Source organism: Chiloscyllium plagiosum, unplaced genomic scaffold (genome assembly GCF_037043375.1).
Source record: "Chiloscyllium plagiosum isolate Xiang-an unplaced genomic scaffold, Cpla_swu_hap1 HiC_scaffold_30, whole genome shotgun sequence".
Classification (NCBI taxonomy): domain Eukaryota; kingdom Metazoa; phylum Chordata; class Chondrichthyes; order Orectolobiformes; family Hemiscylliidae; genus Chiloscyllium; species Chiloscyllium plagiosum.
The window spans coordinates 28,733,816-29,022,173 of record NW_028270168.1 but is presented as its reverse complement, the minus strand read 5'-3'; the positions used below and the strand labels follow the sequence as shown (position 1 = coordinate 29,022,173).

The window sequence follows — 288,358 nt, the reverse complement described above, 5'->3', positions numbered from 1 at the left end:
ATTTTCCAAGACAAATTGAATTTGCTATTTCTTACTATTTCTCATTATCTCCTTTACATAAATCACCTAATCCACTGTTAATATTTATAAGTGGCATTAACATGGAGGGGGGAAAAGAGTGCACATCCTTTTGAAACATCATCTTCATGTACATTATATGACCTGATTATACCAGGCAAAATTTAAATATTCAGATGATACAAAATTTAGTAAACAGTGAGAAATGTAGTCAACCTCAGGAAATGGCTGATGTACATTACAACACTTGTGATTTTAAGATGCTTTAGATTGCAAACATGAAAAAATCTGCATAATTGGAACTGCTTCAAAATTAAAAACTGTGACACAGTGTTATGACAGGATGCAAGCAATCATCTGTGTGTATGGTTAGTCCACGAAGTGTAATAGAACAGGTGGACAAGCTACAATTTAGAATCTGTCTAGCTTTCCTTCCCTTTGTGTGTTGTCTTTAGCTTTCAGAATGTTAATCTTTTAATAGTTCAATCCTTCTGTTAAATCTAAATATTGCTAGAATAAATTGCTCCAATTTGTGCTGGATGCATTTTGAAAATGAAAAACATTAATCTGTATGTGCATGTTTCTATGTATTATTCAGATACATCATATAAATAATCAAAAGTGTGTGTAAGATTACAATGGTCAAATTAATAATTGAAAGGTCAAGTATCTTAAAAATACATATTGTAAAACGGATATACAATAATGCTGCATTGACAATCCTAGATATGCTGTTTACAAGTGTGACTTAAGCAAGATAATGTTAAGTGAATCAGATTTCCCAAGTGAATCAGATTTCCCAAGTGAATCATAAACTGGACTTAGGATCCATTGTGATTCCATCCCTGATTTCCAGCAAATCTTTCCCTTGATTTTCTCACCTTGTCGTGTCCCTAATTGGCAGTGATTCTCTGCCCAATGTCAATGACTCTCTGCCCCTCTGATCTCTAGCAATCTCTCTTGGTCACCAGCAGGTCTTTTCTGAATCTGTTACTGCAACGTTGAAACATTGAATTCACAATAGCTTTGGCTTTTTGGAACAATGCAAGGGCATTTTAGAGGTTTGGAATACTGTGGCAAGTAACTCATCTCCTGACTTCCCAAAGACTGTCCACCATCTACAAGGCACAAGTCAGAAGTGTGATAGAGTACATCCCACTTGCAGAGCTCAGTGCAGTTGCAACAGTCCAGAAGCTTGACACCATCCAGAACAAAGCAGCCCACTTGATTGGCACCACATTCCACAAGCATTCATTCCCTCCACCACCAATGCTCAGTGGCAGCAGTGTGCACTAACAACAAGATGCACTGCAGAAATTCATCAAAGACCATTAGTCAGCACCTTTCAAACACATGATCACTTCCCTCGAGAAGGACGAGGGCAGCAAATTCATGGGAACACCACAAGCTCCAAGTTCCCCTCCAATACACTCAACATCCTGATTTGGAAATGTGTCATCATTCCTTCACTGTCGCTGGCTCACAATCCTGAATTGCCTCCCTAAGACATTGTGGATCTACCTACAGCACACGGACAATTCAAGGAGGCGGCTCACCCTCACCTTCTCAAGGGCAACTAAGGAGATGCAATAAAAAATATTGGCCAGCCAGCAATACCATGTCCAGGAGCGAAGGAAAGAAAAAGTGGGATAGAAGTGAAGAACAAATGGAATGGAAGCAAGGGCTGATCTGGGAATCTCCCAAATTAACTTGAGGTTACAGACAATCCTCCCACCAATACTATTTTGAAAACAAGAGTCATTTGGCAGATTTTAATTGAAATGCAAGGATAATATTTGCACATTAGTTATCAAATGCTAAATCAGGGGCAGTGTATCAAATGCTAAATCATGTAGATTGTTAAAAGCAAGTGTTTGTAAATTTAATAGTATAAGTTGCAGTCTAGATTACACCTAATTTGAGTCTTGAAGATATTTTGTTTCATTTTCCTTTATATCTCTTAGGTGAGTTAGCTATGTTAAATAGCACATGTGAAGCTAACTTGTTTTTCACATGATTTGTGGAAAGAATAAATTTTGTGCAAATTATAATCCTTTACTTAAAAGTTTTATTTATCCAAGAGCAGCAATACTGCAGGATTACAATCATCTTCAAAATTATATTATATGCTGTTTCCTCTTTGTCCATGCAAAGGCAGTGGCAAAGGAGTTAAATAACTGGACTAGTAATCCAGTAGTCGCCATTAATGTTCAAATCCTAGCACGTCAGATGGTGAAATTTGAATTCAATAATCATGAATAAAAAACTAGTCTAAATGGTACCCACGTAATCTTTCGACAGTTGTCAAAAAAACCCATCAACTTCACTAATGTTCTTTACCAAAGAAAATCTGTCATCCTTATCTGAAATGACCAACATGCAAATTCAAACCCTTATTAATGTAGCTGATACTTGATTGTCCCCACACAGTTAGGAATGGGCAGTAAATGCTGGAATAACCAGCAACATCCATATCCCATGATTGAATAATAAAAGTCAGTATTCAGGATTCCTCTACATAAAAACCAGAGTAAGGGCTAAAGAGTTAAAATAGAAGGTCCACACAACTTTCTCACAGCAAGTAGACCCTGATCAATCAATCAGCTTTGTCACTGTCACCAATTTCTCAAATAAAGTCCTGTGAGATTGCTGCAAAATTGTAGTCAAGTAACTATTAGCTAGAATATTGTACTGTTAAATTTAAATATAAGCATTTGAAGTGCAAAGTTCATAAAACAGAAGTTTAAACACAAGTTTGGAGTATTGCAGTTTTGTTAATTAAGCATTTATGTTGAATGATTTGGCTGTTAGCGGAATTAAAAAAAATTGGCATTTGAGTGTATGAAGAGACAAGCACAGTATAATTGCAAACATTTCGCAAATAATTATTAGTTTTAGTTTGTACAGACCACAAACTATGGGAAACATAGAAAGTAAGATGATTTGGCCCTTCAAGTCTGCTCTGCCTTTTCAATATGAACATGGCTGATCGTCTAACTCTAGGAGAAAGTGAGGACTGCAGATGCTGGAGATCAGAGCTGAAATTCCTGAAGAAGGGCATGTCCGAAACGTCGATTCTCCTGCTCCTTGGATGCTGCCTGACCTGCTGCGCTTTTCCAGCAACACATTTTCAGCTCTGATCATCTAACCCTGTATCCTGTTGCTGCTTTCGGTCCCTACTCTTTGATACTAGATCTTAGCCCAAACTGTAATCAAACTCCTTCTTGAGAAAAAGTCAATCATTTGGCCTTGACCTGTCACAGAGAATTTCACCACTCTCTGGGTGAAGAAATTTCTCAACTCAGTCCAAAATGGCCTATCCCACATCCTTAAACTGTAACCTGTGGTTCTGAACTCCCGAGTCATTGAGAAAACCCTTCTTGAATTTATCTTGCCGACCTAGCCCGGTTAGCATTTTCCACCCCTTCCCATTAGTCTAAACTCGTGAATATACTTCATACTGTAGGAAGTGGATAAAGTCAGGAATGCACTGACCAAGTGTGTATAACATGGAAAGAATAACATGCAGTGTAAAGGCAAAAAGGTGGGGAAGTGGACCTAAATGAATTGCTCAGAGAGCTGGTGTAGAATAATGGGCTGAATGATTTTCTTCCATGCTGTAGCAATCACACTGTAACATGAAATTTTAGAGTGATGACACTGAACACCAAAGTGATGTTGATTCAGTTCATTGCATATCGGACCACGTGGGTGGCAGCACCAGTTGGTCCCTTGCACGAATGATTTTGTACCTTTTTGGCACTTAGCAGCAAGAGCAAATGTTCTCTTTATAATGGTCAGTTTTGAACATCACATCAAGTTAAATATTTACATTTCTTAAGTTTGTGTTTTTCTTCCTGGCTGAATATTTAAATTTATTGAACTCATTGCAGAGCTTTAGTAATTAACCTCTGCTCTGAGGCTTTTCTGCTAAAATTTAGGTGTTGTTAATCCTCCTAATGTTTTCAGGAATTAATTGCCTGGTACTACCCAAACTACTTGGTAAAAAATCCTAGGGGCAATAAAAGTCAAGTTTCCACTTATTTGAACATCATTTCACTTATTACAGTCATTGAGCATCCCAGGTGTTTTTCACCCTCTGGAAACAGACTGAGGAGATTTGTACCAGTGGCATACAAGTGTCAGAATTGTCCAGTTGGTGCAAATGGCCCATTTTATGCTCTAGATTCAATGCAGCTACTTGTCAATAATGGCACAATAATAAAACTCCCTCACATTTTAAAAAATTCTGTGTGAGAAACTAAAATTTGCATATTCACTTGACATCTTCCATCACTAATCTACTTGGTTAAAAAGAACTGCAATAGATTGGGTCACACCTATTTGATCAGAATTTATCCTTTTCTTCATTTGGTATTTCTCAGGATTAAGATAAATCCTTAAAGCAGTATTAACTGCTTGCTCTCCACAGACAGTAGCTTCTTGTTTCCAGGTTTCTTTCAAATTTAAATCTCAAATTTTCACTTGAGTGATAATTTGATGCTATCTGAATTTAGACAAGTAATTTTTGAATATTTTAATGCTACTAATAGCAAATGTCTGAATGAAAGCTTTAAAAATGATATTAAATTCAGAAAATTATAAAAATGGGTAATTTATTTATTGGATAAAACAATCTAACAAGAGCATTTATATAATATACATGTACAACACAGCTAATTTACAAACACAAGCTGACCACAATTGGAAGCTACATTATAATTACAATAATCATTTTTCTAGATATCGGAATATACTTCTGGTATGGGAGTTTTTTGTTGGTGTCTTCTCTGTCCGTGGGCGTTTTGTCAAAGAGATGACTGGAGTAGCTGCTGCCTTTCTTTTCGTCTGCAAAATGAAGTGGATTTATTAGTTCTGTTGACAATATGGTTCCAAACATCACCAACAAATTCAGCAAAAGTCACTCAACTGTAGGACATCAGAATATAACTAGGAGAGTCTTTCCACGCTGATCTGTCCTTCAGCCCCACTTATTTTGAACATATCGATAATACCTTTCGCTACAAAGTCTTTCTCAAGTCTTGAAAATATCAATTGATAGAGCAGCTACCTTTTTTTTTGGGAGAGTGTATCAGACTTTCATTACCTTTTTTACACAGAAAAAGATGACCAACCTCATTGCAAAACAGCCTAGCTCCAATTTTATTATGCTCCCGCGTCTGGATGTCCTTAGAGGAAGTACTAGCATTGACAGATCTTTCAAGTCCATTCTTAGGAACATAACCTTTGATTACCTCACCCACTGACCTTTCAATACAAGGAACTACAACCAAGAACTCAGCCATCCTCAAATGAACCTTTTAAACAATATAATTCTAGTGAATCAGAACTTTATTCTCTTTAAAAGTTAAACGAATTTCCTGAGATGCAGTGCCCAAAAACAAAAGCAGCACTTCAGGTATGGTCCACCTAAGGCTTTATACAATTGAATAACCTTTGGTTTTTGAATTCCAAGTTCTTAAGAGCATCATTACATTAGTCTTTAAGATTATGTTATTCTGGTACACTAATGGAGGACCTAAATAATTAAAATCTTCATGCCTGTTCTCACATATGTTCTACTTATTATCCGGGTGATGTAGGTGACCATGAGTTCTCCAGACTTCCAAATCATAGCAACAGTGGATGACCTTGCTGGGGTTCTGGACAAGCCAGTCTTTAATCTTGTCTAGCTGATTCCTTCACTGTCAGCCTCCTCTTCTTCTTCCATTAATCCTTCCAGTAATGATTGGGCACTCCAACACTTCTACACAGATAACATACTAGACGACCTCCATTTGTCTGGTTTTGATATGGTTGAAGCAGTCTCTTCTTCTTTGAGTAACTCAAATATCTTTACTCTTTTCTCCACCCAGTTTACCTTTAGGATCCTTAAGTAGATTGAAAAGTTGATTTTCTTTTTTATTTTCCCGAGTATACATGCATAACTAGTTATTGATCCAACATTTCTTTAAAATGTTGCCCGATTTTGATAAAAAGAATCTGCCCTGCCCTTAGATTTCAGTATCGTTTTTGATGTTGTATAGCATTTCTTAGATAGCTGAACTGATTAACTTTCATCCATTTCCTATGGTGCTGCATAATCCCTTTTATCATCAATACCATAGTATAGACTTCATTGCAGTTGAGTGTATGCCCTACCACCATTTCCCTTTGCAACTGTATTGAATAATTTTTGCAAATCTCCATTTGTTCTTAGAAGTAATGCAGTATTTTTTGCAAGGTTTGTGAAGGTTTGTAGCTCAGGTTGAGGTTTAGGGTGTAGGTTTGCTCGCTGAGCTGTAGGTTTGATATCCAGACGTTTCATTACCTGGCTAGGTAACATAATACAATAAGCTTCAATCTGCAATTTGAGAGGGAGAGGGTACAGTCAGAAGTGACAGTACTTCTGTTGAATAAAGGGAACTATGGAGCTATGAGGGAGGAGCTGGCCAAAGTTCAATGGTGCAATACCTTAGCAGGGATGACCGTGGAGGAACAATGGCGGATATTTCTGTGTATAATGCAGAAGTTGCAGGATCAGTTCATTCCTAAAAGGAAGAAAGATCCCAGGAGGAGGCATGGGCGGCCGTGGCTGACGAGGGAAGTAAAGAAACATATAAAGTTAAAAGAGAAAAAGTATAACATAGCTAAGATAAGTGGGAAAACTGAGGACTGGGAAGCTTTTAAAGAGCAACAGAGGATTACTAAGAAGGAAATACGCAGAGGAAAAATGAGGTACGATGGTAAACTGGCCAAGAATATTGAGGATAGTAAAAGCTTTTTTAGGTATGTGCAAGGCAAAAAAATGGTTAGGAAAAAAATTGGGCCCTTGAAGACAGAAACAGGGGAATATATTACTAGGAACAAAGAAATGGCAGAGGAATTAAATGGGTACTTCAGATCTGTGTTCACTGGGGAAGACACAAGCAATCTCCCTGAGGTAACAGTGGTTGAAGGACCTGAACTTAAGGGAATTTATATTTGCCAGGATTTGGTGTTGGAGAGACTGTTAGGTCTGAAGGTTAATAAGTCTCCGGGGCCGGATGGTCTGCATCCAAGGGTACTGAAGGAGGTGGCTCGGGAAATCGTGGATGCATTGGTGATTATTTTCCAGAGTTCAATAGATTCGGGGTCGGTTCCTGAGGATTGAAGGGTGGCTAATGTTATACCACTTTTTAAGAAAGGTGGGCGAGAGAAAGCAGGAAATTATAGACCAGTTAGTCTGACCTCAGTGGTGGGAAAGATGCTAGAGTCTATTATAAAGGATGAAATTACTGCACATCTGGATAGTAGTAACAGGATAGGACAGAGTCAGCATGGATTTATGAAGGGGAAATCATGCTTGACTAATCTTCTTGAATTTTTTGAGAATGTAACTCTGAAGATGGACGAGGGAGATCCAGTAGATGTAGTGTACCTGGACTTTCAGAAAGCTTTTGATAAAGTCCCACACAGGAGGTTAGTGAGTAAAATTAGGGCGCATGGTATTGGCGGCAAAGTACTAGATTGGATTGAAAATTGGTTGGCTAATAGGAAACAAAGGGTAGTGATAAACGGCTCCATTTCGAAATGGCAGGCAGTGACCAGTGGGGGACCGCAGGGATCCGTGCTGGGACCACAGCTTTTTACAATATATGTTAATGATATAGAAGATGGTATCAGCAATAACATTAGCAAATTTGCTGATGACACAAAGCTGGGTGGCAGGGTGAAATGTGATGAGGATGTTAGGAGATTACAGGATGACCTGGACAAGTTAGGTGAGTGGGCAGATGCATGGCAGGTGCAGTTTAATGTGGATAAATGTATGGTTATCCACTTTGGTGGCAAGAACAGGAAGGCAGACTACTACCTCAATGGAATCAATTTATGTAAAGGGGCAGTACAGAGAGATCTGGGTGTTCTTGTACACCAGTCAATGAAGGCAAGCATGCAGATACAGCAGGTAGTGAAGAAGGCTAATAGCATGCTGGCCTTCATAACAAGAGGAATTGAGTATAGAAGCAAAGAGGTGCTTCTGCAGCTGTACAGGGCCCTGGTGAGACCACACCTGGAGTACTGTGTGCAGTTCTGGTCTCCAAATTTGAGAAAAGACATTCTGGCTATTGAGGGAGTGCAGCGTAGGTTCACGAGGTCAATTCCTGGAATGGCAGGATTACCTTACACTGAAAGACTGAAGCGACTGGGCTTGGATACCCTTGAGTTTTGAAGATTGAGAGGGGATCTGATTGAGACGTATAAGATTATGAAAGGATTGGACACTCTGGCAGTCGGAGAGTGGTGGCTGTATGGAATGCTCTGCCCCAGAGGGCAGTGGAGGTCCACTCTCTGGATTCATTTAAGAAAGAGTTGGATAGAGCTCTCAAAGACAGTGGAATCAAGGGTTATGGAGATAAGGCAGGAACAGGATACTGCTTAGGAATGATCAGCCATGATTATATTGAATGGCGGTGCAGGCTCGAAGGGCTGAATGGCCTACTCCTGCACCTATTGTCTATTGTCATAACATCATCAGTGGCGACCTCCAAGTGAAGCAAAGCTGTTGTCTCCTGCTTTCTATTTATATCTTTTTCCTGGATGGGGTTCCTGGGGTTTGTGGTGATGTCATTTCCTATTCTCCTCTGTTTTCCGAAGTTCATTTGTGCTGCAGTGTGTGGTGGCTCGTTGGAATAGTGTTCTGATGCAGCTTCGTTTTGTGTGTTGGGATGGTTGCTGGTGTAGTTAAGTATTTGGTCAGTGTATATACAGAAAACCGACAAACAGAGGAGAACCACCTATACAACGTATCCAAGAAGAACGGATACTCAAAAAATACAGTGCGCAGATTCCTCAAGAACAAACCACGACAAGCAGACCATACACAGCCAGAAATCCTAACCACCTTACCACACATCAAAGAAGTTTCAGAAATGACAGCCAGACGACTAAGACCCCTCGGAATCCTAGTAGCACACAAACCCACCAACACTCTCAATCAAAAACTAACAAACTTAAAAGACCCAGTACAACCCATGGACAAAACCAACATCATCTACAAAATTCCATGCAAGGACTGCCACAAACACTGCGTAGGACAAACAGGAAGAAAGTTAGCCACCAGGATACATGAACACCAGCTAGCCACAAAAAGACACGACCCTCTCGCTCTCGTAGCCCTACACACGGATGAAAAAAAAACACCATTTCGACTGGGACAACACATCTATCCTGGGACAGGCTAAGCAAAGACATGCCAGAGAATTCCTAGAGGCTTGGCACTCCAACCACAAACCACAAACAAACATAGCTCTAGATACCATCTATCAACCCCTCAGAAAATGAACAGGAAATGACATCACCACAAACCCCAGGAACCCCATCCAGGAGAAAGATATAAATAGAAAGCAGGAGTCAACAGCTTCGCTTCACTTGGAGGTCGCCACTGATGATGTTACCTAGCCAGGTAATGAAACATCTGGGTATCAAACCTACAGCTCAGCGAGCAAACCTACACCCGAAGTAATGCAGTACAGTGTAGCAAATGCGCTTACTTTTATACTATCCCTTCAGTTCCTCAGAAAGCCATCATGATATCGGCAGAAGAAACAGAGAACACAGCCTTGTCATTGCTTTCCAATTACCAAGCTTGTTCTCAAATCGTACCATCACTACCTCATTCCAAAAAAAAACCCTGATTAAACCAATGGTCTTTGCTGCTGTTGATTCTTGCAGCATGAAAGATGATTACATCAGACTTCATCAAAAGCTTTAAGATAACAAATTTTTAAAAAAAAGGGTCGGTGGTTTTCAATTTCGCAATGCTGACGTCTTGAAAAGGTTGACTGCATCTACCCTCCACAAAAACACACAGGACCTGAGTTTCATTCCAGGTTCGATCCATAGAGGTGGACAATTCCTAATTCTGTGAAAATTCTCTCTAAAGGAAATGGGCACCCGCAACTCAGTTTTGGCACAGGGCGGATGGACTGGATTCAAGGCAGGCCAAGTGATTCCAGGAACGGTGAGAGGTCAGAGATTTAGGAATTTGGGCACATATAGACAGTGCTCTATCTAAAATGTATGTTAGAAGTCCTCAACACTCGCTACTGAGCTTTGGAGAATCTATTTCTGGGTTGTAAGATAAGTGTCACAGCTAGAAGTGTCCAACTGTTAGATTATCTTGGAATTCAAGGCCCATAATGGACTTTATGGGAACAATGCCTTCTCTGCTGCTAGAGTGGATTCTCAGAATACAACCATGGGAGTGGTTTTATTCTGCCACCATTTCTTAGTGCAGATAAAATGCAATCATTTGGCAAGCCGGCTAAACGCTGTGAATGGATGAAGACCAGCATCAAGCTTTTCATCTCATCCACTTGACCTTCAGCCATTCTATCATTGATTGCAGCTACATTGTTGATGTGAGGGACTTGGTCACAGGACCAGAAAGTTTAACAGCATAACAGTGAAGAGGAGGGAGTAAAGCAGTAGAGCTGTCATACTGTTATCATGTGGAGGTGCCAGTGTTGGACTGGGATGGAAAAAGTCAGAAGTCACTTGACACCAGGTTATAGCCCAACACCTGAAGAGGCTATGCTCTGAAAGCTTGTGATTTCAAATAAACCTGTTGGACTATCACCTGGTGGTTTGTAACTTCTGCTTTTTTTTTAAACCAAGAAAACGCCAGCATTCAGTTGCAGCTACAACATGCATCACAATAAGTGCATGTATGGAGACATTCTTTCACACAATTAGCAGTATTCCTTTATGATGCTACTCAAATAGCTAGTACATATAAGGACACAAATCTGAAGGACAGCGATGAATTCTGAAGTGCTCTGACCCTTTTTGCCTTACTAGAAGGTCACAAACAGCTGCTGGGTGCAGTAAATAATTAGATTAATTTATTTTAAAAGTGATTAGCCTAAGTATTTCTGTAGTCAAGGTGATTTCATTTAAAAGGTTATAGAGGCCTAACTTTAGAATTAATGGCTTTTGTGTACAACATTTCTTGTGCAGACATACTCCAGTCAAGGTGGTCAGAAGTTTTTTAACCTAAGAAAAATACCCATAGCTTAAAATGAGAGAGATTTTTCTTTTAGTTTTACTTGGAGTTTGAGCAAACTTGTGATGTCCCTTGATTAAAATGCATGCATAGTTCAGGACTCCGAAGGGAAGGATATAGTAAAACTAGATTACTACAGAGGAATGAGGCAGCATTAATTCCAGACTGGAGGTGTTGGAATAAAAAGGCACAAGTCAGGAGTGTGATGGAACAGTTCCCACTGACCTGGACAAGTGCAGTTCCAACAAAACTCAAAGTTTGACACCATCCAAAACAAAGCAGATCGCTTGAATGACACCACAACCACAAAAATTCACTTCCTCCACCAATTATGCGCAATAGCAGTAGTTTATGCCAACTACAAAATACACTGTGGAAATTCAACAAGGCTCCAAAGTCAGAAACTTCCAAAAACACAACGATTACCATTGAGAAGGACAAGGGAACACATTCACCAGAGTTCCCCTCTAAGCCTCTCACCATCCTGACTTGGAAATGTACTACGACTCCCGCACGATCGTTATGTCAAAATCCTCAAACTCCCTCCCCAGACAGCTTTGTGAATTTACTGACATCAAATGACTGCAGCAATTCCAGAAGGCAGTTCATACGGATGATAATAAATACTGGCTTGGGCAGCAAAGCCCACAGCACTTGAAAAAGAACGAAAGAAGTTGGTAGTGTCGTGGGAATATCACTAGATTAGTAATCTAGAGACCCAGAATAATGCCCTGGAGACACGAGTTCAAATCCCACCATGGTAGCTGGCTGAACACAGGAACAGAATAGGGCAATCAGCCCTTAAGCATTCCTTGCTATGATATACCATGTCAAATCATCTATCTCAATGCCATATTCCCAAGCTATCCCTATATCACTAACATAACTGGTAACTAGAAATCTATCAATATCCATCTTGAGCTTCACGACTGACTTCCAATGCCTCTGGGGCAAAGAATTCTAAAGACTCACCACCCTGAGGGCAAAAAGGCTCCTCCTTCTCAACTTTAAATGGATTGTCTTTTATTCTGAAATTGTGCCCCCAGTTCTAGACCTCACATCTGGAGAAATGCCCTTTTGGCATCTACTTTGTCTATTCCTGCATGAGTTTTGTAAGTACATTTAGTGTAGCCAATAAATCCACAAATATAAAATTAGTATCAGTAATGGTGACCATAAAATCCTATTACTGACTGTCATGAAAATCCATTTAGTGCATTAACATTAGAGTCATATAGCACGGAAACAGGCCCTTCAGTCCAACTCATTAGTGTCAACCACTTATCATAGAATCTCTACAGTAACCCATCCAGACCCATTCCCCTACCCTATTACTCTATACTTACCATGACTAATGCACCTAAGCTACACATTCCTGAACACTTTGAGCAATTTAGCATGGCCAAATCACCTACCTGCACACCTCTAGACTGAGGGAGGAAACTGGAGCTCTTGGAGGAAACCCGCGCAGACACAGAACATGCAAAACTCCACACAGTTACCAGTGGCTCGAATCAAACCCGGGTCTCTGGCACTGCGAGGCAGCAGTGCTAAACACTGAGCCCAAACTGACCTAGTCCTATCCTCCAGCATTTGGCCCATATCCCTCTAAACCCTTCCTATCCAAGTACCCATCTAAATCTCTTTTAAATGTTATAATTGCACCCACCTCCAGCACTTCCTCTGGCAGCTCATTCCATACACACACCACCCTCTGCATAAAAAGGCTACTCCTCAGGTCCTTTTTAAATCTTTCCCCTCTCACCTTAAACCTATGCCCTCTAGTTTTGGACTCCCTTACCATGAGAAAAAGACATTGGTCATTCATCCTAGCTATGCCCCTTATGATTTTATGAACTTCTTAAGGTCACCCCTCAACCTCTGATGCTCCAAAGAAGAAAGTCCCAGCCTATTCAGTCTCTAATTCCAACCCTCCAGTCCTGACAAAATCCTTATAAATCTTTTCTGCACCCTCTAACAACGTCCTTGCAATCGAAGAGTGACCATGTCCTTTACACACAGTGGTTCACTCTTCATTGCTTAAAAGGTCTAAAAAATAATCATACAGTTAAGGGCCAATAAGGAATGACAACAAATTCTGGCTTTGCCAGCAACCTCCTATCCTATGGAGGATAAAGAAGACTGAGACAGTCTGCAAGGACAGGGTTCACTCAGAAGAGTTGTGTACACATGGATAAAGACAGTAACGGCACTGGAATAGTTTCACTGCACAAGAAATGACAGACAAATTTCTCCTTCCCATTGTTCCAGCTTGGCTGCCTCACCCCAATCCCTTAGACCAGATTATCCCTTGGGCTTCAGGAAGAGAAATCAAGTCCCAACGATGCAATTTTACTGTCTACAGTTAACCAACTCAGATACAAGTACCTTGTAGTGATGTGTTGAGTTGCTGGCACAGGATCAGAGGTGTCAGAGTCAGATTCATCTGCCCCTTTCAGAGGAGGGAGTAAGTCACAATGCTAAACAGGCAGGGATGTGGAGCCTGGAGAGTCACCATTTGTATTTGTCCAATTAGAGGGGTAGGTGTGTGGACGTTCTGCTGTTTCCTGCGGTAGTCTGAACTCACTCACTGCAAGCAAAGGAGTCCATTGGCCTTATGGCTCTACATTGTCGCAGGGGATTGACTGCATAACATCTGACCTTGAGGTTGGCCAATTTCATTGGAGACATGCATCCACTCTGAGTGCTGCTGCATGTAAGTGCAAGGCCTTGGCAAGGGAAGTGTGCTGGCCTGGATCAGTCTACTTAAATGTACATGAGCACTGACATCCCTGGATGACAAAGAATGCGTGTGCCGAACTACGGTCACACATTTGGCAGTGGTTGCTGGAATGGATGACTGCTGCACTCCAGCTGCCAGCCCCATCAACCGAACCTGACGGGCAACTGAGAGCTGCTCAGACGTCCGTGGAAGGTGTCAAAAGATATTCAGCGTCCTTACACTTCCAAGGTCTCAGCTCATGTCAGTAAATCTCTGGTTTAATTTTTTGTTTAAAATACTCTGGCCATTAGGATTCTGAGGATGATAACTGTAGAGGTTGCACACGAGAAAAGAAAATGGCTACATGACAAATCCACCTCGATTCAGACAATTGAAATGTTGCACTTCTAAAATTTCATTAACAAGTTTAAAAATTTCCTTACAACTCCTGTGGATGTTGGAAAGCAAAAGATGATTCAATTCTGCTTGAAAAGGACAATGTGAGAGCAATGTAGTGAATATACAGACACTGAAATTTAAGGGGAACAAGTAGAGTTTGGGCTGAATGGGAAGTTACCAGGAGCTGATGAAATAATATTAAAAAAATTGAAGCAACAGGACATTTATGAACTGAACAACTGGCCATCACCAACATCTATTACTCAGGTATGATCCCTGAAGATCTAAGTCAGTCTGTTTTTATCACTTTGGCAAAAAAAGCTGGAATGCAAGTTACATCGAACAATCAATCTAATCAAAATTTTAACGGCCAGAGTCAGAAAGGAAAATAACTCCGATTTCAGACACTCTGATCTTCTATTTTCTACAAAAACATGCCAAATTGATTCAGTAGCACTTGGTAACCAACAGATTAACACTTGTCCCATACTTAGTGCTCATTGTGCTCTTCCAGCACCATCATTTAAATATATAGTGTTCGGTTCCATATATATACTGATGCTACTTAGCCCTACACCTCAGCATCACCTCTCTCAGTCTACTACTTCTGATGTGTCATAACGATTGTTCAACAACTTTGGCAAACCAAAATTTCCAAATTAACAGTGGGTTCAGATCTCCAGGCATGATTCAAGGACATTCTCAAACTCAACCAAACTATTTGCAATTTTGTTGTAGTATTTGACACTGATCTAGGCTTCTGATCATACATCATATCTACGACAAAGACAATCAACATCCACCTCTATTATTAAAACTCTCATACCCCATGTCTTTTCAATATTTTTCTGTAATCTACCAACTTTGTCTTTCCATAAAAGTATGCTAATCTACAACAATAAAGTTTATTTTGTAACCACACAAATATCCGTTAATCTAAGTTCATGCATTAATTAATGTAATGTAGACTACATTGTTGACAAATGCTAAAAAAACTAAGCGCACTCTAAAACCTTCTTTTAGTTATCTGATAAACTCTTCAGAGCAGCCTTCCAGTGCTAGACAATAACGGTAAGCAATGTTCTCTTTAATCCACTCTGTTACACATCTGCTCAGAGGGGCTATGCACTGTGATCGTTATGCCAACACTATATGCAGCTTTGACTTCTGGCTTTGGATGTTGCTGCCACACAGTGCCCTCTGAGATCCATGCAGAAGAAAAAGGGATTAGCAGGAATGCTGACTGCAAGTTAACCTAGGGCTAAGTGGCATTTCCAATTATTCCTTCTACACTGGTTGCATAGTCTTCAGCAATACTGGTGCAGAAACTGTTGACAATGTAAATAATTGTAATGATGTGTAGGAGTCGGTGTTGGACTGGGGTGGTAAAAGTTAAAAACCACACAACACCAGGTTATCATCCAGCAGGTTTATTTGGTAGCACTAGCCTTCAGAGTGCTGCTCCTTTCAGGCGATTGTGAAGCAGGACCATAAGACACAAAATTTATAGCAAAAGATTAGTGTCATGCAAGTAAAATGATATATTTAACAAACCTAGATTGCTGCTAAGTCTTTCATCTTTAGGGCAGGCAACAATGCAAAGTGGCTTAGCAGAGGGTAATAGTCAAGTTTGGTACCCATGAGGATGGCCTCAACTAGGATCTTGGTTTCATGTCACATTATAGGTGACCCCACCACACTATGCAAACACACATATGCGTGTACACACACACTTACGTACACTCATACAGACCCTCTCTCATACACACACCCCTCACACGCACAAAATGCATGCATCCTCTCAGGTTTAAATCCCATCCCACACACACATACAAGTCTATGGGTTGAATTTGCATTTGCAGAATTATATTTTTAGATATATTTGATTTTGCTCAAAAAAAATGCACAATCTGTAGGCAAGTCAATCCATTCAATATTTTGAAAGGAAACATGGAAGTGGGAAATCCATATTTTGAATGGAAGTGGGAAATCCCACTTTGGAAATAGAACTAGTCGGAGTTAAGACTGGGATACAGACAGACTCTGACCTCACATTTAATGCATTGTCTAAGCTGAGATGTCACCTTTCTTTAGAAAACCTTTAGTTATCTTGAGAATGTTACTTAACAGTTGTTCTGGGATTTACATATTAATGAACCAAAATCTAACGCATTCTAAACGATGAAAGATTTACCAGCAATCTAGGTTTGTTAAATATATAATCTTACTTGCATGACACTAATCTTTGGCTATAAATGCTGTGTCTTATGGTCCTGCTTCACAACCACCTGAAGAAGGAGCAGCACTCCAAAAGCTAATGCTTCCAAATAAACCTGTTGGACTACAACCTGGTGTTGCGTGATTTTTAAGTAAAACATTGTAAGCAGACAGAAGGAACTATCAAGTGAAGCAATTGATTACAGCAAATAAAAAGTTTCAATTCTTTACTCTTCCTTGAAAGCATCTTTACAAGCAAACAACAGTTGAGCAGGTCAGAGCATACCTTCCCACAATGTAATTGTGATGTCAATGTAATTTACAACATATTACTGACTAATCAGGAAGTGAACCAAACATCAGAAATAGAAAGGAAGTAATGACATTTATATTGTACACACTGGTCTTAGTGTATTCTTACCTGTGGTTTTGATTCTGTCATCATCTTCTTTTCATCCTTTGCTGGAGATAGTGTTTGGAAGACAAATTTACGGGAGTTGGCACGAGGAGCATTTAGATTCACTTCTGACATTGTTGCTAGTTTCTGCAGCATTTCCCGAGGTTGATTTAGCAAAGATCCATTTCTCATCTATATATTTTTTAAAAATGAACTGTCAGTAACATCTCTACTCCAAGTAGACATTTTTGGAATAATTATTTCATACCAGCAGAGAATTGAAGAGCGATACAAGATTGAATGCTTCCATATCTAATCATAAGCAGTCCCATAACATTACATCATATAATTTTGAAATAGATAATAAACCAACTTGAAAAAAAAAAGTACGTTTTCTAATAGTTGATCTAATTTTGCTTAAAAGTTAATTAATAAGGAAATCTATTGATAGGAGTAGTTAGTGATCTGTGTGTACAGTTCAAGTTTCATTATACATACCAAATTTGGTCCATGACAATACATTCTTCTGAAGATGATTTAAAAATAAACATTTAGACAAACTTCCACTCAGTACATAAAAGTCTTGAGTTGTCATGTTAAGAGGGTTAGAGTTCAACAAACATGGCTGCTAAATCATTCTGCCTTGCAACTGTGCAAGCAATCAACAATTTTTGCATTGCAACCAATACTAACATAGTCAGATTTTCTATTCTTCCTACACCTTGAATCTATCCTGTCCAAATGTATATCCCACACCCCCAACCAAAATGCCAGTACAAATCTGATGTGAACTTGTCCATCAAAATAGCATTTATAAAAAGTCAAAGTCTCACTACTTTAGCAGGTGTAACTTTGTATACTTCGTGGGACAACTTTCAGATATTGTGCAGAAACAAAGTTGGGCTGAATACTGGCTTTACTTGTTCTGTCCATCTAAAATGATTTCTGAATATTTGTGTCAGTTAAAACATCATGTTTGCACAAATTTGTGGACACTTGAGCATAGATTTATTGTTGGGGGACAACTTTCAGATTTTCTGGACCACTCCAGATTACATAAGGCTAGTCAAACACACCAACTTGATATTAAATTCAACTCAACACAACTTAATTTACAGAACAAATTTAAGGTGGCAGTGTAGTACTAATGTCACTGGATAGAAGTTTGCTCACTGTGAAGGAAGGTTCATTTTCAGATGTTTCGTCACCATACTAGGTAACATCAATGAGCCCCTGGTGAAGCACTGGTGTGTATTCGCCCGCTTTCTATTTGTACTTAGGTTTCCTTAGCTTAGTGACGTCATTTCCTGTGATGACATCATTTTCTTTTCTTTTTTCAGAGGGTGATAAATGGGGTCCAAATCGATACGTTTGTTGATAGAGTTCCGGTTGGAATGCCATGATTCTAGGAATTCTCATGCGCGTCTGTTTGGCTTGTCCTAGGATGGATGTGTTGTCCCAGTCAAAGCGGTGTCCTTCTTCAGCTGGATGCAAGGTTACTCGTGAGAGTGGGTCATATCTTTTTGTAGCCAATTGATGTTCATGTAACCTGGTGGCTAGTTTTCTGCCTGTTTGTCCAATATAGTGTTTGTTACAGTTCTTGAAAATGACATTAGTTTTGCTTGTTGTCTGTATATAGGGTCTTTCAAGTTCATTAGTTGCTGTATTAGTATGTTGGAGGAATTGTGGGCCACCATGATAACAAGAGGTCTGAGTAGTTTAGCAGTCATTTCCAAGGTGTCTTTAATGTAGGGGAGAGAGGTTCAGATTTCAGGACACGTTTTGCCTGTTTGTTTGGGTTTGTGCTGAGAAATCGGAGGACTGCGTTGATTGGGTATCCATTCTTTTTGAATACGCTATTATGGCGATTTTCCTCTGCGCTGCAGTGTGTGGTGGCTCATTGAAGTAACATTCTAATGCAGCTTTGTTGTGGGTGTTGGGATGATTGCTTCTGTACTTCAGTATTTGGTCTGTATGAGTGGTTTTCTTCTCGACGCTGGTTTGAAGTTCCCCATTGGCTGTTTGCTCTACTGTGACATCTATGAATGGCAGTTTGTTGTTGTTTTCCTCTTCTTTAGTAAATTTTGAGCCAGTAAGGGTATTATTGATGGTCTTGAAGATTCCCTCTAATTTATTTTGCTTGATGATGACAAAGGTATCATCCACGTAGCAGACCCAAAGTTTGCTTGGCAAAGCTGTTTGCTCAAGTCTCTGCATTACTGCCTCTGCTAAGAACCCTGATATTGGCGATCCCATGGGTGTTCCGTTGGTTTGTCTGTAGGTTTTGTTATTGGAAGTGTAGTGGGTGTTAAGGCAAAGGTCCAAAAGCTTGACGATGTTGCCCTTGTTGAAGTTGGTGGTGTTTAGTATGCGTGCCTTTGATTCTTCTAATAATGTAGTCAGTGTTTCCTTGGCCAGATTGATGTTAATGGATGTGAAGAGGGCTGCTACGGTAAAAGGAGACCATTATTTCATCCTCTTCTATCGCGGTGTCTTTGACGGTGTTCCAGAATTCTTGGGTGGAATGGATGGTGTTGTGTGAGTCTTCTACCAAGTGTTTTAGTCTTTGGTGTTCCAGATAGCGAGACAATGGATCTGAGAGGAACTCCTAGTTTGTGAATTTTGGGTAATCTGTAGAGGTGGATTGTGTTGGATCCGTCTGGTTTCAGTTTTTGGAAGTCTGTTTTATTTAATTTTCCAGCTTTGAAGTTTTTTTTGAGCTGGGCTATGATTCAATTCTCTAGTTGTGGAGTCAAGTCTATCGCCACCTGTTGGTAAATGTCAGTATCTGCAAGCAGTGCATTCGCTTTCTCAACGTAGTCTCTTTGGTTTACAATGACTGTCATAAGTCTTTTGTCTTCAGGTGGCGAACACCCGACCCCAAAACTGGAGAACAGAATCACAGCCCTCCTCAAAAACTTCAGAAATCTGCAGAATTAAATAAGACAAACTTCCAAAAAAATGAAACCAGGCAGATCCAATACACCATGCTTCTACGGATTACCCAAAGTACACAAACCAGGAGCCCCCCTCAGAAGCATAGTCTCGCTACCTGGAACACCAACATACAGGTTAGCCAGGAGCTACATCAAAGACTAAATCACTTCGTAGAAACTCACAACATTCCATCCATTCCACCCAAGAATTCTTGAACACCAAAGACACCAAGATAGAAGAGAAGGAAATAATGATGCAACAGCCCTGTTCATATCCATCAACACCATGGAAACACTGACTACCCTATTAAAAGAACCAAAGACACATACACCAAACACCACCAACTTCAACAAGGGCAACAACGTCAAGCTCGTAGACTTATTCCTTACCACCCACTTCACTTCCAATAACAAAACCTATAGACAAATCAACGGAACACCCATGGGATCTCCGATATCAGGGTTCTGAGCAGAGGCAGTAATGCAGAGACCTGAGTAAACAGCTCTGCCAACCATCCAACCCAAACATTGGGTCCACTACGTGGATGACACCTTTGTCATCACTAAACGAAACAAATTAGAGGAAACGTTCAAGATCATCAATAATACCCTTACTGGCATAAAATTCACGAAAGAGGAGGAAAATAACAACAAACTGCCATTCCTAGATGTCACAGTAGAGCAAACAGCCAATAGGGAACTTCAAACCAGCGTCTACAGGAAAACAACTCATACAGACCAAAATTCTGAACTACAGAAGCAATCATCCCAACACCTATAAATGAAGCTGCATCAGAACATTATTTCAACGAGCTACCACACACTGCAACACAGAGGAACAATGAAGAGCAGAGGAAAATCATAACAGCGTATTCAAAAAGAATGGGTACCCAATCAACACAGTCTTCAGATTTCTCAGCAACAAACCCCAACAGGAGACAAAACGAGCCCAGAAACCACAGCCACTCTCCCCTACATTAAAGGCATCTTGAAAACGACTGCCAGACTACTCAGATCTCTTGGCATCGTAGTAGTCCACAAACCCACCAACACACTAAAACAGCAGCTAATTAACTTGAAAGACCCTCATATAGACAACAAGCAAAACTAGTCATTTACAAAATACATTGCAAGAACTGTAATAAACATGACATTGGACAAACAGGCAAAAATCTAGCCACCAGGATACATTAACTTCAACGAGCCATGACCCACTCACACTAGTATCCTTACATCCAGATGAAGGAGGACACCACTTCGACTGGGACAACACATCCATCCTAGGACAAGCCAAACAGAAACAGCTCGTGGATTCCTAGAAGTATGACATTCCAACCAGAACTCTATCAACAAACATGTCGACTTGGACCCCATTTACTATCCTGAGAAAAAAAAGGAAATAACATCACCACAGGAAATGACATCACCAAGCTAAGGAAAACCAAACACAAATTAAAGCGGGTCACTAACATCAATGCTTCACCGGAGATTCACTGATGATGTTACCTAGTACAGAGACAAAATGTCTGAAAACGAACCTACTCACTGAATGAGTAGTCCAGAGATGCAGGCTAATGTTGTAGACACGAGTTGGATGGCAGACAGTGAAATATAAAGTTTTTAAAAATCTGAAATGAAAAGCTAGCACAATGCAGACAATGCAACCACTGGTTGATGATGATAAAAACCCATCTGATTCACTTATAACTTTTAGGGAAGATAATCTATTGTCCTTATCTGGTCTGGCCTGTATATGAATTTATGAGAACAAAGAAAATTACACCACAGGAACAGGCCCTTCAGCTCCAAAGCCTGCGCTGATCAAGATCTTTTATCGGAATCTGTCGCCTATTTTTGAAGGTACTGTATCCCTCTGCTCCCTGCCCATTCATGTATCTATGTTTAGATAAATTTTAAATGACACTATCGTGCCTGCTTCTACCACCTCCGCTGACATTCCAGGCACCCACCACCCTCAATGTAAAGAACTTTCCATGCATATCTCCCTTAAACGTTTCCCCTCTTACCTTGAGGTTGTGACCCCTATTCTGGGAAAAAGCTTCTCGCTAACTACCTTGTCTATACCTCTCATGATTCTGTTGATCTCAATCAGGACCCTCCTCAACCTCCGTCTTTCTAATGAAAATAATCTAATCTACTGGGGGAGATACTAAATGAATATCTTGCATCAGTATTTACTGTAGAAAAGGATATGGAAGATATAGACTGTAGGGAAATAGATGGTGACATCTTGCAAAATGTCCAGATTACAGAGGAGAAAGTGCTGGATGTCTTGAAATGGTTAAAAGTGGATAAATCCCCAGGACCTGATCAGGTGCACGCGAGAACTGTGGGAAGCTACAGAAGTGATTGCTGGGCCTCTTGCTGAGATATTTGTATGATCGATAGTCATAGGTGAGGTGCTGGAAGACTGGAGGTTGGCAAACGTGGTGCCACTGTTTAAGAAGGGTGGTAAAGACAAGCCAAGGAACTATAGACCAGTGAGCCTGATCTCGGTGGTGGGCAAGTTGTTGGAGGGAACCCTGAGGGACAGGATGTACATGTATTTGGAAAGGCAAGGACTGATTAGGGATAGTCACCATGGCGTTTTGCGTGGGAAATCATGTCTCACAAACTTGATAGAGTTTTTTGAAGAAGTAACAAAAAGGATTGGTGAGGGCAGAGCAGTAGATGTGATCTATATGGACGTTCGACAAGGTTCCCCATGGGAGACTGATTAGCAAGGTTAGATCTCAAGGAATACAGGGAGAACTAGCCATTTGGATACAGAAATGGCTCAAAGGTAGAAGACAGAAGATGGTGGTGGTGGAGGGTTGTTTTTCAGACTGGAGGCCTGTGACCGGGTGGAGTGCCACAACGATCGGTGCTGGGCCCTATACCTTTTGTCATTTACATGAATGATTTGGATGCGAGCATAAGAGGTACAGTTGGTAAGTTTGCAGATGACACCAAAATTGGAGGTGCAGTGGACAGCGAAGAGGATTACCTCAGATTACACCAGGATCTTGACCAGATGGGCCAATGGGCTGAGAAGTGACAGATGGAGTTTAATTCAGATAAATGCAAGGTGCTGCATTTTGGGAAAGCAAATCTTAGCAGGACTTATACACTTAATGGTAAGGTCCTAGGGTGTGTAACTGAACAAAGAGACCTTGGAGTGCAGGTTCATTGCTCCTTGAAAGTGGAGTCACTGGTAGAAAGGATAGTGAAGGCGGCATTTGGTATGCTTTCCTTTATTGGTCAGAGGATTGAGTACAGGAGTTGGGAGGTCATGTTGCGGCTGTACAGGACTTTAGTTAGGCCCTATTGGAATATTGCGTGCAATTCTGGTCTCCTTCCTATCGGAAAGCTGTTGTGAAACTTGAAAGGGTTCAGAAAAGATTTACCAACTCTGATCCCTTTTCTTGCCTCTCATTTTTGAAATACTTGAAACGGGGAGCACTCTTCTTTTCAAGTAACCAATTCAATAATGATCACATACCCGAAGGACAGATGATTTCTGGGGCTTCTGCCCTGCTGATTCCTGTTGCTTTTTCTCTGAAACTACTTCCATGGAGATACCTGCAAACCCAGATAGAGCAATCATTAGATTGAGTCTTCTCCAATACTTTTTGCTTTACACCAAGTAAACCCAAATAGTTGAACATCTGTCCTACATTTAGTGGCACCATCTAAACCTTGTTCATCTGGACAAGTGTCCAGTAGGTTTTCACATACATTTCTGATAAAATAAAATCTGGTGCAATTGTGACATAGGTTTATCTAAATCACATTTAAGCACATATTGATGTTGGTTTGATTTGTAAAATGGCACTTAGTCTTCATCTCTTCTCTAAGATCAGAAAACATTTCTTGCTAAGTTCAAAAATTGCTCTGAAGAACATTGATTGCACAGACCTTTCTGTAAAGTTTTCACGGTAATTTTCTTTGCCAGTTTCATGAATTGACTATCTTCACCAACTTCCTCTTCACTACCTGCATCCTGTGACTAGACCAAAAGCGAGATAGATTATACTTCAATCTAAAGAAATCCAATAGAAAATTAAACCATAAATCAAAACTGGAAAGATTCAAAAATATATTTTAGTATCAGCATGTAAAAATAAAGTATGTCTGGATCAAGACTTTTTGTGCAACTTCAGTGAAGAGGAAACTTCTTATTGGTCTCAAAAGACAGATGTTTTCAATGATATTTTTAAAAAAATTACACTTCCTTGGTTGTTATAATTTTTCATATCACCTTGCCTCTACCTCAGCCCAGAAAGAAAGGCTGATATGTTACAAACTGAGTGACTAAATTTAATCAAGAGTATTATGAAAAAGTAAGGAAGTGTAAACAAGTTCCCTATTTTTCAAGCTAGATCACTCTCCAATTAAAATGTAGTTTACCAGGATCTACTGCAGTGAGGAATCAAATCATGAGGTTACTTTAAGGAAAAATGGGCTAATTTATTACCTACCAACTGAAAAAATAAAAGTAGTAGCATCAAGCATACCACCTTTGGACAGTTGTACATACACAAGTTGTCATGACATCCATTTCCAGCATTCAATGAGAATGCAACATCAATCTCCAATAGTTACAGTGCTATATTCAGTTCAGCGATATGGGAAGAGCTTATTAGAAGGTTTTCTAGAGGCTACTAAAAGCATTTCTGTGCATACTGTTTAGTGGGAAAGAAAGACTGGAGGTTCCATTTTGGAATGACTTTTAGCAATATTCCAAGTAGCCCACACCGTTGACTGTGTACATTCAGGACTCAGAAGATGCCCTGCAGAGCCTCAGGAAGTGGGAATGTTGTAAGCATTTTCTCATTGTGTTAGGCAAAGCTTCAAGGGGTCAAATGATGATTGCGAGCATTAATACTTCAGTATAGTGGACAGAGTGAGAGCCCACAAGCCATATTTGCTGTACATATCGGAGCAAAATTAGAACTCAGGGAAAATACAGAAATGCATCTGGGCTGGTGAAGCATTAAGTTATGCTTGCAAATGAGGCCTGGAGTGCAATTTTGAAGTACGGGGAAGACCTAGGGGAGGATTGTGATTAACCAGAACAGCAGCAGTCATGGGGCAGGCCATGATGAAATTTCTTCTCAAGCAACTCCAAGGCTAGATCAGCAAAGTGAAGGAATCTAATGTCTTGTGAAGTTTAATTAGACTTAATAACCCACCATGGTATTGATATCTGGGTGAGTGGCTGAGAAATCCATGAGGTTTATTGTGATTGCATTTGCTATTTGAGTGTCGCAGTCAAAAAAAATTGCCAGTCTTCTGTATTTCAAGCAACTGCTTGTGACAAGTTTATGTATTGAATTCATTGTTTCCTAGTGTGATAATTACAGGTGATAGTTCCATCTTAAACATATGAACAATCCCAGAAGCATAAACAGAAGTAGGCAATGAGGATCTACTTGTGCCTGGGGGAGGCTCTTGCTGGATGGTTTCCTTGCCTTTGGATAAAATATGAGTTTAGCTACACACTCTTTTGTCTAACACACACTGTGGTCAGGTGATGCATGTGGTCATGTTAAGACTGTTTTCAGTTCCTTTCTTATAAAAAACACATTGTTCACCAAAATCCCAAGTATTAATTCAGATAATGAAATTTAAAAATCAATTGGCCATATTTCACATACTGTGCTGAAAGTCAGAAGGACATTTGCTTTCCCAGCAATTGCTGAATTTAATTTCCTAGAGGAGCATCGTAAGCAGCACTTAACTCACTAAATAGTATGCATAAGGCAGGTCTGTGTAGAAGATTCTAGATTATAAAGCAGCTACATTGGATAGAAATTCTGACTGTAGAACACAGCAAAATGCCCAGGTGTATCTCATATCGCAAATGGCAGTAATACGATCAAAAAAGCAAGAATTTCTTCTTGCTTTGACATGTTGACTAAGTAAAGTGATAGTCTCCTCAGCAGCAAAAACTGAAATTGCCAGAGAAACTTAGCATCTATGGAGAGAAAGCAGAGTTTGACATTTTGAATTCAATGACTCTTCTTTTGAACCAGTAGAGTTAGGAAAAAGTGGTATATATGCGAGAGAGAGAGAGAGAGCGCAAGTGAAGGAAAACAGCAGTTAAGCAGACAAAGGATAGATAATAGTAGGCCATATGGTATTTATAGTAAGCTATAAATCACTCCAACCCACTTTTGGGGTCCAGAGCATACCTGATACATGAACATGTTTGCAAATGATCAGTATTTTGGAGTCCAACTCATATCCATCAATGGATCTTTTAAAAAAACTATGCTTAGTTAGCCTGCTAGAAAGTCTGATCTCAATTTTAAAATGTGGCAATATTGAAGTAAATCATAGAATATGTTTGCTGTAAGAGGCAAAAGCATTAATAGTTTAGCACCTTATATTAACATTAAGTGTACCCAATTGATGTACCAAAACCAGCTAATGTGCAAGAATCACCTGCTCACGAAACCACTGCTCACGTTCAAACCGATCTTTTCGCCATTTTACTTCTGCGTCATCCACTTCCTCTTCTTCTGGTCCATCCTCAGAATCTCCATGAAACAAGTCAATCTGTGAGGAATCATCTGAAATAAAACACATTTATCATCCTCAAAATAAAGCTGATTTTCAATTCAAATCAGGAGGAATATTTAATTCACCTCCTGCTTCTTTCTTCAGCTGTCTTTCAGTAAAGTCTTCATTGTCTGCACAAAATAGTACAAATAATAATCCACTGGAGAATGGAGCAAGAACATCTCACCAATGGTTAGAGTCATACAGCAGTTCATTCCACATACAAACCACTGTGTTAAAAAAGTTGTCCCTCGTGTCCTTTTTAAATCTTTCTTTTCTCACCTTAAAAGTATGCCCCCTAGTTTTGAAAGCTCCCACCTTGGGGAAAAGACATTTGCTATTCACCGTATCCATGCCTCTCATGATTTTATAAACCTCGATAAGGATACCCCTCAACCTCCTACACTTGAGTGACAGAAGTCCCAGCCTATCCAGTCTATTTCCATAATTCAAACCCCTTATTCCCAACAACATCCTGGTAAATCTTCTCTGGATGTTCTCCGGTTTAATAATATCCTTTCTTTCTATAAGGTGACCAGGACTGCACATGGTTCTCCAGAAGACATCTCACCAAAGTCCTGTATAATCTCAACATGACATCCCTGCTCTTACATTTCAAGGTCTGAGCAATAAAGGCAAGCGTGCTAAACACCTTCTTAACCATGTCTACCTCTGACACAAATTTCAAATAATTATGTACCTGAATTCCGAGACTTGTCTGTTCTATAATACTACCCAATTCAGATAATAAGAGGCTATGGTCAATGTAAATGAATTTGACATTTGGAAAAACGTACCAATATTTTTCCAACGGAACTTCCGTGCACGACCTGGGCCATCACTGTGCAGGTCCCCATCAGCTAGGTAATGTTCTTGATAAAGACGCAACTTCCGTTTATCCTCATCCATCAAAGCTTTCCTGCAGGTTGTCGGGTCATGGAATGAAAAAAAAAGCAATAAGTGGTGCTTGCTGACAGTTGCAAACATTTAAAGGGATATTTTCAAATGTATAGAAAAGATACGCTCCAACAAATAAGAAAAATTCTGAAGGATAGACCCGCTATGTGATTTGCTAAAAAAGTAAAAGGTAACAGCAAGCTCAAAGATAAGATATAATTGTGCAAAAAAAAAAGTTAGTCAAAAAGATAAAAACATGAAAACGGTTAAACAGGATTACTACCAGTGCCACAAGCTAGTCAGAGTAGAAACAGTAGGATATATAGGACGAATATGTTGCAGAAGATAGTGTGAGGGGGAAGAATTCAGATTTATGGGGCATCGAGACTGGTTCTGGGGGAGGTAGGACCTGTATAAACTGGACGGATTACACCTGCGCAGGACTGGGACTAATGTCTTTTCAGGGGTACTTGGTAGAATAGTTGGGGAGGGTTTAAACTAGTGTGGCAGAGGATGGGAACCAGAGGAGTAGGACAGTAGATGCAGGAATTAATGGAGACGCAGAAACCAGAGCAAACATGACGAAGAACAAGCAGAGAAATGCTGCTGAAAAAGAGCAGGGGAGGTGGTCTGAAATGTTTATATTTCAACTCAAGAGGTACAATTGGCAAGCTGGATGAACCCAGAGCATTGATTAGTACTTGGAACTATGACATTATTGCAATTACGGAGACTTGGCTGAAAAAGAGGACTGGCAGCTGAAAGCCCCAGTATTTAGATATAACAGGTATGTCAGAAAGGGCTGTAAGAGGGATGGGGGAAGTATCTTTCAGCTATACTGAGGGAGAATACATCAGAGGACTCATGCAGCAAGGCAGTATGGGTAGAACTCAGGAACAGGAAAAGGTGAAATCACAAAGCTGGGGGTATACTATAGGCCTCCCAACAGCCAGTGGGAGATAGAGGAGGGATTGTAAGCAGATTTCAGAACTTTGTAATAACAGTAGGGTTGTTCTGGTGGGTGATTTTAATTTCCCCTGCATCAACTAGGACATCATGCCAGAGGCTTGGATGGATTGGAATTTGTAAGGACCATTCGGGAGGATTTCTTGACAGTATGTAATCAGTCCAACCACAAAAGAGGTTACATTGGACCTGGTTTTGGTAAATGAGCCTGGCCAGGTGAGTGAAGTTTTAGTGGGAGAGCATTTCAGGCGCGGTGACCGTAATAATGAGTTTTAAGATACTCATCGAAAGGGATAACAGCAGTCTTTGGGTTAAATTGAGAGAAGGCAAGCTACAATGATATTAGGCAGGAACTGGAGAATGTTGATTGGAGGTGGATGTTTGAGGGCAAATCCACATTTGACATGTGGGAGTATTTAAATCGGCAGTAAAGAGGAGTTCAGGAGCAGCACATTCCTGCGAGAATGAAGGACAGATATGGCAAATTATATCAACCTTGGATGACCAGGGATGTTATGGCCTTGGTCAAAAAGAGAAAGGAAGTATACATAAAGTCGCAGTTCACCTGATGAAGGAGCGGCACTCCGAAAGCTAGTGTGCTTCCAATTAAACCTGTTGGACTATAACCTGGTGTTGTGTGATTTTTAACTTTGTACATAAGCTCGAGGGGGGATGGGAACTGACAAATCCCTTGAAATATAAGGAAAGTAGGAAATAACTTAAACAAGAAATTATAAGGGTGAAAAGGGGTCATGGAAAGTCATTGGCAAACAGGATTAAGGAGAATCCCAAGGCTTTTTAAACATATATAAAAAGCAAGAAGGTAGCAAGGGGAAGGGTTGGCCCACTCAAGGACAAAGGAGGAAATCTGCGTATGGAGCCAGAAGTGGTAGGTAAGGTCTTAAAAGAAAACTGTCTGTCGGTATTCAGCAAAGCAAAGGAACTTGTGGAGGATGTTCTCTGGGAAAAGAGTGTCAAATTTCTAAGCCAAGTTGCTATTCAAAGGGAAGAGGTGTGTGTCTAAAAAGAATTAAGGTAGATAAGTCCTCAGGGTCCTGATGAGATCTATCCCAGAATACTGAGGGAAGGAAGAGAACAAATAGCTGGAGCATTGACAGACATTGTTGTATCCTCTTTGGCCATAGGTGAGGTCCCAGACGATTGATTATTCTCCAATGTTGTTCCATTATTCAAGGACGGTCACAGGAATAATTCAGCAAATTACAGGCCTGTCAGCCTTATGTCAGTGGTAGGGAAATTAACAGAAAAAATTCTCAGGGACAAGATCTATAAGCCTTTAGAAGCAAATAGACTTATTAATGACAAACAGCTCGGTTTTATGCAGGGGAGGTCATGCCTCGTTAACTTGATAGTGTTTTTTGAGGAGGCGATGAAGATGATTGAGGAAAAAGTGGCTATTTTGTCTACATGGACTTCAGTAGTCTTTGACAAGGTTCCTCAAAAGGTGAAGTCACATGGTATTGGGGTGAGCTGGCAAGATGGACACAGAATGGCTTTGCCAGAGGAGACAGGGTAGTGGCAGAAGGATGCTTTTCAGAATGGAGGGCTGTGACTAGTGGTGTTCCACAGGGATCAGTGCTGGGACCTCTGCTGTTCATGATCTATATAGAGTCATAGAAATGTACAGCATAGAAACATACCCTTTGGTCCAACCCGTCCATGGCGACCAGATATCCCAACCCAATCTAGTCCCACCTGCCAGTACCCGGCTCATATCCCTCCAAACCCTTCTTATTCATATACCCATCCAAATGCTACTTAAATGTTGCAATTGTACCAGCCTCCACCACATCCTCTGGCAGCTCATTCCATACACGCACCACCCTCTGCGCGAAAAAGTTGCCCCTTACGTCTCTTTTATATATTTCCCCTCTCACCCTAAACCTATGCCCTCTAGTTCTGGACGCCCTGACCCCAGGGAAAAGACTTTGTCTATTTATCCTATCCATGCCCCTCAATTTTGTAAACCTCTATAAGGTCACCCCTCAGCCTCCTACGCTCCAGGGAAAACAGCCCCAGTCTGTTCAGCCTCTCCCTGTAGCTCAGATCCTCCAACACTGGCAACATCCTTGAAAGGGTTCAGAAAAGATTTACAAGTTTCACAACAGCTTTCCGACAGGAAGGAGACCAGAATTGCACGGACTATTCCAACAGTGGCTTAAACAATGTCCTGTACAGTCGCAACATGACCTCCCAACTCCTGTACTCAATTCTCTGACCAATAAAGGAAAGCATACCAAACGCTATCCTCACTATCCTATCTACCTGCGATTCCACTTTCAAGGAGCTATGAACCTGCATTCCAAGGTTTCTTTGTTCAGCAACACTCCCTAGGACCTTACCATTAAGTGTATAAGTCCTGCTAAGATTTCTTTCCCAAAATGCAGCACCTTGCATTTATCTGAATTAAACTCCATCTGCCACTTCTCAGCCCATTGGCCCATCTGATCCAGATCCTGTTGTAATCTGAGGTAACCCTCTTCACTGTCCACTACACCTCCAATTTTGGTGCCATCTGCAAACTTACTAACTGTACCTCTTATGCTCGCATCCAAATCATTTATGTAAATGACAAAGAGTATAGGGCCCAGCACCAATCCTTGTGGCACTCCACTGGTCACAGCCTCCACTCTGAAAAACAACCCTCCACCACCACCCTGTGTCTTCCACCTTTGAGCCAGTTCTGTATCCAAATGGCTAGTTCTCCCTGTATTCCATGAGATCTAACCTTGCTGATCAGTCTCCCATGGGGAACCTTGTCGAACGCCTTACTGAAGTCCATAAAGATCAAATCTACTGCTCTGCCTTCATTCATCTTCTTTGTTACTTCTTCAAAAAACTCAATCAAGTTTATGAGACATGATTTTCCACGCACAAAGCCATGTTGACTATCCCTAATCAGTCCTTGCCTTTCCAAATACATGTACATCCTGTCCATCAGGATTCCCTCCAACAACTTGCCACCACTGAGGTCTGGCTTGTCTTTACCACCCCTCTTAAACAGTGGCACCACGTTTGCCAACCTCCAGTCTTCCGGCACCTCACCTGTGACTATCGATGATACAAATATCTCAGCAAGAGGCCCAGCAATCACTTCTCTAGCTTCCCGCAGACTTCTCATGTACACCTGATCAGGTCCTGGGGATTTATCCACCTTTAACCGTTTCAAGAAATCCAGCACTTCCTTCTCTGTAATCTGGACATTTTGCAAGATGTCACTATCTATTTCCCGACAGTCGATATCTTCCATATCCTTTACCACAGTAAACACTGATGCAAAATATTCATTTAGTATCTCCCCCATTTTCTGTGGCTCCACACAAAGGCTGCCTTGCTGATCTTTGAGGGGCCCTATTCTCTCTCTAGTTACCCTTTTGTCCTTAATAGATTTGTAAAAACCCTTTGGATTCACCTTAATTCTATTTGCCAAAGCTATCATGTGTCCCCTTTTTGCCCTCCTGATTTCCCTCTTAAGTATACTCCTACTTCCTTTATGCTCTAAGGATTCACTCAATCTATCCTGTCTGTACCTGACATATGCTTCCTTCTTTTTCTTAACCAAACCCTCAATTTCTTTAGTCATCCAGCATTCCCTATACCTACCAGCCTTTCCTTTCACCCTGACAGGAATATACTTTCTCTGGATTCTTGTTATCTCATTTCTGAAGACTTCCCATTTTCCAGCCGTCCCTTTACCTGCGAACATCTGACTCCAGTCAGCTTTCGAAAGTTCTTGCCTAATACCATCAAAATTGGCCTTTCTCCAATTTAGAACTTCAATTTTTAGATCTGGTCTACCCTTTTCCATCACTATTTTAGAACGAACAGAATTATGGTCGCTGACCCCAAAGTGCGCCCCCATTGACACCTCAGTCACGTGCCCTGCCTTATTTCCCAAGAGTAGGTCAGGTTTTGCACCTTCTCTAGTAGGTACATCCACATACTGAATCAGAAAATTGTCTTGTACACACTTAAAAAAATCCTCTCTATCTAAACCTTTAACTTGGAGGAAAGCATAGCTGGTATAATTAGTAAATTTGCAGACTATACAAAGATTGGTGGAGTTGCAGATAATGAGGAGGATTATCAGATGATACATTAGGATAGAAGTCAGTTGGAGGCAGGGGCAGAAAATGGTAGATGGAGTTTAATCCCGTCAAATATAAGGTGACGCATTTTGGAAATCAAGTAGAGGCGGAAGCATTAGGAGTATTGATATGCAGACAGCACTGGGTGTGCAGGTTCACAGATCGCTGAAGGTGGCAGCACAGGTGGCAGCACAGGTGGATAAAGGTAGTAAAAAAGGCCTAAAGCATGCTTGCCTTCATTGGATGGGGCACTGAGTCTAAGTTAAGCTGTAGCTTTATAGAACTTAAGCAGCAAACTACAGGCTGAACATTCGTTGTAGGGAAAACGTTAGAAGTTATTATTAACGATGTGCTGGGGTGGGGGGTGGATACTTAAGCCATGCGGGGCATTTGTGAAACCATTGTCTGAACTGTGCAGTACTAGTTACCGTACTTAGTTAAGATGTTAATGTATTGGAAGCAGTACAGAAAACCTTTACTGGACTAATGCCTGGAATACATGGATTGTCTTGAGGAAAGGTTAGACAAGCTAGGTCTGCACCCTGTGAAGCTTAGAAGTCAGAGGTGACTTAACAAAAATGAAAGTGAATTTGACCAGATCAATGTGGAAAAGATGTTTCCTTTTGAGAGAGAAGGTAGAACGACATGACATAGTTTTAAACGAGAGGGTCATTCATTTAAGTCAGACAAGAGGATATTGTGTGTCTTTGGTATTGCCTTGCTCAAAAAGCAATGAAGACAAAACCTTTAAGACGGATGCATTCTTGATATCTAAGTGGGTGAAAGATTAAATTGGGAACGTGTAGGAACGTAGAGTGGAATATAAAATCAGATCAGCACATTCTGATTGAATGGTGGAGCAATTTCAACAGGCTGAAGGGTCTACGCATTATGTGATAACATAATTCTTTTGGGACAACAAAGCAGGAATCAACAGCAAATTCAATGTTGGTTCTTACATTCAAAGTGTCAAGCACTGTAATCAATTGTAACTTGCTTATTTATTAAAGGGTTAACTTATGACATTCACCATTTACTCAAAATGTATGGATTAATTGCATGACAAGACATCACTTGGCCTACAGTCTTAGAGGACAAACCAAAAGGATGGCAAATGTCCCAAATTATTCAAATTCAAGCAGCGCATCTTTTGTTTGCAAAAAACAATGATGATTTACTGCTCGCCTATTTCAGAAGATCATTTGGGCATTCTGAAATTGAAGTGAAACTCCCAATTATGATGCTTAACTTTAGGTGGTCTTGCAAGTATTAATCCAGTTCATTAACTAAACAATAAGCTCTCTAACTTGATTTGCTATGCAATTTAATCACAGAGCTCCCAGAAATAGCTATGCGATTAAAGTACTCCAGTTGTAAATAAAACAAGTATTTTGACATTACATATAGCAACAGTCGAATGAAGATATTCATGTATCAAAAGATCGATCCAGAATCTGGACCATACAGCAGTTATATTTTGAGAGACAAAGAGTAATAAAATTCTGGGCGAATCTTCAATGTGATGCAAAAGACGTATTGAAGTCAAAGAGCGATCCAGACTTTGGACAACAGTAAAGGCACTAGTCGTTTACTCTACCATCAGCTGTACAAATTTTGAGGATTTACTCCAATATATTGAGACACCATGTGCTCCGAAGACATTTTGAATAAAACTGCAAATATTAAAATCTAATTTGTACCAAAAACAAATTAAGGATTTAAGAGATGCACGAGGAGAAGGCAAGAACAACAGAAAAATGGGCTTAAAAAGTTGAAACTTCAATACAGTATTGACGTTCTTCTGAAGGACTGAGACTCCGTATTTACAAAATTAAGTTCTTCAGAGTCAGAGAGGTTACAAGAAATAATTATCTTGCCATTTAAAAATATCAATACATCATCCTAGCTTTTCTTGATTTTTTTTGGGCCAGTACCCCAACTTTTCATATTGCACCAATTTCAATGCTGAGTCTGCATTATATCACTCAAATTCAATTTTAGCACAACTTGCAAAGAAGCAGAATAACAGAAATTGCATCTTCTAAACTTCCATGCTTGACTCTACAAAAGCATATCCCAGACATCTTAATTTTACTTCTATATTCTTTACAGGCTGTTTATTCATCAATGCCATCACTAGGTGGCACCATGAACGTTCACGTGCAAACACAAATTTGCTATTCCACATCACCGCAATGATGTAGAAGTGCCAGTGCTGGACTGGGGTGGACAGAAGTCACACGATTCCAAGTTTAGTCCAATAGTTTATTTGAAATCATACAAACTTTTGGAGCACAGACCCTTCTGAAATTCAAAGACAAAGGGTGGGTGGCTGGTGTAGTATAGCGGCATGTCATGTGACTTATGATATCACAGCAAAGCAATGGAATGCTTTTAACAAATTTTGGGCATGAATGTCAGTGGGCCCAGCATCATAAACTTCCAACCCTGCATCAGTCTGAGTAACTCCCCTGAACATCATGAGGGCAACAGAAAGTAAGAGCTGAAATTTGTTTGTTTTGCCTCTAGTTTGGACCTGACAAACATGCAACTGTTCATTGCTCCTCACACTGTTCTCCAGCGTGGCTGATGCTAGTTAATTCATGCATGTGTAATATGGTGAAAAGGCTATTGTGGCAACGTGACATCGCTGGCACCATCTGCGCATGAGTAAGCAGACACCTTTCACGTGGCATACACTTCAGACAGAGTTACTTATATTCAACTCAATTTCACATTGAACGATGGGATCAGGTCTAATATTCTATCCTTCTCAAAAGGATCTTTTGGTTGATCCGATCTGATCCAAGAAATGATCAAATTCTTTACTTGAGCCTTAATCATTACCCAAAACAATAGAGAGAAAACAGCCCTGTGCATTTGGCAAGTACTCACATGTGAATTTTGTTTACTTGTTCTTGCAGTTCCTCATCTGATGGAAGCTCCTCTTCAATTATATCCTCTTCATAGTCATCAGATTCTGCATCTGATTCGTCATCACTTGCCACCTCACTGCCAGAGAGTTCAGCCTCATCCTCAACAAAATCTTTTAATTTTCTACAAAATAATTTCAAAATTAGAGTCACAATTGGACTGAAACAACCAATAATCTACCATAATACTGAAATGAGAAGCATGACATTTCTTCTGATGTCAGGAAACATGGCCCATACAATGCTCAGGCAAATGGTGATGTTTCAGAAGGGAGCCTGGAATAAGATATCTGTGGGCTATTTGACTATGGGCATCACGGCCATTCCAAGACGCAAAATCAAAACATGCCAAATATTGCCTACTTCCAAAGTCAAATTTAATTTTCAGAAAATGGATTTTTTTCCCCCCCATTCAGGGGGGTGAGGGTACCACCGGCTTGGCTAGCATTTATTGCCAATCCCTAATTGCCCAGAGGACAGTTCAGAGTCAACCACATGGAGCCCAGATGAGGCAAGGATGGGAGTTTCTCTCCCTAAGGGACATTAGTGAACCAGGTGGCTTTTTCCAACAATCATCAATGGATTCTTGATAGTCATTGGACTCCTAATGCCAGATTTATTTAAAATTGAATTCAAATTCCACCATCTACTGTGGCAGAATTCAAACCCAGGTGCCAGAACATTATCTGGCTCTCTGGATTAACAGTTCAGCAATAATACCATGAGGCCATCGCCTCCCCTGAATTCAACAGGTCACAGCTGAAAAGATTCAATGTTCAAAACTTGGAAATGTTGCAATTAAATCAAACAAACAATGATGAAAGCAGGAAATGTTGGAAATATACATCACAAATATATTCCAAGATGTAGCTGTGGTTTAGAGGGAAGAGGAGGAAATACAATTTCTTTCATACTCACAGTTTGCGCTTCCTAAGAACTTCCCGGGCCATCTGTTGCTCTTCATCTTCCACTTTTTCGTCATCTTCCTCTTTAACACTTCTCTCATCCTAGTCAGAGAAATTAAATAAATTCATCAAGACAAACAGCAAGCAATTATAAGTCTCAAATTACACATTAAAGCAGATACAATAGATCTTGCATATTTACTCAGCCTTCCAAGCAGGAGTAGCATTAATTTTGCCTCAAATCTTTCAAAGCAGGGTCATTCCTCAAGCAGATTTCCAACTCTTGAAGGGTTTGAACTGGTTCCCCAGTCAACAAGCAGCAAACAATCAACCCAAGTATTTTAACCAAAGTGGCTTGCAGCCGTAGAGTACTCACTAAGGTCTCTTCACATAACAAAAGCAGTTGCAGAAAGGATGTTTAGATTAGATTAGATTACAGTGTGGAAACAGGCCCTTGGGCCCAACACCGACCTGCCGAAGCGAAATCCACTCATACCCCTACATTTACCCCTTACCTAACACTACGGGCACTTTAGTATGGCCAATTCACCTGACCCTGCACATCTTTTTGGATGGTGGGAGGAAACCGGAGCACCGGAGGAAACCCACGCAGACACGGGGAGAACGTGCAAACTCCACACAGTCAGTCGCCTGAGGCGGGAATTGAACCCGGGTCTCTGGCGCTGTGAGGCAGCAGTGCTAATCACTGTGCCACCGTGCCGCCCACAAAGATTTAGATTACTTACAGTGTGGAAACAGGCCCTTCGGCCCAACAAGTCAACACCGACCCGCCGAAGCGTAACCCACCCAGACCCATACTCCTACATTTACCCCTTCACCTAACACTACGGGCAATTCAGCATGACCAATTCACCTAACCTGCACATTTTTTTTTGGACTGAGAGAGGAACCCGGAACACCCGGAGGAAACCCACGCAGACACGGGGAGATGTATTTGCCTATTTGCAATTCCTGAAATCAACATGCTCGTACATCTGAATTAAGTTTTGGTTTCCAATCTGAATTTCTCCAAGACACTACAGGTTATTTTCTTCTCAATCAAGGTTGCTCACAATGTAAGGCTTTTAAAAGAGATTCCATCACAAATAGATGTAAGAAATCCACCAAATCTTTCTTCATCCACAGTACTGTTATGCGAAATGTATTCCCTATCTTACAATGTCTCAGTGTAAGCTCAAGCAAAACGTCACATGGTGCATCAATTTCTACTCATTTAGCACCCAGCTCCTTGCTGTTTTCTCAGTTTTCAGTTAGTCAATATCTCAACAATTTAAAAGCGTTCATATTTAAGTAATCTACAATCTCACCTTCGGCTATTACTCAGCATCATCTTTGCTACAAATACATTCCCTAAAACCTCTAACTTAGTTTCAACTGTCAGTGTATCCGCACTCTGCTTGCCCTGGTGCTTTCAACTGCCTTAAGCCTCACACTGAAGTATCTACTTAAAAAGTCTCCAGTTCAAATCTCTTCATTTATTTATAGTCCTCCTATAACTTATTTGGCACAGTATCCACCTCACTCCTTAGAACAGAGATGTTGAGATATTCATTGAAAATTATATAAAGGCAATTGGTCATCTCAATCAGGGAAATTTTTAAATAAGAATTCTGAAATCTATCCATACAAGTTTGAAAATTATGGCACAAAATAAAGTTATATTGTCGATATGTTGTGTTGTCAAACCAGTTCTAAAGCAGCATATAATGCTGTCTGCACAACTTCATTTTGAATCAGAAGGTACAGAATACATATGATTGGAAGTTAAAAAATAACAAGGGCAAGATGACAATGATGGGACTTTTCTATAGCCTACTAGCTGTAGCAATATGATAGGAGAGCATAAAATCAAGACGATCATTAAGGCAATACCTTAATCATTGCTGCCTTTAAACTTCAGGTAGATTGAGAAAAATCAAATTGGAAGTAAGTCATGAAGAATTCATAGAACATACTCAGGAACATACACAATACATTATCTATCCAACCAGGTTCAGTCTATTAAAGGTCTAGTAATGTGGACTAATGCTTAACGTATGATCTGAGAAGTAAAGATTTCCTAGAAAAGGTGACCCTAAAATGGTAGACTGTTGCTTTCAGTTCGACAGCGAGAAGCTTGGGTTGAAAAAACTGTCCTAAACTCAAAAGGGTAACTACAAAGTAATAAAGGCAGAGTTAACTAGTAAAGTACTTGAAGGAACAAAGAATAACGTTTAGTATATGGTGTGCAACAAACATGTAGTCCTATGATTCTAGGAAGGGGATAAAGCAATCATAGTTAACCAAGATAGTAGTCTATTGCACCAAATTAAAAGGAAAACATATAATAAAGCAAAGACATGTGTTAAGCCAGGTGATTGGGAAAGTTTTAGAACCATCAAAAGATGATTAAAAAAAAGATAAAAGATGGAAAAGACAAAAATTAGTTTACTCTCCAAGTTATGTCAAAACAGACATAGAGAACTTCTATAAATAGATTAAAACGGAAGTCAGGTCAAAATGAATGGACACCCTCTGGAGAAATAACAGCGGGGAACAAGGAAATCACAGAGGAGATAAGTAAACACTTGGCAGTCATTACAGTAGAAGACAATATTCAAAAATATTTTCAAAAATACTGAATAATCAAGGTGGTAACAGGGGATAAAAGAGAAAAAAACCCAACTATTACGAGAGAGAAAGTCTGCTGGGGAAACTAATCAGTTGATAACATCTTTGGACCTGATGGGTTCAAGGATATCAAAGGAAGCAGCAACAGGAATAGTGGATGCATTAGTAGCAATCTTCAATCTTTAAAGACTCCTTCAACTCTGGAAAAATCTCAGGCTTGGAAAAAAAGGAGACAAGAAAACGAGTAACTGTAGGCTAGTTAACATGTATCGATTAAAAAATATTAGAGCTTATTGTAGAGCATGTAATACCAGAGCATTTAGCAATGCAGAATAAAATAAAATGGAGTCAGCATGACTTTTAGATTACATTAGATTACATTACAGTGTGGAAACAGGCCCTTCGGCCCAACAAGTCCACACCAACCCGCCGAAGCGCAACCCACCCATACCCCTACATTTACCCCTTACCTAACACTACGGGCAATTTAGCATGCCCGTAGTGTTAGGAGATATCATGCCTGACAAATTATACAGTATGTTCAGATATAAAGCGATCAATTTCTGTGCGATCCCTCGTTATAAGAAAATTGCATGATAGTGGCACCATTTAAACCAATGGGACCAGAATTGCGTTATAACCAATACATGGAAGGAAAGTTTGTGTTTGACAAATAATGGCCTAAATTCTTCAATAATGTTATAGCCAATTCGTGTTGAGGAAATGGGTGTTATAGCAGAACCAACTATAATTCTTTTAAGGTGTTAGCAAGCAGAAGAGATAAAAGGGAACCAGTGGATGTGATCTATTTGGGTTTGCAAAAGGCATTTGATAAGATGCCATACATTAGGCGGTCAAGAGAACTTTTCAACAGGATCATTAACATTTCAAGGCTTTGAGACAGATTTTTAATCAGTAAGGTGATAGAGGGTTATGGCGGAAAAGGTAGGAAAATTGGCTTAATGATTATCAGATCATCCATAACCTCATCAAATGGCGGAGCAGACTTGATAGGCTGAATTGCCTCCTTCTGAACTTTATGGCACAACTTGACAAATCATTTATTTGTATAAATAAGCAAAGCTGAAGCAATGGGCTTGCTTACATAAAACATTACACAAGGCATACTACAAAAGAGACACTGGATAGTCTGGAATGTTGTTCTACAAAATGATTTTAGATCCCCTCTGAGGTTAGAGAATGATACTGAACCAGTCAATTATCTCATCGTTTACATTTCAACATGGCATCAAACGGATGCTCATCTCAAATTTTGCTATTTCCTTTTAAATAACTTCTAATCTAAGAGTTATCATCAATTGCACTCTAAATATAAACGCCCAGTTTCCAAAATATAAGCCTCCTTTTTGGAAGAGATCAGATTTGTCACATAGGTTTATTACAGAACTGACATGTCTAGTCAGACATAGCAAATGACTAACATTTATACAATTACCCCAAAATGATCTTACTGCACACTAATGAAACCAATTATTTTGTAAACAGAAGTACTTTTGTTCTTGGTGTTTCTCACGAGAACAAGACAACCAAAATTGTTCAAGTCATTCTTATCGCTCAATCTTAAATATCTCTCCAAGAAAGGGCCATTAGACAAATAGAAAGTGCACATGCTTCAGATTGCATTTAATCCCACCTGCCCACAAATATTGAATAAAGTATATCTTTAGGAGACCATTTGTATCATTACCTTAACCGGAAAGCTGCCAGAGACCAATGCTTAAAATTGGGATAACTAGCGAGAAACTTTAATATTCAAAATCACTTCCTTAAATTTCAAATCTACATTCACTCACCTCACTCTTAAAAACTTCATCATCTGTTAGCAGCTGAAACTGGTCATCTTCATTTTCCTTATCTTCTTCCCTAAATAGAAATTTAGAAGGCCAAAGAAAATGAAGTATTCATTATTTCAGAATAATATTGAAGCCCATGTTGAAAAGGGCTCCTGATCTAGAAAACCTGGGGCTCAAATAAAGACTCTGCTTTGCAGAATTGAAGTTTTCCCTTACTTGTCTGTTGGAAAAGAGCCTGAGCAAAGTGCAAGCACCTCAGTCATAAGATCATCTGATGCTGTGGTCACTGTTTTTTGATCCTTTACAGCAGAAGAGATGGAAGATGAAGATTCTGCTACAGAGAAGCAAGAAATGTTTCATTAATGCCACCTCAATGTGACTAGAAAATGGTGTTTCAAATTTGTATCTGCCTAGTTCATATTGCGAAATAAGGATAAACACTGGAACTTTATATACTTCAAGTTAGAACATCAGTCTCTTGTCACTTCCAAAACACACTAATAAACAGAAGACACTTAAAACAAAAAAGAGTACCTGGTGATAGAAACTTGCCGGAGCAAAGTTCAAGCAACTCGTCAAAATTTTGCTCTTTCTCTTTGCTCTTTTCCTTTGTTGCATCAAGATTTTGAGATTTAAATTCTCCTGAACAATAACCCAGCAACTCGCCCATGTTTGCGTCCATTGCATTTTCATCCATACTATCCAGAAGCAGTTGACGTTTCGACAGCTGCCACTTGTTACTGCGATGGCCCACATTCAAAAACCTATAATTTATAAAGAGTTAAGCTTATTAGAAGTTGCTTCTCTATTCTATTATTGTTTTGAAGGCGTAAAGTACATAATGCTCTGTGCATGTACAGCAAAGTAAAATGGAAAATACACTCAAGTATGGTTTAATACACAAGCAACACTTCAAAGTGGCCCAACATTTATTTTGGGAATGCAATTTTAAATGGTATGGAATAGAAAACGGTTTAAATATTCTGTATTTCAGCACAGTGACAAAGTTACAACTTTGGCAAATGTGGAAATGTTGAATATAATTTAAGATTCAGAGCACAAATTAACTCCCATTACCATGGTCGTCAGATGAATACAGAAACTCACCCATCTGAATCAAGTAACTGGCTTTGAGTTTCATCTTCAAGAGAGAATCTGAATTGAGATTCACCAGTTGAGTTCTTTGGTTCTGGAGATGTATTGTACAAATCTTGTGAATCTTCTACTGGCATCGAGGGCTCAGATAGCTTTCCTGAACTCTATTGGTAAAAAGACACATACAAATAATATTTTCAGCAAATTATACAGTTCTTTTCCTGCACAAACAAAGTATCTACATCCCTATCTGAAAGAATGGAAAATACTGATGAGGAATTCATAACCACCTTTTCAGCTTAGCAAGCAAAGATTTGTGTTGAAGTGCAATATCAAAATGCACATTTTTGAAAAAAAAAGGACATATTTTTAGCGTTGGAATGGTCTCGCCAATTAACAATGAACTCATCTTCTATCGAATGAAGAAAAATAGCAAAGGCACAAGTTTTAAAAGCAAAAAATATAGCATTATATACCTGGTGTTGGAGCCGATGCCAGTTCTCTGACGAAAAACAACAAGTCTGCTCTCAAACTGAAATCTTTAACTTTTGCAATTCAAACTTACCTTGGATGCTGAACTGATGAAGCTTGTTCTGAACTGACTGTTTGGATTAAAGAGGTTAGGTGATGGTGATCTGAATCCTCCAAGCATAGCAACTCCAAATCTGCCTGGCTGTTTGTTACATGGTTGGTAGGAGGGAATCATTGACCCTATGAGCTCAAAGCTACTGTTATGACTGTTTTCCTTGGTTGTTGAGGCTTGCGAAGTGGAATCATCTTCATCTGAAACATAATACCGAAAGCAATTTATGTCAAAACATCCTCTCACTTACAAAAACACCTTGTTCAATTGTCAGTCCCTCACTGTTCTGTGTAGCCATGTTTCCCCTCCTAAATTTAAAGAGAACTACATGGAAATAGCAACTATAAGTGGTTTTCATCTTTGGTAATAGAAGAAACAATCACTTTCTAATGAAGTAAAATCACCAGGACCAGATCCAGCTGTATTTCAGCACAAAAAGAGTAAAATAATTCAGTTTGGTTAATGAAGTGTTAAAATTGAAAGCAACATCTGTGCCAAGAAGCAAAATCCACGAGAGAAAAAAAAAAATCCTGTCTACAATTCAGCTTCTCCACTTGAAAATCAGGTTGCAAAGAGAGGACCAGGTGCCACTGGGTTAACTGTTCCCATTGCTGGCCAATTACCAACTCTGACCATTCACATTCTCACAAGTCATCAGCTGAAGGAGGTACCAGAGAAAGCTGCGATCTTCAGAACTACAATCTCCCATAAAATTGTTTGCATACGAATCAGTTTTTGATTGAACTTAAAGAAACTTTATGAAGTTGAATTCCACCGGGTCAGAGAAAATGGCAAAAAGATTTCTTTCTCAGCTGTAAACATTACTTTTGGTCGATTAGATGGAAAGTAGGGACAGGAACAAAAATAGAAGAGAGCTTTAGGTTACATGTGTTTACAATAAATTGATAGTACGTTTTTAAGTTCTAAGGTTTTTAGTAATAGTAAGTCATTAAACAGAAATTAAAACTAATTACCAATTTTGCTATCTCCTTTAGGTGGGCTCTGTTGAAGCTGTAGCCTCAATTTATTGCAAGTAGTCTGTTCGCTGAAAAATATTATATACTAGATCAGGAAAACCAAGTACATTTATAACTGTTAGGCATATAATTCACTGACTGTCACCAAAAGACGAGCTTTTCCTGACTAGAATTCAATTAGGCATTCCAATCCAGAAAAACAAAAACACAAGGAAGAGCGTCAAATTCTCCCGACTTTGATAATCATTACAAGTGATTCTGAAGATCTTGATGCCATTGAAGAGTCTGGCAGAATATTTGTTCTTCCATTTTTCAATCAATGAATCCCAATAAAACACTTATTGTATGTAATATGAACATTCCAAACAGCTATATTTATTTATACTAGTACAAAAATGATATATTTTTGGAGAATCAAATTAGCTAAAAACATAGTCACAATTCAAATAAATTGATTTAAACTAAGACAGAATTACAAATGTATCTTAAATCAAACAAACCCATTTTTATAAGTAATCAAAAATCTAAGATGACTACAAAGCATTTAAGAATGTGTTTCTGACAAGATAAAAAGTACGAATTTCTAGGTAGCGTACTGGATAAATTGTGCAGACATGACACATAATGAACAAAACTAGATTGCAACAGAATCACCACTTTCTTTATTCATTTGCAGTTAATTGTCATAATACTGACCATATTAAAATAGCACGTTGCATTTTCTAGCAATACAAAAAGTAACTCCAAAGAATAAATCAGGCTGAAAACATCAATAAATTACCTCAATTTAAAGGAAGGAGCAGTACCAGCTTTTATGGCCTGTGAAAATTCTAAGGCTATAGGTTTTGGCGTTGGTGTCGATTCCTTCTCGGTTACTATACTTTGATCTGAAATAAAGCATCAGAAGGGTGTGATGTGAGATAACTTTTGTTGCACATAATAAAATGAAACAGTTACTCTTAGATGCAGCTGAGACCTGATCTGGTGCCTTCAGACACATTAAGTTAAGCTTCGTAAAGTTAACATTCTACAAATAAGCACATTGATCGGAGTGATCAGTTTATTGGAATGTAAAACTACAATTATTTAACAATTTAAAGTTTAGAGTAACTGATAAATTCAGATGAGTAGAACCTTTCCTGGGCTGTGACATTTATGTGACTAAGACTCAGGGTTTTGGTGATGGTATAAAATGAGTTCTCAGCTTTACTTTGTGACAAGTTTGACAGGTGATAAAGGTTCCACAATACCCCCCTCAATTTCCTTGACTTTTCCTTCAATTAGTCACGAAGACTTCTGAGAAATACTTTTCAATGTAGAATAATGAATGTGTTATATATCTATTAGATAAATACTTCTCTATGGAATAGAGAGTACCAAAAATCGGCATGAACTGTTAAAAACATGCAAGACAAGATTCTGCAAGGCAAGCTAGAGATTCAATGTTTCACACAAGTAAAACAACACAAAAGAACAAAAACAGATCACTTGTATCTCGGTTTTTCTGAAGCTGGAAAAGTTAACAGAACAGGATTGGAGTGTATTTAAAAGCTAGCCAGACCAGAAATATTAATATTGCTGAAAAGACAGTCATATTACTGAAACTTTTCATCTTGCACTCATCAGGAGTAAATCCAAAAATGCCTAATTTCTGTTATAATTTATACTACAGAAAAAAAAAGGCACCAATTAGTTTGCAAGTTAACTTTGATGAGTTGAGATATTTCACAGAGAAAACAACAGGGAAACATTCAGCTCCACTTGTTTTTACAGGCAACACAGTAAACAGATGAAACTGCCCTTTGATAGGGTTCACTTACTTTGTGCTGTGTCAGTGGACTGAGTATCATTGTCTGCTTCCACTCCTGCATCATCATCACCAAGCAGAAATTCTACAGTCTAAGACAAATGCAAAGGCATTAGTATCATTGCAAATAAAATATGAAGACATGATAAATGGAGGCCACAACACAAACAAAGCATCCGGAATATGTTTAATTCTCCCATTAATATATAATTTGCTTTCAAGTCTACTCCTTCTGCGGAACTGTAATTTGATGGTTCCTGTATTAATCTGTTCCAAACAATTCAGAACATTCCCAGTCCATGGATTGGAGGACAAGAGTCCCTCTGGAATGCAGAAAGTCTTCTCCTCCAAAATCTGCTCTTAAAGCACATGAAACCCTCCAATTGCGTTTCTCGCCATAGGGTTAAAAAAAATACAAGAGCTATCTTATTTAAATGTTAATATAAATGGGATAGTACTTTGTACAAATACCATTAAATCTCCATTCACAGCTTTCCTCATCAATATTTCAGATCATGTCAAATTAAAATATTTTGAAGTTATACCTCATGGTCATCTTCTTCAGACTCTGTCAGTTCTTCTTCCTCATCTTCTTCATTCTCAAAGCCCTGCTCATTGTCAAGCTGGTACAATGCTTGCCGTTTCTGACGTTCTTCTACACGACGCAATTTCATGGCTTCCTGCAGTTTAGCTTTCAAAACTTGCAATTTTTCACCTGAACAATGCAATAAAGATACAATCGTAAGAGGCAAAGTAGCTTTTAAACATGCAGCACTTTATGTAAATTGTCCATTATTCCATTCAGAAAATTTGGTTTACCAAAAAAAGCACCTTCTTGTGCTCTTAATTCCAAGGTACTTGCACAATAGAAACTTACTTTGAGTTACTTGACACATGATTATGTTGCCTGCATTCTGACAGCCTGCTCGGTTTAGTGAAAACTAACGAGGACAAGATAATGTTGGTGCACAGTTGAAGATACAATTTCACACAATGCAAATGGAATTTGACAAAAATTTTCAGTTTTTTTTAGAAAAAGTCAACAAGTCTCAGTATTGGCTTCACTTTAAAATCAAAATCTTTACTTCATTCTGTTCCATGACCTAATCTGTTGTTCAACTTTCTAAATTAAAAGATCTGATCTGCAACCACATTTGAAACAAATGCATTCAAAATTAAACTCTTAACAGGAGGTCAATTTAAATATTTTATAATGAATTTCAATCCATTAAGTAGTTTTACAGATTGCACCAGTCAAAAAACAGTGAAAGGGAATTAAATCTAAGTGAATTCTGAGACTTTAAAAATGGACTCCATACAGTCCCCAAGTAGCCACCAAAAACCATTCATGTTTACAATAAATGGATGCATAAGTAATAGTTAAGATTTATTCAAAAACTCCAAGAAAATCTCTGCTACAGATTCATCAGCAGCTCTCTCTATCTACTGGAATACTTGCCTGGCTTTGTTGGTCCAAATACCTCCACTTCTTTTGTGCCCAAGGTTACCACTACCGAATCTGCCTTCAGATCTTCTTTGCCATCAGCATCAGTCGTTTTCCGAATTGTGTTAAGCTCTACACGGCGCTCTTGGTTTTGTTTAACAGGTTTGATGCTATGTTTCAGAAAACGCTCCTTTAATGCTTGCAACTCTAAAAATAAAAACAAAAGTCATCTTTATATGGATATTGAAATATTGTAATCAACAGTAGGAAACAAGCTGTTTTGAATTAGCTTTTATTCAGTAAAGATTCACTTGATTAATTTAGCAAAAGTAAAAATACTCATTCAACTTACATATAAAATTTATAAACAAAAATTACATCTGAAATCTCAATAGGTATTATCAAATACAGATTTAAGGCAGATGGCAACAAACGTGTTAAAATTTTGCAAGTTATGATAATCTGGAAGGCAAAGTCCAAAAGATTGGTAAAAATTATTAATGAACCTCCTGCCACATCCATACAGAAACTAACAAACTGAATAGATCTTTCAAAGCACAGACACAAGCACAATGAGTCAAATATCATCTTCTATTCTATATCAACCAATAACTTTGAGCAACCTGTCATTTTAGGTATCATTCCTTACAAATCATTTGCATCACATTACCAACAGGTTTCTTTGAATGGATTGAATTAATTCAGGGCCAACTATTTCCAAACAAATATTGACAAATAAGTTGTCATTCATTATTTTTCTGAAATCATCTAAACTTTTGCAACACACTTTCCAAGATGTAATTGCAATCTTTTAAGACGACTTAGGCCAAAAGGTGCTCAAAAATGATCCTGAACAACTGATTCCCTGACTGTGCCTGCCTTCTTGAGGTGGTAAGCAGCTCCACTTACCAATATGTGGGAATGAGGAATTTACTCGATGGGGTATTGAGCTGCCACCACCCCCTTCACCAATGTTTTCAATCACACAGTAGCACTGCTATCCAATGATTATCAGATAGAAAAGAAATGCGAAATGATAGGCCTGGAATTTGTAGCAGTGATGAAGCAGAACAGTCAGGGTTTGCTCTGCAAAAAGCAACACCAGCTTAAATCACCATGTAAACACGGAATTTGGTTGCTGGAGACATTTTTTAGAATATATTTACAATGTTAAGAGCTTTTAGACTTTACTTCAATTCCATTTATTGTGTCCTCATCATTTATTTCAAAGCCTATAAAACTTCCACATGAGGAAGTTAGTTTATTTTACCTCCAGAAATTTGCAATTTGAAGCGATACCTCATACTGAAATGGGTTGTTTTACCATGGTGAACAACTGACTTGGCACCAGAATCAAGCCAACCTCAGAAAAAGGCAAATACATGCCGCAGAGGCTGGCAGATCACTGGAGGCAGGCCTATCATTTTTGTTGCAACAGCTCCCAAGCACAAACTTCATCTTGGCTTAAAACCTCAATACTTTTTAGTAATTACGACATGAAAAAAAAAGACAACCTTTGTTTTCTTTGGGCTCTTCCAAGTTCACAAATGCACCCTCATCTGCACAAAGGCGAGGTTTCAATGTTAGGTCTACACCTAGCACCCGTAACTTATCCAATTTGGATTTTCGTTGTTTGGCCATTGAAGTAGTTTCTAACTGTTTATGCACTTCTTCAGTATCTCTCGGTACTTCACTGGAAAGCTTCAGTATAGAATCAGGTACTATTTTATCAACCTCTTCATGAGGATTCTCAGGCAAAATTGGTTGTCTATCGCTGGACCCAGTTTCATCAGTTAGTTCCAAACAGAAAGAGTAATTGTCAGGTTCTGTGCTATATTCGGCACTGACAGAGTCTTTTCCATTGCTTTCCAAGTCAGTGGAAACATCGGGTTGTTCTAACATCTCAACAGGTTCTTTGTGCTTTTCTACCTGAATTTCACATTCAGGTGGATTAGGACAAATATTTTCTTTATTTGAATTGGATTCTTCTACAGCTGAAGTATCTACATTTTCATTGTTACACAACTGATCAAGGAGTCCATGATCTTGAGGAACAGTATTTATATTTTCAATCTCTGTTGGGATCTCTGAGGTGCCCTGCAGCAAGCAGGATTGATACTTAGCTGATCTGTAAGAAAATTGTGCATCGTCAGCCACAATCCAAATTAACATTTTTAAATCAAAGCAATATTAACCAGGGATAATTTTGAAATAAAGCATAAATCTATAAAGAATTTTTTTTGCGAAAGACTAACACAAATTACAATACAATTTGGTCAAGTCCTAATTTTAGTGATACCCTGCATAACTTTAGAACAGAAAAAAAAAGTTATATCAGAACTGAAACAGAGTTTGCAGCACATGTTGTGCACCAACTAGAAATTCTACAACTGTTCTTCCATAACAGGATTTGGGGGACACCAAAAACCTTAGTTATGATATTTCTCTTAGTTGCTTGATTCTGGACAAACTAAACACAGCAAGCAGCTTTTCAACCCAGTACTTGGGATAAAAAGGGTCATTTGCATTTCATTGCCACACTGGAAAAACCAAAGGCAGCTGTTATTTTGAAATACACAGTGAATTTATTTTTGGGACTTGACAAAAATGGAGAGATCAATCTGAAAGTACAGTTTACACAAGATCATGTTGAACATTTCATATTATTTAGAAGCATTAATTCAGAAATGAAAAGGTGCATGATTTTTCTTGGCAGCATTAGAAAGTGGAGGAGGAAAGATTGCACAACTCAAAAATATACATTGCATTCTGCTTTCAAATTGCTTTGGCAGTATAATTAATTTTTTCCCATCCAAATTTCCTGGAGAATGGGATGAATTCACATCCAACTATGATTAAATTTTACTCCCGTACCCATTTAAGAATGAACCTTATTTATGCAGCATCTCACACATCCTTCACAACCATTAAAGTACAACTGAAGTGTTGTCACAGTTGCAGCGGAGAGAAATCTGACGGCCAAATCTCAACTAGCCAGTGGACTTTGATTAGTGTCATTAGGTCTATTAAATTCATCCAAACAAGCAGACAGGACATTTGTTTTCCATCTCATTTGAAAAGCAATGTCGTTGACAGGTAGCACGCTTTCAGTTTTACGAGTGCCAGGTCAGATAATGTGTTCAAGTATATAGACAGTGACTTGAACACCACAATCTTTTCCAAACTGGAGGCAAGCATGTTATTATTGCGCTAAAGTTGACACATTATGACAGACTTCTGAAACTACAGCACTGAAATCACAAAATATTATACTAATCACAATTGCAAAGTAATCAATAGTCAAGAAATTTGGAGATGCTCAAAGGAACTAACCTATAAAACAAAGTTCTCTTCTCCAATAATTGAATGTATTGAAATTCTTGAAAACACACATTAAATAGCTTTTCAAGAGAATAAAAGACCCAGTACAAATGTTTTGCTATTCAGCAAACAAATACATTGCATGGTTGCAAATCACATGAACACATCTCGTAACTGAAAAGAGTTACTGCATACATTGCTTCTATTTCTTGGATAATCTGAACTGGTTTCAGAATATTGAATTTTTCCACTGCAATATTATTGCACAGAATAGTAATTATTTCAGTACAATGTCATCCGTTTAAATCAAAGCTTCAGAACATTGAAAGTCTTAGAGTCATGGAATAAAGAGGACCAAAATGAACGTTTTAAGCAACTTTAAATATCTAAAGTAACTTTGCTCAATAATTTAGTGAATGGCACAAGTCTGGATTACAAAGCTACGAAATTACTAAAAATAAGGTGGCAAATATGGGGAATTGGGGTTTTGTGTAAGTGCAGGAGATATATCTGATATAGTAGCTTTCCTCTTTATCCTACAGGGAGATCTCTCCATAAAGTGCCCTTACTTGAGCAATGACATGGCACTTCCTTGGCAAGCTGGTCGTGGTCGTTTCTTGAAAAAGTCGTGAATGGTTTTTGGCTGTGGTAGGTGATATGGTAGAGATAAACTGGACTCTGCAAAAGGAAATGGACAATATTGTTAACAAGGCACAAATTGGCATTACATACCAAAATCTTAAGTTCTTCGGTATGGCCACCAATGATTTGCTCGTTCTTCACTTCTTCAAGAACCTCTGCCCCCTGACATTTTCTAAATTAAAGGTTTCATGATACACAAAAGAAAAACTAGTCCCAGAGTTTCATCAAATATCATACCTCAACTACAGTTGTACATCAGGAGAAAGAAAACAAAAGGAAAAATTATGGTTGGTCTCAGATTGATGAAGAACACAAACATTCTTTCCAATTGCTTAAAAAGGTTAGATCTTGTAAATGATTACACAGCAAGTATATTGGGGACAATGAAAATATCAGAAAGAGTATCGTTGCTACCTTGACAAGATCACTGTGACAACTCTCAGAGCAGTGAGTGAAATAGATTGTATTGGGATCTATTTAAAAAATGTCAATATAGAAAGGTAATTCCACGAATTTGTAAATCATTGTTGTGGTTGCCTGAGAATACTGAGTTCTGGTGACCTCTGCAGAGGGTACAGCAGAACAATGGTGAAGGGACCAGATGGTACAAAGCGGAGGCATTTATTTATATGGTGCGATTAAGTGGCTATTGCTTCATTGGCAAAGAGAAAATTGAGAAATAAGATTGCTGTTTTCAGGATTCTAGAAAAAAAATGCAATTGAGACCATGATAAACTACTTCAACTTGCTCAGAAATGCAACCTTGGCCAGAGCTTGTGATTAAAGAGGCTAAGTTAATGAAAATTATGCCATGCGATCTTTTATAAGCACCCAAACCAGCGAACAAGGCTTTTGTTTAACATCACAAGCAAAAGATTTGCAACATTTTAGCACTCCCACAACACAAGTGCCAGCGTAGATTTTTGCGCTCAAGTCCTCGAATTCAAAAAGACATGCTGCAAGATACCTATTATTATTATTATCCAGAAGCAATTAAGTTATAGTACTCAAGTCAAATGGGTTCATTATGCTGGTGCTAATTCTCTGAAAGTGCTGTTCAGTGTCACTCACATCTTTTAAAATGTTCGAGAATTTATTTACTTTTTAAAAGGACAGACGTGAGGATTCTGCCACTATTTCTTCGAGTATTTCAGATGTGAACATCGCTACATTCAAAAACCTAAATCACAGTATCTTTCCTTTTGTCATTGTAATGCTTCAAATTTTTGCCCTCCAATTTTTCAATCCCTTGACAGCGGAAATAGCTTCACTCTCATATACACTATCAAAGCCTCAATTTTGAGCTCCTCCCAACATTCTTTTTAAAAAGAAAAAAAAAAAAGAGCCCATTTCTCTCAATCTCTCTCAAAACTGAAGGCTCTGATCTTGGGTACCAGCCAAATAAATGTTTCCATCACTTGGCTATCCGTATGAAATCAAGATACTCAAAACTGAACAAAATTGCAATAGTGATTTACAAAGGGATTTCTTTTCTCTTAACTGTAGACAAATAAAAATAGTCTGGAAAAAAATCTATTTTTTTTTTCAAAAATATAAATAATCAATTTGTTCTTCTAAGTTTGAAGACTTTAACAATTGCCAATCTCTGGCCAGTACAAAAGCAAATACTGCAGATGTCAGAAATCCAAATAAAAACAGGAAATGCTGGGAAACACTTAGGTCAGGCACATCTATAGAGAAATAATACTAAATCTTAAGGGTGGTGATCTTTTCTTGGAAGTAGAAAATAGTTAGAGGTGCAACTAGTTATAAACAATTAAAGATGCAGAAAAAGAACAGGGAAGAATGAAAGCAAAAGGTCTGCAACAGTCTGAAAGACAGGATACATTCAAATGACGAAAGAGCAGATTGTGAAAGGCAAAATATGATGGCAATGTGACAAGTAAAAGTAACAAAGATGGGCTTAAAGAAGTTGTAAGTGGGAATAGCAGAATCATGTTTATGTTTTTAAGTTCTGTTCAAAAGAAATTAGTGCAAAGGTTATTATTACATAAAATTATCAAAACTCGATGTTGAATTTGGAAAGCAATGATGTACCTAATCAAAAATAATGTTGATGTTCAAGTTTATACTTAACTTTACAGCATAGGGTAGAACTGACAAAAAGGTCTGGGGCACAGAATTAAAATGACAGATGCCCAAAGCTCTTGGGCATATTTATAGAATGAAAGGGAGTCCTCCACAAAACAGCCTGTGTTTGTTTCTCCCAGCACAAAGGAGACTACATTAATTAGGACTGCATATGCTACATTTAGATCAGAAAAAGTTCAACTAAATTCAGAATTGTCAGGTTATTGAGATGAGACAATGTGGAGGCAAAACAGTAAATATTTCATATAAATTCCAGACCCAGATATGTAAGAAGTTGTGAAAAAGGTACAAACTAATTGACGAGTGGGCTATGGTGAGTGAGAAATGAATGATGTCAGTGGAGTGTGTGTGGTGCTGGAAAAGCTCATCTCCAGCAGCTGTTTTGTCCTCACTTTCTCTACGGGAATGAATGATCCCAATGCACCAGGTTTCTGCTCCTCTTTTAATGCTTTGCTCTGTAGTTAATGGGTCATCTATGAATTCTTATTTCCATAATCCATCACTCCATTTCTATGCTTTTCAAACACATTTGATGCCCAAATCGTACAAATCTGCCTATGCCCCGAAATTCCCAAAACTTTTCAATCAACCAGAACCCTTATCTGTTGCCTCCGAAGTTTCATATGGATCCCAATACTGGAGCACAGTTCAAGGGGAAACAACGAACAAGAAATTCAACTTCTGATGACAGTGATATCACTTCTCTTCTTAAAAAAATCCTTCATTTTTAAGAACATCCATTAATCATTAGTGTTTTCTACCTTGTAACCGTTTCGAATTCAAGCTACATCCAGTTTAATACTGTTCCCTTAAACTCGCAGTGCTCTTCAATCAATGTTTTCTGTAACATTTAAACACAAAATCAACTCTATTCTTATCAGAATATAGTGAACTCTGCAATTAATTAGTAAAGGTAGAACTATGCTACTTCATGGGTTTGCACATTTCTGTGTATATTATGTCTCCATTCAATCACAAAAACAGAGCATCAGATGGCAGGAAGAAGAATCACACATACAAGCGAAGTCATTTGCACTTTAAACCTCACCTCGCATCAATCGTTGAGTTTCACTGTGGATCTGCCTCATTGCTTCCTTACTCTGTTTGGCTGCCTTCCTCTCTATACGTACCTGTAAGGACAGAAAGTGATAAAATTTCTCAGATAGAGTGGCACATAACCTCAGACTTTAAACAAATGAAATATATTAAAAATTAACCTTTTAAAAAATTTGCATCCTGATTTGCCAGAAAGAACTTACACTGGATAATTCCAATGATGCTTAATCTCATTTTCAAATTTAATTTAAAAAAAATCAATATTCAGCTGGGGTTCAACTTAATTTGAATCAGTGAGCATAATAGCATTTCAGGCAGTATGGCTGCTCAGTGGTTAGCACTGCTGCCTCTCAGCACCAGGGCCTTTGGGTTTAATTCCAACCTTGGACAGTCTGCGTGTAGTTTGCACATTGTACACATTTACGTGGCTTTCATTCGGGTGCTATGGTATCCTCCCACAGTCCAAGGATGTGCAGGCTAGGTAGATTAGCCATGGGAAATGCAAGGATACAGGGATGGGGCAGTAAGTCTGAGTAGGATGCTGTACAGAAGGTTAGTGTGGACTCGATGGGTCATATGACCTGCTTCCACACTGTACAATAAAAATCATCTTGAAAACCTAAGACATGTTTTAACTCTTTCACAACTGCGTACAATATTAACCTTTGAGCACCAACCACAATGTTAGGCATGACATTTTCATCAAATTTCAAAAATTCAACATGGGACCCAAGGATTGGTTTAGTAGTAAGACCATCTTAATTCTAGTTAAACATCACCAGACCACTGATAAATGAGGAGAAAGTGAGGTCTGCAGATGCTGGAGATCAGAGATGGAAATGTGTTGCTGGAAAAGCGCAGCAGGTCAGGCAGCACCTAGGGAACAGGAGAATCGACGTTTCGGGCATTAGCCCTTCTTCAGGAATCACTGATAAATGAAGTAATATCAAATATCACAATGTGAGTAATATCCTTTTTCAAACGAGCACTTATTTTCTCTGCACATCTATTCATGATGGATGGTGACATCATGACCATTGTTCCTTCAGCAGGTATGCACCTAACAGCTTAATTTTGTATTTGCAGCATAACTTCATAAGCCACATTCATTGGAACTGGTATGACAGATATTACATCTCAAATCTTAAGTATACTTCAAATCTATATTCAGATATAGCTTGTGACCTCAGCTCCACATTACTGTCGGCTTAGAATTTGGGTTGAGCATGCAACCATTTAAAAATAAGCAGCACTTACTGCAAAGAAACAGGTAATTCAGCCAACTAGTATAGTGAACATTTATTCCCCATACACGCCTCTGAAGAGCACCAGGAGTAGGAGTAAACTGTATAGAGCATCAAGCCTGTAACCTTAAGTCCACGTCCACCCAATTAAATTGCTTCAAAATCTTGAATTTTTCAATGTAATTACCTCTTATTTTAAATGAGGACTGAGATTCAAAACTATTCACCACATTAATCGCAAATGTAACGTTTACGTAAAAACAGGAACTTTCTTCTAGTAGAAGAAACTAATAAATCAATTTCAAATGTCTGAATCGAGCATTTAGCACTCAATGCCACACTACAATTTAACTACTTTTTGTACTCATTAATAGTTTACCAAATATCTCTCCTTGTATAGTTATTTTAAATTGTCAAATATCGACTGATTCAAGATGGAGTAATCAGCTATAGTCCAGGAGGGGCCATGGGCTCTTATTTTCTGTTAGACATAAACGGCTATTTAGTTTATGGGACACCACATTGCATAGAACATGGTAGCTATCCATGAACCACTAAAAGGTGATTATGTACTGCAAACAACCTTCAACCAGAACAATTTTCCAAGGACTGAATGGTTAAAGAAACCTGTCAGATGATAATGTACATCAGCTGTAAGTTTTGTTTTAAAAAATTTGTTTTGTTTTGAACAGAATATAAGAAGATAGGCTTGTAAAATTTTGATTTTTAAGATATGATGTCAAGGACAGAAGAATGGGAGAAGGAATCGAGAATAATATTTAGTCATCCCTGGTATCATTATGAAGGCTTTATTTTCATAAAAAAATGACACATTGGATATATTACTTCATTTTAAATTGTGATGGGTTGAAGCATCAACATTAAGCTTGTCTTAGTCACATATCACCTTTTTTTCCTCTACTTGCAAAGCTTCCTCGCAATCATAATCCTGGAGATTCTCACCAGATGGCACTAGATTCATTCTCTAAAAAACAGACGTAAGAGTAACTAAGAAATTATTGCAGAAACTGTACAAATAAGCAAAATAAAGTAACATGATTTATAAAATGCACAATAATGCAATAAAGTGAACTACTTGCTCAGTCAATTTTTTTTTTAAAAAGTCACTCATGATACATGGCCATTTCATGGCTGACCAGCATTTTATTCCTTGCCCCTCATAGTCCTTGAAAAAAAAAGTACTGGCGAGCTGCATTCTTGAACTGCTAAAGTCCATGTGTGGCAGCTTGACACAAATGCCCTGAGGGAAGAAATTCCAGGATTGTAACCCAACAACAGCCAAGGAAAAGCTATATACCTCTACGTTCGGCTAGTGAGTGTCTTGGAGGGGAACTTTCAGTGGTGGCGGCCCCTTGTCCACCTGGATGCAAGTGGTCATTGGTTCGGACCCAAGGATCTTTGGTAAATTTCTGCAGTGCATTGTGTAAATGGTACACTGCTGCTACTGAGCCTTGATAGTGGAGGGCATGGATGCGGTACCAATTAAATGAGTTGCCTTGACCTGGATGGTGTCAAGGTTCTTTCGAGTTGTGGGAACTGCACTGACCTAGCCAAATGGGAAATACTCCATCACACGCCTTGTAGATTGTGGACAGGCTTTGGGAAGTCAGGTGGTGAGTTACTCACCACAGTATTCTTAGCCTCTGATCTACTCTTGTAGCTACAGTTTATGCAGCACCCAGTTAGATTTTCTGGTCAATGATAACCCCCAGAATACAGATAGTGAGCGATTCAGGGATGGTAACACCATTGAATGTCAAGAGGCAGAAATTATACTGTCGTTTATTGGAGACATCCATTGCCTGGTATTTGTGTGGTCAAAGTGAGGACTGCAGATGCCGGAGATGCTGGAAAAGCTCAGCAGGTCAGGCAGCATCTGAGGAGGAGGAGACTAGAATGAGGTTTATGCCCGAAACGTTGATTCTCCCACTGCTCAGATGTTGCTTGACCTGCTGTGCTTTTCCAGCACCACATTCTGATATTTGTGTGGTGTAAATATTACATGCCACCTGTCAGCCCAAGCCTAGATATCACCCAGATCTTGCTGCATTTGAACATAGACTGCTTTGGAAGATAAGGAATTGTGAGTCAACAGCGAACATCCCCACTTCGGAGCTTATTTTAGAGGGAAAGTCACCAATAAAGCAGCTGAAGAGACTTGGGCCTAGAAAAACTACCCTGAGGAGCACTGATCTCCAACAACCACAACCACCTTCCTCTGTGCCAGGTATGACTCCAACCAGCAGGAAATTTTCCTGATACCCATGATTCCAGTTTTCCTTGGGCGCCTTTTGCTAAACAGTCTTGATTTCAAGGGCTGTTACTCACAACTCATTTCTGGAATTCAGCTCTTCTGAGCCAAGGCTGTAATTCACATTTCTACATGTATTCTCCATTCCTTGGAACATTTTGCATGGGTGATGATGAAATCAACAAAAGTAAAGATTCAATCTAGGTTCCCACATTTGATCTCTAATCAAAATGTGTCAAGCAGAAAAGTAAGTATGGATATATACTGATAGCAGAGCAAGCGATGCATCTTAAAGGAGTGATTTTTAACATGAAATTTTACAGTTCAGATGGTGAGTGTTGTTTAAATGACAAAATAGATGACTAAATAAACACCAGATGGCAGAAATAACATATTTGGAAGTAGCCATTGTTGAAATAAAACATCCCAAGACATGTTAGAGAATTATTGCAAAGTAAAGTATGAATGACAATGGGCCACTCATACAAGATACAGGGCATGACTGAAGGCTTGGACAAAGTGGTAAATGCCATGTTGTGTCATCAGGAGAAAAATGAGGTAGGAAGGCTGAGGGGAATTCCAGGAGCTTGGGCCAAGTCAACTGACTACATGGCTCACCATTGATGAAGCAATGAAAATTGATGTTCCACAAGAGGCCAGGTTAGAAAAGGGCATCAATTTCCATACTGTAGGGTTGGAGGTGATTACAAAAGATAGGTGTAAAATTATGAAAAGAATTTAAAACTTAAGGATCAAAATTTTAATAATTTTTATTGTTCAAGTGACAGCTAATAAAGGTCAGTGAACACTGGGGTTTTCAGGTGTCCTACAATGCAAATTGTATTGAGAGGAATGATGGAATTTTTTAATCTTAACCAGTTGTAGCTACCGTGGATAAGTGACATTTTATCACTGTAGTAACTGCAACTTAAAATTGACACTCAACACACAAATGTACATTCACAAAACCACATTCCTGCCCAATGGTTAAATCCCTACAAGTGAAGATTTACTATCTTTGTCCAGATTTTCATAGAGTTCACTAGTCTGGGCCCCTTTCTTCCATTTTCACACAAACCACTAGCTCTATGTTGTTTGTCAAGGGCAGGGAATCTGATTGCACCTGTTGTATTGTACTCAAAAAACAGTTGATCATTTTGGGAAACAAAACTCGCACATGTCGTTCATTTTGTGGAGCAAAACCCAATTTTAGAAGTTTCAAATTGCACTCACTTTGAATTGTTTTGCTTTCTTCTTCACAACTGCTCGTATGGCATCCAATGACAACTCTTCCTCTGCATCGAATTCATTCACATCATCCATTTCCGTTTCAAACAGGTCACTGTTGTTTAGCAGGCAGCCACTGTCATCTGCTGGCTTGTATTCTGTGGACTCTTCCTGAACAGAAGTTAAAGAAAATCAGAAAAAAAATTAAAAGTGATTAAGGTATTCACTATTTAATACTATCTTCAAAGAGCTGTCACAAATTTGACTTGAAAAAGATCTTAAAAAGTCATATGGTTCAACAGTTCAAGTTTAACCTCTGAAGGCACCCTGTTAAGTATCTACTTTCCACACCATTTTTTCTTGTTTTTTCTTCTTTCTCTTCAGTTTCTCAACTGCTTTGAACGTTTTCTGTGCTTTCTCTCGTTGTCTCTGGGATTTGTCCTTGCGATTTCTTTGTTCCTTGCGATGTTTTGAATGTTCGGATGTTTCTAAGCTAATTGAAGAGCTATGTGAATCGGAGTTTTCATGTCTGGTTTCTGTTATGGGCAGTGCCTCATTTTCACTACCAACACAACGAGGTTTTATTATTCTCGCTTGGCCTTCACCATTAATAATATCAGAGTCACTTTCATCACTGTCCAACATTACTTTCCGAACACGTCGCAGCCTCTTGCGCTTATCTCCAGAATTAACACTTAAGTTTTGTTCTTCATATTCACTCTCGCCATCTGATTTCGAATTGTTGTTTCTGTGTGGCTTGCATGCCTCCCCATCACTATCACTCTCTTGCAAAGGTTTCATTGTCATTTTCTTCCTGGTAAAAATTTCCTCTTCAGAATCTGGATGAAGACAAAAAACAAAGAACAAATCCACATTTTTCCACATTATACTCTATTTGCCAACTTATCTTCCCACTTTACCCATTACCTCTGTAAACTGTTTGCAACCATCCGACAGGTGGTCTTTCATGCTATTTTTCTGTCATCTGCAAATTTGCTTTCTTCCTTAAAGTCATTATTGTATATTGTAAATCAGCTGTGGTCCTCGCACCAACTTCTGCAGAACTCCATTGGTTACAGGTTGCAAATTTGAAAAAGAAGCCCTTATGCCCATTCACTGTTTCCTGCTCATGAGCCAGTTCATTACCTCCAACACGATGGGCTCTGATCTTACGACTTAACGTTTGAGAGATATTTTATCGAACACCTTCTGGAAATACCAATACATCACACCCCTCTATCCATGCTGGTGGAGACTTCCTTGAAAAACTTGATTAAATTAGTCAGACATGATTTCCCTTCCATGAAGTCATGACTCTGCTTGATTAAATTATGATTTTCCAAATTTTCTGCAATTACTTCCTTAATAATTGATTTCAACATTTTTCCAACAATAGATGTTACACTAACTGGCTGATAATTATATGCTGTTTGCCTCCCCATTTTTTGATTAGGAGTGCCATACTGGCAGTTTTCCAACCCTCCAGTACTTCCCCAGAATCCAAGGTATTTTGAAAAATTACAACCAACACATCCACTATCTCTGCAGCAATCTCTTTTAGGATCTTAGTATGCAAGCCATCAAGGGTCAGTGGACTTAAGTGCCTTTAGCCCTATTAGCTTGTCTAATACTACTTTACTAGTGACGGTCCTTAATTCTTCCCCCATATTCTTTAGTCATGATGATATCCTCCAAGTATCTTCCATGCAGACTGATGCAAACTATTTGGTTAGCTCCCCAGCTATTTGCTTGTTCCTCGTAACTATTCCCCCAGTTCCATTTTCTAAGGGGCCCATGTTCACTTTGACTTCTCTCTTTCTTTTTGTACATTTAGAAAAGCTCACAGTTATGTTCACTAGTTTACCTTTGAAGTACGGCACGGTGGCACAGTGGTTAGCGCTGCTGCCTCACAGCGCCTGAGACCCTGAGACCCGGGTTCAATTCCCCCCTCAGGCGACTGACTGTCTGGAGTTTGCACGTTCTCCCCATGTCTGCGTGGGTTTCCTCCGGGTGCTCCGGTTTCCTCCCACAGTCACAAAGGTGAATTGGCCATGCTAAATTGCCCGTAGTGTTAGGTAAGGGGCAAATGTAGGGGCATGGGTGGGTTGCGCTTCGGCGGGTCGGTGTGAACTTGTTGGGCTGAAGGGCCTGTTTCCACACTGTAATGTAATCTAATCTAATCTTAATTTTCTCTCAACTTACTTTTTGTTCTCCCTTGATGATTTCTCTACTTATCCTAGTCTAATTCTAATGTAAAAGCAGATAACTTCGATCAATAAAGAATTAACATCCAAAATATTCACACTTACAGAAAATTTGTAATGAAGTACTCCATAAAATAATGGATTTGATGATATTGAGAATTAATGACTATTAACTTTGCAAGCTGACAAATTACACACAAAAAAGCACAAACCTCCACTATTGTGACACGTTTCTTTGTTCGAACATGGAGAGACCATTCCATAACTGCCCTTGCCACTGTCATTATCGCTGTCATTTGTTTTTTCTTCACCAAATGTTAACTGAAAAGAAATTACAAAATCAGGGCGTACTTTGATCATAGCTCATTAGTTATAAAATCAGAATACTGAGCGAAATGGATTACAATCAAAATGAGTACACAAAGACAGAAAATAAAAGACATGTTACAACCACTGAGTTCCACTTCAAGGTCAATTTCAAACCAGAGCATCAAGCAAGATTTTCTCTGCCTGATGGAGATCACAAACATTTATATTTCTCAAACAAGCCTTCAAACATTTTCAGCAAATAAATCACATACAGCTCAAAAAGAAGTTACTTGACATAACCAGTTCATATTAAAGTTTATGCTCGACATGAAAGTCCTCCACCCAACTTCATCTGATCTAGCTAGCATAGTCTTTGATTTCTTTCTCCCTCAGATGGTTGTCATAGCATTCCCTTAAAATGCATATTTATTTGTTTCAACTGCTCATCGATTTAGCAAGTTTCACACAGCAAACACAATTAGGTTAATAAATTTGCCCTGAATTTAACAGTGATGATCAAGTTCTTTGACCCTTCTTTTGACTACCTAACAACCGGAAACGTGTGCTGCATCCATCTTATCAAACCTCTATAATTTTACAGCACATCATCACTCAGTCATCTCTCTTCTCAAAAAGTTCCAGACAAGCGAGTCACTTGTGATAGTTTAACATCAGTGCTAGCATTATTGATGTACATCTTCGCTGCACCATCACCAATGCTCTGTTACCCTTTTAAACTCATTCAGATACCTTGCTGAATTAATGGACAGGTACAAAAGTATTTGAAGTGGAAAATAGTGGTAATGTCACTGGACCTGTAATCCAGAAGCCTGGTGACCGAGTTCAAATTCCACCATGATAGGTAATGGAATTTAAATTCAATAAATGAAATCTCAAACTAAAAGCTCGTCTCATGAACCTGTAACTGTTTGCTGTAAAACTCCTGATTCACTAATGTTCTTTCAGGATTTTCCAAGGAAGGAAACCTTCCATCCTGATCTGGTATTGCCCGTGATAAAAGTCCAGAGTACATTGGCTGATTCTAAATTGCCTTCTGAAATGTCCGAGCAAGACACTCAGTCACAAAACAATTGGACACGCAACAAATATTGGCCTTGACAGTGACACTAATGAAAGAATTAAAATTCAAGGTAAAAGCAGGGTAAATCTTACACTCTACATTGATACAACATGAAAACAAAAGAATTAAAACTAATAAGCATCTCTATGCAGGCATGAAAGTTCAATTTACAAGAAGTATCTTTGAAACTGACCATAAACATTTTCACTGCTTTCAACAGCATTCACAGAAATTTCCATGTACTCAATACTAATTGGACACATTTAACTTCACCATGTTTGAAAACCTAATCTACTGACCTCTATGATAGAATATTTCAGTGAAGGATTTTGTAATAATTTGAAATCCATTACTTACTTTTATGAACCATTGTTCTGGGTTAAGTAGCTCATACAAGCCAAATATTACTGAAATGTGAAGTTGGAAACAATTTAATTAATATTTTGTTTATAGCCAATTACATCCTCATACAATTCTATACCAAAAGGAATTCCATTGCTGAACTAAGATTTGAGACGTTTTGTACTTATTTATATGTGGCAGCCATGACATGAATCAATTTGCTGACACCAGTTACAATCTGGTCAGTACTGCAACATAAGCAGTTTGAAATGAACAGTTGAAGTTGATTTTGTACCAACCTGCTCCGATATAAATTTACACTTTCTACATTTCAGTGAAAAAAAATACTGAATATGTACAGAACCGATCACACTTTGTGTTCATGAAATGTCTTCCCTTCCCTCGTAGCGCCTATCACAGCCTAGCAAATAGATAAAATGAGGAAGCAGTTGTAACACAGGACAGGTTTCCAGAACATGAAACAAGTACCTCAAAAACCGCACAGCTGGTGAAATGTCAATACCTAATGTCATACTGGATGTTGAGACACTGCTTCACCATTCGGTCCAATATTTCTCAGCCGATGAACAGCATTCCATTTTAATACTGGAATTACTGAATTGAATTCAATGATTAATTGTTGCTAGTACATGCGAGTGTGATAAAACTGATATTAAATGCTACATTTGATACTTGTATGGGAACTTCCTATAGAAACACACACGCTACTGTATTTGCGAAGTTAAACAAAACTTTTAATCGTGTTCACAAAGAACTGCATTGGGATTGTAAACAGAATTGCAGATGTTACTTATACATTGGTTGCACTAAATAATTAATCCAAAATCCCTAAACCCCACCAAAAATTCCAACTCAAAATATTAAGTTTTACCGACCGCAAATAAGTTCGACCTTGCCCTCACTCAGTATTCACAATCCAATTCACCATTGCACAATTTTAAGTACTAAAGCTAACATATCAAAATCCATTCTAGTAGACTGAACCTGGGACCCTGAAGATCTTATCCAGTGCGTTATATCAAGACGAAACTATATCAAGTGCTTTGGCTTACGCTTGCTAGCCCAATGATAAGTTACTATCTGGTTTGATAACAAGCTGCATACACGGAATTATGAAATAGTTTGAATTAGATCACTTCTCACTGTTCTGAACGCAATAGACGATGTGCTCATTCCACTCAATGAGAAGCAATACATGGAAGCAGTATGACTGTTCAAAAAGTTAAAAGTACCCAAGGCGTAACTAATCTCTTCACAGCTACAACTGTATTTTCACCTTGCTAAGCTTTTCTTCATGCTGCCTCACGACTGCAAAGCAGTTATAAACATATCGTAGTGCTATGTTCTACAAGTTGTGAAAAGATTTAAAAGCAATGGAACTTAAGATCGCAAACCAATGAAAATAAAAAGTTGTGCAACAAAAGAATAGAATGAAAACAAAAGACAACGAGCGCCAACAATTTTGGGCGGTGATTAAACAGGAGGGGGAAAACGTAAGATATAATAATATGCTGCATCTAAACTACCATAGGAAACCGCCAACTAACAACTCCCATCATCAGGATCACCTTGATTAACCTAAACCAACACCCGCCAAAAAATAAATAAATTCACAATCGAGCACAGACAGACAGCGGGAAAAAGATAATCTGCAGTGAGCGAGTACAAAACACAGGCAGCCAGTCATTAAAATACGGAAGGCTTTTAATTGTAGAAACTGACATATTTAAACCCACCAGAGAGATTAAAAAGACCAGCTGACAAGTCTGAAAGTGCCAACAGTTACAAGGCTTTTATTTTATCTCAGGATGAAGCGGGACGATTCGCCAAAGTCCTGAGGGAGAACTGCGGGTACAATCCCCAGTGGATCCCAGAAGCAGAGACTGAGAGCGGAGGCCCCGGCCCCGTCCCTCCGTCCCCAGCCAGCGCGCCAAGCCGGAGCCGGCCCAGCAGACCCTCCCTCCATTTTGCTCCTACCTCCGTGCACGGCTGCGGCTCGGACACCGACATCGCGGCACAATTAACGGAAAAATACTCGAAGAACAAAAGGCGGCAGGTCCAAAGGGTTCAGCAAATCGGCGCGTTCCGATTAAAATGACTTCATGCCGACCTTTAAAACTGAGCAGCTCCAGGCGCCAGCCGCGAGAAAGCTCAATCTCAAACTAACCAACTCTCCAGTTCGGCCTTCGCGCCCAGCCGCACGGCGCATGCTCCATCACCGGAGCCCCGCCCCCTCCGCTCCAGATTCGGGGCGGCCACGGACAGTTGCTCCGCCCCGTCGCTGTTGATTGGCCCCAACGTCGAGACAAGACCGCCTCTTCGGTGTCGAAGTGTCTCCGCCCGGAATTGTGATGTCACCAGAACACAAAGATTGACATTTCCACGATGAGAGCTGGCGCCTGTCATTGGTTCTTCTTTCCCCACTGCTCTGCAGCGGTAAATTTGAAATAGAGCTCCTGATTAAAATTAGATCAGATTACCCTACCGTCACATAATCGAAATGGTTTTGCTTTTGCGGTGCAGGGGTAGTGTCCCTAACTCTAAGCCAAGAAGCATAGTTTTAAGTTCCACCTGATCCAGAGGTAGTCCAAAGCTTCAGGGTATTAACAGAAAAAGGCAGGATAAATAAACTACTTTCCCTGGTTGAAAACTCAAATGACAAAGCGTAATGTCAAAATTTGGACAAGACCGTTCAGTTTGGAGGTTTCTTTCACAAAGACTCTTAGAGATATACAGAGCTGAAAAGTGTGTTGCTGGAAAAGTCCACCAGTCCAACTGATCTATGCCAAACAGATATCCTAATCTAATCCCTCTAAACCCCACCTATTCATATACCCATCCAGATGCCTTTTAAATGTTGTAATTGTGCCAGTGTCTACCACTACTTTTGGCAGCTCATTCCATCCTCTGTGTGAAACCATTGCTATGAAGGTCCCTTTTAAATTTTTCCATCTCACCTTAAATCTCTGCCATTAGTTTTAGTCACCTCCCATCCCCGGAAAAAGACCTTGTCTAGTCAACGTAACCCTAACCCTTGTGATTTCATAAACTCCTACAAAGTCATCCCTCCACCTCTGCTGCTCCAAGGACAATAGCTCGAGCCAGTTCAGTCTCTTCTTAAAGCGCAAACCCTCCAACCCTGGCAATATCCTACACTACTGCAGACTGGTTAGCAAGGTTAGATCTCATGGAATACTGGAAGAACTAGCCATTTGGATACAGAATTGGCTCGAAGGTAGAAGACAGAGGGTAGTGTGGCACAAGGATCAGTGCTAGGTCCACTATTTTTCATCATTTATATACATGATTTAGATATGAACATAGGTGGTATAGTTAATAAGTTTGCAGATAACACCAAAATTGGAGGTGTAGTGGACAGCAAAGAAGTTTACCTCAAATTACAACAGATCTTGACCAGATGGGCCAATGGGTGGAAGATGGAGTTTAATTTAGATGGATGCGAGGTGCTACATTTTAGGAAATCAAATCTTAGCAGAACTTATACACTTAACAGTAAGGTCTGGGGAATGTTACTGAATCAAGAGACTTTGAAATGCAGGTTCATAGTTCCTTGAAAGTAGAGTCATAGGTGGATAGGATAGTGAAGGTGATGTTTGGTATGCTTTCCGTTATTTGTCAGAATATTGAGTACAGGAGTTGAAGGTAATTGTACAGGACATTGGTTAGGCCACTTTTGGGATATTGCAGGCAATTCTGGTTTCCTTCCTCCCGGAAGGATGTTGTGAAACTTGAAAGGGTTCAGAAATGATTTACAAAGGACGTTGCCTGTGTTGGAGGATTTGAGCTATAGGGAGAGGTTGAATAGGCTGGGGCTATTTGCTATGGTGCGTCAGAGGTTGACAGGTGACCTTATAGAGGTTTATTAAATCATGAGTGGCGTGGATAGGATAAATAGACAAAGTCGTTTCCCTGGGATAGGGGAGTCCAGAACTAGAGGGTATAGGTTTAGGGTAAGAGGGGAAAGATATGAAAGGAACCTCAGGGACAGCTTTTCCACACAGAGGGTGGTGCATGTATGAACTGCCAGAGGAAGTGGTGGAGGCTAGTACAATTGCAACATTTAAAAGGCATCTGGATGGGCATATGAATAGGAAGGGTTTGGAGGGATATGGGGCACATGCAGACAGGTGGGACTGGATTGTGTTGGGATATCTGGTCAGCGTGGACTGGTTGAACCAAAAGGGTCCGTTTCCGTGCTATAGATCTACAGCTGTGACTAAATCTTTTCTGAACCCTTTCCAGTTTCACAACATCCTTCCTACAGCAGGGAGACCAGGATTGCACACTGTATTCCCATAGTGTCCTAACCAATGTCCTGTACAGCCACAACATGACCTTCCAACTCCTATGCTCAATACGCTGGCCAATAAAGTCTTTTTGACTATCTTATCTACCCGTGTCTTCACTTTGAAGCAGCTATGAACCTACACTCTAAGGTCTCTTTGCACAGCAAACACTCAAGATCTTAAACTATTAAGTGTATAAATCCTGCCCTGCTTCACCTTTCCAAAAAAAAGAGGCAACTCATATTTACCTAAATTACAACAAATGTAGATAATCTTTTATCAAGCAAAGGAATTAAGGGATATAGGCCAAAGGCACGTATTTTGATTTCGGACACAGATCAGCTGACTAGCCTATTCCTGTTCTTTTGAGGAATCACATTCAGAAAACATGTAAAATCGATGTTTTTCCCCTTACAACACATCATTAATACAAAAAGCAATAATTCAATTATTTAGACAAATACAAACACATTGGAATAGTTAAGTTTAGCAAATTTTTTAAAAAAATACAAGCACCAAGCTTTATTTGAAATCTAGAACTGGAAAGTATGAAAGTTACATTAGCTAAAACTGTATTGGATCTTCAGATATTTCTGATTAACATAGAAAAAGGAGAAATGGGGGCTCTTGTGATGCTGTCAGAGAATTTTTACCTTTGAGCCAGGAGGCTTGTGTTCAAGTCCTACCTGCGCCAGAACTATGTCATAATAGATCAGATACAGAGTGATTAAAATTATCTATTAAAATGCAAATGCTCAACTGGGACAAAACATTCACAAGGATAATACACAAACAACGTAGGTATACAATAAAGCAAACGTCTTGTACAATGATATTGTCAGTTCCATTTCCCTCTTTCAGCACGCTGTAGGGCACAGCATAACTGCAAAGGGCACAAATAGAACACAGTCACCATGAAATCCAAAGGTGAATTCAGAAAAAAAAACTTTTGCACCTGAAGAACTGAAAGAAGGAACCACTCCCAGTCATTAGTTGAAGTCAATAGCATGGGTGCAGATAAAGGACAAGACAAGCATGTGAGAAAAAAAAAAATGGGAGATCGTTCAAATAGTTAGGCTGAGTGATCTTATGTGCTGGTTTTACTTCACTTAACTGGTGCTCCCTGACCGCTCCAGAGTCTTTCCACCTTTCAGTGAACTCTTTTGACCCTGTGGGAATGGATCCCATTTAAACAAGATGGAAACAAAACTATGTTTAAAAAAAAATTCATGTCTGAGCGAAGAATCAAAGATGGTGCAATACATGGCAGGAGTTCAATTCCAGACAGCCTCTTTCCCAACCTGGAGTTAACAATGCACTGAGCATTAATGTTGCTAAGGCACGCTAATAAAACAATATTTATAATTGGTATTGTTACAAGATCATTTATTTCCATTAAACTGTAGTGATTGTAACAAGGTCAGCCAGGTGGACCAGATTAATAGAGTTGAAAAATGTGGTGCTGGAAAAATACAGCAGGCCAGGCAGCATCCGAGGAGCAGGAGAATTGACATTTCGGGCATAAGCCCTTCTTCAGGAATGATTCCTGAAGAAGGGCTTATGCCCGAAATGTCAATTCTCCTGCTCCTCGGATGCTGCCTGGCCTGCTGTGTTTTTCTAGCACCACATTTTTCAACTCTGGACCAGGTTAATAGCCACAAATCAGAGGTCCTGATTGGCAGATAGAAACAAGAATGTCAGGAGGTTCTGTTCACTGAGAGCTGGCTCTTGGGAAACTGGATCAGTGTTAAGCACTTTCCATGTGTAAATAAAGGGTGATGGGATACCAGCCTCTTATAGAATCACAGAATCCCTAATGTGGAAGCAGAGCATTTAGCCTGAGTCCACACCAACCTTCTGAAGAGCATCCCACCCAGACACACCATCTACCCTATCCATGTAACCCTGCATTTCCCATGGCTAATCCAGCTAACCTACACATGCCTGGATGTTATGGGCAATTCAGCATGGCCAATCCACCTAACTTGTGCATCTCTGGATTATGGGAGGAAACCAGAGCACTCGGAGGAAACCCATGCAGACATGGGGAGAACGTAAGAAGTGCACACAGACAGTTACCAGAGGCCGGGTTCCTGACACTGAGACAACAGTGCTAACCACTAAGCTACTGTGCCACCTCGGTGGAATTATTTCAGACCATAAGATGAGAAGTAGCAGTGTCATCTGATTCATCAAGAGATTGTGGATGAACTGATAAACCTCAACTCCACTTGCATGGAACCCTTGATTCCCTTTCCTTTTAAAAAATCTGTCTGCTTTAGGGGGAGAGGGGAAAAGATAGAAAAGAGACCTACGGGGCAACTTTTTCACACAGAGGGTGGTACGCGTATGGAATGAGCTGCCAGAGGAAGTGGTGGAGGCTGGTACAATTGCAACATTTAAGAGGCATTTGGATGGGTATATTAATAGGAAGGGTTTGGAGGGATATGGGCCGGGTGCTGGCAGGTGAGACTAGATTGGGTTGGGATATCTGATCGGCATGGACGGGTTGGACCGAAGGGTTTGTTTCCATGTTGTACATCTCTATGACTCTGCCAATTAACAGACTGTACATTTTATGCCAGCAATTTAATTTGCGAAAGCACAAAAATATAGAAAACATGCAGAAATTACTTTCAGCTTTGTTTTTCTCAACAAATGTTCTTTAATAGGAAAAAGTGAGGACTGCAGATGTTAGAGAGTCAGAGTCGAAAAGGATAGCGCTAGAAAAGCGCAGGTCAGGCAACATCTGAGGAGCAGGAGTCCTTCATCAGGAACGTCTTATGCCCGAAACATAGACTCTTCTGCTCCTCTGATGCTGTCTGACCTGCTGTGCTTTTCCAGTACCACCTTTTTCGACTCTAATGTTCTTTAATAGAAGCAGTGTACAAGTTATTTTCTTTAACTTCATATACAGCACTAAAGTAATAGCTTAAGACATATTTAGATGAATTAGGAATTACATTAGACAATTGGGAATTGTTCCAAACTTTGAAATTGGGAATTAAAAAATATTTTGAGTCTTATAACAAGAAAGAAAAGACAGTGGACCTATGGGATATGCTCCCTCATCACAGAAAAGATTCTGAACTGTTAAAGACAATTCATGAATAGAACACCAGAAATTGATCTAAAAGAATAACACCACCACCTTCCTCCTGCCAACACATACACACACATGCACACGCAGTGTTGAGTCATAACATCACTGGCATACCAAAGACCCTTTTCAGGTAAAACAGACAAAAATCTATGTTTCACCACAGCTGTCTTCCAAACATTCGCTGGCTCAATTTGAAAAATAATGTTTCAATGCACATACCTAGCTTTTTTTTGTCCCTTCTGGAACATTGTCTCCAATGATATTCCTCCAATATCAAGTTGCCAAAAGATAATGACTGCTATAAACAGGAGTTCACATCATCTCTGTAGGACAGACAATAGAATGATATCCTATCTAAGCAGTGAAATTTTACAGGAGATAAACTAAAAATTCACAGCAGTAATTTTTTGCACAGAAAATGACATAACAAAATGATACTTTAATGGGATCCAATTCTCCAAGACCTAAAGTGTCTTACTGACAGTTCCATTTTAAGCTACTTCGAATTTTTCTATGCTTGTCCGAACAGGTCCGATTTTCATTCTGGTAAGGTGGTTCGATGATGAGATTTTGCCTCAATTATATGGCTTAAAATAGCAACTTAGAAGCCCAACTCCTCCCCGCAGCATCCATATATAATTTCTTTAAAAGTATCGTATTCAAACTGACAATTTGGTCTGGACAAGTTCTACCACATCTGAGGATTTCTGTGATGCAATCTCTTTCCCATTAAAAACTGGATTAAAATGATCCAAACTGATTTATTTAGCACCAGCTGAGCCATAACAGGATGTGGGCATTTTCTATTCAAACTAGCTTGGACTTTTAGTCAATGATACAGCTGTGCAGTAAACTCAAACTAATTCCATGCTGTAAAAAAGTCATTATTTCTTGCATTTCTGATTCACAACTGTCAAAAATTTATTTTTTTATTGTACAATACTGATTATGAAGTATTTATATAAGAGGGCTGTATTTTAGAACTTCTCGCAACCAAAGATGAAAGGAGTGAGCGTAGCAGAGAATGTGTGGAGTAAAGAGAGCTGCAGTTGTTGCATCTCCTAAGTTAAACCAATTCCCAAAATAGCTGAATGATCAAATGTAACCAGCAAATGTCAAATTCTTCAAAACCTAAAATTAAATAAAATGTTAATTTAAAAAAAAAAATCTTAACCAGCATTTTACAAGGAAGTACAGCCAAGCTCCAAGCCTCTTCAGATCATTCCTTGGCCAGTTTGCGTTGAGGTTGGCTTGTCAGTAATTTTGAGAAACACACTGCTCCAAAGCTGCCATTCCATACAGGTTGGCTTTCTCCTCACCATTATTTAACAATATAATGTCTCTACATGGTTTGCTGTTCTTGGCCAGTTCAGCTAAAACACACTGAAAGGCAGCAATGAGGTCAAACTCCATAGTCACGGGAGAACACTTATTTAGCAAATCAAAAATGTGACTCAACCATTCTGATTCAATTACGCTTTGTGGTAGCCATGGTAGCAAAGGTACACAACTACTAAATGCCTGCATTCCCAGAAACCAAAGTTCTGAGATTTGATCCCAAGCTTTTTGGTATCTCTCAGCCACCACAATCTGGGTTTGGTCATCAATCGTGTTCAGCTGCGTTGTATGTGCTTTTGACAAAAAGTGAATTGCCCCTCGGAAAAAGCCCTTCGACACTGTAGTTCCCTGTAACACTGAAAAAAAGATGCACACGGTTACTTCTCGAAGACAAATCCACACTGGTTACAAACTCAAGTTTAATGCCAAAGTCGAGTTTGACAACTTTTGATCTCCAAAGTACAGAATACACTTTAAGCTCCCTCAGTTTTCCCCTCTCCCCTCCTTTGATTCATAGTGTTTTCTGTCATTTTCAAGCCTCTTAACTTCAGCCTCGTCTCCAAACCCTCATTTAATGCATCTCCTCCATGAAACCCATTTCCTTCAAACCGATCCATGATGCCATCTTTCTTATCATTCATCTCCCACCGTTGCACTCTAGCTCAGGCAAAGACTTTCCCTCCTGATCTTGCACAAGGTCCACTGCTATCTCTTACACAATACATACATTTACATCAACCTGGTTATTTTCTGCTCTAGCACTGCACTAGTAAAAGATGCACAATCCTTTCATGTTCTATAGGTTTCCCTTCTCAAAGTACTATAAATTATACCAGTTTTACATTATAGATATCTTTGAATCAAACTGTTCAGATATACTATAACATGGAGAGGAGAGGTGGGACTTCAATCCACACCTTCTGGCGCAGAGGTAGCAATACTTCAACTGCACCACAAAAGCCCTTGGTTTTACAGTAAATGGTGTGTTTAAGACTGCTCGATGATGATGGAGTGGGGGACAGGGTGTTGAGTTAACGATTCAGTGTTCTCATTCTGTACCTGGTGTGTCAGCAAGTATGCGACTCATCATCAAGCCCAAAGTTGTGAAATTAGCAGCAAGAATCAGGTGATGTTGGCTATAAAGCAAAGACTGCAAGGATTCCATTAACAAGCTAAGTAAAGATGAGAAACATTCTTCCTGCCTGCAATGACAGATTATTAAAAAAAAAAGTGTAAGAAACAAATTTTAAAATGTTACCAAAAAGCCTTTAGAAAGAACACAAATGTAACAGGTTCAACCAAACTTCTTTGAAATCCATTTAACAATACAATTGTTTGAATTATTATATCCAAGATGGAGAATGGGAAAACATTCTAAGAGCTGCTCCTTTCAAGGTATTTTAGGTGTTGGAGATGATTTATTTGAATTCCAGGAGCAGCAATTACTGTTTTATTTGCTGTTACATTGTTGTGGAATTTTGGGGGAGAAAACATCAAAACAATGACACTATAAAAAGGAGGAAGATGCACAAAGGCAGTGACCACATGGTCAAAGAAAGACACTTATGCTGCTGTCTGACACAGGAGTAAATCTGCACAGTTACTGCCTTTGCTGTTTGAATTCAAGTATCTCTGGACATTGGAGTGCAGAGGAAAAGAAAATGAACAAAAAGCAAAATTCACAGCTGACCTTGGAGGAACCTGTTTGGAAGAGTTCACAGTATAGGAACAGATAAGTGTATAGTTTTTAAGTGTAACTTTGCTGTAAATCTCGAAAAGTGACTAGAGTGGGTTCTTTCTGGATTATGTTTTATTGAGATCTGGCTCTTGATTTAATTTTTGAAATATAAGCCTCAAAAATTAGGTTAACCTGGAGCAATTTTTTTTTTTTTTTTTAAGGGCAATAAGACAGTGCTATTTCCTGGGTCAGTAGTTTATGAAGGAACAAAGATGGCCTTTAGTAGAGTGACATGCTCTTCCTGTCAGATGTGGGAAATTCAGGAAGAGTTTCCATGTTACTGACGACTATGTCTGCATGAAATATCTTTGGTTGTGAATCGATGAATTGGAGCGGCAGTTAGAGGCAATAAGGAATTTAAATGGAGCTAATGGGCGTGATGGATGGCAGCTATACAAAGGGAGAAAAGCCGCAGAGACAGTCAGGCAGATGGGTTTACTCCAGGAAAGGTAGGAGGGGGAGGCAGGTAGTGCAGGAGTCTCCTGTGACTATCCCCATCTCAAACAAGTATGCGGTTTTAGAAAATGAAGAAAGTGATGGAACGAAGCAGGAATAGCCAAGTTTCTGGCACTGAGAATGGCTGTAACGTACGAGGGGGTACATCAGGTTCCAAGGGATCGATAGCGATAGGGCACTTTCTTGTCAGAGGCACAGACAGATGTTTCTGTGGCGGGCAGTGAAAAATCAAAATGGCGCGTTGCCTCCTTGGTGCAGGATTGATATCTCAGAGGGTGCAGAATGTCCTCAAAGGGGAGAGGCACCAGCAGGAGGTCATTGAACACACTGAAATAAAGACATAGGAAGGGAAAAAGATGAGATTTTAGAGAAAATAGAAAGTTAGGCAGGACGAGCTGGTGCTGGATGAGGTGGACAAAGTTAAAAATCACACAATACCAGGTTATAGCCCAACAGGTTTATTTGGAAGCACCAGCTTTTGGAACGCTGCTCCTTCATCAGGTCGCTGATGGTCCTCGAGGGTAGTAATATCTGGATTACTCCCGGTGCTACGAGCTAGTGAGGGTAGGAATGGGAGGATAGAGCAAGTGAATGAGAGGCTGAGGAGCTAGTACGGGGCAAAGGGATCACATTTTTGGAACACTGGAATCGCTTACTGGATAGAGGTGACTTGTACACGAAGGACGTATTGCATATGAATTAGAAGGGGTCTAATATACTGGCTGGGAAATTTGCTAGAGCTGCTCGGGAGATTTTAAACTAGTCAGGTGGGGGGGGGGGGGTGGGCAGGGAGATAGTGAGGAAAAAGATCAAAGACCAATCTGAGATTGATACAGTTGGGAAAAGGAGTCAAACAGTCAAGGCAGGCAGAAACTAAGCAGAAAACAAGGTAGGATTGATAAATTAAACTATATTTATTTCAATTCAAAAGGGAAAGTAGATGAACTCAGAGCATGGTTGGGAACATAGGACTGGGATATCATAGCAAATATAAAGACATGGCTCAAGGATGGACAGGACTGGCAGCTTAATGTTCCAGGATACAAATGTTATAGGAAGGATAGAGAGAGAGGAAGGGGAGTGGTATTTTTGATAAGGGACAGCATTACAGCTGTACTGAGGGAGGACATTACTGGAAATACATCCAGGGAAGTTATTTGGGTGGAACAGAGAAATAAGAGATGGATGATCACTTTATTAGGATTGTATTATAGTCTTTGGGAAAATGAGAAACAAAACTTGTAAGGAGATCTCAGTCATCTGTAGGAATAATAGGGCGATTTTAACTTTCCAGACATAGACTGGGACTGCCACAAGGATTTAGACGGAGAGGAATTTGTTAAGTGTGTACAAGAAAATATTTCTATTCAGTATGTAGATGTACAAAGTGCATGTGAAGGTGCAAAACTTGACCCACTCTTGGGAAATAAGGCAGGGCAGGTGACTAAGGTGTCAGTGGGGGGAGTGTTTTAGGGCCAGCGACCATTTAAATAATAGTCATAGAGGTGTACAGCACGAAAACAGACAATATAATTTTATTAATTTTAAAACAGAGATAGAAAAGGATAGACCAGATCTAAAAGTTGAAGTTCTAAATTGTAGAAAGGCCAATTTTGACAGTATTAGACAAGTACGTCTTAGGGACAGATGTTTGCAGATTATGGGACGCCTTCAAAAATGAGATAAAGACAATATATTCCTGTTAGAATAGAAGGGAAGGTTGGACGACTAGAGAAATTGAGGTTTTGGTCAAGAAAAAGAAGGGAGCATATGTCATGTATGGACAGCAGAGAGAGAGAGAGTGAGTGAGTGAGTGAGTGAGTGAGAGAGAGACAGAGAGACAGAGAGAGAGAGAGAGATCGAAAGAAACCTTAAAAGAGTATAAAGGCAGTAGATGTATACCTAAGATGGAAATCAGGAGGGCAAAAAAGGAACGTAAGATAGCTTTGGCAAATAGGGTTAAGGAGAATCCAAATTGTATTCTATCAACACATTAAGGACACATTAAGTAAGTAGAGAGAGAATAGGGTCCCTCAAAGATCAGCAAGGTGGCTTATGTATGGAACCACAGGAGATTTTGGGGGGGGTGGAGGGGATACTAAACGAGTATTTTGCATCAGTGTGCACTGTAGAGAAGGAGATGGAAGATATAGAATGTGGGGAAATAGATGGTGACATCTTGAAAAATGTCCATATTACAGAAGTGGTCATTCTGGAAGTCTTAAAAAGGCATAAAAGTGGACAAATTCCCAGAACCTGATCAAGTGTACCCTTGAACTCTGTGGGAAGCCAGGGAAGTGATTGCTGGGCCTCTTGCTGAGATATTTGTATTATCAATAATCACAGGTGAGGTGCCAGAAGACTGGAGGTTGGCTAACATGGTGCCACTATTTAAGGAAAAGCCAGGGAACTATAGACGGGTGAGCCTGACATCGGTGGTGGTCAAGTTGTTGGGCGGAATCCTGGGGGACAGGATTTACATGCATTTGGAAAGGCAAGGACTGATTGGGATTGTCAACATGGTTGTGTGCATGGGAAATTATGTTGCACAAACTTGATTGAGTTTTTTTGAATAAGTAATGAAGAGGGCAGAAGACAGAGGGTGGTGGAGTGTTGTTTATCAGACTAGAGGCCTGTGACCAGTGGTGTGCCACAAGGATCGGCGCTGGGTCCAATGCTTTTCCTCAATTATACAAATTATTTGGATGTGAACATAGGAGGTATAGTTAGTAAGTTTGCAAATGACACCAAAATTGGAGGTGTAGTAGATAGCGAAGGAGGTTACCTTACAGTACAATAGGATCTGGATCAGATAGGTTGAAACTTTATTGCTGGAACAGCACAGCAGGTCAGGCAGCATCCAGGGAACAGGAGATTCGACGAAGGGCCTGTGCCCGAAACGTCGAATCTCCTGTTCCCTGGATGCTGCCTGACCTGCTGTGCTGTTCCAGCAATAAAGTTTCAACCTTGATCTCCAGCATCTGCAGACCTCACTTTCTCCTCTGGATCAGATAGGCCAATGGGCTAAGACGTGGCAGACAGAGTTTAATTTAGATAAATGTGAACTGCTATATTTTGGAAAGGCAATTCAAGGCACCACTTATACACTTAATTGGAAGGTCCTTATGGGGAGTGATGCTGAACAAAAAGACCTTGGAGTGCAGTTCATAGTTCTTTGGAAGTGGAGTTGCAGGTAGATAGGATAGTGAAAGCAGCATTTGGTCTGCTTCCCCCCTTTGGCCAGAGCTCCGAGTATAGGTGTTGTGAGGTCATGTTGTGGCTGTACAGGACACTGGTTAGGCCACTTTTAGAATACTTCTGCAATTCTGATCTCCCTTCTATCGGAAAGATGTTGTGAAACTCGAAATGATTCAGAAACGATTGACAAGGATTTGCCAGGGTTGGAGGATTTGAGCTATAGGGAGAGGCTGAATTGGCTGGGGCTGTTTTCCCTGGAGCGTTGGGGTCTAAGGGGTTACCTTATAGAGGTTTATAAAATCATGAGGAGCCAAATATATATATATAACACCTAAGGGGTAACTTTTCCATACAGAAGGTGGTGCGTGTATGGAATGAGCTGCCAGAGGAAGTGGTGCAGGCTGGTACACTTACAAGATTTTCGAGCAGAAAGGGAGGACTGCAGATGCTGGAGATCAGAGCTGAAAATGTGTTGCCGGAAAAGCGCAACAGGTCAGGCAGCATCCAAGGAACAGGAGAATCGACATTTCGGGCATAAGCCCTTCTTTGGGCTTATGCCCGAAACGTCGATTCTCCTGTTCCTTGGATGCTGCCTGATCTGCTGCGCTTTTCCAGCAACACATTTTCAACACTTACAAGATTTGTAAGGCATCTGGATGGATATATGAATAGAAAGGGTTTAGAGCGATGGGAGCCAAGTGCTGGCAAATAGGACAAGATTAGGTTAGGATATCTGGTCGGCATGGACGAGTTGGACCGAAGGCTCTGTTTCTTGCTGTACACCTCTATGGCTATCATTCTAGACTCTACAGTGGAGAGACAAATGAATAAATTACGAGCCTGTGAACAGCAGGACAACTGTAAATGTGGATACTAAATATTAGATACAGAAGAAGTATCTGACCCTTTAGTGAACTTCAAAATCATTTACTCTGACCCTCTGACACCTCAGCAGGTTGATGAGTGAGTAGTCAAATCATACACCAAGTACGTACTTGGGATTGATCTTCGATCTCAAGCTCGGATAGCAGTAGGGAACATTACAACTTACCAAATTAGAAACTATAAGGAAAAAGCGCAGTCCCAGTGATGGTACGTCTGCTGGAAAATGCACATGGGGTAAGCTCAGGTTAAGTAAATTAGCTAAGTAGTTATGGTACAAGACCAACAACCAATACATCATTTGACCGTAGCAAGGTGTGGAAGTTAATTCAACAAAATCTCATCCGTGAGTAAGCTCCAGAAAAAACACTGTTAACCATAAATGCTGTCAGCTTGAGGCAGGAATCAGCTAGCCTTACCTTGTTGGTCCTACACATGGATGCAGTCCAATACTAATAATTGCAAGGGCAAATAGGATAAGCGATACAACTTAGAAGGGAAGAAAGAGTCATCGGCCCAGCTGTAAAGCTCCAATGTTAAATCACCTATTCAATATTTAAACTAGTTCTCTTAAAATTTATATGTAAGCAATGATTCTTATTCAGTGAGGTATTATATCCCAGCAAAAGGTCACACCTTCAGGAGTAATGGGAAGGATGAATTGGTGGGAAATATTTACAAATGGTACCATGATCACTCCAGCCCTGTGATTCCCATTACTTAACTATGTTTGTGCAGAGAATATTCAGCATCAAAAGGCAGGGCATTAATGGTGGGGTAACTAAAAGACAACCATGCCACCGTATTAACAAATCTGTCTCTTGCACTGTCCCAGCATTAAAATTAGAGGTTGATTTTCTGCACCAACACCAGACAGCAACAGAACACCAAAAGGACATTGTGCCTGCCAAACCCCAGGACCACTGTTGCTGGTCATCCTGCAATGTGGTCCAAAGTCCAGACCTTCGGTCTTAAAAAAAACCAAAAACACAAACATAGCAGCAGCATTAGGCTTCTGAGGTGAGGTTTATCTGCTGCTGATAAAATTTCAACAACTATAGTTTGATCAGCTCTAAAATGAAAAACAATGGATTAGTTGAAGACTATGATTCATACATAAACTATAATTGTTATAAAAACACTATCAACTTCTTATAGAGAAATGTTGCTCTCTCCTCCCTTCCCACACTAGCAACTAATGAGCTAATTTGAACTGGTTACCAATATTACGGTTTGTATCAAATATTACAAAAGCCTAAATTTGATGGTCCAACAGGCACTTGAGCCAGTCAGACTAAACTTTATTTGCATGGGCTAACTGAGAGGAATCCATCCATCTCCACTAAATCTACACCTAATACTGTGACCCTCATTACTGAGATAAGGTACGTATACCTGATCAGTGCAGGCTCCGTTACCACAAGGTTCAGAAAAATTCCACAAGCTGTTCGAAGACTCATCTCTGCATCATTTGGCAAAATTGGTGCATTTTTGGAAGAACTGAAGACTTCCCACTGTTGTGTGAAATAACGAAGAAGCAAAACATGAAACTCGCATGAAATTAAGATCCTCCGAGGGACATCTTCAGCTGAAAGGTGACAAAATCCAGGCAACAGAAATCTGCAAGTAAATAAATACAATTTCAAAAAACACTAAGTAAGGAGACAATTTTTTTTCCTATAACTTTTAACAGTTTTAGCCACAACCATCTAACAAGTTAAGAAAGGTGTTCATGCTCACTAGTGATTAAAGTGCACCTCTCAGTTAGTTTCCATCCTGGTTAATCTGCTGGCCAGAATATCAAACACAAACATAAGGAATAAATATTCACAATGATTAGAAACCAAAAAGGAGACTATTTCTCAGTTTGGAAACCACATTTAGCAACATGCTTTTTGACAATTCTTTTTGTTCTCCATATCAGGTCACATGACCAAAAAAACAACAACTCCTGAGTAAAGAAATGTGGAATGGAAAATATTGATGAGGCACAGTAAGCCATCATGTTTTAAAAAAATATTCACAGGATGTGGGCATCACTGGCCAGACCAGCATTTATTACTTATCCTTTATTGCCCAGAGGACAGTTAAGATTCAACCACATTACTGTGGGTCTGGAGACACATGTAGGCCAGACCAGGTAAGGATGGCAGTCTACTTCCCTAAAGGACAGTTGTGATAATTTAATAGTTTTGTCTGTGAGAATTAAGAGCAAGTTAATAAACTGCAACTGCAATCTACCTCCATGGTAAAGAAATTCATATTCTTCTGAACAGTTTGGTGTTTGACCACTGAAACAGTAGTACAACACTGACCAAAGACAAGCTCTGTCCCAACTGGTTGAAATATTACTAAAATAATGCACAAGGTTAATGATCATTAAATGGACTGCACTCAATGCAGCATCATATTTTCCTCTTACCTCAAGGCATCTTCAGACCACTTTGTTACCTCGGGTCTATCAGCCAATGATAGTCCTTTCACTTGATTGTTTAGGTCATTGGATTTTATTGGACATTCAAACAGCTTCTGAGCATAACAAATCAGAAAAGGCAGCACATCACAGATTTCCTGTCTGAGTGCATAGGTCTCTTCAGCCATCCAAGCACCCAGGATTCGGACTGAGGCAAACAGAAATGGATCCCACTGCTGTTCCTCTGTAACCTATAGCATAGGAAGTAAACAACGGTAAAGTGAAGCTAATAAATTTAATTTATGGCCTAAATTTCTTTTAAGAATTCCATGGTGAAAGGACTAGCGGGCACACTAAAATGTGTTCTGCAAGAGACTGAGATACAAAGTTTCTAAGTATAGAGATTGCAACAAGAGTCTGGTTGACACCAACAATGCTGAATTTTTGAAAAAATAAAGTGTCTGAATCCTTGTGTTTTTCAGAGTAAGAATAAACAGGCTCACATGATGAAGCACCAGTGATTTTTGGATCCTAAAAAAAGTATTTTTCCTTGTTCTAAGGCAATGAATTTGGGAATATATTCAAGTAAGAAATTACAAGGTCTGTATTCAGATTAAAAAATTAGCAGAAACCCACTGTCTGTCTACACCACCATACTCATCTGCTGGAAATTCTATTTCCTTATTGGCACTATATATTGTTCTTGGTTGTAGTCTTAGATCAATTCAAATGTTTGCCTGTAATTACGGTCAATTGGACTGTCCCAAATGTACTGTACACTGTTCCAAATGAATTTGTGGCTGATCATTTCTGCACTCTAACAAGAAGTTACTAAATACAATGGTGTGGTTGCTAAGCAACTTCCCCACCCACTCCAGTCTGGCTGAGAGCAAGAACTTGAAATGTGTGCATTCACAGTTGTAGTGTGCGACAGCCTGATAGCACATTCATTCTGACAACTTCAAAGAACAGCAGAAAAAAAATTATATCCCACAAAATACATCTTTAGATTGAGAAAAAAAAACCTGAAGGACTCGTGAAGTGACAGTGTCTCTATTTCTGAACCAGAAGGTCAGTGTTCAAGTCCTACCGGCTCCAGAGGTATGTAATAAACAACAGTTAAACAGATTGCTTACAAAATATTCACAATGGTCTTCTGAACCATTTGTTATTTTCACATATGTATATGATTACTTTCATCCCTTCCATCAGTTCTAAGCTTTTCATTGTGAATAACATTTAATGAGCTGGTTTGAAGGTAAAAAATAAAGAAAAAGTATTTGCAAAACATTGAGACTGCAGCATTACCTAAAATGCCATGCAGGACTACAAACCAAATTCTAAAAATAAAGATTAGTTGGTCTTTCAGTTGGTCTGGACATGATAAGCCAGGGGCCGCCTCCTGTGCTGGAAAACTCCCATAATTCAATGACTACAGAGAAAGTTTGACTGAAGATTCAGAACTACAGCAAAATATGTCCAGACAGAAATGGAGTTACAAGAAACCACAAATACATAAATGAGGCAAATTATTCTAATAATAAACATATTTCCATATTTCACCTGCTTAAAATAGCAAATGACTGCTCCAAAAGCTTCCACCATTATCCGTACTAATTGGCGACTTTCAGTTTCTGTAAAACAGACTTTCTCTCCCAGCACACAAACCATCATTCCAAACTCAATGATACTATAACAGGCCGTGATGACATCTGGTTTAAAGCGAGTTGCATCCAGGTTTGAGTCTTCCAAACACATTCGAACTTCCACACAGGCAAGATTCACCATCAATGCTAAAAATTTACGGCTAGCTTCAGGATTTTCTGCCAAGATCCAGTCTGAACCATAAATAGTTACTAAGAGGCCACCAAGTTTCAGGGCAGGGTCTCGTTGTGAACTATTCAGTTTACTGCTGAGTATGCTGAACAGACCAGTATAAAGATTTTTCAAGCACCCAGTGAGAGATGAGTCCTCAGTTAGGATAGGTGCAGCAGGTAGAAAATGCTGCAATATGTTGCACAACTCAAATTTCTGATTATCTTCTTCTGTAGCAAACTGTTCACTGAGTTTGTTCAGAACCTTCAAGAGGTCGGATTTATTAGATTTCCAACATTTGGTTTCCATCGTGTTCAGCAGACTGACAAGAAGACACAAAGCGTGCATGTGGCCATGACTTTGATTTAGATAAACCTGACATAATGCAGACACTGTTCCTGCATCTAAGAGATGTCTCTGACCCTGAGGGTGGGCAGAAATTGCTTGGAGACACTGGAAGGAGTCATCAATCATTGATGTAAATGTGGCAATATCCGCTCCAGCATCCATTTCTGAACAAATAATTTCATTGAAAATGGAGATTTTGTTGAGGATTTGCGGGTGAATAGCCAATTCCGGATTTGTCGAAAAACATGCAAGGAGAGTCATGCCAAGAGATTGGAAAATTTGACTGGGGCAGCCATGCGGAGACTCCTTGGTAATAAGTAGCCGATTTGGGAAAGAGAATCCGATTGCATCAAAGATCTGTCGACGGGTTGCAGCATCTATTTCACCAGCCTTCACCACCTTGGTCACCTAAAATAAACACATTTTATTCAATGCATTGTCAAATATTTTGTTATGTTCTGTACAAAACTGTCAGGAAGGGTTTTTAATCTATCTGCTTAGTTTAGTGGAAGTGATTTCTTTTTCCATTTTTTTCTTAAAAGAAATAAAAATCATGAAAACTTAAGATAGACTGAATGGTCAGCTCCACAATTCAATAAAATTATAAACAATCTGATTGTTGCTTTATTTTCATTTTCCTACCATTTCTCCACGATCCTTAACTCCCTTGTGATCAAGGCTCTCTGTCTAACTCGGCCTCAACCATATTCAGTGATGCAGTTTATGCTACTCTGTACCTTTAACACAATAAAACTTGAGTGTCTATTTTGCATTCAAGTCACTGATTTTTATGGTAAAATGTGGAGCCTCCAAAGTTGATTCTCATTACCCATACTTTTGGTTTCCTATTTCCAAACAACTGCTAATCCATCAAGAAAGCTTGTTAATTCCATTTGCTTTTATTTTTGTCAATACTCTGTGGATAAATACACGTCCCTTGATAGTTACGCAAACACATCAACGTCAAATTAAATTTATTTCTGTATGTTCAAAGTTGAGAACAAAGAATTCAATACTTTTTAATTTTACATGCCCATTTATATGGACTTCAGTAAGGAGTTCAACAAGGTTCTCCATGGGACTGATTTGCAAGGTTAGATCACATGGAATACAGGGAGAACTAGCTATTTGGATACAGAACTGGCTCAAAGGTAGGAGACAGAGGGTGGTGGTGGTGGAGGGTTGCTTTTCAGACTGGAGGCCTGTGACCAACAGTGTGCCATAAGGATCGGTGCTGGGTCCATTACTTTTCGTACATTTTCATAAATGATTTGGATATGTACATAGGATGTATAGTTAGGAAATGTGCAGATGACACCAAAATTGGAGGTATAGTGGACAGCGAAGTAGGTTACCTCAGATTATAACGAAATCTTGATCAGATGGGCCAATGGGTTGAAGAGTGGCAGATGGAGTTTAATTTAGATAAATGTGAGGTGCTGCATTTTGGGAAAGCAAACCTGAGCAGGACTTATACACTTAATGGTAAGGTCCTGGGGAGTGTTGCTGAATAAAGACTGGAGTGCAGGTTCATAGCTCCTTCAAAGTAGAGTCATAGGTGGATAGGATAGTGAAAAAGACGTTTGGCATGCTTTCCATTCTTGGTCAGAGCATTGAGTATTGACACTGGGACGTCATGTTGAGGCTGTACAGGATGTTGGTTAGGCCACTTTTAGAATACTATGTGCAATTCTGGTCTGCTTCCTATCAGAAGCATGTTGTTAAACTTGAAAGGGTTCAGAAAAGATTTACAAGCATGTTGCCAAGGTTGGAGGATTTGACCTATAGGGAGAGGCTGAATAGACTGGGGCTGTTTTCCCTGGAATGTCGAAGGCTGAGGAGTGGACCTCAGAGGTTTATAAAATCATGAGGGGCATGGATAGGATAAATAGACCAAGTCTTTTCCCTGGGGTGGGGGGAATCTAGAACTAGAGGGCATAAGTTTAGGGTGACAGCAGAAAGATATAAAAAGGGACCTAAGGGGCAACATTTTCATGCAGAGGGTGGTATATGTGTGGAATGAGCTGCCAGAGGAAGTGGTGGAGGCTGGTACAATTGCAACATTTAAAAGGCATTTGGATAGGTTTAGGAACAGGAAGGGTTTAGAAGGATATGGGCCAAGTGCTGACAGGTGGGACGAGATTAGTTTGGGATATGTGGTCAGCATGGACGAGTTGGACCGAAGGGTCTGTTTCCACACTGTACACCTCTATTATTATGACTATGTGATTTACACATGAAAGAAGTGAAACTATCATGGTATTCGAACAGATGAAAGACTCAACAGACAATCAATGTATAATTTCAATTACATCACACTGTAAACTTTTGCTATAAATTCTGTGTCTTACAATTGTATCCTCCACAACCACCTGATGAAGGAGCGTCGCTCCGAAAGCTAGTGTGCTTCCAATTAAACCTGTTGGACTATAATCTGGTATTGTGTAATTTTTAAACTTTGTACACCCCAGTCCAACACCAGCATCTCCAAATCATATTCATGAGTGCTTTATTCACAAACACAGATTGACAATTGTGGACATCAAGAACTTCCTGCAGAAAGCTTAAAGCAGTTCAATCAAAAATTTCAAAACTGAAATAATATTCTTGTCTATCAAAAATGTCAAGAGTTACAGAACCAAGCGAAATTGAAAGAGTTAAGGTATAGATCAATCAGTAAATTTGATGGTGGAATGCGCTGCTTCTTTTTCTAATGTTTCTATTTTCTAATAGGTGATGAACACCAAAAAAAAACACTATACAACATGCACATTTATAAATAAAGTCTAAAAATGAAGTTTTTCTGCCTGTACTTTGGTTACGATTACTCAAAATTCACAACGGTATATCATCCATTACAGCAATCAGTAATATTCACTTAAAAAGGATTTTTGTTATGTTTTTCAAAAACCACAAGCCAATTTTAGATATTGTTTCTTCAGCCATGAGCACTTGATTAAAAAGTTATCATAGAAATTGCAAATATGGAAAATTAACTGCTTAATGAGTTGCAATTCACAGCAGAAAGACATACTGTAATTTAGTTTAATGATAATTAAAACTCATGTATTGGGAAGTGTAGGGATAAAATTCTCATCTAGAAACACTTAGTTTGGTCAGAAAATATACAGTATATTTGTACTTAGCAGCATTGCCAAAAGCTTTTACCAGGAGAAGTGCTGCAAACTGCTCACTATCATTTTTTGCTTCTTTTAGAACCTGAAGACATCGGTCCAGTGTCTTGTTTCTAGCCATATCTTCAGTTGCACATGGATTTTCTGAATTTGATGCCATTAGTGTAATCGCAACTGTAACAAAATATTTAACAAAATCTGAGCAAAATATTTCAAAATGATGAGTTTCTATTAAAAAAATCCTGACATTTTTCACAGCTTGACAAAAGCACTTAAGTTTTTGGGTAAGTGAGAAACCAAAACCAGACCTTAATTAAAAGCAAAATACTGTGGTGCTTTAGCATTACTCTTATCCAGATCCATTTTAATTCAAAACACTGCTGCCTCCTGGACAGAAGTAAATGACATGATAGAAACCTTTAATGTTTAAATAATCTACTGAGATGTTTATAAATGTTGCTTCATCGCATAGTCTATTATTCTGTTAATAGGTACAAAATTAATTAGATTGGAGAAGCAATATTCAACAGTGGGTTGACTTAAACTCTAAAAATCATTCTATTACAGAACACAAACCTTTTTGTATGGTAACTAAAACAAAAACCAAACTGAACCAAGCAAAGTCAGCATTTATTGCCCATCAACAGGGGCCCTTAAGAAGGCCCTTCATTAACTGCTATAGTTCACAGATGTAGGGACACCCAGCTGTTAAGAAAGGGAATTCAGGATTTTGACCTATTGACAATAAAGTGATATAATGAAAAGTCAGGATGGTGTACAGCTTAGAAAGAATTTTCAGGACTAGTACTCCCTTGCGTTTGCTGCTCTTGTCGTTCTGGATGGTTGCCTTCATGAGTTTAGAAGGCGTTGGTGCAAGAACATTGCAAATTAGCGGATAGACTGTCAACCAAGCTGACTGTTTTGCCTGATTGAGTTTCTCAAGTATTTTTGGAACTGCTCTCTCTCAGGCAGGTGTACGGTATTCCATTACTGTCCTAACTGTAATTTGTAGATGGAGGTCAAACTTTCGAGAGTCAGGTGGTGTGTTACTTACCAGAGTTCTGAACCTCCAACCTGCTCTTACAGCAGAAATATTTATTTAGGGCTGGCAATTCAGTTCCTGGTCAATGCTATACCCAAAACTACTTAACAATGGAGGATTCTGGGATAACATTGCCATTGAAAATCAATAGGAAACAGTTAGGTATCCTCCTTGGATTCAATTACTGAAGACTTGTGATCAGAGTTTTCAAGATATTGACAGAAAAAGGCAAGGTAGATAAATAAACTATTTCCACTGAGTGGGAATATTGATATGAGGGGCCACAGTCTGAGAATTAAGTCCAGACTATTCAGGACAGTTGTTAGGAAACAGTCTTATACAAAGATTGGTAAATTTTGAAACTCTCTTCCACAAATAGATCAGTTGTTTATTTTAAAATCTGAGATTTTTTTTGTTCAGCTGAAATAATAAGGGATATGGGCTAAAGGCAGGTATATGGAGTTCAGCCACAGATGAGCCAACACATCACTGAATGGCTGAACAGGCTCGAGAAACTGAATGACCTACTCCTATGAATCATGAATGGTAATGAACAGTGTGCAGTCATCAGCGAATATCTCTGAACTTATGATGGAAGAAAGTTATCGAAGAAACAATTGAAGATTGTTGGGACAAGGGCACTATCCAGAGGAAGCCCTGCAGAGATGAATATGTAGCAGTATGCTAATGCACAGCAAGATCCCACAATTAGGAAGGAGCAGCTAATTAACTTTTCGATGGTGTCTGGGTAGGGAAAATTCGATGCGGTTGGAACAGTCAGCCAATCTTTAATGTCCTCCCCCGCCCCGAAATAGCCAAACGAGGCCTAAATTTAACACCGCTTCTTGAAGACCTTCAGTAAAGCACCGGAGTACAAGTGAAACCAGGCTCAAGACCCACAGCGGAGCACGTGAAGCCAAAAACAAAAATAAAACGAGCCATGGCCAGACACTTAACGCGAACTCTCTGAACGTCAGAACAACTCTCGTTCGAAAAAGAGATATCGATCAATAAAGCGCTGCGACATCATCTAACAAGAACAACCCGAAACCTTCACCGTTTTCTCACTCACCTGCGACACTCCTTCTGTCAAACAACAGCCGGGCTACAATGACCTCTCAACCCGCCCCTCGCCCCGCCCCGTGCGCGCATGCCGCATTACGGACCAATAGAAACACAACGCATCCCCCAAGCAACTGTCGGAGGACCAATCAGGAGCGAGTCCCCGCCTCCGTTCCCGGGAGAGTCACGTGGGTTTCCCTCTCCGGCCTGACATTGCCACCGGAGTTTCCTGCTCGAACCGACTGCGGCGCTGGCGATCCTGACTATTCACGGCGTCTGCAACTGAAATATTGTCTCTTCACTCCTGGCGATGCAAACTCTTAGCTAAATGGTTCGTTTTGTGTCCACTGTCATAATTCCTGATACCGTCTTGGTTCGGAACCAGAGTACTCGGTTTTTGTTTCCGTGGGACGGCTTTCCCCGGACACCACCTGTTTATGTGCAGACGCATCTCGTCCCCTCACGGCGCTTCTGTGAGTGATCCCACGTCTGCAAGTGTTTTCCGAGCTGGCCGCTAACTGCGGGATTGCTAATGTCGGCCTTTGATGGGCGGAAAGGATTTACTGATTAAAAATTGTGATGGGGAGAGTCGATCATCGGAAGTGACGAAAGGTATGTTTGAGAAGCTCGAGTGTAGGAGACACTCACCGGGAATCCGGGGGGAAGGAGGGGGAGAGAGAGAGGGAAAAGGAGAGAGAGGGGGAGAGAGAGAGAGAGGGAAAAGGAGGGAGGGAGGGAGAGAGAGAGGGGGAGAGGGAGAGGAGAACCAGGCGGAGAGAGAGACGGGGGAGGGAGAAAGCTGTTGTGGGACCGGTGGAGGGTGACGGAAAGAGCGAGCCCCGGTGGGAGAGGGAGGGAGAGATCAGCCAGGGGAAAGATTGGTGGCAATGGGGTTGGAGGGAGAGGGTAGGTAGACCCGGTGGAGGGTCAGAGGAAGGAGACCTTGAGAGGTGAGGAAGATCCTGACGGGAATATAGTGAGAGAAAAGACAGGGGATAGAAGTGTTCAAGGGACCCTGAACTGTGAGAGCAGGGTCGGGATCCGAGCTCGTACCACTTCCCAGGTAGTAAACCGCATAAATGTGCCGGCATGACAGGGATGGATATCGTTCCGGCAAAGCTGAAACTGAAAAGGCGTTTGTGGAGCCCGAACAGCAGGTGCCCCGTCATACCGATGCGTTTTATTTGTTTTAAAGTCATTATCCAGATGTGCTTTACATACACATCAGCAGCACCAGGTTGAAGGTCTCACACTTTCGTGTCGCGTTTCTGAACTCGCCTCCATCATTTGGAATTGGACATATGGTAAATTTGAGTTTTCCTCCGATTCCAACTGGAAATTGATAGCGACCGAATAAGATTTGCAGTTAGAGAGTCTCCAGATCATTTACCTGGTTTGTTTGTGTGGTGACTAGATTCAGACTGTTGTAATTTCAAGTCTTAAACAGTTGAGAAACGTTAGGCACTTTTGGGTCTGCTAGGTATTATAGGGTATACACAATTGCTGGGATGATGACTACCTTTTATAAACTACTTGCAATGTCACCTGGTGTTCATCTTTTGACCATGCGTTTCGTTTCTACATGAATCCCACTGATATTTATCATCGGAAATGTTGGCCTACCCAATCTGAAAGTAGTTCTCGTGGTGCTGGATGTTAAACAGACGCATCTTTTGTAAAAAATAGATGGCAATTATGACAAAGTAATACTCTTTCCACTCTCTTAGAAGATCAGGATGAATGAATTACTGATGTCCTGGAGTGGGATATAAATTTGCAATTTCATCGACTGACTGAGGCAAGGTGACACAAATGAATTGATTTCTTCAAGGTTTCAGTAATATGTGCATGATAACATAGGTTTTTAAATTAAATCCGATTATATTGTAGTTATTGTATAAAAGTATGTCAAATTATTTTCTAACAGTTGATGGCTAAGATTGATTTGTAAAAAGCTGAGGTGATCTTAGTTTGTCTATAGTTTTGATGGATGGGTGAAAAATGTAAAGTAACAGTTTTTGATGTACATCTTGTATGAGCTCTCATGTTTAACCAATCAATCAACATAAAATGAGCTATCAACTTGAAGTTTATTGAATATCAATTCCTTCAGCTAGTTCTGCAAATGATTACAGATGGAAAGCAAATAGCACTTTGTGAAATAGTTAACTAAAATTGTTTTGACTGCACAGTATTCTATAGTGTCTCAAAGTAGATAATACAAACCATTTAAAATTATTCATATTATTATGCTTCATTGGCTTTTTGTGAAGCAAACCAGTAACATAGGTAGTGATCAATGATAAGGTGCAATCATGATCATAAAGTCTTGAGTAGTTATGTTTATTCATTAATTGTAGGTACAATGTCTTTGCTTGGCAAGTTTTAAATATTATAAATATATTTAACTTGAGTGCTGATTTGTTCATAGAAGTACTTAGCACTTATTTTTCTATTAACCTCTAATTCCATGTAAACATCATTTGGAAGTTCATTCCTTAATGATGTAAGTGCAGGTTACTGCATTATTAAAATGTTTTCATCTTTAAATTGTAGAGATTGAAACTGATCCTTTTGCATTATACTTGATTTCCTTTTTATGTTCATTGCTACTGTAGGTTTGCATATCATCCACGTGAAAAAAACATGAATAAATCGGGGTATTAAAGTTTGAAACTTAAAATGTATTATTGATCATCTGCAGCCCTAGGCTTTTTCTGATTTGCTAATGGGCTAAGTTTCAGTTCTTTCCAACAACATTTCAGTATAAGTGTAAAAATGGCTGAAGTCTAACTTGGTTTAGTTGGTCTTAAGTAGTCCGATTTAATGAGGATTTGGTACAGTACTTTAGTGGCATTTGCATGTGAATTATTGTGAGGATTATAAGATTTCTGTGTTTTAAAGCTGTAATACACCCAAAGGTGCAATACTTAGATTGAAAAACCCATTAATGCTTAATCCCTACAAAAGTATAATGTATTTCAGCCTGTCAAGTTCTTAGTGAGGTGTACCAAATGAATGTCTGATGCTTCCACTGAACTGCTACTTTGTCAGGGAAATAAAAGGCATTTTTTAAAATTATTCATTCGTAAGATGAAGGTGTCGCTGGCTAAGCCGCCATTTATTGCCTACCCCTAATTACCCAGAGGGCATTTGAGAGTCATTATATTCTTCAATTTTAAAACAAAACTGAAATTAATTCAAATTTTATCATCTGCTATGATGGGATTCGAACTCAGGTTCCCAGAACACAGCCAGGGTTTCTGCGTTAATAGTCCAGTGATAATACCGGAAGTCAATCATCTCCCCTATCTGTCATGTACATTACATGTCAACTTCTAGTAACGAGTTCCAACAAAATTTAAGATTAAATGGAGAACAACATGTTTAAGATAGGAACTGGGAATCTCTTGTTTAGAAGGAAGGAGAAGAAATGAGCCCACATAATGGATTCAATAAACATCTTTTGAAATAATGAACCAAATTTGAGTACAGTTAAATGTTAATTACTTGCCATGTATTTTATAAGTTTTTCTGTTTTTCAATTCCAGTATCCAATTTCCATAAGGGTAATTCCAAAACAATAGGTGGTTCAATTAGTATCACAAGATAGAAACATAAATGGTGCATTTAGAATTGTTGGGAGTGAATGTATTGTCCTGTGGTTTATGTAATTCATCTTCGAAGCACAAAGCTTGTGAGTCAGACCTGTAAGGTTAAACTTGCATCATTTGACCTTTATAAAGATATCAAAATTTTCAATACTTAATTAAAAAAAACTTCAGCATTATTAGATGAATGACTTTATCATTGGTTCACATTGTCATTTGTTAATTAGTTAACGAATAATGCTGAGATTATATCATTGAAGACAGAGGATGCTTGGAGTATGCAGAAGCACTGTTACCTGTAGTAAAATAAGACAGAGCGGAACTTCAGTACTAATTTTGTAATCCCAGTTGACGGCTCTGGTCACGCATTGCTCTCCATGCTGATCTGAGCTGCAGGCAAAATACATTTACCAGAAAGATGAATAAGGTCAACCCATGAATTTCATTTCATGGTTTGAATAATATTGTTTTGGGCTCTGTTTCGAGATTGAAGGCATCTTGGAGTTAATACATGTAAGGTAATAAACTGAATTTGAACCGCTAGTAGCTATTATATGAATAGAAGGAAAAAAAGGAAAGATTTGCACCTTTTTCAGGACAACAGGATTTCCCAGAGAGCTTTGCCATTTGGCAAATTCTATTAAAGTGCAATTACCATTGTAATGTATAAAATTTGCAGCCAATTTGCACATAGTCAGCTCCCCCAACCAGCAATATGATAACTGCATAACTTGTTTTAATGTGAATGATTCCAAAATAGCCTGAATATTTTGGATACTTAAGAGAGATTTTTTTCAACATTCAGTTTATAGGATAAATGGATTCTTGGTTTAACATTTTGCCTAAAAGATGGCATCTTCACAAGTGCAGCACTCCTCCCTCAGCCTTGATGACATGATTAAGCCACAACTGATGCAAGTGCATAATATATGTTTACATTAACTGCGAGGCTTTCAAGTTGGGTGTCTTTTTTTAGTGTTCAAGGTATCATGACTCCCACTACATCTACAAGATGCAACAGCTACTTTATAATGAATAGAATAATCTTCTGCTGAATGCAACTACTTTATTTCTGAAAATCTTGTACATTGATTTTTGTTATTCAGTAATTGAAATTTCTAATATTTTAAACCAAGGATGCAGAATTTAAACAAAAGACTTTTTTGCCTGCAGCTGTATTTCAGTCAATTGAATTGAAATTGTGTAGTCTAGGTTTGTGCAATGGGTCTGGTTACTGCTGATGATGCTGCATCTTGGTTATTTTCCAACATTATCAAACTGAACCCCAGGAAAGAAACTTCAATGTTTCTTACCCAACAATAGGTATGGGAATGATTCTAACTAGTGGAAAGTTAGAAATGTCATTTTAATTAGTGGACTTCTGATTGTGGAGACAGTTAGGGATAATGCAGCCATACGATTATCCCAAAGTAATTGAATAGCCAGTAGAGCTGGAGAGTGATTGACTTTTATTCCATTAAAAAGTGAAAAAGTGTTGTTTCACTGAATTTACAGAAATTTCTTTGAAAATATAAAAATGTTTCTTAAAAAGAACTTTCAATACCTTGGTGAAAATTTTGCAACATCAATGAAGGAATTTTTTAAAATATGGATTAGAAGTTTTTAATTATTTACTATCAGTTTTACTCATCCAGTGCAATTGTGTCACTTCTTTTTGAAGGATTTGTTTGGAAAAATAAAAAGTAAGATTGAGACAGTGCCTTCTCAATTTTGGGATGCCCAAAGTGCTTTATAGTCAGTGATATGCTTGGAGTTGTGGCAAAATTGTAGGAAGCACAACACCCAAGTTGAGTAGAGCAAAGTTCAAAAATGGCACACAGATAAACCTTTTGAATTAAGTTTTTACTTGTAGTATTGGTTGAAGAATCAGTGTCATTTTGAACTGGGAAAAATCCCTCTCCTTGATTGAAATCTTTGCCTGTCTGAGAGGGCAGATGGAGTTTCAGAAGTAAAGTTCTGTAGTTGGTGCCTTGTTGGCCACCACAATGCATGTGTGGTTGTCCATGTGCAACCAGTCTTAGTGATCTGAATGTAATTTCAAGGTTATTCAGTCCAACCAATTTATTTTGGTGACATAGCCCATGTTTTGTAAATTTGGTGTTTTTTGCCATTCCACACAATGGAGATTTTTCAAAAATTTCAGTGTAACAAATGCAATATGACAGACTTATTTGTGATCTGAAGAGAAAGGAGTGCTCTGTTGTTGAATAGGCTTTTTATGACCTTTCATGGATTACACTATGTAGTATCCCATTGTTTCCTTGTTTGTTTATCGAATCCAGTGTAATGCAAGACTGGTGTGATTGCTGATGTACCAGTTAGTACTCCAATTCCTAGTACTGACATTAGACAAACATATTTTTAAATTAAGTTGTTTCTCCCTCAGTCAAGATTACAATGCTACAAGTTGTAAAATGTTTTACTCATAGAAGCAAGGTTTCCAATTGCCAGTCTATTGAAATTTAACCTTATTGACATTGTAAATATGTTAAGATTCTTTATGATCAGAGCCAATTTTAACTTGGAAATCACTTGTGCAAATGAGCTAAGTTTTGCCAATTGTCAGACGTTGCAGAGCCTGTGCATATGAAATATACTGTCATAGTTACACAGTTTCAAAGAGGCCCTTCAGCCTATTAAGGCTGCACTGATTTTAAAAAAAATTACCTGTCTTCACTATTTCCACTTTCCAGATTTGACCCATAGTCTTCAATGTTATGAAATTTTAAGTGCTCACCCACGTACATTTTTAAAGCCTGTTGTTTTGTGACTCAACTACCCTCCCATGCAGTGTATTCCACATTGCAACCATCCTCTGGGTGCAAATGTTTTCCTCTAATCCTAATTGGGTCTCACCAATGTCCTGTACACTTACAACATGGCATCCCAATTCGTATACTCAGTATACTGACCACTGAAGGCAAGTATGCCAAATGCTTTCTTCACCTCCCTGTTTACCTGCGACTCCTGCACTCCGAGGTCTTTTGTTTGGCAGGACTCCCTAGGGCCCTGCCATTTACAGTATAAGTCCTGCCCTGGTTTGCCTTGCCAAAATGCATTCATCCAAATTAACCTCCATCTGCTACCCCTTGGCTCATTTGTCCATCTGATCAAGGTCCTGTTATACTCTGAGATAACCTTCACGACATCATTGATTTTGGTGTCACCTGCAAAGTTAGGAAGCAGAACTCCTCTATTCATGTCAAAATCGCCATGGAACTCTCTCTCAAAAGCCGATGGAAGAGGTCCTGGTACATTTTTAAGACAGAGGGAGATAAATCCATGATATGGAGTGAAAGGTTATTGAGATTAGTTAGTAATGTCGTATAATTAGACCAACATAATCTTATTGAATTGCAGAGCAGACTTGAAAGGCTGAGTTGCAGGTTCACCTCTCCTAATCTGTATGTTCATGGTAATCGGCTACATTTTCTTTCAAAAAGCGAAGATTGATCAGAAAGTTCATAACTTTGGATAAAATTATGAGAAGCCTAATCATAGATGAGAAGAGCTGAAAATGTGTTGCTGGAAAAGCGCAGCAGGTCAGGCAGCATCCAGGGAACAAGAGAATCGACGTTTCGGGCATAAGCCCTTCTTCAGGAAGATGAGAAGAGTCTGCTCCCATTGCAGAAGCTCGAGAACTGGAGGGCATCACTTTAAGGTGATGTCAGAATAATTAATGAAAATGTTCATAAAGTTTTGGTTTAAGTATGGAATTCTTTTGCCTGGGAATTTGGTCATGGCTGTTTCAAACGTCCCAGCGAAAGGGAGAGAATTTGCAGGCTTTAAGGAAGGTGCAGAAGAGTGGAATTCACTGAGATGTTTTTGTTTTGGATGCAGGGGAAAATAATTAAATGCCATGAGCACTACCTTAGTAAAACTTTTTGACAGTGGCCTTCCCTTCCAACATTTAACTGCTAAAAGCAGAAGGGAAGAAAAAACATCTTCCTTTTTAAAGCTACTTGGTATTGATGCGCCTTACAAAATTCAGATACACTGTGTGCACAAGCATGAACAATAAAATTCAGCCGACAACATCATTCCAACAAATATCATTGTTATACCCATAGGCAAAACCTTTGGGAGAAGCTGAGGTCTTCAAATAAAGCTACAAGACAAAAAAGACAACTCAAATGATTCATGCATTTAACTATGCATTTTTCCCAATTGTTTTAAACATTAGAAATTCAAAAAATATTTCATGATATTTGTTGGCATCTGGTGATTAGGCTGTGCAAGCTGGTGGCTGGATCGGACAGTTGGTGAGCTGTTTCTGTATGTTTTCCACTTATAAATAAAGCTATGATAAATGGGAATTAGCAGTGTTCTGTTTTGAAGCAGTTTTCAAGAAACCCTTTATTGGTTTATCCACACTGCTTGAGTTGATTTGTTCTGATGTGAATTATACATTGAATTTATACAAGGAAATAAGTGCAAAAGAATCTCACATAATCTTGCATTTCTTGGTGGTTAGTAGTTTTCCTTTAGGTTATCCAACAGAAAAATATGATTTTCCTTCAGTGTTTCAATGATCCTTTGGGTATAGCTATAAACACAACTTCTGAAGATCTAACTGATGTTTTTCTTCAGATGTAGTTGTAACATAAATGATTTACTTATTTCCAACATTCTATGGTGGCTTTATAATCCTACTGTACCACTGAGCGAAATGTTCTTGTTTAATATTTGTGCAATCTTTCTCATTATGGGAATTATTTTATCTTGTGTACAATTGATGAGGAACTACAATCAGTCATACTTAATGTGATTACTGTTACAAAATTAAATACTATATTTTGAGGATGTGACAAACATAGCAAGTACCAGACTATTGCTACATTGAAATTTGACTTGTTTTTTTTCTACAGGCAGTTGTCTTCAATAATATTGTTGCCATGGATAGGAGGTTGGAAAGTTTCCTTGTCCCTGTGACCTCTTCTGTAAAAATTGGAATTTTACTTCGTTGGACATGTGTTTCGAATCTTAAGTTCCTGTTGTATGGCTGCTTTTGTCTGACCACATTGAATTCATTTACTAGTAAGTTATATCATTCAATCAAATTGTCAGCTTTAATTGCAAAGCAAGCACTTTTCTGCCAGAATCTTAATTCAACCCAGTTTACATTGTATGACCTATTAAACTTTGTAGTATTCAGTAATTTCTTGGTGGTACTTAGATTTTTCAACCTGTGATTCCTACTTAATAATAATTTTGGAATTGTTTATACAGCCAGCTGCAGGATATTTGAAGAAAAAAATGCTTTTGCTCTTTTAAGGAAAGGCTATGGAAAATAAATGGCAGTAACGCATACTGGTCTTTATGATTAGTGCATATGCTAGTCTCTTGCATATGTTCATATCCCCCAGTTTTTATTGTTCAAATATTTGCATTTATTCCTCTTGTGTCTTAGCATTTCTTAGTTGAATTGAGCCAGTGTATAGTTGAACTGCTTCCAGCATTCTGCCGTTGCTGTTATATTGTTCGATAGCTGTGTGAACCCATTAAGAGACTTGGTCAATATGGCATATGTGTAGTGTCTAAAATGATATTTAAGTAACAAGTGGACACTTCTGCATAAAATGAATGATAAAGCTGCATTTGTATAATGTGCAGTTGGATCCTGGAGTTCTTTAACTGTGTTACATTGGAAGCTGTGTAATTCATTGCATAAGCCTGAAGAAGTGAAATTTGAAATCCGGAACCTTAGAAATCAAACCACTTTTTATTTTATTTATACTGATATGGAAATTGATTTGAAGATATTGGAATGGCTTTAGAAAAACCAACTTCTGTCGACTTTTGAGTCTCAGTTTTAGTAATGTTGAGGGCCTGATATATGCTCTGGGATTTACATATGGTATGTACAAGTATTCTTTTATTATTGGCTTGTGTCATTTCAATATCATTATTTGTCAGTGTTTCTCCTACCTGAAATTATTCAAAAGCTCATCTATTTCCAGAGGGGAAGACAGCTGGGTGCATCCTGTTCATGCAGTTCAACTAAGATGATGACATTGGGTTCTGTTCTAAATACCACATTTGCTGATTGGGAAGTGTGCTAGTTATTAAACTTCCCCGTTCCTGATAATTCAGTTCAAAACTATAAACATGACACTAACCAAAGATCAAGTTTCAGGTCTTAGCAAATTGAGTATGTCGTGTTCATAATACATTTTGTTCTGAGTTTTGAATATGTTGTCAGTAATCTTTTGGCTCAGCATTAACTTAGGGCAAGTGAAAAAAGAAATCATTTGAGTGGTAGTTTATGTTTTTTAAGTTGTTGATATTTGTCGTTTTGATTTCCATAATCAATTGTTTAAAAACTTGATTTATTTTGTGTGTCGTGTGTATTTTTTAAGCAAAGCTATCCATCCACTTATGCAAGGACTTTTAATCCTTTAAAAGTATTACTTGTAAAGAAACTCATTCAACACTTGTATAATTTTTCTTACTATGAAAATTAAATGATTTTATTAAACCTTAGCCATTAAATGTATATAATTGGTCTACTTTCGTTTGTGATTGCCATTGTTGAATTAAACAGCATTTTCTCAATTTTATAATTGAGATTTGTTAAATTTATGTTTTTGGGCATTTGGCTGGTGTGCATGAAAGCAAAATATATTATTTGAGCTGTAGTAACATAAACTTAATTTAAACAAAGGGGGTGGTGATACTCTGTTAGCCTTTTTTGTGAGGAACTATATTTCACTTTAATTTTATGTCTTTGCTCTATTCAGCTTAGTCTTGACCTTTTTTGCCTTCCAATTTCAGCCTGCCCACATGGTTAAGAATACTTTGTAGATAATAAGAGGAACACTCTTATGGAGCTTTGGAGCATTCATGATTTTATGTTTTGAAGTGTCTTTTCCAAGTGACCATTTTTCATGTGTGTAAGGAGACGATGAATATTTGTAGGCAGTTTACCTTGACCCACAGGCCTGTTTTAATGCAAATGCATGCATGATTGTACAGACACACTGTTACTTCCCAACCCCCCACCCCTGCTGTCTCCCTGGAACTTTGGACTTGAACATTGACATTTGTTGCTAAGCATTTTAGTGTAAGTATCTGTTGCCTTGTTTTAACTCCAGTGTCAACACTAGCAATATCTAATTAACTGACTGAATCATGTATATAATGTTTGAAGATCAGTGTTGACACGTTTACTGTCACTTGCTGGTTGCCAGCTGTCAGAATGTAGTCTGCATAGAGCACAGAGCTCAGAAAATTATACTGGATTAACTCTTTGACTCCTAAATCTTAGAATAGTCCATGTTTCAAGTGTATAAGCTGTAAACTCTGGAATTTATGCATTGAAAAATAAACTAATATAACTGGAGTTTGTTCAAATGTCTTTTCCCGAACATTCAAGGTATAATGTCTATTAAATGACTAATACTATTTTCAGTGGTACGCTTAAGTCCAAGTCAATTGTAACTTGTCAGTTTCGAGCACAGCAGTCTTTAGTGAGAAATTGATTTTGTGGTTTAAATTCTGTAAAAAAAAAAAGTCATGGATATATTTTAAGAAATGATCCATTGAATAATTTGCTGAATTTACTCTTTGGGAATTAACAGTTAGAAATGAAAAGAGAAGTTATTCACTTTGTTTTGAGTATCCCAATTTTATTTGCCTTGCTCAAAATCAATTTGTGTTTTCGAGAAAATATTTATCTACTCAGGAGTAAAACAAATATCACACGTGCACATATTTTTCATATTTTCTGACCCACAATCCATGACTATGAAAAAACTGGAAGGTAACATTTGTCTGGGATTTGTAGCGTCTTGTCTCTGAACACAAATTTTAGTGTTGTATCTGAGCTGAAGACTCAGTCAGTCAGTTCAACTGAACAATATTAATCCTTCACAATTGTTTTGTAACTTTTTTTTACTGTGAATGAATGTCATTGTTTTTCAAGTTTAAAATTTCACAGTACAATTGCACATTGATTTATATTCAAAGCTGTAGGATGGTGCAGTGTATTCAGGTCAGCCTGTACCCTGAGGCAATTTAGTCAACTGACTGCATGCACTGGGAGGCAAGTTACACTGATGGAATGTAACTAGCTTGATATTTATTGGTTGTTTAAAGAATGCATTGCAGAAATGTTAATGTATTAGAACATAGAACATTACAGCGCAGTACAGGCCCTTCGGCACTCGATGTTGTGCCGAACTGTGAAACCAATCTGAAGCCCATCTAACCTACACTATTCCATGATGCTGTATATATTTATCCAATGACCATTTAAATGCCCTTAAAGTTGGCAAGTCTACAACTCTGGCAGGCAGGCATGGAATTGTAGACACATGACTGATCAACCCTTAAAATAACTGAAAAAGTATGAGTGGGGAACTGTGTTGCATTTGGAATTTCAAAAGGCAATAAACAAGGTGCCATGCAAACTATTTGTCCTAAGATAAGAACTGATGGTGCTGGAGGCAGTATTTTGGGGTGGTTAGAGGACTGGCTAATGGGCAGGAGACAGAGTTTGGGGATAAAAGGTTCTTTTTCAGATTAGCAACCTGTAACCAGTAGAGTTCAACATGAGTCATGTGGGACCACAACTATTTAAAATATATAATCATTATTCAAAGGAGCAAAGTCAATATAACTAAATCTGCAGACAATACACAAAGTGTTGGAAAGGCAAGTTTTAAGAGATGCATGCAGTTTTCAGAGAGACATTTGATAGGTGAAGTAAGTGGGCAGGAAGTTGGCATATGGAGTGTAATGTCAAAAATCTGCAGTTCATTTTGAAAGGAAAAACAAAAGAATCTAGTCAGAGGCACAGACAGATGTTTCTGCGGCCAGCAGCAAAATATCAGAATGGTGTGTTGCCGCCCTGGTACCTGTAATGTGGGGAGGGTGGGATCCAGGGAGATAGTGAGGAAAGAGGTCAATTTGAGACTGGTACAGTTGAGAAAAGAAGCAAATCAAACAGTCAGGGGTAAAGCAGAGAACAAGGTAGGACTGGTAAATGCGCTTTAATTTATTTCATGGCAAGGGGTCTAACAGGGAAGGCCAATGAGCTCAGGACATGGTTAGGAACATGGGACTGGAATATCATAGAAATTACAGAAACATGGCTCCGGGATGGACAGGACTGGCAGTGTAATTTTCCAGAATACAAATGCTACAGGAAGGACAGAAAGGGAGGCAAGAGAGGAGGGGGAGTGGCATTTTTAACCTAAGGGGCAACTTTTTCACGCAGAGGGTGGTGCGTGGCAGAATGAGTTGCCAGAGGAAGTAGTGGAGGCTAGTACAAGTGCAACATTTAAAAGGCATTTGGATGGGTGTATGAATAGGAAGGGTTTGGAGGGATATGGGCTGGGTGCTGGCAGGTGGGACTAGATTGGGTTGAGATATCTGGTCGGCATGGATGAGTTGGACCAAAGGTCTGTTTCCATGCTGTACATCTCTATGACTCCATAACACGATTATTTAAATGAAAAACTGTAGAAAACTGCCACATAGAGGAACTTTGGGATACATATGCATAAAACAGAAAGCTTGCACATAGGTGCAGCAGGTAATTGGCAAGAGAAATGGAATGTTGGCCTTTAGTTCAAGGTGGTTGGAATATAAGAGTAGGGAAGTTGTAGTGCAAATGTTCAAAGTGCTGGTGAGACTGCAGCCAGAATACTGTGTATAGTTTTGGTCCCCTTATTTAAGAAAAAATAATATTTTATTGGAGGCTATTTAAAGAATGTTTGCAAGGCTGATCACCTGTACAGAGGAATCCGATTGAGACTCTGCTCATTGGAATTTATCCATGATGTGGAGGTGCCGGTGTTGGACTGGGGTGGACAAAGTTTGAAAAGTCACACAACACCAGGTTATGGTCCAACAGGTTTATTTGGAAGTACTGCCTTTCAGAGCGCTGTTCCTTCATCAGGTCACTAGTGGGCGGGACCATAAGACACAGAATTTGGAGCAAAAGATCACCTGTCACTGTGGTTCTGTTCGCCGAGCTGGAAGTTTTTGTTGCAAACGTTTCGTCCCCTGTCTAGGTGACATCCTCAGTGCTTTGGAGCCTCCTGTGAAGCGCTTCTGTGGTGTTTCCTCCGGCATTTATAGTGGCCTGTCCCTGCCGCTTCCGGTTGTCAGTTTCAGCTGTCCGCTGTAGTGGCCGGTATATTGGGTCCAGGTCGATGTGTTTGTTGATGGAGTTTGTGGATGAGTGCCATGCTTCTAGTAATTCCCTGGCTGTTCTTTGTTTGGCTTGCCCTATAATGGTAGTGTTGTCCCAGTCAAATTCATGTTGCTTGTCGTCTGCGTGTGTGGCTACTAGGGATAGCTGGTCGTGTTGTTTCACGGCTAGTTGATGTTCGTGGATGCGGATCGTTAGCTATCTTCCTGTTTGTCCTATGTAGTGTTTTGTGCAGTCCTTGCATGGGATTTTGTACACTACGTTGCTCATGCTGGGTATAGGGTCCTTCGTTTTGGTGAGTTGTTGTCTGAGAGTGGCTGTTGGTTTGTGTGCTGTTATGAGTCCTAGTGGTCGCAGTAGTCTGGCTGTCATTTCAGAGATGTTCTTGACGTATGGTAGTGTGGCTAGTCCTTTGGGTTGCGGCATGTCCTCGTTCTGTTGTCTCTCCCTTAGGCATCTGTTAGATGAAATTGCGGGGATATCCATTTTTTTGCGAATATAGGTGTTCCTCTTCCTCTTTTTGCAGTTCTGGTGTGCTGCAGTGTGTTGTGGCCCTTTTGAACAGTGTCTTGATGCAACTTCGTTTGTGTGTATTGGGGTGGTTGCTTTCATAGTTCAGGACTTGGTCCTGACTTGGCAAGGACTGCACAAAACACCATATAGGACAAACAAGAAGACAGCTAACGATCCACATCCACGAACATCAACTAGCCACGAAACGACACGACCAGCTATCCCTAGTAGCCACACACGCAGACGACAAGCAATATGAATTTGACTGGGACAACACTACCATTATAGGGCAAGCGAAACAAAGAACAGCCAGGGAATTCCTAGAAGCTTGGCACTCATCCACAAACTCCATCAACAAACACATCGACCTGGACCCAATATACCGGCCACTACAGCGGACAGCTGAAACTGACAACCGGAAGCGGCAGGGACAGGCCACTATAAATGCCGGAGGAAACACCACAGAAGCGCTTCACGGGAGGCTCCCAAGCACTGAGGATGTCACCTAGACAGGGGACGAAACGTTTGCAACAAAAACTTCCAGCTCGGCGAACAGAACCACAGCAACAAGCACCCGAGCTACAAATCTTCTCACAAACTTTGATCACCTGTTACGCAGTTAAAACGATATATTGAACAAACCTAGATTGCTATTAAGTCTTTCATCTTGTAGAATGGGTTGCAGGTTTCTGTTCAGTAATATGTAAAGCCACAACTACTTTCAAGTCACACACTCGAGGTAATTTTATGGTTTTATTTAAAGAGTGACATCTCAGCTCAGGCAATGCATTAAAGATATGAAATTAGAGTCTGTCTTGAACCAGACAGGTTCTATTTCCAAAGTAGGAATTTATAAAATGTTATATGGATTGACTGCCTGCAGGTTGTGTGCTTTTTAGAGCACAAATAGAATGTGTCTGCAAATATGATTCTGCAAATGCAAATTCACCCCATAGACTGAGATGTGTGCGCGTGCGCATGTGAGGGGAAGAGAGGGAGACAGAGAGAGAGAGAGACATAATAATCAGTGACATGAAAACTGTCTCTAAACTCTGACAGGAAGAGCACATCACTCTACAAAAGGCCACTTTTGCTCCTTCACAACCTACAGATCCAGAAAATAGCATTGTCTTATTGTTGTTTTTAAAAAAAAGACTGCTCCAGGCTAACTTAATACTTATGGTTTATATTTTTAAAATTTAATCAAGAGACAGATCTCAATAAAACAAATAATCAAGAAAGAACCCACTCTGCTCACTATTGTAGATTTACAGCAAGACTTTAAAACTATGCACTTATCTGTTCCTATGCTGTGAGCTCTCCCACATAGTTTTTGGGGCCAAAGGGATCAAAGAGCATGGGGAGAAAGCTTGAACAGGGAACTGAGTTGAATGATTGATTGGCTATATGACTGTAGGACATAGGAGCAGAAATTAGGCCATTCTGCCCATCACGTCAGCTCCAGCATTCAGTCATGGCTGATCAGTTTCATAACTCCATTCTCCTGCTTTGTCTCTGTAACCATTGTTCCCCTTGATATTCAAGAACCTATCTACCTCAGTCTTAACTATACTGAATGACCTGGCCTTCACAGCCTTCTGTGGCACTGAATTCTATTATTCACCATGCTGACTGAAGAAGCTTTTCCTTATTTCTGTTCTAAAAGGTTTTCCATTTACTCGAAGGCTGTGCCTTCAGGTTCTAGTCTCTCCTATCAATGAAAACATCTTCCCAACATCTAATCCATCCAGGCTATTCAGTATTCTGTATGTTTCAATTAAATCCTCCCTCATCCTTCTAAATCCCCTCGAGTATAAACCCAGAGTCCTCAAATGTCCCTCATATGTTCAGCTTTTCATTCCTGGGACCATTCTCGTGAGTCACCTCTGAACACGTTCCAGGGCCAGTACATCCTTCCTTCTGATTCGAGCCTCGAAAGTACATCCCTGCTTTTACATTCAAGTACTCTCAAAATAAGTGCCATCATTGCATTTGCCTTCCTAACTACTGACTCAACCTGCAAGTTTACCTTGAGAGAATCCTGGACTAGAACTCCCAAGTCTCTTTGCACTTCTGACTTCTGAATTTTCTTCCCATTTAGAATCGCCACGTTGACTATTTTCTCCCGACCAAAGTGTATGACCTCACACTTACCCACATTGTTCTTCATCGGCCACTTTGTTGCCCAGTCTCCTAATCTGTCCAAATCCTTCTGCAGCCTCCCCGCCTCCTCAATGCTATCTGTCCCTCTACCTATCTTTGTATCATCTGCAAGCCAGAATCCCCTCAATTCCTGCATTTAGATTGTTAACGTATAAAGTGAAAAGCTGTGATCCCAACCTAGAGTCTTGCAGAACACCAATTGTCCCTGGCTGCCATCCTGAGAATGATCTTTCCTGAAGAAGGGCTTATGCCCGAAACGTCGATTCTCCTGTTCCCTGGATGCTGCCTGACCTGCTGCGCTTTTCCAGCAGCACATTTCCAGCTCTAATCTCCAGCATCTGCAGACCTCACTTTCTCCTCAATGATCTTTTTATCCCCACTCTCTGCTTTCTGCCAGACAGCCAAGCTTCTGTCTATGCTAGCATCTTGCCTCTAACACCATGGGGCCTTATCTTATTCAATAGCCTCCTGTGTATAACCTTGTCAAAAGCCGCCTTGAAGTCCAGGTAGATAACATCATCCATTGGCTCTCATTGGTCCAACCTGCACATTATTTCCACAAAGGATTCTAACAGATTTATCAGGCTTGACCTCCCCTTGATGAAACCATGCTGACTTTGCCCTATTTTATCAGACACTTCCCAAGTATGCAGAAATCTCATCCTTCACAATGGATTCCAGGATCTTACCCACAGGGTTTGGCTAATCGGTCTGTAATTTTCCATCTTCAGCCATAATGCCTTTTTAAACAGGGGTGTCACGTTAATAATTTTCCAGTCCTCTGGGACTCTCTTGAAAGATCACCATTAACTCCACTGTCTGTTCAGCTGTCTCCCTTTGAAGTCTAGAATGCAGTCCATCTGATCCAGGTGACTTACCATTTTCAGAGCTTTCAGTTTTTCTAACACCTTCTCTCTGGTGATTGCCGCCATACTCAGCTCTGTCCCCTCACTTTCTTGAATTTTTGGGATAGTACTCATGTTTTCCACCGTGAAGATTGATGTGAAGTAATGATTCAGTTCCTCAGCCATTTCCTTGTTCCCAACAGCTATCTCTACAGCGTCATTTTTCAGCAGCCCAATATCCACTTTTCCCTCTCTTTTGCACTTTATATGTCTGAAAAATCTTATAGTCTTCCTTTTATGTTACTGGTTAGCTTACCCTCATATTTAATCTTCTCCCTCCTTACTACTTTTTTTTTTGTTGCCCTCATTTGCTCTTTGTAAGCTTCCCAACCCTCTGGTTTCCTACTGCCCATTGCCACATTATATGCTATCTCTTTTGCTCTTATGCTATCCTCAACTTCCCTAGTCAGCCAGGGTTGCCTCATCCTTCCTCTACCATGCTTCTTTTTCCTCAGCATGAATCTCTGCTATGTCTCCTAAATTACTCCCAGAAACTCCTGCCATTGCTGTGCCACTGTCTTTTCTGCTAGGCTCCTTTGCCAGTCAATTCTACCCATCTCCTTCCTCATGCATCGGTAGTTGCCTTTATTCAGGTGTAATACCGTTGCCTCTGATTCTACCTTATTGCTTTCAAATTGCAGGGTAAATTCAATCATATTATGATCACTACCTCCTAAAGGCTCCTTCACCTTAAGCTCCCTTATCAAGTCTGTTTCATTGCACACCACTAAATTCGGTATTGCCTGTTCCCTAGTCGGCTCCTCCACAAGTTGTTCCAAAAAGCCACCTCATAGATATTCCACAAATTCCTTTTCTTGCAATCCACTACCAACCTGATTTTCCCAGTCCACCTGCATATTGAAATCCCAATGATCACTGTAACTTTGCCTTTCCTACATACCTTTTCTATCTCTTGGTGTATCTTGCGCCCCAGCTCCTGACCACTCTTTGGAGGCCTGTACTTAACTCCAGCTATGTTTTTTTTTAAAACCTTTGCAGTTCCTCAATTCTACCCACACAGATTATACACTATCTGACCCTATTTAATTTCTTACTATTGACTACTATTGATGTAATGCCCACCATGTCTCACCTGCCAATTTCGATCTGCGCAACAAGCTCATTTACCTTCTTCCTTTATAATGCAATCATCCTATGATCATGTTGAATGGTAGAGGAGGCTGAAAGGGCCAAATGGCCTATTTCTGCTCTTATTATCTGCTTCTTTGTGACCATTTACGGTAAATACTGCAAGATGCAACATATAGACACCTGTTTTTGGTTTATTTATATGATACCTTCCATCTTTCAGGACCGGCAGGGAAGAAGGAATTTTCGTTGACTTTGAAACTATATTACTGCCATAAATTTGAGATGCGACTGTGCAGGTTTATATTATAGGATATGGCAGCATAGTGATTATGCTATTGTCTTATTAATCCATGGACTGAACAAATGATCGAAGAGCATGAGTTCAGATCCCACCATGCAACTGGGGAATTGAATTCAATTAACTAATTAAATCTGCAGTGAAACTTGAGTTTTGTTGTCGAACCCATCTGGTTTGTCTTCCACGAGCAAAGGAATTCTACACTTTTGGCCTTGGACTCCAGAACCACAGTGATATGGTGGCCCTTTGCTGTCCTCCTAAAATGGTCCAGCCAAGCCACTCAGTTGTTTACAGGAAGTTTCCTCAGATCTATGAGGCCTTTCATCTCCACATGACCAGGGTACCAGGAACTCCAGTTGTATGTCATTAACATCATGTCACATTCCTCTGTACTGCATTGAGCTGTGAACAGTCTCATATACTTCTGTCACCAAGGTGGGAATGTTACTGTGTTAAAATGAGACGTGTGCTGGACAATCTGAATGATCTCTGATGAAATATGTCCTGCTAGTTAACGTGCTTGGTAAGTCTATGCTAGTTAATCTGAAACTTGCAAACATATTATGTAAAAACAGGAATTCGAATGCACCTGAAGGAGTAGCCAGGAGAAGATCTGTCAGAAAAAATTATTGGGTTGTTCACCTGTTGGAATTGACAGATGACTGCGCCACATTAAGTGCCTGATCTGTATTCATGGTTGTATAATTTCTCTTTTTTTTTTGGTGCAGTTCTTCATTTGTAAATTTTTTTAAACATTACGTCAGTAGGAACTCTGCCCTCACTAGGGCACACGGTGGCTCAGTGGTTAGCACTGCTGCCTCACAGCACCAGGGTCCCACGTTCGATTCCAGCCTCTGACAACTGTCTGTGTGGAGTTTGCACATTCTCCCTGTGTCTGCATGGGTTTCCACCGGGTGCTCTGGTTTCCTCCCACAGTCCAAAGATGTGCAGGTCAGATGGGTTGGCCATGCTAAATTACCCATGGTGTTAGGTGCAATAGTCAGAGGGAAATGGGTCTGGGTGGGTTACTCTTCGGAGGGTCGGTGTGGACTTGTTGGGCTGAAGGGCCTGTTTCCACACTGTAAGGAATCTAATCTAATTCACATTACTGTCACTTTCCACAAGCCATTCACCCACGCTACATGTTAGCAATTTGTGGAGCAGTCATCAAAATATCCAGACTGTATCCCTCATTGCACGTCACCCAGATGCTGTCCAGTCCAAGAACTGAATCATTCTACCTTAATCTCATACATGATCTTGTTCCTTTACGTTTTTCTTTAAACAACACAATTTCATGCTGTTTCAACAATCCAAATATCAGCTACCATATTGTACCTTTTTAGTGCTTTCTTTCCTCTGCTATTCTTCTGTCTTCTTCTAAACACACTGTCTTTACACTGAAGTACATTTGAAAAGCATTGTCTCCCTTCTGACTGCTTCAGCTAAGTGGCAGTTCTTTATTTGTAAACCTAGGTGGAGTGTTGGCAAGCTAATTGATCAGAGTGGACAACCCAGAAGAGCACAAAGTGACTAACCTCCCATTTAATTACACTTGGATTCCATCAACCATGTCCTAGCCCATTCATGCAACCTATCCAAACTCTCTTCAAGCCTCCTTGTATCACTTGACAACTTGTGTTCCCACCCACTTAGGTATCACCAACAAAATTGGAAATATTACAATTGGTCCCCACATCCAAATTTCTGTGTAGATTGTGAGCAGTTTGAACCCAGCACTAAACTTTGCAGTATCACACAAGGAACAGTTGCCATCCTGAGATTGATCAATTGACTCCTACTCTTTGTTTCTATAGCTATTAACCAAATTTCTATCCATGCTATTATGTTCTTCCCCTTTGCCCGATCCCATGCACTTATTGTGATTTACAAACCTCCTGCATGGGACTGTTTCCAAGATTATTCTGAAGATCCCCACACACCACATTCACAGGATCTCCTTCATCTGTGTAACAAGAACCATCGTTACAAAACATCCCATGTTTGTTAAATGTGACTTCCCTTTCATAAATCCATGATGAGTTCCCAATTTTGCCATTCTTTTCCAAAGATTCAGTGACAACATGCTTGTCATAGATTCTAATATTCTCCCTACTGTGTATGTCAAACCAACAGGTCTGCATTGGGGTAACATTCACTATCTTCTCTGTCAACAAGAATCTTTAAAGTTTGAAAGATAACCACCTGTGTAACCACTTTTTTTTTGCTACTTCTTCAACTCTCTCCAGAATGAAACTCAACTGGTCCCCTCAATCCAGCTAATTTTTAAAATACCTCCACTTCACGAATACTAATTTATTTTAGCTACTCAGTCACAAAAGTCCCTTAGTCACACAGTGTTTCTGTATCTTCATTGATACTAGACACACAGTAACTGTTCAAGTTATTTGCCATTTGCCTGTTTTCCACTATAAATTCTCATCTTTACACCTGTATTGGGCACACATTATGTTTTTCTTTTCAGAGATTGGCAGAAGCAGATACAGTCCACCTTTATGTTCCTTCTAAGTTGTATTCCCCGTCCTTATCAGTTTCTTGGTCCTCCTTTGCTAGATCCCCAGAGCATGTGCTTCCATTTTGCTCTAACTTTCTATGTGGCACTTTATTAAATACTTTCTGGGAATTAAAGTACAGTACGCATATGTGCTCCAACGTTTCAACAGCATATGTCAGTCATAGAGTCATCGAGATGTACAGCACAGAAACAGACCCTTTGGTCCAACTTGTTCATGCCATCCAGATACCCTGAATTAATCTAGACCCACTTGCCAGCACTTAGCCCATATCCCTGGTCACTAACTTCATTGTTGACCATGTGGGAAACAGGTGAAACTTAATTTCTATTTGAATCTTGAGGGATCAGGAGCGGAAAAGTGACCTGGTTTGAAGCTTGTGCGCTTCAGTGTTTTATTCCAAAATAATTATCTGAATTTAATTGTAATTGCTGAAATTCTGAATAAAGAGCTGGGCATCCAAGTAATGGTAAATGTAAGATTTACCTCTGAATATCTGGAATAGTGTGTTCTCTAGAGAGCTGTGATTTACAGATTTCCTGACAGATGTACAAATTCCCTTGAAAGAGGGCATGTAAAAATTGCAGACCAAGGCTACGTTCATTGAGGAGAGCATACTTTTTTTTAATGTTGAGGAAAAGCTTCATCTGCCATGCAAACCATAGAAAGGTTGGCCACCGCTGATAAGTCAAGACCTCAAACTTCGGACTGTTTATTGATGTCCTGTTGTGTCAATGCAGCTGTTTTGTTTTACACACCGAGATCTTGCACATCTAGCAGCAGCATCAAAACAAATCTGTTGGTTTTGAAAAAATAATTTTTGCAAACAAATTAAAACTTGAAGCTTTGCCATTTATGAAGTGCCCAGTTCTACCTACTTTTGGTCCAAAGTGGATGGCCTCTCATTTGCTTAAATTGGACAGATTACAAGCAACTTAAATACCACAATCTTGGATCTATCAATGTCACCTTTTGTAATTTCATGTGCTTAATAGAACTACTTATAATTCTGCCTATCCTAGTATCTTTGACAAAATTGGCTGAGTAGTCTTATATCGACTAGCAATCCATCATTCTGGAGCCACTTAATCACAGTTATACACTGTGATGGTGCACTGAAATATATTTCCATTCTAGTCCAAAAATGAAGAACTGATGTCTACTCATGTCTTGTCTCAAGGAATGTCTCAGAGTCGGGCCTGAGAGGATCAGTCAGGTAGAGTTAAGTGTTGAAATTCACGTCAGTTCCTGGAGCTTGAAAATATGTCAGCATTTATCTTTCTTGAATTCGATGTTCTACTTGTCCTGCTTTCCAACCTTTTAGCTTGCTTCCCTTCCTTGCCATTTTGCTGCCTGGCCCCTTTCTTGACAGTCCTCTCACGGACAGAGTTGGTGAGAGGAAAGTGGTGAACAGACAAGATAGCATCAAGCAGGAGGGCCAAATAACAAGCAGTGAGCAGGAATGTTGGGGAGGAAATTGGTGACTGGAAGGCTTGGGAAAGATATATGTATATTTTTTTAAAATGCAAGCAGGATAGCAAAAGTTTTAGAGGAGAGTGGTATGAGCAAGAAGGATGTAACAAGGTCCAGGAGGGATAACTCTTCCCTGCTGGAGTTTCCTGTCTCCTGTTTTGTTTCATAACGTTAAACCTGTCTATCTTGAATTTCCCCTCTTTCACTATAACGTTCCATCATGAGGCAGTGTTTGAAAGGGTTGAGAGGGGGAACTGACTAGTCAGTCAGTGAACTGGACTCTAATTTAAATAATTGATAAGGTACGGAGTTAGTAAGTGTGTTTCTAGTCCATTTGTTACCACTGATCTCCTCATTCTATAGCTAGTTACGTAGAATTACTGAAGGAAAATTGATCTCTAAGACTTTGAACATATTAGAAACAAAGGAACTTCTGTGTAGATTGAGATGTTTTGGATTCCTAGCCCAGATCTCCAAATAACCTCAGCAAAACCCATTATGTTGCGAAACATTTTTAACTCAGGATACTTCCAAATCAAGGGTCACAGTAATTTATTTATGACGGCTATATTTTGGTTTTAAGATGCTGTATTTTCATTCTTGCTGACTTTTTAAAATTCAATAATTAAATAATTTTCTGTTAGTGTTAAACTTTTTGAGTGTTCTTGCTTCGGAAGTTAAGATAAAATGATTGTATATTACCAAAGATTCTATGGATTCCCAGGTAAAACATTTGCCTGTTATAAATCATCCAAACTCTTCCCCCCCCCAAATCTCACTCCAACAACAAAGATTCTGACATGTCCCTGGTCCCAAACCCAAAAGGAACATGAGCGAAAGTTTGTTGCAATGAAAAAAAACTGTAGTTGGAGAAGGTAGCTGTTGTGTGATGAAATTCTGTATATTGTTTTCAAGCTCATAAGCCTTTGTGCCAAAAACACGGCACAAAACAAATGTTGGGTGTTGTTTGAATCTGCTGACGTGGCAAAAATCAAAATAGCATTAGATAGAATTACATTAACTGACTTCGGTTGACCACCCAGCATAACTAATCATGACATTAAGAAATTACTGAGCTAATTTCCTTTTCACTCACAGTTGTTTTAAGTTTTAAAAAAAATGTAAATTAATTGAGAAGCATAAAAGTTGCATTTTCCACATTTTCCAGCAATAACAAATGCAAATCTCCTTGGCTATATGTATTTTGAACCTGTCAAAGTGAAACAAAAGATGTTTTAATTTTAGCCATCGCCAACAATTTAACCTTGCTGAAGAATACTTACGGTAAATTCAAAACAAAGCTCCTCTCTATTACTATAGTATAGTAGTTGAAGTACTGAACCTGACACTAGAAGTCGACTTCAAACGCCACTGTGGTAACTTTAAAATTGAACTCAGTAAATCTGGTAATTTTTGGATTAGCCTATTACCATGTTGATGGTTGGGAATAGTATTCTTCCCTCCTTTTGCATACCTATGATAAATTTTGAAAATATGTCTTTATGTTGCTACTTGTGGTACAGATCGACACTTGACCTTGATATTGATGCAGAGTAGACAGTATTCTGTGTTTGGATGGAAAAAACGTCAATCTATCCAAATCTCTGTCCAAATCTCTGTAATTGATTGCTGTTGTTCTTTATGCATCAGATCTTGCGTAACTCCTTCCTATGTTTGCTAACTATGTTCCCACTCCACCTGGTTAGCTTCTAGTGTTTATCTCACCATCTGCATCAAACATGAAAGTTAATTGGAATAATTCACTGTCAGAGTAAACATTTGTGCAGCATAGAAGGCCCAACCTAAACTTTAAAGAGGTGTTGTTTCAAAATTTTTCTATTTGGCAATGCATTAACATTCAAATTGACATTCTGATCTTTTCCAACAAAAAAGGAGGCTTATGTATCAACCATCGGACTTGTTGAACAGGATGTTGTGTTTAATTTTGCTCAGGTAATTCGTGCAGCCGGAGAGACAGTTTAGGCAGTCTGAAACCAGTTTTTGATAGGTGTTGGAGTAAGTCTATGATTGTGCAAATTGGCAATTAGATCAGAAGTATTGACTTGGTGCGGTACAGAAAGCTGTAGTGCTTGGAACTGTCTGAAAATTCAGATAAATTTAGTTGCGCATAATCTTGTATTTTGGATCTGTCTTATTTAAGTTTAGATTAATTTGTTTTGGTTATTATTGGTTGAGTCCTAAATTGAAGAACCAAAATCTCATGGATTTAAACTTGAGATATGATGGCCTTCCGTGGTGCACCATGCCATTCCTAAAGAACAAAAAAAACTTGCAACCTTGTGCAGAAAGTGAGGTAAAGAACTTTAATTCAGGAGTGCACAATGTCTGTGCTGATTTGCCAGAATGCTCATGCTTTGTGTGCAAAAACTCATTTTTGTGGGGGCAAAAGAGTTTTTTTTAAGAAGAGGAGCTGGAAGGAAACTGGGAGATTATAAAGGTAAGTTTTGCATACTGGGTTGCTGAACAGCTATGAATATTTTAGATAGATGAACTTGCAGCCAGATAAGGTGCATTTGAATTCCTCTATGATAAAAGTTTTATCAGTTCAAGTGGGCACTGAGAAGATAAATGTTACTTTTGTTTTTGAAGTATGAGTGGCAGTGGACCATGAATTTGTCCTCCAGTGTTGTGAAGCTAAATCTTTACAAGATAAAATCATGGAGCATCTGAATTCAAACTGAAGAATAGACCATGTCCATTTTAGCTAGAGAATCTGCATTTCGATGTGCGATAAAGTTTGTTAGGAGCAAGGCAGTAGGAATAGTGTATTTGGATTTAAAGAACACCTTTCATAGAATTCAACCAGAAAGGCAAGAATTAAAGACATAAGTCAAAATGTTTTTTATGAATATATAGTTGACCAATAGAATCCAGAGGGTTGTAAATGTAGAGGTTTTAAATTTTCTTTGACAGAAGGTTAGAAGGGGTGGGATGGAGGGAGAAGTATGGTGGCGGGGGCTGGGCTGGTGGTGATCTTGTTTGCAACTTCATAGATGAACGATCTGGCTTAAGCAAAATGGCTCAGTTTGCAGCAGATTCAAAGCTCATGATGATGATAGACTGCAATGCTGAACAGAAAAAGTTACATAAATATGAGAATATGCTTGGAAATCAGTCAAATTAAATTGCATTTGCCTCCTATGAGGAGAAATACAGAATCTTTCACATAGAATAAAAATATGTAGGAAGTGTTTCTCAAATAGATAGAAACAATGTAACACACGGAAGACGTCCAGAAACTTGGGTAAATTGAAGCTATTGCAAGCTTATTTTTGATCAATAAAGCAAATCAGATTTTGGGGCATCTTAAAAGGATGATATTAAGCTGAAATAGTTAATCCATTGAATCCAAAGGTGATTGGTGCATATACAGTTATAGATCAAGTAGATTGGACGGGGTGGTGTTTGTGCAGTGTGTCCATGAAGCTTTTCTAACTCAGTATGTAGATTGTCCGACCAGAGGAGAGGCCATATTGGATTTGGTATTTGGTAATGAACCGGGACAAGTGATGGGCTTGTTAGTGGGTGAGCATTTTGGTGATGGTGACCACAATTCTGTGACTTTCACCTTGGTTATGGAGAGAGATAGGTGCGTGCAACAGGGTAGGTTTTACAATTGGGGGAAGGGTAAATACGATGCTGCAAGACAGGATCTGAGGAGCATAAGTTGGGAGCACAGGCTGTCAGGGAAGGATGTCGTGGAAATGTGGAACTTTTTCAAGGAACAGATACAACGTGTCCTTGATATGTATGTACCTGTCAGGCAGGAAAGAGATGGTCGTGTGAGGGAACCCTGGTTGACGAGGGAGGTTGAATGTCTAGTAAAAAGGAAGAAGGAGGCTTCCATAAGGTTGAGGAAACAAGGTTCGGATAGAGCGTTGGAGGGATACAGGCTAGCCAGGAGGGAGCTGAAGAAGGGGATTAGGAGAGCCAAGAGAGGGCATGAAAAATCTTTGGCGGGTAGGATCAAGAATAACCCCAAGGCCTTTTATGCGTATGTGAGAAACATGAGAATGACGAGAACGAGGGTGGGTCCGATCAAGGACAGTAGTGGGAGACTGTGTATTGAGTTGGAAGAGATAGGAGAGGTCTTGAATGGGTACTTTTCTTCAGTATTTACAAATGAGAGGGACCATATTGTTGAAGAGGAGAGTATGCAACAGACTGGTAAGCGAGAGGAAATACTTGTTAGGAAGGAAGATGTGTTGGTCATTTTGAAAAATTTGAGAATAGACAAGTGCCCTGGGCCTGACGGGATATATCCTCGGATTATGTGGGAAGCAAGAGAGGAAATTGCAGAGCTGTTGGCAATGATCTTTTCATCTTCACTGTCAACGGGGGTGGTACCAGGGGACTGGAGAGTGGCAAATGTTGTGCCCCTGTTCAAAAAAGGGAATAGGGATAACCCCGGGAATTACAGGCCAGTTAGTCTTACTTCGGTGGTAGGCAAAGTAATGGAAAGGGTACTGAGTGATAGGATTTATGAGTATCTGTAAAGACACTGCTTGATTAGGGACAGCCAGCACGGATTTGTGAGGGGTAGATCTTGCCTTTCAAGTCTTATTGAATTCTTTGAGGAGGTGACCAAGCATGTGGATGAGGGTAGAGCAGTGGATAGAACATAGAACATAGAAGAATACAGCGCAGTACAGGCCCTTTGGCCCTCGATGTTGCGCCGATCCAAGCCCACCTAACCTATACTAACCCACTATCCTCCATATACCTATCCAATGCCCGCTTAAATGCCCATAAAGAGGGAGAGTCCACCACTGCTACTGGCAGGGCATTCCATGAACTTACGACTCGCTGAGTGAAGAACCTACCCCTAACTTCAGTCCTATATCTACCCCCCCTTAATTTAAAGCTATGCCCCCTTGTAATACCCGACTCCATACGCGGGAAAAGGTTCACACTGTCAACCCTATCTAACCCCCTAATCATCTTGTACACCTCAATCAAGTCACCCCTAAACCTTCTTTTCTCTAATGAAAACAGCCCCAAGTGTCTCAGTCTTTCCTCATACGATCTTCCTTCCATACCAGGCAACATCCTGGTAAACCTCCTCTGCACCCGTTCCAGTGCCTCCACATCCTTCCTATAGTATGGCGACCAAAACTGCACACAATATTCCAGATGCGGCCGCACCAGAGTCTTATACAACTGCATCATGACCTCAGGACTCCGGAACTCAATTCCTCTACCAATAAAAGCCAATACGCCATATGCCTTCCTCACCGCACTATTTACCTGGGTGGCAACTTTCAGAGATCTGTGTACATGGACACCAAGATCCCTCTGCTCATCCACACTACCAAGTATCCGACCATTAGCCCAGTACCCCATCTTTTTGTTATTCTTCCCAAAGTGAATCACCTCACACTTAGCTACATTGAATTCCATTTGCCAACTTTCTGCCCAGCTCTGCAGCTTCTCTATATCCTGCTGTAACCTGCTACATCCTTCCTCACTGTCAACAACTCCTCCGACTTTCGTATCATCCGCAAACTTGCTCACCCAACCTTCTAACCCCTCTTCCAGGTCATTTATAAAAATGACAAACAGCAATGGTCCCAAAACAGATCCTTGCGGAACACCGCTAGTGACGGCACTCCATGAAGAAACTTTGCCATCAACTACTACCCTCTGTCTTCTTCCATCCAGCCAATTCCTAATCCAAACCTCCAACTCACCCTCAATGCCATATCTCCGTATTTTCTGCAGTAGCCTACCATGGGGAACCTTATCAAACGCCTTACTAAAATCCATATATACCACATCTACCGCTTTCCCCTCATCAACCTCCTTCGTCACCTTTTCAAAGAATTCAATAAGGTTTGTGAGGCACGACCTGCCCTTCACAAAACCATGCTGACTATCCTTGATCACATTATTCCTATCCAGATGTGCATAAATCCTATCCCTTACAATTCTCTCTAAGACTTTGCCCACAACAGAAGTGAGACTCACCGGCCTATAGTTACTAGGGTTATCCCTACTCCCCTTTTTGAACAAGGGAACCACATTTGCTATCCTCCAGTCTTCTGGCACTACTCCTGTAGACAAAGAGGACATAAAAATCAAGGCCAATGGCTCTGCAATCTCCTCCCTTGCTTCCCAGAGAATCCTAGGATAAATGCCATCAGGCCCAGGGGACTTATATATTTTCACCTTTTCCAGGATTTCCAACACCTCTTCTCTACATACCTCAAAGCCATCCATTCTACTTATTTGTGACTCAGTATTCACATCGACGACAATGCCCTGTTCCTGAGTAAATACTGAAGAAAAGTATTCATTCAGTGTCTCCCCAATCTCTTCAGCCTCCACACGCAACTTCCCACTACTATCCTTGACTGGACCTATTCCTACCCTAGTCATTCTTTTATTCCTAACATACCTATAGAAAGCCTTAGGATTTTCCCTAATCCTACCGACTAAGGACCTTTCATGTCCCCTCCTTGCTGCTCTTAGCTCTCTCTTCAGGTCCTTCCTGGCTACCCTATAACTCTCAATCGCCCCAATTGAACCTTCACGTCTCATCTTGAGATAGGCTGCCCTCTTCCATTTAACAAGGGATTCCAATTCCTTATTAAACCATGGCTCCCTCGCACGACCCTTTCCTCCCTGCCTGACAGGTACATAATTATCAAGGACACTCAATAGTTGCTCCTTGAACAAGCTCCACATATCATTTACACTCTTGCCTTGGAGTCTACTTTTCCAAGCCACACATCCTAAGTCATGCCTCACTGCATCATAATTTCCCTGACCCCAGCTATAACTCTTGCCCTGTAGTACACACTTATCCCTCTCCATCACGAGAGTAAAAATCACCGAATTATGGTCACTATCCCCAAAGTGCTCACCTACCTCTAATTCTAACACCTGGCCTGGTTCGTTACCCAGAACCAAATCCAGTATGGCCTCACCTCTTGTTGGCCTGTCTACATATTTCCTGAAGAAGGGCATGTGCCCGAAACGTCGAATCTCCTGTTCCCTGGATGCTGCCTGACCTGCTGTGCTGTTCCAGCAATAAAGTTTCAGCTACATATTGTGTCAGGAAACTCTCCTGCACACATTGAACAAACACTGACCCATCTAACGAACTTGAGCTATAGCTTTCCCAATCAATATCAGGAAAGTTAAAGTCCCCCATAACAACCACCCTATTACTGTCACTCATCTCCTGAATCACCTTCCCTATCCTTTCTTCAATGATTCTAGGACTATTAGGAGGCCTGTAAAAGACTCCTAACAGGGTGACCTCACCTTTCCTATTCCTAACCTCAGCCCAAACTACCTCAGATGGCAAGTCCTCATCCATCGTCCTTTCCACCACTGTAATACTATCTTTGACAAGCAATGCCACACCTCCCCCTCTTTTACCCCCACCTCTGACCCTACTAAAACATTTAAATCCTGGAACCTGCAACAGCCAATCCTGTCCCTGTTCTAGCCATGTCTCCGTAATAGCCACAACATCGAAGTCCCAGGTACCAACCCACGCTGCAAGTTCACCTACCTTATTTCGTATACTTCTTGCATTGAAGTATACACACTTCAAGCCACTTTCCTGTTTACAGACACCCTCCTTGGAAATTGATGCCATGTTCCTAACCTCCCTACACTCCAGGCCCTGCACCCTGAAGCTACAATCTGGGTTCCCATGCCCCTGCAGAGTTAGTTTAAACCCCCCCCCAAGAGCACTAGCAAACCTCCCCCCAAGGATACTGGTGCCCCTCAGGTTCAGGTGTAGACCATCCTGTTTATAGAGGTCCCACCGTCCCCAGAAAGAACCCCAGTTATCCAAAAACCGGAATCCCTCCCTCCTGCACCATCCCTGTAGCCACGCATTTAAGTGTTCTCTTTCCCTATTCCTCGAATCTCTATCACGTGGCACGGGTAACAAACCAGAGACAACAACTCTGTTCGTTCTAACTCTGAGCTTCCAACCTCGCTCCCTGAAAGCCTGTCTAACATCCTCGGCACTCCTCCTACCTATGTCGTTGGTGCCAATATGGACCACAGCTTCGGGCTGCTCACCCTCCCCCTCCAGGACCCGGAAAACACGATCAGAGACATCACGTACCCTTGCACCTGGGAGGCAACATACCAAACGTGAGTCTCTCTCGTTCCCACAAAACCGCCTATCTGTGCCCCTAACTATCGAGTCCCCAATTACTACTGCTCTGCTCTTCTTCACCCTTCCCTTCTGAGTAACGGGGACAGGCTCCGTGCCAGAGACCTGAGCCCCGTTACTTACCCCTGGTAAGTCATCCCCCCCACAAGTATCCAAAACGGTATACTTGTTCTTGAGGGGAACGGCCGCAGGGGGTCCCTGCACTGGCTGCTTCCTCCCAGTCCCCCTCACTGTCACCCATCTATCTGCCATCTTTGGAGTTACTACTTCCCTATAACTCTGATCTATGACCCCCTCTGCCTCCCGAATGATCCGAAGTTCATCCAACTCCAGCTCCAGTTCCCTAACACGGTCTTGGAGGAGCTGGAGATGGGTGCACTTCCTGCAAGTGTAATCGGCAGGGACGTCGATGGCATCCCTCACCTCATACATGTTGCAGGAGGAACATTGCACTGCCTTCACTGCCATCCCTCTAAAGCTAACTTTTATTTTAAAAAAACTGGGTCTAAAGAATACAACAAGCAAAATTCAGCACTTACCTACTTACCACAACAGGTGTTATTATTAGGTTAGAGGAGGAGGGCGGGTGGGAGGCACTACCCGTGTAGTGCCTCGGGTTCCTCTCCTTCACGCTTTTAAAGAGGGAAAAAACCTACCCAGGTAAGCTTACACTAACTGCTTCCGGGTCTCGGCTGCCCCTCTGGTCGTCGTCACTTCCCCCTGGTGCTCCCGCTCTTTCTGTGAAAAGAGAGTGAAAGAGAAAAAAAAAACACCGCTGCCCGCTACCGGTAAGCACTTTTAAAACCAAACGGTCTTACCTTCGCTGCTGCTCGCACTGGAAATGACCGACGGCTTCGAAGGGTGAGTATAAATACTCACCGCTTTCCTTCCCGGCTGCCCCTCTGGTCGGGGCACCGTGTAATCCATGTAGTGTACATGGATTTTAGTAAGGCATTTGATAAGGTTCACCATGGTAGGCTTATGCGGAAGGTCAGGAGGCATGGGATAGTGGGAAATTTGGCTAGTTGGATAGAGAACTGGCTAACCGGTCGAAGTCAGAGAGTGGTGGTAGATGGTAAATATTCAGCCTGGAGCCCAATTACAAGTGGAGTTCCGCAGGGATCAGTTCTGTGTCCTCTGCTGTTTGTAATTTTTATTAATGACTTGGAAGAGGGAGTCGAAGGGTGGGTCAGTAAATTTGCAGATGATACGAAGATTGGTGGAGTTGTGAATAGTGAGGAGGGCTGTTGTTGGCTGCAAAGGGACTTAGATATGATGCAGAGCTGGGCTGAGGATTGGCAGATGGAGTTCAAGCCTGTCAAGTGTGAGGTTGTCCATTTTGGAAGTACAAATAAGAATGCGGAATACAGGGTTAACGGTAGGGTTCTTAGCGAGGTGGAGGAGCAGAGGGATCTTGGGGTCTATGTTCATAGCTCTTTGAAAGTTGTCCCTCAGGTCGATAGAGCTTGTAAGAAGGCCTATGGTGTATTAGCGTTCATTAGCAGAGGGATTGAATTCAAGAGTAGTGAGGTGATGTTGCAGCTGTACAGGACCTTGGTAAGGCCACATTTGGAGTACTGTGTGCAGTTCTGGTCGCCTCACTTTTTAGGAAAGATGTGGAAGCTTAGGAGAGGATGCAGAGGAGATTTACCAGGATGTTGCCTGGAATGGAGAATAGGTCGTATGAGGATAGATTGAGAGTGCTAGGCCTTTTCTCATTGGAACAGCGAAAGATGAGGGGTGACTTGATAGAGGTTTATAAGATGATCAGGGGAACAGATAGAGTAGACAGTCAGAGACTTTTTCCCCGGGTACAACAGATTGTTACAAGGGGACATAAATTTAAGGTGAAGGGTGGAAGGTATAGGGGAGATGTCAGGGGTAGGTTCTTTACCCAGAGAGTGGTGGGGGCATGGAATGCGCTGCCTGTGGGAGTGGCAGAGTCAGAATCATTGGTGACCTTTAAGCGGCAATTGGATAGGTACATGGATAGGTGCTTAAGCTAGGACAAATGTTCAGCACAACATTGTGGGCCGAAGGGCCTGTTATGTGCTGTATTGTTCTATGTTCTATGTACGTCCAGCTCTGTATACTGCTGTCCATAGAAGGTTGTTGCAATGTTGAAAGGAGACAAGAGAGAACAACCAGAATAACAATGGATTAGAATGTGAGGAAAGATTGTATAAATTGACCTTTGACTCACTGGAAAAGTGAGGGTTAAAAGGTGGAGTACATGTTATTTTTAGGATTGTAAAAGGACCAGATAACGTAATCTGTGAAAACATTGTTTAGACCTGTAAAACTGGACGGTATATTCTGTGCTTGCAGAGGTAAGTCAAAACTAATCTTTGAGAATGTTATTGCATTGAACTAGCAGTCAGCAATTGGCCTTCTTTGCCCAAGAAAAAGGTCATTGATAAGGTATAGGTGTAATAAAAATTTTTAAGACACACTATTGAGAGCTGCAAGACTAAAACAATTAAAGAATAGTGTAAAGGCAGAAACCTATACGTAGCTCATGGAGAATCTTAGGAACATGCAGCAATTACATGGTGCTACAAATATCATTTGCTTTAAAACTGTCTGTGTTTATATAACACATTTATGGAATAAAAACAGAAAATGCTAGAAATATTCAGGAAGCAGCTGTGGAATCATAGAGCTAATAGGCAACATTTTATGGGGGGGAATGGGGGAGGTGGGAGTGGCAGATTGCTCACAGCTGTGGAAGGACTGCAAACTTATCAAGTGAAAAGAAACCCACCCCAGACCTGTAATGTGCTGCATTGGGCTGGTTCATCCGGTGAAGAACGGGACTTCTGTTACTCGGGGAAGCAGTCCTGCTCTCAGATTGGCTGGCAGTTTCAGCAGAGCCAAGACGTCAGTGCTGGTCAGTGCAGCCGGACCTGCAAGAGGTGGCACTAAGAAGACTCAATGAATCCCTGGAGTGAGCGAAGTTGAGGACATGGAGTATGGTTGGGGGGGGGGGGCGGGGGGGGAGTGTTTGATGGGGAAGGTGCTGAGGGGAGTTTCCATTGAGTTTACTTTTGAGTTCAAATGCGTGGAGTGGTCCTTGTTCTGTATTCTCACCCCTTGTCCTTGTCCCAGGAGTATTTGATAGGGACAGTGTCATGGGAACTTTACTTTTAATTTACTTTTTGTTTAGAGAGTTGGTGGAGTCTTTCCTCTGTATTCAATCCCATGCTGTCCCTGTCCCCAGGAGTGTTTGAATGGGATAGTGTTGAGGGAACCTTACTTTCCGTTCAAAAGAATTGAGGGCTTTACTTCATATTCATCTCTGTGCTGTCCCTATACTGGGAGTGTTAGTTGGATGCTGTTCACTTTCTGTCCCAAAAGAGCAGAGTGAGCTTTACTCTACACTTAACCCCATGCTATCCCTGTTCCTGGAGTGTTTGATGGGGACGGTATGGTGGGAACTTTACTGTCCATTTACTACTTGTTTAAACTAGTAGAGTGCAAAGGGTTTGGCCATTTTTCAGGAAGGGACAAGGGGGATAGGCGATGGGTTTCTGAGAGCAGGTGGAGAGGAAGAAAGTGTGCATGACTTTGAAAGAGAGGGGTAGTTTGCCTTTGCTGTGTGAAGGGCTCCTTCCCATGCCTGCCTGCCATGCTAACTGTATTATATCAAAGGCAGCATATTACCTGGGCTAATTGGCATGGCAACAAACTCAGTGAGCCTTTTTATTTCCATGCTCTCCTATCTACCATGTTATGGGATGGGCTTGGGGCAGACGGAGGTTTGGGCGGGGCAATGGGAAGGTTTGGCTGGGCACTTGGCCAATGTGGTATGAACTCTCCCCATGTTGAAAACATCTCCAGTAGGGACCGGAAAATCCAACTCAATAGTTCCTGTCTAATGAAAGGTAATCGATGAGAAAGGTTAGCGCTCTTTCTCTCCACAGATGTGTATGACGTGTTTGAGCATTTCCAAAATGTTTCACCTTTCAAATTTCAAACATTTGTCATGTTTTGGTGAATTTGTGTGAATGGATTGCTTTTTAATTCCAATTTTGTCAGTACAGCATTTTTAAGATCAATTTTTATGACTTGATTCTGTTGATAAAATGTTGTTTCTAATTGCATGCTTGGAATAATTTATCTCAAAATCAAAACAACAATGATCGCCTCCATAAAACGTGTTGTTCAAGTAAAAGGGAATACTTAAAACCATTACATATTTGTTGCCATTATGAGTAATATGAGGAATTTTCCAGTAATGTTTTATGATTAACCTTGTTTAATTTGACTCTGATATAGTATGATTGCTAAAGTGTGATTCTGTTACTATCTCCAAACATCCTGTTTTGTCTTTTTTAATCCTTGGCCAACATCCCAGTGGGGTGAAGGGCCTAAGAGAGCTTAGACTCTACAGGGACCCCACTCCTTTGTCCAGCGCAAATGACATTATGTGGCTCCTTCACCCTGTAGCTCTCCAACTTTTCCTTTAATTCTGTAAACAAAGGTCTGACTCTGCAATCTTAACTTTGCTATGGATACCATTCACTACTCGTGTATTCCCCTCTTACTTGTATGTAATTACAGAAGTTAAAATATTTTTAAAACTCATCAGCCATGATCAATGTCATATTGTCTATAACTTGAATTCCACCTTCCTGTCTTCAAAGCAAACTGAAAGCTAAACAGAAAATCACATGGTACCACACTACCCTTATCAAAGGTCATCTTATCACCCCCTCTCCCCTGCCCCCCTGTTACCATGGCAGTCACCCTGCTTCACCCAACATTCAGCATGGCAGATGGTGGCAAACAGTTATTTTATGGTAATCTGAATTGTTGGATCATAGTATTCATTAAAAAAAACATTGAGAATCTCTGGAAAAGCATCAAGTTTATGTAAAAATGGAACTGAAATATAACTATTTGTATACGAAAACTGTGATACTTCTCTTTTCACTAATGCATTTCTTCCTGTGTTGTCTAACTTAGGTGCAAGTATGGATAGCTGTAAGACAGTAGCAAGTCATATTGGGGTGTTTGTGGAAGTTGGACTGGAAAGCCCATTTGTGGAACCAGTGGGGAAAACTGATTCCATTCACTCTTGTAGAGATGCCTGCTGTCGGAAATGCCACTGTAATGCTGCATGGCTGTTGGAGGGGAACTGCTATCTTTTAGACTGCAGACTGCAAAGAAACTGTCAGCTAAACCGAACAGGCAGATCTAACTCAATTCTCATGTTTATTCATAAACTTTCACCTTGTGGTGATGTGCACAGTCCTATGCAAAGAATTTTAAAAGAAGATTTTCATTATAAAGTTGAGCCTAGGACTTCAGATCTGACCACAATTGACAGAACTTCAGGTAAAGGCACATTGTCTGAATATTCATTGGTAGCAAAGCAAAATAATATATTCTCCAGAATAAGACGTGAGGCATCCATACCATTTAATAGTCCTGCAAAGTTGCTGCGAAGTAATGGTGGTGGTCCCTCTGATGGCAACAAGAATTTAAATCCATCTGGGCACACAGAACAGAAGAGCAAGAAGCATTTAAAACCACAACAACATTCAGACAAAGATCTGCGAACCTCTCGGAAAAGCCTTAAAGAAAATGACACTGTGAATGATCAATTTCCAAAATCTTCAGCACCCACTTCAAATGGGAAAAACTTAAAGGAGATACAGACTCTACCTCCTGAGGTAACACTTGATTTCTTTTTTCTTTGCAAATATCAGGTTCAATATGCCATATGATGCTTCTGTCTAAAGGCAAAGTTAATTTCTGTTTATATTTCTGTTAATCTCTTCCAACACTAATGTTCCTGGAGCTCTATTTTTGAATGAGTATTTTAAAAGCTTAATTTTCTAAATATGTTTTAAATATTCTTCCATTATTTGAAAGTTCACTGAAAAAACTTGGGAAAAATCAGATTTTAATTTTGACAAAAAAAGTGTAATTGAAGTGTTACTTTTCTCACTAATTTGTTCAGGTCCCTGAAGGAACCTCTTTGCCAAACACTGCTTCTTTGGTTGTTCCTCCTAATTCCAATTTGTCAAGTCTATCAGCCAATCAGAAATGGATGCAAGTCAATGCAACAAATGACAGTATAGTTGAGACACTGTTAGTTACCACCATTCCAACTCCACTCCTGAACACGTTGTCAGCACAAGTGAAAACTACAGCGATGGCACAAGATGTAACTCCTCCTCCTCCTCCTCCGACATCCAACACTTCAAGTGTAACTAATGTTTCAGAAAAACCAGGTGAGCTGAATTTAATGCTTGAGCTGCCATGGTTGTACAGTCACATTTAATATTCATTATTTCACTTCAGTGATATAAGAGACCAGCAGAAATAAATATCTCAACATGAATTCTTCCTTAATTAATGAATCAGAAGGCTGACTGCAAAATTCAATATCACACCTTGCCTTTCTGCTCAAGTGATAGAAGTTACTTGTACTATCACCAACTGAATGTGCTACCTCCTCGTTTTTGTCCTCTTTGATTTTAATCAGGCAAAAAATGGGTACAACCTGCTCTGCTGGAGCTGTCTGCTGAAGAAAATGTTTGTCTGAGTGTTAAAGGTGAAAAAAACATCCTGCATTCCCTAGTGTTGAAGTTATGAGCATTTGAATTAGGAGCAGGAGTTGGTCTTTTGAGTCCGCTCCACCGTTCAATAAGATCACGGTTGATCCAATTGTACTTTGAATTCCACATTCCTATCTACTCCCAATATCCTTTGATTCCTTTGAGACAAGCATTTTTTCATCACCTTTTCCAAGGAAGAAGAAAAAAATTAGTTTATAGGAGAGAAATAATTCTATTGTTAAAGACGTTCCACAACCTAGTCACTGAAGCGCTTCACAGCTAACAAGTACTTTAGAGCATTTTTAGGTTTTGTTTTAAAATTCTTCGCAACTTATGCAGAGTTTGAGGAGAGCAAAATGCAAACATGTCAGACTGGTGCTGCTTTTGAGTTATAGCTATTGGAAATGCAGTAACTAATTTAACTGCCTTACATTCAGCATTGAGGTAAGTAACAGAAGGATCTGTTTTTTATGGCGATGGTTGGGGGTTGGCTGCATATTGTCTATTTCTTGCTCTTCTGGAATAGTGTAGTGGTATTTCTACATCCAGTTTGAGGGCAAACAAGACTTGGGTTTAATGTCACATAAAAAAGATACCTGCAACATTACTACAGTCTTTCAGTACCACACTTAATTGATCCCTGAGATTTTGCCCCCTGGTTAAGGCTGCAGAAACTAAGGCTGCCTTGTGATTTGAGGCAGAGATGAGGAGCAATTTTCTTCCTCCAAGGGTTGTAGTCTTTGGAGCTTCCTTCCCCAATGGACATTTGAGGTGGTTTAATTGGTAATGGTAGTGCTACTATAGATCCTTCATTAACAAGACAGACCAAGGTTATCAGGAAAAAGCAGAAATGTGGATTTAAGGCCAAAATCAATGTGGCCATCATCTTATTAAATGGTGTTTCAGGTTAGAGGATCAATGCAAGTGTTGAACCACATATATAATGTTCTCAACTTTGCACATTTGTTTTGAGGTGAATACAATTCTGATAAACAATGCAGCCTTGTTTAAACCCTTTTAATGATTGATTTAAGGGCTCTGTTTATAAATTAGTGTGTTGTTTCTTATACCTGTATAATGCCATATATTTTTTTTTCATTTTGTTGTCTCTATCTCTGCTTTGCTATTCTCAAAATCATTCAAGAGCAATGAGCTTTTCAATGGTGATTGGTGTCCAAATCTGTTAAGAATAACAACTCTGAAAAAATATTTACCTGAGTAAGGGATAGTCGTCATCAAGGAGAAATAATGGTACATTTATTAATTCTCCAGAAAGATCAAACCCCATGTCCTTGTTTTATTGGATTGAGTGTGACATAGATGAAGGCACTTATCTGGATCACACCCAGAATGCAGAATTACAATGATCATAATTAGTTTACCAACTAGTATGAAAGGCAAATTTACTTGGTGAGAACAGAAATTTAAAATGACAGCTCATTAAATGATTTAAAAATGGTACAAGCCTGTATAATTGGACAATTGAGTGAGTGATTAAAACATGAACTTGATATTTAACAATATTCCTTGATATTTAATTCATGGATTGTCTGTAAAGGAATTAGCTGGATACATTTCTCATTCATTGAATTTACGTTGACTCACTCAATAAACAGAGATTATTAATAGAAACTTTAGGAAGGTTATCTATTGAATGGATAGAATAGAAAACATGTTAATATTTTCAGCATACCAAGGACAATCATTATTCAGTGTGCTGATTTGGAGTTGAATAGTTAGTTGATGTAAGAAGTTTGTTTGGTTCTCTGTATGTTAAAACGTTTTTCTTCTGTGTTAGTGATGAAAGAATTGGTTGTTTCTGCTGGAGACAGTGTGGAGATCACTCTGCCAAAGAATGAGGTTGAACTGAATGCATATGTTTTACCAGAAACATCCAAAGGTAAGAATTGGATCTCTGGTTCTTGCAAAAGGAATTAAAGCACTTAGTGTGTTGGTATCCTATATGTCTCTTATTATTCAAATGATTCATATCTCGTTTGCTTTGAACTTCTGTAATGCTGAAGCACTTCTTCCATTAATCTTTCAAGACTGATCTTTAATAAACGTTATCTTCAAGGATGCACCCTAATGTGGTTGATAAAAGGTCACACTTCTTAACTTCTTCAGTCCAGAATGTTTGGGCCAAGGGCTTTGCTGGATTTTGAAATTTTCTAGCTTATGCACTAACATTAGAATGTCTAACCACAGCTGAGCCAGATATAAGTACTGTGACATGTAACAGTTCATAAAACGTCATAAAGCACACATTAAATCTTTGAAAACTAATTTTATGTTGTGCTGTACTTTTCATAACTACCACGGTTTTAAGGGGTGGGCGACTGATACTGGCCTTGCCACCACTGTCCACATCCCATGAAAGAAGAATGAAAGCTATATTAAATGTGCATTTTAAATATTTGCCTTTGTTTTACATATCAATTGTATAGTTTACAAACTGTTTAGATGCAATTCCAAAATATAACCTGCACTCAGCATCTAAGGCAGTTAGTGTTCTAAAGTAAATGTATTTTGATGTATTCAAATGGTCATCAAATGAATTAAGGAGAAAGTGAGGTCTGCAGATGCTGGAGATCAAAGTTGAAACTTTATTGCTGGAACAGCACAGCAGGTCAGGCAGCATCCAGGGAACAGGAGATTCGACGTTTCGGGCACAGGCCCTTCTTCAGGAATTCCTGAAGAAGGGCCTGTGCCCGAAACGTCGAATCTCCTGTTCCCTGGATGCTGCCTGACCTGCTGTGCTGTTCCAGCAATAAAGTTTCAACTCAAAATCAAATGAATTAACACCCTCGCATGGACATGGACTTATCGAGCTGAATGACTTATTTCTGTGTTATAAATACTATTGAAGTTTCCTCCATTTAAATGTTGGGAAGACCACAGACCCAGTTGAATATCCATTACTGACTCTGTTCATGAGTTACTGACTACATCCCACTACTCAACAGGTTGAACCAAGTTGTTCATAACCTTGGTGTTGTATGTAATGATCTGTGACCATTTATCTGCAGCAGTACTCTGAACTTGCCAGCTCCTGATACTGTCCTATGTGCTTTTGTTTCCTTTTGAATTGATCATTCTAAAGCACTCCTGGTGAGCCTCCATCTTTCACCTTCAACAATGTAAATTCTGCATCTATTCTGCCTGTAACCTCATTCACTTGGAGTATGCTCACCAATCTTCCACTTCATTCTCTGACCAACATTGGCTCCCAGTTAAACAACCCTTCAATTTTCAATTTATCAAATACCTCTGTAACCTTTTTGTTCACTATAATAAAATCCTCCAGCTTCATAACCTTTATCTCAGAACTCTCTAATTTTCTCTATATATGTTTACCTCTTTCACACACTGAACATAAAGTTGAATTTCTTCTCAAAATTTGATGCATCTGTGGTCATGTGGTTTTGATTGACAAATGTGGGGACCTGATTGAACAATGGTAACCAAGTTATTTCATGAATCAGTCACCAACTTTTAATTTGGCTATATTATTATAGTCATCATTTAAATATTATTTATGTTGGTATTAATGCGCAAACATTTTTATATAGTTTATAAAACCTGTTAAACCCCAAGAAGTCATTCGCTTCAAAAAGTCTAACAACTGCTTTTCTTCATTTTAGGAGTTAGATATTTTGGCACTTCACCATTAAAATGTTTTGCTGTTGGATCTCTTAAGAGAGTCATAGGCTTCAAGTCATACAACATGAAATATGACCCTTAGGTCCAACTCATCCATGCCAACCAAATTTCCCAAACAAAACTAGTCCCATTTGCCTGCATTCAGCCCATATTCTTCTAAGCCTTTCCTGTTCATGTACTTATCCAAATGTCCTATAAATGTTGTAACTGTTACTGCATCTCCCAATTACTCTGGCAGTTCATTCCACATATAAACTACCTTCTGTGTGGAAAAAGTTGCCCTTTTTTAAATCTTTCTCCTCTCCCCTTCAATTTTTGCCCTCTTGTTTTGAACACCCCAACCTGATGGAAAAGACCTTTTGCTATTTAGCTTATCTATGCCCCTCATCATGTTGTAATCCTCTATAATGTCACCCTTCAACCACCTCTGGAAACAGTCCCAGCTTATCCAGCCTTTTCTTATGACTTAAACTATCTGGTCGTCGTAACAGCACGGTGGCTCAGTGGTTAGCACTGCTGCCTCCCAGCACCAGGGACCTAGGTTTGATTCCAGCCTTGGCCGACTGTGTGGAGTTTGCACATTTTCCTCATGTCTGCGTGGGTTTCCTCCGGGTGCTCCAGTTTCCTCCACAGTCCAAAGATGTGCAGGTCAGGTGAATTGGCCAATGCTAAATTGCCCATAGTGTTAGGTGCGTTAGAGGGAAATGGGTCTGAGTGGGTTACTCTTCAGAGGGTCGGTGTGGACTTGTTGGGCCTAAGGGCCTGTTTCTACACTAGGGAATCTAATGGAATCAAACAACTTTCAATGAACTGTGTACCTGAGCCTTTAAATCTTTCTGATCAACAATACTTCCCAGGGCTCTAACATTAACTGTCTAAGTCCTGCCCTAGTTCATCTTACTAACTTATAACATTCTGCATTTACCTGAATTAAACTTCAGCTGCTCCTGCTTGGCCCAGTGGCCCAATTGATCAAGATCCCTTTGTAATCTTAGATAACCTTCCTCTGTCTACTTTACCACCAATTTTGGTGTTATCCATCAACTTAGTAGCCCTACCTTCTGCATTCTCATCCAAATCATTTATTTATATATACATATATTATATATATATATGACGAACAACAGTGAACCCAGCACTGACCCCTGTGGAACGTTGCTGGTCACAGGCTTCCTGTCTTAAAAAAAACCTTCCACTGCCCTCTGTGTCCAACGGTCAAGCCAGTCCTTGCATCCCATTAGCAAGTTCTCCCTGAATCCCATGTGATCCAACTCCCTTAATCAGTCTACCATGCGAAACCTTGTCAAAGGCCTTACTGAAGTCCATGTAAATAATATTCACTGCTCTGCTGTCATCTATCTTCTTGGTCAATTCTTCAAAAAACTCAATCAAGTTTGTGAGATACAATTCCCCACACACAAAGCCATGTTGACTATCCATGCTTCTCCAAATGTACGTAGATCCTGTCTCTCCGAATCCCCTCCCACCACTGATGTCAGACTCACCTGTCTATAGCTCCCAGGCTTCTCCTTGCAGCCTATGTTAAATAAAGGCACATGAGCCACTCTAGTCTTCTGGTACCTCACCCATGGTTGTAGATGATACAGATATCTCTGCAAGAGCCCCATGATTTCTTCCCTAGCTTCCCACAATGTCCTAGAAATCGATGGGTGGCAATTTATGATGTGGAGTACAATTAGGATGCTGTTCAGAAGTAGTGAGAATGAAGTTCTTGCACTCTGGAGTAAATCCTGAGATTCTTTTTGTGTAATTCATTGTCCTCATCTAATGATTTATAAACAATACAATTTTTTAGACTTATTTTTAACCTGCCACTAGCTTTTGAATATCATTTGATTGTGTGCTATATGCAAAAATCATAGTTTTGAAGCCTGGTGCTTTTTGTTGTGAAGTATACAGAATTTTGTTTTCCATCTTTATTGTTGTTAGATTCTTTAATGAAGAATATTTATAAAACTAAAGGACAAATGTTGCCCATTACAGATGGAGACAGGAAAATCTGTTCTGGAAAAGAGGAAAATGGCAGAAAAACTAGAGGAAGAGTTTAGAGTGATATTGGCTAAATGCTGGTACATAGGACTAGATATCTGATTGACATGGATGAGTTAGATCAAATGGGTCTGTTTCTGTGCTGTACATCTCTACAATTCTGAGTCTTTCTTTACAAAAGTAACCAAGGTACTTCAGTAACTTTGAAAGTGAAAGAAATTAGTCTTAGTAAAGAGAGTAGTTGAAAAGTTTACAAGATTGAAGGTTGTTAAATTCCCTGGATCAAATGAACTACTTTGTAGAGTGTTGAAGGAGGTGACGTTCAAGATGATGAGTGCATTGGCAGTTATCTACCAAAATACTATAGATTCTGGCAAGCTTGCTGCAGACTGGAAAGTAACAATAATAACCCCACTATGTAAGAAGGGAGGGAGAATGGATAACTACAGATTTGTTACTTTGTGAGTAATGGGGAATATTTTAGAATCTCTTACAGAGGATGCGATAACTGAGCCCTTAAACAAGAATGGTGAAATTGGGTTGAGGCAACATGGATTTATCAAAGGAAAATCATGTTTGATCAAGTTGTTGGAATTTTTTTTGAGGATGTTACTGTGACATTGATAAAGGAGAGGCAAAAAAGTTTCAGGAGAATTTTAATAAGACACACCACAGCAAGTCAACAAAGAAAATTTGTATGCATGGGATGAGCAGTAGTGTGTTGACACAGATTGTGATTTTGTGACCAAGTGAGGTGTGATTGGTACCTCTTTTTAGTCCTCTCTTGGTCCATCACAACAACTTGCACATTGGGCTCATGTTTCAGTTAAAACATAATTCATTAAATGCAAATTAAGGAGCCAAAGCACAAGGTTTTCTTTAATGAAAGGCAAATTTTATTGACTGCTACCTTCTAGGAAAATCAATAACCAGTCCATATCAAATATGTGCAAATACGGGTAGAAAGGAGGAGGGTTAGAGTGTTGATATAAGCTGGAAGGTAAAGGCAGTTGCGCCCTCAAGTTCATCGAGATATTCCTTGAGATATTAGATTTTAAACTGGAGTCCAACTGGTGTTCAGTTGTTGTGTTTCTCCAGTAGTTGTGGTGAAGTTGTAACATTTGAGTTCTCTGTGAACAGTTGTTGTTCCAAGTTGCTTTTACACAGAGCAGTGACTTTTGAGGTTGATATATCTCCCAAAACATAACTTTACAGTGCAGATGTAAAACCGGATGCAAATTCCTTGATACTGATTTCATTGTCTGGTTTTGTTTTTCCATGCAATGGTAATTTCAATTTTGGCAAGTTTTGAACGTCTCACTCTTGTATCAAGCTTGTCTCAATTTATGGTCAGCTTGGTATTTGTAGCTATGAAAAGTCAATTTAGTCCATGAAGATCTCGGGTACTAAAATCAGATGATTGAAGTTGAATAGTGAACAACCTTTATCATTGCAAATTAATAAATAGGAAACTGAGAGCAGGGGTAAATGGATCATTCTCAAGATGGTACATGCGTGATATTGCAAAGCTCAGTGCAAGGTCCACAGCTGTTCACCATCTTAAATGATTTGGACATGGAGATCATTGTTATGTTACAAGCTTGTTGATGACATAAACTAGGTGAAAATGTAAGCTTTGTAGAGAATGTAAAGAGGCTTTAGGGAAACTTGGGCTAAGTGAATGAGCATGAACATGGCAAATGGAATATAACATGAATAAGTGTGAAGTTATCTAATTTGGTAGAAAAAACAAACACAGAATGTTACTTAAATAGTGAGAGATAGGGAAGTGCTGGTAACTAAAGGGATGTCCATTGTCCATTTTCATGAGCTATTAAAAAACAGCATGTGGTTAGGCAGGCAGTTGTATTGTTGGCCGATGTTACAAGTGGATTTGAGTACAGAAGAAAAGATATTGTGATATAATTATATAGACCTGGGATAAGATCACATCTTGGTCATCTTATCTAAGGAAGCACTACTTGTCGTTGAGAGAATGTATTAGAGATTCTCCAGATGAACCTTTGTAATGGCAGAATTGTCTTCTGAGGAATGATTTGAGGAAATTGGTTATGTAATCTCTAAAATTTCAAATAATAAGAAGCGATCTCAATGAAACTCATGAAGTTACTACAGAGTGGGACAGAGAGGGATGTAGATAAAATGTTTCTCCTGGTGACTTCTCCTAGAATAAGCCCACAAATTATAGCAGTAGAATTTGGCCTTTTGGTTTATCGGCTTTGCTCTGCCATCTGATAATCCTGAACTTCCCTTTCCTGCCTTTGCCCAAAACCTTAGATTCTTAGTCATTAAGAGAATCAATGTCAGCTTTGAATATGCCTGATGACCCACGCCTGACAGCCCTTTTGCAGTAAAGAATTCAACAGGTTCATCACACTCTGAAAGAAGAACGTTTTCTTCATCTCTGTCTTAAATGGTCAACTCCTTACTCTGAGATTGTGCCCTGTGGTCCTAGACTGTCTCATGAAGAAATCAACCTGTTTGATTCTACTACCAGTATCTTTTATATGTTTCAAAAAGGCCTCTTCAAGTCCAAGCTATTTAACATCTCCTCAAAACAAAATCTCCCCAGACCCAGGGTCAACCTAATGAACTGATTCTGGATTGCGTCCAATGCCATGATATCTTTAAGGGGCCCAAAGCAAGTAGATAAGTTGTGGAGTAATTAGTGCCTAGTATAATTTTAGCCAGACCTCTGTACTTTTATACCTCATTTCTTTTGAAATAAAGACCAACTATCCTTTTGCCTTTCTTCTTAGCTGTTGAGCTTGGATACTAGCATTTTATGATTCATGCACTAGAAACCACAAATCTCCCTGTGTTGCAGCTTTCTGCAGTTTTCCCCATTTAAATAATAATCAACTTTTTTTACTTCTGACAAAATACACAACCTCTCACTTTACCACATTGTATTGTATCTGCCAAGTTTTCACCCACTCACTTACCCTGTCTTTATCCCGCTGTACAATTCCTGGTATCATCCTCATGACTTAGCTTCACATTACTTTTGCTTCTTCCGCAAACCTGGCCTCTTTACCTCTTCATCCAGGTTACCAATATATTTTGTAAATAATTGTGGCCCCAACAATAAACGCTGTGGCACTCACCCTGTTAGTTTGCCACCCTGAAAATGTACCCTTTATCCCAATTGGCTATCCTTGCTAGTATTTTACCCCAAATATCATGGGCTTTTATCTTAAGAAGCCTTACATGTGATACTTACAGAATGTCTTTTGGAAATCCAAGTATATTACAACTACTGATTCCCCTTTTTCTACCCTATTTGTTGCTTCTTCAAAGAACTATAATAAACTTGTATAGCATGAATTCCTCTTCATGAAACTCTCCTGGGCTATGTGTTTCTTAATGCCATTGTTACATCCTTTATAATATTCTAATATTTCCCAATGCCACTTAAAAACAGGTAACTATAGGCTAGTTAACTTTTCTTCTTAATCAAAAAAGGAAAACAAGCTATTTCAGACTTGGATGAGGAGGAACGTCTTCATTCAGAGGTTAATGTTTTGTTTGCAATTCTCTATCCCAGATGACTGTCTAAGCACGTTCAGAACAGAAATAGATGGATGTTTGGTGACTAATGATATGAAGGAGTCTACAGATAGTGTGGGAAAGTGGCATTGAGGCACATGATCAGTAATGACATATAAGTAGGCTCTTTGGGCTGAATTGGTTGCTCTTGTGTTCATTATTAGTGAGATTTGTATTGTTTAGACTTTACAAAGTAGTTTTACCTCTGAGGAATGAAGAAAAACTGTTGCCTTTTAAGAAATTATGTGAAATATAAGTATTTTCAATATAGTCAGTTCTGCAATAATGCGGCCATTCCATTCTTGTGTAATCCCGTGTTATAAGAAAATCGAATAATAGCTGCAGCATTTAAACTAATGATGCCAGAATCATGTTATAACCAATACACTTTAGAAACAGTGTCCCCGATTCGGCAATTGTGTTATAGTGAATTTGTGTTAACTAAACATGCAATAGAGCAGAATGATGTGTACTCATTGAATATGCTGACTCTTTTTAGGAATTTATTGGTGTCATACAGCTTCTTATGCTGTGTTTGTCTTCCAAATGTAATTTGACCAAAACTAGCTTGAGAACAGCCGAAGAGCTGCCTGAATATAAAACTTCCCAAATTAGCTACTTAAACAAAAAAAACATGAAATTCTAAGGCCAGTCTGACAATTCTAGTATAACCAACTCAGTTGGTCTGTAGCAGACATCATCTGAGGAGTACCTTGATGAGGCTTGAAAATATCAACTGCTCCATGGGTTGGAATACTCTTAAATAACAGCAATGGGAATGTTCACAATATTGAAAGCATTTCCTTTACATTTTCAAGTGTATATAATTTTGCCCTTAAGGAATTACTGTTGCAGCAAGAACTAGCTTTAAATATAACACGGCTTTAATTCTGCCTTGTTCATATTTTCAAGGATCGAGCTATAAATATGATTGGCAACTAAGCACCCACCCACAGGACTATATGGGACAGATGGAGGGCCAACACTCAAAGACTCTGAAACTTTCCAGTGTAAGTGGATGAAATAATTAATGACTTAAGTAACATAGTTGTTATTGTAATTACTGAATTGTTCAATGGTTTCTTCCTTAATGTTTTAGATCAGGAACATTAGTGAATAGATTGCTCCAAAACTGACAGTGATATGAATGAACGCAGTATTAGATTACTTAGTGTGGAAACAGGCCCTTCGGCCCAACACGTCCACACCGACCCGCCGAAGCGCAATCCACCCAGACCCATTCCCCTACATTTCACCCCTTCACCTAACACTACGGGCAATTTAGCATGGCCAATTTACCTAACCTGCACATTTTTGGACTGTGGGAGGAAACCGGAGCACCTGGAGGAAACCCGTGCAGACACGGGGAGAATGTGCAAACTCCACACAGACAGTTACCTGAGGCGGGAATTGAACCCGGGTCTCTGGCGCTGTGAGGCAACAGTGCTAGCCACTGTGCCGCCCACATTGTTGTACAAGGCAATTTTTTTTTGTTTTGATGCAAGTTATTAGCAATTAGATATCTCCTATCAGTAACCAATTTGGAAATATCTAGTTTCAGGGTATTAGTCCTTTTCATGACCAAATCTTGAACATTTTCTCGACATGATTTATGTTATTTAAGTAATGACTTAAAAGAAGTAGGCCCAGGTTTTCCCATGATGGCAACCTTTATGTCAGAAGACTTCAGAGGACCTAAGCCGTGTCCTCAAATTCAGCATTTTCTATTTTCATGGGAGCATTTAGTTCACATATTTGCTGTTAATGAGGCATTTGGAAATTTGAATGATTAGCTATTTACAGTCAAATCAGATTTTGGACTGCCTGGTGTTTAGAACCCAGAGTGTAGAGATTAGACTCGGTAAGACAGATCTTTCTCAGTGCAACCCTCTGGAGAGTTGAGGTGTTATCATGGTCATGGTGTCAGACCACCTTAAGGTGGGAGTCAGGTAACCCTTGGTAGGGGGAGGGTATCAAGCATCCTCTGGATTTGTGGTCAGGTGCACTTTAGGATTGTTGATTGTCAAGAAGATTGTGTCTCTCAAATGCACAAACCCCTTAGGGTTGTCCAGCTTGCCAAGATCTATTGAGAAGCATCACGACGTGCTTGATGAATAAGTGTTTTTTTCTGATTTGAGTGTAGCCTGCAATATAGAACTTCAAGTAATAGAAATTTATTTTTCTCCTCCTGTGCACAAGTACTTGTGGATAACTTGATGGTTGACCTGATAGGGGGAGGTAGACATTAAGTTGGCATTAGGGGTATAGAGTCATAGACATGTACAGCATGGAAGCAGACCCTTCGGTCCAATCTGACCAGATATCCCAACCCAATCTAGTCCCACCTGCCAGCACCTGGCCCATATCCCTCCAAACCCTTTCTATTCATATACCCATCCTAATGCCTCTTAAATGTTGCAATTGTACCAGCCTCCACCACTTCCTCTGGCAGCTCATTCCATACACATACCACCCTCTGTGTGAAAAAGTTGCCCCTTAAGTTTCTTTTATATCTTTCCCCTCTCACCCGAAACCTATGCCCTCTAGATCTGGACTCCCCCACCCCAAGGAAAAGACTTTGTCTATGTATCCTATCCTTGCCCCTCATAATTTTGTAAACCTCTGTGAGGTCACCCCTCAGCCTCCGATGCTCCAGGGAAAACAGACCCAGCCTGTTCAGCCTCTCCCTGTAGCTCAAATCCTCTCATCCTGGCAACATTCTTGTAAATCTTTTCTGAATCCTTTCAAGTTTCACAACAGCTTTCCGATAGGAAGGAGACCAGAATTGCATGCAATATTCCAACAGTGGCCTAACCAATGTCCTGTACAGCCGCAACATTACCTCCCAACTCTTGTAATCAATACTCTGATCAATAAAGGAAACCATACGAAACGCCGCCTTCACTATCCTATCTACCTGCGACTCCACTTTCAAGGAGCTATGAACCTGCACTCCAAGGTCTCTTTGTTCAGCAACACACCCTAGGACCTTACTATTAAGTGTATAAGTCCTGCTAAGATTTGCTTTTCCAAAATGCAGCACCTTGCATTTATCTGAATTAAACTCTATTTGCCACTTCTCAGCCCACTGGCCCATCTGGTCAAGGTCCTGTTGTAACCTCCTTCACTTTCCACTACACCTCCAATTTTGGTGTAAGAGATGGATCGAGGGCCACGAGAGTATTAGGAGCTGTGGGGGTTGGATAAAGGATTAAGGGTGGAAAGTGGCATGTGCTAAGATGGATGGGACATGGGGTGAGGGAGAAACGAAGGCCGGAAAAAGGTTTTTAAAAAATTTTTGCCCAGCTAACCTTGGGATCTGGCAGCCTCCTCAGCTCCTTTGAGATTGCTCAGGTGCATTCTCAACCAATCTGACTCCCAGTATCCAACAATGAAGATTTCATGGTAATGCCATCTGGTTGGGAAATATGGTGTTAAAACTGAATTGTTCAGTTGCTGAGTTCATGAGTACAGTGAACGCTGTTTCATGCAATATTGATGTTGTCATGACTTCGTGCTGCAGTGCAGATGTCTATGGCTTCCTTAAGCAGTTCATGGATGGAAAAGTTAGCAATGTCAAATGAGCACATGGATACTACATGGCTATTGATATGCAAGTCCTGTTATGGTCTTTGCAAATGCTATGGAATTCTCCACCATGTAAGTGGAAAGCTTACTCAATACTGGTTGTAGCAATTCACCCAACCACTTGGCCACTTCACGTTGTGCTGAATCATTTATAAAGGCTTACAACACCAAAACAGGCCCTTCGGCCCAACTCGTCGATGCCAACCAGGTTTCTTAAACTGATTTAGCCACATTTGATTGTGTTTGGCCCATTTCCCTGTCAACCTTTCCTATCCATGTATCTGTCCAAACGTCAGTCATGGATAAGATTGTATATACATATGTGTGGATACAGTGAGCTCTGAGGACAAACCCAATCATATATGTCGTCTGGCACCTCATTGCTGTTGCGCAAATGCAGCATGTTTCTAAATAAGGCTGTCAAGTCATGATGAGAGGCAGATCCAATGGATACAAATTTGAAATGGTCATTAAGGATGCTGTGCATTTTGTTGATTGTAGTCATGATTGTTTTGAATAACTACTCCAATTGTTTTATTAGATTTTTGGATACTTGTGTCCTTGAGGCTTCACAGGCTGCCAGGCATTCACAACACATACAGAGATTGGGCATGTAGTTTGGAATCCTGCATTATGCATGTGCTGGATCAGCTAGGCGTGTCTTTATGGACTCACTGTATTCAGTAGACACTGGTTTGGGTCAGGCTAGCTAGATTGAACCCAGTTTAAACGCAGCAAATTCTTTTCCAATTTGATGTGAACTGATGGAACACCAAGGCTGGAGCCATACAGAAGGACAAAATTCTCACTTTCAGACAGTTCGTGATCGGAGAGCTTTACTACGTTTATTGGCAGTTTTTCATTGCGTTGCCAGAAACTTCACTGAAATGCGTTTATGGCAGGCACATTGTAACCAAGTTCTGGTTATGGTGCAGCCATCTATTGAAACAATGTAGCAGCATTAACAGCTCAAATAGAAAAGTAATCTGTGTTTGTTTACTACTCTATTATTTGCATGGGTTTATGACATTTTTTGAGATTTATTTGTACAACTCTAATACTTTAAAACAATTAGTTTCTTCTGCTTATGTTTGTAAATCTGACTTTTCATTCCAGCAAACTTGAGATATTAACCTTAGGTATGTAAAGTGTAGGAGTTATCTGATGTCTCAGAACCTGTATTTAAATAGTACAATATAATATTCTAGCTGCAGAATAACCTTTTGGGAATGCACAGTCAAAAATGCTGAGGCTAGAGGATTGACTGACTGACTGAGATGGGAAAGTATAAATGTGGCAAGTGAGAGGATCTGTTTCATCTATTCCCAAGCAATCTGCTTTACTGTGTTAAAAGTTTCAGTATTGACTCGTGTTGGGAGTAATTTGTTTCTGGTGTTTTCTGATTGGTGCAAGGATAAATCCACAATTTTAAAGGCTGATGCATTGTTGGAAAACAATAGGGAGGTAATGCGGTTTAAGTTTGATATTCATAATTCCGATATGCTATGTATGCAGTATATTCTATCCTATTCTGAAGCAAAATGTTTTGTTTTATATGATGGAAAAAATGTTAAATATAATTTTAGTGCAACTCCAATGTTTATGCAGTGTATGGCATTGTAACTTAAATGTGTTTGAATTTTTCAGCTCTCGATTGGTTTCTACATGTTTAAAGTAATTGTTCAAGGGGACAATGCATATGGAGAAGGATCAGTGAATGTTACTGTCAAACCAGGTTGGTATTTGTGGTTTTAAATATGACCAAGAATAGGAGGAGGTAGAAAATCGGGACAAAAAAATTCTAGAAAGCTCAAGTGTATGTGAAAATGCCAGGATTTACCTACTGACTGTGCAATCTCTCGGGTGGGCTTGCATAGATTAGAAGTGAAATTTTTGAATACAGATGAAAGTAAATTGAGATACTCAATTGAGTAAACAATTTTGTTCAATCTTATGGCTGTTTTAAAATGTGTGAAATATCCTTGCTTTCAGAATGTGCTTTTTGTTTTGGTCTAGAATCGTGTCATCGAGATTGCAATTTTTAGTCTGAAAGCAATGTAAGAACAAATGTCCAAATGTTGCCACATGCTGTAAGCTGATAATCTTTCCTTTTTTAAAGTATCATTACAGTTGGTAAGTGAACAATATGTATTGATTGCATAAGTTCACTTTCTGGATGGCATTTTGTTGCAATTTCAAGTTGATTTCATTGAGAAGGCAGATTGGTTATGGGAGACTTTAACCGTCTTTTTTCTTGGTAGTTTGTTTTTTAAGAGGCAATACATTCCATTGCACGCTGTCTAGATTTATTATCATGTAGTCTCTCGTACCAAGTCTAGTAGAATTTGAGACCATTTTATATTTCTGTCATCTGGAAGCAATTCATGTCAATGATTTTACATGATAAACACCTGTGACCACATCTATAATGGAAAAATCTGTCATGTAACTATACCTATTTAACAAATATTGACTCCACTGACACAAGGTTACAATGTCATAGAGTCATACAGCATGAAAACAGACCCTTCAGTCCAACTCGTACATGCTGACCAGGTTTCCGAAACTGATCTAGTCCCACTTGCCTGCATTTGATCCATATTTCTCTAAACCTTTCCTATTCATGTACCTATCCAAATGTCTTTTAAACCTTGTCATTATACCCACATCTACTACTTCCTTTAGCAGATCATTCCAGATGTACATCACCCTCTGTGAAAATATTGCCCCTCGGGTCCCTTTTTAAATTTTTCTGCTCTCACCTTAAACCTATGCCCACTAGTTTTGGACTACCCTATCCTTGGCTATTCACTCTATCCATGCCTCTCATGATTTTATAAACCTTGGTAAGGTCACCCCTTAGCCTTCAACACTCCAGGGAGAAAAGTCCCAGTTTATACACCCTCTCCATAAAACTCAAATCCTCCAGTCTTGGTAACATAGTTATAAATATTTTCAACACCATTTCCAGTTCAATAACATCCTTCCTATGGCAGGATGACCAGAAATGGACACAGAACTCCAAAGTGGCCTCCCCAATGTCTTATACAGCCACAACTGATGTCCCAACTTCTGTAGTAAGTGTCAAATGCCTTCACCACCCTGTCCAGCTGTGATTCCCAAGGTCTGTCTGTTTGACTGCACTTCCCATGGCCCTATGGTTAACTGTACATCCTGTCCCCACATTTAACGGGAGAAGCATAACTCTCTACTAACTGCCATCTCTGCCCCTTTAACAATTAGCGCACTTAGACTTGCCTAAAGCTGGCACCATTTGTTCACTCCCAGCATTTGCACACACTTGCTGCTTATAAATGTGGAAAATTTAGTTTGTCTTACCAAAATGTAAGACCTCACATTTACATTTATCTAATTAAACTTCATCTGCCACATCTCAGCCCATTGGCCCATCTGATGAAGATCCCATTTTACTCTCAGATAACCTCCTTCACTGGCACCAGGGAGGCAACACACCATCCTGGAGTGTCATTAACCAGAATACCTGTTGAGCCCTGACTGGAGTGTGCCCCCTATCACAATTGCTTGCTTGGACCTTGACATACCCTGCTTAACAGCAGAGCCAGCCCCGGTGCCCACCACCTGGTTGTTACTGTTCTTTTCCTTTGAAGCTATCCATTCACTGCAAAAGTGTCCAAAAGGTACACTTGTTTGAGAGAGGATTAGCCACAGGAGATACCTGCACAACCTAGCATCCACCGATCTACCTGCAGTGTGTCCACCTCCCTGAATCGTTCATCTATCACACGCTCTGCCTTCTGTATTCTCCTCAGCCTCTCAATTGATCCAAACAGTCTGATAGGAGCCAGAGCCAAACACACTTCCTGCCAGCATAGTCACCAGGGACAGTCAACTGCTTTCCTTTCTCCCACATCTGACAGGAGGAACATAACTCTCTACTAACTGCCATCTCTGCCCCTTTAACAATTAGCGCACTTAGACTTGCCTAAAGCTGCCACCATTTGTTCAATCCCAGCATTTGCACACACTCGTTGCTTATAAATGTGGAAAAAGGAGTTTCTAACATCTTGTATGTTTAGACAAGAATTTTCTGAATAATATTAATAAATTTCTAATCGGGCTGATTGAATGTCCTTTTTTTTTAAACAAAAAGGAATAGCATTGACTTCATATTGAAAGATCAAGTCCAAAGAATGGAATTGATGGAAGAAAGGAACAGAACCATTTTTAAAACTTATGTTTATGGATTGTGTGGATACGGCTGACACTATTTTAAGTTTAACAGAGTGGCGTGAAGACCAGGGGATCAAAGCAACAGAATTTTTTCATTTCAAAATACTAAATTATTAAACACTACGGAGCTTTCTAAAAATACATAAATGACTCCAGGCAGCGTAAATGGGATATTATTCCAAAATAGAGTAATGTGTTTTAGCCTCAGCTGCATTTGCTTTGTTATGAGAGCTGGGAGTACAGGCTTTCATGAGAGGCTAATATGTTTCGACACATGAGGAAAAAGCCAAGGGAACAAAAGCTGATGCAATGATAGTCATGGAGAAAGTACATAAAATTGTCCTCATGTTTAACATCCAAGTTTTCCTGCTTATTAATTACTCATTTCTGCCTTTGGTTTCAACAATTAAAAACTACTTGCATGAATTATTTTTGTGAGTTCTGATTCTCTATTCCTCAAACTGATTATGATGGTTCACTGTGTTGCATGAGTAACTGCTAGCGAAGGGTTACGAGCAACTTTCAGCAGTGGCATTAGTGCAGTTAAACGTAGAATTCAGGAAGTTAATGAACGAGTTACGCTCCTCCTTATGGTGCTTGGTCCACCAAGGATGATAATCAAAAAAATGAAAAGGTATGAATTTGTAGTACAATATAATACCAAACATACCAAAGAAATTGGGGCTTATCCATAAGAGTGTGTGAATTTTTAACTGAATAATACACCTGAATTACGATCAAATAACATCTATAGCAGTGATAATTAACTTTACCAACTTTAGAGAGTCATTTTCGCAGATGTAATCATTTATTGGAGTTTTACGAGACCTTTTCTTTCTACTTTTATTTATCCTAAACTCCTCTCTCTCTCTTCCCTTTGTTTTATTTTCTGTACATGATTTCAAATTGGATTAAGGTGTATCTTTTGCCTAGCTCTTTAAGGATACTTGAATCAGATTGTATAAGGAACCACACCATTTCTTGCCACAGAAACCGAGAAGATAGGAGCAAGAGGAGCACATCCAAAACTCACTTGCTACATCATTCATTATCATGGCTGATCATCTAGCCCAATGCTCAAATGCCTCCTCCCAAAGTCCTTGATCCCTTGAGCTACAAGAGCAATATCTACTACCTTCCTGAAAAACATGTTTTCGTCTCAACCACTTGTGTGGTCATGAATTTCTCAGGCTCACCACTCTGGTTGAAGAAATTCCTCCTCATCTCAGTTTGAAAAGGTTTACCCCTTATCCTTAAACCATCACCCCAGGTTCTTGACTTAACGACCATCGGGAATATCCTTCCTGCATCTAACCTGTCTTGTCCTGATTGTGTCTCATTCTGTCACGATCTTCCAAATGCTGTGCTATCAAATCCTTGTGAATAGACTGTAGCATCTTGTTCACTACCGGTGTCAGACTCCCTTGTCTGTAATTCTGTTTTCTATCTACCCCCTTTTTTAAATCGTGGGGTGACATTAGTTACCCTCCAGTCTGTAGGAAGTGTTCAGGAATCTAAAGAACTTAGATGAACACAAACGCATCCACCCTTTCCAGGGCAACTTCCTTAAGTACTCTGGCATGTAAATTATCAGGCCCTAGGGATTTACTAGCCTTCAATCATATGAATTTTTCCAACACCATTTCAACAATAAGGCAGATCTGTTTCCGTTCCTCCCTGTTCACATGGATCGTAGATCTCCTGTAGAGAATGCTTTGCTTTGGCTCTCTCTCAATTTAGAGGCTTTGAGATTAGTGCAAGAGCAAAAGTCCACAAAGTCTACAGAAAACTGCAAATGCAATGTTCAGTTTGTCATTGACTGCTGAATCTACGCCATTGTGACAAAGCATGAAATCATGTCTGTTTCTTTTGAATTTTTGAAGTTGTGCACCTGTAGTTTTCAAACATAAATCCATTTAATTTTATTTTTGGGTTTATTCTTGGAATATGAACAACACTGGCAAGGTCAGCACTTATTGCCTATCCCTTATTGGACTCAAGTAGGTATTGAGTATGGCATTGTGCATATTGCCTTGTCACTTGAATAGTTCTAAAATTAGTTTATATTTGGAATACTGAGAAATATGATTCTTTACTTACTTGCATTCTAAGTCTTTGAAGGTTATCAAGAAATCTAGGTTTGTTGCATTGTTCAAGCTATGTTGACAATTGTCAATGCTACATAATTTGGAGATGCTGGTGTTGGACTGGGGTGTTCAAAGTTAAAAATCACACAACCCCAGATTATAGTCCAACAGGTTTAATTGGAAGCACACTAGCTTTCGGAGTGTCGCTGCTTCATCAGGTGATAGTGAAGGGCTCAATCCTAACACACAAAATTTATAGCAAAAATTTGCAGTGTGATGTAGCTGAAATTGTACATTGAAAAATTGATTGTCTGTTGAGTCTTTCATCTGTTTGAATACCGTGATAGTTTCACTTCTTTAATGTGTAAATCACAAAACCTTATTTTTTAAAAGTTGCATTCTCAGGTTAGCTGTTAACAATGAGTGATAGCTAGACAATATGTTGATGAGTGATTAAGGTTTTGTGGCTGTTGTTTCAGCAAATTAAACTACTTTTTTTTTAAAAGAAATGATAACTGGTTTATTTTACAGCACCTCGTGTCAATCAATTTCCAGTGGCTATTGTATCTCCAAAATTCCAAGAGATCTCACTGCCTACAACATCTACTTTTATTGATGGAAGCCGTAAGTTTTATAGATTGACTTAATATAGTACAGATGCTGTATTTGGTGATAGAATTTTGCAAAAGCTTTTCTTTTTCAAATCTTGAAATTTGCAAATAAACCTCCTACCACCTGGCAGGACAAGGATAGTAGATGCACCCACCTCCAAGTTCTCCTCTGCGTGCTATCCTGCTGGGAGCTGTGATGCTGTTTCTTCACTGTTATTTTGGTCCAGGTTCTGAAATTCTGTTCCAAGTAGCATTGTGGGTGTTTGTACATCCCAAGGACCACAGTTCAAGAAGGCAACCAATTACCACTTTCTCTGGGCAATTGGGGATAGTAAATCAATGCTGACCAAACCCACTTGCCATGAATGAATTCTTAATAATTCAATGTAAGAGTTGAGTCATCTGAATCTTGTGTTGCTTTAAACATTGTTTTACTATTAATAAAAGTAAATTAGATAGCGGTTAGCAAAGTGTTATGTGAGAAACATTACACCTTCAAATATGCCTTCAGATGACAATAACCAGTGGGTTGACATTGTAACATTCAGCATTTATATGTGAATAATTACAGCTTATTTCTTGCTTTCTCGAAAATTTTACTTTGAACTTTTTGGTTCAAAGGATTTGCTTAATGACCTATCTGCTCGGATCAGTGTTGCAATTAACTGTTTTTCTGGAATTGCTGTTAAACTTCATTTGTGTGTTACTGTGTTTTATAATGTGTTGCAGTACTATTAAGAAGTTTTGCCATAATGCAGCTGTCAAACTAAAGTACAAATAAATACTGTTCTATTTCCAGAAAGTACTGATGATGATAAAATTGTAAGTTACCAATGGGAGGAGGAGAAGGGTCCTTTGCGAGAAGAGAAAGTATCTGCAAACACACCGATCCTGAAACTGATTAACTTGGTTCCAGGCAATTACACATTCAGGTACACAAAAATGTAACTAGGCCTGTGTGCGTGGAATAGATGAAGATGGTTAGTATAAATTACTCGCTCTCACTGATGTGGAACACTATATCTGATGTGTGCTTCAAACACTAGCTCTGGCAAATAAGAGATTTTCTTTTCCCAACATTGGCTGTTTGATTTTATTCTTGATTTCTGGCACTTTTGTCTGACAACATCCAGTTAAACAGGAAGTACTGCAATATTTGCCAAATTTAGGTGTGTCAGATTGATCTGAAATTGTACTGAATGTATTTCTCCATTTGCTTATATAATTGCACCTCAGGCGTTGCTTTAAATTTCATTGTGTATTTTGTTTTTACTACTTTTACTCCTTTATTGTATCCAATCCTGATTTTGATTCAATAGCCAGAGATTGGCAGGCAGCGTACTTTCTGTGCCGGTTTTACATTATGTACCTGTACTTAAACTGCAGCTTTGGAAGATTTGTATAGCACTGTTTGAAGAGTTGCTCTGTATTTGAATAGTTGGCTTTGAGGACTCATTATGTGAGGACTACAGATGCAAACCTATAATCTAGTGTGTGATTAACTTGTCAACTGAAGTTTTTCCATAGAATAATTACATTGGATGTATTTATTCATGTAAAAATATATCTGAATGATGTAAACCTGAGTCAACCAGAATTCTGTCATATTGTTTCTAATCCTGTCATCCCTAGGAAACGCAAGAATAGTAAATAGATCAGTAATGGGATGCTGTTAATGAATTTCAGTTGCTCTGTGTTCTTAACAAAACTGTTTTATTTTCAATCTGGACAAGAGGTCACAAAATGGCATTTATTGTCTGTTCTTTGATTAACCAGAGATATACTGCAATCCTTATCATGTTTGTGTCTGCCTGGTGATAGACAACTGTGTGGCTTATTAAAGGATCAACCATATAGCATTGGAATCACAGAAGAAAGATAGGGTAGAGATGGAGATTTCAAAACTTTAAATTATGGGATTTGGGATTCCTAATAATCAGCACACTGTACCTGTCATGGCTGGGGGAAGAAAGTAATGGGCTTAAGTATGCAGAACCAAGAATGAATGAATGAATGGATGTACTCTGATAGGAGAATCTGTTGAATAATCATCAATAGATTAATTATGTGAACAAAGCTGACAACTGACTGCTTTGTCATTGTTATTTTTACACACTCACAATTTGAAGTTCACTAATGGGTCAAAATATGGATTCTGCTAATGTAATCAGGTGAAATGAACTACAATAATAAACTGAGATTAGTTTGGTGCTGGAAAAGCACAGCAGGTCAGCCAGCATCTGAGGAGCAGGAAAATCGACGTTTCGGGCAAAAGCCCTTCATCAGGAATGAGGCTGGGAGCCTCGGGTCAAGAGATAAATGGAAGGGGGATGGGGCTGGGGAGAAGGTAGCTGAGAGTGGAATAGGTGGATGGAGGTGGGGATGAAGGTGATAGGCCTGAGAGGAGAGTGGAGTGGATAGGTGGGAAGGAAGATTGACAGATTGGACAGGTCATGAGGATGGTGCTGAGCTGGAAGGTTGAAACTGGGGTAAGATGAGGGAGGGGATATGAGGAAACTGGTGAAGTCCACATTGATGCCATGAGGTTGAAGGGTCCAGAGGCGGAAGATGAGGCGTTCTTCCTCCAGGCTTCAGGTGATAAGAAGAGAGTGGTGGTGGAGGAGGCCCAGGACCTGCGTGTCCTCAGCAGAGTGGGAGGGGGAGTTGCAATGTTCAGCCATGGGTGGGGTTGATTGGTGCGGTGTCCCGAAGAGGTTTTCTGAAGCGCTCTGCGAGAAGGCATCCGGTCTCCCAATGTAGAGGAGACTGTTTCGGGAGCAACAGACACAGTAAATGACATTTGTGGAGGTGCAGGTGAAACTTCAATGGATGTGGAAGGCTCCTTTGGGGCTTTTGATGGAGGTGATGTGGGAGGTGTGGGCGCAGGTTTTGCAATTCCTGCTGTGGCAGGGGAAGGTGTCAGGAGGGGAGAGTGGGTTGTTAGGGGGCATGGACCTGACCAGGTAGTTGCGGAGGGAATGGTCTTTACAGAAAGCAGACAGGGGTGAGGAGGGAAATATATCTCTGGTGGTGGGGTTAGTTTGTAGCTGGTGGAAATGGCAGAGGATGGTGCAATGAATGCAGAGATTGGTGGGGTAGAAGGTGAGGACTGTGGGGGTGTTCCCTTATTTCCATATTCTCCATCTCTGCTGCATCTGCTCCCAGGAGGACTAGTTCCACCACAAAACACACAAGATGGCCTCCTTCTTTAAAGTTAAAAATCACACCACACCATGTTATAGTCCAACAGGTTTAATTGAAAGCACTAGCTTTCAGAGCGCTGCTCCTTCATCAGATTTTTAACTTTGTACACCCCAGTCCAATGCCGGCATCTCCAAATCCTTCTTTAAAGACCGCAATTTCCCCTCCGACGTGGTTGGTGATGCCCTCCAGCGCATCTCATCCACGTCCCGCACCTCTGCTGTCCTTCCCCACCCTTCCAACTGCAGTCGGGACAGAACCCCCTGGTCCTCACCTTCCACCCCATCAACCTCCACATACATCACATTATCCTCTGCCATTTCCGCCAGCTACAAACTGACCCCATCACCAGAGATATATTTCCCTCCCCACCTCTCTCCGCTTTCCGTAAAGACCGTTCTCTCCGCAATCACCTGGTCATATCCATACCCCCTAACAATCCACCCTCCCTTCCTGGCACCTTCCCCTGCCACTGCAGGAATTGCAAAACCTGCGCCCACACTTCCCTAATCACCTCCGTCCAAGGCCCCAAAGGAGCCTTCCACATCTATTTAAGTTTCACTCTCTCATCCACCCATGACATTTACTGTAGCCATTGCTCCTGATGCGGTCTCCTCTACATTGGGGAGACCTGACACCTACTCGCAGAGCGCTTCAGAGAAACATCTCCGGGACACCTGCACTAATCAACCCCACCTGTGGCTAAATATTTCAACTTCCCCTCACACTCTGCCAAGGACATGCAGGTCCTGGGACTCCTCCATCACCACTCCCTAACCACCCAATGTCTGCAGGTAAAACGCCTCATCTTCCACCTCTGAACCTTTCAACCCTATGGCATCAATGTGGACTTTACAAGTTTCCTCATTTTCCCCTCCCCTAACCTTACCCTAGTTTCAACCTTCTAGCTCAGCACCATCCTCATGACCTGCCCCATCTGTCAATCTTCCTTCCCACCTATCCACTTCATCCTCCACTTTGACCTATCACCTTCACTCCCACCTTCATCCACCCCCTTCCCATTTATCTCCCAGCCCCATTCCTGATGAAGGTCTTTTGCCCGAATCTCTGATTTTCCTGCTTCTCGGATGCTGCCTGACCTGCTGCGCTTTTCCAGCACCACTCTAATCTTGACTCTGATCTCCAGCATCTGCAGTCCTCACTGTCGCCTACAATAATAAACTGAACCAGTAAAGTAAAATTGTTAATTGATAGCACACAGCTTGTGGAAATTTAGCCTTAATTTGACTTTTGATCAGCCAGTCATCATCTATATGAAAATTACTGCTGAATAATTTTATTTGGTATTGTTGCATATAGTTGGCGTTCCCAGATCTGTTAATTTACCTCAGCATCAATTAACTGCTTTCTCAGAAAATAGTCCCAGTAATGCAGTAAAGTTTAACCTGTTTGCTAGCTCACTGTTTTTTGTGATGAAGTATTATTATTTCCTAGTCTGGAAATATCTGGCTGAAAACTCAAAACTCTGGCAATGTTTGTGCAAAACTTTCATCCAGATTAAAACAACTGCCTTTCCTTTTCACATTTCAGTGAAGTTTCAAGGTAGATCAAAAATCTATATTGTAGCAAATAATACAAGTGTGTGCAAAGCTAATGGTCCCAAAATTCAAAATTGTCTTTAAAAAAAAAAAATCAATTTGAGCTTTTGGTATTGTGATTTCACCAGTAAAACACTCATTAGATACTAATGGATGAGGAAGCCTTCTGGATTACTTAACTTTCAAAACAATGGTTGTTTTTTACATGAAACAGGGACAAAAAGCTTTGTTACTTAAAACTGAATATAGAATTCAGTTGGCTTTTAGGAATGGAGAATCATCACACAAGGACTTCAAGACCTCAATCAGTGGCTGTTTTAAAAAATACATTCTATCCTATGTGTAGAATCCTTCAATTTTATGTCATTACAGGGTTTTTAAAAAAAAAAGAAAACTATATTGAAGTTGGATAATTGAAAGTATTTGAAACAGTTCAGGTGAAGGAACTGGCAAATGCAGAACATATGTACTTCACTGTTGAAAGAAAAGAATTGTGTAGGAAATATGAAAATGAGATAAGGCTGAGGATTAATATTGCAGTTTAACTAACACAAACTGGAGAGTGGAAAAATGGGGAAAGAAACAGGACAGTCATCCCCTGGAATTCATTCTGTCATTCAGTAAAATTATGCTAATCTGCACCCCAATCCATTGACCTGCCTTTAATCCAAATATTTATACTTGGCTAACAAAAGTGTCTCAGTGTCAGTGTTGAAAGTTTTTCTTTGCCCATAATCCAGTCTTTTGGGAGAGAGCATTCCAGATTTTGACAAAATTATGAAAGGAAACAGACAGCAGAGTGGCTCAGTGGTTAGTACTGCTGCCTCAGTGCCAGGGAACTGGGTTCAATTCCACCCTTGGATGACTTTCTGTCTGGAGTTTGCACATTCTCCCTATGTTTGCACAGGTTTCCTTAGGGCGCTCCAGTTTCCTCCCACAGTCCAAGGATATGCAGGCTAGGCGGATTAGCGAGGGGAAATGCAGAGTTACAGGGATAGGGTATGGGTGGGAATGCTTTTTGGAGACTCTAAGTCATAGAGTCATAGAGATGTACAGCATGGAAACAGACCCTTCGGACCAACATGTCCATGCCGATCAGATATCCCAACCCAATCCAGTCCCACTTGCCAGCACCCGGCCCATATCCCTCCAAACCCTTCTTATTCATATACCCATCCAAATGCCTCATAAATGTTGCAATTGTACCAGCCTCCACCACTTCCTCTGGCAACTCATTCCATATGCGTACCACCTTCTGCATGAAAAAGTTGCCCCTTAGGTTTCTTTTGTATCTTTCCCCTCTCACCCTAAACCTATGCCCTCTAGTTCTGGACTCCCCGGTCCCAGGGAAAAGACTTTTTGTCTGTTTATCCTATCCATGTCCCTCATAATTTTGTAAACCTCTATAAGGTCACCCCTCAGCCTCCGACGCTCCAGGGAAAACAGCCCCAGCCTGTTCAGCCTCTCCCTGTAGCTCAAATCCTCCAACCCTGGCAACATCCTTGTAAATCTTTTCTGAACCCTTTCAAGTTTCACAACATCTTTCCAATAGGAAGGAGACCAGAATTGCACGCAATATTCCAACAGTGGCCTAACCAATGTCCTGTACAGTCGCAACATGACCTCCCAACTCCTGTACTTAATACTCTGATCAATAAAGCATACCAAACGCCTTCTTCACTATCCGATCTACCTGTGATTCCACTTTCAAGGAGACCAAACCTGCACTCCAAGGTCTGTTTGTTCAGCAACACTCCCTAGGACCTTACAATTAAGTGTATAAGTCCTGCTAAGATGTGCTTTCCCAAAATGCAGCACCTCGCATTTATCTGAATTAAACTCTATCTGCCACTTCTCAGCCCATTGGCCCATCTGGTCCAGATCCTGTTGTAATCTGAGGTAACCCTCTTCGCTGTCCACTACACCTCCAATTTTGGTGTCATCTGCAAACTTACTAACTGTACCTCTTATGCTCGCATCCAAATCATTTATGTAAATGACAAGAAGTAGAGGGCCCAGCACCGATCCTTGTGGCACTTCACTTGTCACAGGCCTCCAGTCTGAAAAACAACCCTCCAGCACCACCCTCTGTCTTTCACCTTTGAGCCAGTTCTGTAACCAAATGGCTAGTTCTCCCTGTATTCCATGAGATCTAACCTTGCTAATCAGTCTCCCATGGGGAACCTTGTCGAATGCCTTACTGAAGTCCATATAGATCACATCTACCACTCTGCCCTCATCAATTTTCTTTGTTACTGCTTCAAAAAACTCAATTAAGTTTGTGAGACATGATTTCCCATGCACAAAGCCATGTTGGCTATCCCTAATCAGTCCTTGCCTTTCCAAAAACATGTACATCCTGTCCCTCAGGATTCCCTCCGACAACTTGCCCACCACTGAGGTCAGGCTCACCGGTTTATAGTTCCCTGGCTTGTCTTTACCGCCCTTCTTAAACAGTGGCACCATGTTTGCCAACCTCCAGTCTTCTAGCACCTCACCTGTGACTATCGATGATACAAATATCTCAGAAAGAGGCCCAGCAATCACTTCTCGAGCTTCCCACAGAATTCTCGGTACACCTGATCAGGTCCTGGGGATTTATCCACCTTTAACCGTTTCAAGACATCCAGCACTTCCTCCTCTGTAATCTGGACATTTTGCAAGATGTCACCATCTATTTCCCTACAGTCTATATCTTCCATATCCTTTTCCACAGTAAATACTGATGCAAAATATTCATTTAGTATCTCTGCCGTTTTCTGCGACTCCACACAAAGGCCGCCTTGCTGATCTTTGAGGGGCCCTATTCTCTCCCGAGTTACCCTTTTGTTCTCAATATATTTGTAAAAACCCTTTGAATTCTCCTTAATTCTATTTGCCAAAGCTATCTCATGTCCCTGTTTTGCCCTCCTGATTTCCCTCTTAAGTATACTCCTACTGCCTTTATACTCTTCTAAAGGATTCACTCAATCTATCCTGTCTACACCTGACATATGCTTCCTTCTTTTTCTTAACCAAACCCTCAATTTCTTTAGTCATCCAGCATTCCCTATACCTACCAGTCTTCCCTTTCACCCTGATAGGAATACACTTTCTATGGATTCTTGTTGTCTCATTTTTGAAGGCTTCCCATTTTCCAGCCATCCCTTTACCTGCGAAAAATTGGCCTTTCTCCAATTTAGAACTTCAACTTTTAGATCTGGTCTATCCTTTTCCAGCACTATTTTAAAACGAATAGAATTATGGTAGCTGGCCCCATAGTGCTCCCCCACTGACACCTCCGTCACCTGCCCTGCCTAATTTCCCAAGAGTAGGTCAAGTTTTGCACCTTCTCTAGTATGTGTATCCACATACTGAATCAGAAAGTTGTCTTGTACGCACTTAACAAATTCCTCTCCATCTAAACCTTTGACACTATGACGGTCCCAGTCGATGTTTGGAAAGTTAAAATCCCCGACCATAACTACCCTATTATTCTTACAAATAGCTGAGATCTCCTTACAAGTTTGTTTCTCAATTTCCCTCTGACTATTGGGGGTCTATAATACAATCCCAATAAGGTGATCATCCCTTTCTTATTTCTCAGTTCCACCCAAATAACTTCCCTGGATGTATTTCCGGGAATATCCTCCCTCAGCACAGCTGTAATGCTATCCCTTATCAAAAATGCCACTCTCCCTCCTCTCCTGCCTCCCTTTCTATCCTTCTTGTAGCATTTGTATCCTGGAACATTAAGCTGCCAGTCCTGCCTATCCCTGAGCCATGTTTCTGTAATTGCTATGATATCCCAGTCCCATGTTCCGAACCGTGCCCTGAGTTCATCTTCCTTCCCTGTTAGGTCCCTTGCATTGAAATAAATGCAGTTTAATTTATTAGTCCTACCTTGTCCCTGCCTGCGCTGACTGTTTGATTCACTTCTGTTCTCAACTGTACCAGTCTCAGATTGATCTCTTTCCTCACTATCTCCCTGGGTTTCCCCCAACCCCCCTCTCACCTTACTAGTTTAAATCCTCCCAAGCAGTTCTAGCAAATTTCCCTGCCAGTATATTAGTCCCCTTCCAATTTAGGTTCAATCCGTCCTTCTTGAACAGGTCACTTCTTCTACCCCAAAAGAGATTCCAATGATCCAAAAATGTGAATCCTTCTCCCATACACCAGCTCCTCAGCCATGCATTCATCTGCTCTATCCTCCTATTCCTGCCCTCATTAGCTCGTAGCAGTGGGAGTAATCCAGGTATTACTACCCTTGAGGACCTCCTTTTTAAATTTCTGCCTAACTCTCTGTAATCTCCCTTCAGAATCTCAACCTTTTCCCTTCCTATATCGTTGGTTCCAATGTGGACAATGCCCTCTTGCTGGCCCCTCTTCCTCTGTGAGAACATCCTGCACCCTCTCTGAGACATCCTTGATCCTGGCACCAGGGAAGCAACACACCATTCTGCTTTTTCTCTGCTGGCCACAGAAACGTCTGTCTGTACCTCGGACTAGAGAATCCCCTAACATAGTTGATCTCTTGGAACCCGACGTCCCCCTCGTTGCATTAGAATCAGTCTCAATACCAGAAACTTGGCTGTTTGTGCTACGTTCCCCTGAGAATCCATCACCCCCTACATTTTCCAAAACAGCGTACCTGTTTGAAATGGGTATATCCACCAAAGACTCTTGCACTAGCTGCCTACCTCTCTTATCCTTCCTGGAGTTAACCCATCTATGTGACTGTATCTGAGACTTCCCCCCCCCCCCTTCCTATAACTGCCATCCATCACATACTGTTGCTGTTGCTAGTTCCTCATCGCTTCTATCTGTCTCTTCAACTGATCCACTCGATCTGATAAGATTTGCATCCCAACAGCATTTGTGGCAGATACAATCCGCAGTAACTCTTAAACTCTCTATAAACTCCCACATCTGACAAGAAGTACATATCACTGCAAAGGCCATTTTTGCTCCTTCACAATCTACAGACCCAGAAAATAGCACCGTCTTATTCCTCTACAAAACAGTGCACCAGGTTAAATTAATAGCTGTGGCTTATATTTTAAGTTTAATCAAGAGACTTGGCTCCAAGAACATACAATCAAGAAAGAACCCACTGTACTCACTAATACAGCCTTTCTCTTGGACAGACTTAAAACAACAATTAACTTATCTGATTCTGTGTTGTGAACTTCACCCAAACCGGTTCCTCCAAGATAAGTTGTGAAATTCACTGTTTGTTAATTTTCCCAGATGCACTCCGATGTCCAGCAATACATGAATTCAAAAACAACAAAGGCAGTAACTGTGCAGGGTCTCTCTCTCTCCCTCTCTCTCTCTCTCTCCTCACCATGTGCGTCTTTTGTCTGCTCTTCTCCCTTTCTTCCAAAGTTCCAAAACAATGTAACAGCATATACAACAGTAGTTGCTGCTCCTGGAATGCAAGGAAATCAACTCCAGCACCTAAAATACCTCAAAAAAAGGAGCGGCTCTTACAGCTAGAAATTTTTCCCGTCCACCATCTTGGAATACCCATAGAGATGTACAGCATCGAAGCAGACCCTTTCGTCCATGCCAACCAGATATCCCGACCCAATCTAGTCCCACCTGCCAGCACCCAGCCCATATCCCTCCAAACCCTTCCTATTCATATACCCATCCAAATGCCTTAAATGTTGCAATTGTACCAGTCTCCACCACTTCCTCTGGCAGCTCATTAGTTGCCCCATAGATCTCTTTTATATCTTTCCCCTCTCACCCTAAACGTATGCCCTCCACTTCTGACTCCCTGACCAATGGGCCGAATGGCCTGCTTCCACACTGTGGAGATTCTATGATTCTATAAAATCAAGAGACACCTTTTTGCACTCAGTGGCCTCATTATAAAATTATGTCCTTTGTTTGGAATCATCTCATAAGAAATAGTATCCTAGAAGATAACCATATTTTAACAAAATCAAAGTCCATACTTTTAGTTCTAGCACTATATTTTGGCCCTTAATAACTTAATAACCATCACCTACTCCCTAATTCAGTTGTCTCAGGCACACCTTCAGACCATATTTAATGCTGAGATTCCCCTTTTTCTTTTGAATAGGTCACGTTGTATACAAAATTTTAAAAAATACAAACTGACCGGATGCTTTTACTCTGTATGTTGAAGTTCCAAATGCCCCTATCCAGTTTCTTCGAATGTGTTCCTTACTTTGTGAAACAGTCAGATATTGCCCACCAATTTCAGTTTGGAGATTTTTAATTCTGCAGCATCTGTTTTCAAACCGCAATATCGATCCTTAGCCACATCTCGTTTTCATGTTTCATTGAATATACATTATCCTGTCATGACTTATTTTCAGTGTAGCACTCAATAATATTTCTGTTGAATTCACTTTGAATTTTTTCCAATTGTTTTTAATAAGAATGATATATCTAATGCCTCACCAAGAGCAAGAGTTTCTGACACTCAGGTTCCTTTTCCTACTCCTGATCTTTTTAGCTTTTCAAACTAAAGGGCAACATTTATCTTCTTTAGCCAGAGAAATTTTATAACCTTCCTGCACTAGAATACACATGACATAGATGAGCAGCATCACTGAAAACAAGTTTCATGTTCCATCACCTTCCTAATAATGGAAATCTCAAAGCACCATGTTTACTTTCAATGCTTTGTCTGTCTGAATAATATCCCCTCGCTTGGGATTTTTCAAGGTGTAATCAACTGTAGTAACGTAACAAAAACTATATTTGGAAATTGTGCAGCTGAAGGTAGGTGAAGCAGTTCCAGTGAAGGCACTGGCAAATGCAAAACATACTTAGCATAACTCCACCACTCCTGAGAGAGTAAAATTACATAGGAAATATGATACTTGTTCAGGTGCCCAGCCAATTCACCTATTTAATTTGACTCTCACAATTCCTCCATTTCTGTCTTGAAGCTACTGCATTCTTTTGTGAAGATCTAGTTTAACAAATAGCAACGAGGCTCAGATTTGCTGATGCAAAATGACATTGGCCAATTGGCTGGTTTCTAATCCAGTGTACTTCAGTTTAGAGTAGTGTAGCTTTTATGTCATTTCTACCATATACACCTGATACAGTAAAAATGAGACCGCATTCCTCCAGGACTGAGGGTGCGACATTGACGGCACAAACGTACACCGCATAAATGCGTAAGTGCAAAACATACATGTTTTGTAAGAATGATAAATAATAGGCATTTTTCGAGCAGCAATTTGAAGTCGTGCAAAGAATTTCAGATGGGGAAGAGTCCAATCATGCTGTCAAGGAGTCAGATGGCTTGGGGAAGAAACTGTTGCACAGTCTGGCCGTGAGAGACCGAATGCTCTGGTATCTTCCGCCAGATGGCAGGAGGGAGAAGAGTTTAAGTGAGGGGTGTGTGGGATTTTCCACAATGCAATTATCCTTTTGGATGCAGCATGTGGTGTAAATGTCTGTAATGGAGAGAAGAGAGACCCTGATGATTCTCTCAGCTGTCCTCTCTATCCAGTGTAGGGTCTTACGTTCCGAGATGGTGAAACTTCCGAACCAAGCAGTGATACAGCAGCTCAGGGTACTCTCAATGAACCCTCTGTTAAATGTGGTGAGGATTGGGGGATGGGAGGTGGGCTTTCCTCAGCCTGCGCAGAAAGTAGAGACACTGCTGGGCTTTCTTGGCTATGGAACTAGTGCTGAGGGACCAGGTGGGATTCTCCGCCGGGTGTACGCCAAGAAATTTAGTGCTTCTCCTGGTGTCCATGGGGGAGCCCATTGATGTCCAGTGGAGAGTGGTCACTCCATGCCATCCTGAAGTCAACAACCATCTCTTTCGTCTTGTCCACGTTCAGAGACAGGTTGTTAGCTCTGCACTAGTCCGTTAGCTGTTGCACCTCCTCTCATTATTCTGACATGTCATTTGTGCTGATGAGACCCACTATAGTTGTATCATCAGCAAAGTTGATAATGTGATTCGACTTGTGCATCGCTACACAGTCGCATGTCAGCAGGGTGAACAGCAGTGGACTGAGCACACTGTCCTGGGGGGCCTTTGTGCTCCGTGTGATGGTGTTGGAGATGTTATTCCCAATCCAGACTGACTGAGATCTCCCAGTCAGTCCAGGATCCAGTTACAAAAGGAAGTATTTACGCCCAGCAGTCTCAGCTTTCCAGTCAGGTGCTGAGAAATGATTAGTTTTAAATTGAATTGAATTTATTGTCATGTGTACCAAGGCACAGTGAAAAGCTTTTGTCTTGCAAGCAATACAGGCAGCTCACATAGTTAAGTAGCATAGCTAAGTAAATAATGGGTAAACAGTGGCAAAATCAAAAACACAGGTAAATGTTAAGAGTTTGTGAGTCCATTCAGAACTCGAACAACAATAGGGTTGAACTGTTTAGAAACCAGCTGGTGCGTGTGTTCAGGCTTCTGTACCTTCTCCCCGATGGTAGAGGTTGTAGAAAAGCATTGCCAGGGTGGGATTGATCTTTGAGAATGCTGGCGGCCTTTCCTTGACAGCGGGCCTGGTAGATGGATTCGAGAGTTGGGAGGTTGGATTCTATAGATGGGAGGTTGGCCTTTGTGACTGTCTGAGCTGAGTTCACCACTCTCTGTAACCATCTCCGATCTTGAACGGTACAGTTGCCATACCAGGTAGTGATACATCCAGACAGAATGCTCTCGATGGTGCACCTATAAAAGTTGGCAAGGGTATTCACCGTCATGCCAAATTTCCTCAGCTGCCTGAGGAAGAAGAGACATTGGGCCTTTATAACCAGTCCGTCCACCTGAGAGTCCAAGAAAGCTTGTTGTTGATGACCACTCCCAGGAGCTTGACACTCTCCACTCGTTCCAACTCTGTGCTGTTAATGTGTAGGGGGGCATGAGTAACATCCCACTGAAAGTCAATAATGAGTTCCTTGGTTTTTCCGGCATTGAGTGCTAGGTTGTTCTCGGTGCACCATTTTTCCAGGTCTTCTCCCTCCCATCTGTAGTCTGTTTAGTCTCTATCTGAGATTCGACCGACTATGGTGGTGTCATCAGTGAATTTGTAAATGGCTTTAGTCTGGTATTTGACAATGCAGGCATGGGTATACAGTGAGTGCAGTAGGGGGCTGAGTACGCATCCTGGAGGGCTCCAGTGTTGTGTTAGTGAGGATGAAATATTGTCCCCAGTCTTCACTGATTGTGGCCTGTGGGTCAGGAAACTGAAGATCCAGTGATCACTAAGTTTAGTAATGAGTCTCGAGGGGATGATAGTGTTGACTACAGTTCAGCCTTCAATGAGTAGGATTCTTACGTAGCTGTTCTTGGAGTCAAGATGTTCTAGGGAGGAGTCAAGGGCAAGAGATATGGCATCTGATGTGGATCTGTTGATCTGACAGGCAAATTGCAGTGGGTCAAGAATAGTCAGGAGACTGGAGTTCATCAGTGCCATGATCAGCCTTTCAAAGCACTTCACGACCACCGAAGTTAGGGTCACTGGGCGGTAGTCGTTGAGACATGCTGCGTGAGCCGCCTTAGGCACAGGGATGATGTTGGCCCTCTTGAAACAGGCAGGGCCTGCTGAAGGGAGAGGTTGAAGATGTCTGAGAAAACCTCTGCTCGTTGATCTGCATATGCTCTGAATGCACGGCCTGGTACTCCGTCTGGTCCCATCACTTTTCTTGGATTCACACAAAAGAAAGCTGATCTGACCTCTGATGCAGTGACTGTTGGGATAGGTTCATAAGAACTTGTCAGAATAGGTGTTACCTCTCAGCTAAAAGTCTGCTCAAAGTGAGCATAGAAGGCACTGAGACGATCTGAGAGGGATGTGTCATCGTTTGCTGTCTTGCACTATCTACTTTTAAAACCTGTGGTGGTATTCCGTCCTTGCCGTGTGTCTGTCTGGATCTCTAGTTTGGATTGGTATTGGTCCTTGGCTGCCCTAATGGCTCTGTGAGGGTCATACTTGGATTCCTTCTATTTGAGTGGATCTCCTGATCTGAAGGCCTCATGCCTGGTTTTTAGCAAGTTCTGTATGCCCTGATTCATCCAGGGTTACCTATTGAGGGACACCTGAATTGACCTCCTCAGTCAGCAGTCCTCCACACACTTGCTGATAAAGCCTGTGAGGGTGGTGGCATACTCGTCCAAGGTACAAAGAACAAAGAGAACAAAAAAAACTTACAGCCCAGGAACAGGCCCTTCGGCCCTCCAAGCCTGAGCCGATCCAAATGTACTGTCTAAACTTGTCGGTCAATTCCTAAGCATCTGTATCCCTCTGCTCCCTACCTACTCATGCATCTGTCCAGACGCATCTTAAATGAATCTACCGTGCCTGCATCTACCACCTCTGCTGGCAACGTGTTCCAAACGCCCACCACTCTGTGTGAAATACTTGCCGCGTGTATCCCCCTTAAACTTTTCACCTCTCATCTTGAAAGCGAGACATCCCGTTATGGAATCCTTCACCCTGGGGAAAAACTTTTCTCTATCCACCCTGTCTATTCCCTTCATGATTTGTAAACCTCAATCAGGTTCCCCCTCAATCTCCTTTTTTCTAATGAAAATGAGCCTAACCTACTCAGCCTCTCTTCATAGCTAGCACCTTCCATACCATGCAACATCCTCGTAAACCTTCTCCAAAGGACCCACATCCTTTTGGCAATATGGCGATCAGAACTGTACGCAATATTCCAAATGTGGCTGAACCAACGTCCTGTACAATTTTAACATGACTTGCCAGCTCTTATACTCAACACCCCGTCCAATGAAGGCAAGCATACTATATGCCTTCTTGACCATGCTATCCACCTGTGCAGCAACCTTCAGGGTAGAATGGACCTGCACTCCCAGATCTCTCTGCCCATCAACCCTTCCCAAGGCTCTTCCGTTTATTGTAAATTCGCTCTAGAATTAGACTTGCCAAAATGCATCACCTCACATTTGTCTAGATTGAAATCCATCTACCACTTTTCCGCCCAACTCTCCAGTCTATCTATATCCTCCTGTATTCTTTGATAGTACCTTTTATGCTTTCTGCTACTCCACCAATCTTCGTGTCATCTGCAAACTTGCTGATCATACCAACAGTGCCCTCTTCCAGATCATTCATGTATATCACCAACAACAGTGGCCCCAGCACTGATCCCTGTGGAACACTACTGGTCACCTTTCTCTATTTCGAGAAACTCCCTTCAACTACTACCCTCTGTCTCCTGTTGCTAAACAAGTTCTTTATCCATCTTGCTAGAACACCCTGCACACCACTAGTTTTGTCTTTCCAACCTGGAGTCCAATTAATCCTGACTCTGTCTTCTCCATGTTAACCAGTTTCTTAAATGCATGCTAATACTCTGTCCCTTGAGCAACCCCCACCTTAGTGCACACCCTGCGGACTGTTTGAACATGGGCCAATCAGCCAATTCCAGACAGCACCAGAGTTGATGCTCTGCTCTTCTGACCAGCACTGGACCTGTATCTGCAAAGGGGTTTCCTGCTTGATCTTGAGCCTGTAAGCCAGGAGAAGAAACACGGCATTGTGGTCGAGTTCCTGAAATGAGGGTGCTAGATGGAGAAGTAGGCATCTTTCACAGTGCTGTAGTAGTGGTCGAACATGTTCTGGCCCCTGGAGGGGCAGGTAATGTTGTGCTGGTACTTAGGCAACACCTTCCTTAGATTGGCTTGATTGAAGTTGCCAGTCACAATAAACAGGGCATCGGGGTGTTCTGTCTCCTGGGTGTTAGTGGTGGAGTACAGCACATCCAGAACTTCCTCAATCTTTGCTTGTGGCGGTATGCACACAGCAATTAGTATAACAGTGGTAAATTCCCGTGGTAGATAGAAGGGGCAACATTTGATGGTGAGAAATCCAATGTTTGGGGAGCAGTGGCTGCCCAGGGTTGCAATGTCCGTGCACCACAAGTTGTTGATTAAAAAGCAAACCCCTCCATCCTTTGTCTTACCAAGGATGCTGTGCGGCCCATACGATGGGTAGAAAAACCATCAGCCTGAATTGCACAGTCTGGAATGGATGGGTTGAGCCAGTTTTCTGTGAAGCAGAGTAGGCAGCAGTCCCACAGTTCATGCTGGAAGCTGAGCCGTGATCTGGGTTCGTCCATCTTGTTCTCCAGAGATTTTCAGTTTGCTAGGCGTAAACTAGGAAGAGGAGGTCTTGAAACCGAGTAGTTTCAGTCTTACTAGCAGACCGGCATGCTTACCCCGCTTCCTTACAGGTCCAGTGGTCTGGTGGAGTGGATTGTGACTGCTTCCAGTTAAGTGATCCTTCCTACGACCCTCTGGAGTAAGTAGGTTGCAGTTTGGTGTATTTTTGCAGAGGGTCTGCTTCGGACCCAGCGTAGTAGGTAATTTACTGTGTGGTTTGTTACCGGAGGGAGTTTGCTTAGGACCCAGTGGAGAAGTTCTTTGTTTCAGTTCAGGTGTCTTATGGGTTGGGAGTGTTTCGTGCAGAACTGAAAGACCCAGAAGCCTGATTGCCATAACGTCTTAAAACAGAATTCAAAATTGGCAATGTTTTCAAATTCACTACTCCCACCTTACAAAAAAAATCATTTACCTGCAGCATAAAGATGCCTGAAAGCTGCCACTTATGATACCAGTAGAACATGGTGAGGGTCTGCTTTTAACTGAAGACAGTTTAGACTGAGGAAGACCTTACTCAGGTATGAGGCGGAGTGGGGTAAGGTAGAGGTTGCTCAAGGGACAGAGTATTAGCATGGATTTAAGAATTTAATTAACGTGTAGAAGAGAATCAGGATTAATTGGACTTAGGTAGGAAAGACAAAACTAATGGAATGCCACAATGTGGAGTCCTAGTGCTTCAATTATTTACTGTCTTTTAGTAACGAATTGGATGAGGATGTTCAGTGCAGAGTATTAATACAAACGAGTGGGGGAGCCTGTTGAGATGAAGACATTAGGAATCTAAACTGGGATATAGACAGGTTGAATGGCCAAAAATGTAATGGAGTAAAATGTTGGATAGTGTGACGTTTTCGATTTTGGTGAGAAGAATAAAAAAGCTGACTATTATTTAAATGGAGAGAAACTCCAAAAAAAAGTACAGTGCAGAGGGATCTGGGTGTTCTTGTGCATGAAACACAAAACGTTAGCATGCAGATGCAGCAAGTAATTAAAGCAGTAAATGGAATTTGGCTTTTATTGCTTGGGGGTTCAAGTTTTAAAATAGTGAAGTCTTGATACAACTGTACAGAGGTGTTAGTGAGATCATACCTGGAATACAATGTACAGCTTTGGTCCCTGTATTTCAAAAAGAAACGTGCTGCCCTTGGAGGCTGTTCAAAATCGATTCACAAGGCTAATCCATGGGCTGAGGGGGCTGTTTTCTCAAGAATGGTTGAACAGGTTAGGCTTTTATCATTAGTTTAGAAGATGGAGGGGTAATCTGATTGATGCACAGAAGATTTTGAGGTATAACAGGGTAGATGTTGAGCAGATGTTTTCATGAGGGAGTGTGGGAGCCTTGAACTGGGGAATAATGTTATCGGTTAAAGGGTCACCTTTTTTAAACTGAGACAGGAAGGAATTTCTTTTTCTGAAGGGTGGTGACGGTCTGGAATTCTTTACCCTGCAGAGGTGTGGAGATTAGATCATGGACAGTATCTAAAAAGGAGGATGTAGATTTTTGAAAAATCAGGGAGTTAACAACTGTGCTTAAATGGCACGTGATGATACATGCCTTTGAGAGTTTTTTGTTCTGTCCTGTTCGTCTTGATGTGGAGTTGTTGGACTGGGATGGACAAACTCTGAACTTACATGACAACAGGTTTATTTGAAATTACAAGCTTTAGATCTCCTCCAGTGCCAGCATATCCTTCTTTAGATACGGGGCCAAAAATGCTCTCAATATTCCAAATTAAGTCTGACCTGAGCATTATACAACTTCAGCAGTCTATCTCTGCGCTTGTATTCTAGTCCTGTTGAAATATTTCCATCTCTAAATTCATCAATGAGCCAATAAAAAGAGACGTTTCGTTAAATGTTCCACATCTGGTCCCTATCCACTTTTCCATCACTCCATCTACAATTATTTTCTTTACTATGAATTATTGATGAGGAAAACTTCCCAAATCTTTTAAAACAAAAAACGTAAAATAGACATTTTTATCCTCTGCCTTTAAACCCATAGCCAGTACCTCGTGGAAATCTCCTCCTGAAGGCAGGTTTACTATCGGCTATGATGTTGACCTTCAATGTTTTTGACGAATCTCACATCTATCACTTCATTCTTCTGTGAGCTTATTACCCTCCCATCCCTTATTCCTGCATGTTATACTAAAATTTTAAACCTTTTGTTAGAGGACAGATGGGCAAACTGTCTATCCAATCTTACCATAATTTACTTTGTCATCTCGCTTTCTACCTACCGAGATCAACATTACCTCACCATATCACAAAAGAAATTATCTATGTTCCATTAAAGGAATGTGATTGTTTCATAATGGCATAAATTGCAAATTCACAGATTTTCCAAATATAGTAGCTTCGCTCGCTTTCATATCTGGTTCCACCTGTCTTTTCATCATTAATGGCCAAGTGAGTAACAAGGATATTTCTCTGGGTGCAATGTTCATGCTAATGAAATGATTGATTCTGCCTATTTTATAAGGACTTAACCACATCCTTGTTTTCAAAGATTTTAGTGCGTTATCATTTCCAAATGTGAAACTGATAAAACTCTCATTTCTTAACTTTGTCTTGACCTTTATTACTCTAGACAGCATTTTAACCAGATCATTCCACACATGGTAGATCTACATCCACTGTCTAATTCTACACAGTTGAAAGGCTATACCAGCAGCACATATATCACTGAGCTGAAACCTCTTGTGACCAATGCATTGCCCTCTCATTGGTCTGTACCTCCATCTTCCATTATTAAAAGTTTGGTTTCTTGTTTAGTTTGGGATATTGTCACTTACACCATTTAGGACATGCATGGTTTAATAGCATTTTGAATTGCCCCTAAAACACAAATTGACTGCACTCTGATCATTTCTGGGGTCCATTCACATTAATTCCAAATTCTCTTAGCTTCTCAACTTTAGCAATAGCATTTCTGTCCATTTATATTTGATGCTGTTGTCCTTTCATGTTGTCACTTGCGACCTGTCAATTTGTTAACAATGTGCCCTCCATTATCTGTCATGTTAATGATTGCCTCCTTTGTATGATGAATGCTGCTGGAGCAAAATGCTTTCCAAGGAATTTTTAGTGCTTTGACATTTGTGCTAGCAGCTCTGGTCAAACTGGACATCTTTCCAGCGCTGTAAATACCAGCACAAATTGGGAAATTTCCAAATAAAATTTCTGAAAATTTCATAGTTTGCTGAATTTCGTTATGTACTTTTCCTTAGTACTAGCCTCAGTATTTCTAAATTTGTCAAAATCTGACCACATCTCATAGCCAGTCAATAATTTTTTTTTTTCTTTTCTGATAAAATTTATCCACACAACTTAACAACCTCTCTGAAACTTACCCATGTTCAAAACATAAGGTTCCGGTTTCAAAAGAACTTTGCTTCTGATCCTGTTCCTGCATGGTAGTGAAAGTGTTTCCTATTTGGTAAAGAGATAACCCAGGTCCACATTGTAACTTCATTCTTCCACCATATTAAGTGAAGTTTGTTTATATCCTTTGGAATCCTTGTATCATTTGAGGACCTTGATAACATTACCCCTTAATTTAAGAATCCACATGCACGCAGCCTGCTCTCATTCAATTCTTTGACTCTTTAATTCAAATAAATCTATTTGTTTGAAGGCCCATGTTCCATTTTTTTATTATCAGTGTTTCTTTGTATCTGTGAACCTGTTGGCAATTTATGTACCTGGAGCTGGAAAGTCAAATTGCCTTGCTTTTCTGCAATTTGTTGTCTCTCAGTAGTATGATTTTTTTTATCATCTTGTAATCCTAGGGAAAACACTGGACCATATTGAACTCATTTGCCATGGTGTTTCCCACTTTCTAAGTGCTCCTTTATAATTTCTTGCCTGCATTTGCACAGGTTGCTGTGCTGCCAGATTTGTGTATCCAGGTTAGCATCAAATACCAACTCTCTATCCCTTCATATGTATCAGGGAATCTGATGTTGAAAAGTTGAAGCCCCATTTGATTTGATACATTATTGTCATGTGTAACTAAGTACATTGAAAAGTTGCATTTTTAAATATAGTGCAGCAAATCATAACAAAGACACAAAGATCATCAGGTAATCGAACAGAGTGAGGAATACAGAGTTATGGCTGCAAAGAAGGTGTACAGCAAGCAAGATCAACATTAGGTTTGATATTTGAGAGGGCCAATCAGAAGTCTAATAACAGCAGTGAAGAAGCTGTTCTTGAACCTGTTGGTACGTGTGTTCAAACTTTTGTATCTTCCTGATGGAAGAGGTCGAAGAAATTATGACTGGGTTGGGAGGGTCTTTGATGTTAGCTGCCTTTCTGTGGCAGTGAGAAGAATAGAATAGATAGGATTGGATTGCGTGATGGTCTGGGCTGTGTTCACAACTTCCTGTAATTTCTTATAGTCCTGGGCAGTGCACTTGCTGTACCAAGCTGTGATCATCCAGATTGAATGCTTTCTATGGTGCGTCTGTAAAGATTGGTGTGAGCGTCCTTATGGACATACCGAATTTCCTGAGGAAGAAGAGTTGTTGTGCCGCCTTGACCACCCCTTTAACATGGGTGGTCCAGGTCAGATTGTTGCTGATTGTCACTCCTAAAAACTTGATGCTCTTGGCCATCTCCACCTCATCTCCGTTGATATAGGTAGGGATGTATCCTTCTCCTTGCTTCCTGATGTCAGTGATTGGCTCTTTAGTTTTGCAGATTCCTGGACATATCACTTGACAATTGAATTCTATTTACACACCAAGTATTGATTAGACAATTTCATTGATCAAGTGTCTCCGGATTAGTAAAATGATTCTCAAGAAAGTTATCCGGCACAATGTTATGTCCTTTTTAGTGCCATGGGTCTTCAATCATTGCTATAATCAGTCTGTATACTCTATTTTGATTGTAAATGTAGACTCAGGAACTTATGTTGGTATAGAGGTATACTACTTGAAATGGATATTTCATAGAAAATCTATAGGCACGGCAAGACTTTGAATATGTGTTTGTGCCTCAATGTAATCATTTGAGGCAGTTAGAACAGACGCACTGAGAAAATTTTGAGTCAGTGTCTTGATCTAACTGTGTATTTTACCCCTATTACTGAAACACAAATGTTCAAATTGTTTTTGGGTTGTCTGGGTGTCTACAAATGAACCTCTGCAGATCACTTATGAAATTTAAATCTACGCTTCCATTCATATGTTTCTAGCTCAAATAATAAATACTGTAGGATCTTGGTGTTCTGGTTTTAAGATTTGTCTGGCAATGAGGGAACGTCTTAAGAACACCCTTTCTCAATTTGGGCTCATGATCTGCAAAAAAAGGACAAACCGGTGGCTGAAGAATAAAGTGGATTTCGAGCTCAATTGCTCCTGGGACCACCTTGTCAGAGCATGGAGACTGATTATGACCATCAGCTGTAATCTTGCCATTCTTGTGTAGCTTTAAATGTCGATAGCTTTAAATCATTTGAGGTTTGATAATTAGAAGTGGTAATTTGTTTAGGGTGTATGAATATCATCTCTCTCAGACAATAAATTACCTAAAATAAATAGTAATTGATTGTTAGAAGAATATAACTGAATCACAATACATGTCAATTTTGCCATGATCTAGTTGTATTTAAAACCCAGAAGAACTTCATTTTGACCTGTGCTGGTTTTTAGAAAAATTCCTGTTCAATGTATAAAATAACTTTATTTCCAGTAGTTTAGTTTATTAGAATACGGTTGTGTAGCAAGTCTGAATGTTGGCATAGTGTGCTTTCAGCTGGATAAATTATTTCAAATGTCATGTTTTAAGGCTTTTTATTGGTATTTTCCAGTTCTTTGTTAACCATAGCATTTGCTGTACTATGTAAATCAAATTCCTGTTCAATTAGGAGTTGTCGTTCAGTCCCGGACGTATATTTGAAAGATTTGCCCACTTTATTATTCCCTTTCCTTTGTAGTCTGACAGTGGTGGATTCTGATGGTGCCAGTAACTCAACCACAGCAGTTGTCACTGTGCATAAAGCAGTAGACTATCCACCTGTAGCCAATGCTGGTGCGAATCAAGTCCTCACACTACCCAAGAACTCCATCATGCTGTATGGCAACCAAAGCACAGATGACCATGGAATTGTCAGCTATGAATGGTCCCTAAGCCCAAAGAGTAAAGGCAAAGTTGTTGAAATGCAGGTAGGAAAACATTTGTATCGTTGGCCAATATCCAAAATCAAATGATCCCGAGGTTTATGGAATAAAAGCGAGAACACACCCTTTACAAGAATGCTTTTAAACTATAGTTAGCAAGGGGAAAAGGCATAGCTACCAAAGTTCGAAGGCTACAATCATTCTGGTTAATAAAAGGATGGATTGAGATTTATGTTTCGATTAAATATGATGAAGTATTGTTTTATATTCAGCAAATCTAATCACTTGGCTTCCTTCCACTGAAATGAGAGAGGATTAAATCTTCGGATAAAATCTTAATTTTGACTTTTTAAAAAATTTATTCACTGAATGAGGGCATCTAGGTGAGCATTTATTGCCCATCCCTAATTATTAAGAGTCAACCATATTGCTGTGGTCGGGAGTCAAGTAGTCCAGGCCAGGTAAGGATGGCAATTTCCTCCCCTAAAAGACATTATTGAACCAGATCATTGACAATGGATTCATGGTCAATGAATCGTAATTCCAAATAATTATTGAATTCAAATTCCAGATAATTATTGAATTCCAATTCCACGATCTGCCATGGTACGGTTTGAACGTGGCTCCCCAGAACATTAGCTGGGTCTTTGGATTAACAGTCCAGCAATAATGCCACTGCCTCCCCAACTGCTATTCACTAATGGGCAAACATCTAAATGTTTCTTATTGCTAACATGACATATCTGATCATTATAAACTGAGCAAAACATTAAGGCAGGGAAGGCTGTTTAATACATAGTGCATTTTACCTCTTTCACTTGTTTTGTTTAGGGTGTACGAACATCATCTCTCCAACTGTCAGCAATGCAGGAAGGTGACTACATCTTTCAACTTACAGTCACAGATTCAGCAGGGCACCAGGCCACCGCTGAGGTGATGGTCATAGTGCAACCAGGTATGTATTTGTGAAGAAAATGTTCACAGTTACAATGCAAGAAAAATGACAAAATACTTCAACTTCTTATTTTTTTAAAATTCCTTCCATTTATAACTCATAAAAGTAAACTGGTACTAAGCAGTCTACTTGACAGAAATTAGAGGAACCACCACATACTGTGGGTGGGCTCTTAGATGAAGGACATGTTTCCTGAAGAAGGGCTTATGCCCGAAATATCAATTCTCCTGCTCCTTTGCTGCCTGACCTGCTGCGCTTTTCCAGCAACACATTTTTAAGCTCTGATCTCCAGCATCTGCAGTCCTCACTTTCTCCTATATTTAACAGCAAGTTGAAAAAAAAATTTTTCTAGTGCCTTTTGTATTCTTGGAGTGTCTGACAGTCTTTGGATCAAATCAGTTAATTCGAGTTTAATGTTTCAGGCAAAAACAGCAGATAATCCTGCTGTCAAGGTTCCACAATCAGCAGTATATCAAATCACAGGATAACCTATTTTGATCTTGGGTAGCACATGTTATTGGCCAGAACACAAGAACATCCTGCACAATTATCTTGTTTGAAAATGCCATGGAATCTTTACGTTCATCCTTAATTCTTAAAAAAATGTCACGCTGTAAATGCTGAAGTTTATTTCGTCGATCTGCTTTTCCAGAAAATAATAAACCTCCAGTGGCTGATTCTGGACCTGATAAAGAGCTGACCCTTCCTGTGGACAGCACGATATTGGATGGCAGCAAAAGCACAGATGATCAGAAAATTACATCTTACCTGTGGGAAAAAACAAGGTAAAATACAAAAATCATACCAAACGTAATGGCTGTTAAAAGTAATCTTAAAAATTAGACATAATTCCAACAAATTCTAATCACTTCTACTACATGAAAATTAAGACCAGTTGCTTATCATTTCTTGTAAGTGTTGCTTGCTCTGATTTACTCCAGAAAGCCTTTAGCATTTACGTCTGTGAGTGACTATCTAAAAGTCTTATTTATGCTGTGCTAGTTTCTTTAACTATGAAGTCATTCGGTTTTATATTGGGTCAGATATTCCGATTCATTTGCAACCCTGATCAGATTAGCAGTTACAGAGCATCATAGATATGTTGCTGTGCTATCTGGGAATCTGTTTATGTTGAAGATTAATGTGTCTGATGGATAGGCAGCATGGGTCAGGTACAGGATCTGTCAGACTTGTTTGAGGAAGTGGGGTGGCACAAGAATGTCTCTCCCAGGGAATATCATGTTACTGGGATGGGCCGTTGTTCAGTGGATGGGAGATATTGTTCCAAGCTCTAGTTGCTGAAGGGTAGGGTTTCTAGCAGATAGGGATGTGAGGTGTCAGTTCGGGGAGAATTCTGACTGGGTTTGACTGTTAAGGATCTGGAGGTGCAAGGGATTAGAGGAGGTGTAATGATGATTTAACATATGTCCAGGATTTAGAGAAGGTTTTGTAATCCCCAGACATTTTCTGGTAATTAATAAGATTATCTGTCTGAATTCTCTAACTTTAATAAACTCTTTGAGAGGGTTTCAGACACAAGCTGTCCATGGTAAAATTCAGTTGCCTGACCAGATGTGGGGCCTTCTGCATGGTCCCAACATACAACTCCAGTAATCAGTGTTCTAGTGGTTATGGACCAGAACAAACCCCCCTCAAAATATATTTAGAAGGTAGCCTAGACCCGAACGTTTGCTTATTTTAAAGGTAAATGTAAGACATGTTCCATATGCAATTTGATTGGTAAAATTATCGACTTGAAGCAAAATACACTTTATTTTACACTACAGTCAAAATACAGACAAATAAAAAGAGAATAACTGGCTTCACTGAAACTCTATCGAAATACCTAACAAGCTAATATATACATTACTAATTATCTGTTCCAATGTAGTAACATCCCATTATCATCCCATTATCACACCCTAAGCAAAGGCAAATTCAGTAAAACAGATTATCTCATATGTAGTTCTAGCAGCAGGAAGAGAACCCAAGTGTTTAGCTGTAACAGAGTCAAGAGCGTCTACATTCAGCCTCAAGACCCCAGTAACTGTAGAAAGCTAAAACTAAAAATCCTGGCACTGTGGGACCAGGACCCCACCCATTCAGGCTGCTTCTGTTGTTCCAACTATTTAAAAACATCCAAGGCCTCTCAAATTATTTACTTCATTAGCTTTGAGCAGATTGCTTGTCATTTCTATCTGAACCTCTCTTCATTGGAAAAAAAAACCCATGGTAAATATACCTCTTAAAGCAATAACATTGTTACAAGTGATTCTCTGGCCATCAGAATGTCTGGTCCACAATCTTCCCATCATGTTTGGCTTACATTTGTTGCCATCTCCAATAGGACAGATTTGCAATACATTCTGTTTTCTAAAGGCAACTGGTGAACCAAGTCTGTGATATGGTTAAAAACATTACTTTATTCATAGAGCCTGGAAATCGGGCACAACCTCATTGATGTTGTGCCCGAGAGTGAGCTTTAACTGAATCTCTGTGCAAATATTCAGACCCTACTTTATATCCCAGTGATAGCATAATCCATTTACTTGAGGAAGTTGGCTTGTGCTTGTGAGGGTAATGTCAGCAGTGTACAACTCAACAAAACTAGAAATTTGGAGTGCCACCCTGTGGTTATAATAAGGAAGTCATGACCTGTATTTGTTGGAGTTGCGAAGTGGAACATTTTCCCTCTTTGCCTCAAACTGTGACCAGAATTGGCCTATAAATGTAACTTATGCATTCTCCTTGTAAGCCCTTTGCTTTGTCCAAACATAACATGTGATTCCTCAGTTGTGATAGGTTGTCTTTTCGAACAGATTACACTGTCAGATTTTCTAGGATGTGTGCACACCCTTTGTACAGGCAAGGTAACACACCAAGAATAATACAGGCGGTATGCCGAAGCCAAAACTTCACTTTGCAGCCCCAAGCTGGCCTAGTTAGAGACATCAGGTGCCTTGGGGCTGCCTCTGTTTCTATGACCCCTTATACCTCATCTCATTTTTGACAGATTCTGTTCAGCACCTTTGTGCTGTACTTTGTGTTCTAGAGGATAGTATAGTGTAGCACGAAAGAGTGTCAACAAGTGTGCATCACTTCTTTCCAAGAGTAACCTAGTTAAAAATCACACAACACCAGGTTATAATCCAACAGATTAATTTGAAAGCAATGGCTTTTGGAGTGCTGCTCCTTCATCAGACAGCTACCAACTAAAGTTGTAGGACTATACTCTGGTTTTGTGTGATTTTTAACTTTGTCCACCCCAGTCCAACACTGGTTCCTCCACATCAAGAGTAACCCAGTCAGTCCTAGCACCTTCTCCTGCTGCATCCCTCCCCGCCTCAACTGTTGTCATTAAATATGTTGAAGCATTTATCTGTTTTCCCTTTGGAATATTAATTTGAGTCTGCATTCATTCCAATATGATTGGAAGGAGTATGTTCCAAATTCTAGCCATTCTTTGTGTGAACGTTTTTCATCTTGTTGCCTGCTGGCACTTTTGCAAATTGTTATGAAGCTGTGGGTGTACTCTACCTTTTAAGAGAGTTGAAAAGCTAGCAATGACTTAGAGAAGCACAGAGAATACTGGAAAATTTAAAATGTAACAGTGGATTGAAACAACTAGCTAAGAGCTATGTTGTCAGGATACAAAAACAAATTCAAATTTGGCCAATCAGTTTAAATTATGCCCAAGTTACCAAAATCCAATTGCATTTGAAAAAAATAATGTTTTGACAACACTAAACCAATGAAATGATCCGATGTTTTGGGGTATAAATATCAGACATTTTGAATAAGTACACAGAGCAGCGAGCACCAACAACCAGAGAGACTGCTTGCAGAAAGAGCTGCTATCTTAAAGGTACCTTTATCTATCAAAGACCTGGGAAGCAGAATCCTGAAGAAGAAGAAGAAAAGAAGACAGGAAAATCTACAGAGGACATTCTGCAAAGTTGACTGGTTTTGAAACTTTTTTTTTGTAAAATCTTAATTGGGATTTTTATCAGACCAGTATTGTAGAGGGGGGAGGTAGAAGATAGGTTTAAGAGAAAGGAGTTGTAAGTTGTTAGGTTAATATTCTCTGTTCGACTGAAAGAATAAAGTTCTTAAATTTTTACTTTGGATAATTCTTTACCTCACAAGTTTTAATAGATTACAGCGCAGGGTGAATCTTATCTGCGTTGCTGGTTTAAATTAGCAGCGGGGTTTACCCTGTGTCATAACACAATCAACTTGCAAAGTCAAAATCTGGATCAATCCTTTAGCCATTTGAAACAGTTTTGACTTACTCTATCTCATCCCTTTGTAATTTCATGCACCTGTGTCAAATTTCTTCTGGCTTCATAATTTTAAGGAGGGAAGATTCAGCTTCTCCGTGGTCTGTCATCCTTGAAGTCTTTCTGGTAAATATCTTCTGTAGTTTCTACAAAGTTCACAATTTAGTAAGGTCCAGAACTACAAGCATATTGGTTGTTGCCCAATGTGACAATCAGCAGGAAATGTGGGCAAGAAGCAATCTGGTGCAGGAGAGAGACAGAATTTTGATTTGACAAGGACCTCCTCACTACTTCTGTGTGTCTCAGGTACAGGAATGAACTTGCATTGATTGGTCACGGGGGCAGTGCTTTCTGAGCCCAGGTTCTCCAACAGAATGAGCCTCTGTGATTAGCGTGACGTTCGCACTCCTCTGCCTGGCCCCAAGTGTTCAAATTTCATAACCACCTTCCTTGTTAAATAATTAACCAATCTTGTTCAAAATATTAAATATATTCACAATGTTTAAATTAGTAGTTAAAACACTTGGTCTCAGACAAGCTTTGTAAGTCAGTGATTATTTTTATTGACTATTGCATTAGCAATTTAAGTTTTGTGTATTGATTAAAATGACAAAACTGAAATGTTTAATTTAGGAATGACCTAGATTCTAATATTTTGCCCAAACAATTTGTTTTCAAAGGATTTTTATTATCCTTTTTTGAGTGCCATTGGAAGCAGGTGAAAAAGTTGGCCAAAATCCTGATTACGTGGAATTTCTATGAAGGAAAGGAAATATGCCTAGTTATTATTCAGAATTATCCTTGCGATAAAACACAGTTTCTGCAGGGTATCTTGCTGCAGGGTTGCTGAAACTTGTCTCAAGCATATTCAATACATTTCAATTTCTAGTAGCCTTGTGACATGTCAGTGCAAATAGGATTATGAAATGCGCATCCTGACATCTTCAGACAACAAACGCTCTTAACCTGGAGTCCGAGATAACTGTAGCTGCCTCCTGTTAACACAAACTTAAGGTGAAATTGATTGGTTTTGTATTTCAGTGGCCCTGACGGTGTGAAAATCGAGAATGCAGACAGTGCCATTGCCACAGTAACAGGTCTTCAGGTTGGGTCATATGAGATTACACTGACGGTGAAGGATGAACGAAACCTGGAAAGCCATGATTCTGTCAGAATCATTGTGAGAGAGGGTATGTTTTCCTTTCAGATCTGTAACGGATTGCAGTAGGTAAAAGTCAGCTGCTAAAATGAAAAAAAAAATGTGGTCAAAGTAATGACTCTAATAGTCACCTTTTATACGTCGTCTTGCAAATGCTTTTATCTGTTCTGTGAAGGACTTTTTTATTTCATGTTTTTAGCAGAGTGCATTAAAAGCCAAGGTTTTTTCAAGTAGCACAGGGCTTTGGTTAATAAAGTTTCTGATTGAGGAGAATCATGGCAAAACTTTACAAAGTCATGGAGCAACACAGTTTCAAATCATATTTGAGCCTGAATTTAACTATTCCAATGATAACAATTCTAAAAATTAGTTAAATTAATTGGTTCTCGTTTACACCATGTGTTTTATATACAGAATGGGAAATATTGAAAGTAGCTGTTAGATAATGTTAATTTGATTGTTACTGTGCAGGAAATAAAGGTTTAAATGTGAAGGGATATCCTTTTTGCTGAGGTCTCCATTCTAACCATTGCAAAGTCAAACATTGTCCAATAGACGTAGAAACATAGAAAATAGGAGCGGGAGTAGGCCATTCAGGCTGTGAACCTGCAACACCACTCATTGTGATCATGGCTGAAAGATCCAATTCAGTTCTGCTTTCTACCTGTACCTTTTAATCCCTTCAGCTCTAAGAACTACACCTGACATCTTCTTGAACAACATTAAGTATTTTGATCTCAACTGCAAACTGTGGCAGAGAATTCTACAGACTCGCCACCTTTTTTATGTGAAGAAATTTCTCCTCATATCTGACTTTATGGCCTAACCTGTATTGTTCAAACTGTGACCCCTGGTTCTGGTCTTCCTGGATTGGGAGCATCTTTCTTGCATTTACCTTGACTAGTCCTGTTAGAACTTTATAGCTTTTTGAGGTCCTCCCTCATTCTTCTGAACTCAAGTGAATATAGCTCTAACCTATCCAGTCTTTCTTCATGCATCAGTCCTATCATCCCAGTAAGCAATCTGATAATGCTGTCTGATAATGCTTTGTGGCACTCCCTCCGTAGCTGCAACATCTTTCCTTAGATAAGGAGACCAAACTGCACACAATACTCTGAGGGCTCTCAGTAATGCCCTGTATAATATGCAGACAGACATCCCTGCTCCTTTAATTGAATCCTGGTCTATGAAGGCCATCTTACCATTTGCCTACTTCAGCTGCTGCACTTGCGTGTTTACTTTCAGTAAATGGTGTAGAAGGACACTCAGGTGTTGTTGTACCTCCCCGTTTCCCAATCTATCGCCATTCAGATAATCTGCTTTCCTTACCAAACTGGATAATCTCAAATTTAGTCATATTATACTTCATCTTCCATACATTTGCCTCCTCACTAAGCCTGTCCAAATCACATTGAACCATCTCTACATAGCTCACCCTCTGAGCCAACTTTATGTCATTAGCAATCTTGGAGATATTACATTTTGTTCCCTCAGCTAAAATATATTTTGTGAAATAACTAGGTTCCAAGCACTGATCATTTCCATACCACATCAGTTCTTCCTGCCACTCAGGAAAAGAGACCTGTTTATTCCGACTGTTTGTTTCCTGTCTGCCAACCACTTCCTCTATCCATGTCAGTATGCTACTCCCAGTCAGGGAGAATTCAGGAATAGGAAAGGTGAAACCATAATGCTGGGGGTATACTAAAAGCTTCCCAACAGCCAGTGGGAGACAGAGGAGAGAACATGTAGACATATTTTAGAAGGATTTAAAAAACAAAAAGCAGGGTTGGTGTGATGGGTGATTTTAACTTGCCCTACATTGACTGGGACTCACTTCATGTTAGGGGGTTGGATAGGGCAGAATTTAAAAGGACCATTCAGGAAGGTTTCTTGACATAGTATGCAATCACTCCAACCAGGGTAAGGTTATACTGGACCTGGTTTTGGGAAATGAGCCCAACCAGATGAGTGAAGTTTCAGTGACGGAGCATTTTGGGAGCAGTGACCGTAATGCTGTGAGTTTGAAGTTACTCATGGATAGGGATAACAGCAGCGCTTGGATGAAGGTGTTAAATTGGTGGAAGGTGAACCACAACTACACTAGGTAGAACTGGAGAACTTTGATTGGAGGCAGCTGTTTGAGGGTAAATCCACATTTGACATCTGGGAGTATTTCAAGCAGCAGTTGATAAGAGTTCAGGAGCAGCAGGTTCCTGCCAGAATGAAAGATGGGTATGGCAAGTTACATGAACTTGGATGACCAGGGATGTTATAGCCTTGGTCAAAAAGAAAAAAAAAGAAGCATGTATAAAATCTAAGAGGATGGAAACTGACAAAGCCCTTGAAGTATATAAGGAAAGTAGGAAAGGATTTAAACAAGGAATTAGAAGGATGAAAAGGGGTAATGAAAAGTTGTTGGCAAATAGGATTAAAGAGAATCCTGAGGCTTTTTATAGGTACACAAAAAAACAAGAGGGTAGCCAGGGAAAGGGATGGCCCACTCAAGGACAAAGAAGAGAATGTATGTTTGGAGCCAGAAGAGGAAGAACATAGAACATTACAGCGCAGTACAGACCCTTCAGTCCTCCATGTTCCGCAGACCTGTGGGACCAATCTGAAGCCCATCTAACCTACACTATTCCATTCTCGTCCGTGTGTCTTTTTAGTGACCATTTAAATGCCTGAAAAATTAGTGAGTCTGCTGCTGTTGGAGGCAGTGTGTTCCTGTGTTGTATTTGTTTTTGTTCAATCCCTGCACTTTAAGTTTGCATGCTAACGTCGTATATTGGATTATATCAAAAGTATCAAGTTCAAAACTGCTGCATCTCAAATTTCCCAGCCAGAAGAGAGTAACCCACCTGGTACATGTGGTAGATGTGCCAGAGAGTGATTTGCTTTTGGCATGTGTAGTTTGGCATCATTTCTTCTACTGCATGCTATTTCGGGAAAATATAGGTTCATTTACCAATACAGAGGAACCTCGATTATCTGAATGAGATGGGCGGAGCATTATTTCTTTTGGATAATTGATTATTCGATTAATTGATTTCCTCTGGGGCTCGGAGTTTTCTGTGAAGTCTGCTCTCCATTCAGAAGACAAGGCAGCAGCACCCAGCGTGTGAGACCCTGAACTCTGTCTACTCCTGCCCATCCCCAACCCCATCAAACACTGCTCCCTGCCCACCCTCAATCTTGCAGCTCCAACCCCGCTTCCCCCTGTCTATCTCACTCAACCTCCTCCCCCACAACCCAGGAGGCCAGACTGTATATCAACAGTAAGACTGCTACTGTCTTTGTGGGGTAAGTCTCCAAATGTGTTATTTTTCTCTCTCACTCACAGTCTGTGTGTGTGTGTGACACACACACATATATATATATAGGTTCTACCTCTGCCCTGTACAGGACAATGTTGAAGAGATTATCTGGGGAAGGAGGGGTTTAGGATTCATCCCTGTATAGAACACCAGGGAAAGTGTGGGGAAAGAGAGACCGCGGGAGGTCAGTCATTTGGAGACGGTGCCTGGACTGTCCAGGACTGGTTTCGACAGCATTTCAGTGAGCCGAGTTCATTTTTAATCATTGTACCTTTAAACAAAAAACGCGATCAGAGTTGAAACAGTCTTTGACGTAATGTTTCTATCGGGATCTTGAGATCCCCTTCAGGTAATCTGATATTTGGATAATCAAGGTTCCTCTGTATATCTGTAAAAAGTAAATAAAAGCCATAGAATTGAAGGCTATTATTATTTTGTATGGTAATTAGTGATACAAATAATAGCAAAGATTGAATGGAATTTATCCAGATAACTGAATTGAATGCAGCTCACCCACCCCCACACACAATGTCCAAAGAGAAAGCAAAAAAAATCAGGAAAAAACTGGCACGCTCTCGAGCACCAGCAGCCCATGGTACTCCACAGCACCTAATAACAAACTAATGCCTTACTGTCTGACCAGACAGTAATTCTAAAGAAATTAAAATTGAATTCAGACTTTAAAAATTGATTAACTAACATTTACTGAAATGTGATAAATTTGTTAGTCAGTAAATGGGCCACTCCATTTTAATTAAAATGCTTTACAATATTTTGTTATTGAACAAGCACAAGGGCCCACCATGCATGGTTCTGATAGGTGGAATAGTTCATTTAAATTCAGTTCATATCGGAAGTCAAATCTTTGAATTTATCATTAAAGAAACTAGAGATGTTACTATTTAGGTTTTCTAACTGCTTTTAAATGCAGCTTTTCACTTAAAACTTAATTCATGTATAGAGTTGGAGTTTTAATATTTTGTAAGATCTCTGGAATGGAGAATAAATGTGCTTCTGTTTTACAGAAGTCAATAAGGCTCCAGTTGCTAAGATAGCAGGCAATGTTGTGATCACCCTTCCTAATAACACAGCTATGCTTGATGGATCAAAATCATCCGATGATAAGGGAATTGTCAGCTACCTTTGGACAAGAGATGAGAGCAGTCCAGCAGCTGGAGTAAGTGGTCTAACTCATATTTTTTAATGAACTAGAAAAACACTATACCAGTTCTCTGAGACATTGTTTACTGGCTTGCCAAGGTGCACAAAGACCCAATTGTTTATTGTTTGACTAGATATGTGACACATGTCAATGAGTGAGTGAGCATGGAAATGGTGGCATGAAGCGAGAGATGCAGTGTGGTCTGGCCCAAGGCAAGTCCTGACATTATCAATGACAGGACCTGATTAACATTTCTGCTTCTTGCTTTACACCTGGTCAATTTGGTAAACTATGTTTTCATGAGCAGGAAAGCCAGCACCATGAAGCTGAAGCCTGAGACAGTCTCTGGCAATTGGAAGCAATTTGTCTTTGGAGTGGAGTGATGGGGCAGAGAGGGAAGTCTCTGGAACAGAGCTTGCAAAGGCAGCGTTACTAAAAGCCTGGCAGGCAACTCAATCAGGCACAGTGCTGGGTAGGGATGTGGTGGTGGTGAGTGAGAGAGCCATCAGAAAAGGGTGGGGTGGAGGTGTACAGGGAAGGGGGCACACCACCTTATTGCCCTCAAGGCTATCTTTTAAAAAGCAAAGATCTGCTGTTCTCATCTTTGTTTTACCGTAATGTTTCCCAAGCTTTCGAAGATTTGGCAAGCAGCTTTTAATTTGAAATCCATATCCTGACAGCCTTCTGAATGCTTGACTTGGATGGGATGTTTGAGTCATGGGGATTGGTGTGTAAGATTTATGTTAAGGCCAGGATTTCTTCAATATAGGTAAATCTTAAAAGTTCACAAAGAAATATAACTGTAATGCAAGGTTCCTAATTAGAGCATTGTATTCATACATTAAATCACATTTTTATTAGTTTTTGGTTTTCGTTATCATCAGAATGTGATGTCTTCACCATTGCTTTCACCAAAGACACGCTTATGATCATTGCCAGTTGTAAATATTCACATGGCGGCCAAACATTAGTGTCAGTCCATAATAATTAGTTTAAAAGTCTGGTGATGCAGGAATGAATTTTGTGATAATTGTGAGAGCAATTTTGGAAAATGAGAAAATGTTCGAACAGTTTATCCATTACTTCTTTTCTCCTATAATTGGAAAATCTAGCAATTTTTCTGTACCATGACCAGAAATATGTTGCAAAATGTTGAATTTTTCATTACAATGAACAATTAAAGATTTTTGCCTTGATTGCTATTTAACTATAGTATGATGTCTGCTATGCGTCGGCATATTGGAAAGTGCATTGTACACATAGGATTCTTTAAAAAAACATTGCCGTTAAACATTCATTTCTCTATCTTTTGCATTTTCTACCAATCTGTAATAGGATGTGCTAAATAACTCTGATCACCAGCCTGTGCTTTTCCTGTCCAATTTGGTTGAAGGATTATATACATTTTGTCTCAAAGTAACTGATGCAAAGGGAGAAAATCATATCGACAGGGCAACATTAGAAGTGAGATCTGGTGAGTAGAAATTGATCTTCCAATGGGCTACTGCATTTCGTCAAAAGGTCTGGCATAAGATTTTATTTTTTAAATTTTAAAATGCTTCACATCCTAAATAGAGTACCAGCCATGTTTTCGCTCAGAGAAGTATGATGTCCCTTCATAATTCATTTATTCTGAGATCTAACGTAATTGTTTTTTAAACCCTTTTTTACATTGTCACCGAGTCAACATATTTCTGCAAAGACATAAACTAACAACACTTGTTTCCTAAATAGTTTTTGAAGTGTGCTTTGAAATAATAATTAAGGTTTGCAATTATAGAACATCTGAAAATTATTATGTTAGTAACATCCTGCAATCAGGGCGATTGAATGATCAGTTGTTCTGGTGTTTCTGGGCTTGGCTGTTGGGGGAAAATGTCCTCAGTACAGGAGGAGTCTTCCCTGATCATCATCAAGAATCATCCTGGGAGTTTTAATATCCTGTTATCCTGCTTTGTTGGAATGCTGACTTAGCCCATTCAAAACATGGCACCTCTAACAATCTGGAATGTCTGAATACCACCGTTCACTTTCAGTGATGCTTTCAAATTTCACTGTATTGTTCAATTCCAAACTAACTGATCCAGAGGTCAGAGTCAAATCAACAAATCCTAGTTTCTAATGATAGAAAGGAAAAGAATGCACGGGAATCAAAGTGGACCCATTTTACACCAAACATGAAATTGACAAGCCAGAAAATTGGACATGCTTCAACATTATTTTGCTGGAGGGTTCTTGAGCTTTCATTCCTGGAGATGTCTCATTTACATAAATGCAACCTTTATCCATGAATTTCACTTGAACTGTAAAGAAAATATGAGCCTGGAAACCAAGAGAATGTACTGAAGCACTTAATCTGGCAGTTGATTGAAATGTTTTTTCATTGCCACCATATCCAGGACAATGTCAGGCACCAAAGCCATTTGTATTTCAGCTAAAGTTTACCTTAAGTTTGTGTGCCCATTTGCTATCGAGGCCATTTCTTTCACTTGTGTGCACTGATGTCTGTTTTCCACTGTACATTGTAATTGTGTTATATGTGTTTTTACTTTTTGGTGCATTCTTTTTCAATAACGTTGGGTCTATAAGAATGAATGTCAGTCTGGAAAGATTGTCAGTCTGGAAAGATTGTCAGTCTGGAAAGATTGTCAGTCTGGAAAGATTGTCAGTCTGGAAAGATTGTCAGTCTGGAAAGATTGTCAGTCTGGAAAGATTGTCAATAATTTAGTTTCCAAATTTTGGATTTTAACTTTCCATTTTAATCCAGTGATTTGAACTGTGCAATATTGTTTACACTTTACTTGAGAGGTTCACAGTTGTCCTTTGCTTGTAGAATATGAGAGATAGCTCATGGAATACAAGGAGAACCAGCCAATTGGATACAGAAATGGCTCAAAGAAGACTCAAAAATGGCTCAAAGAGGGTGGTGGTGGAGGGTTGTTTTTCAGACTGGAGGCCTGTGATCAATGGAGTGCCACAAGGATCGGTGCTGGGTTCACTCCTTTTCATCATTTATATAAATGATTTGGATGTGACCCTAAGAGGTATAGTTAGTAAGGTTGCCGATGACCCCAAAATTGAAAGTGTAGTGGACAGCGAATAAGTTTACCTTAGATTTCAACGCGATCTTGATCAGGTGGGCAAATGGGTTGAGGAGTGGCAGATGGAGTTTAGTTTAGAAAAATGTGAGGTGCTGCATTTTAGAAAAGCCAATCTTAGCAGGACTTATACACTTAATGGAAAGGTCCTAGGGAGTGTTGCTGAACAGAGACCTTGGAGTGCAGGTTCATAGCTCCTTGAAAGTAGTGTCACAGGTAGATAGGATTATGCAGAAGGCATTTGGTATGCTTTCCTTTATTGGTCAGAGCATTGAGTAAAGGAGTTGGGAGGTCAAGTTGCAGTTATACAGGATGTTGGTCAGGCCACTTTCAGAATATTGCGTGCAGTTCTTGTTTCTTTCCTATCGGAAGGATGTTGTGAAACTTGAAAAGACTACAAGGATGTTGCCAGGGTTGGAGGATTTGAGCTCTGGGGAAAGGTTGAATAGGCTAGGGCTATTTTCCTTGGTGCATAGGAGGCTGCGGGGTGACCTTCTGGAGGTTTATAAAATCGTGAGAGGCATGTTTAGGGTAAATAGACAAAGTCTCTTCCCCGGGGTGGGAGAGTCCAGAACGAGAGGGCATTGGCTTAGGGTGAGAGGGGAAAGTTGTAAAAGAGACCGGAGGGCAACATTTTCATGCAGAGGGTGGTGTGTGTGTGTGGAATGAGCTGTCAGAGGAGGTGGTGGAAGCTGGTACAACTGCGACATTTAAAAGGCATCTGGATGGGTATATGAACAGGAAGGATTTGGAGGGATATGGGCCGTGTGCTCATGAGTTGGACGAGATTAGATTGGGATATCTGGTCGGCATAGACAAGTTGGACCGAAGGGTCTGTTTTCGTGCTGTATATCTCTATGACTCTATATGAATTCAAGGCAGTTTTTTTTTCTTTAAACTATGGATGTCTCTATTCGCTCATAACCTGTTTAAACCAGTTTCATTGTCATGTATCGTATGCTCATGAAAGTAATGATTTGTAGCGTCACATATTTCATAACCATTGGCTGTACAATTTCTGAAGGATGATGGTGACCTCGTACAAAATATATTTGTTCAAGTTTACTGTTTTGCACATGGAAGATTGTATGTAAGATGAAGGTTAAGTTAGTGTTCATAAAAGTCAAGGACTTTAAAAGATTTGACAGTTGAAGTAACAGTTTTAACTCTATTTTCTTTTCAGATCCTCGAAAGAATGATCTAGTAGAAATTATCCTGGATGTCAGCGTCAGTCGGTTAACCGAGAGACAGAAGGGCATGTTACTTCGGCAAATAGCTGTCCTGCTTGGAGTCCTTGATTCGGACATTACTGTGCAAAAAATTCAACTTTACACTGAACAGAGGTGAGGAGCTTTTAGTGCGGATGTAAGCATGAACATTACTGGAGGTGGCTGCTGAGAAAATAATTACCAACTTTGCATTAAGTAGCAACATCAGGGATTTGTGTTCTCAAAGAAAACTATGCAATGTTGCCATTAATCCTCCACTTAATAGTACTTTAACATAATCTTCATATATTGGCATCAGTTAGAATGTATAAAAGTTGAAAACCTGTACATAACTATTGTATATAAGACTTTTGAAGTATCTTTGTTCAAATATTTGCTGGCTTGCAAGAAACTCTGTTTTGCATTGACTGATTTCTTCACCCTAAAGGTAATGTGAGAAAATGCTGTAAACTGTGGCTAGTCTGTAACTGCTAATTATGAGTCGCAAGTGTTTTCAGTTGTACTTTCCCTCATTTACTTTCACAGTACACAGATTGTCTTTTGCGTGAGGAATACACAAGCACATCAGATATTGAAGGGACAGGATGTTGCTCGGATACTGAAGAATAAATTTCGGAAACAGAAATCAGACTTCTTAGTTTTCCGGGCTCTCCAAGTTAATACAGTCAGTGAGTGAGCGTTATTTATTAAAATATTTAGTATACATTTGTCCCAGCAAGATTTGGTTTGATTGTATAGAGTCTAGTATTTTTTCACAGAGTTCACACAGATCTACCTTGCTTGACTTGTAGCCAATGTCTTGATTTTTGACATCTCATGCTTATTTTCAAATCACTCCATGGTTTTGTTCTCCCTATCTCTCTGTTGTCCTTCAGCTTTGTGGTCTTCCAAGGTTATAATTCCGGCTAGAATCACGGATTCCCTCTACGATAGAAGCAGGCCACTTAGCCCATTGAGCCTGCTCCTACATGAGCGTCCTGATTTCTGGCAGTCTCCTCTTCACTCATCCAAGTCTCAAGAATTGCCTCCTTACACCTTTTTCACTGCTCCACCTGGCTCTCTTTCTTTGGGAAATTACTGAAAATCTATCCGTTTGACTGAGTTTTCTGGTCAAAACGCTGGTACATCTTTTATTTTCTCTCCTGGCTTACTTTAGATGGAAAATAAACTCCTGATCCCAAGGTCTTAGAAATGAATATGGTATTAATACCATTTGGGGGTGCACAATATGCTTTTCAAACGAACTATTCTTGAATTGTGTGTTGCTTTTTAATCTAGCCGTGAATTATGAACTTCTGGCTTTTTGATGCTTGTTATAGTTATATATTTTATAGAGAATGTCAAAGAATAGAGAGCAGATTGGTAGCCATTATCCTTTCTGTATAGAGAACTTTAATGTGGAGTTGTAAGGAATCATCCAGCACTAGCTAGAGTAAAAAACTGGGATCCGAGAATGAAAATAGTTCAACACTGTCACCTCTGATTAAAATGCTTTCTTATTCTATTTTTAATATCCTGACTGGAGGAGACAACCAAATGTCAAATGATTGTTTCCACTGAATGCCTCAAATCTTGTCCTTGATCTTTTGCAAAAACACTAAGCTCCCTTCACAAGTATCTGTATGGCTGTTACATTATTATGAATAGACAGGCAGGAGGCTGGAAGACTACAGCAAGCCAGGCAGCATCAGGAGGTGGAGAAGTCAAAGTTTTGGTAAAATCCTTCTTCAGGACTGGGGGTGAGTGTAGAGGGAGTTGCAGATAAAGGGAGTGGCGGGGGCAAGGTGGGGATTGGTGAAGACCAATACAGGGTAAGACCTGGTTGGTCAATGGGAGGAATTAATCTGGTTGATGGAAGGGAGGGAGAGGGGCAGGGAAGGGAGCTGGGGATGAGAAGGGAGGTTAATTGAAATTGGAGAACTCCCTGTTGAGTTCTCCGGGCTGTAGGCTGCCCAGGCGGAAGATGAGGTATTGTTCCTCCAATTTGTGGTGTGATTCATTGCGGCAATGAAGGAGGCCAAGGATGGTCATGTCTGAAAGGGAGTGGGACAGGGAGTTAAAATGGGTGGTGACTTTGGGGGGAGGGGGGGGGGGGAGTCTGGTCAGTCCCTGCAGACCTGTCTGTGATGCTTGGCGAACTGTTCCCTAAGTCTATCCTTGATCTCCTCGATGTAGAGAAGACCACATAGGGAGCACCTGATGCAGTAAACCAGGTTGGAAGGGAGGCATTATTATTGGCAGTGAAGTAAAACCATCTTTATTATGTGCTCCTCAAGTCAAAATATTTTCCTCATTAAAATGTTGATATAAGGAGAAAACAAAATTAAAACTGTTTCTCCCCTTGAAAAATGTAATTGAATTATCCATCAATATCTTTGTGAAGCACAGTAGAATTTGTATTTGCGCCACTACTTGCTCTATAGAACTTCTGAACTTAGTTTGAGTCATTTACATCCAAACACACTGGTCGTAGGAATTACATACTGAAGTGAGGTTTTAACGCAGCAGATCAAATCATATGCCTAATTATTTGCTTTGTCAACTGTCTATTTTCAAGCAGCCACGTGTTACAACCAAATATTGGGTAGAAGTGTTGTGGATATACTAAAGGAAGGAGGGCAGATGTCTAATTCTGTTAATACTAATACTTGCATATACTCTGGGACAGTCTTACACCTGTATTGGATAGGTCCCACTCTGGAGTAAGTGTAAGGCTTCTCCACGTTTTTCTTTCAATGAAAGTCTATAAAGCTACGAGTATTTGACTTGTACCACATTCTGTTCCTAAAAGGAAAGTTAGAATGTACTGGTTTGGTATATTCTGTTACTTTCTAAAAACGTTTCACAAGCTTGCATGCACGCCAACACTAATGATGGTATGATATCTGTAACCAGAAACTTTTTCTCGATGCTGGGTGAGTTGGCTTTAACATGTGCACAGTCTTGTGCTTGTGTTGCAAATGAATATTGCAGAATAAAGTCTATAATCCATTTATTTAGTTAGCCAATTATGAGGTAGCTAAGCTAGCTTGAAGGGTCCAGCCCTGTCATAACTGAAGAGTATTCGTGGTTTTTCTTTAAATTGGGCAACTGTTCAACGCCAACTAGAAAGATCCCTGCCTGCCTTCATGAACTTAAACTGCTGAAATTCAGGCACAGTCAGATTAAAACTACCCATCAACTTCTGTTAAAGTTTGCAAAGATGATGTTAGCTGCGACATATAAAGCTTGCCTTTTAGAAAGATTCTGCACTTTAAACAATTCAAGCATGAATTTTTCAGGTCACCTCATTCTAGATGTTGATTTCTGCTGATAGTGCTCACGGTGATGTTGTCACATTTTCCTGTACCCGCAGCTTATATCATTTAGTATGTGCAAACAGCTATTTCAGTGTATAGTACTTAAACATAAGCTGCGTTTTTTGTTCTCAATGTAATATCTTCTGAGGCCACTGAAATCCTGTCAAAACTAGCCATCAATTTCTTGTAGGTGCAAGTTTTGCTGCCCATTATACTAAATGTTCTCTCAGTTTGGTTGAAGAAGTGGAGTTCATCCTCTTCTGACTTATTCGTGTACCCCTAAGAGTTGCCTTCAATGGGCAAGAAAACTGTTCACTCCATTTTGTAAATTCTTTGTCATGTGTTGACTCACTTAACAATTTCTTTTCTGAGGAAGCTGAGTGGATGCTTGATTAGGCTTTTTGCACTGCCATCATAAGATGTGCAAATACATTTAAACCAGGAGCTTGTACCCCTTGAAACAATATTCTCACTTAAGTCTTGAACTGTGTCCTCTGTGATTATTTTAATTTAAAATTTAAAAAATCTTATTATAACACAAGTAGCTTGGCAAAATAAAGACATTGTATTCTGACCTGAAGAATGGAAAGTAGTAAGAAACATTAATAACAATTTGTGCTTACACAGGAATTTTGTTCCTGCTGTCTGGTATTTGTTTGCAACTGAAAACAAAATAGCTTAACCAGATATTAGAGTTAAAAAGCATGTATTTACAGCTAACGTTACTAATCTGCTGTACTCCCCTACCTTCACCTCCCTTCTGTCTCCGGATAAAAGTCTGTCAGTTGAGTTGTTCAGACCATGGTCGGTGTGATTCTTTCAATAAGCGTTGTCTCTGTGATCCATTCTGGATGGAGAACTTCATTCGAGTTCAATTGGGAGATGGAGAAAGCAACTGCGGTAAGTTCGCAATTATTATTAAACACAGTTGAGTTATCAATGTGAATTACATCTGAACAGACCAACTTGTGTATAATGTTTGTTCACCATTCCTAAACAGAAAAAAAAAATTCAGAAATAAATTGTATAATTTGGTACTCATGCTTAGATATTTTCTCGTCAACCTGTTCAGAGTGTTATTACACACCTCTCGAGCTGGTAAGACTTGAACCCAGGTCTCCTCGCTAAGAGAGCACACCACTACTGCACCACAAGATCTTTCCTTACTTATGCATAAGCTTATCCATAGAAGATCTCTGTTTTCTAGACAAAAACATTTTGAATATATATGATTTAAATTACTAGTAAGATGTCCAATAATACAAAGTATTGTTATATAGATTTTCAAAATATTTGGAATAGCAGAAAGCTAGCCACAATCGCTGCTTTTTTTAAGATTTGTGAAATTGTGTACTTAGATTTGGACTCTTTTTTTTTTTGTCTGAAAATGTTACATTGGTCATCGGATCTAAGATTGTAAAACCAATTTTCTTGGTTTGTCTCAACCGATCTGACAGTAAAATACATCTAGTTTGAGCATGAATGATTCTGATTTAGTTTTGTCATTAGTACCTCAATGTAATCCTGAATTGTTGGTATATTTAAATTATGAATCTATCCTTTTTTTTAGTTTCAAAGCTTTTATCGCTTCACTGCTTTCTTTTCTGTTTGGCTGACAATTTCTCTCTTGCCAAGTGCATTTAACATCTTACACAATGGGGATGGAGAACCAGTGCACTCATGCTTTTGGTGATAGTGACCACAACTGCCTCACATTCTACCTAGCTATGGAGAAGGAGAGGATTAGGCAAAATGGGAGGATATTTAATTGGGGAAGAGGAAACTATGATGCGATTAGACATGAGTTAGGAAGCATGGATTGGGAGCAATTGTTCCATAGTAAAGGCACTATAGACATGTGGAGACTGGTTAAGGAACAGTTGTAGCGAGTGATGAATAAATATGTCCCTCTGAGACAGGTAAGAAGGGGTAAGATAAAGGAACCTTGGATGACGAGAGCGGTGGAGCTTCTCGTCAAAAGGAAGAAGGTAGCTTACATAAGGTGGAGGAAGCTAGGGTCAAACTCAGCTCTAGAGGATTACAGGCAGGCGAGGAAGGAGCTCAAAAATGGTCTGAGGTGAGCCAGGAGGGGGCATGTGAGAGGCTTGGCAGAATGGATTTGGGAGAACACAAAGGCATTTTACACTTATGTAAGGAATAAGAGAATGGTCAAAGAAAGAGTAGGGCCGATCAGGGATAGCATAGGGAACTTGTGTGTGGAGTCTGAGGAGGTAGGGGAAGCCCTAAATGATTTTTTTGCATCCGTCTTTACGGAAGAAATGAACTTTGTAGTGAATGAAACCTTTGAAGAGCAGGTGTGTATGCTGGAATGGATAGAGATAGAGGAAGCTGATGTGCTGAAAATTTGTCAAACATTAAGATTGACAAGTCACCAGGCCCAGACCAGATTTGTTCTCGGCTGCTTTGGGAAACGAGAAATGCGATTGCTTCGTCACTTGCGAAGATCTTTGCATCCTCGCTGTCCACTGGAGTCGTACCTGAGGACTGGAGAGAGGCAAATGTAATTCCTCTCTTCAAGAAAGGAAATAGGGAAATCCCGGCAATTACAGATCAGTAAGTCTCACGTCTGTTGTCTGCAAGGTGTTAGAAAGGATTCTGAGGGATAGGATTTATGACCATCTGGAAGAGCATGACTTAATTAAATGCAGTCAACACGGCTTTGTGAGGGGCAGGTCATGCCTCACAAACCTGATTGAGTTCTTTGAGGATGTGACTAGAAAAGATGACGAAGGTCAAGCTGTGGATGTGGTGTATATGGACTTCAGCAAGGCATTTGATAAGGTTCCCCATGGTAGGCTCATTCAGACAGTCAGGAGGAATGGGATACAGGGGAACTTAGCTGTCTGGATACAGAATTGGCTGGCCAACAGAAGACAGCGAGTGGTAGTAGAAGGAAAATATTCTGCCTGGACGTCAGTGGTGAGTGGTGTTCCACAGGGCTCTGTCCTTGGGCCTCAACTGTTTTGTAATTTTTATTAATGACTTGGATGAGGAGATTAAAGGATGGGTCAGCAAGTTTGCAGACGACACAAAGATTGGAGGTGTTGTTGACAGTATAGAGGGCTGTTGTAAGCTGCAGCGGGACATTGACAGGATGCAGAGATGGGCTGAGAGGTGGCAGATGGAGTTCAACCTGGATAAATGTGAGGTGATGCATTTTGGAAGGTCGAATTTGAAAGCTGAGTACAGGATTAAGGATAGGATTCTTGGCAGTGTGGAGGAACAGAGGGATCTTGGTGTGCAGGTACATAGATCCCTTAAAATGGCCACCCAAGTGGACAGGGTTGTTAAAAAAGCATATGGTGTTTTGGCTTTCATTAACGGGGGATTGAGTTTAAGAGTCGTGAGATCTTGTTGCAGCTCTATAAAACTTTGGTTAGACCGCACTTGGAATACTGCGTCCAGTTCTGGTCGCCCTATTACAGGAAAGATGTGGATGCTTTGGAGAGGGTTCAGAAGAGGTTTACCAGGATGCTGCCTGGACTGGAGGGCTTATCTTATGAAGAGAGGTTGACTGAGCTCAGACTTTTTTCATTGGAGAAAAGGAGGAGGAGAGGGGACCTAATTGAGGTATACAAGATAATGAGAGGCATAGATAGAGTCGATAGCCAGAGACTATTTCCCAGGGCAGAAATGGCTAACACGAGGGGTCATAGTTTTAAGCTGGTTGGAGGAAAGTAGAGAAGGGATGTCAGAGGTGGACTCTTTACACAGAGTTGTGAGAGCATGGAATGCGTTGCCAGCAACAGTTGTGGAAGCAAGGTCATTGGGGACATTTAAGAGACTGCTGGACATGGATATGGTCACAGAAATTTGAGGGTGCATACATGAGGATCAATGGTCGGCACAACATCGTGGGCTGAAGGGTCTGTTCTGTGCTGTACTGTTCTATGTTCTATTAAAGGAGGCATACTAGGTAAATTGTGCAGGATGTAAACGATCACATGGAGATCAAAAAGAGGCAACTGTTGAAGATAGCTTTGAAAATAGAAGGGTGGGGGAAAAAAAACAGGTCAATGTAGCTGGCCAGTTAAAGAAACATGCAGTCATTGGCTGTGTGGATGGACAGATTAGGAGTGTTCTTCTTCACAAGGGAGCAATGCATGTCATTTAGAAATTTTGTGTAGAGTAAAACTGCCTTTTGGCAAAGGGAAGGTAATGCATTTCGATCAAAGTGTACAAATGCTGAACAAACCAATAGTGATACAAAACACACAATTTATGAGGTTGTTGACTTGCTCACTGAGCTGGTAAGTTTGCTCACAGACATTTTGTCACCATGTTAGGTAACATCAGTGCACCTCCGGTAAAGCATTGGTATTCTCTCCCGCTTGCTATTTAATGTTTGGTTCTGCTAAGGTAGATGGTGTCATTTCCAGTTTTGTTGTTGGTTCAGTTTCTGAGTGGTTGGTATATAGGATCTAACTCTACATGTTTTGGTTAATCGAGTTCTGGGTTGAGTGCCAGGCTTCCAGGAATTCCTGGGCTTGTCTCTGTTTGACTTAGCCTAGGATGGATGTTATGTGTTGGTGTCATTGGAAATTATTCATGCCACTATTTTATAGAACACATAAGAATCCCTAAAGTTAACTTGGTTCCAAAACTAGTCTAATATGTGAACTTACTTGTAAATCATGTATTCAATAGTAGTTTACTAATATCTTGTAGCTAAATTACTAGTTTTGATTAATAGAATGCTCTGTATATTAACAGGCTATTGTGGGGAGGAAAAAAAAGACATTTTTCAATTGAAGTCCATGGAGTCAGCTTGTGTTTGTGTGTGGCAGCAATAACCAAATCATTTTCCATTTTAATGCTATTAAGAATTTACATTTGTTGCTTTTGTTTTTACTTTTAGAGTGGAGCGTGCTCTACGTTGTCATAGCTGCATTTGTCATATTGGTTGCCATTGGAATTTTAGTTTGGATGGTCCTGTGCTTCTGTAAAAGGTAAAGATTAGGCACCTTGTGCAACTCAACCTGTTTCTAGTATTTTCAGCATTTCCTCTCAGTTTCTACTCCCACCCCATCCCGCAATTTCAAAACAAATAACCTTTCCTATTTAACACAGCATAGCGGTTATCCATCCAAGCTCATCTGTGAAGGCACGGGTGGAATAATGGCTCAGTGGTTAGCACTGCTGCCTCACAACGCCAGGGACCTGGGTTCAGTTCCAACGTTGGGTGACTGTGTGGAGTTTGCTCATTCTCCCCATGTCAATGTGGGTTTCCTCCGGGTGCTCTGGTTTCCTCCTGCAGTCTAAAGATGTGCAAGTTAGGTGGATTAGACATGCTAAATTGCTCACATTGTATGTGTAGGTTAGGTGGATTAGCCATGGGAAATGTAGTGTTACAGAATAGGATAGGGGATTGGGTCTGATTGGGATGCTTTTCTGAGGGTTGGAGTGGACTCGATAGGCTGATTGGCCTGCTTTTGCATTGTAAGGCTTCTATAACTTATCTATTCTATGAAAATGTAATATTATACTAGGGGAAGATGAACCACCTCCTGATGTTCCATCAAAAAAAAAGTTATTTTATTATCTGGACCTAGTTAATCTCTCATTTTTGTTTGTATGAGCTTTTCTTGCCAAGGTGTCATGTCTCTGTCGGGGGCACAAGTGGGCCATTCAAGTTTCTGCTGTCTAGTTTACTAGGTGAGAATGGCTGAAATTAGTTACAGGTAAATTAAATTTATACCAAGTCAAGAACAACAGTTTGATATTTTCCCAAAGCTTTTAGATCCAGTGGTGGTCATTGACCTATTTCATGGATCGGGGAACATTTTGGTGCTTGTCAAGTTGTAGGCAGAGTGCTGTGTGTTGATTCTACATTACTAAATATTTCATAATGTTTAGTTGGTGGGCATTTCTCAAGATTCATTTACGCTTCTCTATAGGAATGACTGAAACTAATTAATAGGTTTGGAGGTGTATGCTTGTCATTTCGAAATAAAATCTTATAAATTATGCCAAGATTAGGATTCATTCTAAACTTAGTACCTAGACGGCATCCTCCTCCTCTTATCATCTAGATTGAGTATTGCACAGTTTCTTCTGTTTGTACTGAGACTCCAGCTGTTCAAGAGTAGTTCGATAGCTCCAATTCATCTGTAACAATCATAATTAGTTGAATTTAATCTAGGCTCCCAGTCTGGATGTACATGGAGTGAAATTAATTTAGTGTTCAAGTTTTGCTGATGAGGTTAAATATACCAGATCCTGGGGAATGGGACTGGATGTTAATAAGCAAATTGGCTCAGATCTGAATATATACTTTTCCCTTTCACTTGAGACACAGTGTATAAGAGAACCTACAATGAAAATGGGAGTATCAAGGCTGACACTAGTAATCCACTGGATCACTTCGGGTGGAGTTGTCTGAATGTATGATACAAATTTATTACAATATTTAAAAGTTACCAATTAAGTTTGTTTGCCTGATGTTAATGATTAATTTTTCTCCACCCTAATTATTGAGTCATAGAGATGTACAGCATGGAAACAGACCCTTTGATCCAACTCATCCATGCCGACCAGACATCCTAAATTAATCTAGTAGCACCTGCCAGCACTTGGCCCATATCCCTCTGAACCCTTCCTATTCATATAACCATCCAGATGCCTTTTAAAATCCACAGTTAATTGTGATCATCAGTGATGAAAAGGGATTGCTGTCAGAACAATCACGCAGCACTTGATCTTCTTGGATTATCTTCATCTGTCTTTTCAGTTGAAAGAATTTTGTTTGAAAATTATTTTGTGGTTTAACTTCAAGGATAAGGTTTTCAATTTCAACAATTGAATGCTGGACTAGGACCTTTTAATTGATTACTGTACTTCAGAGGCATCTTTGACATCCGACTTTCAGTTTTAGAAATCACCAACAATTGAAATACCATGTGGCGATCCACTGTGTGCTGTGTCAATACATACATTAGTACGTACATTTAAACAATTCATCTGAAAGTTTTATCTGTTTCCTGGAAAGAGAAAAGAACTCCAGAGTTTTGATGCACTTTGTATGGTTATAAAAGGTTGACATGCTGACTGTCCACCTTGGACAGCCTACCCTCTTCCCACTCTCCTCCATTCCATTCCAATATCAGTGCCAAGACCCCCAGTTTGCAAACTACTATTTTTGATCTCCCAATTTTTTATCTCCTCTTTCTGTTTAATAGCAGCAACATTGTCACTCATCTAAGTACTCTAGTCCATTGCAATTTAGGATGCCATCATTACCATATGATTTCTGCTGGATCGGGGATAGGTTGCAATATATTTTCTTGCAGAGGGACTCTGTTGGATTTCAGTTCATTTAGAGTTTTGTTTGCCAGCAAGGACCAGTAACTTGAGAAAAGAATACTTAAGGTATGCTTTTTATACCTCTACAGAAGAAAAGTGAGGTTCACAGAACACTTCTTAAATAACTTAGGTTTTTAAGCAGATTTACTTTCAGGGTTTATAGCAACACCTCTAGCGAAGAGAATGATCAGGTAAATAATTTGCTGTAGGTACAGTAAACAGGGTCCCTGAGGCCAAGGGGAAGCGGCACCCTTTCTGAACAATTTCTTTTCTCTCATTCTAACGGGTCTCTCCTTTCCAGATTCAGAAAAGAAAAAGCATGCTCCCATTCCTAATGAATTGTTCAGTTTCTCAATTAACCACCACCCCTCATCTTATGTTGAGAAGAAACAGACTTTAGAAGAAAATGGTACCTTAAGTCCAACACTCTAATTGGGGTCAGGTGGAGAGACGTACAGTGTAACATTTTTCCTCACCCAGCTATACACAATTGATTAAACTATTCCTTGAGAGGTGAGACTTTCCTGCTGCTAACTTGTGCTTAGGGGTGAGGGGTTCTGTAATTGTTTAAGATTTTAAAATTACTGAGTTTAAAAATGTTTTTGCCCAAGAAGGACATACTTGCTTCCAATGATGAGCCAAAATGGCTGGTCAATCACTAACAGCTCTCGGTTAAAATGGACTTGACTGTCTCCTGTAATGGTTTCTGATTGTATCATGGGCTATTAAATAACAGTGTTTCATTTACAACATGACATCTTGGAGCCATCTGAACCCCAATGAGATCCTGCTGCCTTCCACCTATTTCAAGTGGTGTAAGTACTTTTGGGCCAAAGTAGAACAGTGAAAAGGCCAAGGGGAAAGAGATTGTGTTTGCATATGAGGAGTGCCAGTAATATGAGACTGGCTAAGTGAAGGTGGCATCATAATCTAAGTCAACATGGAAGAATACAGCTACAGAAATCTTGACCCATGATCGCCATGAACCTGTCAGATAAGAGAAGCATTTTAGCTTGGAAAATGTTACAATTGGCTGTTTCTCAACATCTGATTCTCAATCAGATTGTTACGTTGACACATTAGATGGCAATAGTGTATGAGCAATCATGCAATGTTTTACATTTTTGCAACAACAATAACAACGATGGAAAAAGAAACAAAAGACAGCTTATTCAATGGGGTATTTAGAGAAGCTTCAGTAATGGTCTCCATATATAAACCAAGGATGGAAGGTGATGGCTCTCTCTTTCCACTGTTATAAAAACACTGCATGATGAGTGTATGATTGTTATCAATTAATCTAAGCCAACATGGGATTTGCAAGAACTGCCTCCAAGCCACAGTTCATATTCAGTAATTGAAAGTAAATGGTATTCCCCCCTTTCCTCTCTTTAACTAAAATAATATGATAACAACTGAATTCCTGTTCATAAAGTTGAATCCAGTTATTTGATTTCTGCCATACCTTGCAGATGTCTTTCCTTGTTTTTCAACAAAGGAAGTTACTGCTGGTATGCTGGCCAGTATTTATCCCTCCAGCAGTGTCAACTTGTTTCAGTTATGTGAGGACTTGCATCAAAACCAGTATGGTTGGACAGAAGCACCCACAGGCAATTAAATCCTCTAAGGGGATTTCTAAACGAATTACTTTTAGTGCACAGTTAGGAGCCACTACCAGTGTATGCTCAGTGACATTAAGGCAATTTTTTCCAATATCTTTTGTTCCCTTATATGTTTATGCTCATTCAGATGGATGATGGTTAGTATGATTACTTTTTCCTCCTCTTCTGCCTTCAACACCCAACAAATAAAAAAAAAATCTTTATTTACAACTCCAAGAACAGACTTTATAACCCCTTTTGTGGTATTCCAAAACATTTTTCAACTAATAAGTATTTTCAAAATGTGATGGAAATACAGTTGCCAATTTATGCACTGCAAATCCTAAAGCCTGTAATGTGACTATTAGATAAAGTCTTCACTCCCTGTACGATCGTGCAAACATAGGCTATCAGTACTCCTTTTCTCACACCTTTCTTTTCTTAAAGTTTTCTTTTATCCCTATATCATCTTTTGTTAACTGTTTGCCATTTTCCTGCTTTCAGCTGAGAATGTACTTATTTTAAATACTAGGTTTGACAGAACACAAATAAGTATTGAAGGGATGGAGTAGAGCATTGCTTAATAAAAACTAATTCTGAAATAGCACAAGTTTTTTGAGTGAAGTAAGGAAGATTTATTACCCGTAGTCATGCCTTGTAACGTTAACCTTGGTTATTCTGTAATATTGTTGTAATGCAGTCCAATTCAATTGACATTTTCTAAATATTCTGGATTGATGTTTCAGGCGCAAAGGAAAACCTAGAAGGAAGAGCAGATATAAAATACTAGATGCTACAGATGATCATGAAAGTCTGGAACTGAAGTCTAACTCCAAGCCAGGTATTGGGATGCGAAAGAAACATTGACGCTGTGACTTTTCAGGGTTCATTGACTTTTTTTCTTTTACTCCTTGAATCTTACCACATCACCTAGCACCCTTCGTGACAATAGCAAGATACCTTCGCACTCTTAATATTGCACCAAAGCTATTCTCTAGCATGAACCCACTTCACGAAGAGACATTGCCAAGATCTTTTCTCCAGTCACTGAATGATGCAGCATGTTGCAAATCCAGTGTTTACAGACAAGAAACATTTAATTCTTGCAAAGTAATAGAAATTCCAAAGATAAATTGGTTTTGGCATGAACATTTTAACATTTTTTTTTAAAGGAACCTCTGTGCCCCATTTGATCTCAGAAACTATGTACATGAACCAGGTCTTAGCGGAGTTGACCCATTGCTATTGCAGAAGAAAATTCTGAACACCATGAGTCTGGTGTGCCAGTTCTCTCATCTGCCCTGTTGCAACCTCGACTCAAGAGTAGAGATTTACTGATGTTATGGAGAAGTAGACATTGGGTGCACACCGCCTTTTCACCTCTATCTGTAATAGCTCAGTCCTTTCTGTGCTAATTGCAAAAACGCTGTGATACTTGGCTTAAATATGTGTATCAAATTCCTAATGTAAATAGCTTTACAGTTTAAATTGCCTTCCTCAGCATCTAAATGACAAGGCATCAAAGGTAGAAGTGTCAGAGATACTTTTCTGAAATTAGAATAAAGGGAGATTTACTCTGCGCATGTCCTTACCAGCACAGACATGCTTGTGCATTATCCACAATTATCCCCTTTTGGATACTTTGAATTTCAGAATTTTATAATGTAAATGCTACAATTGGTCAGTTGCCTTTATCAAAGTGGGGCACAGCAATCTGTTCACCTGCAGAGAATACAACTTGTGTTTGGGGACCTATGTAACGTGAATGCTTGATGTTCAATTGGGACAAGGCAGATCAAAATTTTAGATCTAGAAGCTAGAAACTTGAAATAGTAATGCAAATTGCTGGAAAAACTTAAGTTGTATAGAGACAAAAACACTGTTTCAGGTTGACTATCTTTCATGAGAGTTTGAACTAAGACACACTGGTCTGAACATTCTTTCCTGCCCTTGCCAAAATCACAAGGATTATTCGGGGTGTGTATCTGGAGTTCTCAAGATGCATGAGCAGCAACTACTGGAGTCTGAAACAGTTTAGTGCTCTGCAACATAGTCGTACCTGATCACTCCACCCAATACCCCAATGAGACAAGCGTATAATCTTCAAATCTCACTGGAGCTCCTAAACCCCCCAAAAGAGTTATTTTACTAACAATAATTAAGATGTTGCTTATGTAATTTTAGCACAGAGATACATCTCAAGGCATTTCACAGAAATTTAAACAAAAGTTGATGCCACGCCAAGTTAGCAGACATTAGGAGAGTAATTAATGGTATTGTGAAGAGATTAGACTTAGATTCTTGAGAGGAGAGTCGGAGTTTACTTTGCTTCTTTCAGGGCTTGGGGCTGAGACACTTGAGGCACAGCTAATAGCACTGATGTGGAAGAAGAACCAAGTGCTGTACTGGAGGAATACAAAATTCTCAGAAGATTCATGATTCATTCAGCTCATACAGACACAGTAGGCCAAATGCCTCTTTCTGGGCTGTCACATTTCTATGATGGTCGGACGAGTGGAGTATTATAGAGATGTGGAGGTGAGATTTTATTGTATGAGATTTAGATACGTTGTATAGATGAGAAGTTAAAATTTTGAATTTTGGGCAACTCTGAGTCAGTGTAGGTCAAAGAGCACACAGATGTGTGAATGATACATGGTGTGGGTTGGAGTACAGTCAGTTGTATGTTGGATGAATTGACGTTTATGGAGGGTGGAGATCCTGAAGGTTTTGAGCAGTGAAGTCTAGTTATGACTGAGGCATACATGAGGGATTCAGCAGTGGGTCGAAACAGCATAAAGATAAACATTGTTCCAGGTATGCAAGTGAGGTGTCTACAGTTGTAGAAACTATTCTTGGAAGTCAGATGGATTAGAACAGTGTAGGTCAACTTGAAATGTAAGTCAAGAAAGGAAATGAAATTAGTGAAGATGCAAAGTTTGTGATAAGGACTGAAAATGATAACTTGGAGCCGTCAGAAGACATATTTGTGTTTGGCCTCCATTACAAAGGCCTTTTATGGATGTACAAAGAGGCATTTCACAGGTATTTCTGGTTCCTTAATTTATCTCAGTTGAGCTGAGAAAATATTTCTGTAATCCCTCTAACCGGGCCTTAAAGGCCTAATCTAAACTGGGTCGAATCCCGCAACAGCTGGGTTCCAACCCATTTAACACTTGCAGCTACCTATGTAAAAACAAAATGGATTGAAGTCTAGGATCCTGCTTTTTGAACTAAATTGTATAACACTTTTTTGAATAGTCTCTGTTATAAGGCTGCATATAATAACAGGTTGAGCAATTTCTGCAAATGAACTCAATATGTACAATGGGGAAGAAAGCATCATTGTTTCACTTTTATTTTTTCATTTTTGTCATAATGTAAGACTTTGAGTTTGGCACATGTAAAAATACTTTGTGGTATTTTGGTTGTTACTGTAATCTATTCAACAAAAATTAAAACAATTTATCAACACACTAGTTTAACTTGTTCAAAGTTTGGGACCTTAAAATTTTGCTTTGTAACTTGAAGATGGGCCTCTTTATATTTTATTTTAACTATTTTTTTAACTCCAGAGTTAAATGTTCACTTTGTTGATATATTCTCATTTACTATTGCACAATCCTACTTCAGTTGATCAGCCAATGACAACAAAAAAAAATCTGTCACTAAACCTTATATTTGTATGTGCAATGGAGTTATGCTAATGGTAATAGGAATATGCAGCTGGTGCTGACTATATTCACGGTTAAAATCTTGGTGCCATACCGACATGACTTGAATTTCTAAATTCCTACTTTCCTTTCTCAAATAGGCAGTATTATCAAACTAATAGCAGTTTCACCAGCAAAAATACCACATAAGCTGTTCTTTAACAGTGATTATTTTTCCGCTCTATTTTGCGGTGTTGCTGATAAATGTTTCATTGCAGTTGGCAGGCTGAAAGCTCCAGCACAGAACACCAGCCTAATGGTTTCAGAATCTGAACTTGACAGTGATGAAGCGATCTTCACCTGGCCAGACAGAGAGAAAGGGAAATTACTGCGAAACCAGAATGGATCAATCCACAATGGCCAAATAGTTGAAAAAACTAAGAAACAAAGGGAAGAAATCCTATAAGTGGAATCTAGCCACCAGACTTGTAGAAACTATAGAGCTAGGATAGAAGCTGTCTCCCAGTATTATCTCTGCTCAGTAAAATGAAGATTGACCTGAAGCAATAGTGACTGCTATGCTGCATGCAGTGTGTCAACCATACCTGCAAAATGAGTCAGTTCAGCATTCTAATGCTTAAACTGCTCATCGTGTTTGAGATTAACAGAATCTGATCTCTCAATTGAAGGTGAGAAAAAGACTTGGGAGAGATATAAATTGGCCAAAAACTGTGGCTGCACTCGATACTTCAGCAATTAACAATCTGCAGGTTTGTGGTTTTGATGCTCTCTATCCAGTGAGACATCTACTGGAAATCTATTGCACTGCAGCTTAAAATTTTAAAGCCAAAAATGTGATGTGGGAACACACTGGATGTCTTGTGAACTTTAATCATTACCCAACGCTTGGATATGACCACTTCCTTCAGTTCAGCAGTTGGATAAATATGCTGAAGTCCATGGAAAACTGAATACTGTGATGCTAAGCATTGTCCTGGGATTCTGGAAATTTTAGTATGAACTTCTACTATTCTCTTTTTGAAGACTTGTAATGCAGGTGAAGACAAAGGGATTTATTGTCTTCACTTGTTTTAGTGAGTTGACTGCAATGCAGAAGTGTTGCACATCTGACAATGGCCCTGGGTTGTTTTAGGTTTGTAAAAATAATTATCACTACTGTATTTTTCTGTTAATATTGGGAATGTGTTGGTTTTATTAGTGTGAAATGTTGACAGGGTGTTCTTAATTTATTCTTTTGATGGGAAGGCACTAATTTGCAATGTTTATTCCCTTCCAATGAATGTAGGTCTGTATTTGCTGCTCACTTGTTTCTCCATTTTCAAAAAAAAATTGTCTTCCTTTTAAATACACTGGCACTTGGGCTTCACATCTTGATACCGGTGAACGATCCAATTGGTGGTCATTTAAAATGGCAAAGGAATAATGTAATGACCAAGGCATGAGTAACAGTCCCCTATTTAGTGCCTTCCAGGAATAGAAATATTATTTAACTGTCTTTTGAAATATATCTGTTGTACACCAGCAAAACAAATGCTGTGCTACTGATAATTAAATAAAGAAAGGTTTTGAAGGAACTATGTACCTTAATTTAAAATGGTAAAAAGTTGAAAACTTCGATTACTGGATCAATTCTGGATGATACGTTCAAAAGAAACTTCTTTAAAATTATTTTATTGATTTGATCTTTCAATGTTGACAAGACTGCACTATTAACTGATTATTATTATTATTTATCAAAATTCAACACAGCATTATACTGTTACTTTAAAATATCATTCGTCCATTACTTGGAATTGCTATAAGTAAATATTCTAACAGTTCTTTCCATTATAATGCACACTACAATGATTCCTGTCAGAAGAATAATGTAAATTGGATTGCTGCTTAAATAGGAGTGACTTTTTAGAAAAAAAATGTGATATCGTCAGAATGAGCTCATCGGGCATGTTTGTTGATTTTTCAAATGGTTTCCCAATTTCGAGTATCTATTCTCTAAGCTGCTCCATTTATTTAAAAAGAGATGGTATGGGTCCATGTTGGACTACAGAAGAAATATAATGAGTTACGTGCTGCTGAGCCATCCATGAAGATCCCAGTTCTTGGTGTGTGTGTGTGTGCTACTGAAATCTTCCCTGTAATTTCCTCTGAGAAGGGACCAGCTATCCAGACATTTCTGCTGGAAAAACCCATCTATTGGTTAGACTGATAACTCTAACTTATGTAGTCTGCTTATGCATAACAAAAAAGCAACACGAATAAGGTACCAAAAAGGCTGTTGGCATCAATTTAATTGTGTTGCAACATGGTTAATTGATTTCCAGAGATAATCCATGCACAGAGAAACCTACTGTTGCCTATCTATCTATGAATGTTGAGTAGAAAAGGAGAAGGCCGAGAAATAATGTTTAAGAAGGAAAGAACTTATGATTTTGATGTCCAAAAGTACTTAGTGTCCAATGAAAAGGTTTTCAAGTACAGAAACTGTTGTAATATGGGGAAGCATGCCCGCCAGTTATACATAGTGATGTGCCACAAACCATGAAATAAATTATCTTTCTTTTCCCAAAGTAGTTTGAGAGATCAGGTGGACTTTGGTTTAACAATGTACCTAAAAGATGGCATCCCTGACAGCACTCAGCAGTGTATCGGTATATGTCAGGGTCAATTCTGTGCTCATGTCTCGAGCCAAGGTTGGTAACATACGTCCAGTTGTACAAATTTATCTTGGTGGTTCTTTTTGTTTTGAAACACGTTTGTACTTGGACTTGGCACACAGCTGAGCAAACTATCCAAAAAATAGCTAAGAATATGATTCATATGTAATTATCTTTAATTGATCATACTTAGAGCGGTATAGAATCCATAGTTTTTTCAATTCATCCTCTACAAAGTTCTTATAAATTGCTTTTCCCCAGGTTTCATTGGTGTTTGGATTGACAATGTTTCATACAAAGGATGAGAGATCCATTCTTTTTGATTAAACCAAGGTGACCATAAGTCAAAATTGCATAATGTTCTTCCATTCATTTGTCCATTTTCCAACAAATACAGGATTTTCAGACGAATAGATTTAATTTATAATGTAATAATTTTACATTATTAGTACTTATAGTTTAGATATTTCAAAACTTCACATGGAAGTAAAGGCTTGCGTCTTCTACCTGATGAGGGTAATGAGGTAATCATCTTAAATGCACTGCTTTTGAACCCAGGTACCAAAAAGTAAACTTTCACCAAAAGAGTAACATTTGGAGATTAACCATTCATTTATTAAAGCTAGATAATGACCTTGGAAGATGCAAGCATTGAATATGTTTACAGTTATGGGGAATGACAACAATTGTATCGTTCACCTTTTCTTGCATAACATACACTGTATTGAAATGTTACACTATGCACCAGCATTTGTCACTGTGGAGAATTTTAATAGAGCTCGTGTGTTTTTGTTAACTTTGAAGTACAAGTCCTGCTTTTAAAAGTAAGTGGATGGTTCCTGGTAATAAGCAGCTGATCAGTTGAAGTAAGGATTTTAAAACTTTGACAGTTTGCTTATTTTGTTTGAAGTTTTGTCAATGTCTAAAATTTATTTTTTAAAGAGAGCTAAATGTGTTTATTTTAATGTTTAAAAGGTTGACTCCTTCATTGACACATTGTTTAATAGCCAGGTGTCCAAGAAAGTCTGATTGATGTGACATTGTATAATATGGGGAAATAACACCGGAGTAAGGACTTTCTTTCCATTAAAATGGCATCTCAGTGCATTTTCATTAAGTTTCATTCATTTGTGTTTTTATTCATTCTTAATGTGTTCTTTTCTAATCATGTATATTATGACCAGACTCCACATACAATTAATAAGTATTCCTGAGGGGACGACAAAGCATTGTCCATTTAATCTCGCTTGTGAGGTGTTAAGCTTATGATGGATAGCTGTAATACAATCTCCATGGAATTTTATACTTTGCTAATTTCATTGTCTGTGTTGATTTTTATCTTTTTAAATATAGACGTGCATCGATATTGTCATATCTAGATGACAATATTTTATTCCATTCCCTAATTCATTTGGATCGTCCATGCAAAGCTTATAAATTATACACTACTATTTGTTGGAACAATGAAATACATTTTAACATGCTATTCTGGTACCATTGTCTAAACTTGTGCTAACAAAGCAAATAATCATTTTAAAAGGTTTTGATACCAAAGATTGTAATTTTAAGAAATCTCTGGGTTAGTTTGAACATGATAGTGTTAGCAGAGAAATTCACATTATAAGTGAAAGCCAAGTTTCATAACTGTTCCCAACCCTGTATTTCCATTTTCTGTAATTTTGCACCAGTTATTCACGTTCTTAAGCCTGCTACTCTTTTTTTTTTTAAGTCGGCTTTGACCACAAATTCTCAATTTAACTTCTGTTTGGTATTTTTTTTTCAAATCACAATGGACCAACAATTCCTTTCATTGACCACCTGTCAGATGATATTTCCGCTATTTTTAACTTCTACATGAATACATGACCATTTTATGAGAAATGTTCTTGTCCCTCAATCATAAGACTTAGAAGCAGAAGCAGGCATTAAATAGATTGTCTAATCTGGCAATCCTCAACTTCACTTGCCTACCTTTTCCCTGTACCCCTTTTCCCTGTCTGCCTTGAATATTCTTAATGACCCTTCCTTAACAGCCCTCTGTGGTTTAAAAAAAAACTACAGAAATGAAAATAAATTACTAGAGAAACTCAGCTGGTCTGGCAGCATCTGTGGACAGAAAAACAAAGTTAATGTTTCAAGTCCAATGACTCTTATTAAGAATAGTGCCTTTGGACTGGAAGTATTAACTCTGTCTCTCTCGCCACAGATGTTGCAAAACCTGTTGGGTTTCTCAAGCACTCTTTATTTCCAATATCTAGCATTTATTGTATTTTGCTTTATTTAAAACTAAAATCACAGATTCACTGCCCTCTGAGAAGAAATTCCTAATTGCCTTTGAACTAAATGGGCAATCCCTTACTAGTCATAGAGTCATACACCACAGAAATAGACCCTCTACCCCAACCCATCCGTGCCAACCAGTTTCCTAAACCAAACTAGTATTGTTTGCCTGCATTTGGCTCATTTCACTCATTTCCCCCTCAAACTTTCCACTCCAGTTGTAACTGCACTTGTCCTCTACCAAGGCAGCTTGTTCCTTTTATATGCACCACCCTCTATGTGAAAAGATTGCTCCACAGGTCTCTCTGTAAATCCTCCTCTTTTCCCCCTTTACCCCGCCCCCACCCCCCCACACAGCTGCACCCAACTTTGAACCTAGGCCCTATAGTTTTGGACTCCCCATAAATATTCACCTTATCTATGCCCCTCATGATTTTATAAGCCTCTATATGGTCATTCCCTTCCTCCCCCACCCCACGCGCACACACACTACCCCCCAGCTCCCATGCTTCAAGGAGAAAAGTCCCAGCCTTTCTCTAAGTCAAGCCCTTCAATCTTGGTAAAAATCCTAGTAAATCTTTTTTTAATAGCAATTTAGTACTCTGAAATTATACACTGTAGTCCTAGACTCACCCTCAAGGGCAAACAGTGCTTCTGCATTAAACACGTCAAGTCTCCTAAGACTCTTGTGTTTCGATAAGGGCATCACTCATTCTTGTAAACTTCAGTGAGTACTTGTCTAACTACTCAACCTCTCTTCGTAGGAAATCCCTTTATATCTGGGATGAACCATGTGAACCTTCTTTGGACTACCTCCAGTGCCATTAAATTATTTCCTTTTGAGGGGGCCAAAACTCTTTATAGTATTCTAGGTGTGGTCTAATCAGTACCTTCTATAATTTTAGCAAACCCTCCCTATTTTATACTCCGTTTCCTTTGAAATCATGTCAAACATTCCATTTGCCTTCCTCATTAGCTGCTGAACTTGGATACTAGCTTTTTGTGATTCATGCATGAGGACACCCAGATCCTCTGTGCTACACCTTTCTGTAGTCTTTTTCCATTTAAATCACATTCAGTTTCTCTGTTCTTCCTGCCAAACTGCAAAACCGTACATTTCCTCTTATCATTTTCCATCTGCCAAGATTTTTTTCCACTCATTTTAATTGCCTATTTCCCTCTGCAGACTCTGTATCTGCAATAGTTTTTTTTCTGTAACCTTTGTGGACAGTGCAGTGACTGGCATGCTGGGATGGGACAGAACATTAAGCTTGTCCAATCATTACGGCAAAGCATAAGGCTAACCATTAATACCCAAAGATAAAAGGCTTCCTTATCTATAAGAGTAGATCTTCCTTTATAACTATAGCAAAAAGCCAGAGCTTAATGGCAAAGCTGTATCCTATATCCCACCAGCTGAAACACAGAAATACCTAAATGGCTGCATCGATTCCTGTCAAAGTGTAGCACTGGAAAAGCACAGCAGCTCAGGCAGCATTCGAGGAGCAGGAGAATCAATGTTTCAGGCATAAGCTCTTTGTCAGGAATGCCCCTGCTCCTCGGATGCTGCCTGACCTGCTATGCTTGTCCAGCACTACACTTTTCCACTCTGATCTCCAACATCTGCAGTCCTCATTTTCTCTTGCATAGCTTCCTGAGCAGGCATGGCAGAGGATGATTGGAACCAGAAGCTCAAAACATGAGGGGCCAACCTGAGAACAGTTGCTCACCAACCAGCACAAAAAAAATTGAGATCCTGAGGACTCTTGTGATTTACCAGGTTGTGTTTCCATCAGATCCTCTCTGAAGTGCAACAGAGCACACTCGTCAAATCACCAAAAATTCCTCTCAACAGTTCCTACACTTGGCACCTCAGACAACTGATGGCCTCCTGTACTGCAACAATGGGATCAGCATGACAACTTTTTAAAGTGCAAATTCCAGTGATGGATATTTGAAAATGTGAAGCACTCAAAACATCCATGGACTCGGTGATTCAGCGGTCATTCCAATCCTGAGACCAATGCAGCACAGCATCAAGGGACTATGAGAGCTCAGAATATTTCCTGAAGGGACATTGGTTGGAGTCTCTGGTGAAATCAAAGTAAAATTGATGAAGAAATATGCACTGTGGAGTGAATGGGAATTTGCAAAGTGGTTAAACTTCAAAAGCCATGATATGGACATGACATATACCATAAATATGATAAAGTCTCAAGAGTATGGTCCAATCTGCATATAATAGCAATTTCTTACTACGATGTAACCTTTACCTTAAATAGTTGAACCTTGTGCTGGGCCAACCATACATGATTTAAGAATTTGTCAGAGATGCAAGGCTTGTAATGAAACTTGATGTATTTCCGGGTACTGAGAACGCAACAATAAAGTGCCACAAGAAGATCTTGGGCCAAATACAGTATAATGATACATCACCAAGGATGGCTGGACTTTGTCCATTTCGCCTTGGTTCTAATTAGAGTGATGGCTTTGTCTGAAAACCTGGCATAATATTCAGAAGAGTCAAAGTTGTGGTGGGATGTCACAGTCTATTGAGAGGATAATGACAAGACACTAAAACAGGCTTGGGATTTTAAAAAACTGAAATGTAAAGACCCTATACCAGAGATCACGGAAATGGCAGGGGGCTCCAACCTGCAATATTTGGCTGTGTGATAGATATGAGGCAAGTGGCTAAAAAGCAACCACTTCCGAATGCAATTCCTGGAGATGCAAATTATTCATCCAGCAAATATTAAGATTGACTGATTATCATCCCTGACCCTAGCGTAACTTCAAATCATCAGCAATAGAAGGGTAGGGTGACAATATTGCAAGCCCCAGCTCTGAATGGGAGATGACTAACATAAATGGCTTTGTCTGAGGACATGTGGAGTAGGCACCAACACAGGTTACAAAATAATGGTAGCAGTTAAGAGGAAAACTTTTAAAAAGTGGCTTTATTATCATAATTCAAGGTTCATCAAAAAGCTAATTTGCACAATTCTGCTTTAATCGCTCAACAGTAAAATACATCAAATGATGTCGATGTCCTCAGTCAATAACCAAAACAGCACTCCACCTCTGAATTCTTCTAACACAAAAAATCTCCTTGGTAACTTGGAATGGTCACCTGACTGAATAAGGTACCTAGTTGCAGTCCTCTGCTCAGCATCCAGTATAGTTGCACAAATCGGCATATGTCCCGATATCAAGCGATGTGAAAACATGGAAAAGGCAGAAACTTGAGTGTTTCAAAATGGCCAAATGCCTTATCAGCTAATTAGTGAGGTGTGTGAATGCATGAATATGATTCCCACTGTCCTTCCATACTTTCTAGCTAAAACAGAGCTAAGTGAACAGGCTTGGCAGAATCAGAAGTGAGAAGATTCTGTTGAGCTTGACTCTGTAGTCTGGTTCTGTCAAGAGATGGAGAGTAATTAGAGGTCTTGGCCACTGGTGAAATGCCACTCCCTTTATCATTCTTTTTCCACTGGTTAGAAGTGGTCAGGCATGATCTGTTCTGGAAGCGCTGGCAGGTGGAGGTTTCAACAGAGTCTGTGCATGTGTCACAGTGTAATGCAGGTATCCCAAAGTGAGATCAGGGATTAAAGAAATTTGCCATGAAGCAGAAAGATAAATACCCCTGGATCTTGGTCTGTATTCCTAATGAAAATCATGAAAGGGTGGGGGGGGGGGGGGAGGCGGTCTGACGATCTGCTGACCTCACCCTATTAGTTTTAACGAGGAGGTGTCTGAGAAACTACCGCAGGGTTAACTGGTTTGTGATGGCTAAGTGTTCATAATGATGTCACTTTTTGATCCTTCAATGATACGAAGAGCCAATATTGTGAAGCAGAAATCTCTTTCTTTTATTCATTCATGATTCACGAAGGTGGTGGAGAGCTTCCTTCTTGAATCACTGCAGTCTATGCACTGCTGAACGGCCCTAGTGGAACCCAAACTGGACATCACTGAGCAGGTTATTGATGAGCAGGTGCTGCTTGATAACACAGTTGATAACAACTTCTATCACTTTACTGATAATCAAAAGTAGTCTGATGGGGCGGTAATTGGCTGGTTTGGATTTGTCTGGCTTTTTATGTATAGGGCGTACTTGGGCAATTTTCCACACTGTCCGATAGATACCAGTTTTGTCATTGCATTGGAATAGCCTGGCTAGGGTATCAGTAAGTTCTGGAACAAAAGTCCTCGGTGCTATTACCAAAATGTTGTCCAGGTTTGACAGCCTTTGCAGTAATCAGTGTTTCCAACCATTGTATGATATCCCATGGAGTGAATTGAATTGGCTAAAATGTTGCTGGTAAACCACTGGAGGAGGTCAAGATGGATCATCCACTTGGCTCTTCTGGCTGAAGATTACTGCAAATGCTTCAGCCTTTTTTTTAAAACATTGTGTTGGGCTATTCTATCATTTGAGGTTGAGGATATTTGTGGAACTTCCTCCTGCAGTGAGTTGTTCAATTGTCCACTAGCGTTAATGACTGGAGGTGGCAGGACTGCAGAGCTTATATCTGATTGGTTCATTGTAGAATCATGTAATTATGTCTATCACTTGCTGTTTCTGCTGTTTGGCATGCAAATTGTTGATAGCTTCATCAGGTTGGCATCTCATTTTTAGGTATGCCTGGTGCTGCTCCTGGCATGCCCTCCTGCACTCTCCATTAAACCAAGGTTGATCCCCCGGCTTGATGAAATGGTTGTGAGGGATATGCTGGGCCATGAGGATGATTGTGCTGGAGTATAATTTTTTTATTGCTGATTACCCATAGCTCCCTATGGATGCCCAGTCGAGTTGCTAGATCTATTTTGAAGACTGTACAATTTAGCACAGTGATGGTGCCACACAACATGGAGTGTATTCTCAATGTGAAGACAGGACTTTGCCTCCACAGGGACTGTGCAGTGGTCACTCTAACCAATTCTGTCATGCACCGATGCATCTGCAGCCAGAAGATTGGTAAGGATAAGGTCAAATATGCTTCTACCTCATGTTGGTTCTCTGACCACCTGCTGCAGACTTAGTCTAGCAGATATGTCCTTTAGGGCATGATCAGCTTGATCAGTAGCATGGCTGTCAAGCAACTCTTGGTGGACATTGAAATCCCCCATGCTGACTACGTTTTGTGCCTTTACCATCCTCGGTGTTTTCTCCAAATGTTGTTCAACATGGAGGAGTTCTGATTCACCAGCTGAGGGAGGACAGGAAATGGTAATCAGCAGGAGGTTTCCTTGCCCATGTTTAACTTGAAGCTGTGAGACTTATGGGATCCAGACTCAATGTTGAGGATCCTCAGGACAACTCCCTTCTGACCAGATGCTAGTGAGGCGTCACATCTGCTGGGTTTGTCCTGCCGATGGGACAGAACATGTCCGGAATGGTGATGGTAGTTTCTGGGACATGGTCTGTAAAGTATGTTTTCATGATTATGACTGTTAGGTTGTCATTTGACTAGTCTGTGAAACACCTCTCCATGATTTTGGCACTCATCCCAGATGTTAGTGAGGAGGACTTTGTTGGGTCAACAGGGATGTTTCTGCCATTACCTCCCAGTGCTTAGTTGATGGCAGGTGATCAGCCTGGTTTGTTGAGACTTTGAAGAGTTTGATGTAACTGAGCAGATTATTAGATCATTTCAGAGGGCAATTGAGAGTCAACCACTTTGTTATAGCTCTGGAGTCAGATGTAGAACAAAGACCAAAGAACATTACAGCGCAGGAGCAGGCCCTTCAGCCCTCCAAGCCCATGTCGATCCATGTCCTCTATCTAAATCTGCCGTCTATTTTCTAAGGATCTGATATATATATATATATATATATATATATATATATCTCCCCTAAACTTTTTCCCTCTCACTTTGAACTCGTGACCCCTAATAATGGAGTCCGCTCTGGGAAAAAGTTTCTTGCTATACACCCTATCTACACCTTTCATGATTTTGTAGGCCTCAATCAGGTCCCCCTCAATGAAAATAATCCTAATCTACTCAACCTCTCCTCGTAGCTAGCACCCTCCATACCAGGGAACATGCTGGTGAATCTCCTCTGCACCCTCTCCAAAGCATCCACATTCCTTTGGTAATGTGATGATCAGAACTGTACACAGTATTCCAAATGTAGCTGAACCAAAGTCTTGTACAATTGTAACGTGACCTGCCAATTCTTGTACTCAATGCCCCGTCTGATGAAGGAAAGCATGCCGTATGCCGCCTTGACCATTGTACTGACCTGTAGGCCAGACTACATGAGGATGACAGATTTTCTTTCCTTTAACAAATTCAGATATCCAATGGGCTTCCATTTTTTTTAAAAATTCAATTGTATTACATTTTTTTCCACAAATGAATTGACTATATTGCAACTTTTGAATAATGAAATATCCCATGTAATCCTCGCCAAAGACTTCAAGAGAAACATGGCCCAACGTGTCCTAATTTTGTTAAACTCAGACTTTGAATTTCAATTTTGATGGAACTCATTCCAGACAGTAGTTTTAGTTTTGTTGTGAGTACTTTCTTTTTCTCAACAATGATTGTTGGTCTGTTGCAATTTGAAAACACAATGAATTATGTTCTTATAAATAGAAGTTAAATTGAGAATGAAGAATCAAAACATTTTCACCTGTAGCAGTCTTGAGAAAAGATAGGTGACTGGGACATAGTAGGAGCTGGAGATTAAGAGTTGGGAACAGAAATGAAATGTGTTTTTCCAGAAATAAAATGAATTTCTCTGGTTATATTCAATCTGCCTTTGACAACATCTTAAAACAGTCTTCAGTCATATAATGTCAAATTATCTGCCAGGTGTCTGAGGTGAAAAGTTGGGCTCAATATAAAATTTATATTCTATGTATTAATTTGTCAATGTTGCTGCATTTTTCTATTATAAGAGTTTTGGCCAATGTAGATTAGATTACTTAGTGTGGAAACAGGTCCTTCGGCCAAACAAGTCCACACCGACCCGCGGCCCACCCATTCCCCTACATTTACCCAACACTACGGGCAATTTAGCATGGCCAATTCACCTAACCTGCACATCTTTGGACTGTGGGAGGAAACCGGAGCACCCGGAGGAAACCCATGCAGACACGGGGAGAATGTGTAAACTCCACACAGACAGTCGCCTGAGTCGGGAATTGAACCCGGGTCTCTGGCGCTGTGAGGCAGCAGTGCTAACCACTGTGCCACTGTGTTGCCCAATGTGTTGTGATCGGAATTAAAATCTGGTATTCCCTACTTTGAAATTCTCTTTTCTGAGAATAAATGAACCATTTAATTTAGTTTTCTTTTGTGCTCAAAAGGTGCATCCTTCAACTGTCTAAAACCCAATGTCGTGTGTTCCAATTTAATAAGTAATGTAGTTCTCAGACATTCTAGATTTGAGTTCTCATATGTGCCCTTATATGTAAATTAAAGGAGAAAGTGAGGTCTGCAGATGCTGGAGATCAGAGCTGAAAATGTGTTGCTGGAAAAGCGCAGCAGGTCAGGCAGCATCCAGGGAACAGGAGAATCGAAGTTTCGGGCATAAGCCGAAGAAGGGCTTATGCCCGAAACGTCGATTCTCCTGTTCCCTGGATGCTGCCTGACCTGCGCTTTTCCAGCAACACATTTTCAGCTATGTAAATTAAAGAACAATCCATGGCAAAATCAAGAGATATCTCAATGGGCTTTATTAGCAGAACTGTATATAGGGTACTATATCGTCAATTGTATTACATTTTTTTCCACAAATGAGATAAGAAAACTTTTTCAAAAAGTCTCAAGTTGCAACTTCCTCAGGTTTTTGATACCATCATAGGACGCAGCACAGGACCAGGCTCTATGGCCCACCATGTCTGTGTCAACCATGATGCCATTCTAAACTAATCCCATCTGCCTGCACATGGTCCATATTCCTCTATTCCCAGTCTGTCTTGTGTCTGCCTCCTAATGTTGCTATTGTATCTGCTTATACCACCTCTTCTGGCTGCATGTTCCAGGCACCTACCACCCTTTGATTTTTTAAAAAATCTGCTTTAAACTTCCCTCTTTCGCACTAAACCCGTGCCCCCTAATGCTTGATGTTTCCACCCTGGGGAGAGAGCCTCTGATTGTCCACTCTATCCACACCTCTTGTAATTTTGTATATTTCTAACAGGTTGCCCCTCAGCCTCTGATACTCGAGCAAAAGTAAATAAATCCAAATGTATGCAACCTCTCCTTGTAGCTAATACACTCCAATCCAGGCAACACCCTGGTATAGCTGTTTTGAACCTTCTTCAAAGCCTCCACAATTTTCCCATAGTGTGGCAACCAGAAATACACACATTACTCCAAATGTGGCCTGACTGAAGTTTTATACAGCTCTAACGTGCAATATTATCTGCCAGTAATTCCTCTTGCTCTGTTGGTTGAACAATATGTATTTTATTGGGATCACAACGATCTATCTTTTCCAGCCTTTCCAATTGTCAATTAATCCAAAATAAGATTGTTTAAATCTTTTGTCCAGATGGTAAATCTAGACAACCACTATTTGACTTTATAAAATTTCTTCACACTCCCCTCATTTAAAGGATAATTAAAGTGAGTATGATGTGCACTATGGATAAAGTGAAGACTGTAGATGCTGGATATCAGAGTCAAAATGTGTGGCGCTGGAAATGTGCAGCAGGTCAGGCAGTATCCGAGAAGCAGGAGAGTTGACTTTTCGAGCATGAGCTCTTCATCAGGTTTGTCCCTGATGAAGAACTCATGCTCAAAACGTTGACTCTCCTGCTCCTTGGATGCTGCCTGACCGGCTGTGCGTTTCCAGCGCTACACTTTTTGACTGTGTACCATGCATGTTAGCCAATGAAATTGATCAGGCTAGCTTATGTTTCAGTTGAGAATACTTTATTAAGCAGGTTGCAGTATCATGGTTCTGTAAAAATCATTCATTGTTTTGAACTGACACTTGGGCTGGAATTTTCCCTTACCTGGTGTGGCACGAGCAATGGCAGAAAAGGTGGGGAAATATGAGGAGAATGAAAACCAGGTCTTTGACATAGAGAAAACACTTTTTCCAATTTTCCCCTCAGACCTTAAATTATGACATCAGCAACTACTTGTTTCCTTCCATTTGCATCTTGTTGAAGACCCATTTTGCCTTATTTTACAGCACTTATAATTTCCTCTTCTTTCCCGACTAACTTAATGGCACAGATTCCCAACATGTAAATCAGTGTGTGTATCTGGCAGTTGTAGTCATTGCTTGCTTGCCTTCGATATTGTCCAACTTTACCTTCAGCACAGTAACTATGCATGCTCCCTGTCCACCATCCTCCTTGATCCTTTGTCCAAGCACATCACCATCGCCAAAACCACCAGCTTCACCATGTCAATAGGTTTCTGTCACCCTCGAGAGATTGATAATCTGATTATTGGGAGGGGAAGGTTGATTACTCTAGGTTACTCGAGACCATTACACCAACAAGAAATTCAAACTATTTGAAGATATTTGTGTTTATATAATTTAGAAGGTTAATTAATGTGGCTTCCCCACCCTTTATTTCTCTTGGAGCATCTTCTAATCATTCTAATTTCTGACTGTCAGACACAATGTCATAATTTATGGTTGGTTGTTATCAATGTTGATGTCTAGTATTGTAAAGAAAAGTTGGTCTATCACATAAACCTAATCAATTTGTATGTTAAAGTTTTATGTGAAAGTTTGAGCCTTTCCTTTCAGTTGATGGATGCCATTTGAAACGGCCTTAATGTGGAACGCAAACAAGGTTGATAGTTTTACTGTCAGGTGAGTGAATGCAGAGCATGTCCCAGTCATCACTTACCTCTCCATGTTAAGTTCCCAGTGGTTATGGTCCCAAGTACAGTGCTTGCTTCAGTATTATTACTCAGCTCCAGAGGAGAAAAGTCTGCTCAGTTACTTGGATTCTTAAATTTATTTAATGAAGTTAATTCAATTAACTATGAGCCATTTTATGTGCAAGAGTGGTTATCATGATATTCACAAGACCTTATGAAATCAGACCTGCATGAGTTCCTGTCCTTAAAGAAAGAAATAATTTTTTTTTAAAAAGTAAAAAAATGGAGGAAATATATCTCTCCCTTCTGCACAATCCAGACAGAGCAGTTCGTAACCCACATTTCTGATTCATACATGGGATTGGACTGGAAAAGGTGTGGTCCACCTTTCACAGAAGATGTTTGACCTCTGCCATTCATTATGGTCATGGCTGATCATCCAAATCAACAGCCCGTTCCTGCTTTCCCTCCATATCGTTTTGATCCCTCTAGCTCCAAGTGTAATATCCAACTCTTTCTTGAAATCATACAGTGTTTTGGCCTCAACTACTTTCTGTGGTAGCCAGTTCCATACATGATGAAATTTTAAAGTTTTCTTTTGAGAGTCCTCACCATCACCCCCCCACCCCGACCTCACTCCAACACAAATAATCCTGAACAATTTCATCTCTGCTCATGTGCTATCCCAGGAATCAGTCTGGTAAAACTTTACTGCAGTCACATTATTGCAGGAACATCCTCCGATCAGGAGACCAAAACTGCACACTATATTCCAGGTATGGTCTCACCAAGGCTCTGTGTAATTGCAGCAAGGCAACCATATTCCTGTGCTTGAATCTACTAGCTATGAAGACCAGCAAATCCTTTGCTGCCTTTACCACCCACTGCGCCTATATGCTTACCATCAGTGGCTGGTGTACAAAGGCACCCAGGTTTTGTTGAATATTCTCTTTGTTCCTATCATTCAGATAATCTGCATTCCTTTCTTTGCCACCAAAATGTATAACCTCACATTTATCCACATTGTGTTGCATATGCCATGCAGTTGCCCACTCACTCAGCTTATCCAAATCACACTGAAGCATCTCTGCATCCTCCTCACAGCTTGTCCTCCTGCCCATCTATTTTGTCATCTGCAAAATTTGGAGATATTAAATTTCATTCCCTCATCTAAAACATTTATGGTGAATAGCTGTGGTCAAAGCACCGATCCCTGAGGTATCCCACTAGTCACTTTGCAGAAAGACAATTTGCAATCGCAACCCATAGTCTAGACGTGATGAAGAACTGAACCATTGTGAAGTCATGACTTGGAATGAATGAAAGACAGACTTGCGTTGATATTGTGCTGTTAAGGATGTACTAAAGTACTTGGTTAGTTGCATACTCAATTTAAGAAGTGTAGGAACCATTTGTGCACAGCAAAATCCCACATCTGAATTGTGACGAAGAGTTCATCTGTTTTGTGTTAAAATACAGAGTTCTGCAAATGCTAGAAATTGGAACTCCAAGAAATGCAGGATTATGGACCCCAGCTGCTGTGTTGGCTGAGACCAGGAGCGAGATATTTTCTGATGTGTAGAATCTATACGTTGGACTTGCTGGAAACCGATTGTTCAGGGAGGAATTTCATGAGCAGTGCACTTATTTAACTAGCAATCTAGAAAATTTCTGATCTGGTTTTACTCTGGATCTGCTCCTGACTTATCTAGATTCTTTTTTTCTGGTTTTGCTGCATGTACAGTTGTTTGTATGCAACAAAATGTTTACACTTATGCTTGAAAGTAATTGCAACAGAATAAAATTTTAATTAAAACTCTCAGCCATAGGGAATGATTGGAGAAAATAGAATAGATGCATTTAAGGGAAACTAAACAAGCATGTGAGGGAGAATGGAGTAGTGGGTGAGTTATATAGTTAAGAGGAGAAAACAAGGAAAGGAGACTTGAATGGAGTGGCAGAGCTTAAAACAGTCTGTTTCTCTGTAATTATTGCTATTATGATAGCAGTTGTAATTACATTTTATTGATGTAATTTATGTTACTGTTATGCTTACATAAAAAAGCTGTTTGTCTGAAATCTAAAATAGTATTGCCTCACTAACAATTCATGATTGAAATTACTTCTGATTTCCCCCCCCCGAAAATTGTGGAAAATCTATATTTGAATTACTTTTTTGTATATCTCCCACTTGCTGAAACCAGCTTAATTCAACATCCTTTCAGGTCTGGGCTGAGCTGTATAAGATAGAGAAAAGGGAAAATGCATAGATAGAACCATTTTGTGTCAGCTTATTTGCAGTTGTTTCTTCCATTAAAGCAATGAACTAAGCAATTGTGAGTAGCATGGCAAAGTTGGAATCAAGTCTTCTAAACATTGTTATCAGACCATTTTGAATTAAGAAGTTTACTCTCATAAAACCCTTAGTCTTAACAGCTACAATACCAGTGACATTTTTTAGGACATGATTAAGTAGTTTTCATGGCCAGTTACTGAACCTGTCAGATAATGAGTAATCACATTTGTGTGATTTATACTCCTGAATGATATCTCCATGAGGGAGTGGCTGCTGGACTTTGTGTCTGTTATCAGAAAAGAACCTTCAAACAGTGTTTCCAAACTTGAGCAGAATTGCACAGTTTCAACACTGATCGATTGTTGAACTCAAAACTCTGAAATATTGTAATCAGAGTAATTGAGTTGGAAGTTGTACAGATGCAACAAACATTCAGCTACTCCAAGATCGTGTGCTTAGAGTTGAGGATCTCAATTGCTGTAATTTAATGAATCAGGCCTTTAGCTTTTTTTTAAAAAAAAGACAGATGTGAAGGTAGAACATAGACTAAAGAAAGAATATCTTAGTTGTAAATCACTGAAATGGCTTCTGTGTACATAGAAAAGTAAGTGTTACAAATTGTTCAGTGTTTTACTTTTTGCCATTGGAACTATTGCATTTTTCATGTTAGGTTGCAGTCTATTGGATTTGCACCTTTAAGTGGAATTAATAGCTTTTATTTTAAACTTCTAATTCTGTCTTTCTGATTTTTTTTGGTGCCATATGTTTATTTAAGTGTTACTTGCATATACCTTCCTGACTTTATTTGGTTAGCAAGGCAATTGTACTATTATTCTTGAAATACTAAAACTTATTAAAGTTCGTTTTTAGAAGATAGTCTATTTACATTAATGTTTTTTGGTACTGTTGGATTTCTTCTATGCCAATTCCCTGTTAAGAATATCATTTTCCCATTAATTAAAATGTATTTTAAAAACAATTGACCAATTGTTTTGAGACTCCTGAATTATATTTGAAATGACCATATATCCTAACTTTGGGCACTGTATTTTCTCCTTCAGACCATGATTGTGGAATCTGTCCTTTCCTGCTTGAGATGGATTCCCCCATTCCAAACTGTTCTGCACTAATGCTGAAATGATTCTTGAAGCAATATAAATATCATGAAAGAAAGCCTTGAGAGATGCACAATAACATCCAAACATTCCAAATCACAGCGGTATTATGGCTTTTTTTGTTTTCAATTACCAGTTGGAAATTCATTTTCGGGGCAATCACAAAATAGCAAAATAAATAAATTATACATGGAAGCACATTTTAAAATAATCCTGCCACAAGTTTAGATGGCACGCGCTCTCCCTTCAGACTGACAGTGCATATGCTTACTAAAATGTTATATTTGTTTATAGTGCATGTAAATTTTTCCAATAACTTAATGATATTATTTGTTATGTTTTACCTTTTATTTTTAAATTAAGCTGTGGCTAATCTGATAACTGGATGGGAAACAGAAATACTTGTCAGAATATTGTCCAAATCTTGTGGCGTAATTTGTGCAGCTCTACAGCAGAGGGAGTACTTTTGTTGAAAATGATTTGCTGCCTTCTTTCACCAAGCTTTTCATTGTTCTGCCTGCTGACTACAAAAATAAGACTTTCTCTTCAGCTAAAATGCCAAAAAGGAAACTACTTCACATGCATTAATGTTTTAAGTCTTTCGGCACTAAAGACAAATTTTTAAGACTAAGTTCAGTTTCTGTCCAACTAGTTTACAACTAATGCTCATATTGTGCCTGAGCGGTAAATATTTTCCAATCAACCTATTCAGGTATGCTATTAAAAATTTCTGGTGCATGTGGGACTTTGAACCACAGACAGGGACACTACCATTGCGATACATGATACCTTGCTACATGATCAAAGTTGCTACCCTTTAACTCACTGGGAGAGATATACATTTTAATTTTCCTCTCTTTTTGGAATGCTGCTGAGAAAATTTATGAATCATTGGGTTTGGTACTTCAGCGAACATGTATTTTATGCAAAAAAGAATCCAAGACAATAAATTGCTAATTTAAATAAGTAATTAACTTAAAGGCAATTAAAACCAACTAAATTTTTTTTTCCAATTTTTGGTTAAAGAGGAGAACTAGAGGGAGTAAGGAATAATGTCCACAGTCCAGATTGCCAATGAAGGAGCTGAGGAAAGGTGCTGGGATCAGGGCTTGGGTTTATCTAACATTGACTTCACTTCACTTCTGGTGATGTACACTCCAAGGTGGCCTCAGCAAAGTTCTCACAGAAGCAGGGGTCAGAAGTGGGTTCCTTTCTGTCGAGGTTTACCTCCTTTGCCAGTTTCCTTTATGGATACATTTTTGGGATGATTGGGTGGACTCATTCTTGCACCCGCACCACCCCCCCATGTCCACATTCCTCTCAAACCCCAGTCATTTTCCCCAATTACACTCCAATCTACACCCCCCAAACCCACATCCACACTTTCCCTCCCAACTCTACAACCGAGCCTACCTTTCCCACTCTCCCTCCTGCAACTCCCTCTTTTCCACTCCCTTTCCACTCTTCTCTGCCCCACACCCCCCACTCTATTCTCTTCCCTACCCACTCTATTCCCTTTCTCCACTCACTCTATTCTCCTCCCCCCAACTCTAGTCTCTATTCCCCACACTCTATTCTGATATCCCCCTACTCTATTCTCTGCTAACCATCCTCCATTCTCTGCTTTCCCCCCACTCGAATATCTCCTCTCCCCGCCCGCCCACCCAGTATTCATGCAGCATTTGTAATCTCTAACCGTGCCTCTGTGATACGATTGGTGCTGCATTCACTGGAAGAAGGTGTAATGTACCATGTCAAGGCATTCCATCGCCCTCCTTGAACTGCTCTGAGTCCCACTGTGTGGGGAATTATAGGAAACTGCTATTTGCAAGTGATGCAAATGCTGATTACTCCCATTACTGAGGGCCTGTTCTGTTTCTCATGTTCCCCACACCAGTTTTTTGCCAATGTGGATCTAATCACAGGAGGGACTATCAAAACTCTGACTGAGACAATGTTGGTGCAATGCAGCCCATTCTTTGACGAGGGCCTGTAGAGGAGCAGATGACAGGCCTCCTGAAGAAGTTGCAATGCTTGGATCAGTCTGAAGGGGGTGGTGTATCTTTCAGTACACTCCAGACAGAGTGTGCCACGGGATCCTAACATGCTGTTCTCTACATAGCTGGAGCAGGTAGAGAAGAGTCACTGGAAGAGGAGTAAGATCAGGACATTGAGTAGGAGGACCATTATCTTGTGCATTATAAATGCCCCAGTGTCAGGCACTACAGGACGGACAGAACTTCATTAATATCTTGTTCCAGTAAATGAGACTTGAGTGCAATGATCATAATATTGTTGGTGTTCAAAAGGGGAATAATCCATTTCAGTTCAGAGTAGGAAAAACAGCCTCTGTCTTTTGTATATTTGCTTCTACTGTTACAGAAATGATTGGTTGAAAACTTTCCAGTCTGAATTCTCCCATACTGAACAATGGTAAGGTGCTGAGCTACACAGGGCATTGGGAAAAGAGTAACAATAACTTGGAAATGATGTGGCTAGCAACAGGTAGGTTGTGTGGCCTGGTGCTTAAATAGCAATAGATAGAGGAATGTCTTTTTTCTGCAAGGAAGTGCAGCTGTGTCAGCTATGTCCCCTAAGGAAATGTTGGTTTGTAGATGCTATCTACTCTGTTCAGCTCTCTTGTGATTTTGAATACCTCTATCAAATTTCCTTTTGGGTGCCTTGTCTCAAGGAGAACAATCCCAACTTCCTAATCTATCCTCATAACTGAATTTTCTCATTCCTGGACCCATTCTTGTAAATGACTCTCCAATGGCACCTACATTAATATTGAATAATTAATAGTATTGAATACTCCAACTGCGGTCTAACAAGTATCATATACAGGTGCAGCATCATCTTGCTCTCATACTCTATGCCTATTAATAAAGCTGAGAACAGTATATTTTGCTAACTGTGTTCTCTCCACCTATCCAGCCTCCTTCAATGATCTGTGTACATATACACCCAGGTTCCTCTGCTACTACACCTCCTTTACAATAGTACCCCCTATTTTGTCATTCAATGTTCTAAGCACATCACACTTCTCTGCATTAAATCTCATCTGCCCACCTATCCACCCACTCTCTAACTTTTGGAGTTCCTCACTGTCCTCCTCACAGTTTACAATTTCTCCAAGTTTTGTGTCATCTGCAATGTTTGAAATTTTCCCTGCACACCAAAGTCAAGATTAGATTCCCTACAGCATGGAAACAGGCCCTTCAGCCCGACAAGTCCATGGAGACCTTCTGAAGAGTAACCCACCCAGATCTATTCCCCTACATTTACCCCTGGCTAATGCACCTAACACAGTGGGCAATTTTTCATGGCAAATTGACCTAACCTGCACATCTTTGGATTGTGGGAGGTAACCGAATAACCCGAAAGAAACCTACGTAGACACGAAGGAATCGAACCCAGGTCCTGGGCACTGTGAGGCAGCAGTGCTAATCACTGAGCCATTGTGCTGCCCATTAAAATATATCATTAAACTATATAAGGAAAAACAAGGGCCCTGTTACTGACCCCAGGGGAACTACACTGCAAATCTCCCTCTAGCTCAAAATGAGCGGCACAGTGGTTAGCACTGCTGCCTCACAGCGCCAGAGACCCGGGTTCAATTCCCACCTCTGGCGACTCTGTGTGGAGTTTGCACATTCTCCCCGTGTCTGCATGGGTTTCCTCCGGGTGCTCCGGTTTCCTCCCACAATCCAAAGATGTGCAGGTCAGGTGAATTGGCCATGCTAAATTGCCCCTAGTGTTAGGTGAAGAGGTAAATGTAGGGGAATGGGTCTGGGTGGGTTGCGCTTCGGTGGGTCGGTGTGGACTTGGGCCGAAGGGCCTGTTTCCACACTGTAAGTAATCTAAAAAAAATATACATAGTCCATTGCTCTGTTTCCTTTCAGTCTGTCAATTTCAAATCCATGTTGCTACTGTTCTTTTATCCTATGACAAATGAAAATCAATAATAGGAAATTAAGATTGGAAAGCTCTAGTTGAAGAGTGATCATTGCCGCAAACATGATGGTCTGAAAAATCACTTTCTGTACTGCAAGTTCTCTATCTTTAATTTCATATTTTACAGTATTATGTGTTACCTGCCACCTGTTATTGTATTCTGTCTTGTTCATCATTTCAACAATTTACAGTAAACATTTGCCCTTCATTTTTCAGTCCTGTGCAATATGAAGGAAACAAATGCCTTTGTAGTTCATCAAAAGCCATTAATTCATGCTTGGAATCATTGAAATGCTGAAGTGTGGCATGGTGGTTCAGTAGTTAGCACTGCTGCTTCACAGCGCCAGGGACCTTGGTTCAATTCCAGCCTTAGGTGCATGTCTGTGTGGAGTTTGCACATTCTCCCCATGTCTGTGTGGGTTTCCTCCAGGCGCTCCAGTTTCCTCCCACCATCCAAAGATATGTAGGTTAGGTGAATTGGCTGTGCTAAATTGCCTACAGTGTTCAAGGATATGTAGGTTAGATGCATTGGTTAGGGGAAATGTTAAGTAATAGAATGGGGAATGGTTCTGGGTGGGTTACTCTTCAGAGGGTCTTCAGTGTAGACCTGTTGGGCTGATTGGCCTGGTTCTACACTGTAGGGATTTGATGATCCATATGATATGGTACAGAATTATTTAAATACAAGTTCTTCTTATTGTGAATAGTGGTTTTCTGACAGTTGATGGATGAAATCAGGGTTGGCTATGTTTGCATTTCATTTGCTTTCCACTCTATCTTCATGCCTATCTTTTTATTAAAGCTGGCAAATAAAATAAATTATATTCAGTATATGGTGTATTAAAGTGGAAGGCCATCAGAGCAAAGCAACAAAACGCATGGTGTTTTTAAAAACATTTTTTCCCAGGATGTAGATGTCATACCTTTGTCCAAATCTATTGCCCATTCTTAATTGTTGGTCAATTAAAGACGGCTGACGTAAGAGTCAACCACATTCCTATGGGTCTGAAGTGACATGTAGGCCAGACCAGACAATGATGGCAGATTTCCTTCCACAAAGAGCACTAGTGAACTAGATTGTGTTTTGTTTTACAATGTTCAACAGTGTTCACATGGTTATCCTGGACTAACTTTTAATTCCATAGTATTTTTCACCATTTGAATCCATGTTCCCAGGCCTGAGGTTGTGGGTTGCTAGTCCATAGATGCCATAATTGTCTACATGGTTGACTAATATCTCTCTCCAAGCATGTCTTAAAGTCACAAAAACAAACTCAAGTTGTACAGCGCGCACATCTGACACAGATATTTCTAGTACAAAGTTTTTCATGCCAGATAGCCAGAGCCCCTATTTGGCTATCAGAACCAGGAGTTTGTTAACATCTCACTCCAATAGCAACATTGTCTGTTGACCTGATGTGTACAGCCACACAGTGACCATTTTAAAGTTACTTGAAACAAATTAATCCTTTTAAATTTAGGGGATTTTTGGATGATGATTAATGTTGCACTACAATTAAATGTTGAATTCATTTTGTGAAAAATTGATTTCACAATCTCTGCAGATTTTAATCTGCTCCCATCCTATGGAGTGGATGTAAGCAAATGAAACTTTTGCCTCCAATATAAAAGTTGCTGGGAAAGTTTACCCTCCTCACCACTATAACAAAATATTTACCAATTGGTAACTCCAAGTCCAGAGAATTTAATTTTTAGTGTTTTCTATACTGGGTTATATGTTAACATTGGTCAGCTTGCTATTGAGGACATGGAGAGCTTTGAGCCAGTTCCAGTGTCTAAGAAACCACAGAATATATGTTGCTCTGACCCAAACTCTGCACTCATTTTCTTTCCCTCTTTTAAAGCTGTTTCAGAGAAACAAGAAGAGTGTATGCAACATTTGGAACTGCAAACCAACATTGGAGTCCATGTACTATTATTCTAACATGAAGCAAAATAGTGTGGATGGTAGACTGGAAAGACAGATGCTAGAGATACTCTGCACCCGTGCAGAAAGAAGCAGTTACCATTTCAATTCGATGAGCTTCCATTGGAACTGAAATGCTGTTTGAAATGTAACAGGTTGTAAGGAGCTACAGAGGTAGTGAAAAGGGTGGAGGGTAAAGAGTAAAAGGGAAGGCTTGTAAGGCTAATATGATTAAATTATTAATGGGATGAGTGCAGAACACAGTACATATGTTAATAAGACATAAAAATGAACAAAAAATTTGCATAGAGGAGTTGAAAATGACAGAAGCAGAATCATTACCAGAAACTGCTGTCAAACAATGGGACAAGTGACTATGATTCTCAGTTGTTGAATTCGATGTGGAGTCCAGAAGGCTGCAAAGTGAATGATGAGAGATGCTATTGAACTTCAATGCAACAGTGTCAGAGTTCAATCTCAGAATGGAAGCAGGAAAGAGCATTGAAATAACAGGCAACTGGAAGCTCAGTCATTTTTGCGGGGCTGTTCCACAAAGTGATCTCCCAATTTGCATTTGGTCTATCAATTTACAAAAGATTGTTTCATTAGTAACAAAGTAAATTGCTGTTTCACCTGAGAGAAATGTTTGGAAAGCTGGTCATTGGGAAAGGAGGTCAAGAAAGGACAGGTGTTGGATCAGAATTTAACTCATAATGTCAAAATGACATTTAACATGTAAATAAAATGTTTTTCAAACAACTTAAGTCATATTATTTGGAAATCATTGTCAAATTAATTGCAAAGCAAATTTTTCAGGGAAGATTGTGCCTCCTTAAGTGAATGTATTTGTTAATCTGGTGACCATTATTAATGTATATTACATTCAAAGTTACATTAAATTTATTTATAGCAATGGAGAGATAGCATGTGCATTAGCATTGTGCACTTACCACCAGCACAGAAGCTGCACTCTACACAGATTGCATCATTCTATAAATACTCAGGCTGCATAACATCTGAACCGAGCTCTCCCCCATCTCCTTTATAGTTTAACCTGTCGGTACTATATATCACATGACATTCCACTTTAAGGTGTAGCCTCTATTCTGCTAAATCACACCCTACTATGTTAATGGTGAAGTTCTGGATATGAGTTTCACCTTTTTTTGCAAGCAACAAGTCTTTATGAGAAGTATTTGTAATTTAAGTATAACATTGGTTGAACAACAAATTAGCAGCCATTTTTAAAAAAATACATCCGTGTAGCCTTCAGTGTCCAGGATTATTGGACATTATCTTGGTGACCTGCTGATATGTGTTGACTGTGGCACAAACCAATGCAGATGAAAAGCTATTGTGATGTGTTTGTGCTGCAGATGAAAAGCTATCGTTTTCCTGCTGGAGAGGAATGGGGGAAACTGAATGGGAGACTCGAAGGCTAGCCTCTCCTTCCTGCTCAAGCGTCTTGTCAGCTCTGCAGCTCTGGATGATATCTTGGTTACAATGATTGATAGAATTTTGCACTGGTGAAATGGAACAGAAATATCATAGACTTTTTGCATAACAAGTGAAGTCCTGGGAATTCATAGTGCCTTGTGTTCCCTTTTTGCACCTACAATTTGGAAAAGAATACTAATTTTTACACTTGGAGTCATTTTCAAATTGTTTCAAAATTTGAACTCATTTCTATTCATGTTACTAATGTCATTACATTTTTACAGTAGACATTCCATGTAGTTTTAAGTAAAAGCCAACTCCCACCAGTCAATCTGCACTCCTTGTAAATTTGAATAAAATGTAACAAGCCTAAGAGTCAAGCAAACAATCTTGACCATCATATTGGATCTAATGTGAGATTTCCTTGCCTTTTCTAATGGAAGATACACGAGAGTATGCAGCTTGGATTTGAGCTATTAGTTAACTTTATTAAATGGTATTGTTAAACAGTACTGTGTGGACAGTCACAATCTAAAATTTCTTACATATCTTTAGAGCCCTTTATTTCTGGGAAAGCAGAGCTGAAAATGTGTTGCTGGAAAAGCGCAACAGGTCAGGCAGCATCCAAGGAGCAAGAGAATCGATGTTTCGGGCATGAGCCCTTCTTCAGGAATTCCTGAAGAAGGGCTCATGCCCGAAACGTTGATTCTCCTGCTCCTTGGATGCTGCCTGACCTGCTGCGCTTTTCCAGCAACACAAATTCAGCTCTGATCTCCAGCATCTGCAGTCCTCACTTTCTCCTTTCTGTGAAAGCAGTTTAACAAACTGGAGAGTAGTTAACATTTAGGCCATTCCTCCTTGTCTTCTGTATCCCTAGTTCATACTTATAGCACAGAGAAAAAAGTACTTCTTTTCTAATAGTTTATTTCTCTTAAGGAACATTTCTGAATCTGCTCACACTTGGCCTTATACAGTGCATAATGAAATAGGTAAAGTAATGTTTTACCAATGAGTAGACAATTTCATACTGTTATCATTTATGGCCTAATGTCCTGTAACTGTGGATTGTCCAATGAGCAAACTAAGTTAAAATCAGATGGGTTACAGGCAGGAGGATCATTACTTTAACTGTTGCAGTGTGTGCCCTACTGCTGAAGCAAGGCAGGATAGTGTCAGAGTCTAGATTAGAGTGGTGCTGACAAAGCACAGCAGGTCAGGCAGCATCCGAGGAGCAGAAAAATCAAAGTTTCGGGCAAAAGCCCTTCATCAGGAATGAGACTCAATCTTGTCCACTCCTTTAATTTCCTGTTGAGTGAGACGGATAGCCATTGCCAATGGGAGCAAGTGTATTTTAGTATCTGTCAAGACTGGCAATTGATCAGTGGCTACCAGACCAACATTCCAAGATGTATTATCAAAAGAGTAAATTTTATTGAGAAATAGTTTTGCCAGACCTTATCATGTTTGTTGACTGGCTTGTGCACTAACCGATATCAAGCATATTCAACTACTTCATCTCAGCGATCATACTTTTTTACATGTGACCCTGACCCAAGTTAATAATTAGCTGGATCCAAGGTGGCCCATCTTGGTACAGAGCATGGCACTGCGCGCGCTTCATGTTGGGAGAGATACCACTTCAGCGGTGGAGCATTTCCTCCACCCTCCCCCAAGCCAGAGGGAAGAAAGTGGATTCCCAGCTGCAAACATCAATTTGTCTATAAGGCTCATTCATGAGACAATTGACGCCCGTTGCCCCAAGACAGTTAAAAGTGAGTTGCAGATTGCATAGGGGCCGAACACTTTCCCATATCCTCGGAACGTAACCCAGCGAACACTCTTGGGTTTGCCAATGGCCTCCCAGACACTTTGTGCCCAATCGAGAGTGAGGGTCACTTTCTTCTGGCTTCCCTGCCCAATGCCCCCTGCCTCGGACTATTGCCCCACAACTTCCATCCTGCCTTCACTCTCCTATGGTTTGGGGTGCCATGGCACTGGTCTGGAGCTGCTGCCCTCTGAATAGCTGGTGGTTGGGACTTCATCATCCGGGATCTCCACTTGTGGCCAAAACCCAATAATGGTCACTTCACTTCCTGAAAAATGTCTGATTCTGTCAGGTCATAATGGCTCCCTACTGTTTCTTTAATTCTCCCCAACAAATACCCTGTCATTTTCCAACTCTACAAGGCATCATAGAAATTTCAATTCTGGCCTTACGTATCTACAATCATAGTTGGATAGCAATAAGTTGAAACCCATGTTGAGTCCCTGTCTAAACCAGAGCCAAGTCAAATTTAACTCCTCTTCTATTGTTTGTGCTGGGAACAATTAACTTGCTGCACACTTTGAACCAAATATTGAATGTTCCTTGTGTGGCTAAGTCAAATATTAATTGTTGAAGTAACTAACAGGCCCATCCAGAAAACTACAATATTTACCCCATTTGCTACATTAATTCAATGATACTGAAGAAAAGAAAAAAAAACTTTACACACGCAACCACAGACTCTCCAGTTTTCTCTCTCACGCGAGCACATTGACTAATTATTGGCTGTGTTGAGACCTAACTATTAATACCAACATTACCATGAATATAAACAGCTGAACATGTTCTAAGAAATGGTCAATGTTTCTCACCACAGTCAGATCCACACGGTGGTTAAGTCTTTCATGGTCACATAAAACTGCTTTTTAGGTGGCATAATTATCACTAGTTGTTACATTTGGGATATACATTGAAAGGTATGTTACTGGGACTTCTGCATTGGTGTCTGGGAGGGATACAAACCATCTACTGCTGTTAGTGAATGTTACCTCAACCATACCCTTTAGTTCAGTATCCTGGAATTGATATTCTTGATATCATGAAAAAAAGCTTCAAAATAATAAAAATGGACAAATATGAAACCACCATAGCAATCTTGGCATATACCAAAGCTAAATACTAGCTTTGATGATAAAAGCCAGAGGCACCATGTCTGTAATATCCCAGCATTGGATTTTGCTAGACATCACTACTATTCGCCAATTGCTTCACCAGCTGAACACAGCTGGGCAGAACAAATGCATGGAGAAAGTGAGGACTGTGAATGCTGGAGATCAGAGCTGAAAATGTATTGCTGGAAAAGCGCAGCAGGTCGGGCAGCATCCAAGGAGCAGTAGAATCGACGTTTCGGGCATGAGCCCTTCCTTAAGAAGGGCTCATGCCCGAAACATCGATTCTCCTGCTCCTTGGATGCTGCCTGACCTGCTGCGCTTTTCCAGCAACACATTTTCAGATCAAATGGATGCTCAGCAAAATGTTCATGGTTGGTGGTGGGCACCAAAGCACACATTTTCCATTGAAAAATATATGAATTAAGGAGAAGGCAATGGAAAGTTAGGTTGTATGGGAAATACAATGTACAGTAGAACATTGTTATTGAAAAAAATCCCTATCTTTACTTTAGTATTTACAGCTGATGTATGAAGCAGTCCTTTGTTTCTTATTCAGCAAGTAATTGCATTTCTCTGCATTTTTCCTTCCAGACTCATTTTAATTTTGATTTGCTAACACACATGCCACTTACACTGCACTAAACTGCTGCCCTGGTAAATGACCTTGAATTCTGCCAACAAAAATAAAAAAAATCAATTTTGTCATCCATCTGTTACTATGTAAACAAAACAAATGAGTTATTTTAAGCAATGGCTACAGTTATTCAGAAGTCCCTTCTTAAAATCTTTTTAGGTGCATTGAACACATCTCAACTTTCTGCAGTAAAACAAAATATTCTGATATTAACTAAAGGTGGGTGGGGGGTGATTAATATATATGTGTTTTTATAAATATGATTTTTAATAAATGTATTTTTCAGAAACATATCTATGTGTATTTTAGAATTTGCTATAATAGTTTCCAAGGTAATACTGACAAATTTCTACAGTGTCTTGTAGGTGTAGCCTACCCTGGGTTACATGGTTATGTTTTCATTGCTATTGGTTTGTCTCCCTCGGTCTAGTTTTACATATGTAAAAAGATGTTGCCCTGAAGATCAGTGTGATCAGGATTAAGGTGCCAACTCGAAGATACCTCCTCCTACCGCCCCTTCAACCACAACCCTCAACCCCCATCACCAAACCATCATCTCCCATACCGTACACAACCTCATTAGCTCAGGGGATTCCCCATCCACAGTTTCCAACCTCAAAGTTCGGGAACCCCGCACCACCCGGTTCTACCTCCTACCCTCCACAAGCCTGACTACCCCAGCTGACCCATCATCTTGGCCTGCTCCTGCCCCTTGATACTGTCCTATCTCCTCTGGTCCAGGAACTCCCCACACACATTCGGGACATCACCCACGCCCTCCACCTCCTCCAAGACTTTCGTTTCCCTGGCCCCCAACGCCTCATCTTCACCATGGACATCCAGTCCCTATACAAAGGGTCAGTTAGACTTGTAACGTCAGCTGTTTTCTCTCCTTACAGATGCTGCCAGACTTGCTGAGATTTTCCAGCATTTTCTCTTTTGGTTTCAGATTCCAGCATCCACAGTAATTTGCTTTTATCCAGTCCCTATACATCTCTATCCGCTATGACTAGGGCTTCCAAGCCCTCCGTTTCTTCCTCTCCCGGTATCCCCACCAGTACCCTTCCACTGACACTCTCATTCGTTTGGCTGAACTGGTTCGTACCCTCAATAATTTCTACTTTGAATCCTTCCACTTCCTCCAGATGAGAGGGGTAGCCATGGGCCCCAGCTATGCCTGCCTCTTTGTCAGCTATGTGGAACAGTTTATCTTCAGAAATTACACTGGCACCATTCACACCTTTTCCTCCATACGTTGATGATTGTTTCGGTGCCACCTCATGCTCCCACGAGGAGGTTGAACGGTTCATCAACTTCACCAACACATTCCACCTCGACCTTAAGTCCACCTGAACCATTTCAGACACCTCCCACCCCTTCCTGGAACTCTCCATCTCCATCAATGGGGACTGACTCAACACTGACATCTCTACAAACCCACCATCTCCCACAGTTACCCGGATTATATCTCCTCCCACCCTGCCGCCGCATCTGCTCCCAGAAGGACCGGTTCCACTACACAACACAGCAGATAGCCTCCTTCTTTAAAGACTGCAATTTCCCCTTCCACATGGTTGTTGATGTCCTCCAGCGCGCCTCCATCCTCAAACCCCATCACTCCAACTGCAATAAGGATAGAACGCCGTTGACCCTCACCTTCCACCCCACCAACCTTCGTATACATCACATCATCCTCCGCCATTTCCATCACATACAAACAGACTCCACTACCAGAGATATATTTCCCTCCCCACCCCTATCCGCTTGCTGTAAACATCATTCCCTCCGTGACTCTCTTGTCAGGTCTACGCCCCCTGCCAACCCACCCTCCCCTCCTGGCTCCTTCCCCTGCCACCGCAGGGATTGCAAAACCTGCGCCCACACCTTCCCCCCTCACCTCTGTCCAAAGTCCCAAAGGAGCCTTCCACATCCATCAGCGTTTTATCTGCACTTCCACAAATGTCATTCACTACTACATCCATTGCTCCCGATGCGGTGTCCTCTAAATTGGGAAGACAGGACACTTACTCACAGAGCGCTTCAGAGAACATCTTCGGGACACCTGCACCGACCAACCCCACTGCACCGTGGCTGAACACTTCAAACCCCCTCCCACTCAGGTCCTGGGCATCCACTATCGCCAAACCCTAACCACCCGACGCCTGGAGGAAGAATGCCTCATCTTCTGCCTCGGGACCCTCCAACCCCACAGCATCAATGTGGATTTCACCAGTTTTCTCATTTCCCCTTCCCCCACCTTATCCCAGTTCCAACCTTCCAACTCGGAACTGCCCTTGTGACCTGTCCAACCTGTCCATCTTCCTTTCCACCTATCATCCTCTCTGACCCATCAGCATTACTCCCACCTCCATCCAGCTACCTTCTCCCCATGCCGACCCCCCCCCCCCTCCTATTTATCTCTCCGCCCCCAAGGCTCCCAGCCTCATTCCTGATGAAGGGCTTTTGCCTGAAACATCGATTCTCCTGCTCCTCGGATGCTGCCTGACCTGCTGTGCTTTACCGGCAACACACTCTCGACTCTAATCTCCAGCACCTGCAGTCCTTACTTTGGCCTACTTAATCCATCTAATGCCTACTGGCACATAACAATTCAATCTCATGCTTGATTATTGGAGCTGGATGCTGTCCCTGGCTCCAACTGGGAACAACACTTTAACTCCCCCTCCCACTCCACCAAGGACATGCAGGTCCTTGGACTCCTCCATCGCCAGACCATAGCAACACGACGGTTGGAGGAAGATCACCTCATCTTCTGCCTGGGAACCCTCCAACCACAAAGGATGAACTCAGATTTCTCCAGTTTCCTCATTTCCCCTCCCCCCACCTTGTCTCAGTCAAATCCCTCGAACTCAGCACCGCCTTCCTAACCTGCAATCATCTTCCTGACCTCTCCGCCCCCACCCCACTCCGGCCTATCACCCTCACCTTGACCTCCCTCCACCTATCACATTTCAAAGCCCCTCCCCCAAGTCCCTCCTCCCTACCTTTTATCTTAGCCTGCTGGACACACTTTCCTCATTCCTGAAGAAGGGCTTATGCCCGAAACGTCAATTCTCCTGTTCCTTGGATGCTGCCTGACCTGCTGCGCTTTTCCAGCAACACATTTTCAGCTCTGATCTCCAGCATCTGCAGCCCTCACTTTCTCTCCAACTGGGAAGAAACTATTATTTCAATTTACATTATTACCAAATGATCCCTTCTGTAAAAAAATTAAAACACTTTTAAATGAGTGCAAATCCTGGCCACAGATAGATTAGCGATAAATCTAAATAAACTGTACTGACAAACTGCTGAGACTTGTGTGCTGCTGAAGACACCTTGCATGTTGGGACTGAAACGTATGTAACACTACAGTTGCAGTAAACTCTGCCAGCAGTGTATTGCCTAATGTATTATGGCTTTGCTGTATTTATTTTAGGTTCCCTCTTAGAAATAAACACAATGCCATTATCTAATTTGATTGCACCACTTCCAAAAATTTCATTCTTTTCCCCACTGGGAATTTTCTTGATTTAAAACTTTGTACTATTATAGTTGTGGATACTTCAAAATAGTGTTCTACAATTGTTAGATGTGTACACTTGAGAGTAGTAATTGTAGACTTCAATGTAAGCTTTAAATGTGCAGCTCAATGTCTTTCCCATTCCCCATCCCACCCTAATAGTCCAGTAGAAATTAACGTGTTTTTTTGTGTGGTGGTGTTAACTTGTAGAGATATCACTTCATCCCTGAGCAATGTTCAGGCCAAATGTTAAAATAGAACTGTAACATTATTCCAGTTTAATACTGCTTCAGAGGGTGAATTCATGATTACCGAGTAGATAGGTTGAATATTCACATATTACTGTGTGGTATTAACTACAGGTAGCCATTACATTAAAAAAAAGACTTGATTATCTGTTTCATGGGTCCAGTCTGAAGTATTACGGATTATAGCCCTTTGAGATTTTTAAAATTACTTTCCGACAGCTAATTCATGTAAGATGTTGTAGTGATGGAGATGACAGAATTGTAGACAATTACATGATAAACAATTCCATTATTTGCAATCACATGTCCACAGTCGTGAAGCCACATCCAGAGAACAGCCAATTTGATCTGTAATTTCAAGAACACGAGCAGTGGATTAAGTGGTGCCTACTGTCCTCCACTGTGCTTCACCTCGCCACCTCCCCCCCCCTCCCCACCTCAGGTTTAACCAAAGTTGTTGTGTTCAGCATAAGATGTGATTTCTAATGCTTCTGTATGGAAGAGCAGCATTCATCCTACCATTCATGATCTGGTAATACCCATCTATCAAGTAGATTTGCCACCTGTTTTATGCAAAGCAATTTGTTTTAATATCACAGAGATGAGCTTACTCCATTCGGGCCCTCCCAGGCTATCTTGTTCCAGTTCTTACATGGATTTTGTGAGGATAAGTAATACTGTCTACCTCATTGAAATTTCTGTGTCAGTTGTTGTTGCTATGTCAACAAAATAATCCAACACATTAGCTTCCCCCATGCAGGGAAACAGCATTACGTAAGCTTGTGAGGACTTCAAACCTTTCATGTGACACACTGTACAACGTAGGAGCAAGTGGACCAGTCCTTTCAGGACTTGTGAAAAACAGGGCATGGTGCAGCAGTAACTATTCAAACTATTAAATAGGAAACCTCTTAGTCATCTGAAATCTGTGTGAATTTTCACAACAATGTACGCTTTTTACACAAGAAACCAGGATCAGATTGGATAAAGCACATTTAATGTTGACAGTAGGCCTTCATCATTTAAGACATAGTGACAGCTTGAATCACTCATACTAAGAGCCCAAAACTTAGATCAATTTCTCATCAAAATGCTGATCCTTTTATTTATTTGAAAAGCAGACATTTTCATTCTCTGTTATCAATGCTACTGTCGGACATTGAGTGAATAATGCCCTTAAACAAATGTCCCCTGCCAACTCTCATTAACACCTTTTTTAAGTAACTCCAGAGCTTCAATTTGAGCAGATTATTTCTTCATTGGCTTGTTGATCTTCCATTTGTTTGTACAGCTAACGGTTTTATACCCCCTCGTTACTTATTGGTAGAGTTACATTAAAGACGGAGAAATCAGAAGTGTGTTAGTTTATCTAAGAACCTCACAGCTAACAGCTGCTGCCAGGGATTGATCTTATTCTCACGGCCTGGTGACTTAAGAGTGGGCCCAGGCCTCATATCTGGTCAGGTTTCAATTCAATCTTCAATGAGTGTTGCATGCATTCCAGCTGGCAACTGATATGATTACTCAGTAATTCCTCATTGGGGTTTTGCTGTTCTTACACGATAAATGAAATAAAAACATAGTACTTGGATGTTGTAATGTGGTTTCTATGTGGACCTTTTGTTTTTTAAAGTACAGATCAGCTAACGTATTTCAGCCATTAGCATGTTAGCTGTAGTTGGATACGAGACAGTGAAAATAATCGTTTCCTCTGGAATGAATGGAAAATTACATATAGATTTCTTTCTTCACAAACTGTACCCTGTGCTGGCTTGTAGAGACCATTATCTATGTTCTTATCTACTGTGTAGATAGCTGCTGAACTGTTTTGGATAAAATGATGAGTTCTCTCGAATTTGGTGTGGAGTTTTCAGGAGCACTTTTCACTATGAAGGAAGAGACGGGTTATCAATTGCCGATACAGAAGACAAGGTGATACTGCTTTTACAAGAATGACTGTTTACTGACATGCCTTTGCTTGAACTCTACTCAAATGGATCCTATTAAAAGAGGAACAACAGGTAACGGAAAAAAGCTCAGGACAAGTTTGTCTGAAGTGACTAATGGAAGAATAAAGCAAACGTTTATGTACCATTTGACGGGAGAGTGGAGTATACAGTCTTTAATTATTGCAAAAATCTGAATTCAAGGCAGTGATTGAGGTGATGCATATGTTATATTCTTAATACTGAACAACAATTACATACACTGGTGATGAGATCTGACTTTATATATGGTCCCTTGTAATTGAATGATTTAAAATAACTTAGCTGAATGAGATTTTTCTTGAAGCAAGGGTGAAATAATTTACCAAACTTGTGGAAATAGTATACTGAGCTGATTGCAGTATGGACTATTAATGTTAATTAAAGTTTGAAAAAAGAACTGATATAATACTTGATTATGTGTGAGACTGAAACATAGAAGGATGAATACAGATAGAGATATTTTGTGGAACGTAGATATTCTCGGGGTTATACAGGGAAGGTAGTAGCCAGCAATGAACATTGTAAGGTGTAAAGCATGTTGTGGAACTTTGCTTGATTTATAAATGGAAATTAGGTGTTTTTGAAGCATTCCAGAATAAAAATTATTGTTCATGATGTCTTGTGATACATGATTAATTTTCTTGATAAATAGGGCAGCGTTGCAGTTTTTTTCTCTCACAATTCGTTCCAGCTGTGGTAATAGATCAGATATTATCATTCATGGGAAATGGCTGCCTAAAGATGACAAACATTTTCTGTTCAAGGTACAGATCACAGAATGTTGGAGTGGGAATCTTGGCTTATTTTCCCTTTCTTTCCCAAAGTGCCCACATTGTAATGTTGGTGCGAAAGTTAATGCAATACAGACTACTAATGTGATCACCATATTTTCGTTAAGACCACATGTTGCACAAGCATGGGAGTCAGTACACCGACAGCTTGTGTTAAATGAGAAATTGGCATTGTCAATAAAAGTTCTAACTGAATGTTATTTTAATCTGATATACTTTGCCTGGAGAGTAATTCACATTCTTGGAATATGTTTATTATGCCAAATTATTTCTGGTCTTTGGTTGAAAGTAGTTTAATTAAAGACTAGCAGTTATTATACAGCCTCAACACATCACAAAGGGCTTATAGCTAATGGAATATAATTGAAATGGAATCATGATTGCATGTAAGTTGGTGATAGGCACATGAAAGATAAGCAGATCTTGAACATTGTTTTCTTTTTGAGAAAGACAGTTATTCGTTGGATCTGTTTTAGTTCAGGATATAAAAAAGATCTTTACAATCTTTACCTGTATTGAATGATGTTGTGTGTTGTATGAATACAGTTAAAATAGAGAATTAAATAGAGTTGAAGACTTTCAGTCAGTCATTGGCAATTATGTTAGATCAGGACCATTCTGACAATTTCATATTTTTTAATGTAACTGTAAAGAATCACAGACATTTCTGTAGATATGGCCAGGTTTCATTTTTGGAAGTGTGAATCAAATTGATAAAAATGGAAGCCACATGATATCACACCTTGCCATTTTTCCTGTGATTTTTCATTATTTTAGGTGTGACGCTTTTGTAAAATATAAAGATATTAGCACATTTATAAAAAGACACATTTTGGAATAAGATAGAAGCTAACTGGGTGACTGAGCCTATCTGAATTGAGCATGTCTTACTGCCACTCCAATCCATCCCACTTGAGAAGGCAGTCCATGACATAATATTGTTATTTCTGAACTTGGGTTTGACTGTGGTGAGAAAAATTGGTGTTATTTTTCAGTTCTGTGAAAGTCTGGTATTTTTATAAATTTTTAATTTAATCTATTGTTCAAACCAGCCGGTTCAAAGACATTATTACACAGCTTTGCAGCAGGTGAGTCTTAGAGTCATAGAGATGTACAGCATGGAAACAGACCCTTCGGTCCATCCCGTCCATGCCGACCAGCTATTCCAACCAAATCTCGTACCACCTGCCAGCACCCGGCCCATAACCCTCCAAACCCTTCCTATTTATATACCCATCCAAATGCCTCTCAAATGTTGCAATTATACCAGCCTCCACCTCTTACACTGGTAGCTCATTCCATACATGTATCACACTCTGTATGAAAACGTTGCCTCATAAGTCTCTTTTATATCTTTCCTCTCTCACCCTAAACCTATGCCCTATCGTTCTGGACTCCCCGACCCCAGGGAATAAATTTGGGTCTCTCGGTCCAGAAGTAGGGACATTACCACTGTACTACAAGAGGGCCCTCAGGTCTTTTTATAAAGGTCAGAATATTATTTTGAACAGTAAGTTCAAATCAAGCTGTGTCCAATAAGCCACCTGGGGAGATGATTGCTAAAGAGTTTGGTAACTTAAGTTTTCAGAGTAAGATGAAGGAGGGGGCAAAAACAATTCCAAGCAGTCAGGTCTGGGGAGAAGTCTTCAGAGAAAGTTCCAGAAGCAGAAGACTAGGAAAGTATCAGAAAAGAAAACATCCTACAGCATTGTTTAGGGAGCACATGCTAAGCAATGAGTGAAGATGGATTGGCAATTTGTTTTAAGGATCTTGTGGATCATAAACTAAATAAAATAGTACCAAGTGTATACAGAGAAATTTGCCCAAATGGAGCTGTGCAGTTGAGTAAAAAAACGTTCATATGGAGATAGGAGTCACTATTTACTGAAGTTTGAGTGCCTGTAGGGGTATTGCTATGATAAATCGGACAAATCTTCTTTTCCAATATTTGCAATTGTTCTTGTCTCAAATAATATAGTCTGTGTTTTCTTTTATGTAAAAATATTTATGTTCAGTTGTTAAAAGTATTTTGGGAGAAAGTGAGGACTGCCGATGCTGGAGATCAGAGCTGAAAATGTGTTGCTGGAGAAGCGCAGCAGGTCAGGCAGCATCCAAGGAGCAGGAGAATCGACGTTTCGGGCATGAGCCCTTCTTCAGGAATTCCTGAAGAAGGGCTCATGCCCGAAACGTCGATTCTCCTGCTCCTTGGATGCTGCCTGACTTGCTGCGCTTTTCCAGCAACACATTTTCAGCAAAAGTATTTTGGGAGTCTGTCATGAATATTTTCAACAACTGACTTCTATGTTAAGCAAAAAGGAAAATCAAACTAAGTTTCACTTTAAAGTGGCTGGATTCTGTTTATTTAGTGGATACTCTGTACTTGCCTAAATGAAAGCACCCCCAACAACACTCAAAAAGCTTGACGCCATTCAGTACAATGGAGCCCACTTGATTGGGAGCCTATCCACTACCTTCAATATACACTCCGTTCACCATGAAGCACAGTGACAACATTCTATACCATTGACAAGATGTACTGCAAAAAAAACCACCAAGGCTGCTCTGACAGCACCTTCCAGTCTCATGATATCTACTGCTAGAAGGATAAGGACAGTTGATGCATGGGAAGGCCAATACATGCTCCATTCTGACTTGGAATGATTTCATTGTTTCTTCAGTGTACCTGGGTTAGAATCCTGGGAAGACCACAGTAAACAGTACTGTGCCTGTCCCAGTACCCCAAGACTAATGACAACTCTCCACCACCTTCTCCATGGTAATTATGGATGGGTAATAAACACTGGCCCAACCAGCAATATCCAGTTCACTTCAACAAATAAAATAAATCTACTCAGCCCTGCAGTGATTGATTGTTTATGTCTAAGGCCTGGCTGCTGCAAAGCAATCATGTTCCCTGTCGATTCTGGTTGTAAATCTATATAAGTATCTGTAAATCTCTTCCTATTGTTGTAATATTCTACATCACAATTATCTCAGTCATCAATCATCAGATTTTCAAACACTGGTTGTTATTGAATACCTATACGTTCAGTTCATGCAGCACGTAGTTGACACAATGGTATTGATTGTACAGATTGAGATAAATAGCAGAAAAATTTAATCAAATATTTAATAGTTAACACAGAAGAGAAAAGCTGCCATTTTGTATGATACATTTAATTCTACAGGGAATTGCCGCCCCATTAGTTTTCCTTAGACCACCTCAGTCCACAGTCTGGAGTTGTCTTTGAAACAGTAATTGATGTTTCAACAGTATTTCCTTAGCATGGTTTATAGTGTGTGATGCAATCAGAACTAAATGAGCACTAAGCTTTGAAAGGAGAGATTCAAAAGGATGACCATAACCTTGGTCCAAAGAGGATAACCATAGGGAGGGTTCTGAAAAGAAATGAGGGAGGTGGAGAGGTACAAGCCATTGCAAATGGTATTCCAGAATGTGGCTCTTTGGCAGCTAATAACACAGCTGTAAACATCCAACAAAAAGTTGGTATTGACCAAAATGGTTTAAGTGATACATGGATTTTGAGGTGAGGGCTATTTGGGTTAAATTTAGAGAGATGGGGATGAACTTTAGATGCAATGGTGAAAACTTTAAATTGGAGCTACTGTGTGGCGTGAAGTCAACATAAATTATCAGAAACAGCAGTAAGGTCTGAACAAGACTTAGTGCAGGATAGGATTCACCAGGAGAGATTAGCATGGGCTGACCCATGGATGTGGGTGAGGGGTTCAGGAAAGCTTGGAATAAATCATGGCTGGAAATGACAAACACATTGAGGATTTCTAGGTAGATGGCAGGAGGCAGAGCCAGAGATAAGCATGTTTATGGAAATAAGTATTCTTTGTGATGGAGATAATAAATATCCAAAGTTCAGCTCAGTCAAATAGGAAGCCGAAGTTATGAACAATTTAGTTCAGGTAGACACAATGGTAAGAGAGACAGGGCTAAAATTGGTGGTAAGAATATGCTACCTGATCTAACATCTCCTGTTGAGGAGCTAATGAAGTTCTCAATTTGATTGTTTGACCTTAATGAGCATATAGAGTTTAAATAAAATTTCATTCAATCAAATGTGATGAAGGATACTGTTTTTGTTAAAATATGCTTTGAATACGTTGCTTTGAAAATCAAAGCATGCAGAAGTAATAACTTTTTTCTGTCTCGAATGTTTTGATGCTTGGTAATATAGTCACTGTTCTGGTTGTCGTGATGTTATCAGTTCAGCTTAATAATCTGTTTCTTTTTGGATTGCTGGCAGCTTTGAATTGCACCCATTTCATTCATAGAAAGTATAGTACAATTTGTTCAAACCAAAACAACCAGCCAAGCAGAGTGTACTACGTTTGAGATCCATAAAATCAGTCCTTTGTCTTGTGCTTTGAATGCTGCTATGAGATTTTATGAGGCTATTCTTTATCTACTCCTCTTGTACATTAAAAAAAATCTAACTTCATATTTCCTCCTACTCTTCATTCACTTTTTTGTAAAGAATTACAGTGAACTAATGCAATGTCCTTGGACATAAACTCAAAGCATCTGGCATGAAAATGGACTGTAATCACAGTGTCTTTTGCTAATCAGCACCTCATCCTACAGAGCCAGTGCCAAAGACAGGTCTTTAGGTCCTTTGTTCCACCTTCTGCAGCAAACAATCATTCATCTTGCAGTCAGAATTAATACATTTTGCACCTATTTGTATCACACTCATTAATTCCTCCAAAGTATCATACATAAGTCCAAAAAGTCTGATTCTCTCTATTTTTTGAAACTTATCTGTATTCGGTACAAGCCCGCCTCGCACACAGACTTATGCTACTGGTAATCTCCGATATGATGTTTTAACTCCCTTTCTCTAGGTCAGTTATGAACACTGGGAATAGTCAAGATCCAGGGACTGAAGCCACTAAGTGGCACTCCCCAACTCAAACAGTACCCAATAATAATTAAACTCTGTTCTAAATTATCCAGAAGGTCTTAATTTTGATTCACTGCTTCTCCCTAATTCCATGAATTCCCCCACTCTTCCATCCGTCTTTAGTGAATAACTTTATCAAACGTCTTTTGAAAGTCAAGATATGGAGCATCTGGTGGATTGCAATGGTTTAAAAAGTTGACAAATTGAAAAACTGTAAGAATTGATTTATTATTCATGTTTTTGTTTTCATTTTTAACATGTGATTCTAAATTCTATTTCCTGTTGGCTAATGATTCATTTTAATTGCTGTCTGTGAGATCTTGCCATGCACAGTTGGAGCGTTGCCTGAGCCTGCACAGTGGTCCCTGCACTTCAAAATGTGCAAAGCAACTTGGGAAGTTTCTGAAAGACAAAACACAATATAACAGCAAGTTTTTCTTTGAAATCTGCTTTTTATGTAATATGCTCCAGCATTTTTTCACTATTGCCAATGTTAAGTGTTTTGGCTTTTAATTCCTGTGGCTGTAGCTGTCAAATCCAAAATCCCCATGAGCCACTATTTAGCTATGGAGATCTCATTATTGCTGAGTTGCTGATCCTTTCTGCCAAACATTTCCTTTATTAATTGTCTAACATGAAATAGTTCATAAAGCAAATACAGATGTAACTTTAAAAAACAGGCAGGAGATCCAGTGTTCAAAGAGTTAATGCAATCTTTTGTTACCTTTTGCTCGAGTTAGAGTAATGTATTTTCCCTGTGATACATGAAGCAATACAGACACTTTTATCATGAGACACAGTACAGACACTCTGTCATTTGTGCTTATCAGTGCTTTGAGAACAGAGACAGAATGTTTTTACAGAAAGTCACAGACTTGATCTGTTTTTCAAACATGATAGTGACAAGCAAATTAACCGTCTTGTGATGCTGTCCGGTTTAACTGTATGTCATAATATGTCACAGTGGATTGGAAAGTATTCCACATGTGTGGTCAGTCTTATTGTAAACTGTCAGACAAGTGAAAGATTTTCTACTACTGACTCTGTTTAGAAAATGGAAACCCTGACAACAAGGATATATTGTGACCAATTTGCATTAGCTATAATAATCATGTAATATAATATTAAAATCACATTTTAAGAAAATGCCATAATATCCAACTGGAAAGGTCATAGTTAAGTCAGTTTTCAGACACTGAGCTGGGTTCTATTGTGCCAATTTTGTCTCTAGGCTAACAATTGAATTATTTCTTTGTTGCCATAACCTTTTGAGAACATGTTCATTCTGGATTGTTGCAGGGTTTTGATCTGTTTTTGACTCAGCCTCTACTGTAGCCTTGCCACCATGTCCAGTATGTGGGTTCTTTAAGTCCTTAATGTGGGATAAAACATTAGCCTGTTTTCATCACTTGCCATTAACAAGAATTACCAAGTTCATGATGACGTAAAGAAGACACGGGTCACATTTCATTAAAATTGAAACATTATGTTTTATTAAGGCCATCACAATAACTTAAAACTCGACATGAAACAGTAATTGTACCAACTTTATTCAATATACATTTCTCAATTGAAGTAATATTATAGCACAGTATATTGAATTGTCTGGTATTCATTTCCATAGCAATATTTTGTACAGATTTATTTTACACTGGACTTTCAGCACACAAATAGACCATTTGGCCCAACTTATCTCTTTCGGCCTTTATGTCCCACATGAAATGTTTCTTCCCACCCTACTTCTTCCAACTTTTCCAGCACAGCCTTCTATTCTCTTTTTCCTCATGTGCTTATCTAACTTCCTCGCTAATGCATCTACATTATTTGGCAGCAGGTTCCATGTTCTAATCACTCCCTGGATAAAGATGTTTCTTTTGAGTTCCTTACTGGATTTATTAGCAACTATCTTATATTTATCATCCCAGTTTCTGACTCCTTTACAAGTGGAAACAAGTCAATGTTTATCCTGTTAAAGCCTTTCATAATTTCAAAGCTTTTATTTCACACGTCAACTTTCCCTCTTCTAGACAAAGTAATTGCTGGCTGGTTCAGTCTTCGGTATTAGTACAGCCTCCCAGCTTTAGTATCATCCCTGTAAGTCCTTAACAAATAGACTTGTAGATTTTAGAGATCCAACTAAGTGAAAGGGATAACTAGGGAAAATCATGAACATAATTTAGTTAGATTTATAATACTTGTGGAAACTTTTGCAAAAAGGTTTTAAATTGGAAAACATTTGAACTAAGCTGACATGTGACTCGGCAAATGTGAACAGGAAACACTATCTGAAAGTTAATTATTGTTAGAGCAGTATCATTCAAGGAGAAGCTTGAGTATTCAGAACAAATATGTTCTCCCAAATGAACAAAAGTGAAGTTTTGCATCTAGATCTCCTGGCTATCAAACAGCACAGAGGGTAGGATAAGGCAAAGGGAAGGAAAGATTATGACAGATATTTAGTGCTTGACATTGCAGTAAAACTAGAGGGGTATAGGAAGGGTAGGCATAATATTTCACAGGAAACTAGGAAAGCAAAGAGATAGCATGAAAAAGTATTGGCAGATCGTATCAAGGAAAACTCAATGATGTATTAAAAATGCATAAATTGCAGAAGGATAACTAAAGAAAAAAGCAGAACCAATTGGAGACAAAAATGACAACATGTAGAGGTGGAAAACATGAGCATAATTCTTAATGATTATTACAGTGACGATGAAGCAGACGTTCAGGTTAAATAAGAGGAGGGTAAAATATTAGCCAGGATAGCCATAGTGTGGGAGGAAATATCGACTGTTCAGCAGCCTTGAAAATAGATAAATCAAGAAATGCAAATGAATTATTTCAAAAGCTGCTAAGGGAAACAAAGGAAGAAATAGAGGAGACTCTATCCATCAATTTCCAATCCACTCCAGCTACAAGCATGATGCCAGAGGACTGGAGGATTGTTAATGTTGTATTATTTAAAATAGAAAGAAGAATGGTGTAAACAGCTACATAGAACATAGAACATAGAAAAGTACAGCACAGAACAGGCCCTTCGGCCCACAATGTTGTGCGGAGGATTAATCCTAATGCAACATAAAATAACCTAACCTGTGCAGTCGCTTAAATGTCCCTAATGACTCTGCTTTCACCACCACCACTGGCAACGCATTCCATGCATTCACAACTCTTTGTGTAAAGAACCTACCTCTGACGTCTCCTCTATACCTTCCTCCTAATATCTTGAAACTATGACTCCTCGTGCCAGTTAGTCCTGCCCTGGGGAAAAGTCTCTGGCTATTGACTGTATCCATGCCTCTCATTACCCTGTATGCCTCAATCAGTTCACCTCTCTTCCTCCTCTCCAGAGAGAAAAGTCCAAGCTTACTAACCAGTCAATCTAATTTTTATGGTGGGCAAGTTATTGCAAAAAGTACCAAGACATAATACAATACGCCTCGGGAAACTGTCCGTGTGGAGTTTTCACATTCTCCCCGTGTCTGCGTGGGTTATCCTCTGGGTGCTCTGGTTTCCTCCCACAATCCAAAGATGTGCAGGTTAGGTGAATTGGCCATGCTAAATTGCCCATAGTGTTAGGTGGATTAGTCGGGGGTAAATGGAGGTGAATGGGTCTGGGTGGGTTGCTCTTCGGAGGGTCGGTGTGGACTTGTTGGGCTGAAGGGCCTGTTTCCACACTGTAGGTAATCTAATCTAATCTAATTTAATCTAACCATCATTTAGAGAGATATGAATTAATTAGGGGCCATCAGCATAGATTTGTTAAATGAAACTCATGCCTGACTAACTTGATAGAATTTTGTGAGAAAGTAATAAGGAAGATTGATTGCATGGATGATGTTTGATACGTGGATTTTAATAGGGCTCTTGACAAGGACCCATATGACAGAACTTATGTTGTCGGAATCACTCTACAACACTCTGTATCATAAACCCATCCAGCCAACTGACCCTTTCTGAAGGATCTAGATAGAGCAATTAGGAGGCACTTATTTTTAAAAGCAGAGAGATCATATTATAAATAGTAAGATTCTGAGAACTGTAGAGAAAGAAAAGGGTTTGGAGTATATGTCTACCGAAACTTAAAGGCAGGAGTCACATGACATGAGATTATAGTCCAATAAGTTAATTTGAAATCACAAACTTCCAGAGCATAGCCCCTTGGTCAGCTGATGAAGGGGCTACGCTCCGAAAGCTTGTGATTTCAAATAAATCTGTTGGACTGTAACCTGGTGTTGTATGACGTTTGATTTAGTCCACCCCAGTCCAGACCATCCACGTCATGATCCTTGAAGGAAACAGGACCAGGATATGTGATAGGTGGTCAAGAAAGCATGTGGATATTTACCTTTAATGGCAATGACCTAAAGTACAAGAGCAGCGAACTAGACTGTCTAAAACCGTAGTTAGACTGCAGATAGAGTACTGCAAGTTGTTTTGGCCTCCATGTTACAGGAAGGATGGGATTGCACGTGCAGCAGTATAGAGGAGATCAAGTATGTTGCCAGAAGTTGAAAGCTTTAGCTATGACAAAACTCTAGAAAAGCTGGTTTTGTTCTCTTTGAAACAGAATAGGCTCAGGGAGGTTTAATTGAGGGACATCGAATTATAAGGGACTTAGTTAGAACAGTTAGGAAGGAATTACCTTCAATAGCAGAGAAATCAATTACCAAGGGAGACATAGCCCTAAAGTTACTAATAGAAGAATGAAAGGGAGGTTCATGGAGTCAAGCTTTCAACCAGGGAGTAATAACAATCTACTGCTCATGACCTGAAAGGCTAGTAGAGGCAGAAACCTTCATTACATTTAAGGAAATGCACTTGAATTTCATTTGCACTATGGACCAAGATCTGAAAGGTGGGATTAGACTAGATTGATAGCTTTCAGCTCCCATCATAGCTACTTTGGGTGGAATTTTCTCCTTCCTGGTGTGGCAACAGCAAAGGTTGGAAAACATGGGAAAAACATATAAATTCTTGACATTGAAGAAGGTTTTGCCCTCAAGTCTTAAATGACAAGTTCAGGACCTCACTACGGAACAATGGCTCCCTTTTAGATTAGATTAGATTAGATTACTTACAGTGTGGAAACAGGCCCTTCGGCCCAACAAGTCCACACCGACCCGCCGAAGCGCAACCCACCCATACGTTTACCCCTTACCTAACACTACGGGCAATATAGCATAGCCAATTCACCTGACCTGCACATCTTTGGACTGTGGGAGGAAACCGGAGCACCCGGAGGAAACCCACGCAGACACGGGGAGAACGTGCAAACTCCACACAGTTAGTTGCCTGAGGCGGGAATTGAACCCGGGTCTCTGGCGCTGTGAGGCAGCAGTGCTAACCACTGTGCCACCGTGCCACCCATTATCTGCGCAGCTCACCAAAGCCTCAATTTGCCTTAGTTCAGGCCACTTGCAATTTTCCTCCCCTTCACTACAAAACAAGTGTAAATTCCCAACGAGTGTAAATCAGAGCAGGTAACTGGGAGCTGCAGCTTGCCGAATGCTTGCCTCAACTGTGTCTTCACTACCACTTTCCTGCATGCTCCATGGTGGTCACCCTCCTTGCTGCTTTGTTCACATTAGTCAGTAAACCCTGAACCACCACATGACCATGATCAGTTCTCAGATCAACTCATGCTTCACTTCAGCCCTTCAACACTTTCCCCTGAAACTCAGGAAAACATATGAAATATATTTCTGCCAGGTTGCTATGTGCTCAGGGACACACAAACATTTATGATGCATCTCCTTGCTTTCTTAGTGTTCATTCACTTTGCCAGCTTCTGACTTCTGTACATCACTTTCTTACAACATACTGACTGGCTTCAGCACTGCCTTATGGGCTGGGCACCTCTGTGTGGGTCACATTGCTTTCTGTCAAGGTCTTTAGTGAATATTTGTTGGCAGTCAGCCTCTGACTTACATTTTCTTTAGTATGGCGGAAGAGGTAGGCAGCTTGTCATGGTGGGAAGCTTTCAACAATCAAGGGAGCAGACATGTTGCTTTTATGTCAATATCAGACCTGTAACATATACCAGCAATTTCTGTGACAAACAAATCGATATGGCTACAAACAAATGTTTGTGTGTGAAAGTCAAAGGGAGCAATTTCTCTAATGGGGTAAAGGGGAACTACAAACTATCAGTGGATACCACCACAGCTTAATAAGAGGTTCATTCTCTTCCATTCCAGGAACTGGGCATGGTCCAACCTAAAAGTTAGTAGCAACCAGTCCAGGGATTACAGTACATTAACTAGGGGGCTCTGGAGAGATTATTCTGGGGTTGGGCCAGTTTTTCCTGCAATGAGAGAAAGACCGAACTTGAGTGTGAAGTGAATAGGACAACAGTTAGTGGTGATGCATGACTATGAGACATGGTGAGATGGTAAGATTTTTGCAGCGAATAAGTGGGAGGTTTAGTGGATAGGAAGGGATAATAGTGTTGAGAGAATATGATGGATAACAGGTGTCAAATCGGGCATGATGCAGTCAATAATGAGTTGCAGTCCATGAATTAAATATGACAGGTAAGGAGTGGCAGAGTTAGAGTCTGTAGCAGCCCTGTGTGTCTGTGTGAGGTAGCAGGGAAAAGATTGTTGTATGCAGCTCTGAAAGAGCACAGAAGGTCATCACAAAAGAGTGTACTGCTTCATCTGGGACACAGCATTGACAAGCTGCAAACTCTGCCCAGCTGACTTTGTTTGATGGCATGGCCTTCTTTAAGATGCAGCAAGAGAAAGAACAGGCCTCCATTCCATCAGCACCTCCAAGTGTCTGTCTGCAAAACCGGGAGAGAGCTCTCCTCTCCTCTGGCCTATGGCTGAATGCTAGAGCTTCAGTACAACAATGTGAGGGTTAGTTCCTGGGTTGCAGCATCTGTGGTGACTATGCCACATCTCCAATTGACCAATCCTCTAAGTAATGTGCCCAAGAACCCAGCTGTATAATTAAATGAGATGAAGAGTAGAACAGTGTGTGAGAAGGTAGGTCCAAGCCATATCAGTGCCATGAATCTCATTCAACAAAACAGATTAAATGAAAATGAAAATTTGAGCCTTTGAGCTAATTGACATTCTTCCATATCATAAATATTTGTATGATAAAACTCAATCACTAATTTGAATTTAGCAATTTTTTCTTAATTGTTAAAGAAACAACTTTCTGATTTTAATCTTAATTTTAAACCTTTCATAATTACATAGCCTTTTACCCGTGGTGGATAACACATGCAACTCTGCAACAATATGCGGCAGACGTTAGCAGTCAGAAGTGAATCTTAGGTAAATCATTCATAATACAAGGTTTGTGGAGATACAAAATCTATTAGAACAAGCAGCTATTTAATGATTTATTAATTTACTACATTGCATATACATAGTGGAGTACTGCTTTCATTGCTATGAATTTAGCACAAATTTCTTTCCGTTGATTTGTGTGAACGGAGAGCTAATTGTCATTTTATTCTGAAAACATCCCATGCACTGATACAATAGTGATAGTGCTGTGTGATTGCAAACCAACAAGAATTTTTTTAAATGAATTAACTGTATGACTCATTAATTGGTCTTTGTGTACATATGAGGAACTGATTGAGCCATAACCGTGGAAACATTGTGTTACGAATCATCCACTGTTTGGTTAGATTGGCTAAAGAGGTTAATATTGTAAAAGCAAAAAGATTTGAATCATTGGGCAGATATATAACAAATGGATATTTAATAATGCAAAGAGATTGAGAAAAAATATATGACCTAAGTTCACAATGAAGTATTAAATGATTACTAAGAGACATGGGCTGGTTTATTTCAGAACCCATGAGATATTGTGAGCTGGCTCTCAGTGTTTACATTATTAAATTAAGCATTCTTATCCTGGTAACTGACTCATCTGGGTCTACAGATCAAATGTGGGAATGAAAGGAACAAGCTCAAGCTCCTGAAATATGAATAAAGGCAATGCCACTATAACACAGTTTGGGTTATTTTCAACTAAACTTGAACCAAATTAAAGCATGGAGTTATGTTGTTATCTCTCATACACAGACTCTTATTTCTCTTGCACAATGCTGTGTTGCTCTGAATATGATTGCCTCCATCTCAGGTGTTCAAAGTCATTCTTGTGTTATTTTGGTTGATGCTCTTCAGGTTGCTTAGTCTTTGGTTATCTTATATTGCAATGTGGACAAAGTGTTTAGAACACCAGCTGAATCAGTGAATTATTAATATATTGGAAAAATAACTTTTACTTGGCCATCTCAAATTTTCAATCAACTTTTTTTTTAATTTCAAAGAATGTAAATGATTCTTAAATGTACAAACAATTTCCAAAGTTCCCTTACCGTCTTTAGAATCCTAGAAATATTCTTTCACTAGTAAATTGAATACCATCATGAAGTCTTTAAATTATTAGTTTGGTATCAAGCATGCTTGGATTAACTTTACAATGGACTATGTTTTAAAGTTTTCTAATCTTTGTAACCTAGATGGATATTTGTCTTTTCCCTCTGAAAATGCTAATTTTGGAAAGCATTTGTGGCTACCATAATGTAAACTCTACTGAATTTACTCATGTGTCTAGCATGATATATTGTCTGTAGAAATATACCTTCCTAGAGAAGTGTAAATATCATATTAACCCTTAGGAATGCTAAGCTGCACTAAATAAATATAATTCAAAATAAATAGCATTTAAAAGAATAATTTCTTTCCTTGGAAAAAAATCTTACCAAATATTTCTTGTACATAAAGCAAAGAATATTTGGCCTCATTGGGTCCTCTCAGTTTCTGAACTTCAGTAAAGGTAGGGCCAAAGAAATGCATTAACTTCTAGGTTAGGGACAAAACCATCAGTCTAGGACTTTACCATCCAAGTTTAAGATGCCAATACTGACAGGCAGTCCCATATTTATCAAGTGTTTGTGCAGTTTCCTGATAACGCCAGTGCATTTCCATGGAGTGACTGAACAAATGCATGAGAAATTCTTCACAAATATCAGAAACTGGTATAATCAAGTGAATCTGCTAAATTCTAATTGCGATTTATTGAGCAGAGGTTTCTTGGGAAATTTCAACTGCAGTAAACTGATCCAATTACTGCAAAATTATAAAAATATTTTTAAAAGTCTGCTAGTCCTGTAACCAAAAGTGAAAAGTCTACTAACCTGAAATTGATCTTGTCACATGCAACTGAGAATGTTTAAATACATGAATTAGCCAACATGGCTGAAAGGGGAAATGTGTCTCTTTCTTGGCCAATTACAAAAACATTGGGATCACACAGAAAGAACATATTTACAATTCACTCAATCATTAATATTAAGTAGTAGTCTCCCAGATGTATGGTAGTAAATAACACAGTGAATGTACATACCAGATTTTAACTTTACCATTGCCAGCTTTGGCAATTTGTGTGTACATTGAATTTTATTATGACCATCAGATTCTATATTGAATATCAACCATTTTTAAAAATAATATTTTATCAGATGTTGCTCCAGGTAATGTATATGGGATGCAGTTTTGTAAGAGCATGAGAGTTATGACATATAGTACACAATGGTTTAAGATGTTCAAGTGGAGAAATATAGTTTTAAACCAACAAAGATTAATTTTTGTTAACTAAATCAAGCATTTAATCTTTGTTTAGTCAAAACATTTTGCTGTTTCAAATGTGTCTGCTGCCGCTCAAAGCAGACAACATTGTGAGATTGATTTGCACACATTACAAAATGTGACAATGACATACCATTCAAAATATCGTATAAATATCTTTAATACAATAAATGCATTCTGATGAAATGCAAGCTAACAGGGAACAACTGTGGAGTATCAGTTTGTGTAGAAGCCTACAAAATCTCGATGCAGAGCTGCCAAAAACATAAAGCCAATTCTAAAATCAACCCTCCAAATATCCTGCAACTTATTACATTACAATCACAGGGCTTTTATTTATCCCACAATCTCTATAGAGGGAAATCCTGTATTCGGTTTCTGCTGCCCAGATACCATCAGTGTCCAAGCATGATTGTATCAACACTCCAACGGATTTAATCACCAGTGCAAATATAGTAACTGAGATAGTGAGAATGACTGGTGGCTCCATTTACATAGAATAATGTCTGGCAATCACATTCCATTAGTAATCACAAAACCTTATGAAGCCATCTTACAGTGTTAAAGATTGTTCGCAAAACTTTCTGATCAGAAAGTATCACGTAGAATTTGTCAACAGTGTTCATATCATTTTGTTATCAGTGTGTTATTGAATATTGCATTATGTGTGAAAATGTAATTTATTACATAGTAACTGCTAATTGCTGATTTTAACTAACATTGTTTAAAAACATTATTTTAGACAGTATAAACACATGAAAGAAGCAAATCACTTCTTTCATTGCATGATTTGTAAGTGCCCTTTCTTAATATGATGGTCTGAATTTTGTGGTCAGCAGTAAATAGCAGTGTTCAATATTGACCTCAGATAAAGCAGTCCAAAAGAAATCAACTAATTAATTAAATTAATTAAATTAAATTAATTAAATCAACTAACTAGGGATTTTCCACCATCAACTTCTTGCCAACACCAGTGATGGGAAATCTCTGCGATCCATCAATAGTGATGTTAAAAAGAGTCTAAGGAGAGATTGGCATTGAAGGAATCTCATGGACAGCACACCAAGGACAGCAGTGAGAACTGGAGAAAAGCATTGATTATCCTCCTCCATCTAATCATTTTACAGGAAATGATATAAAGGTTGGGACACCTGCCAAGCTGAAATGTCATTAATAAACTTTAACAATTATATTTACATTTTTTAAACATGGATTTTTTTTCTATTAGAATGGATAAAGTTTGCCCTTTACAGGCATAAATTTCATTTTTTTTCAGAAACAAAGATTGTTCAACAATAAATAGGGACTTAGTGTTGAGTTAAGCACCTAGTTTCACCTCATTCAAAAAGGCATAACATTTCAAGGATCTTGGAAGTGAAGCAATCATTTCACAATGCAAGTTATTATCAATTTAAATCACTGATGATTTCTAACTGCAGAGTTCTCTCAGTGGAAGCATTGACATTGATTTTTGAACTTCCATGTTTAACTGATCATAAACAGGTACCATAAAGCTTCCCTGTCTGCAAAATCTGGTTCAATGTTTTCTATATTAATTCTCAAAATGTTTAATTATCTTCACCTTTTCAATTCTCTCATTTTGTGTCCTGAAGGTCTCGCCTGAGGCAAAGGCATCAAATATTATCCAAGCTTTCCCCAAAATAGTCAGTCTTCAGGTGTGAGACCTCACGATTAGATTCAGTCAATGCTTGGCCATAGGAAGACCATCAGTGAAGATTGGCCTACCCCTATTCTTAATGTGCTGCTTCAGTTGAAATAGGAGACACATATCAATGGCTAGATCTTTTTGAATCAATTTGTTCAGAGTTGTTACAAAAACACCTCTGGAACAGGTGGGATTTGAACCCAAACATTCTGATTCAGAGTAGGGACACTATCACTGCACCACTAGAATCTTTCACATCAATGGCTACATACTCACACATACAGCAAGTCATCTGATGGAGGTTAGGCACTGGCAGATTTTACCCTTGTGTAATGAGAAGCCTAATGGTCATTGCAGCTCATATATCTGTGAAGAGGAAGAATGTAAGGGTTGTCTGAGATAGCTCAGTTGAAAGGGAGGAACTGGCACAGGCCCGATAATAATATAATTCTGCACTTAACCCAACTGAACTAAGAAGACACCATATCAAACTATGAACACTTTGCTTCAGCTGGGTTTGTGTGACAACAAGTACTATCATTATCTATTTAGCTTGCATTTAGCATATCTCACTGATTCGGAATTTGTAGTTAGCAGTGAAAATACAGCATGCACCATTCATAGCATTTACATTTGCCTGCAGACTTTCCTTAGGCTTGTGCATTGTAATATGTGGTTATTGGAGAGTCAAAAATGCACTCCAGAGATCTGGAACCTGTATGAGCTTTTCAAGTAATAATATGTCTCCTGAACAATTCAATGAAGAATCCTTACTGAAACTCATGTACTCTAAATCAGGGGATATAAGTTAAAAACTTAATTCAATGCAAATCATACACAGAAAGTCAAATAATTTGCAGTGAAATAGTGCTCAGATTAATAGAGAAATGAAATTAACTAAAAGAAAGAATAAATGAAAAAGTATTTGAATTGTATTCAAAACATTGATTCTGTTTCTGTCTCCACAGATGTTGCCAGACTTGCTGAGTTCCTCCAGCACTTGGTATTTATTTGATTTTTTAATTGTTTTAAATCTCTAATTATATGAAAAGCTGAAGCATGTTGGTTGTCAGTGAGGTTATATTTAATACTTATCACACTAGTAAACATATTTTTACTTGAATATTTTTTTCTGACAGGTGTTGAGGAATCAAGTGGGAATACTTTCAATTTCCTACATTTCCACATATGTGAGACATTATCTGTATGAAGCCATTGAAGATGTAGAGTGCAGGACCTATCAAACAGTAACTTCCTGATTTCCACAAGTAGGTGTAGGAAGTTGCTGTCTGCTACGCTCCTTAAAAACCATGAACACTGATATCAAAAACTGTAAAATTAATTTATCAGATACATCATCCAGTCACATGTTGAGAGTGCAATGCATGTTTTGTGAAGTATTTAGATTAAATAAATATTTGCTCTCTTAAAGGCATCTGAACTGCAATTTCAAGCAAATTTGCAATTAACCCCACCCTTCAGAGGTGAGTTATTTCAAGCAACATTGTAATTGCTGAATGACCTCACAATACCACTTCTTCAACCCAGTTTGTCTTTTCTCTCTCTTTCTGTCTATCCCTCAATTAACTAGAAAGAGCAAAGCAAATATGAATGTGACCCTGTCACATATATTTATGGAAATTTGGCTCCTTAAAATATGAAACTGTGCTGATATGATTCCACAGGTGCTGTCTGTTAACTTCATATGTCTATGCAGGGCTTAATCTCTCTAGTTATATTCATCTGAGATCATTTGAAATGATAAGACACGTTTCTCCAATGTGGGCATGTGTTTGTAAAATTACCTTCATGTTGCCTTAGCTAGCCCACTATCCCAAGCTTAACCTTAAAAAGATTGTATTTGATAAACCTTTGTTAAGGTGAAATCTTGATATCAATTGGTTTACTACCAGCAACATCACATTAAGCCAAGTTATAGTGTGATTAAAAGTATTTTTAGCCTGCAATTTGCCTTCATTGTAGTCAGTACCCTTAACTCCACTCCCTTCTGAATGTAGTCAATTCCCACCCTAGTGCATATTGGGGAAGCCATTTTAAACTGAGTTTGAGGCAAAATACTTGAAAAATTCAATGTGCCAAACGACTGTATAGATCAAGGTCAGTAGGAGTTATTTTGTTTCCATGAAAAGCAGAAACAATGTTATCAGTTTTTAAAAATTCATATTAATGCATTACTAAATTTTTTAGAGGTGGGATAATATTGAGCAAGTTAGATCATGTGAATTGTGATTTTAGATTATCTTTAGTGTACTCCATCCATGGTGTATATGCTTCAATAATAACATGACTTCTTTGGATAATGGATAAGCATTTTTTGAGGTAGTCATAGGTTTCAGGAATGGAAGGAATAAAAGTTGATAGTTCACTGAACTTTAAAATGTTGCCAGGAGTCTATAGACATCTCCAAGGCATTGCAGCAGGAGCAAAATTTTCCATTCCCTTAGTCAATGCCTTTTATGTGAAGCTTATAAAATGCCTGCCCATAATAAAGAGATAGTTCATACAATAAAGTTAGTTTACAAATATACCGATGGCTTGTGACCCCATATGTAATCTCTTCTCAATTTATCCCTATTCACAGAGAGCATCTTGCTCTCTAGGAGAGTATAATTGTGTGCACCTTTCAATCCACATATTACCACACCACAGCTTTGTTTCCATATTACACGGTTTTACATTTCTGCTCTTGGCAAATTATAATAGTCCCTCTGGCAGAGTCAAGAATGAAGGATTGTGTACCTTGTGTCCCTGAGGTGTCCAATACTCTGCTACATTTTCCAGGCCTGTGGAGTTTTTTTATAGGCAAATATTATTGCTGTTGTTTGATTGGGTCTTTTTCACTGCTTCATATTATAACTGAATGGTTCCTCCATTCCTCAATTTTCATACACTTCTACTGAACTTGACAGTTGGTTGAAGATAGCTCAAGCCTAGTTGGTATGGCCTGACTTCAGGTCACACTGAATGATGGAAATTTTCAGTCTGTTAGTTGCTGAAATCTTCAGTACAACATTACCCATGCCAGGCTGTGTAGCTACCTCAGGCTACAAGTGGAAAGAACCATCAGTCATATCACACCAGCTTATACTGTCAAAAGTGCAGTAACACCACGCTTCCAGAGACTTTTTAAAAACTATATATAGAATATTAGATGTTTGGAAGTGATAGTGAAGCCTTCTTCCCTTAAAAATATGTAAAAGGGTTTTTGCAAAAGTAGCAGGGAGTTAAATTCATCAACAGTAGTGTGCAACAGGCTCATAGTCAGTTTTTCATTGTGAGAGAGTATGTTTAGCATTGACTTAGAAAATACTGCCAGGACTCTGTTTTTAAGTTTCAGGCCATGTAAAAATAACAGTGAGACTAGGAGAGAATTCTTGAAAAAGCGTGTGTGTTATTGTTCTGTGAATGTCAGTGAAAAAATGTTGGATTGTCAGCTTGACCCTCTTAAACACTGGCCCCAGCACATACACACATACAAGTAAACTATGAAGAAAACCCAGTCACAATGGCATATTAATGCTCTAATATCCTTTCTAAAGTAAATACTGCAAGGGCTGTGGAAAGTAGAATGCAATAGTTTCCAGTTAAGAGATTACTCAATGACTGACAGTCCATACTCAATTTTAACTGATCCAATAGACAGGCATGACACTAATAGCTGAGAGATGATTTGAATTTAATAAGTTGCCTTTATTATTAGTCTGAGCCATCAATATAGAACTAGAACTACTTACACTACGAAAAAATAATTTCTCTATGAATGCTGTTGTATTTTTACCCAAGGCAAGGTCTGTTCAAACTGTCCCATAGCTGCAACTGTCCAGGAAGTACACGCCAAAATATCCATTATCAAGTGGAAAGCCAGAGGCATAAAGCAAGTGATGGTCCAAGAAAAAGGCACTTAATTACTAACAATGTTGGATCAGAATTGCACCAAGGTCACCTAGAGAGTGAATTTAAGTGGTGCTTAGCCTTGGCATTAAGACATAATTTTTGCATACTCAATTTTTAAAAATTATAACACAATATGATCCAGCACTCCATTTGATTTTTTTTTCTTGGCATTCTCTTATCTTCTTTTTATCATTTCCAGTTTTCATTCTGATAAACTGAATCTCAGTTGCATACTCCATCTGTGTAGCTTCTGGAGAATTGTTTTGGAGGTCACTTTAGTGTCAGACTAGATCCATGTTGCCCCAGGGATAAGGTTTGCCTCCCTTGGAATCTCTACTCGTGGCTGCTTCACCTGGGTTTGTCAGTTTTAGAGATGGAATACTGAAGCGAAGGCTATTGTCACCTGTCACTGAAGTGTCCTGGGAAGCAAAGGATATGGGAGCTGTTAAAGTAGAGCGTACATAATGTTTGGCAAGTCTATGTTATGATAGGTGTGCAATATCAGTATCTCACAATATTAACCACTTGTCCCAAAGAAATTTGGCAGTAATCTCAAATCCTATTAACTTAAGAACTATTTTGCCAAGAAGTGTTCTTTTTAAATATACAAAGATCTGAGCTCACACAAAATGGAAATTCAGCTAATTTTATTTCCTAATGAATTAAGGGTGGGTTAGGATGCTTTAACCATCAGAGATAGACATGTCTGGGAACAAATTGGAAGTTAAAAATGTGAAATCTCGAAAACTTTACCATAGCCTGCTCACTTCCATTTTAAATGAAAGCAGTTCAGAAAGTTGCGGGGAGGGGGGGGGGGGGGGAGAATTGGCAGGTAATCATGCCACCATTAGGAGATGAGTACTCTTCTTACTGTGCAGCATAATTCAGGCACAGACATTGTTCAGGATCTGAGAGTGAGGCTGAATTTAAATCTTCAAATTTTTTGCTGCTTCAAGGCTTCACTGGTGAACTCTGACTCTGGGGCAGGGAGGGCTAAAGTGGGGATAATGGCAAACCTTCTGGTCCCCCTTCATAAGCCAACTATACGTTACGGGATGTCTGAGGGTGTTTCCCAGTCACTCAGAGAATATCCCCAAGAAATACCCCTGAAAATAGATTTAGACAATCCACAAGCTGACAGCAGGTGCAGGTATCATTATGGACCACAGATTGACCCCTTCAAGCAAGAATGAATCAGGAGTTTTTCTCAGAGTAAAAGCCACAGTAAAAAAAAAACCTGATCCAGCTATGGGCCCCCGTTTTAGGCATAACAGTTTCATCTCCTTACTGGATGAGAACCCCATTGTACCATTATGGAGACAGATAGCTTTGCTGAAGATGATGATGACCTGTATCTGGAACCTGGAAACGTGCTATGCAGAATTCAAAACATGGGTGGGGGTTTTCACTTATTACATGTACTTAACTGCTTGAAGCACAATTTGTATATGGAAAGTATTGATTTAGTTGCCTCTCTGTGAATAGTGCAACAAAATCACCCTTTTTTCCCCATTCACACACCCTACCTGTGAGCTGACCTTCTGAATTCTGCACGCAGATGAGTAAAGACCTGGTTCAGTCTTTGGTGTGATAAGTTCTAAAGCTCCAGCAGCAGTGCTACTAGGGGTGGATGGCACACTTGAGAAGGGTACTTAACGACAAGAATAGAAACATTAGAGGTGTATAAGCATCATAGTAACACAAACAAAATAAGAACTAAAATAAACGCATTTCAATAATAAGTTCAGTAAGATGTGGCTTTTGATAAGAAACGTTGCTGAGAAAGAGAGCAGCGCTTTGAATGGTCATTTTGGAGTCAGTTAACTCAGTTGGCTGGACAGCTGTTTTTCAATGCAAAGTGACCTCAACAGCATAAGTTCAATTCCCACACCACCACATGAAGGACTCTCCTTTTCAACCATTGAGGAGGTGATGGCCCAGTGGTCCTATTTCTGGTCTTAATCCAGAGACTCAAATAATGTTCTGGGGCCCCAGCTTCAAATCCATAGCAGATGTAAGAATCTAGCAATGACCATGAACCCATTGTCGATTGTTGGAAAAACCCTTCTGATTCACTCATGTCCTTTAGGCAAGAAAACTACTATTCTTACCTAGTCTGGCCTACAGGTGACTCCAGATCATAGCAATGTAGTTGACTCTTAACTGCCCTATGGACAATAAGTATTAGCCTAGCCAGTGAAGTTCTCATCCCACGAATGAAAAAAACCCTCTCCTGTCACCTGAGGCATGGTGACCCTCAGGTTAAATTACCATCAGTTGTATCTCTCTGAGAGAAAGCAGCCCTATGGTGTGGTGGGACAATGGTGACTTTAATTTAAAGGTATATCAAGATATTACTATGGGAAAATATTGTGATGTGTTCTGAACTGATTATCTAATATTTGGAAATGATGTTTGTTGAGTACTTTATTAGACTACTAGGTGTGTTACTGAAAGCACAATGAATCAGTATTAATTATGAGTATAGTTCTCTACTAAGTCCAACTAAACAAAACTAAAAATACTAGGAATGAGTAGCAGATCAATCAACATTTGCAACTGATAAGATGAGCATTTTGAGTCAAAAACCTTTCCTAAGAAATGAAAACTAAAGATTCATTTGTTCAATTTATTTTCTGAATGTAGCCCAGTAACTTACTTGAAGTAAAGCATGTTGGAACAGATTTTATTTAAATATACATCCTGAAATCAGTCTGTGTATAGTTGAAAGAGAAAATAACTTTGTCCAACTGTATGTGCATTTGTATACTTGTGAATTGGGATTGCTAAACTCTAAAGCATTGCATTCTCATAAACTGTGAGGAAGGTGGCTCACATTATTAAAACTGATAAATTTAGATTTCTATAAAGTATTTTGTGGGATATTATGAATATTATTAAAATCCATATTAATCATGTCCACATTCTTGATGACTTATACTGACATAAACTAACAATTTTCTTCCAAATGTCAGGCAAAAAATAAATGTATGAGGAATATTTAAGAGCTTATTCAGTCTCATTCATGGTTTCCTAGGCCTTGTATGTTAGACACTGGAGGTGTGTATATTATGAACAACCTTTGCTGAGTGCATTATGAAATAAGGTATTTATTTAGTTCTGGCTTTGCATGTGTCAGGAAAGATTAGTTGAAGTAAATTGGCAACATTCATAAAATCATGAAGAAGGTTCAGAGCAGAGTTTTACATTTCTAAAGGACAAGAAACAATACCCACTGGAGGATGTAATTGAATATTATGAGTTATTATTTTGAAGTATCATTCCACCTGTGAATGACTTGGTTTATTCCCCACTGACATAAGAACATTTCTAAAAATTGAAAACAGGTCTTTGAAGCTTATCACTACAGCACTCTACCTGTCTTATTATTAGTTTCATGTGTGCACAGTCCCCCATTTTCTAAGCCTGTTTATTAGATTATTTCATATGCTTCTTGTTTTCCCTCAAACAGAAATACATAAAAACTTGCAGTTAATTTAAAACAAACTACTGCTTTCAAGGCATTTAAGATTCTGAGAAAGTACATGGATCTTTAGAAAAACATCCCCATAACACTAGGAATCTGTCAGTGTCCTCTGATCTAAGTAAATGATCTGTGCTAGGATCTCCCACTTCCCTTTGAATATTTCTTCATTATTTGTAATATTTAGATCATGAATTATGAAAGTCTCTCACAATTGTCTTCAAAATCTGCAGTGGTGGAATACCTATATGGAACAAGTATTTTAGAAAAGATTCACAGGTTGGCTTGTAATAATGGCATTATTGCACTGATGGCTCTACCTATCCCTATTTATGACTCAGAAGGCTTTACCAGAAAAGCTAAAAGATTGCGTAATAAAAATATCAATACTGGAGGCTGTTGTTTACCTGCAGAAGGGGAGTCTTTGTTCACATTCTTTGGTTTGCGTTTCCTGGTCTGAATTCCCTCTTTCTTCATTGCTAAAGGTCGTGGTATCTGCCAAGAGAAATGAGGGCTTGATAAGTAAAAATATTTCGTTTTAAGAAGGGGGAAGTTTATAATTACAATGGGAAAAAGAACCAGAACAGAAATGCAACCTCATAACTTCAAAGCATTCTTATTAGTTCGAAAATTTACATTGAATTAGTTTGGACACCATTTTCATAAGAAAGTAACATTAAACATCGAGCAAACTGATCTGAACTGAATATGACCTCATAGTGTAACTTAATTCATGTTCCAACTGGTAGCAAGTAACTCACACTTTCAGTATCCAAGCAGGAACAAAATGGTGGAATTTAAATTACCTTGTTGCCAAATAACTTCATCTCACAGCTGAACTGAGGGCTAAGACACGGGAGTAAACATATCGCTGGGAAACGTAGTCACAGAACAGTTGCCTATGCTGTTATATGTGCGCAAGAACCTAGTCAGCATATTCTTTACTTTTGGACTTAGTAGAAAGTATAGGATCTACATTTTTCCTTTTCTATTTGTATTCAAATCAGAATGTGATTTTTATTAAGAAAGAAAAAACCTGCATTTATATTATTGCCTTTTATGATGTGAAAATATTCCAAAGCACTTTACAGTCAATTTGGAGATTTCAAAATGTATCTTTTTTGAAACACAGTTACTGCGTAAGGCAGGAAATATGACAGCCGATTTCAGGACAGTCAACTCCCGCAAAGATTAATGTGATGACGGCCAGATAACCTGTTTTCATTGGTGCTAATTGAGGCATAGACATTGATTAGGACACTAAGAAAAATATTCCAATGCTGCTTTGAAATAGTCCATCCGAGAGAATTTGCTTTAACATCTCATTGGAAAAGTGACACCTGCAGTGCTGCACTCCCTTAGAGATGCCTTGGGGTATCAGCCTAGAATTTTGCGCTGGAGCATATGAAGTGGGACTTCAACCTATATACCTCTGAATGAGATGTGGGAGAATTAGCAAATGAGTCCCTTCAAGAAAGATTTTCAGTTGGTGGTTTATAATTAATACTGATATCCACATAACACACCATATAGCTGACATGGATAATACAAATAAAATAGTTAACAGTTTTCTTTTTTTAATTTAAGAATTAAATTAACAGAATTGAAAGAATCTGGTCAATAAAAATTGAAGTTTCATGTGTTTTCTACTGGAAGGTAAATAAACTAAAGAAGAGTAAGCACGCTATAAAGAACAAAGGGATAAAAATTTTAATTAAATGTTTTGTTTCCTAGATTCAAGATCATATCTAAACATAGGTTTATAAGAGTAGGAATAGACCATTCAGACCTGTGTCCATATTCTGCTTTTCAATACAATCATGGCTAATCCTCCACTTTAATGCCATTTTTCCCACATGAGTCTTATATCCCTTTACATAGTTTGCATTTAGAAATCTTTCAATCCCTACTTTAAACATACCAAAGGGTTGAGTTTCCACAGATCTGGGGCAAAGAATTCCAAAGATTCATATTCTTTTGGTAAAAGGCTTTGTGCTTGTCATAATTGTAAGTGGCTCCCCCTTACTTTGAAATTTGTCCCCTGGTTCCAGGTTCCCACACAGGAGAAATATCTTACCTGCATCTACCTTGCTTATTCCTGCCACCCCAGGAACAAATCCAGTGAACCATCATTGCACTACCTCAATGGTGAGAGTATCCTTCTCAAAGTAAGTGGACCAAAAATACACATAGTACAACAGGAACAGTCCAACCAAGATTCTATAGAAGACTTCACTACTCCTCCACTGACATTTTCTTGCAATGAAAACTATCAACCATTGGTTTTTCTAATTGGCAACTGAACCTGTCTGCTAGTTGTCTCTCACTTACTGACCAGGACACCCAGGTCCCTTTGTACAACTACACTTTCAAACATATTACCATTAAGAATGATGTAGCACATCTGTTCTTCCCACCAAAGTGAATGAGTCCACATTTTTCTACATCATGTTCCATCTGCCATGTTCTTGCTCACTCACTCATTAAATCAGTCCAAATCCTACTGAAGCTGCTTACATCTTCCTGACAGCATGCATTCCCTCTGGCTTTGTGTCACCCACTTACCTGGAATTATTAAATTTGCTCCCCATATCCAAATTATTGATCTATATTGTAACAACTGGAGCTCAAGTACTGTTCTTTGTAGTACTCCACTTGTCACAGTCCACCATTGTGAGAATGATGTTTTTCCTATGATCTGTTTTCTGCCTATTATCCAATCCTTAATTCATGTAAGTATATTCCCCTGAGGGACTTTATCAAAAGACTTCTAAAAATCTACAGGTACAACGTTCATCAACTCCCCTTTTATCAATGCTGTTCCTAACAGCCTTAAAAAAACACAACCAGCACATCAGACACAAATTTCCATTCACAAATACATGGTGACTATGCCCAATCAGATCATTATTATTCATTTATTACATTTTTATAGTAGATTCTAGCATTTTCCTTACTACTGATGTAAGGTTAATAGGTCTGTAGTTTTCAATATACTCCGTACCTCTTTTCTTGAATAGTAGGGTGGCATATGCTGCCCTGCAATCTGCAGGAACCATTCCAGAATCTATAGAATTCTGGAAAATGATTGTTAATATATCCACTATCTCCATTGTTACCTCTTTCCACTGAGATGTAGAATATTGGGTCACAGTGACTTACTAACCTTCAGTCACATTAATTTTTTCAACACAACCTTTTTTTCTGACACTGATTTCCTTCAATTCCTCATTCTCCCTTATCCCTTGAATCTCTAATTCTGGGAACGTTCCTGTATTTTCCTCAGTGAAGACAGGTACAAAGTAATAGTTTAGCTTCTCTGCCATTTCTTGATTCCCTATTATAAATTCACCTCACTCTGCCTGGAACGGATATGCATTTGTCTTAGTCAAACCTGTCCTTTTTGTTCATTTCTCTGTAGAATGAAGCTCTGACCTGTAACGCTGACTTTAATTGTTGATTGAACCTGGTGGAGTTACACAGCCTTGGGTTCTGCTATGTGACGCGGTCTTTATGTCTACTTACCCCATGGAGCTTCATGTACAGTCCACAGGCATTGCAGACAGGTTCCCCCTCAGCATTACGACGCCACAGGGTGGTAGTAGTGGTGTGACAGTTAGAGCAGGAGAGTCCTTCTCTCCGAGATGCAGACTGACAGAAAAAAGGCAGAATTACTAAACATAAATACCTGAGATTTTACAACAAACTCAACTAAAACTCCATCATTTCTGGATGAGTAGGAATGCTTGGATGGGAAAATTAACCTTTAGGAAGAAAAGTATGAAATTCATCATTGTGCAGGACCTATGGGAATCTTGCTTTAATCAAAGAACAGCTTTCCCATTGGCTCTCTAGTCTGCACTAACCTTTACCACCACAGACTGCCTTAGTTCAAGAATCATTTAACTTGTTTCCTAATTTATTGACAGAACAATCACAGACTGGACCTTTACTCTTGTTCCTAAATCATTCAGCCTATCTGTCAAGACAATATGTTTTAATATTGACTGTTGCTTAATAATTAAAGGCTATTAAGATTGACTGTTAGACTTTAATATTGCAATGTGGCCTTTTTAGAATGACGTGCTATTTACTGGCTGCCACTAACACAGTAAAATCACACAACACTGCGCTCCAAAAGCTTGCATTTTAAAATAAACCTATTGAACTATAACCTGGTGTTGTGTGGTTTTTGACTTTGCCCATCCCAGTCCAGCACGGGCACCTCCACATTATGACTACCAAAGTTCACATTACAGGATGCAGGCTATGTTATTCCAAGATGGGTTAGCATAACAATCGTATTAATGAGTTCTTGCAACTAATTGATCCTTTACCATTGTTGGGGGTATAACTACGTGACATGTTAATTCAGAAGCAGAAATCTGAGGAGTAACTGTGTCCAACAATTCTTTTTGGACCTGTTTAATTTATCAGCTACTTAAACTGAGAGAGAAAAGATGATTTGGATATACAAATGTGTTATAATGTGAAGAGGAGAGTTTACAGTGTGAATCCACGGCACTGGTTTAGTTCAGTTTAGTCTTGGATAAGACTGAAACAAACTTGAAACTCTTTTGCCTTCCTCTGCGTATGTTCTTTTATTAAATGTCAGTCCATTACGGGTTTTATATGATATATTATAATCTCCACCTTTAGCCTGTCCTTCTCCCTCATTACATGAATAACTCCCCAACAAATCAATTATCTTTGGGGAAAAGGGTAGCTTCAGAATTTTTTATTAAAATACTGGGTTGCCGTTACTTCCTCATCCGTTGGCTCTCCCCAAGTTGATTATTAATAAAAAGATCTGATCATTTCCGCGGCCATTTGCTGAATAAGGAAGTGGGGAATTTGGGTATATCTGTTTCATTGGAATCCACATTTTGCCGAACAGAAGAGACAGGATAGGATTAAGTAAGGTGTTGGATTGTAACTTGTGTTTCCGCTGCTGATAACTGTGATTTGGAAAGTGACCTTCCGCTGTTAAAAAAAACCTGATTTTTTTTTTGTTTCGTTTCCATTTTTAAAAATAAAATGCCAGCTACCCGCATGGTAAAAGATGACTGTCCTGTCTAAAACAAGGCAGGTGGAGCAACTCTAATCTCAAACCTGGATCAACTATTGATCAATAATTGACCAATTTAATGTCCTGTTTTCCATTGACTGGGCGTGGCCATAGAACAGCACTGTGCACATATTTGATCTGCGTGTCCGAGCAGCAACTAGCGAGAAAGTTACAATAAAGCAAATACTGAATTGTTGTTTTAATCTTCAGCTTGTTAGCTGAGGAACAGACATGTGTATTTTGTACCACTGGTACCACATTTATATGTTGACATCACGCAGAACACATTTATTCAGGAATGGTACAAGCAAACCGCGGGACTCGTTCAGATTACATTTCACAGCCAATACATTATACTGGCAGCTAGCCTGCTGATAAACCAAAGGCTAAAAATCCCATTCCCACAGTGTGTATAAAATCCCTGCTCGCTTTACCGTGACAGTGATTAAGAGATACTGATTAGCTGCAGTATTCATAGCCACTTGCTTAATATAAGAATTTTTAGCTCATCCAAATATTAGATTAACCAATTTAATAAGAAATATAATATTAACGAACGAAAATAAAAGTGTGGTTGTCACAACTATTGTTGCTCATCTGTAGTCAGCGTCACCAATGGGCAGATTTAAACATTGACAAGTTAAATCTCTCAAGCATTGCAGTGAGGGGGCTTTTTTGATCAGGCTTGCCTACAATCTTCTTACATTTGAAGCAAACATTCCTTCAGGTCCTGCCTGCCGGAAGTGTAAAAGAAAATCCCGTGAGGAGAACTATCTTGTCACGCGTTTTCAATAATGAGCGTTAGCTGTCTATTAGAGAATATGTATTTATAACTACGATAAATTTGGAGAGCTTTAAATGGAAATAAATAGCTCGCAAATTAAACCTCTGAGAATAGCTGCGCGAGGCTCAATAAACCAGGGGCACGATTCCTGCAAATCAAAAGCATCACCAAAACCACACCGTGAGTCCTACTTATCTGCACACGGGCCACAAACTCCCGGATAGCTCTCAAACAAGTTGTGGAAAGTTCAACATTTGCGATTTTTCTAAAAACTATCAACTTATTTACGCAGGAGTTCAGCAATTAATAGGCAGCAGCACTCTGCTCTTGAACTTGACCATCTGAGTTGCTTCGTTATGGAGCAAACTTGCGATTTCTTCCTGTATATTAATTAATCCGTAATATTCACCTGGTCAAATGACAATTTCTATTTACTTTTCACAATCAGTCTGAAGAATATCGTTTTTCACAGTAACAGTAATCACTAGGTAATAGCGCGCACTCCCTTTCATTTCGAAGTCTATTCGAATCCACCCTGCACTTGAGTCTATCTTGGGTTCTGGTGCTAGCGAGGCGAATTCCGCATAAAGAACATCACTATCTTCCCTGTGAGTTTGGAATTTGCGTGTATAAACCAGCAGTTCAACTGAAAAAGCGAATATGTGTCAACAACTGCTAGACCCGGAAATTTATATTAAAACTTTCTTCCAGTTTGTTCTATAAATGGGAGAGTGGGAGCTGCCACAAGATGTCATTTTGGGGACAAACTTGTTTGAACTGAGTCAGTGCGATGCTGTTCTGTTCGTGAAACCAGAAAGACTGACAGATATTTTTCAGGCGAGGTTAAAGGAAACAAGGCAGACAGATAGAATTCAGGTAGAAAACAGTCATAAACTATCAAAACAGCGAAACACAATCAAGGGTCTACTCCGGCTCTTAACTCGCTGAAATTAACCGTTTCATGTTGAACTGAGACGACTAGACCGTCTTCCATTCAGTTAAAGTGCGCGCAACTCACACAAAGGATAGTGATTGGTGGTTAGCACGGCAGCCTCACAGTATCTGGGTCCCAGGTTCAATTCCAGCCTTGGGTGACTGTCGATGTAGAGTTTGCACATTCTCCCAGTGTCTGCGTGGGTTTCCTCCGGGTGCTCCGGTTTCCTCCCACAGTCCAAAGATGTGCGGGTCAGGTGAATTGGCCATGCCTAACTGCCCGGAGTGCTAGGTGCATTAGTCAGAGGGAAACGGGTCTGGGTGGGTTACTCTCCGGAGGGTCGGTGTGGACTGGTGGGGTCGAAGGGCCTGTTTCCACACTGTAGGGAATCTAATCTAACCGGAGAGGGCGATTCGCTTTATCGTGACTGATGACATTACCGTCACTACAATGCACCGTTCAGAGAACCGAATAGAATAGGGAGTGGGCTATAAGCAGTCTCTAATAGAAACTGACAGTGCTATGAAAAAAATACGAGTAAAATAAATTCAAATAATGCATTTTCCAAAATACTGTGATTTCCTTTAATGAATTGTTAATATGGAAATTTTAGTTTTTAGAAAAGTTTATGTTTATAAAAATAATTAAGTAGATATTGAAAATTGAAAAAAAATGTAAAAGTCAGTTGAGGTATGTTAACGCAGTGATTCTTCAGCTTGAGACGCTATTAAATTTCATCATGTTCTAGTTTTTTTAAATCCTTTTTTTCTGAGCGTTTACATCTTTCAAACAAATCCTCCTGCGTAACAGGGACTGAGTTCAGAACAAAATGCCTGCTCATCGAAAGAGAACTCCCACTGCTGTTGAATGAGCGCTCCTAATCGAGCGAGTATCTGCCAGTGGAGACTTCACTCGGAGACTGTTACATTGGTGACTTATTGAAAAATTACAGAATGTCATGGCTGACTTAGTTGCGTATGAACTAACAAAAACGGCAACCACGCTTTAGCTAAACCGTTCTCCAATATCTTACCAGCCGTTTCAGAGGTTTGATAAGGGGTCGATTAATCCCATTAATTCTGTTATAGAGTCCACATGCATTGCACAGATAGTGACCAGTTCCATCTCTCCGCCACAGAGGCGTGGACATAGCACCACAATTCACGCATTCTCGGCCCTCAAGGACATCATCAAGCAATTCTAGGCAAAACAAAATCCAGAGTAACTGTTAAACATACACACACTGTTTGTGATTATGGCTTTAAGCTGCGAGTCTAGGCCTTGTGCCGACAGCGATTCTGTTGCCACCTTAGGGAAACTGGAAGTTGCGGGGCTGATTACCCTATCAGCAAAACTGAAAACTGCCAGAAACTTCACTGAAGAAATGACAATTTGCTCTGGATTCAAGCGGATGGCAACACACGAGCTGCGAGTCTGTGCCCTGTGAGTTTCCGAACGTTTTCGTGCCCAGATTGTCAGAGATATTTGAAAGTGACTGTTTTGAAGATATTTTAATCTACCTATTCAGGCATGCTATGCCACACTTCGAGCAGGCCGGATCCTTCCCACTGTGTCGTACCCGAGAAGCAGATAGTCCTTGAAGCCACTACAATGCATATGGCCGCGCCTCCGGAGAACAGTAGGTTAGGTTAGTCAATACTACATTACATGGCCAGACATAGAGTGGTGTTTCCACTCTAGCGTAGTCCCACACTGAGTTTAAAGGGAGGTGGGACGTGTCTTGACTTTCTAACATTTCATTAATTCAAGCAGAACTCATTCCGATATTTTCAGCCACAAGATTTTCCCATTGTTGCTCCCATTGCGTTTCTTGTTTAACATGGAAAAGGAAGACTCCACATGCAAGTCTCCAAGTACAGAACTTTCAACGTTATGTGTAATACAATCCCATTTTGGGATTGTACTGTCTTTAAGATATATCAATGATGATTGAATAGGTTGCTTGCCTGGATTAGCAATAACTCTTTCATACATTCAGCATAAGTTACTTTTATTTTTGGAAGTTGAAGCTTTAGGAGTTGCCTCCTCTTGTTATCAGCTGGTTTCCTCCCACAGTCCAAAAAAAATGTGCAGGTTAGGTGAATTGGCTATGCTAAATTGCCCGTAGTGTTAGATGCAGGGGAATGGGTCTGGGTGAGTTGCTCTTCGGAGGATCGGTGTGGACTTGTTGGTCCGCAGGGCCTGCTTCCACACTGTAAGTAATCTAATCTAATCTAAAATAAGTGTATAAATGGTATAAGATCAATCAATTGTTCGCTTTGAGTGGCACAGACATTCGCGAAGATTGCTATGCAACGTCTCATCTTATATCCTAGAAGGGAGTCAGTGAAACATACAGCACGGGAAGCAATAGCAGAGCTCCCTGTTTGAGAGATGCGCCTTTGAACACACCCTATCTAATGTGATGGAGGTTTCGCCATGTTGCTAAATGGGGAGACAGGTCGGGTGCTGAAATATCTCCGGAGACAAGGGGGGCGAGGTTCCTGGCTAGTTTGGTTTTGGTCTCAGTCTGACCGGGCCTGAATTCAGGATTGAGACACCCTTGGTGAAGGCAATTCCAGCTGCCCCGCCCATCCCTTCCTCTCGCACAATGCGACACCTGTACACTTCACACAGCGGAGACCATTCTGATTGCAATGCTATCCCGACATTACATCACGGCCCACAAAGCGGGGTGTGTAACTGCATTTCAATCCCCACCATGGAAAAGACTTTCAAATGCCACTTGGCGCGAAATTCGGTGCCGGGTTACACCCAGACGGTGGGACGAGCGGAATACCGAGTACAAAGCGGTGTTAGCAGCAGCGAGGACAAGATGGGGCGTTAAAGGACCGTCTGCAGAACTGGGAGATCGAGGAGATGTCAAGGCGCCATCCAATTACACAATTGACCAAAAATCAACGGGCAGTGACAGCTTTGGAACACAGTGAGGAAATTGTATTTTCTCGGGGTACAGACGGAATGGTTGGAAATGGAAACAGTTATTTCGGGTACTCCGCGTCCGCACCATTATTTCTGGATCAATCTACAGTGAAGCTGACAAAAGGGAAGATAATTCCAATCTGTTCCAACATTCCACCTGAACTCCTTTACTGGGCGTGTCAAATAACGCCCTTTATTGGGAATCACTGTCTCCATCGCTTCTTTGAAAGTGGATATTTTTTGTATCATTGCCCAGAATTCACTTCGAAACTGAATTAAAGCTGTCCACGTTTACTTCATACAGGAGTCTTACGGCGATCGGTAAAAAAATGCTTTCCCATTCGTCTAAATTGGAGTTAAGCTATGGTACCAAACAGGAAAGACAAGCTGTGTAAGTTAACACACAAAAAAAACACGATCTAAAAACCCTGTTGTAGTTAACCTGCAAGAAAACCATTAAGAGTCACGATTTGGAGATGCCGGTGTTGGACTGGGGTGTACAAAGTTAAAAATCACACAACACCAGGTTATAGTCCAACAGGTTTAATTGGAAGCACACTAGCTTTCAGAGTGACACTCCTTCATCAGGTGGTAGTGGAGGGCTTGATCGTAACACAGAATTTATAGCAAGAATTTACAGTGTGATGTAACTGAAATTATACATTGAAAAATTGATTGTTAAGCCTTTCATCTGTTAGAATACCGTGATAGTTTCATTTCTTTCATGTGTAAATCACTAAACCTTTTTTTAAAAGTTGCATTCTCGAGTTAGCTGTTAACAATGGTGATAGCTAGACAATATGTTGAAAGTGTTAGCCCCCTGTGTTCTCTGTCTATGACCTGATGTTTAGATTGATTCTAATCTAAAAAGTGAGATAACAGTTTTACATAAATCCATGCAGTTTTTGAGCTCAAAACTGCATGAATTTATGTAAAACTCTGTTATCTCACGTTTTAGATTAGAATCAATCTAAACATCAGGTCATAGACAGAGAACACAGGGGGCTAACACTTTCAACATATTGTCTAGCTATCACCATTGTTAACAGCTAACTCGAGAATGCAACTTTTAAAAAAAGGTTTAGTGATTTACACATGAAAGAAATGAAACTATCACGGTATTCTAACAGATGAAAGGCTTAACAATCAATTTTTCAATGTATAATTTCAGTTACATCACACTGTAAATTCTTGCTATAAATTCTGTGTTACGATCGAGCCCTCCACTTTCACCTGATGAAGGAGCGTCGCTCCGAAAGCTAGTGTGCTTCCAATTAAACCTGTTGGACTATAACCTGGTGTTGTGTGATTTTTAACAGTTAGAGTCACGGCGTGGATGCTACAACTCCGTTAAATTACCTTTGTGTCCACTGGGAACGAAGATGAAATACATTTCACTGTTTGGCTGTTAATATGTCTTTCACATACGCTCGCGCTGCGGTCTGTAATTTTACGCTTCAATCTTTACTCGTCACTCTCTTCATAACCTTGGTAGATTTGACTCAATACACAATCAGTTTGGCAGCACTGTTCGCTGAGACAATGGGCAAAACCTAAAATGAGCGGCACATTGCGTGATAATTGTCCCATTTCATACAACCATTACCCTGAACTCTATCACTAACAGGGTCATCTCCACGTTTTAGTAATTCACAAAACAAAAACAGAGCAAAGCCATTTACGTTAATCGGTGACTCGATGCAGAGGTGGGTCAGATCCCAATAGTAACTTGTTAATTGTTGGCATATTATCTCCTCACCATCCCCCTACCCCAACCCCAACCCCAACCACGGTAACGGCGACAAATCAGCTCGATGCTTCCAGTCTGAGGATAATATAAAAGCATAAATTGTCTACATTTCATAACTAAAAAAACAAGCTGTTTTGAGAACCCTCAACCAATGCTTTATACTTTCATTTATAAAGGGAACGTTTGAAAGGACTTTTAGAAACATAAATGAACTCGTTGTTCTTTCTGTAATTTGTTCATATAGTTTAATTCCAAAATTCTTCCGTTCCCGGTCTAAGAGAGTTCTAAATATTTAAAGATACTATTAATAAAATATTCATAAAATATGGAATCATTTTTCATCAGTAATCTAGGAAGTTATAAACGTAAACCTTGCCTGAACTACACATGCGGATCGTTCAAATCTCGTTTTCTTGCAAGCACTGACTACATTGCTCACGCTAGCAAAATAAAACCCAGAAATTCCAATTTATGTTTAAGGTATTATAGCAGTCCGTCTTATTTAATCCTCGATTTGAAAGTGTGCACAAAAAAAGATCCATTTGGAAATAAATTTCGATCTGAAAGTTACACGATCAGTAAATTACACATTATTTGATCCCAATGATCACGGATCGGAACAGGAATCGATCATAACTTCAATGTGTCCACTCACTGAGAGTGGAGTCAGGGTGGGATGAGCGTGTGGGGAAAATTGCTGTGTTTAAACTGAAACGCTCTTTTTTTTATCGCACAACGAATGCCCGAATCCGATGAAACAGCAATCAGAATGTGTGCTCAAATAAAACAACGACGAGTTGTTGACATTTTAAAGAAAAGTTTAATGTTATTTCCCCAAGAGTTCACTACTTTTACAGAATACGAGATAATAGCGATGGGATAGGAATCTGAACTTGAAATCTGCGTGCCATTTTGATGGAACAATGTTAAGTTGTGAGTTTTTCAGGTTTACGGCCTGAAAAACTAAGCCAGACAAGAGACCGCCCTAAAGCTCACACCGCGCTGCTTTCCGAGCAGCGCAGACTTTGGGTAATTCCAGACTATCGGAGAACAAATCTTAATGAAGTCTAACACACGGCAGCTTGATTTATTTATGTGCCGCGACACATTTAGTCATTCGGGATTTGTACAAATCCGCAGGAACTCGGCAGCTGTGATCTGCTCAACTCCAATGTGTATCGGTGACAGCGCTAGGCTTGGATTTGAAACTGTGGGCTCTGGTTGAAACCCAATGCTTGTGTCGATCTCTTTCTCTCTGTGTCAAGCTTCAACTTCCTGTTTATCACTTCCTCTATACCCGTCTTATTTTACTCTGCTTTCCAACTCCCCTTTACTCCCAGATCTGTAATTTGGATCATTAATTTCAATATACGAAAAGCAGTTGACTATAGGATGTTACTCAATCTCCTTCCAATTTTCGCTTTCAACTTTTACCCCCCCCCCCAAAAAAAAGAAAGCCTGTTAGCGCTTTGCACTCTAGAATAGAGCGGGTCAAACCGTAGATCCTTGCCTGATATTGAGAACGTTTCGTTTGAGCTGATCCGATAATATGGTTTCTCACTTACAGTAACTTCTACATTAAACCTGGCCACACTTCTAGTAACTGCTGCAGTATTATTGGGCACGTTGACAGTGGATCTTAATGGAAATGTAAGTTAGTGCTTGTATTCCCCAGGCGAATGTCCATGGGTCCCAGTTAGTGATCGGGATATTCGGTATATGTTGAATGCGAGCCGCTTTGATTTCAATGCAACTGAACGTTTGTGTAAGGTGCTCCCGCTGCTTTATTCAAACAGAAACCCAATCAGTGGTGAGAAATCCTCATGGCTTTGAGGTGGGTGAACGCTTTTTCCCAGGATCAGTACTTGTAGAACTACTAGACTTTATTTATTTGAAAAGCAGTCACCCAAATGTCGCAAACAGCACATTGCGTACATGAACTTTTCTGAGTTAAACATTTATGACATTGTGGGAAGCTTTACAAATCTTTACTGTCTTTCTGAAATTAAAGTAGGGAACGGAAGGCCTACTCTTTCCCTGCAAAAAAAAACCCAAAAGTCGCCAATATTCGGGCATTGGCCGATTTGGTTTGAATGACGATCGACACGTAAATATAAAATCTGTATGTTTCCACTGGCGGGTGAAATTAGAACGAGGGGACATAGCCTCAACATAAAGGGGAAGATTTAGAACTGAGTCGAGGAGGAACTTGTTGTGAATCTGTGGGATTCCCTGCCCATTGAACGTTTTTAAGGCGCAGATCGAGTTTTGTACAGGAAATGAATTGAATGTTATGATGAGAGGGCGGGATAGCGGAGCTGAGCGGGTTGATCAGCCGTGATCTTACTGCAGAGCAGAGCAGGCTCACTGGCCAGATGGCCGACCCCTGCTCCTGTTTCTTATCTTCTTATAAAATGTTTTATTGGCAATTAATTTTGGGGATATTTTAAGTGGGGTCTCATTGAGCAGCCTCTGTCTCTTCAATCCACGACGGGTGAAATGCTCAGCTTAAATACAGGAAGTGCTGGAGAAACCCAACAGGCCCAGTAGCATCTGTGGTGAGAGAAACAGGCTTAACGCTTCGAGTCCAATGACCATTGGACAGAACTCCAAGTTCAGTCCACAGAGGTTCAGGAAGGCAGTTCACTACCACCTTCCCAGGGGCAACTAGGGATGGGCAATGAATGTCATAAACGGCCACATCCCACAAGTGAATTAAAATCCACCTGCTACCAGCCTTTCTCCTGTACTTCCTGTGTTGTTCGGGTACAGTGGAAATAACACTTCAATAGGAGCCGTGAAACACACGGCCTAACCGCAGTCTGGGCACTTGTGAAATAAATTATTTGGATCTTTGTTTTCGGAGCCCTTTGGGTTTCACTGCGGGAATCCAGGGAGCGATGTGAGAAAGCCAAGCTGATAGGATGCTTCCTGGCACATAGAGAACTCCTAGCATTTAGTGTTCACCACACCATCTCAACTTAACCAGCGGGTCCAATACCGACAGGGTGGGTCCTAAACGCGCCTTTTCGCCCCGATCTATATTCCGCTCCCCCCCCCCCCCCCCCCCACCTCCCAAACTGCTCCGAGATACAAGATGGGCAAAGTGCAGTTTGGCATTTCAGCGCCCACTCTTACTCCCCGGTCCTGTCTCCATCTCCCTCCCGCTTTGAGCCGCTTCTCCCGCCACATTGCCAGCCCTTACCCCTCGGAGCTCTCTAAACGGCGGACGCCGACAAACGGGAAAGAGCACAGCTTCTGACCACAGGCTTGTGCTGAAGGCGCAGAGAGAACATAGACAAAGGCCACAAGGCGCGGTTTCCATCCACGCCACTTGTATCAATTCTGTATCACCCCCACCCACCCCCCTTTTACCCTCAACCGCGGGTCCCTCAAGAAATCGAACCTTTTCAAGACAGGGAAATCTCCAGTGAAGGTTGGGATGGGGTGGGGGCACATGCAGTAATGTTCCTTTGATGTGACAACAATCTCAGGCCCATTGTGTCGCTGTGAAATATCGAGTTGTCCCTGGGATTTTCCAGTCGCCTTTGGCTCCGGGCAGTTGCAGTGGACTCTAAGCGCGGCAGTGAAGATTGTTGGGAGCTGTCCTCTTCCATATGTCCCCTCTGCCTTCGACAACTCTCACAGTTCCCAAATCGCCAGTCTTCACTGCGAGGTGGGGGGGACAATGATCTTTTAAACATTTAAGGTATCTCCACCAGGTTTAACGTTGTCGAATTCCCAGAGAGGAAGGGGCGCTGCTTCTCCGTTTTTAACCTCCCCCCTCCCCCCCCCCCACCTTTGGTTTTTACCTTCCCTTGGGGGAGGGGTGTGTGTGTGTGTGAAGAGGGCTACAGGCGATACCCTTTTATCACCTCCAACCCGTTTTCATTTGACAATGAAAAGTATTTGGACTGAGCCAGCAGCCCCCGTCCAATAGATCCCAGTTCGGCTGCGACCAACTCTCCTTGTCCAGCCCCAGCCCTGCGGGTTGACTCACTGCTATCTCCCAGCTCCAATGCTGCCTTTCCAACGGGGACACCAGAACAGAACACACTGACTCTTGACGCGAGTGGATTGTGAAATCTTTGCCCCAGACAGAGAGACTCTGCCGAAAGGAGTCTCAGTCCGTTAGTTCACTGCAAGCTGCCATTTGGGATCGAATTAAACCTGAATCCGAACAGTATCAACCTATACTCGACATGGTGTGTGTGTGTGTATGTGTGTATGTGTATGTGTATATATGTCTGTGTGTGTGTATGTGTGTGTATATATGTCTGTGTGTGTGTGTGTGTATGTGTGTGTGTGTGTGTATGTGTATGTATGTGTGTATGTGTGTGTGTGTGTGTATATGTGTGTGTGTATGTGTATGTGTGTGTATGTGTGCATGTGTGTGTATGTGTGTGTGTATGTGTGTGTGTATATGTGTGTGTGTGTATGTGTATGTGTGTGTGTGTGTGTGTATGTGTGTGTGTATGTGTGTGTGTGTGTGTGTGGTGGGACGCTGTTGGGGGGAGAGGGGAGCGGGAAGGGTGGTGGGCTGCTGTGGACAGGGATTTGAAGCAACCCCCTCTCATCCCGAGCCAGCCGCTACCCGTGAAGTCGCTGTTTCAACCTGCTACAAACCGGGCCCATTCTAACAACCGGTTTCAATTCATCGTATCCTCCAGGAACATACTAAAACCAAACTAAGCGATTTGTCCAAAAGGTGGCCGGAAACATTTTGTTTCATCCATTTAGTAATCCGTAACGGTTTCCGAAAGCAGAAGCAAGTGAGAAAAAGTTTGGAAAAACTGTGGCGATGTAACGCCTCCAGACACTTGCTTTATCTTCTCGAGTGGCCTGGAGAATTGGACTCTGTTTCTGATCCTGTATTCCCATGGCAGTGTTTTATTTTGTTCTTAAATACCACTCAACAATCTTTCTATATTTCAACGAACGAAATCTTTCCGGTTCAGTTAAAACAAAAGCTCGACCGTATTTACCGGTTGATGCTGAGAAATGGCCACGTTTGTGTCAAACCCCTTCCCCGGTACACTTCCACTTACAGCCGAACCGTTCTGGCTGCAGCTAGGGACAAAACAAACGGCAAAGACAGCAGAAATTCCGCTTCAACACGGCTCGAAACCTCCCTGCGCAACACTCGGACAAAAGTGAGCCTAATTACAATGCAGTCTGATAACGACAGGCCTCAGGCAGCCTGCACTGAGCTGTGTTCTCAACGTCGTATCTGCTACACGTAGGGTTCCTTGCTCTTCTCGCTTACATTGAAATAAAAGATGAAGGTTGGATATTGGATCCATAAGTCTTTCCAATTGCTTTGAAATTTGCAAGTTAGATGCTGTTGTGTTTGCAAACACTCACGTCAACCTTCCGACTTTATATAGTTACTGCGTTCCCAGAGATCAGGAGAGAGCAGGATAAGAGCGGAGGCGCAAAATGTGGGTTCCAAAAGTATCGAAATGCTGTCCGCCTCCAATTGTGGATGAAGTTGAGCTCCTTATGAAATTCAAAGTTTGTGCGAAGACCTTATGAAATCCCCTGATAGCTGAGCTCCCGACCATTTCTCCAACAAACACTAACCGGGGCCTTTCGCTCCCACACGGATCAGAAGCGAGCCGCCAGAGCCGATGCTATGGAAAGGCCCGATTGAAGGAAAATGAAACTAGGCGACAGATCACTTACAATCCAGACCAGGAGGAACCATTCTCCTCGTTCCTAATGAAAATAATGAATTTCTAATCGCAACATCTTGATGCGGGTTCTAGTTATAAAAATGTGGGGTTTCAATCCAGAGTAACTTCTAACTGTTAAGTGCTGTGTCTGACAGCGTTCTGTAGCTGAGCGATAACAGCAGACTCATGTTCCTTCGCTCTCCAGGTAGCTACTCTGTAATTCTGTCATTATTATCGAAAGGTTTGGATTAACCGAGCGACGGAGTGAAACCACATTCTGTTTCACTCGTTTTAGAGTGAAACATTATGATTACTCAATCGCCATGTGGAACAAACTACATTTTGGGGCAGACTCAATGTTCCAAATCACAAAATGAAAATAAACCGCAGGGTTGAAAAGAACTTTACCCCGTGGGTGTGTTCGACACGTTCAGTATTTTTTGTAGAGAGTGACAGAATCCTCAGGGCACGGTCATCTGAACTTGGACCAGGCACCTGCCTTTCCACTCGACACCAGCCAGCTAACTGACCTGTTTATTTTTCTTATTCTCGTTGCTATGAATTGATCAAATCACAGTGAAGGGAATTCTCTCTTCACCTGTCTGAAGAACATGACCAAACGAACAAATTTGTGGTTCAGCTGCAACACATCTCACCCACAGATATTCAGCTCGGTGAGAGCAGCAAACTGTGCCAGAGAGTGCAAGACCTCCGATGTGCCCCGTATCCATCAGTAAGAGAGCCAACACTGCTGTTACTTTTGATTCAATGCAACGTCTAACCTAGCCCAATATTCGACAGATTACAAATATCTGGCGCAACATTAACACAGATTATGAAACGAGTGTCTGGAAGAAAATTGCTTTTCGCACCAGACTATCAGGGTTGTATTTGTATAATTTCAATCCGTCGGGACAGAGACCCGAAAACCTCTCGCTAGAGCCTTCCTGCCGTTCCTCCCAGTTACAACACAAACATCACTAACTCCAGTCAGATCTCGCAGATCTTTCAAGTTGTCAAAGGTAACGATTTTATGCCCGAAACGTCAATTCTCCTGCTCCTTTGACGCTGCCTGACCGGCTGCGCTTTTCCAGCAACACATTTTTGAGCTATAAATGCTGCCACACTATTACATATACATTCAGCAGATAATCGCACAGTCAGAAACCCGTGCTCGCTTTCTGACATTACGCAGATTTCTGTGGGTGAACTAACTGACACACGTCCTCATCACAATCTATACCCACTGGCTAACCTCCATTCCCTGGTATTAACCTGCGAGTGTTTCAATTCGGTGTAAATTGCGGCTGTCGGGATTTCAGGAGAGGCCAATATAGCAGTGTTGGTGAGGGCCAGTCGTTGTGGGAAGTTGCTACTAGGTTACTTTTAGTAAAGCAAAACCACCTCAACCCTCGATTCCCTCTGGTTTGTTCTGATACTCTCCAATCGACTAATATTTACCGACAGACACAGCCGAGACATCGCCCCGTTACTTCCTCCAGCTTACCCCAACCCCCAGTCTGTCCACATGTCACCCCCACCCCCGGTCTGTCCACATGTCACCCCCCACCCCCCCAGTCTGTCCACATGCCACCCCCACCCCACCCAGTCTGTCCACATGTCACCCCCCACACCCTCCCCCCACCATCCCCTGTTCATATGTCACCCCCACCCCCCCAGTCTGTCCACATGCCACCCCCACCCCACCCAGTCTGTCCACATGTCACCCCCCACACCCTCCCCCCACCATCCCCTGTTCATATGTCACCCCCACCTCCCCAGTCTGTCCACATGTCACCCCCACCCCTCCCCCCACCACCCCCAGTCTGTCCACATGTCACCCCCCACCCCCGGTCTGTCCACATGTCACCCCCCACCCCCCAGTCTGTCCACATGTCACCCCCACCCCCCAGTCTGTCCACATGTCACCCCCCCACTCCCTCCCCCCACCATCCCCTGTCCACATGTCACCCCCCACCCCCCCAGTCTGTCCACATGTCACCCCCCACCCCCGGTCTGTCCACATGTCACCCCCCCACCCCCGGTCTGTCCACATGTCACCCCCACCCCCAGCCTGCCCTTTCCTACCTTCGCCGTGCCTGCGAGCTGGGATCAAGCTGAAGGCAGGGTTCTCCAGTGGAGCCGGGCTCCAGGCACTGGCCGCCTCCGAGCTCATGTACTGCGGGTAGTGGTTGGGGAAGGAGCCGCTGAGGGTCCAGCTGATGCTGACCTGGTCCCGGACGGCAGCGGCGGCGGCAGCGGCGGCAGCAGCGGCGGAGGAGATGGCGAGCGGGCTGCTGAAGGCGGTCTCCCGGGGAGAGACTCCGGGAGGGCTGGATGAGGAGGAGGAGGACGAGGAGGAGGAGGAGGAGGAGTGGCGGCTACACGGGGTCTCCGGCCCTCCGCTGCCCGCCGCCGCTGGTGCCTGAGCCCAGGCTGGGTGTGGGGACAGCGGGCTGGCCTGCTGGGGGTATGGGAAAGCCCCGCTCAGCCGGGAGCTCGGCACATAAACCGCTGAACTGGCCGAGTGCAGGAAGCTCCCTACCGGGTCCGGGTGCGCCGTGTAAGGCGGTGGGTTCGCCAAACCCTGGTACATCCCCAGACAGAGAGAGGGCAGGGAGCCCTGGGCAGTGCCAGCCTCTCAGGGATGGACAGAGAGAGGGAGGGAGAGAGTGTGAGAGAGAGAGAGAGAGGCAGAGGGAGAGAGAGTCTGTCACCCTGCGGCTCCACAACGTTACACTGTCCCTTTGGTGGCAAATCCCTTTGGATTCCAAACCGATGCGGAAACGAGGAGAGCTGATCCGGACCCCACCGGGGTTTGGGGAGGAGGGGGAGAGACAACTGATTTCCCAACACGGAAGAGGGTGCTACTCAAGGCGAGGCACACACAGACAGACACACACACTCACAGAGACACGGGCACACAGACACAGTTCATGAAGTGGTCAAAGATCGAAGTGAACGGGGAAAGGAAATGAAATGCTGCTGGATTTGACTTGAGTCCTCCCATTCTCTGACAAGTCTCCCACAGTCTCCTGTCAATCTGGCACCGGGTTAACCCTTTTAAAGGCAGCACCCAGGAGGAGGAGGTTGGGGGTGGGGGAGGGATGGGAGCGGTGGAGTGGGACAAACAGGGTCGGGAGTCCTTCCCCACCACGCCGCCGCCTTACAGCCTCTGTCCTTTCGGCGGGTTTGACTGGGACTGCCCCGCTTTTGAACTCACTGGTAAACCTTCACACCGAATCCAACAGCATGCCCTCAACATTCATGGAAGCCGGTTGGCTAGAGACGGATGGGCCCGGGGATAAATGATTAATCACAGGACGAACTCGGATTAATTTGGACGATACAAAAGCGTCAGGCTAGTGCCCTCGACAAACACCGAATAATCAAGAAAACGCCGGCTTCGTTCCCCTGCTGGCTTGATCTTGGACTTTCCGGCTGTGTGCACTGATTTGGAGGGTAGACAGCTCAGAAGCTGTGCTCTCACCCTCTCACAGTCAGGGCAGCCACAGTGCGACTGGGAGCCGATTAAAATCTGATAATCCCAAAGAAACCCGCGAAGAGTCGCCCAGCTGAAAAGTTGCTCACGTTTCCTTGGCACTTTCTGATAAGTGAATATTCTTGAGAAGGGCGGTCAGTGGATAATTGCTCATTCTGATAGGGGGCGGATAAACATAATGAGGGAGAGTTGGTTTGGTTGGAATAACTGCACCGAGTTGGTCTGTTTGTGCTGGGAAAGATGGCGACGCGTTCAGCCCCTGAGCCATCGCATGTTAGAGCCACAGTCAGTGTAGACTCTGGCCAATATTAGGCCAATTATTAAAGGCGCAGCTCAGTTTCTGCACCATACTGAGCTGTATTTTAATCACACACATGCCCGGCCATTATATACCCTCGCACATGGTGACTTGTCCTGCTGCGATAAAGATTTTCAAAAAATATAACCCTGTAGTCGAGTCACTCATATTACACCTTCCTTATGTAGGAAGTCAATAGTTTCAAGCAATAAGAGAGATAAGGACCAACTGTTAACAAATTAAACTGGTCACTAGTTCCTATCTAGTAAACGTTTACGGTTTCTTTATACATTAATAAAGGAATCGATCTCCTTTACGCAATTTTCTTGGGAAAAGAAACGATTGAGAGTTAATGTACACTCATTCGGAAACCGCTGAGTCCTCAATACGACTGTAACCCTCTCCCCAGAGGCAGATCCACAGCCTTACTGCATTTTGTTGCCATTTCACCAAAATATAGAATTGCACTAAGTTTGAACAGGTCACGGTAGCCCACGGCTGGGGCAGAGTTTAGTGTCGCTATTGTAGAAAGGACAGGGAAACGGTGGGAAGCAGCGGCCTTCGAATGAAAGCGGAATCCTGCGGATTCTGGTTCTCTCCTGATGGATGCTGCCAGACCTGCTGAGTTTCTCCAGCATTCCGTGTGCTTGTTATAGACCTGGCTTCCTTCCAGAAACGGGACACTGTCGTCATAGAAGACAAATACCAACAGAAAGTGCCGGAGAAACTCAACAGGTCCTGTCAGCATCTGAGAAACAAAATTAACGCTTCAAGATACTGCCAGGTCTGGAGAGACTAGCTCTGTTTCTCTGTCCACAGCTGTACTGAGCTCCTCCAGCACATTCTGCTTTTTTATTTCAGTTTCCAGCACCCGCCGTATTTTGCTGGAATATGGAAGACAGACTTGATGTGTTATAATTATTCTATCGGAGAAGGAAAGCTAAACTGAAATTTAAGTTCGCTTTTTAGTTTTTTTCATTCCTGAGTCACTCTAAAACGTAATGAGGAAGGTTCATTTCCTCTGGTTAAAGGTTGAGTGATGACGGCTAATCAATTTAATTGTTATTAAGAGATTGGGGACAAGAGGTTTTTATGTAGATCTATTAGTGTGTGCAGCAATTTGTCAGAGCAATGTTTGAAACAAGAATATTGATGATTAAACATATGAAATAGGATTATGAATTGAGATTAATTGCTGATTGCTTTTGCTAAGAAATTACACTGACATTGTGGGCCGAATGGCCTCCTGTGCTACAAACAATGTGCCCTTATCTAATGCTGTAATTTTCCTAAGAGACTGAGTATCGTCCTAACTGACGCTAACTTTCGATAATTCTGACAATATAAACCTTAGAAGAGGTCAAAAATTGATTTATTACAATACAGGTGACATTTTAACTGATCCAGTTGTGCTAATATTTAGGAATAACAGTCTAAACATTTTCTTACAATAAGAAAAATGGTTCAACCAGACCATACTATCAAACTATCAATTTCTATAAATTTCTCCCTCTATTTTATGTGAGATTGTATTCCTTCAAATATTATGAAGTTATTAAGAGAATGAGCAGACCAGGTTGTTCTCTGTCTGTCTGTTGAAACATGGGCTGTGTCAGGGTAGATCTCTCTCATATTGTGATAGAATGGATTAATTGATAGATCTCTCCCACACTGTTGCAATACTATATAACTGAAATGTAAAGCTGGTAGATTTATGTGTCAGGTAGTCTTGATTCTCTGCTGCTTGCCCTCTGGAATATAATGTTGTATACTTACTACTACATAGATTAAGCAAGACCTTGTATATAATTCTTCAAGGTGTCCACCTGTGACAGGGTCTACTATAAGCTAAGATTTAAGTATGCCCGCACTCATAACAAACACACTGCCAGCCTACATAACATCCTGTGTACATCTATAGTTATCTAATTGAAGCCCTCAGTTGAAGTGCTGAGAGAGGGAGAAAGAAATGTGTTTACCTTGGATTTTAGTATTATTTTCAACATTTGGAATATTTCTTTTCATCCACTAATCTAATCAGTGAAGACTTTTACATATCGAAGGAGCAAAAGTACTGCCCCTTTTAACCACTGGTAGTTCATCCCAGGGCATGATTTGACCCTCTTAATAGTAAAAGTGTTGGTTTTGGCTTCAATTGCAAGAGACACATTAAGCAAGACACTGCTCCCCTTACATGTACGGAAAAAAATGTGTCAGGAGATAGACAAGAAGACTGCTTTAAATGTGTTCCATTTATTCTTTGTTGGGTTGAGTCCCTTTTCACACTCACCCCATTAATTATAATAATCAGAGACAGTGTCATTTGAAAAGGTTTGTTAGTACATTTTATCTCACCAGTCTAAAATTGTTTGAGTGAAAGAAACGTTTTATTTCCTTTGTGGCAAATTCTACGAGTAAAACTGTAGATGATATGCAATCAAAAAAAAACTAGACTTGCTACGAAAATGCAAACTTTCAGGTAACAATATTTACTGAAATGGCATACAAAAGATTGCTAGCACATGATATTCATAATCAATTATTACACTGGAGTCAAATGATAGAAAATGGTGCTTCCTAGTGAGAAATGATCCAGTGAGAGTAACTCTGGCTTGCTTCCAAAGTAATTTCATTGGATAAAGACAGTTCTTAGCTGAGGAATCACACTTGGTCTAAAAGAATCCAGAAGAGCAGAGATCATAAATGTTGCCAGGGAAAGAGGGAAGCAAGAAATTAAAAGTAAAAATGTTAAATGAAAGAGACTAAGAAAAACGGAAGATTTTTTTGTTGCCTTTTCATGATCTCCTTTGGAATATCACATCATTGTCACTGCCTGAAAACATGAACCAGCTGAAATAAAAAAAACAACTACTCACATTTATCTTCAAATTTGTAAAGTATCCAAAGGCGTTTCTCTGGATGGTTTTCAGATAAAACTTTCCCTGCAGTACACACTGCAGTGCTACTCCAGATATTGAATCAGGTGACTCTTACATTTTGCTGTATATCTTGAAAGGTATTATGAGCTAGAATAAACTAATTGAATGTGTCCAGACTAAATTAGAGGGGATTTTCATAAATATTTTTCTTAGAATGTAAATGACCACTTAATCATAGAATCATAGAATCCCTATATTGTGGAAACAGGCCATTCGGCCAAACAAGTCCATATCAAACTTCTGAGGAGTATCCCACTCAGACCTATTCCCCATCCCTATTACTCTACATTTTCCATGACTAATGCTCCCAGCCTACATACCTCTGAACACTATGGGCAATTTTAACATGGCCAATTCACCTAACCTTGGACCGTGGGAGGAGACCGGAGCACCCAGAGCAAACCCATGCAGACACAGAGAGAATGTGCAAACTCAACACAGACAGTCACCCAAGGTTGGAAGTTTTGTAATTTACATCAAACATCATGAAATCTGTTGATGGGTTTATCATTTAAACATGAATATTTATCACTATATCAGAGTTAAATAGAAATATGTCTGCTGGTCATATAGACTATGTTGTGTTTATTCGCCACCCAGCATGAGACCTTAACTTAGTGAACGTTCCTGCTTTCATAGGCCCTTACTGATCTTTCCTTCAAATATTCATCTAAACTATTCGTAAATGCTGACATTGTAGAATGCAGATAACTCATTGAGAAGCAACATGGAACATAGAGAGAAAAACAGAAGATGATGGCATAAAAGTGGTTTCTGCTTCATTCAAAGACGCATTTTCTGTTTTTATTCAGCAGTTGGCTGACCTGGTGGATATTTCCAGCATTAGTGCAGATATTACAGTCTGGTCAAAGCACTGACAAGTAATTTTTACATAACCTGTACTGTATGAAATGACACAAAATAGGTTTCAACTTATAATATAAACGGGCCTTCTGATTTGTCTCTGAGTTGATGTAAAAGAATTAGTGAAAACTGCGAGTGAATCTGTGCTTTCTGAGCTAAAGATAATGAAACATATAATCAGAAAACTTCAAATTTTATCAACAAAACACTTCAGGATCAGATTGATAATCCACATCTTCACAAAACATAGCGCTTAAATTGGCTGAAGTAAAACATTGACTATATCTTCAGTATTTCCTCCCATGGTGAACTTCAGTCACCCACATGTAAGTAATATTGATGAGTAAAAGTGCACTCTAGATGAAGGGAGAAGAAAAAAATGTAGGAATATTACGGACACTCAGATGACCCTGAGTGGAGTGAACACAGTGTGAGCATACACAAGTTATTACATGCAATAGTGATGGCCCAAGATCCATAATTTTAAATAATGCCATACCACGTGGTCCCTTTTAAATCATTCAAGCATCATTAACATTAAAATCCAATATGGGCCGAGCTAGCTCAGTTAGCTAGATAGCTAGTTTATAGTACAGAATAGCCTAGGGTTGATTCCTGTTATGGTTGGGGTGAACCTGTAGCCTACCTCCTCATTGCCTTTCTGAGAGTGGAAGAAAATAGTAAGCTTGCACTGACAAAACTTGCTAAAGAAACACTGAAGGTGAAGTTTCAGCAGGTGACTGAATATTCCACATGTATAGTTACATGCTTTACATATATTTTATTGTAAATACCTGCATTTTATCAAAACTCTGATGTACAAATAATCAATTAAGTAAGAAACCAGACAGGAAAAAGCATCGAGGAAGAGTTGCATAATTGTAAAAAAATTGAATTACCACAGCAAGGTGAAAATATGTACTCTACCAAGTGCTCTCTTCGCTTGTAGAGCTTATGATAGTTAAAAGTACTGCTGAAATGACATTGTTGTTGGTTTTTCAGTGGTTTCCGCAGCATCTAACAAGAAAGAAACAAAATAAATATTTCAGCCTGATGATCTTTTATTAGATTTGGTTCTGCTGAGTATTTCCAACATTTTCTCTAGCTCAGATTTCCATTATCCACTGTGTATATGTAAGACAGCTTTTGCATTATGGTGGAAATTGTCATAGACACTGGCAAGTTGATAAGTTTTAGCAGTAATTCACTTTTTTTTATAGAAGGCATCAGCTTATATTTTAAATAGTTAAAATCTTATTTAGAATAATAGAGAAACTTAATAGAAACACGTTGCTTTCTCATTATATCATTTTCATGGCACTTACAAGACTGAAGGTGAGAAAACCTTTGAAAGATTATTGTGAGGGAATAATATTGTCAGCAAAAGGACCATTAAGAAACAATTTTGCAATTCTAAAGCTAAATTATCTCATTTACAGCTGAAAATATGTTCTATGCCACCATGCAGATTAATCAGCCTGTGAGTACAGCTGATATCATTGCAGAGTTTTAGCACAGAATATTAATTATCATGATAGAAAACTTCATGTAAATATCTTTCAAATGATAGTTTTACTTAAAATGCTTGATCATATATAACATTGATAGATTCAACCTTCCCTTGAATTTGTAAAGTAACAAAGGCATCCAGTACATTAATAAATTGGTTTCAGTGTTTATTTGCCATACTGGACTTCAAGTACAACATGAGAACATATGAAAGCATGGAAGAAGAAAAGGCCACTGAGCCCTTCAAACTTGCTGCTGTGGGAAAAATAAATTACCGCTTTGAAAAGTATAAAGATCACAACAAAAGCTCCCTTAATGTCTGAGTGGATTTATTCAAAACATAACTTAGCTGTAAGTCCAGGACAGAAGGTTTCTGGTTCAATCCCCCACCTGAGTTGCTGGCCTTATGTTAGGGATCCATGTGATTGATTCAACACATTTAAGTCATGGATGGGAAAAATTGTATCAGTTATGGCATATTCACAGAATCAGTCCCATACTAAAGCTGTAAACTTATATGATATCAACATATGATATCCTCGTTTGAAATTTCTTTCATGTTTTTCCCAAAGGTGTTAATCCATTTATTCCCAATGAGATACTAGCCTGGATTTTGTTGCGATAAGCAATGGCAAGGCCATCAGCACTTGCCATCATTACTCCGTGGAAGCTGCCAACAACTGCTGGAAATCACACATGAGCAGCTCAATCCAGAAGATTCTATCAATGCTTCTATACATCTGCAGAGAACATATTGTTTAAGGTCCCTAGATTGCAACTGATACTGACAAAAACTTTCCCTTTTGCATTCCCTTTTAAGAAACCTTTGATAAACTTAAATGGGTGTAAGTGAGTTGTTAAATGTTCAGATTTACTGCCATTCATTTTTTGACCCTGCAAAACATAATTTATATTTATAGCATGTCAAATCTTTTCATTGTGATCAAAAATGCTAAGTTTTGAAAAAAAAATATTTGTTTGTCATCCTTCATATTCTACCTTAATCCTGTGTGTATGTCTCAATTATTTATTTTGCTCTCAGTAAAATTTAGTGAACAGGGAAGTTTGATCAATGCATTTTACTTCCTGCTTCATTGCCCATGTTGTAATTGGCTATTCACCTTCGTTGATGGTGTTGTAATTGCTAGGTGCCTGGCACTACCCTTACTTGGTGCTAGATTCAAATTAACAGCAGGAAAGGGCAAATCTGCACTATAGAGGTAGCTAAATCTTCATGAGCGACTTTCTTTGGGATTAGGAGTTTGTGGCATTACTTCATAGCTAGCTGCAAAATGCAGACAAATATCTCCGCTAAAATAGTAGAAAGATAACTTTCAGAAAAACACATGAAGAATCTATATACTCAAATCCCATGGGATAATATATCTTAGCCCATTGCTAATTTCTGTTTAAAGGTCATCAATCCAAAACATTTCTGATGTGGCAGATGCTGTCTGACCTGCTGATTATTTGCAGGATTTTCTGTTTCAATTTTCAACATTCAAATTATTTTGGTGAAGCACTATTGAAGTGTAATTCCTGTTGTAACACAGGAAATGTGCCAGCCAATTCATGCAAAATAAGTCTGACAAATAACAATGTGATAACATATTGTGTTTCAGCATGTTTGTTGAGGGAAATTGTTAGCCATTATATTAGGAAAAATGTTCTCTTCTCTTCGTTGTGGCATCTTTTATGTTGATCTATGAAGGATAATGGACCTTCAACTAATGCCTCATCTGAAAGATGACATGTACATCATTACAGCAGTCTCTCAGTATTTCACTGATTAGGTCAAGAAAGTCTTCACATAAGAAGTTCTGGAGTTTTCAGAGCATTTAATCAAGAAGATAATGTGCAAAGGTTGGAAGGTGCTCAATGTAATGCCACCAAACATCATTTTGGAGATTTGGTTCACAGATTAACAGAGATCCACAGTGATATCCTACACTTTGGAAAAGTATGTATTCTAAACCAAAAAGATGTAATTGAGTTACTCTTAATTGTGGAACATTTAATGTTAAAAGAAACCTTACTTTCTGCAACAAAAAATAGCCATCAAAAGAAGAATTCAAAGAGATAAGATACTTCCACATTGCTATTTACGTGATTAAATTTATAGATAACTTTGGTAACACATGGAGAGGCACTGACTGTGAGGAACACGAAGGACCAGTTCCTTTTGTATCCATCATCAGTTAGCACATTCTTCCTTTGCAGGTCTTTATTATAAATGTAGCAGCTGGAGAATAAAGTTAAAAACTATTCAGTAATCTGATTAATTAACTCCTGGATTAAATGACAGTAGTCCAATCACCCACAATTGTCCAACAAATGTTGGTTAGATATAAAGAGACAAATGTATTTTTATGTATGTCCAGGTACATCTTGGATAATTTTTCCAGTTCAAGAGGTAACGATCCAGCCAAAATATTTCTGCACTTTGCTCTGATTGACTGTTGTTGAATTTGAGTAATTAGCTGATTGACACAGGCCAAAATTGCATTCCCATTACCAACTGGTAAAAACTGAGTAATTAAAGAGTGAGTTTTAAAAAATAAACAACTAATACGCAGCAAAGGAAATTATTAGATGACACTTTTCAATGCTTCAGAACTTCCAAAAGTGCTTTAGTTATTTAAGTACTTCTAATGTTTAGTCACTGTAGTCTTGTAGGCATAATGTTGTAATATATCAGTCATAATGTTGTAATGTGGCGTCAGTCACTAGAACTGCAAGTTGCTTTTCTCCTATTGATGGCCTGCTTGAAAGATCAATAAGTTTGGCTGTTTTCTTTAAACTAGGAATGCTTAGAACTACATGTATTTTGTTACTCATGTAGGATGGACTATCACCTTCACAAATGAGTTTTTTTATACAAATATACAATGTTCTTCCTCATCCTCTTTTTTTCTCATCATTACACTACATGTTCTGAGTAACCAGGCAATAGAGAGAATATGTTCATTTGAGTAGCATCTTTTTGGAGACTTGAAAGATCTCTGTAGAGCTGCTTTATATAGATCATAATGTTCCAGATTACAAAAGTCAATGCTTTCATTTCTTACTATGGATAATACTTTGTGGTTTTCCTCTTTCCTCTGCACACAAAATGGTATTGACTTCTTGAAATAAGTGTACAGCAAAGCCAAATTGATAGTTTTATGTCCAATCAAATCATTTTGTGCTTGGGTTATATAAGCATTGCTATAACATCTTACATTGTTGTGAGACATCATGCAAAGCAAACGGGCAGCAAGCGCAGACTGCTTGAAAATCCAGACTGTCTCTGTGCTCTTCCTCAAAAACACAAGTTCCTTCAAAATGCTAAAGTAGTACAATTACTTTAAAAAAATTGCTATTTCTGTATGTCTTTTTGCCTGTCTGTATGGGATTCTGGTTGTCTGTCTGCCTCTCTGTTATTCCGTATTTCCCTATCTGTTCTTATCACTGTTCCTTTTGTTTATGTTTCTCTCCTTACTTGGGCCTGAACCGGGAGAGGCTTTAGAAATCAGTTTCCCTATGAGCTTTGCGCTGTCTCTCTCTGGTACAGATTGCTCAGCAAACAGTCCTCCTCCACAACTAACTGTGTTTTCATTTGTTTCAATTTCAAAAGATAGAAGTTAGAATCCTACAGTTTAGTAACATCCTCCCTAAAGTGTCTTGCCACAGCAGAGTTGCAGAATGCATCCAATTAGCAGAAAGTTTCATCAAAACCATCTCTGACATCAAGGTCTTCTCAGAATTGTATCCTATCGTATATGTATCTGCTATCTTTGTGTAAAGTGATTAAAGTGAAAAACATTGGCAACCTTGTATGCAGCTGGAAGAATATTTTCAGTGCCAGTGACAGTTAATAATTCATTTGGAGTGCTATTAGTTCCCTTACTCTGAAATTTACTTCTTTTGCACCATTTGCAGCCTAATACATCAAATATAAGTCATGCTTTTACCTTAGTAACCTATATTACATCCTATCAAGGATTGGTGAACGATACTGAAAGCTCTAAGTGGAGAACATTCAGAAATGTAGGCTACATCAACTCAGGCAACTGAACAATGTTAAAATAAACCAAGAAGTTTGGTATTGGCAACAAAAGCAAATAGAAGCTGACCATATTCATATGACATTTCAGAATCAGTATTTTAACACCGATGTTCACCTGTTTACTTTAAATAGGTTAAATTAGCAGCTAGATCAATGCCACATCTATGTCCCGAGTGTTAGTCTGATCTGATAACATAGGTATCACAAATTCAGAGGTTAGGATAAACCAAAAATATATTTCAGGTAGGAGAAGACTTTAGTTCACCATTAGGTTATTGAGCTCCTCCATCCAATTCCTTGCAATCTTTATGACAAAATATAATTTATAAACTTTACTGTGAATCCCTTCAAT

The 288,358-nt window shown here is 39.9% G+C and overlaps 4 protein-coding genes across 16 annotated transcripts; 1 reads left to right on the top strand and 3 right to left on the bottom strand.

Annotated features, from left to right (window-relative positions):
• Positions 1 to 4,617: 4,617 nt before the first annotated feature.
• clspn (claspin) lies at positions 4,618 to 64,796 on the bottom strand. 5 transcript variants are annotated; one of them, XM_043717709.2, is made up of 26 exons: positions 64,273 to 64,796; positions 60,755 to 60,863; positions 58,690 to 59,177; positions 58,345 to 58,509; positions 55,747 to 55,824; positions 53,588 to 53,669; positions 50,355 to 50,463; positions 47,979 to 48,592; positions 46,480 to 46,671; positions 45,566 to 45,735; positions 45,034 to 45,112; positions 43,995 to 44,100; positions 43,211 to 43,281; positions 42,219 to 42,436; positions 41,666 to 41,817; positions 41,093 to 41,322; positions 40,775 to 40,892; positions 40,559 to 40,628; positions 36,127 to 36,215; positions 35,171 to 35,332; positions 27,101 to 27,222; positions 26,187 to 26,314; positions 23,655 to 23,745; positions 23,239 to 23,318; positions 16,825 to 16,992; positions 4,618 to 4,866 (listed from the first exon to the last, which is right to left on the bottom strand). In XM_043717709.2, exons 1-26 carry the CDS (start codon positions 64,303 to 64,305, stop codon positions 4,750 to 4,752), a joined length of 4,041 nt encoding a protein of 1,346 aa, XP_043573644.2. In that variant the 5' UTR covers positions 64,306 to 64,796; the 3' UTR covers positions 4,618 to 4,749. The 5 variants fall into 5 exon arrangements, with proteins under 5 accessions (XP_043573644.2, XP_087832978.1, XP_043573642.2 ...); XM_087976852.1 differs by lacking the exon at positions 64,273 to 64,796 and having other exon boundaries at positions 23,655 to 23,739; positions 60,755 to 61,241; XM_043717707.2 differs by lacking the exon at positions 64,273 to 64,796 and having other exon boundaries at positions 40,775 to 40,889; positions 60,755 to 61,239.
• Positions 64,797 to 70,601: 5,805 nt separating this feature from the next.
• On the bottom strand, positions 70,602 to 87,158 carry ncdn (neurochondrin). Of its 2 annotated transcripts, XM_043717705.2 has the most exons (7): positions 87,142 to 87,158; positions 85,062 to 85,201; positions 81,294 to 82,301; positions 79,740 to 79,981; positions 78,713 to 78,937; positions 72,103 to 72,245; positions 70,602 to 71,399 (listed from the first exon to the last, which is right to left on the bottom strand). In XM_043717705.2, exons 2-7 carry the CDS (start codon positions 85,185 to 85,187, stop codon positions 70,960 to 70,962), a joined length of 2,184 nt encoding a protein of 727 aa, XP_043573640.2. In that variant the 5' UTR covers positions 85,188 to 85,201; positions 87,142 to 87,158; the 3' UTR covers positions 70,602 to 70,959. The 2 variants fall into 2 exon arrangements, with proteins under 2 accessions (XP_043573640.2, XP_087832977.1); XM_087976851.1 differs by lacking the exon at positions 87,142 to 87,158 and having other exon boundaries at positions 85,088 to 85,202.
• Positions 87,159 to 87,330: 172 nt separating this feature from the next.
• LOC122563664 (dyslexia-associated protein KIAA0319-like protein) lies at positions 87,331 to 202,254 on the top strand. Of its 7 annotated transcripts, none has more exons than XM_043717701.2 (22): positions 87,331 to 87,743; positions 88,859 to 88,934; positions 95,632 to 95,800; positions 123,030 to 123,739; positions 124,030 to 124,303; positions 126,429 to 126,530; positions 134,786 to 134,883; positions 139,109 to 139,196; positions 144,292 to 144,384; positions 145,171 to 145,303; positions 167,197 to 167,425; positions 168,212 to 168,335; positions 168,988 to 169,120; positions 173,657 to 173,805; positions 178,117 to 178,268; positions 179,589 to 179,727; positions 182,535 to 182,694; positions 183,106 to 183,248; positions 186,657 to 186,779; positions 190,759 to 190,849; positions 195,550 to 195,644; positions 198,735 to 202,254. In XM_043717701.2, exons 3-22 carry the CDS (start codon positions 95,659 to 95,661, stop codon positions 198,920 to 198,922), a joined length of 3,366 nt encoding a protein of 1,121 aa, XP_043573636.2. In that variant the 5' UTR covers positions 87,331 to 87,743; positions 88,859 to 88,934; positions 95,632 to 95,658; the 3' UTR covers positions 198,923 to 202,254. The 7 variants fall into 7 exon arrangements, with proteins under 7 accessions (XP_043573636.2, XP_043573635.2, XP_087832974.1 ...); XM_087976850.1 differs by lacking the exon at positions 87,331 to 87,743 and adding an exon at positions 88,353 to 88,435; XM_043717700.2 differs by lacking the exon at positions 88,859 to 88,934 and having other exon boundaries at positions 87,332 to 87,743.
• Positions 202,255 to 247,275: 45,021 nt separating this feature from the next.
• LOC122563662 (transcription factor GATA-4-like) lies at positions 247,276 to 279,284 on the bottom strand. Of its 2 annotated transcripts, none has more exons than XM_043717696.2 (6): positions 276,935 to 279,284; positions 265,512 to 265,678; positions 261,218 to 261,343; positions 258,100 to 258,187; positions 255,747 to 255,859; positions 247,276 to 254,627 (listed from the first exon to the last, which is right to left on the bottom strand). In XM_043717696.2, exons 1-6 carry the CDS (start codon positions 277,440 to 277,442, stop codon positions 254,490 to 254,492), a joined length of 1,140 nt encoding a protein of 379 aa, XP_043573631.1. In that variant the 5' UTR covers positions 277,443 to 279,284; the 3' UTR covers positions 247,276 to 254,489. The 2 variants fall into 2 exon arrangements, with proteins under 2 accessions (XP_043573631.1, XP_043573630.1); XM_043717695.2 differs by having other exon boundaries at positions 255,735 to 255,859; positions 276,935 to 279,263.
• Between the last annotated feature and the right edge of the window lie 9,074 nt (positions 279,285 to 288,358).

What these genes read in the sequence shown, in the direction of transcription:
- clspn (XM_043717708.2), bottom strand. Translation starts at nt 60,902, where the DNA reads ATGATCAAAGTACGCCCTGATTTTGTAATTTCTTTTCAGTTAACATTT. An exon ending in ATTTGGACCAACAAAGCCAG is followed by an intron (nt 45,736 to 46,479) that starts GCAAGTATTCCA and finishes TGCATTGTTCAG; the next exon opens with GTGAAAAATTGCAAGTTTTG. An exon ending in AGCAGTGGTTTCGTGAGCAG is followed by an intron (nt 23,746 to 26,186) that starts GTGATTCTTGCA and finishes CTTTTGGTCTAG; the next exon opens with TCACAGGATGCAGGTAGTGA.
- ncdn (XM_043717705.2), bottom strand. Translation starts at nt 85,187, where the DNA reads ATGGCATCAAATTCAGAAAATCCATGTGCAACTGAAGATATGGCTAGA. An exon ending in AGTTTGCAGCACTTCTCCTG is followed by an intron (nt 82,302 to 85,061) that starts GTAAAAGCTTTT and finishes TGTTTATTTTAG; the next exon opens with GTGACCAAGGTGGTGAAGGC. An exon ending in TCATTTGCTATTTTAAGCAG is followed by an intron (nt 79,982 to 81,293) that starts GTGAAATATGGA and finishes CCTATGCTATAG; the next exon opens with GTTACAGAGGAACAGCAGTG.
- LOC122563664 (XM_043717698.2), top strand. Translation starts at nt 88,211, where the DNA reads ATGTGCCGGCATGACAGGGATGGATATCGTTCCGGCAAAGCTGAAACT. An exon ending in CCAGGCAATTACACATTCAG is followed by an intron (nt 145,304 to 167,196) that starts GTACACAAAAAT and finishes TTTCCTTTGTAG; the next exon opens with TCTGACAGTGGTGGATTCTG. An exon ending in CAACTTTACACTGAACAGAG is followed by an intron (nt 182,695 to 183,105) that starts GTGAGGAGCTTT and finishes TTACTTTCACAG; the next exon opens with TACACAGATTGTCTTTTGCG.
- LOC122563662 (XM_043717695.2), bottom strand. Translation starts at nt 277,442, where the DNA reads ATGTACCAGGGTTTGGCGAACCCACCGCCTTACACGGCGCACCCGGAC. An exon ending in AGCTCGCAGGCACGGCGAAG is followed by an intron (nt 265,679 to 276,934) that starts GTAGGAAAGGGC and finishes TGTTTTGCCTAG; the next exon opens with AATTGCTTGATGATGTCCTT. An exon ending in TCAAACCTCTGAAACGGCTG is followed by an intron (nt 261,344 to 265,511) that starts GTAAGATATTGG and finishes TTTTTCTGTCAG; the next exon opens with TCTGCATCTCGGAGAGAAGG.